The sequence below is a fragment of the Amblyraja radiata genome, chromosome 7, assembly GCF_010909765.2.
Source record: "Amblyraja radiata isolate CabotCenter1 chromosome 7, sAmbRad1.1.pri, whole genome shotgun sequence".
In the NCBI taxonomy this organism is placed as follows: Eukaryota; Metazoa; Chordata; class Chondrichthyes; order Rajiformes; family Rajidae; genus Amblyraja; species Amblyraja radiata.
The window spans coordinates 16,258,638-16,546,995 of NC_045962.1; the positions used below are offsets into that span (position 1 = coordinate 16,258,638).

A 288,358-nucleotide genomic window follows, 5' to 3' on the forward strand; every position below is an offset into this window, starting at 1 on the left:
GGTCTCTGCGAAAGGCAGAAAGGGGTGGAGATGGAAACATGTGTCTGGTGGTTGGATTCCGTTGGAGGCGGCGGAAATTTTGGAGGATTATGTGTTGTATGCGACAGCTGATGGGGTGGAAGGTAAGGACTTGGGGGGCTCTGACTCTGTTGTGACTAGGGGAGGGGAAGCAAGGGCAGAGCTGTGGGGTACCGAGGAGACACGACTGAGGACCTCGTCTATGATGGGAGAGGGGAATCCCCGTTCCCTAAAGAATGAGGACATATCATGACATGGCAGGAGTATGGACATGTGTTTGTTTAAATAATGATTTTGATGACAGATGTCAATAGTTAATAGATAAGAGATTGAGATGGGATGTCCTTGTTATCCAGAAGTTCCAGGGATGAGTGTAGGAAAATGGTGATGGTATCTGCTGTGGATCTCCTGTGGCTGATGATAGTCAACTTCTTAAGCAGGTGGAAACCTCAGATGTGGTGGGTGTAGATAGAGATGTCCTTAATACTCCTGCCGGCTGATCCACGCTGGTTCTGCGGACATGGTTGAGGACTCCATCTGGGCCAGTTCATTTCCGTAGGTTCATTTTTAGTCATACAGCATGGAAACAGGCCTTTCAGCACAACTTGGTCATGTCAACTAGGATGTCCCCATCTACACTAGTGTCACCTCGCCGAGTTTGGGCCATATTCCCTCTAAACTTTTTCCATCCACGTACTTGTCCAAATGTCTTTTAAATGTCAGGAAGGCAGATTAGACATCGTCTGCCACAGCGAGAGGAATTGGTTCACTCTGGGGCTGAGATGGTGGATGAAGTCCTTTCACTGACCTTCTCTTTAGACGAGCATGAAATGTATTAGGCTCATTGGGGAGGGATGCGTTGCTGTCAGTGACTCTGGCCGAATTCACTTTATAGCCCCGTATAGCATGCAATCAATCCCTGATCCTTGCTTAGTTTTCTTATGTCCTCCAGGTTAGTTGAAGGGGAAGTACAATTGTCTAGTACATCTGTCTAAAGTACATGTAGAAAAAATAAATAGGTATTCCTTTTGTGAGAACAATATTTGAATTTGTACAGCACGAATGCATCCCGAGATTGATTTTGTATGTCTCTTTTTATGAGGACATTTTTTAATGTGAACTGCTTTCAGATGTTTAAACAATATGACATTCTATATAAATATAATTCTTATTCTGTTTGAATGAAAATGAATGGATTAATTGATAGGCATATTTGTATGTCTAGATCAAAGCATACATTAAAGGTTACCAGGGTGCTTTAGGCTGGAATGAGAATGAATGAGTCAGAGCTTCTAAGTAGAAAGGGCATTGGGATATTTTAATTGGTCTATTTATTATTAATCTGAAATTTTAGCTGAAATTTCTACCCAACTCATAAAGAGCTTCCTGACATGACCATTAACTGAAAATCAAAATGTAAAACAAATTATAACAGATTCAGTTTATTAAACAGTGAATTGATGTGAAGGCCCTAATATGGAGTTCATGTAATGGAACATATATTTATTCCAAGAACTGAAATACTGTGTTTACTGTGTTAATGGCTGCATGGCACATCAATATTATCAGCTTGGAGTTCTGTCTCCATCCTGGTGCCCGCCATTTCACTAAACCAACATTGTGAGCCTGTCTATTACATGATGCTTTGGACCCATTTTATTGCGGAGTCCCATGAAGTGCAAATTCAATGCACATGGCTTGGCTTAAGCACATATTAACAACTTAAGATATATGTTCGCTCTAAGGAATGTCAGTTGCAAATGGTCACTGTTATCGCGGGTTCATGCTGGAAATTATGTCCATAATGGTGACCAAATGTTTGCAACTACAATTTGTAAGCTACCAACCAAGTCTTATGCTACTTTATTAACCCATCTGCCCACCCCTGTAACGCCATTTACTGGCATATCATGCAACAGTTCAGGAAGTTTGTCCAGAATACCATTGTTTCTTCTTTTCAAACATACTGCCCCCAAGTGACTTCACTACTGATCATAGCATCATGGTGTCTTCAGACAAAAGGTAAACACTGACAAAACCTTGAACAGCAGAGGAGCTCTTGTGGAGAGCACGCAGTATAGTACAGTCAAAACATCAACAATGCTGAGTCATTGCACTGATTTTCACTTGTATTAATGACTATCTTCATCTGATCTCTTCCAGGTCGGATGTAGGGTATTAGGGATTACTTGGGGTTTATAAAATTATGTGGAAGAAGCAGCAATGAATTCAAAACAAGAATCAGTCTCCAGAATAATTGTTCTAGATATTCTGGAGAATGCAGAAAGCAGTAATCGGTTCAAAATTAAAAGGAGTGCTTTGCAAATAGGCAGGCTGTTTAGCAGGGCAATTGAATGTGTTAATTTGGGGTCCTGCCCCAAAACGGCACCCATCTGCTTTCTCAAAAGTGGCTACCTGACCAGCTGAGTTACTCCAGCACTTTTTGTCCTTAAAAAAAAATGGAAACCAGCATTCTGCAGTTCTTTGTTTCTAGACTTATTTTGTTACTTGATACATAAAGCATGGCTATAGGCACGTTTAGAGATAGACACAAAATGCTGGAGTAACTCAGCAGGACAGGTAGCATCTCTGGGGAGAAGGAATGGGTGACGTTTCGGGTCGAGACACTTCTTCAGACATTTGGCACATTTGTCTATGTGTAATTGCGGTATTTGTGTACTCCAGAGAGTTGGTTCTGACATTGTTGGCATCTGGTTTCACTGTCCTCAGATGCTTTTAGACCATCCATTCAAATTACTGCACCCAGCAAGTGGGTGTGTGAATATACAGAGGTCTCCTGGCAGTTACAATATATCCCAATTATACATATGTCAGTCTGTAAAGTTAATTGTCCCCACTCAAAATGTTAAAGTTTAGTAGATATTATAGCTATTGAATGCACAATTAGCTACAATATCTATATTATAGCTATTGACATTGTTGTTACTTGTGTATTGTTGGCTTTGTGTGCCGTTGAAACTGGCTAATTGTTAATTGCTGCCTTTGTGTTTAAAACATATAAATTTGATGTACTTTTGAGTTTGGAGATTCTACCAAGAGGGTTTCCAAGAGAATGTCTGTTTCTCTTGATGCATAAAGACTTTTATATCAACCAGCTTCAGCCTCCCAGCAAATCACTTCACAATGTCTTAACTACAGGGCTCTGCAAGTGACGAGTGCTCCTGACTAAAGCAGGGAAGAACAAAACAAATTACTTACTATTCCTGTGTTAGAATATTTGAATTAGTACAGCAGGACTCCAGCCCCAAGGTGTATTGTGTTTGCCTAGCATCATCGACAACAATTAACATGAACTACCTTCTGATAGATAAACATAAGATTACGTTTAGTTGTGAGTATTGTTATCTTATGCTTGAATTAAGGTGAGCGTGTCAATTGATCAAGATATTTGTATGTTTCTAATCTGAGCCAGATTCTTTCTATAACACAAACAAATCCGGAAGTGGCAACGTTGCGACCTTTTCCTTGTCGTATCTCCGTTCAGCCTGAGGCCTAACATCATGGAACTGCCGGCCTCCAACTGGAATCGAACTTGAGGGCTGCGGTCGCAGAGCCTGTGGACTTACCATCGCGGACCTGGCTGACTTCGGAGGCTGTGGTGGCGCTGCGGCTGTGACCCGACTTCGGAGCTTTGGAGGCTTCGGCCGCGGGTCCTGTGGACGGTAATATCGGGAGCTCGCAGGTCCCTGGCTGGTGACCGATTTTCGGGAGCTCCAGCAACAGCAGCTTCGTCCACCCCGAATCGCGGGGTTTGAATCGGCCCGTTCACAGGGCCTTTCATCGCCCGGCACGGCTTAAAATCGGCCGCGGGATATACCATCGCCCGCAGGGGGCTTCAACATCGAGAGCCTCAATCGCCTCGACGCAGCAGTTTGACTGCCTGACCGCGGGGAAGAAGCAGGGAAGAGATAAGACTTTTTGCCTTCCATCACAGTGAGGAGGTGCCTGGAGATTCACTGTGATGGATGTTTGTGTTAAGTTGTGTTAATTGTGTGTTTTGTTGCTTTTTACTGTCATGACTGCATGGTACGAAATTTCGTTCAAACTTGTTTGAATGACAATAAAGGAAATTCAATTCAATTCAATTCAATCAATTATATTAAAGGTGAACAAGGAGTGTCAAGGCTGGAATTGGAATGAATCTGACAGCTTCTAACTGAGACATTTTAACCTGATCAATTCAGCTGTCATTTTTAATATTAATTTTTAATATTAATCTTTGGATACAAATTACACCCAACTCATAATGAGCATCATGACTTGACCATTTATTGAAAACCAAAATGTGAATTGTATAGCAGAGGCAGAGTCCTGTATACTGTTTAGTTTCTGGCTTGGAATTCATGTTATAGAATATATATTGACTCCACGAACTGAAATAGACCATTCATAGTGTTAATGGCTACATGGTACTTGAATATATCTTGTATATAAAATGTATCTCCATTGTCTAGCCCTTCATTTTTGTTTAAACAAACATTGTGAGCCTGACTATAACGTGATACTTCAGTTTTTGTTTTATTGCCGAGTCGTGTCAAGTCCAAACTTGATGCATAAGCCATAGTTTAAGTACATTTTACCGACTTAAGATATGCTTTCTTCATATGGAATGTCATTTACAAATGGTCACTGCTATCAGGGGTTCACATCGGAAAAGAGGTTCATGATGATGTCCAAATGCTTGCGACACCTGTAAGCCACCAAGCCTCCCTTATTGGCCCATCTGTCCACTCCTGTTGCACCATTTACTGGCGTGTTATAGATCAGTTCAGGAAGTTCGTCCACATTACCTTTGCTTTTTCTTTTCAAGCATTCTCGAAAGTCTACCATGCCTCCTCCCATAGACTTCAGGATGGCGTGTGGCGCACAGCAGTCCCATTTGAAGGTGGTATCCTCAGACAAGAGGTAGACACTGACAAAGCCTTGCACGGCACAGAGGCTCTTATAGCCAGCACCGGCGGCGTAGTACAATCGAACCGCCGACAACGCTGACTTGATGGCGTCGCTTTCATTTGTGCTAATGACCGCGGACAAATCATTGTCTCCGTCTTGCATCTCCTCCTTCTGCCTTGAACCTTCTTCGCACAGATCCTCCGCTGCTGGAGATGCAGCGTTTACATCATTTTGTAGTGAACATATGTTGATGTCGTTGTACGAAAGGCCCCAGAAATACCGTCCACTCCACCTAGGAAGGAAGAAAGAAAACAAGAATATTGAATGATTTTGTTATAATCATTTGGCGAAAAAGGAAAAGCGCGTGGAAAAGGAGGACTAAGGAACTCGTTTCTGGAGCTTATACTATGAGATAATTGGAAATTAAAGTCAGAATAAGCTGAACACACTCTCAAGACTGCCGTGCCATTCAGTAAGATCACGGTTAATCTCAATGAATCATCAACCTCTTTCTCTAGCCAGTTCCCCTAAACACTTGATTTTCTTGTAATACAAAACAGGAATCAATTCTTCCTACCAATTAGATCATGGTTGATCTGTAACTTAAACCTCTTTTGTCCACCTTATTCATAATTATATTTGCCTAGCAACAAAAGTAACAAAATTATTCAGATGTGGGAGGTAGGTTTATAAGCTAATTGGCTACACTGAACTAATTTGAACATCTAATTGTCTTGGTGAAGTTGTACATTGTCCCCAGTGTGTTCGGCGATCGCGGGTCGGCGCGGACTCGTTGGGCCAAAGGGCCCGTTTCCGTGCTGTAACTCTACACTAAACTGAAAGACTATGCATCCACTTTTTCCACTGCAATAATATTCAGAGTTGATTTCACACCATCCACTGCCACAGCTCTTCTAAAGTATATTGTGGCGCCTTCACGCCCACGTTGGTTTTGCATACAGCCTGTCACCGCTGGCGACTTGCCAACAGCCTCAAGAGAAGGTCCAGCCACGAGAGCTCAGTAACAACTCCAAGGTCGGATGCACTAATTGGCCTTATTTGAACACGGGTTATGATTGGTGAGAATGTAGGTAAAAGGGGCTTCTGGAATAAACGTGACACAAGGTGTCTGGCTCAGCTAAGTGTCATTTGTTCTTTGCTTTCTGTCGTGGGATTCAGTAGATCCTACAGTATCATCAATTCATACCATTTGAAAGGCATAAGTACTTAGTAATTTTTCTTTGGGTAGGTATTCCTATCCGAAATAATGACTTGCATATAAATATTCAATTGGGCCTTCGATAACATCCCAGGTTGCTTTACAGAATCAGAAAGAAAATCAAATCGGGAGGAATGCCCAAAATATTGGTCCAGGACAGGGGGAACAAAGGTCGGAGAAGTAATTTTACAGCATTAGAATCATCCAGCTGTAGGCTCTGCCTCTTAAAGCAGTGATAATGAACAAGGTTGAGTGGGGTGTTGGGAGGCTGTGACATCGAAAGGGTTCACTTTGATTGTATCTTATCGCAACCTTGTTTAAAAAGTCTATTTATTAATGAAAGAGTTTACAATACAGCATATTGGCATGTATGTTGAAAACCATCTATGTTTTTAATCATTGCACATGCATTGGGATGATCCCTGTTGACTATAACATCAAAGGGACTGCAATGGGTGGCATGGTTGCGTAGCGGTAGAGGTGCTGCCTTACAGCACTAGGGACCCGGGTTCAATCCTGACTACGGGTGCTGTCTGTATGGGGTTTGTATCTTCTCCCCATGACCACGTGGGTTTTCTCGGGGTGCTCCGGTTTCCTCCCACACTCCAAAGACATCCAGGTTTGTAGGCTAATTGGCCTGGTATCATTGTAAATTTTCCCTGGTGTGTAGAATAGTGTTAGTGTATGGGGATCGCTGGTCGGCACGGACTTGGTGGGCCGATGGGCCTGTTTCCATGCTGTATCTCTAAAGTAAACTACACACACCTAATCTGAACATCTTTATGTGGTACAAAACCATCAGATTCTGGTAAATTTGTAGCTTTGTACAAAATGGAGGAGTAATTTGAATAACACTTTCTTAATCTTGTGTAAGACTAACATTTTTATGTGGTAACAGGAAAATCAGCTCCTTGCAACAGTAGAGAAATTGAAACCAGCAATGATAAATCAAACTTTTAATATTTTTTCAAGAACAATGAGTTTTTGACTTTGTACATGCAGATATAAGATTTACAGTACAGTCTGTGCAGATAAACAATCAGGTGCTCATTACACATTATTTCAACTCGTCCTAGATTGTTGATAGCTGGGAATAATTTAATGCACTGTAGATTTATCTTCAGTGGTAAGACTATAAAAATACTCGCCTGTTTCCTCCCACACTCCAAAGATGTACAGGTTTATAGGTTAATTGGATGTGGTATAATTGTAAATCGTCCCTAGTGTGTGTAGGTTAGTGTTAGTGCGCAGGGATCGCTGGTCAGTGTGGGCTCGGTGGGCCGGAGAGGCCTGTTTCCGTGCTGTATCTCTAAACTACTGAACTAAAATATTCCTGGCATAGGTGATTTCTGATCCTGCCTCCCTACAGCTCTGAGGAACTCTTCAACTTTGAAGATTATACATTTAAGGAAAGGACTGGTATTTTCTCTCATGTTAAACTTGGGGGAATATATATACAGTGGCATTAACGGAGTGCACTGGGTGAGGTTAGACAAGGCAATGGAATCTCATGTCCAACTTTCAAAAACGTGAAGGAAATCCAAATTGCTTCACCTCGTACTGACTTCCCTGCATTGGTGCCTGTGTTGTTGAAGGCAGATATTGTGAATGCCCAGCTCATAATTTGAACATAATAATCAGTAAATGAACACAAATAATTTTACAACAGCACCATCTACTGGCCTTACGACATGCTCGCATTGAGTACTTGGATTTTTTCTGTTACTTTCAATTCTTAAGTATTTCAGATTTCACAATGTTCCTAACCTTCCTTGTGAGCCTTTCACTCTTGGCTTCACGCTTCCTGCTATATTCTGCAATGTCCCATTCTGAATGTTTGATTCTATTTCAGATGGTATTTAATTGAGCAGAGTATAAGGCCGAGAGAGGCACAGATTCTCCATTGTATAGTCCAGGAGAAGGGAAGGGAAGATGTACAGAAGGACTGGAGGATTGTCAGAATAATGGAGTGGGTTGGGGGGGGCTGTAGGCAGCTGAGGCATCTGAACATATGGGGTGCAATCTGATGCAGTGTTGGATATGAGAGTGGAGTGCACAACAGGAATGCTGTGGGATGTAAAGTGGGATGATGTTGCAGCACGGTTCTTAAGCCAATTAAATCTGTAAAAAGCTGATCATTTTCTGTTTGGCCTTTTGGTTCCATTCCTCATGCATTTGACACAGACGCCCACAGACACTGCTGGATAAGTTTAGTGGCATCAAATGACACACAAACTTTGCTTTGATGTGGCTTGCGTGAAATTCTACAGCTCATACCAGACACGTGAAAGGCATGAGTCTTGAACGCTGGTGCGGATCTTACCAAGAGCTCTAAGCTATGTGTCAGCATCGATCACCAGGTTTCATCCACGCAGGCTGTTGCCAAAGAGTCAGAGGCAAACATCTTCCTCAAAAGTCTGTGCTTTCTTCAGTTTTTCACGCTTAGCGATCATCATTATCCTGTCGACACTCTTTGTCTATGATCTCAGGCCTTGACTCTTGGCCACTCCTGATCATCTCCCCAACTCCTCCCAGCATCTCCTTAACCCACCTCTGTGCAGTTGATCCGATCAAACACCCGCTCCATTGGTTCTCCAACCAGTCCATCTCCCCAATCATCTCCACAACCCTTTTCCCCACCTTTTTCCAATGGACATCTCTCCAACAGATTGACTCCTCCACTCTGATCCTCCCACCATCTTTCACCCACAATCCTCTCCGCCCATTCCATGTGTTTCCTCTCAACCGTTCCCATCCCACCACTTCCTCCGTCGGTTGCCCAACACTTGCCATGTGATATCCAGTCTGCACAGCAATGGATAACATCAGTGGAACAGCCCTTGAGCACGTTTGCCTAGGGCCTCATTGATGGTAAGTATTGGGACCAGTGGACATTGTGATAATCTATCGTGGGCTCTTTCTGTACATGTCAGTGTGCCCATTACAACTCATAGCGTCATACAGCTCAGAAGCATTACTTTCAGTCCCACTCCTAGACCAGTCGATTTTTATTACCTTCCAGATTAATGCAAAATGTAGTTATGGGGATAAAAACAAAGTAACAATGAGATAGTCAACCTAGATTTGATAATTAAGAGTAAGATTTGTTAAGCAGATTGAAATGGAGAGACATCAAAGGCATTAGGCATTTGGACGTTCAAGACTGCTCCACCATTTAATACAACCAGGGACAATTCTCTCTTTCATTCTATATTCCTGTTTTGTCTCTATATGCATTGATGTATTTTGAATACAGATATTTATTTATCTCCTTTTTAAATATATTCAGTGACTTGGCATCTGCTGCCTAAGTGGTGGAGAATTGAATCGGTTAACCATCTTGTGAGTGAACAAATTTCTCCTCATCTCAGTCCTAAATATCTTAACAGATGAACCAGGTTAATGCTGCAACCTACAGTAAGGGAGCAATATTAAATTTACTGCTTCCACATGTGACTATCAAGATCAGATCTACCATCTTGTTCCTCCTCCACACCCCACAATCCCACACCCTACAATGCACTTCCCTTAATTTGCCATCAATGGCTGGCTGGTGAGCTCCCCGTCAATGGAACTGATTTAGAATGACCCTCGTATCCCGAGCCAATATTCATATCCTCCTCAGGTTATGACATGGTTCCATTCCTCAGAAAAGTTTGTAACCAGAAGAGTTTGGAAGTCGGAAATGCAGCTGCTCAGCCATGTGTTAACATTTCTTGTCAGAATGGCAGGCAGACTAGTGGTGTGCCACAAGGCTCGTTGTTGGGGCCCCAGTTATTTACAATATATATTAACGATTTTGGTCTCCTAATTTGAGGAAGTACATTGTTGCTATTGAGGGAGTGCAGCGTAGGTTCACCAGGTTACTGTAATTCCTGGGATGGCGGGACTGACGTATGATGAAAGAATGGGTTGACTGGGCTTGTATTAGCTGGAATTTAGAAGGATGAGAGGTGGGCTTATAGAAACATATAAAATTCTTAAGGGGTTGGACAGGCCAGATGCAGGAACAATGATCCAGATGTTCGGGGAGTCCAGAACCAGGTGTCACAGTTTAAGAATAAGGGGTAGGCCATTTAGGACTGAGATGAGGAAAAACTTTTTCACCCAGAGAGTTGTGAATCTGTGGTATCCTCTGCCGCAGAAGGCAGTGGAGGTCAATTCGTTGGAAGTTTTCAAGAGAGAGGTCGTTTAGCTCTTAGGGCTAAGGGAATCAAGGGATATAGGGAAAAAGCTGGAACGGGGTACTGATTTTGGATGATCAGCCATGATCATATTGAATGGCGGTGCTGGCTCGAAGGGTCAAATGGCCTTCTCCTGCACCTATTTTCTATGTTTCTGAAAAATAGATCTGCCAAGGACACCATGGAGTTAAACCAGGACGTTGAACTCAACTATTCAGATATTACCACAAACCGAGTTCCTACATGGCTGAAAATGGCTGCAGCCACTCAACAGTCAACAAATCCACCCCACTGGTCTCACAATTGTTCGTTCCTATGTGCGGGCTGTACATAAGTTGAGTTTCATAACCTGGTGAGAACTTGTACTGAGCAATTGAGAAAATCACACACAATCTTTCTTCCTCTCATCTGTTGATATCCAGCTTGATAGTTGTTTTCATCCATGTATATATGTCACAATTTAGTTTAATGATACAGTGCGGAAACAGGCCCTTCGGCCCACCGAGTCCGCGCCGACCAGTGATCCCCGTACACGAACACTATCCTACACACTGGGGAGAATTTACAATCTTTATTGAAGCCAATTAACCTACAAACCTGTACATCTTTGGAGTGTGGAATGAAACTGGAGCACCCGGGGAAAACCCACGTGGTCATGGGGAGAAGGTACAAATTGCATACGGACAGCATCCATAATCAGGATTGAACCCAGGTCCCTGGCGCCATAAGGCAGCAACTTGACCGCTGCGCCACCGTGCCGCCCCATTAATTAAAAAAACGTCATTGTAAAAACAGTGTTTGCTATCAGCCAGTGAACTGCAGGGTTAATATACCACAGCGGATTTCACCTGCTTACCTGAGACTGTGTGGGTCACGAGTTACAAATGGCTGGTTGATGACACCCATTATGGGCAGCCCAGAACTTCTGTCGTACACTCCGATTAGAATGGTCACACACTGAAGGCCTTTGGAGTATACTCCGTCTTTTGTCTTCTCATTAGCGTATCCTTTTATGTACTGAAATGTCGAGTCTGACGAGACAAGAAGAGACAAGAAAATGTTTGCATTGCATGCAAAAGAATTAGCTTTTAACTTCAATTATGCGGAAGGTAAAGTGAACCATCAAGGATCTGCTAAAGTTGTCAGTTGGAAATAAAAATAGAAAACTGTTATGTGCATAGCAAAATGATTAATCACAAAAGGATTTGAGTATAGGAGCAGGGAGGTTCTACTGCAGTTGTACAGGGTCTTGGTGAGACCACACCTGGAGTATTGCGTACAGTTTTGGTCTCCAAATCTGAGGAAGGACATTATTGCCATAGAGGGAGTGCAGAGAAGGTTCACCAGACTGATTCCTGGGATGTCAGGACTTTCATATGAAGAAAGACTGGATAGACTCGGCTTGTACTCGCTAGAATTTAGAAGATTGAGGGGGGATCTTATAGAAACGTACAAAATTCTTAAGGGGTTGGACAGGCTAGATGCAGGAAGATTATTCCCGATGTTGGGGAAGTCCAGAACTAGGGGTCACAGTTTAAGGATAACAGGGAAGTCTTTTAGGACCGAGATGAGAAAATCATTTTTTACACAGAGAGTGGTGAATCTGTGGAATTCTCTGCCACAGAAGGTAGTTGAGGCCAGTTCATTGGCTATATTTAAGAGGGAGTTAGATGTGGCCCTTGTGGCTAAAGGGATCAGGGGGTATGGAGAGAAGGCAGGGCTGGGATACTGAGTTGGATGATCAGCCATGATCATATCGAATGGCGGTGCAGGCTCGAAGGGCCAAATGGCCTACTCCTGCATCTACTTTCTATGTTTTTATGTTTCTATGTGCAGTAGGGATGGCAATTAAGACACTGGTCTGTTCCTCCTGCAGGATGTGGGAAGTCAGGGAAGCCTCTAGTGCCCCTGGGGGAAGTGCATCCAACTGCAGATCCTGACTGACCACATGAGGGAAGCAGAGCTGCATCTGGCCAACCCCAGGATCATCTGGGGGAACGAGAGTATCACAGATAGGAGTTGAAATGAAGTAGTCACACCCGAGGTAGTTGCAGAAAGTAGGAAGGAAGATGATTTTTAATTTACTATAGTAAAAAGGAAAAAGGAAGATGAGGAGCCCGAAGGCTGAGGGAGAGCTGAGAAGGGGAGGAGACAGCAAGGGTTACCGGAAATTGGAGAATTCAATGTTTATGCCGCTAGGGTGCAGACTGCCCAAGCGAATATAGGGAGGGGCAAGAGGTTAAAAAGCAGGATGAGAAGGGTAGTGATCTCCAGATTACTCCTGGTGCCATGTGCTAGTGATGGTAAGAATAGGAAGAAAGGACAGATGAATGCGTAGGTGAGGATTCGTACAAGGTATAAGAATTCATATTCTCGGATTCTAGGGATCCATTCGGGGGCAAAGGTGACCTGAACAAGAAGGACAGGTTGCACCTGAACTGCGGGGGGGGGGGGGGGGGGGGGGGGGGGGGAAGACGGGATAGACTGGATAGACTCGGCTTGTACACGTTGGAATGAAGAAAGACTGGATAGACTCGGCTTGTACACGTTGGAATTCAGAAGATTGAGGGGGAATCTTATAGAAACTTACAAAATTCTTAAGGGGTTGGACAGGCTAGATGCAGGAAGATTATTCCCGATGTTGGGGAAGTCCAGAACTAGGGGTCACAGTTTAAGGATAAGAGGGAAGTCTTTTAGGACCGAGTTGAGAAAATCATTTTTTACACCGAGAGTGGTGAATCTCTGGAATTCTCTGCCACAGAAGGTAGTTGAGGCCAGTTCATTGGCTATATTTAAGAGGGAGTTAGATGTGGCCCTTGTGGCTAAAGGGATCAGGGGGTATGGAGAGAAGGCAGGGCTGGGATACTGAGTTGGATGATCAGCCATGATCATATCGAATGGCGGTGCAGGCTCGAAGGGCCAAATAGCCTACTCCTGCATCTACTTTCTATGTTTTTATGTTTCTATGTGCAGTAGGGATGGCAATTAAGACACTGGTCTGTTCCTCCTGCAGGATGTGGGAAGTCAGGGAAGCCTCTAGTGCCCCTGGGGGAAGTGCATCCAACTGCAGATCCTGACTGACCACATGAGGGAAGCAGAGCTGCATCTGGCCAACCCCAGGATCATCTGGGGGAACGAGAGTATCACAGATAGGAGTTGAAATGAAGTAGTCACACCCGAGGTAGTTGCAGAAAGTAGGAAGGAAGATGATTTTTAATTTACTATAGTAAAAAGGAAAAAGGAAGATGAGGAGCCCGAAGGCTGAGGGAGAGCTGAGAAGGGGAGGAGACAGCAAGGGTTACCGGAAATTGGAGAATTCAATGTTTATGCCGCTAGGGTGCAGACTGCCCAAGCGAATATAGGGAGGGGCAAGAGGTTAAAAAGCAGGATGAGAAGGGTAGTGATCTCCAGATTACTCCTGGTGCCATGTGCTAGTGATGGTAAGAATAGGAAGAAAGGACAGATGAATGCGTAGGTGAGGATTCGTACAAGGTATAAGAATTCATATTCTCGGATTCTAGGGATCCATTCGGGGGCAAAGGTGACCTGAACAAGAAGGACAGGTTGCACCTGAACTGCGGGGGGGGGGGGGGGAAGACGGGATAGACTGGATAGACTCGGCTTGTACACGTTGGAATGAAGAAAGACTGGATAGACTCGGCTTGTACACGTTGGAATTCAGAAGATTGAGGGGGAATCTTATAGAAACTTACAAAATTCTTAAGGGGTTGGACAGGCTAGATGCAGGAAGATTATTCCCGATGTTGGGGAAGTCCAGAACTAGGGGTCACAGTTTAAGGATAAGAGGGAAGTCTTTTAGGACCGAGTTGAGAAAATCATTTTTTACACCGAGAGTGGTGAATCTCTGGAATTCTCTGCCACAGAAGGTAGTTGAGGCCAGTTCATTGGCTATATTTAAGAGGGAGTTAGATGTGGCCCTTGTGGCTAAAGGGATCAGGGGGTATGGAGACAAGGCAGGGATGGGATACTGAGTTGGATGATCAGCCATGATCATATCGAATGGCGGTGCAGGCTCGAAGGGCCGAATGGCCTACCCCTGCACCTATTTTCTATGTTTCTATGTTTCTAGAAGTGTTTCAGGGGAGATAGTGGTGGGGGTAAAATAGGAGGAGGAGTTCCTTCACTGAAGATGGGGGAGATCAAAGGCTGATTGTTCTATTTGTTCCTCTCTGCTATCAGCTCAGTGACAATGCTCCTGCTCGGTTCCATCTCATGTATTTGATTGTGGCTAATGGCTGCAATTGCTTGATTTAACTCAGTTACCCTCTTTTACATTAGTTTGGTTTATATTAGTTTACAGGTACATGCACCAAGGTAAAGTGAAAATATTTTTTTTGTGTGCTATCCACTTAGTGGAAAGACAATCAAGGATTGACAATCAAGGCGTCCAAGTGTACAGATACAAGTTATAGGACAGGCAGTGCAAGATAAAGTCCAGTAAAGTCCGACTTAAGATAGTCCAAGGGTGTCCAATGAGGTAGATGGTAGGTCAGGACCATTCTCTAGTTGGTGATAGGATGGTTCAGTTGCTTGATAACAGCTGGGAAGAAACTGTCCCCGAGTCTGGTGGTGTGCATTTTCGCAGTTCCCTATCTCTTGCTGGATGGGAGAGGGGAGGAAAGGGAGTGTCCGGGGTGAGACTCGTCCTTGATTATGCTGGTCTCACCATTTGAAGACATTGCCTCTACTGCATTACGCATGATGTTATCACCCTGCTTTATCTCTGCATCAAGGTTCATCATGCTGTGTTTACATTGCCTGAAATCTGATTCTGAATGAGTCAAAATTCCCATCAGTTAAACACTGGGAACACTAAATCTGTTGGCTCTGGTGCCCTTCCCTGTGTACGTCACGATTCCTTCACTGTCCCCACCCACCCAAGTGTTTACAGTGTTAGTATCCTACTTGACTTTGAGCTGACCTTTGTTCCTACAACCACTCCCTGACACAGACTGCCTTCTCCTACCACTATAAGATTGCTCGTCTCCACCCCTGCTTCCACCATTGGCTGCAGAAACCCTCAAACAATCCTGTTTGATGCTTAAGTTGTTGGAAACTGAGAGAAGAGTTCCAAGCCTTCACCGCCCTCTCTCAGGCGGCATCAGTAGCATCACTCATTGTCTTTCAGTTTCTCTGTTACCGACCCATTGTGGACCTTTCCTTTATTCTCCACGCCACCTCTTTTCTAACCTTTCCTAGCACAGCTAACAAGTTATCAAGCCAAAACATTAATTCTGCTTCTCTCCCCACAGAGTTGAACCGCTGAGTGCCTATGTTTTCAGTCCTGAGTGTGCTTGGAACTGCAAAGTGCTGTGGTATTCTGAAGACTTTGTTTCCTCTGGAGACAATGTAATTGCTCGAGGAAGTAATTACAAAATTCTTGGCATCTTCCAAAGCAGTACATACAAAATGCATTTACTCACAAAACAATACCAACATTGAGAATTATCATACCCGAAGAATGTCTTCATATTACTTAAGCTAGACTTGGACCAAACTTCACCATCAGAATCCTGTGTCACACTATAATAAACCATCCCAGTTTGTTTCATTTAACTGATGGTGGGAGTACAATGCAGAGATGAGCACCTAGCCAGGAAAACAAACACCTTGCACACTACACTTACATGCTCAAGGGCTGCTATGTGGCTAAAGTACAGAGCTCCTTGTCTTAGAGACAAGAGACCTTCCACTAAAGATAGACTCAAAATGCTGGAGTAACTCAGCGGGACAGGCAGCATCTCTGGAGAGAAGGAATGGGTGATGAGAAGAAAGGTCTCGACCCAAAACATCATCCATTCCTTCTCTCCAGAGATGCTGCCTGGCCCGCTGAGTTACTCCAGCATTTTGTGCCTATCTTCGGTGTAAACCAGCATCTGCAGTTCCTTCCTACACAGTCCTTCCACTAAGTCACACGGACAAGGGAAAGCAAAATATATAAACCAGACAGGTAGGAACGGCACAGTGACTCAGCGGTAGAGCTGCTGCCTTACAATGCCAGAGATCCCGGGTTCGATACTGACTACAAGCACTGTCTGTACAGAGCTTGTACGTTCTCCCTGTGACTGCATGGGTTTTCTAGCCTGGTCGTCTTCTGTTAGGGTCCGTATCCATCTGCATTATACCTTTAAGGGATGTTCCATGGGAAAAGTGGGCAGTGCCCTTTGTATATAGTTGAATCATGTATGACAAGATACTGAAAGCAAAGTTATTTAAGACTGTAATTTTGGTGGGATGCCCCTATATAAGGAATGTCCATTGCTCTATTATAGTCAAAATTGCAGTCACAGCTAGGTCTGGATATTTTGAGAAGCAGTGATGATGAATGGGTGCGAGATGATTGCTTTACTTGTGCATAACAGCCACATTAGCTCAGAGGATTATTTTATTTTCAGTCCCTTCCGTTAATACTCTGCTGAAGTCTGGAATTTCTCCAGTCAGAGCACCGATGGGGACACGAGGCAATTTGAAATATGCTCCTACAGTGGCGTGGACATATTCAGGATGTGTGGATTAAAATTCCTCACTCATAGACCTCTCAGCATGTGGGGTGTCCATAGTATTTTAACACACGTCCTGGATATAGCGGCAAGGATTACACTACTGAGAAGCTTATCTCCTCTACAGTTGTTGAATGATTTATCTGTATTGATCTGATGGTATCATCTCCATATTGTATCTCAGAAATCAATCTGTCTTTGGGTTTGGTCCATATGGGCTGGTGCCAAAATCCTATCGAGGACCAGGATTTTAGGTTTAGGGTTATTATTGTCACCTATACCGAGGTACAGTGAAAAGTTTAGTTTTGCATGCTATCAAATCAGATCAGATATTATACATAAATACAACCAAGTCAGATTCAAGTACAATATATAGAGCAAAGTGCAAGATACAGGGTAGAAAATAGTTTTGAGCATTGTAGCGCATCAGTTCCATAGACCAAGTCCAATATCTACAATGGGGTAGAGATGAATCAGATAGTACCCTGGCAGTGGAAGGACTGCTCAGAAGACTGATAACAAAGGGGAAGAAGCTGTTCCTGAGTCCAGTGATGTGTGCTTTCAAACTTCTGCACATTCTGCCTGGTTTTTGTCCAGTATTGTAGTCAGCATCTTGGAAAGGAGAGTTTCCCCCAAAATTCTGATTGGATTCTTCATAAAATTATGATTAATTGATTTTGCCAATGTTAAAGATAGATTTAGAGCTTTGTCAATCCCATCAAATATTGTACTGATACAAATAACATCTGACGATAGGACTTTATAAAAACCAGCATATGGTGAACCATATGAACCCAATTTAATTGACCCCTTTTATATGCGCCTGATGGAGATGCGTTAGATCTTAGCTTAAAACAAGAACATAGCATTTGCCTTCAATAGACGGAGGCTTTGAGTACATGAGTTGGGACATCATGCTACATCTCCACAAAGCATTGGTGAAACTACATTTGGAACATTATGCATAGTTCTGGTCACCACACGACAGGATGTGGTAACAGCATAGAATGCGCAGAAGAGATTTGTCAGGACCTTGACTGGAATGGAGGGCTGTAGTTATAAGGAGAGCTGCCAGAGGAGGTAGTTGAGGCAGGGACGATCCCAACATTTAAGATGCAGTTAGACAGGTACATGGATAGGACAGGTTTGGAGGGATATGGTCCAAATGCTGGCAGGTGGGACTAGTGTAGCTGGGACATGTTGGTCAGTGAGGCCAGTTGGGCCAGTTGGGCCGAAGGGCCTGTTTCCACACTGTATCACTCTATGACTCTATGAAAGATTGGATAAGGGCTGGGATTATTCTCACGGGAATGTCGGAGGCTGAGTAGTGACTTTATAGAGGTTAATAAGATTATGAAAGGCAAAGACAGGATAGATGGCCAGAGTCTGTTTTTCCCAGGACAGGGAATGCTAATATGAGGGAGCAACGGATTAACATGAGAGGGGATTTTTTTTTAAAGGAAATTGTAGTGTCATGTTTTTCACACAAAGGAATGCGCTGTTAAACAAGGTGGTTGAGGCAGGTACAATTTAAAGACATTAGAACAGGTACTTAGAAAGGCAAGGTCTTGAGGGATATGGGCATAATACAGGCGGATAAGATTAGCATTGTCAGGCATCGGAATCGGCATGGATGAAAGTGCTGGCTTTCATGCTGTATCATTCTCTCTGCTACAACTTCTGTGCCGATTTTTATTGTCCGAATGGAAGGTGAAAGCACCTTTTTGTTAATTGCTAATGATTATTTCTCAATAGAAGTTTCAATTTGAGAGCTATTATTGGTTCATTGTTATGAACAGAGAACATAGAACAGCGCAGCACAGGAACGAGTTCTTCGGCCCTCAATGTCTGTGCCGAACATGATGCTGCGATAAACTGATTCCGTCTGCCGACACACAATCCATATATCCCTCCATTCACTGCATATCCACATGCCGGTCTAAAAGCCTCTTAAATGCCACTCTACTTGGTAAGAATCAGCTAACAGCAAAAAGTTTAAAGTTGGCCTCCAGAACAATGCTTTCAAAATTCCTACCACATTCTAATATGTCAAAGTATATCAGTCTCACTCTAACTTAAAAGTACATTGCTCCAGCAAAATAAATGCCAAAGAGAAACAATGATGGTGGTTTATACAAAAAAGATACAAAGTGCTGGAGTAACTCAGCATGTCAGGCAGCAGCTTTGTAGAACATGGATAGGTGGCATTTCGGGTCAGGACCCTTCTGCTGAATACTCAGCACTTTTGTGTTTTTCAAAATAAATAACTATGCTGCCTTTATATCACACCTTCAATAGCAGTGGCATTGCAGAGGAATATCATCAAACAAAATGTGCCTATTTAATAATGTTTCGTTTAGGATTTAGGAAACATTAAGGTTAAACTTAAGATTTTTTTTTCAGGATGGTGACAATGATCTTGAATGTTTTGAAATTTGCTGCCAAAAAAAATGACAGTATCAAAACGAAGAGAGTAAAAGCTGCCCCATACATATGAATAATTTTCTATATATGACACACTAACTAGGATTCTAAATTTGAACTGTGCTTTTCTGAGCCACACAGAACAGCCTATTTTCACTGCAATGCTCTGAGACAAAGGAGCAGCTGTGTCTCATGACCATCATTGATAGCACAGTTACGCAGTCTGCACCAAAGCTATCGCAGTTTAAATCAAATGAGAAGGCAAAGAGACAATTTAACAGTTCTGGTGGGCAGCCCAAAGCAATCATAATGTTTTTTCTATTGAAGCTATTTCAAGTCAGTATATGCAATAAATTAGCGACCATACTAGGACTTAGATACAAAGTGCTGGACTTTACTTAGCAAATATATTTAGATTGTTTCCTCTCAGTGATTAAAACAAATGAGCAAAATAATTAAAATTTGCTTTAGATTCCGAATATCTCCATTTAGATTACAATCTTGCCCTTGACAAATATTAGTTTTCCAAGGAGGTTTCAAATAAATTTAGATAACATTCTTTAAAATTGTGGCGTGATAGGCATCGTGTTATTTTACTGTGTTTATATTTACACATTCTTCTATAGAAATAAATCACTAACTAAAATAAAAACTCAAAATTTTAAGCAACAGAATCACCAAAGTTGGCTCATTGCTTGAATGAACAGAGTTCAAGGCATTTAATTTTATTTAAAATGGAATTCTTAATAGGTTCACAGTCAGATATGACAGTATGGCTGACATTATTTTGAAAGAAGTGCTTGGTGAGTTAACATAGATGGTGTTGACATTCACAGAAAGCTCACAGGAAGTGGCCCATAAATGCTTTTTTAAAAAAATCATAGTACCTTTGCCCTAGATAAAATGGTGCGATTTCAAGTCTGAGCAGATTAGTACTGAAACAACAATCGCTTGTGACGTATACTTTACCTCAGTGCTGTTTATGTAATGTCAGGATAAAATTGGTGGTGCATCACAAAGTTGACAAAGTCAAGCTTTCAAAATATTTAGCTTTCAAAGTAATTGGAGCAGATGACCAGAAAAATGTCAGAACAATTTAATTCATGCATTGAAGATAGACAGAGAATGCTGGAGTAACTCAGTGAGTCAGGCAGAATCTCTGGAGAAAAGGAATAGGTGACGTTTCGGGTCGGGACCCTTGTTCAGACCTGTCATTGCCAAGAAGCCAGAGTTGCAGCTGCACGGATATTTCAGGGGCTTGCAGAGATGGGGGAGATTGCTGAGGTAGGGAGGGTGACACCATGGAGTGATTTGGAAACAGTGACGTATTTTTTAAACTTATGTCAATGCTTATTTAATGGGAGCCAAATGAGATCAGATGTGACAGATCAAAGGCATTTGCTATGAGTGGATAAGCTAGAGAGGTTTCAATGACCTCAAGTCTATGGAAAGAAGAATGAGGGAGCCGGGCCAGAAGTAGATGAGAATAGTCAATAATAAAGGCGTGGGTGTGGGTTAAGCAGTACATAGGCAGTGGCTGGAGGAGAAATACGCGATCTTTCAGAAGAAATTGTAGACTACACACAGGGCTGCCAACATTGGGTGAGAGTTGGGAGTGAGAAATTGTGAGAGACCAAGCCCGAGGGTGCATAGCGACCGAGGGGGGGGGGGGGGGGGGGGGGGGGGGGAGTTGGCAGGAGGGTGTCCCCCTCCCATTGGAATTATGCAATATGGTGCATACTGCAGCGAGTCTTTTAACTTACACTTGAATACAATATATATGCTTTAAATTGGATTGGAGCGTTTTTGAAAGGGGGGAGGCTGTGCGATCACTGATCACTGGCCTTGGGGGTACCCGGTGAGGGACTGGAGCAACCGAGTGGGGAGAGGGTATGGAAGAAGAGGGTCCCCCCCTCCCAGGGTAGGAACATTTTGAAATTTGATGTATTAAAATCATGTTTTAGTGCACCGTAGAAGTATGATTTCAATGTTTTTTGTATGAAGTATTTTTAAGAGGTAATTTTTTAAGGGGTAACTTTATCCACACAAAGGGTGATGGGTGTATGGAACAAGCTGCCAGAGGAGGTAGTTGAGGCAGGGACCATCCCAACATTTAAGAAAAAGTTAGACTGATACATGGATAGGACAGGTTTGGAGGTATGGACCAAAAGCAGGTAGCGTAGCTGGGACATGTTGGCGGGTGTGGGCAAGTTGCGCTGAAGGGCCTGTTTTCACACTGTATCACTCTATGACTACATTATACCTCCACCATGCATGAATGCTTCAAAATCAAGTGATCGAGTTTTATTGCCATATACTCAAGCATAGAAACATAGAAAATAGGTGCAGAAATAGGCCATCGGCCCTTCGAGCCAGCACTGCCATTCAATATGATCATGGCTATTCATCTAAAATCAGTACCTTTCCTGTTTTTTCCCCATGTCCCTTGATGTTGTTAGCCCCAAGAACTAAATCTAACTCTCTCTTGAAAACATCCAGTGAATTAGCCTGCACTGCCTTCTGTGGCAGAGAATTCCACAGATTCACAACTCTCTGTGTGAAGAAAGTTTGTCCTCATCTCAGTCTTAACTGCCCCCCCCCCCTTTATTCTTAAACTGTGACCCATGGTTCTGAACGCCCCCAACATCGGGAACATTTTTCCTGCAGTTACAGTAAGTGAAAATCTAGCAGGCAAGCAGGATGCTTTATCCAACCACCCCCATTTGAAGTCCACTATCTTCCACTGTTTCTACCAAGCAGCCACTGGTTGTCCTCCAGGATGCACTCTCTCTCCTCTCAACCCCCCTCTCTCTCTCCCCCTCTATCTCTCCCATCCATCTCTCTTTCCCCTCTCTCTCCTCCCTCCCTCTCTGTCTCTCCTCTCACCCCTCTCTCCCCATGTCTCCCCTCTCTCTCACCTCTCTTCTCTCTCCCCCCTTTCTCTCTCCCCCCTCTCTCTCTCCCCCTCTATCTCACTCTCCCTCCCTCTCTGCTCCTCTCTCTTCCCCCTCTCTCTCCCCCCTATCTCTCTCCCCTCTCTCACCCCCTCTCTCTCGTCCCCTCTCTCCTCTCTCTCCCCCTCCCCTCTCTTTCCCCTAACTCTCTCTCCCCTCTCTTTCCCCCCTCTATCTTCCCTCTCCCCCCTCTCTCTCTCCCCCCCTCTCCCACCTCACTCTCCCCCCCTCTCTCTCCCCTACCTCTTTCCCCCCTCTCCCTCTTCTCTCTCTCCATTCACGCCCCCTGTCTCTCCCCTCTCTCTCCATTCACCCCCCTCTCTCTCTCCCCCCCCTGTCTCCCTGTCTCCTTCCCCCCTCTCTCTCTCTCCACCTCCCTTTGAGAGTCTGTCCCTTCGGCACAGAGACTCTCGCGGCAGCGGCGCTTCCGACGCTTCCGACGGCCCGGGACACTCGCACTGTCCGGAGTGCTCCATGGCCGAAGCTGCAGCGAGCGACTCGCTAGCCGCGCAAATACTCGTCAGCCCCGCATACTCACCAGCCCCGGCTCCCCGCATCTGTACCCGCCTGCTGCTTCCATCCCTCTCTCAGCCCCGGCTCTCCAACACCCGCGGACCATGCAGTTTATCCGAGTTTTGAAATTTTTGTTGATCACAGAATTTCTCACCACAGTGTGTAGCAATGTTACAAAATTTTGAGATTTAAAAAATCAAGTCTGTAATTTATCCCATCAGATAAAGCATAAAAAGAAGTTTAATTTGACACCTAATTCACTTTCATATCTCAAGTATTTAAAAAGTTATGGCCATTTTCATACTCGGAAATTAGCATCTTGTTCCCTATTGATTTTCTATGGACATAACAAAAAAGCTGTGATCGTGTGCAATCAAAAGCCCATAACCTTCTTAAAAATTAAGAGAACTGAATGAAATTTTCAGTTATCGTAGATTGAACCATTCTGAAACAAATATAAAATAATCTTACTTGGATGACCTGAAATTAAAGCATATAATTGGTTAGTTACCCAAGTGTAGCTAATTTCAAACTTCAATTACTAGATCTAAACATCTATCCATTTCTTAATAAATGATTAACATTTTTAAATAGCCTAAGTGTCCAAATAATATTCATAAATAATTCACAATAAAACATGATTTTAAAATCTCATTTACATTAATTTATAGGCCAAATGGAAGGAATTTAGTGTTCAATTGCTGTAAATTAAAGTCCATTTTAAATCAGCTTTCTAGTGGGATCCTGTGAACGCGCTGGTTTAGAACGTTCACATTGCGCTAGATTTGTGCCCTCAAATGCCCAGAAAAATACTGCGGGATATAATGGGCCCAAAATGAGCTACTCGCAATATTAAACTTTGTATAAAGGGATCTTAAGAAGCCCTTTTTAATGTAAAAATAAGCAGCATACCTTCTATTATTTGCTCTATGCGACCCTGACAGCTGCCGGAGGTCGCGGGTTTAGAGATTGATTTTTAAACTACTATAACTATTATGCGAGGCCTTTAAAACTAATAATAGCTTTTGCGAAATGTCCTGGCTGATCTATCTTCCCCTCTTAACCACATTCTTCTGCCTTCTCCCCATAACCTCTGACACCTGTACAGATAATCCAAAAGGATTATAAAGCCACTGTTAATAAAATCTCCAAGTCCCCCAATGAGCCTGCCTTTAGTTGCCTCAAACCAAAACGTATGGATATAACTTAAAAAATATAAGCACAGGCAACAGCCCTTCATACATAGCACCAATGTGTATTAACGTTAAAAGGAGGTCATTGAATTTATATGGAGCCTTTGATGTTGAGGAATGTTCAATAGTGCTTCTCAGAGATGTAATTAAACAAAAATAAATGCTGGAGCAAAGAAGAGGAAGTGAGTGAACAAAGAGAATTATTTGGAAGACACATACTTTCTTTAAAAAATACAACTGAGTGACAAATTGCAAGAAGCTAATTTGCAAATCAAGCAAATAACCACATTGGTATAAATACAAATTCTACCAAACTGCGAATGTTTGACATTTAATGAGAGCGCAGGTTCCTGTTGTGGTTACAGATACATGGAGGTTGTTTTTGAAGGGTTTCTTTTGGGTAATTTGTTCCAAATTAAAACCAAGCTTACTGTGAAAACTGCATCAATTGGTGTTCATTTGAGATTTTTCAATAAGTAACAGTTCAATAATATTTAACCATTCAAAACATTACATAGACAAAAGATAGACACAAAATGCTGGAGTAACTCTGGAGAGAAGGAATGGGTGACGTTTCAGGTCGAGACCTTTCGTCAGACAATGTACTGTACACTTTATGCAATCATGTTGCCATCCTTTTGAGTGGCTTAATGGTTTAGTTTGCTTATAGTATTTGCACATTCTTTAGTATTTACACATCAGCTTTCCTAACTTGTTAATCAACTAAACTCAGAAATACATATGTGTAGAAGGGAACTGTTTTTTTGCAAAGATAGACACAAAGTGCTGGAGTAACTCAGTGGGTCAGGCAGCATCTCTGCAGAAACAGGATAGGTGACATTTCGGGTCGGGAGAAGGGTCCTGACACAAAACTTCACCCATCCTTTTTCTCCAGAGATACTACCTGACCCGTTAAGTTACTTCAGCACTTTGTGTCTATCTTCAGAAATACATATTCTACTTATTTGAAATAATGGTACAACATTTCAGCAGTAACCAAATTTCAAAAACATGCCACAGACTGTAATTAACTTTGAGGTCGTAACGAGGTATTGAATAATTGCAAGGTGTCTTTCTTTGTAAGGAACCGCTGTCATGATTCCACCGTGAAGTATTGTTACTTTTTAACATTAAAGTTGAGCTCACTTTTTAAATGAAGCGACATTACTGTCAGGGCTTTCCAGTTCCCAGTTTTCTTTACTACGCCACAAATTATCTTGCAGGTTTGAGCAAATAGTTATCCATCTTTTGGATTCTTGACCAGTCAGTGAGTGTATTCGAAGGTTAATTCATACAATGTTTAGGAAGGAACTGCAGAGGCTGGTTTAAACCAAAGATAGACACAAAAAAATCGGAGTAACTCAGTGGGTCAGCGTCACCTATTCCTTTTCTCCAGAGATGGTGTCTGACCTGCTGAGTTACTCTAGCATTTTGTGTCTATCTTTGATTCATATAATATTGAACGCTGAAGGATGCACACTATATGGGGATCAGGCAACGCCTTGTAAAATGGCAGTGAGGCATCCTCCTGCTTCTATTTTGTTTTAACTTAAATTCGTTTTTTTTGCATGCAAAGCAACCTTCCTAATCTCAGTTCAGAAAGAACATTTTGACTGCATTGCTTTTATGTTGGCGCTGAGTTTAACGTATAAATCCAGTGCTTTTTTATAGACACTGTAGGTCCTGCAACAGTTGGTGATCCGTCTGGCAAGAATATTCAGCGAATTAACTTTTTACCATTTTTAATTCTATTTGTGCAAATGAATGCTAAAGATAGACAGTGAGAGTAACATCATATCATTCCTTGCTGTTGGTGTCTCTGGTAGTTCATCATCCTACAAGCTGCTCAAGAGTCTCACTTTCTAATTGAATTTTTTGTTATTCATAAAACTTTAGTAATCGTTTTGTTATATTAAAAATTCCACCAAAAAAATCAAAATTTTAACTTCTTGGAGGTGCTGGCAAGCTGTAACGTCACGAAAAAAAACATTGCCTAAATCTAACAACTGGAATTCAGATAAATGTACTCTTATTCCAAATCAGAATTTAGCTTATTTTAGTTTAGTTTAGAGATACAGTGCGGGACCCCTATGGCCCACCGAGTCCAAGCCAACCAGCGATCCCCGCACAAGAACACTATCTCACACACACACTAGGGACAATTTACACTTATACCAAGCCAATTAGCCGACAGACCTGTACGTCTTTGGAGTGTGGGAGGAAACCGGAGCTTCCTGGAGAAAACCCACGCAGGTCAAGGGGAGAACGTACAAACTCCTTACACATAGCACCCATAGTCAGGATCGAACCCGGGTCTCTGGCATTGTAAGGCAACAAATCTACCGCTGCACCACCGTGCCTCAAATTTAATTTAAATTATATTACTGAAGGCTCTTCTATTTTATTTATTGGCAGTTCACCATCACTTTTATTTGCATCTACATTTGTATTCGTTGACATACCTATAGGATCAACCCAGAGGGCCATAGTATCCTGGGGAATTTCTGCTGCCACCTTTTCCAATGCGGGATCTTCAATCGAGACACCACAATGTACGATTGAGGCCAACAGTTCAGCTGCTGTCATGTTACCATTTAGCACTTTGCTCAGTAACTCTGCCGTACCTTCCTCTGTCGCACAAACTTCAACTTTAATCTTTTCACCTAAAGAGGGAACAAAAAACAAACTGTTGGTGATCAGCATGACGAGAATTTTCAGCAAATTAATTTGTTTCTGTTTTTTATTCTGCTCGCGCTAATTTATGCTAAAGATAGGCAGGGTGAAGGTAACAGCTGCAAAGCAGAGGGTCATATCTTTGTGAGGCTTTGCTGTGTGTGAATTGACTGCCGTAAATGCCTAAAAAAGTATTTGTGCATTTGAATAATAAGATACAGTTAAGTGCTATTGGATCCATCGAAGTCATGAAAGGAGTAAAACAAACAAGTTATTTTTCCAGATCATCTTGATTTTGTATCAGGGTTTATAATACATTACATAGAAACATAGAAACATAGAAAATAGGGGCAGGAGGCGGCCATTTTGCCCTTCAAGCCAGCACCGCCATTCATTGTGATCATGGCTGATCGTCCCCTATCAATAACCCGTGCCTGCCTTCTCCCCATATCCCTTGACTCCACTAGCCCCTAGAGCTCTATTTAACTTTCTCTTAAATCCATCCAGTGACTTGGCCTCCACTGCCCTCTGTGGCTGGGAATTCCATAAATTCACATTAAGATTTATTGACGAAGGATTGGCACACACATTTATCCTAAAGTAAAAACAACCCATAAGCAACAACTCTCACATAAGTCATTTAAATCATTTTGAAATGTAAATGATTTCATACGTAAAAGCAGGTACATGGAAAATATTCACATTGCAGAGCTTAGCCCCAGCAATTCTTACCTCCCAATTTCCCTACGTTCTAATAAAATGAACGCACAACTCCAGTCTATGTAAAAGGCAGCATTTTCCATGAATTTTTCCATAATTAAAATGCTGTTGAAATGCATTAAAGGAATATTGGCAGTGAGGAAAACCTACAATTCTTTTTGCAAAGACATTCAGACTGACAATCCAAATGAGGTTCACGGCACACTCATGACCAAGGAAGTTCTAAAGTCATTGAGTGATACTTGCCACCATGATTCCAGTATAGTGCCAATTTTCTGTGGGTTCCCAGCAGTTGCCAATGTACCTCAAATAGGTTGATCTGAAGGGGGATCAGTGACATTGTTCATTTGAATGGAGAGGACTGGGTCCAAGGAGACTGATAAGTTTCAAGAAAAGTATATATTTTTGAATAAATCTACCCTGTTGAATGAGCTGTAGCTAAGTTTTAATCATGCATAAAGCCACAATTACTGCTTAACAACCTCTCTACCCCTGAAATAAATTGTATGTATTGATAAATTGATGTATTCAAGAGAGAGTTAAATATAGCTCTTAGGGCTAACAAAATCAAGGGATATGGGGAGAAAGCAGGAACGGGGTACTGATTTTGGATGATCAGCCATGACCATATTGAATGGCGGTGCTGGCTCGAAGGGCTGAATGGCCTACTCTTGCACCTATTTTCTATGTTTCTATGTATCTATGAATTGTCATTCAATCCGATGGATAATTCTTCTAATTTTACTTTTCAAAGTTTGCTTAAGATAGGTAAGCTCATATCATAATGGCATTTGCATGTTCTGATATCTTGCTCTGTAAAATGTTTAGAAAGTTATGAAAATTCTGAAATTTTTATCTTCCTGATTTGTTGGCAGTGAGAATCCTTCACTCTGATTAACTCTTGGCCTACTCATGGCAATGTTTTTTGCGCACCAGGGGTCTGCTAAAGCAGACAGCTGACAGCAACTGATGTCAGGAGAGGGGGGGACATATTGCACAGAAAGAGCTGGACCATTGAGTGTGGCTTTCTTCCAGTTAGTGGCACAGTTGTGCAAAATCTGAGCCATACCACATTATTTCATATTTGGAAATTGCTTTTCCAAATCTGTACATACATCGATTTCATGCTAATTTCTGTTGCTAACCTGTTCTGTGCTTATGTTGGTATTTATTTTTCAAGCGAGAGTTAGATTTAGCTCTTAGGGAATCAAGGGATATTATATAAATAAGGGGTGTATCAATACAGTAGGGGATTCTTAAACAGGACCAGTTAATTACCTATATAAGATGGGCGGTCAGGAGATGTGCCAATACTGCGAGATGTGGGAATTTGTCGACACCATTGATGTAGAAGATCCCTACAGCTGCAGTAAGTGTTTGAGGCTAGAGGAACTCCAGCTCTGCATTGATGAGCTGGAGACCCAACTTCATACGCTGCGGTACATCAGGGAGGGGGAGTATTACCTGGATGTTTTGTGCCAGGGGATGGTCACACCGACCAGTTTAACTAATTCAGTAGGCAGTGAGCAAGGAAAGGAAGGTGTGGCCATAAGCGAGGCAGGTAGGGGGAACCAGGAGGAGATGCGGCAGGAGCCACAGCCCTTGTCCCTGACGAGCATGACCGAGGCTCTTACTCAATGTAAGGACGGGATCAGGGGCTGTGGGAGGGATGAGCAACCTGGCTGCAGCACCGTGGATCAGGAGGCCATTCAAGAGGGGGGAGTTAGAAGAAATGCCGTAGTGATAGGGGATAGTATTATTCGGGGGGTAGATAAGGTTCTCTGCGGCCAGCAGAACATGTCCCGAAGGCTGTGTTGCCTACCCGGTGCTAGGGTTAAGGATATCTCTGCGATGCTGGAGAGAAATTTGCAGAGGGAGGGGGAGGATCCAGTGGTCGTGGTCCATGTGGGGACCAATGACATAGGAAGGACGAGGAAGGAGGATCTGCTGAAGGAGTTTGAGCAGTTAGGGAATAAATTAAAAAGCAGAACCTCGAGGGTACTGATCTCTGGATTGCTACCTGAGCCACGGGCCAAATCGGCGAGGGTACGTAAAATTAAAAAGCTAAATGCGTGGCTCAAAGACTGGTGTGGGAATAATGGGTTTGGTTTCTTGGGCCACTGGCACCAGTACTGGGACAGGGGGGATCTGTTCTGTAAGGACGGACTTCACCTGAACGGTGCTGGGACTGGGGTCCTGGCAAATCATATAACTAGGGCAGTAGAGAGGTCTTTAAACTAAGTAGCGGGGGGGAGGTATCAAGGGGGGTAATAACGGCAGGGGTAGAGGAAATAGAGCAGGGTATCAGTGGGGAAGCGGAAATTCAAAATGTGACAGGAGACAGAATTTGTGAAGATAAAGATCTAGATGTAAAAGGGGCAAAAACGGAAAGGAAGGGTAGTAAAAATCATCTGAAAGTGCTTTATCTAAATGCACGGAGTATTCGTAATAAGATAAATGAATTAACGGTGCAATTAAGTATATATAGTTATGATATCGTGGCCATTACGGAGACATGGCTGCAAGGAGATCAGGACTGGGAGTTAAATATAGAGGGGTACTCGACAATTAGGAAAGATAGACAGGAAAGAAAGGGAGGAGGGGTGGCCCTTTTAATAAGGGAGGGAATAACGGCAATAGAGAGGAAGGATATTGCGTTGAAGGATCAGGATAGTGAAACAGCTTGGGTACAGATAGAGAATAATAAGGGGAAAAAAAACACTAGTGGGTGTAATTTATAGACCTCCAAATAGCTGTGACGCTGTTAGTCAGAACATAAATCTGCAAATAGTTGACGCATGTAAAAAGGGAACTGCTGTAATCATGGGGGACTTCAATTTTCATATTAATTGGGCAAACCAAACTGGGCAGGGTAGACTAGAGGAAGAGTTTATAGAATGTATTAGAGACGGGTTCCTAGAACAGTATGTCACCGAACCGACAAGGGGGGAGGCAATCTTGGATCTGGTCCTGTGTAATGAAGCAGGATTAATTAAAAATGTCATAGTTAGGGACTCGTTGGGAACAAGTGACCACAATATGGTCGAATTCCATATTCAAATAGAAGGGGAGCAGGTTGAAACTCAGGCTAGGGTGCTTAGTCTAAATAAGGGGGATTATGAAGGTATGAGGACTGAGCTGATCAAAGTTGACTGGGATAGCAGACTCAAGAATAAGACGGTACATGAGCAGTGGTGTACGTTTAAGGGTATACTGTATAACCTTCAAGAAAAATTTATTCCTATGAAGAAAAAAAGGGGTAAGGGTAAGAACAGTCAGCCATGGCTCAGTAAAACTATAAAGGATAGTATTCGGCTGAAGGCAAGGGCATATAAGGTAGCCAGAGATAGTGGGAGGGTAGAGGATTGGGAAGCATTTAAAGGTCAGCAAAAAATAACTAAGAGATTAATTAAGACGGGGAAAATAGACTATGAAAGGAATTTAGCGAACAACATAAAAACTAATAGTAAGAGTTTTTATAGCTATATAAAAAGAAAAAGGGTGGCTAAGGTGAACGTTGGTCCATTGGAGGGTGAGACTGGAGAGTTGTTGGTGGGGAACATGGAAATGGCAAAGGCATTAAACGAGTATTTTGTATCAGTCTTCACCATAGAAGACACAAAAAATATTCCAACGCTGGATAAACAGGGGGCGGTAGGAATGGAGGAGCTAAATACTATTAAGATCACCAAGGAGGTGGTATTAGGGAAATTAATGAGACTGAAGGAGGATAAATCCCCTGGGCCTGATGGATTACATCCAAGGGTCTTGAGGGAGATAGCGGTGGGGATTGTGGATGCATTGGTGATAATTTTCCAAAACTCCCTGGAGGCAGGAACGGTCCCAGTGGATTGGAAAATGGCCAATGTAACACCTATATTTAAAAAAGGAAGTAAACAGAAGGCGGGTAACTATAGACCGGTTAGTCTAACATCGGTGGTGGGTAAAATGTTAGAGACAATTATTAAAGAAACACTAACGGGGCACTTGGATAAACATGACTTCATCGGACAGAACCAGCATGGTTTTGTGAAGGGGAAGTCCTGTTTAACGAATCTGCTCGCATTCTTTGAGGAAGTAACAACCCGGGTGGATAAAGGGGAACCGGTGGATGTGGTATACTTGGACTTCCAAAAGGCTTTTGACAAGGTGCCACATAAGAGACTATTGCTAAAAATAAAAAATTATGGGATTGGGGGTAATATATTAGCATGGGTAGAGGATTGGCTAACAAATAGGAAGCAGAGAGTGGGGATAAATGGTTCATACTCGGGATGGCAACCGGTAACTAGCGGGGTTCCGCAAGGGTCGGTGCTGGGACCCCAGTTGTTCACAATTTATATAAATGATTTGGAGGAGGGAACCAAGTGTAATATATCAAAATTTGCGGACGATACAAAAATGGGAGGAAAAGTAGGGGATGAGGAGGATAGGAAGAGTCTGCAAAAGGATATAGATAAGCTAGGTGAGTGGGCAACAACTTGGCAGATGAAATTTAATACTAATAAATGTGAAGTCATTCACTTTGGGAAAAAAAATGATAGGGCAAGTTATTTTCTAAATGAGGAGGAGCTGCGTTGTAATGCAACGCAAAGGGATCTAGGGGTATTAGTACATGAATCACTAAAAGTTAGTATGCAGGTGCAGCAAGCAATCAGGAAGGCCAATGGAGTTTTGGCCTTTATTGCTAGGGGGATTGAGTATAAAAACACGGAGGTCTTGCTGCAGCTGTACACAGTATTAGTGAGACCACATTTGGAATACTGTGTACAGTTCTGGGGTCCATACTTAAGAAAGGATGTACTAGCCCTGGAGGCAGTGCAGCGAAGGTTTACAAGATTAATTCCTGCAATGAGGGGATTGACATATGAGGAAAGGTTAAGTAGGCTGGAACTCTACTCTTTGGAGTTTAGAAGAATGAGAGGCGATCTCATTGAAACATATAAGATCGTGAGGGGCCTTGATCGGGTGGATGCACCGAGGATGTTCCCAATGATCGGGGAAACTAGAACTAGGGGACATAGTTGCAGAATAAGGGGGGGCTCTTTTAAAACTGAGATGAGGAAGAACTTCTTCACCCAGAGGGTGGTTAATTTATGGAATTCACTGCCCCAGGGAGCAGTGGAAGCAGAAACTTTAAATATATTTAAGACTAAAATAGATGGTTTTTTAGCTGCCAAGGGGATAAGGGGCTACGGGGAGAGGGCAGGGATATGGACCTAGGTATGGTTAGTATAGTAAGACCTGAGTGATCTCCTGGACAAGTGTCGATCGCCTGGATTGGGGTCGGAGAGGAATTTCCCGGATTTTTTTCCCGAATTGGACCTGGGTTTTTATCCGGTTTTTTGCCTCCCCCAGGAGATCGCGAGGTTCTTGGGGTGGAGAGGGGTGATAGCGGTATAAAGGGGAGGGTAGTGTCTTGTGTTCTGTGTCTTGTGTCTACTGTTTGTGGGTAAGTGTGTCTGTTTAGTGTTCAGCCATGAGCGAATGGCGGTGCGGGCTCGACGGACCTGGTGGTCTACTCTCGCACCTACTTTCTATGTTTCTATGTTTCTAAGGGATATGGGGAAAAAGCAGGAACTGTGTACTGAAGAAGGATTTTGGCCCGAAACATTGCCTATTTCCTTCGCTCCATAGATGCTGCCTCACCCGCTGAATTTCTCCAGCATTTTTGTCTACCTACTTTTTTTGGATGATCAGCCATGATCATATTGAATGACGGTGCTGGCTTGAAGGGTTGAATGGCCTACTCATACACCTATTTTCTATGTTTCTGTGTCTATGTTTCTATGTACACCAAAGCATCACTAGATCTGTCATCCAGGATAAACCATAAAATCTCTAATGTATGTATGCCTGCATCCTGATCCTAGTGTAAGGCCACACAGTTTATAATCCTCCTTTATTAGCATCATTGATTCTTGAGATTAATTAAAAATGTTGCAATTTAATTGTCAAAAGGGACAAGTATGACATCAGTGAACTTTGCAGTAAAATAGCAAATCTTGCTAAACATTTTGGGAAGAAATATCAATTTAGGATTTACTGGTAACATTAATTACTGAAAATATTACTTATTCTAACCTATATATTGGATAGATATATTCATAATCTAACCTATATAGTATTCATAATCAGGTAACCACACTGTGAATTATTAGAGTTGATTCCTGAGTCATAGAGCCATACAACATGGCAACAAGCCTTTCGGACCTGGACATCATGCACTAATCCAACATTGTTTAATTCTCCCATTCTCATCAACTCTGCTATGATTTTACCACTCACCCATATACTGCGTGCGATTTACAATGGGCTATTGCCCTACAAATCGGTCTGCCTATGAAACCTGGGAGGGAACTGGAGCACCACGAGAAAAGGCAGCCAGCCACAGGGACAACATGAAAACTCGTTGCGGACACAACCCAAGGTCAGGATCGAATCTGGGTCTTTGGTACTGTGAGGTAGCTGGCCTACCAGCTATCCCATCGTGGTACCCTTTCTGGAACACATTTATTGTTCAAGTACACATACCCACACGTAGAGGTTAAGGGCAAGGTGGTATTCCTGCTAAGTAAATGGCGAAGCTGAGGTAATTTGTAATGATTCACAATATTGGTATCTCTCCATCATCTCGAAAGACTGGCCAACTGATATATCAACATTTTTTATGTCTAAAGAAGGGTCTCGACTCAAAATGTCCCCTTTTCCTTCTCTCCAGAGATGCTGTCTGACCCGCTAGTTACTCCAGCTTTTTGAGTCTAACTTCCGGTTAAACCAGCATCTGCGGTTCCTTCCTACACATTTTTCATGGATTCCTTTTCGTAATTTTAAATGGGAAGAGGTCTAAAACTCTTGATGAATAAAAATAAGGATCATATGGGTGATATTAGTCACACTGTGCATTGGCAAATTCACCAATTTACTAAGTAATCCATTACATCCAGAGCCTTCTTCAGACTTATCTTCCCAACCCAAAATGTCACCTATCCATGTTCTCCAATGATGCTGCCTGACCCGCTGAGTTACTCCAGCATTTTGTGTCTATCTTTAGTATAAGCCAGCATCTGCAGTTATTTTTTATTCCACCACATTCCAGATGACAATAAACAAATCTAATCTAATCTAATCTAATCTAATCTAATACTTTAGTTTAGAGGTACAGCACAGAAACAGGCCTTTCGGCCCACCGGGTCCGTGCTGACCAATGATCCCAGCATATTAACACTATCCTACACAAACTAGGGACAATTTTTACATTTACCAATCCAATTTACCTACAAACCTGTACGTCTTTGGAGTGTGGGAGGAAACTGAAGATCTCAGAGAAACCCACGCAGGTCACGGAGAGAATGTACAAACTCTGTACAGACAGCACTCAGAGTCGTGATCGAACCCGTATCTCCGGTGCTGCAAACGCTGTGCCACTTTGCCGCCCTGACTCCCTGTTACTGACACTACAGGTTGTTCACAGCAGAGAGATTTTGCTCCGAGGTTTTTGGGGAAATAATTCAGCTTGAAATTTTTACTTACCCAGACTGTTAGTGAATTCATTTGATTCTTCACCGAAGATGTGATCTTCCAGTCCTGGAAACTGAATAATTGACTGTTAAATATGATTACTTATGCCACATGCACATTGATATTATTAATTTACAAGTCATAGAGCTATACAGCATGAAAACAGGTCCTTCGGTATGCCTTGTCCATGCCGACCATGTTGGAATACTGGTCTAGTCATATTTGTCTGCATTTGGCCCATATCTCCTCTCAACCCTTCCTATACAAGTATCAAACCAAAATACAAAATTAACTTGTTCCTAATATAAACTGTTTTCATTACAATTGTGCATCAGAACTTTAAGATATAAGTACAGGTATTTAAAAGAATAATTATGAGAGTTCGGGAGAATAGAAAAGGAGTTAATAAAGTAGACACAAAATGCTGGAGTAACTTGGCTTGTTGATCTCAACCTCGGTCTGAAAAAGGTTTCCGACCCGAAACGTCACCTATTTCCTTTCTGCAGAGATGCTACCTGACCCGCTGAGTTAGTCCAGCATTTTGTGTCAATCAACGGTATAATCCAGCACCTGCAGTTCCTTCCAACATGGGGGTTAATACAGGCAGTGGCGGACTGGGTCTAAAAATATTGGTTGCCAGGAGACAAAGGGGGCCCACTTCATCAGGGGTACACTTGCCATCGGGCAAGCTGACACCCTGGCCAGTCCGCCACAGAATACAGGATTACTCTAAATGGATGATTGATGGTCAGCATGGAGTCAGGGGGACAAAGGACGTGTTCCCATGCTGTATCTCTCTATTGCAATGACAAAGCTCTTTTTCTAACCTCAGGAAGCAGTGAGCTAATCAAGTTCAAGTTCAAGTGAGTTTATTGTCATGTGATTGTGTCTTCTGATTGTCCTCGAATTTTGCCGGTTGTAGCAATCAGAGCTTGAAAGGATGGAGGCACAATTCACACCAGCTTGTCTGGAGGGCCGAGTAATAATGTTTCGTGTTAAAAAGAATAATGAGTAAACAACAAACTGCTGGGGGAACTCAGCAGGTCAGGCAGCACTTGTGGAGGGAAATGGACAGACAAGGTTTTGGGTGATGACTCTTCTTCCTCCACAGATGCTGCCTGATCTGCTGAGTTCCCCAGTAGTTTGCTTCTTTCATGTGTTCATAAGTTCATAAGTTATAGGAGCAGAAATAGGCCATTCGGCCCATCAAGTCCATTCGGCCATTCAATCATGGCTGATCCATCTTTCCCTCTCAGCCCCATTCTCCTGCCTTCTCCCCATAATCCCTGACACCCTTAAGGGTCTGTCCCACATGCCGATTTTCTCGGCAACTGCCGGCGTCATATCATGGTCGCCAAAAGATTTTGAACATTTCAAAATCTAGCGGTGACAAAAAAAATGTTGCAACACTTGAGGAAACACCGTGCGTCCATATGTCATCACGCCGCGACTTTTTCGGTGACCTGATACGTCAGTCAATGATGCCGTCAGTGGTCGAAAAAATTGCCAAGTCGGACAGGCCCTTTTCTAATCAAGAATCGGTTAATCTGCCCTTAAAAAATACCTTCACAGCCATCTGTGGCAATGAATTCCACAATTTGCTAAATTCCAGCATCTGCAGTCTCTTGCGTCTCCATTAAAGGTGTAACATTTAGCTGGGATGAAAATGGGTTCTATCATGTTTTCAGATGCAAATTAGTCTGCAGGTTATCAGTCAGCATCTGAGCCGGAAGGTTCAGGTTCAGCAGTGACAGTGGTGCAGAAACTGAATTTGAGAGATCAATTTGCCTAATGGTTGCAACAATTTTCTGAAGTGTAGTGATATCAGGAGGAGCAGGATTCTCCAGATGGCTCCATGGGAAGATAAAAAAAAGAACCTGCTTCTCACCAATGTCCACTAATTAATTCCATTGAGACCCACACTGTGCTCACATTAAACAGACTTGGTTAAGAGATTCTTAAATGGAAGTTAGGCTCCTCATTAGCATCTACAGACAGCCTAATGCTTTTTTATGCACGACTGATGCTGGAAATCCATAATAAAACATGATTTGCTGGCAATACTCAGTCAGAGTGTTGTGGAGAGAGAAAATTAGTTGTTTTTTGAAGCCAGAGCACTTTGGATGTCATCGGATGTCAAGGATGTCGCCACAGAGTCTCATGTCAATATGGGCACTAGAGACATTTCAGGTGACCATTTGGATCGAGACCCTGAAGAAGGGACATGAAACATCATCTATATTTGTTCTCCAGCGATGCTGCCTGACCTGCTGAGTTAGTCCAGCACTTTGTGTCCTTTTGTATATTAACCAGCATTTGCAGTCCCTTGTTTCTACATAGCACTGAAATCAGTGTTTATGCGGCCACTTCTTGTACACAGGTGCAACGACTGAATTTCAGTGTGTATTCAGCACCAGAGATTCACTGCAAGCTCCAAAAATGTTCAATATGTGTATTTCTGAGGCACATTACGGAAACAAACAATAGTGCCTAAAAACTGGACCATCTGTTCATGGTTCTGATGCAAAGATGAAACATGAAAGCTTTTCTACGCATTTTAGATCAATCTGGTCATCCTTTTCCTGTTAATTAATGACATCATGTCACAAGTGATAGAAACAGAATTAGGCCATTTGGCTCATCAAGTCTACTACGCCATTCAATCATGGCTGATCTATCTCTCCCTCCTAACCCCATCAGATCTACATAGACTACAAGACCTACACCAAACCCAAACCAATTAGGAGCAGACGAGGGCATTCGATCCAATTTGTGATCCCAGCTACAAAGACAGATGTATACAGCAATTCGTTCTTCCCCCGCACAATTAAAGCATGGAATAATCTCCACCCAACTATAGTTACCCAACCAGATGCAATTAAATTTAAAGTAACTCTTTCTTCCCAATAACCCTTTCTGGCTTAATCCCTCCCTTCACCACCTCCAGTTTAAATTCCATTTGGAATATTTTGGAGGACCAAGAAACCAAGAACCAAGAACCATTCTCCTGTCTTCTCCCCATAATCCCTGACACCCGTATTAATCAAGAATCTATCTTTCGTGAGAGTTAGATTTAGTTCTTAGGGCTAAGGGTATCAAGGGATATGGGGAAAAAGCCAGAACAAGGTACTGATTAAAGCAGGTTCCCACCTGCTTTAAAAGGGCATCAATCATAGCGGTGCCCAAGAAGAGTAAGGTGACGTGCCTCAATGACTATCGACCAGTGGCACTAACGTCGGTGGTGATGAAGTGCTTTGAGAGATTGATCATGGCGCAAATCAATTCCTACCTCAACAAAAACCTGGACCCACTGCAGTTCGCTTACCGCAACAACAGATCAACGGTGGATGCGATCTCGCTGGCCCTCCACTCCGCTCTGGACCACTTGGACAACAAAAACTCATATGTCAGGCTGTTATTCATTAGATAGATAGATAGATATAATTTATTGCCACACAGCCAGGCTGGTGGAAATTTGGGTTGTCTGCAGCGATACAATAATAAAGAACACACAACCACAATAAAACTGTAACACAAACATCCACCACAGCATTCATCACTGTGGTGGAAGGCACAAAATTTGGCCAGTCCTCCTCCATTTCCCCCCCGTGGTCAGGACCAGAGTCCAGAGTCAGTCCAGGATCGGCTCTTCCTCACCGGAGACCGCGGCTTTAAGTTGTTGTAGGCCGCAGGCCGGCGGTCAAGATTTAAAGTCCCCGCCACAGCCAGAAGCACCGTAGACTGCAGGGCCGGCGGTCGAAGCTCCCCTCCAGGGGTGATGGTAAGTCCATGCCGGACCCGCGGTAGAAGTCGGCCGCGAGCCGGCAGTGATGGCTTCTTCTTCCCCCGGGTCCCCAACGTGAGATCCCGGGCTGTAAACGCCGCACCAGCTGGAGCTCTGCAGACCTCCATCATCAAGTTCGCTGACGACACCACTGTTGTGGGACGAATCACTGATGGGGATGAGTCAGAGTATAGAAGAGAGATCGAGCGACTGTCCATATGGTGCCTGCACAATAACCTGGCCCTCAACACCAGCAAAACCAAGAAATTGATTGTGGACTTTGGCAGGAGTAGGATGGGGACCCACAGTCCCATTTATATAAACGGGTCGATGGTTGAAAGGGTCAAGAGCTTCAAATTCCTGGGGATGCACATCTCTGAAGATCTTTCCTGGTCCGAGAACACTGATGCAATTATTAAGAAAGCACATCAGCGCCTCTACTTCCTGAGAAGATTACAGAGAGTCGGTTTGTCAAGGAAGACTCTCTCTAACTTCTACAGGTGCACAGTCGAGAGCATGCTGACCGGTTGCATCGTGGCTTGGTTCGGCAACTTGTTGCCTTGGAGAGGAAAAGACTACAAAAAGTAGTAAACACTGCCCAATCCATCATCGGCTCTGACCTCCCTTCCATCGAGGGGATCTATTGCAGTCGCTGCCTCAAAAAGGCTGGCAGTATCATCAAGGACCCACACCATCCTGGCCACACAGTCATCTCGCCGCTACCTTCAGGTAGAAGGTACAGGAGCCTGAAGACTGCAACGACCAGGTTCAGGAATAGCTACTTCCCCACAGCCATCAGGCTATTAAACTTGGCTCAGACAAAACTCTAAACATTAATAGCCCTTTATCTGTTATTTGCACTTCATCAGTTTATTTATTCATGTGTGTATATATTTATATAATGGTATATGAACACACTGATCTGTTCTGTAGTCATGCCTACTATGTTCTGTTGTGCTGAAGCAAAGCACGAATTTCATTGTCCTATCTGGGACACATGACAATAAACTCTCTTGAATCTTGATTTTGAATGATCAGCCATGATCATATTGAATGGCAGTGCTGGCTTGAATGGGCAAATGCCCTACTCCTGCACCTATTTTCTATGTTTATATGTCTCGACTCCACTGGCCGTGGAACCAAGCGGCCACTGGCCGTGGAACCAAATAGCACCTTCCGATTCCACACAGCAGCTTTCCCGACTCCACACAGCGGCTTTCCTGACTCCACACAGCGGCTTACCCGATTCCACGCAACGGCTTTCCCGACTCCACTTTTGCGGGCTCAATGAGCACGGCTTGTTTACTCAGCCCCACCTCCGGGATTTTATTCTCCAGCGGGTGCCGGAAGGGGCGTTACCTTCATGGTGACGGACAGGCGAGCAGACCAATCTGCTGATCTCACGATTTTTTAAACTTTCATAACTTTTCTCATATTTCACCGATCGGAACAAAACTTGGTGGCTTGGAGCAGAGGTGAACGCTGAGTAAGGTGGCGAAAAATCCTAGCGATATAGGGTTGCATTTTTGCTCAAGTTTAATTACAACGCAGACCAGAAGTGGCCAAAATGAGAGTTTTGGTAAAAGTATAGATGAATAAGTTTATTTGCCAAGTATGCTCACACACAAGGAATTTGCCTTTGTGTTCCGCTCGCAAGTGACAACATGACATACAGTGACAATTAAGAATGACCCATAAAACATTAAACATTAATAATAAAAGCCTGACATTACAGTTTCTGCCAACTTCGACTGCAGTAATTGATGCTGACCCAAGTGCTAAGATATGCCCTCCCCGAATACTAAAACACGTGTTTGCTTCAGCACAAAACCTATTCTTAAACTTAAAATAGTGAATTTGCTCTTTTCATTTCACTGCAGAAGCACAAAATCACAGGTCAATGTCAAACATTACCCCATTCGGTACATCTCGCTAACTTTTAATGCGTCAGAGTTCAGCTAAGCACTTGGAACTCTATTCGCTACTTTCTGTTTGCTGACTCAGGCAGCTCAACCAAGAATAAAATCCAGTTAGGCTCAGACATTTTAGCCATTTGACTGGAGGTGGCCCCAGGTTATTTTTCAAATCTTTGAATTGCCTCGTGTAGGTGAACCAATCCATTCAGAAGATATCATTATGAACGGTAAACGCTCTGAAAGCTACTTTAGTTTAGTTTAGAGATACAGCGTGGAAACAAGCCCTTCGGCCCACCGAGTCCACCCCGACCAGTGATCCCCGCACGTTAGCACTATCCTACACTCACATTAGGTACAGCTGGTGACCAAGTACATATACCTGCCACATGTGCACATGGCGAACTGAGACAAGGAGGGCTGATCAGGATGTTAATGCAGGTTCTCCTCATTAAAGGAGCTGATAGAGGTAAAAATGAGAACATTTTGCTGGTGGCCAGGTGATTCATTATTCTTTTCTATTTCACCTGAGACAATGGGCCTGCTCCTCTGCAGGTCAGGCAGCGGCTGTAGAAAAATAAATTGCTGCTACTGTTTGAAGTGCAAAGCAAAATATCAGCTCGGTTTCTCTCTCCACAGATTTGCCTGACCTGCTGAATGTTTCCAAGAAATAAAACAGCAGTTGGCGTCAACACATTGCCTTTTAAAAAATATATAACACCAAATACAAATAGTCAGTATGCAGCCAAGCACCACATACCAGAACAGCTACAGCACCAGAACAGATCAGATTCAGGCTAATTGTTTGCAGGCAGAGAGAAAGCAACATAAACATTCCTTTTCCATTAACTTTTCCATTGTTATTTTGTGGTACTCACTTTTTTCCCCAGGTCATGCTTGATCACCTCTTGAATCAACACATCTGCCAGTGTTTTGAAATCGCAAACAAATCGTTTATTTTTCTCAATGCTCTTTTTCTCCTGCACCAAAAGCTGAAAGAGCGCCTCCTCCTGTTTGCACGCACGAGCAATGTTTGCAGATTTTTCTGAGGCATGGACCAGTGCAGTCAAAACTTCTGACATCTTGAGATCCAGATGTCTACGTCGGGAAATCACCTGGAAGAAAAAGGAAATTGAGGCCTATTGATTTTAGTTTTAGTTTTCTAGCTTTAGAGATACAGCGTGGAAACAGGCCCTTCGGCCCACCCCCCGCGTCCGCACCGACCAGCGATCCCCGCACATTAACACTATCCTACACGCACTAGGGGCAATTTACACTTATACAAGTCAATTTACCTACAAACCTGTACATCTTTGGAGTGTGGGAGGTAACCGAGGATCTCGGAGAAAACCCACGCGGTCACGGGGAGAACATACAAACTATGTTCAGACATCACCAATAGTCGGGATCGAACCCGGGTCTCCGGCGCTGCAAGCGCTGTAAGGCAGCAACGCTACCGCTTGCGTCACAATGTCGCTCTATTGCTGCATGTTAAATCATTATTTGCCCTTAAACTGCTGTAAAATCATATTCATCTCTATTGTTTCGCAGCAAGCACATACATTTTTCCATATTGAAGCAGTACCATTGGCTGAAGAAGTCGTTTGCAATGCTAGGCTGTTCCCTTGGTGGCAATTGAATGCTTTGGTATGAATTATAAAAGTTAGAATGTCTTTAATATTGATAAATAGCATCACTATTATTTAGACACAAGGAACTGCAGTTGCTGGTTTACAAAGAAAGACACAAAGTCCTGGAGTAACTCAGGCAGCATCTCTGGAGAACATGGATAGGTGCGTTTTGAGGCAGAACCCTTTTTCAGTCTCTCTGGAGACAAAAGGTTATTATTGACACTTCCTTTAACATGGTACATGCACATTTCAAGAGACTAATTAATCCAAAGCACTGTGATTTCTTGCTCTTGGGTGCTATGAAATTGCTGTGGAAATGGATATTGCCCTTAAATCTGCAAAATGACTACAAAAGATACTTAAATACCAAAATGAGCTTTGCTCAGCAAACAAAATGATAAAGTCTGTGAAAAACAAATAAATTATAAACATATTGACTTCTCGCCTATTGTGCAAGAATTGCCAGTTTCACTTGGAAGGGTGATACAGTGGGCGGCAGTGTTGCTGATTGACAGCGGCAGACACCCGGGTTCAGTCCTGACTATGGGTACTGTCAGTATGGAGTTTGTACGTTTTCCCTGTGACTGCGTGGGTTTTTTCTGAGTGCACTGGTTTCCTCCCACACTCCAAGGACGTACAGGTTTGGAGGTTAATTGTCTGGTCAGCGTGGACTTGGTGGGCTGTGGGGCTGTTTCCACATTGTATCTCTAAAGTTTAATGTTTAAAGACTTGGTGTTCATCCCCAGTCATTCTCTTGTGCAAAACTCTGGCAAAGATTAAAAATACAGCTCAGAGTTTTGTAGATCCCTTCAGAAAGGAGTAATGCAGCACAGAAGATGCCAGCTGCGAGTGGTAACAATGACTTTCTACGTTAAAATTAGAATATCTCTTTAAATCAAGGTTGTCTAAATTAATTATACCCTGAGCAAAAGTAAAAGTCTCTGGAAACATAGCTACTGCTGTAATACTAACATGGTTGTTTATGCTATTGGGTGAACAACTTAAACATCCCTGGTTGCTGGATTTCAGTGAGGAATGAGCTTGTTTAACATGATGAAGTCCTTATGTATCCAATTTTGTCATTCTACACAAAGGAGACCGGAGTCCATTTTATTCACAATGCACACAGTCTAAAAATGGTAATACTCAACAAGTCAGGTGATACCCACCAAGACAACCACAGAGTTAGTGTTTCAGGCCCATAACCATTCATTTTCTTCAATTGTCCCAAATTGAGGGAGTACAGAGAAGGTTCACCAGACTGATTCCTAGGATGTCAGGACTTTCATATGAAGAAAGACTGGATAGACTCGGTTTGTACTTGCTAGAATCTAGAAGATTGAGGGGGGATCTTATAGAAACTTACAAAATTCTTAAGGGGTTGGACAGGCTAGATGCAGGAAGATTGTTCCCGATGTTGGGAAAGTCCAGAACAAGGGGTCACAGTTTAAGAATAAGGGGGAAATCTTTTAGGACCGAGATGAGGAAAACATTTTTCACACAGAGAGTGGTGAATCTCTGGAATTCTCTCCCGCAGAAGGTAGTTGAGGCCAGTTCATTGGCTATATTTAAGAGGGAGTTAGATGTGGCCCTTGTGGCTAAAGGGATCAGGGGGTATGGAGAGAAGGCAGGTACAGGATACTGAGTTGGATGATCAGCCATGATCATATTGAATGGCGGTGCAGGCTCGAAGGGCCAAATGGCCTACTCCTGCACCTATTTTCTATGTTTCTATGTTTCTATTGTACTCATATGCATAGTACTCATGTGCAGAGATAATGAACCATATTTTGTGCTTGTTCGTTGCTTTCAGTGCAGAGTATGTTTGTTGAAATTGTACACACAGAAATAATTAATGCTCTGCTCAACTTGGCAGCAATTCGGTGATTTTTATTTGACAAGCCCAATGTTAATTTGCAAATAAAGGTTAAACTAACCGATGTGTTTACCTTCCATGGTAAGCCAAAATGCTTTAATTAAGATAAACTACCACTGTTGAAATGATTTTTAATTATCTATATCCTAATAAATAGCACGTTGTAACGGTGCCAACTGGCGCATGCAGGTATCGAACCCGGCGTTCGGAAGCCGCGGTCACGTGACTCGGGAGGGGCTGCTTGTTTTCGCGCGATTTTGCTTTCGCACGTTAGTTCAGCGCTGACTACAGATGTGGCCAGACGTGTCTAGAGAACCTGTGTTCTGAAAACCGAACTTTCGATTAAAGATCCGTTTAAAACTTCAGTTGTCGTTCTTGAGGCCGCCAAAACTTTATATTATCCAGAGCAACCCTGTTTCCTAAGGAAGGCCTCGCTCATTTCCATCTTAATCTCTGACTTTGCACATTGACCAACAAACTAACTGCAGTATCATGAATTACAATTTCAAAATGTGACAGGGCTCCCCTCCAGCAGACAAAGTACTTTTTGCAGTATGAACCTACGACAGAGGTCCAGGAAGCCTGAACTATGTCACTTTCCCAAATGCAGTATCATTATCAGCTGCAGCCAGAGAAATATTCCTGTACATCCTTGCAATGCAGACCTGTCTGTGAATCGGGAGTAAGATACATTGCATTCATTAGAAGGCAGTCCAATATGACGATTATTTGGTGGTGAGGATCGCATTGAAGATGTCTTCCTGACAGGCAAGGCAAGTACATTTATTGTAACCTGTCTCGGATCGAACCCCTTACCAAACTTCAGCAAACATAGCATTATGCACAATCAGTAGGAGAAAGTAGTGATTAGCATCAGACTGCCCGTTGGGAGAAGTTCCTACCTGCCTGCTCCATACCTTTTTGTTGAAAGAAAGATAGATACAGCATGGAAACTGGCCCCTCAGCCCACCAAGCCCACGCTGACCATCTGCACTCGTTCTATGTTGTTTCACTTTTGCATCCACACCCTACACACTCGGGGCAATTTACAGAGGCCAAAGCCGCACGTCTTTGGGATGTGGGAGAAAACCGGAGCACCCGGAGGAAACCCATGCGGTCACAGGGAGAATGTGCAAACTCCATGCAGACAGCACCCAAAGTCAGGATTGAACCAGACTCTCTGGTGCTGTGAAGTAGCAGCTCTATCAGGTGCTCCACACTTTTTAAGATCTGAACAGCTGAGGGCTTGAAGTTGCAAGATGTCAGACTCCTTATTTTTATGCGCAAGGGCCTGGAAGAGAAGGGCAGCCTAAAAACTAGATGAACACATGATCAAGAGGTTGCCATTGCTGCTCTGTACTGCTGCACTGGATGTCAACGTTCCCAATTTAAGGTCGTCAATCCTACATGCATGCCAACAGTTTCTCAGGCAAACATAACATCACTTGGCAGCTCATTCCACATAAGGAATACCTTCCAAGTGAACAGCTGCCCCTGAGGTCCCTCTTAAATCTCTCCCCCTCACCTTCAGCCTAAGTCGCCTAATTTTAGAATCCTCAATGGTGGAAAAATCTCTGAGAGTTCACTTTATCCATCCTTGTACAATGAAATGAGCTCACCCCTCAGCTTTCTGAACTCCAATGAGAAAGACCCCAACCTCTCAAACATCTCCCTATATCTGAAGCCCAAAGCCCAGGTTACATCCTGGTGAATCTCTCTTCAACATAATGACCTCCTTCCAGTAGCTGGGTAACCAACAATGCACACAATACTCCAAGTGTGGCCTCACCAAAAACTTCTACAACTGCATCATGATGTCCCAACTTTCATACTCAATACCATTCCCAATGAAGGCAAGTGTGCCAAATGCTTCCTGCACCATCCTGCCCAACTAACTTGGCGCTCTTAAGGAACTGTGCACCTGTATGCCCAGATTTCTCTGTTCTGCAACACTCTCCAGGGCTCCACCATTTAATGTGTAAGTGCTGCCCTGGTTTGGCAGTAAAGTGTAATAATTCACACTTGTCAGAGTTAAATTCCATTTGCCATTCCTTGGCCCACTTCCCAATTGATCTAGCCGGCAGCCTCACCAGCAGCGTGTTCATCCATTTGACTTTTTTTGTTTTTTAATATGTCTAAATGTATGTTTTAGTGTGGGGGGGTGGTGCGGGGGTGGAATCGGGGGAAACCATTTTTCAGTCTCTTACCTCGACGGAGATGCGACTTTTCTCTTTGTCGCATCTTCACCCCCCTCGCGGCCTAACAACTGGTCTGATGCGGCTTTTCTTGAAGATTGGCCTAGAGCTTCAGTAGTAGGTGCGGCGGAAGTACCATCGCGGAGCGGGGCGATCCCTTGCCGGGGATCGCCAGAAGAAGTGCTCCGACCGCCGGCCTGCAGACTATAACATTATGAAGCCGTGGTCTTCGGTAAGAAAGTGGCTTATTCGGGAACTCCAAGCTGCGGAGTGTGAGTTCCGATCCGTCCCGACGTCGGAGTTTCGATCATCCCGACGAGAGGGCTTCCACATCGGGCCGTCCGTAGCGGCGACTACAGAGGGTTCATGGCCCCGACCACGGGTGAGCAAAGGAGGAAGATTGACTGAACGTTATTGCCTTCCATCACAGTGAAGAATGTTGATTCCACTGTGGTGGATGTTTAGGTTAAATTCTATTGTGTGTTGTGCTCTTTTTGACTGTATGGCTGCATGGTAATTCATTTCACTGCACCTTAATTGGTGCATGTGAGAAATAAATGTGAACTTGAACTTGAACTAGATCTTTAGTGATTCAGCGAGCACATCCTTGAATGTGGGTGGAAACCCGAGCACCCAGAATTAACCCATGCGGTGACAGGGAGAATGTACAAACTTCATATAGGCAGCATCAAACTCGGGTCTCTGGAGCTGTGACAATAGACAATCGACAATAGACAATAGGTGCAGGAGGAGGCCATTCGGCCGTTCGAGCCAGCACCGCCATTCAATGTGATCATGGCTGATCATCCCCAATCAGTACCCTGTACCTGCCTTCTCCCCATATCCCCTGACTCTGCTATCTTTAAGAGCCCTATCTAGCTCTCTCTTGAAAGTGTCCAGAGAACCTGCCTCCACCGCGCTCTGAGGCAGAGAATGTGAGGCAGCAGCTCTACCACTGTGCAGCCACTTGTTAGAAACTTGGATATCCTTCCTCAATGTCTACTAGACCACCTATTTTGATGTCATCTGCAAATTTGCGAATGATGTTAACCACCGTCATCCAAATAGTTAACGTGCATAACCAACAGCCGGGATCCAGCACCAACTCCTGTGGCTCAACACTGGTCACAGACCTCCACACAGAAAAGCAACCCTCCACTGTTACCTTTTGACTTCTTCCTCCGAGAAAATGCTGAATCTAATGGTCTAGCTCACCTTGGCTTATTGTTATAATTAGCCTTCTCCCAATATAGCATTGCAGCATGTTTAGCCTAGTTTAGTTTAGAGATACAGCGTGGAAATAGGCTCTTTGGCCCTCCGAGTCTGCACCCATCAGCAATCCCTGTACACTTACACTATCCTGCACACTCGAGGAACTTTGATACCAAGCCAATTAACCTACAAATGTCTTTGGAGTGTGTGAGGAAACTGAAGATCTTGGAGAAAACCCACGTGGTCACGGGGAGAATGTACAAACTCCATACAGACAGCACCTGCAATTGGGATCGAACCCGGGTTTCTGGCGCAGAAAACGCTGTAAGGCGGCAACTCCACCTCTGTACTGCCGTGCCACCCCTGCCGTGCCGTATTCCCATTAATACAAGAAACCCAATCTGAAGAAGGATCTCGACCCATAACGTCACCTATCCATGTTTTTCACAGATGGTGTCTGACCCACTGAGTTACTCCAGCACTTTGTGTCTTTTTTAAAAAAAGTTTCTCACTTCATTTTATGCAAATTGCAACTTCAATACTCTTCCTGACTCAGGGACCAATTGTCCTACTTAATTATACCCTTCCTCCAGATGATCATATACAATTGTCACTTAATTCACCTTTGAAGCACGCAACATTCTTTCTTCGCCTTCTGCAACGCATTGATTTATGAACTACTTAATATCAATTAAAACGCTTAATCTTAATTTATCATATTAATCTTCCACTGAATATCTTCTCCTGAAAACATATTGTAACTTCAGTCTTCAACATTGCCAGTATATTGATCTTGCTAAAATAATCTCTTTTGGCACGTATCTTTCATTTCATTTCATTTATTTTCAAGGAAATAAATAAGAAGATCTACATCGTCTGACTCACAAAATCATTTGAAAGTCATTTGGGTTTGACATAAATCATGTCTTAATAAAGATATGAATAAATGCTTCACGAACATTTCGAAAGTGGAGACATTACGCTCTGAACATAATCAAAGCTATGCAAGATAATGGCAAAATAAGTGCTTCAAATTAATATTTAACTTAGTCCAGCATGCTCATGATACTTGTAAAATAGGTTAATTGTGGATTGAAGGTCAACAATGCTTTACACTGATAACTATCAATCTACTATTGATTAGTTTGCTTCAGTCTGCAGTTAGTGATGGCCAATCAAGGAATGTTTTAAGTCTTGAGAACAATATTTAACAGAAGTGCTTTGCCTCAATGCATTTTAGTATTTGATCTGTCAATAAGTACTGAGTGCTGCGTTCAAAATATGTTAAAATAAGCGAATCTAAGGATAATCTAAAAGGATACTGGTTCATAGGTTACTGTCTAATTATTCCAGCTTCAGAGATTTTCATTCTGATTTACTGTTCCCTTTAGAATATCTGACTCTATATAAAAGATGACCAGGCTTCAAACGTAAGTGCAGAACTATTCCAAAGGCAAGCAGATTTTAAGTCCAATTTCCGAATGAAAATGTTGCCATGAAAGATAATTAATAGAAGACAGCAATGAGATTTGTGCCTAATTTCCCTAAGAATCCCTGGTATGAGGAATTTTCTTTCAATTATAATCAGCACTTTTGCCTTCCCCTTACTGTTCCATTCCACTTTCACAAGCCTTTTCTCCAGCAATGTGATAATGAAGAAAATACATTGATGTACCTTATGACTACAATGCTATGCTGCTGTCCTGCACCAAGAGATAGAGTCATAGACACAGAGACTCATACAGCACAGAAACAGGCCCATCAGCCCAACTTGCCCTTGCCAAACAAGATGCCCCATCTACATGCATGAGGGTGGTGGAGGCAGGTTCTCTGGATGCTTTCAAGAGAGAGCTCGATAAGGCTCTTAAAAATAACGGAGTCAGGGGATATGGGGAGAAGGCAGGAACGGGATACTGATTGGGGATGATCAGCCATGATCACATTGAATGGCGGTGATGATCGAAGGGCCGAAAGGCCTACTCCTGCACCTATTGTCTATTGTCTACACTAGTTCCACCTGCCCACATTTGGCCCATATTCCTCTCAATCTTTCCTGTCCATGTATCTATCCAAATATCTTTACAATGTTGTTATTGTATCTGCCTCAACTACATCTTTTGGCACTCTGTGTGTGAAAAAGTTGCCCCTCAGATTTCCTCTCACCTTAAATCTATGCTTCTTGATTTCCCTACTATGAGTAAAATACTCTACATTTCGTGCATCTACTCTATCTATCCCCCTCATGTTCTTCTACATCTCTATAAATCACCCGTCATCCTCCTGTGCTCCAAGAACTAATGTCATAGCCTGCCCAATTTCCTATAACTCAGTCACTCAAGTCCTGGTAACATCCTCATAAATTTTCTCTGCACTCTTTCTAGCTTTACTATATATTTCCTATTGCCGGGCGACCACAACTGAACACAATATTCCAAATCTGGTCTCACCAAAGTCTTGTATAACTGTAATGTAACATCCCAACTTTATTTTACTTTTGTTACTTTAGAGAGAGTGTGGAAACAGACCCTTTGGCCCACCAAGTCTGCACCGACCAGCGATCAGCCATACAGTAGCATTATCCTACACCACTAGGGACAAGTTACAATTTACAGAAGCCAATTAACCACACACCTGTACATCTTTGGAGTGTGGGAGGAAACCAGAGCACCTGGAAAAAACCCTATGGTCACAGGGTGAACGTACAAACTCCGTACAGACAGCACCCATAGTCAGGATTGAACCCGGGTCCCTGGCACTGTAACGCAGCAACTCTACCGCTGTGCCACTTTGCTGCCCCATCTTTTATACTCAATACCCTGACTGATGAAGACCAATGTGCCAAAAGCCTTCTTGCCACCCTATCTACCTGTGATGCTACTTTCAAGGAACTATGTACCTGAACTCCTAGATCCCAGAGCCCTGTTCACTATGAAGGACCTGCCCTGGTTTGACTTCCAAAAAAGCAAACACCTTGCACTTTTCTGCATTAAACTCCATTAAACATTCATCCACTTGCCCAACTTCTTACAATAGAGGCACATTTGCCACCCTTCAGTCTTCGGGCATCTCGCCCAAATTTATTGATGATTCATATATTATCAACCAGGGCTCTTCACCAACTTCCCAGAGTGTTCTCGGATATATCTGGGTGATTGTCTACCTACATACGCCTTAGGATATTTAGCACCTCCTTTAATGTAATATTGACTGTCCTCCATTGACTGTCCCACGTTCCTCAGTCTTCATGTCTTTCTCCACAGCAAAAACAGAGGAGAAATACTTGTTGAGGACCTTGCCCACCTCTTGCGGTTCTACACAGAGATGATCGCTTTGGTTTCTCAATTCTCTGTGTAGTTACCCTCTTAGAAAATCTCTGGATTTTCCATAATATTATCTACCAGAGTTATCTCCTGCCCCCTTTTGCCCTTCTGATTTCCATCTTAAATATACTCCTCAGTTCACAAAACTCCTTCTGGGATACACTTGATCCCAGCAACTTATACCTGTCCCATACCTCCTTCGTTTTCCTGTCTGGCACCTTAATTTCTCTCGTCACCCAAGCTTCCTTATAACCACCTGCCTTGCTCTTCAGTCTAACAGGAACATGCATGCCCATGTCTCTAGTCATCACACTTTTAATAGCATCCCACATTCTAGACGTTCCTTTGCCACAAACAACCTACTCTAATCAACTTAAGTGAGTTTGTGTCTGATACCATCAAAGTTGGGCCTCGTCCCAATTCAGAATTTTAACATGTGGGTCTGCCCTGTCTTTATCCATAACTATATTAAAGCTTATCGAACAATGGTTGCTGGTCACAGATATATTTATTATGTACAGTCAGAGTTACAATATTGACTGACGTGGCAACCGATCGAAATGTGCCTTGTAATGACTGAAGCTGAAATAACTGTTGAGGCAAATGCATCTAATTTTACACTACAAGAACTGTCACAAGGGTGTTACAGTATACACCCTTTGTGCATTTTATTGAGATTCAAACTAAGATCTGAAATTTTCTACAACATCAAAACAAACTCAGCTCCACCGTTTTAGAAAGAAGCCTTTGATTTATTCATAGAAGTGTCTTAATGCACATGGATATAAATATATAATGAAGTAATAAATCAGGGATTGACTAAATTGTATCCTTACCTTCTCTCAGAAGTTGTTCTTACCTTTACATTATAAAATACGCAGAAAATAATATTGTCAAACTGACATACAAGTCGATAAATAACTGGAGGATCAAATAACACTGGTTTAAAATTTCCACTTTTGAAAACGTTTGGATAAAGAGCCCATGCAAAGCAAGTGAGGAAGATGGAAGGGAGAATGAAAAATAAAGAGACTTCACATTAATGCTGGAATATGGAAATGGGAGAGGCCAGATTGTATGTAAAACGGTTCTATTGTCCAGTTGAACATTCTTCTGGAATTCTTGGCAAAGTTCAAAGTTTCTAGACTAATGGAATGTTCTTTTATCTCAATAGGCACTTACTAACTCTGGTTTCATTTAGCACATGCCAATTAAAAAAAAAAATCAGAACATTGGTGTTGTTTCCAAGCTCGGTTTCTTCCAAGTTGCCCTTGAAACGGTCAAGGTGAGCACCGTACTAAAGGCTCCACCATCTAAAACCTTCAAACTAAATACCCAACTGACATTTCACAGAATCACAGATTGGTTACAGCAAAAAAAGTGGCTCCTAGATCCTTCAAACCCATACCGGTGACCTGTAATAGATTTCCAGCCAGTTCCGTTCCTCTGCCCTAATTCTAGAAATTCTTTCTTTTCAGAGACTTAACCTACTCCCTTTTGGATGCTACAACTGAAACGGTCTCCATTGTTAGTCATGGCAGTGTATTTCAGGCCTTAAACAATACACTGGGCAATAAATGTTTTTCCTCATGGCATCTTTGGTTCTTGCTATTCATCGTCATTTGTTGTTTCAGGGTTCTACATCCTTCCACCAATTGAACCAGTTTCTCTTCAAGTCCTCTTTCTATACCTTTCATGATTTTCAGTACCTCCATCAGATCTCCTCACAACCTCCTCTATTCCATGGTGAACAACCCAGCTTGGAGACTAAAGAAACAGCAGATGCTATGGAGGAACTGAGAGCAGAGTTTATAGAAGATTCTGACCCAAAGCATCCTTCTACAATATTCCTGGGCATTTTAACAGATTTGTTCCCTTTAGCTTTAAATGGCCATTTCCTTGTTCTTAATGAGAAAACATGCCAATCTGGTTTTAATTAGCACAAAACCTCCCCCACCCCCTCCCCCCATCTACCCCATACCCCACTTTCTTCCCCACCCCTCCCCCCCTTCCCATGTGCCCCATTTGAACTTGCACCTATTCCTTCCCTCCCCCTCCACCTCCACAAATATCCTTTCATAGGCCTTGCGATTTGTAACCCTTCAATCCTTTTGTTCACACCTGTTTTATTTTAGTCCAAGTATCCGCCAACTATCCGCCTATCAAAACCCGCACTGGCAGTGGTCACCTGTTACCTGTCAACAGGTAACAGGTATCCAGCCTCTTCTCTCTTCCAGCTTTCTCCCCCCTGAATCAGTCTAAAAAATGGTCCTGATCCGAAACATACCTATCCATGTTCTCCGGGAATGCCGCCTGGCTCGCTAAGTTACCCCAGCACATTGTGTCTCTTTCCACATGGGATTTTGTTTTAAAGACCTATGAATGCAAATTCTTATCTTTCTATCAAGCACTAATGCCACTGCTTACCATGTGATTTTTTTTAATGACAATATTCTGGTTTAAAAAAAATCTGCACAATGAATCATTTGTGACCATCTTCACTGCAGAAGGGAATTAAGCGATATTTGCATTAAGGCAGTAGAATGTGATACATAGCAAATTATAAACAAAGAGCAAGAAGACATAGTAAAGTGTCCAGCAACTTTGAAAGTGGATAAATCACTGTGCGTGGATTGGATATATTCCAAGTTCTTAAAAAAGGCAAGGGAGGAAATAACATAAGCTCTGACTATCACTTTCTAATTCTCTGGTTTCAGGCTGATTGCCAGACCCTATAAGGCAGCGAATGTGGTACTGTAGGTTTAAAAGGACAGAATGACTACATGTTTGACAGACCTTTTGGTAGTGGGTAAATTATTGGATATAAATCTGCCGATTGCATAGGTTCAGCAGTTAGAGAGGCAAATAGAGATCTGCATGAATTTAATTTAGCTTAGTTTAGAGATACAGCGCGGAAACAGGCCCTTCGGCCCACCATGTCCGCACCAGAGCCAGTGCACCCAGAGGAATGTGGCAAATTGGATTACTGGGCTAAAGATAGACACAAAAAGCTGAAGTAACTCAGTGGGACAGGCAGCATCTCTTGAGAGAAGGAATGGGTGACGTTTCGGTTCGAGACCCTTCTTCAGTTTGACTACATGGGAGAGAGCAAAGTGTATTGATCAATGGGGATTTTAATGATTTGATATTCCATAGGGCTCTTCTCAAGATCCTTTCATATCTGTGATACATGCAATGATTTGAACTCAAATTTAGGTACCATGGTTAAGAAAATGGTTAATTACACCAAAATTGGCAGATTGGTTGATAGTGATAATGAAGGTTGCAAACTATAGGAAAATGTTAGCAACCTGGTTAGGTGGGCACAAAACAGCAAGTGGAAATCAGTACAGAGAAAGGCAAGGTTTGAGCAGGTTGAAAATGATTAACAAGGCAGAACTAGTGAGAGAAAACTGAGAACTGCAGAGAAAGAGAAGGGTCTGTGGACACCATGTGGAATGGATGGATAAGATGTTTGAGATAGGATCTTTGGCTTTATCAGCTGAGGCATGAATATAAGATGTTGTAGTCTTGATTGAAATGTACACAATCTTAATTAAATAGCAGCAGGAGGATGTGCAGTTTAGGAAGGATGTGATTATGCTACAGGATGTGAAAGAACGACAAAGCTACAGAAGAGATTTATAAGAATGTTGACAGGACTGGAGAATTGGAGCAAAGGGGATAGACTGACGGCTGGATTTGTTTTCTTGGGAAGTAGGAAACTACAGTAGGACTTAAGTTTAGTTTAGTTAAGAGAAGGAGCACGGAAACAGACCCTGCGGTCCATCATGTCCTCGCCGCCCAGTGATTCCTGCAGACTTGTACTACCCTACACACGAGAAACAATTTTACAATTTTACCAACATCAATTAACCTACAAACCTGCACATCTTTGGAGTGTGACAAGAAACCGGAGCACCCGGAGAAAGCCCACCAGGTCATGGGGTGAATGTACAAATTCTGTACAGACAGCACCCGTAGTCAGGATCGAACCCGGGTCTCTGGCGCTGTAAGGCAGCAACTCTACCACTGCGCCACAGTGCCATGCTGTGGGGTGTAAAATAATCATGAGGAGTTTAAGCTGGGGCAATAATTTCCCTTTGCAGAGTGGCTGAGATAGGAATTTGTTATTTATTAGAAGTTTTAGCAGGGAATCGAGGAAAAAACATATTCACCCACTGTTGATGCTGATGAAGTCTGAATAAGGGTCTTGACCAGATTATTCATGTCCTCCATATTTGCTGCCTGACCTGCTAAGTAACTCTAGCACTTTGTGTTCATAAAATTCAAATTTGTAGGACCCAGTGGCCGTACTGGAAGCAGAAACCCCATATGTTTAAAAGGAGACATAAACAGCATGGCCGTAAACTGAAATTTGGGAGGTGCGTTTAAATGAATGGTTTCATTTTTGGCCCCTGTAGCCCCCTTTTGTGTTCTTAATTTCTATATGATTCTTCACTCGAAATCCATCACACGAGAACACAAAATATCACTGAATTTTGAGTCCTAATCAATCAATCAATCAATCAATCTTTATTGTCATCTTGCAAAGCAACAGTTGTACAGTGCAAAATGAGAAGACGTTTCCCAGGGAATACCGGAGCATCGCACATGAAACTTAAACCATTTCACATTTACATTATATCCATTACGTAGCTTCCCATTGTCTTTTTGCACTCATTATAGTAAAAACAACATTATCCTGGAGTAACAGAGGGTCAGACAGCGGCTCTGGAGATCATGGGTAGCTAACGTTTTGGGTCGGGACATTTCTCGTAGTGGTGTTAGACGCTGACATGAAAATGAATTCATCCCCCCAAGATCATTTTGCAGGTGTTTCAGGATGCTGTTAACATTGTTTTCTCAAAGGCAATGTCACAAATTTGCAATGAAACTGACAACCACTAAATAACTAATAATTAGCAACTTTTAAAATATTTTTTTGCAATTTAATATGATATTAAAGGGGTTGATGGGCTAAAGAAGGCACCCAGCCGAAAACTTCACCTATCCATATTCTTCAAAGATGCTGTCTGACCCGCTGGGTTATTCCAGTATTTTGAGTCTTTTTTAGTATAGCAGCATTTGCAGTTCTTTCAGTTAATGTCATCAGTGTCATCAATTAATAATATCTATTTTTAGATATTTGAATGAAAGTACTCAAGTTATGTTAAAACAAATAAAGGAGTTTAGATTAAAGAAAATACATTAAGTGTTGGAGTAACTCAGGCGGCATCTCTTGAGGGACAATAAATTAAACTAACTAAATTCCAGCATATTCAGTGCCTTGTGTCTCCATGTATCAATGCAACACTATTTTGAAAGGGAGTAGATTCTAAAATGTCTCCTAATTATGCTGTCTTAGGCTGGATTTTATTCATGGCTGTTTGCAGACGAAATTGAGCAGAGAATTGCAGAAAAAAAGAACATTTCTCAAATCCAGCACAACTTGCACAAAGGATGAAAGCACTGGGTCAGTTTCCTTCACATCAACTTATACAATGTTGAAAATACAGGATCTGGACCAGGGAAACCTAGGGCGGATTTCTTGCTGGAGAGCTTTATCATCTTTCCAGTTAGTGGTGATGGGAAATTGCAGTCAGATATCACAATGATATTTCAAAATCCAAGTAAAGAAATGTAGTTTAAGTTTCACTGCAGCAGAATTAACTTAAATCAGAGTTTGAATCAACTTGAGCCGATTGAATCAAAACTATTGCTCTAACATGGGTATAATTTCCACACCAGGCAACAATCTTTAAAAAGAAAATTCATTCTGCAAGCTCATTATTTTGAATAAAAACAGGATGCGTTTTGAATGTGAAGTCAATGAGTCAAAGATTGTTATGATGCAGATGTAAATATGCACAAGATGACATGGTTTGTTGGAAGTTCAGATTTTTGGCAATTCATTGCAATTGGCCTGTCTCGTACAACTTATGCGTTTCATTTAGATCAAAGAATTAAAATAGCACTAATCTTACAAACTATCAATGCAGCGTGCAGTCTTTCACTTTATGCAAACATCTCATGCAAATCTTTATTTGCTGTGAAATAATATGCTCAATGTTAATCTTTAATTCACTTGTGGAATGTGGAGGTCACTGGAAAACCTGGCCCTTACTGTTTCTGGGCCATGATTGCCCTTGAGACAGCGCATGTTGATCGAGCATACGCTGTCCATTGAAAAAGCTCAGACACTCATGTTAAAGGAATAAGTTAGAAGCTATTGACTAACCAACGGAGAAATATCACAATATGTTTCTGACATGCTGGTGTGTCTTGAAAGGGAACGTGGGGATGATGGCCTTCTCTTGTATTTGATATAGATCGCAGGTGGGGAATAATGCCAAAGGCTGCTCTCATGCACATTTTATGTGTGGAATATGCAACCATCACATGGAGAGTGCAGAGGTCTGCCCAACCAACATCATCAAGAATTAGTATTATGTAGATTGATAAGAACATCTTCAGACAGGTTATACCCATGTATTTGTTCTCTGACCACGTTCTCCAATCTAGCTTCGAAATTCAGGACTCAATCATCTTGGTCAGTGATGGGATTACCAAGCAACATAAGTGAAGGGCACAGAGATTCTCCATGCTCTGCTTTCTCCATGCGGAGTCCAATACAGAGGAATACCAATTCATGGGCAAAAGGCTTAATGCCCACGTTGGTCTGGATTTAGGACCATCTCTCTGACAATAAAGTCCTCACTGTTAATGCAGAAGAGTGAAGCCAGGGGTAGCAATGGGAAATGTCTTACATTTGGTAGATGGATATGATTATGTGCCGATAATCAAGTCTAGTGATGGCCTGGCAAATCTTCTAATGCTGACAATGATCCCCAGCTGACAGTGAGAAGGTTTTGCATAACCAACTGGGCGTTACCATGGACACACAAGAGACTACAGATGCTGGAATCATGAGCAAAACTCAAAGTGCTGGAGGAGCTCAGTGGGTCCGGCAGTATCTGGGGAGGGAATGGACAGGTGATGCTTTGGGTCAAGATCCTTTATCAGACTCAACCAGAAATGTCATCTGTCCATTCCTTCCATGGATGCCGTCTGACCTGCTGAGTTACTCCAGCACTTCAAGATTTACTCAGGACTGCAGTTTCTCATTTCTCCATGTATTAAAACAATACTGTTTTTAGAACGATTAGATTCTAAAATGCCTCCTAATTATGCTGGTTTACTGGGGACGGAAATCCACAGCCTGAAGGAGGGCCTGTCCATTCCCTTCCTGGATGCTGACTGACTCTGGTAAGCTGTTAAAATGTTAACTGCATAGGTTTTGGAACGGATTCCTAATCTGAACCAGAGCAAGTTTTCTTCTCCATCGGCAGGTAAAGCTTGAACTATGAAAGAAATGATCCCAGGAATGAGTAGGTTAACCTATGATTAACGTTTGTCAGCACTGGGCCTGTACTCGCTGGAATTTAGAAGAATGAGGGGGGATCTCATTGAAGCATACAGAATAGTGAAAGGTTTGGATAGAGTGGATGTGGAGAAGACGTTTCCACTCGTGGGAGAGTCTAGGACTAGAGGTCATAGCCTCAGAATTAAAGGACGTTCTTTTAGGATGGAGATGAGGAGAAATTTATTTAGTCAGAGGGTGGAGAATCTGTGGAATTCTTTGCCACAGAAGGCTGTAGAGACCAAGTCAGTGGATATTTTTAAGGCAGAGATAGATAGATTCTTGATCAGTATAAGAGTCAGAGGTTATGGGGAGAAGGCAGGAGAATGATGTTAGGAGGGAGAGATAGATCAGCCATGATTGAATGACGGAGTAGACTTGATGGGCCGAATGGCCTAATTCTACTCCTATCACTTATGACATGACCTTATGAAAGGACAAGTTGAGTTTTTATGAGAAACTAACAAATAATTTGTTGTATTATATATAACCATCCCTGTGGTTTTAAGTTCAAAATCATACTCTGCCCTGGTGTCATTTCAGTTCACATTCTCTGGATAAGTAATGTTGATCTACGGGTTAAGAGTCAATAACATTTAAAATTATTCTATTGTAGCCCATAAAATAAGTAATAAAACATGTCAGAGCAGCAAATAATAAAATAATGCCAACAGCCAACAGACTGAGAAAAGATAACTCACGCTGGTGAAATTAGTCAGTAAATGGCTGCACATTAGAGAGAGAGAGCAGGAAGAGCATAGGTTCACCGATGGGGCATGTAAAACAGGCTGCGGTGTTTGCTTACAAACAGCAAAGACTACTATTCCTGTAGTGTATTTCCTGTCAAATGCTTTGGAAAGTCTCCAGGATGTGGAAGCCACAGTTCAAGTACAATCAGCAGGCTTCAGTTTCAAATCGCATTTCAGAGTTGTGTCTGGTTAATCTTGTAAAAACTCCAGTTAGCACCATGCACCATTGAGAATGTGCTGCAGTCATTTCTGATGAGGTATTAAACTGTGGACACAGATGTAGCTATAATGCAGGTAAACATGTGACCAGCTCAGATGGGCATTTTGGTCGGCATGGATGAGGGGCCAAAGGTCCTGTTTCCATGCTGTCATACTCTATAAGAAGATAGTGCAGGATTTTGAAGAAAATCAAAGGAGTATATTCTAATCCTGAACTGTAGGGTAAAATGCAAAACCTCTATCAACTAAGACAATTGCTTAGGAAGGAACTGCAGATGCTGGTTTGCACTGAAGATAGACACAAGAGTCTTCTTCAGTCTGGTCGATTCCCTGTCTATTGATGTGCCGGTGAAATTGCCTCTTAAACATCACTATTGTATCTGTTTCTACCACCTCCAGACACCCACTACTCTGTGTCATAATGTTTAAGAAAGAACTGCAGATGCTGGAAAAATAGGTAGACAAAAGTGCTGGAGAAATCCAGCGGGTGAGGCAGCATCTATGGATTAATATAATAATAATAATAATAATAATAACTTTATTTATAAAGCACTTTAAACAACTGCAGTTGCCACAAAGTGCTGTACATGAGTACTCATGAACAAAAAGCTATTACAAACAATTAAAAACCATTAAAAACCGTAAAACGAAGGACTATAAAAAACACACTAAAAATTAAAAGACATTAAAAGCACTAAAAACAGGAGCAATGCCTCAGCCAGTGTCGAAAGCCAAAGAATAAAAATGTGTTTTTAGGGAGGATTTGAAGATGGACAGTGAGGGGGCCTGTCTGATGTGCAGCGGCAAGGTGTTCCAGAGTGCCGGAGCAGCAACAGAAAAGGCTCTATCCCCTCTGAGCTTCCGCTTAGACCTTGGTACCTCAAGGAGCAGCTGATCAGCTGACCTGAGGCACCGGGGCAGGAGCATATAGGTGGAGCAGCTCAGAGAGGTAAGGCGGGGCGAGCCCATTCAACGATTTAAAAACAAATAAAAGAATTTTGAAATGAACTCGAAGGAATCTTCTTCCCCCCCCCCCCCCCCCACACCACCACATCAGTTTGAAGAAGGGTCTCGACCCGAAATGTCACCTATTCCTTCGCTCCATAGATGCTGTCTACTCTGTGTCATAAGGTCATGATGTAATAGGAGCAGAATTAGGCCATTCAGCCCATCCAGCCCACTCCAACATTCAATGGTGGCTGATCTATCTCTCCCTCCTAACCCAATTCTCCTGCCTTCTCCCCATAACCCCTGACACCCGCACTAATCAATAATCTACCTATCTCTGCTTTAAAAATATCAAATGACTTGATCTCCGCAGCCTTCTGCGGCAAAGAATTCCACAGATTCACCAGTGGTATGACTGTGGTATGAAAGTCATACCACATGATGGTAAGTGTGTAAACCAACTCACCACCACACATCTCGGTTAATGTTCACCCCCACTCACCTTAAACCTATGCCCTCTCGTCTTTGGCATTTCCACCATGGGAAAAGAAAGCAGCCTTAAAATAAAATGCTGTGAATGTGAATGGTTTTATTTCTTTCTTCCTCATTATTTTACTAGCCTCCTCGTGGATGCAGCTGTGCTATTCACCTCAACCAGAGTTTGTGACATTGAATTTCACATTCTAGAGCACAGTCGTCCTTTCCTGGGTTTTCATCTTAGATTCAACCACGACTGAAGAGCTATTTTAAATATTCCCCATGTGTGGATACCTTATTTTCAATGTCCATTCTTTCAAATTCTTTCTTGATTATGAAAAAATAGATATACTTTTTGATATAATTTCTTTGGGCCTTTTACAAGGTATACACTGATTAGCAAGCAGTTCAGAACGGTGCTCTGTAACAGAACGCTCATTTGTTTCTGGATGGGTGGTCAGACACCACAGCCTCGGATGCACCTGGTACAAGACAATGAAGGGGAGAACATCCGAAATTGTTTTGTTTTAAACGTGCTGATTCTCTGACCTGTGATGACCTTGGACATGATCCAGCTATTACAAATAATTCTACTCGCACAGTGTTAGAGGTTCACTATTTCTGATCACCTGCGATTTATTGCAGGTCAGTCGCTTGCGACAACTCTTGGAAGTTGAATCTCTTGCTAACACCGAGTGCCCGGGACATCACCATGTCCCAAGAACCGCAGCCGCGGGAAAGGAGGGCCACTGAGAGACTAGCCGTGGAAATAACGTGACTGGTGTGCCAATTTAGAGGGAAACTCTTGCGAAACATATAACGTCTTTTCGCACGGTTGACTCTCAATGAACGTTTAACGCGTGCAGCAAATAAAGCTGCATATTGACCGCAGCGTGTAAAAGGTAAGGTGTTCTTTCAGTAAACGGCGCCGCTTCGCCGAGCCCCTTCTAGCACTGCAGTGCAGCAGGGTATTTGCGCTGGGGGGAGCGAGCGAGAGGGAGGGAGGTCAGCTGACAATGTCCATTAGAAACAGCTCGGGTGGAAAAATCTCCTGAAGTCACATCAGATGGGACAGGAGTGGCCACTGGAGTGTCTCCACCCACAGCAATGACTAACCCGGAATACCATGAGCATTGTACAATGGACACACGTAGCTGGTTTGAACAATAGCCTCCCAATGTATCTGTTTGGTCGCCTAACACAACGGTGGATTGCTGTTAGGTCTGAATCTCAAAAATATCCATTCTAGCTTATTAGACTAACCCAAGCGTATCTCCCCGCTGGGATCTCCGCACTCACACTGCGATCAGTAACATGACCTACATGCTGGCGTTAGGATGGCATTATTACCTTGAGTGCTAGTTGCTAGTCCGCACCGCTCCACGACGCTGGGCCACTGAGATGTGTCCTGGCGATTGCTTGCGCTGTCAGTGGGAGCATCCAAAAGACCAGCGACTGAAATCCCCTGCTCTGCGGACAGTCCGACGGCAGACCTCACTGGCTGGCACACTTATTACACTCACGTCTCAGGGGGTTGCGATGGATGATGGCAACTGGAGTTGTGCGAAAGCGAGAGGGTCGCTCTGGTGCAAGGAAGCAGCATTGCAAAGCTGCCACCCAGAGGCTGCTCTTTGAACATCACTCTCGTTACATTGCGCAGATCAGCCCGAATAACACCACTTAAAAATAGCATCTCACAATGCTTGGGAAGGAACTGCAGGTGCTGGTTTACACCGAAGATAGACACAAAATGCTGGCAGCATCTCAGGAGAGAAGGAATGGGTGACATTTCGGGTCGAGACCCTTCTTCAGACGTCTCGACCCGAAACATCAACTATTCCTTCTCTCCAGAGATGCTGCCTGTCCTGCTGAGTTTCTCCAGTATTTTGTGTCTACCTTACAATGCTTATTCGTTTTAAGAGCAACAATTATCTTAGAAATGCAATTGTTAACATATCGACAATAACAGAGATTAAATAAAATGTTTCATTTCATTTCAAAAATAAATTCTATTCATGACAAAAATTTATGCAGAAGAACATTGCAATAAACAGTCTGGAGGGTCCCGAACCCGAAACGACGCCTGTCTATATCCCTCCACATATGCTGACTGATCCGCTGGTTCCCTCCAGCACACGTTTTGCTCATGTTTTGCACAATTTGCTCAGCATCTGCATTTCCTCGTATCTCTAATGCAAACTCTTTACATTCTTTGTGTGGTTTGGTACATTTGGTACTGCTGGCTTTATGCAAGCAGTGTTAGCTCATCTCAGTTTTGTACCATCAGTTTATTGTATTTGGTTTATTATTGTCACATGTACAGTGAAAAAAAGGTTTTTGTTGGTGCTATCCAGTCAGCGAAAAGACTATACATAATTACAATCAAAGCATCCACAGTATGCAGATACAGGATAATGGGAATAACATTTAGTGCAAGGAAAAGTCTAGTAAAGTCCAATTAAAGATAGTTTGAATGTCTCCAATGAGGTAGAGGGGAGGGCAGAGGACCACTCTCTAGTCTGTGGCAGGGTGGTTCAGTTGCCTGATAACAGCTGGGAAGAAACTATCCCTAAATCTGGAGGTGCGTGTTTTCACACATCTGTTCCTTTTGCCTGAAGGGAGAGGGGAGTAGATGGAGTGACTGGTCCTTGATTATGCTTGACTATTTACAACAAAAAAGACACAAAGTACTGGAGTAACTCAGAGGGCCGGGCAGCTTCTCTGGAGAACATGGATAGGTGATGTTTCGGGGTCGAGATCCTTCTTCAGAGAGTCCTGTGTTTTATTTAATAACCAATAGACAATAGGTGCAGGAGTAGGCCATTTGCCCTTCGAACCAGCATGGCCATTTAATGTGATCATGGCTGATCATCCATAATCAGTACCCCATTCCTGCCTTCTCCCCATATCCCTTGACTCCTCTATCTTTAATAGCTCTATCTAACTCATTCACAGGATATAGATACTGTATATAGCTTAATTTCTTAAACACTGCACACCCTGCCACGATGTACCCATTCCCATGTTGGGCAAGGGCTATAAAGACTTTCTGCCAGGAACAATGAAGGTGGTATATGTCCCAGTTTAGAAGCTGTGATACTTGGAGGTGGCGATGTTCCTCTGCACCTTTGGCATTTCTACCGACAGGTTTCTGATTCTGGAGAAATCTGGTGCAGGAACTGTGGCAAAATGTTTCAATGCTTCCTCCACCTGTCCCGCTGAGCATTTTCTTTTATTTTGTACGGGCAACTGGGGTACTCAAAAAGACGCAGACAATGCTTGCCTTCATGGACCGAGGCATAGAGCGGAAGCGGAGGAGGTTTGTGTCAGAACAGTATGAAACTTTGGTAAACGCTATGATATATGAAGCTCTGCTCATATCAGAGGAAGGATGTAACAGCTTTTGCGGTTCTGGTGGGGAATTGACGATGTCAGAACTAGAGAGCCTTAGCTATCAGCACTGGGCTAAGAAGGGTTTGTCATCTGTGAAACAGAGGAGACTGAAGGAGATGTAGCCTCTCTACACTCAACAACAAGTAGACATTTCTCTTGGCAGAGAGGTCAATATCTGGTAAATCATATTTTTTAAAGCAATTAACAGGAGGGTGGCTGAGGAAAGCATTTTTCTCATCTTACGAATGTTGGGATTTGAATCGCACAGAAAAACAAAGGCATATCACAGCATATTAAATGGTGGGGCAGGCTTGATGCATCAGATGACCCACTCCTGCTATATTTGTTGTGTTCTTGGGTTCATCACATTCAGAAAATATGTGAAGTGTACTCGATGTGCTTTAGCCTAGGAGCTTTGGACTGGGAGAGGCTACGGTAAGTGGGATTATGGCTCTTTTTTGATTGACTTTGGCACAATGGTTAAAATGGCCTTCCTTGTGGGTGTAAATTGTAATCATTTCATGGGTGTGAGCCGTTATCCCAATTTGGCACTAAAGTGAGGAAATAATGTTTCAGTTGTAGATGTACAGACAGTCTGAAGAAGGATCTCGACCCAAAACGTCACCCATTCCTTCTCTCCAGAGATGCTGCCTGTCCTGCTGAGTTACTCCAGCTTTTTGTGTCTATCTTGTACTGACAGCAAGACAGTAAATCAGACACCGAGATAGCCTGATAATCGTTAAGTCAAGCGGAAAGCAGTCCAGCGCAAAGGAAGATATTTGTGATCATTAAAGGTCAAACACCAGGACCTCACTGAGGAATTACTAAGGACAGTGTTTTTGGTGAAATCGACAGCTCAGCCAATGTCAAGCAGCATCTCTGGAGGACATGGATAGGTGACGTTTTGGATCAGGAGCCTTCTTCAGACAGGTACGTCAATTATTCATGTCCGCCAGCAAAGCTGCCTGACCCGCTGTGATACTCCAGCACCATATATCCTTTTTTGAAAACCAGCATCTACAGTTCCTTATGTCTACTCAATCAATGATATTTCTTCCTTCATAAGTTTGGACATGGAATGCATGCCAGTGATTGCACAGTGTTGAATTTCACTCACAAATCCTCAGTAATTCAATCAGTCTGTGTCTCCATGCAGAAAGACCCAGATAGCATTCAGCCATGAGCTGATAAGTGGGAAGTAACATTCATACCACAACAGTATCAGCCCGTCTCCAGCAAGAGACTCCAATCACCTATTAAGCCAAAACACGTTAAACCCAGCAGCCGGTTTACATGTTGTGCCATGCAAAGAGCACGTTGTTTGTGGAATGAAAGAGGTGACGGGCATCAACAGTACAATTGTATGACCTCAACTCTCATGTCAGGATATAGATTTCTGGTGAATCTCTTTTGCACCCTCACCAAAGCCTCCGTATCCTTTCAGAAATGCAGACCTAAACTGCACACAATACTCCAAATAAAGCCTATCTGAAAATGTATACATCTGCAGCATGAGATCACAATTTTTATACTCAGTGTCCTGAACGGTAAAAACAAGTATACCATACGCCCTTCTTTACCACCCTGTTTACTTGTGTTGCCACTTTCAGGGATCTATGGGTTACACACTATGTTTCTTCTGTATATTAATGGTCCTAAAGGTCCTGCAGTTTATTCTATACTTTACTGTTACATTTGCCCTTCCAATAGAGCCTCATATTTGTCCAGATTAATTTCCATCTGTTATTTATTTTGCCCATTTTTCCAACTGAGCTACAGCCTGTTGCATCCTTTGATTTGCTTCCTCACCATCTGCAACTTAATGTTCATGTTGTCTGCAAAATCATCCCATGTACATTTTCATTCAAATCATTGCATGCAATAGAGGTATAAAGAAATTCTTCACAAATCTGAAAGCAATATAGCAAAATAGTGGAGAGAAAATCATACCTTTTTATTTAATATATGTCAATGAAGAAATGACAACTGATCATCTGATGGCAGTAAACACTAAAAATGCAATCATTTGAAATTATGTTAAAACTAAAATGAGGTTCCTCCGAAGAAGGGTCCTGACCCAAAACGTCACCTATCCATGTTCTCTAGGAATGCTGCCTGACCTACACTTTGCACCATCTGTAGTTCCTTGTTTCTACATGAGATTTTATAATTTGTTTTACAAGTCATGTGTTTGATATACTGATGTGCCCAGGTAGCTATGATGATGGCCATAACTTATTGCCATTTTCTTTTTGGAAATGATGTTATTTCTTCCTAAAGTATCAAAAAACAAACTATTATCTGGCATTATTTCAAAATATAATGATAAAGTGCACTTTCTTGATGGTTTATTGATAAAATTGGCACCCTGAAATGGAACACAAAAAGCTGGAGTAACTCAGCAGGTCAGACAGCATCTCTGAAGAAAAGGAATACATGATGTTTTAGGTCGAGACCCTTAATCAGATAGTTTTAATGGTTATATATGTACGATGTACTTCAGTGGCTACCTTAGACCAAAGTGAACTGGTTGAAACCAATGTTTAAGAAGGAACTGCAGATGCTGGAAAATTGAAGGTAGACAAAAATGCTGGAGAAACTCAGCGGGTGATGCAGCCCTGATGGAGCGAAGGAAATTTCCTTTGTTCCATAGATGCTGCCTCACCCGCTGAGTTTCTCCAGCATTTTTGTCTACCTTTGATTGAAACTAATGGCTACTTTTGAAATCACTGGCATCCGATGTTAAAAAGTCAGCCATCAGCAGGACGTGCATCTCGGCATGCTAGGACATAGAGGAAGTGACTGAAAGGTATCAACGCATCTGTGGTGTTTAACGACGGAGGACAATTCTGGTGAGACTCTCATTTGCAACTTGGCCCATTTGTTTGCAGCATTAAATGATACTGCCTGACCCAAACTCCAAAAATTCATATAAAAGCAATTTACTGCAGATTCTGGAAAAGCACAAAATAGTAGACAAAATTAGCAGGTCCGGTGATATATGATAAAATACAGGCAATATTTTCAGATTTCTCATAGGTTTCATTTCATGCGTTTAAGTTGTCATTAACTGCAACTGTCTCACTACAACATATTTCCACAGCAGGCACGATATGTGAAAGGTCACGTTTAAAAAAAAAAAGAGATCTCAATATGACTTGGTGGCACGGTGGTGTATTGGGGTGGCACAGCGCCAGAGACCCGAGTTCGATCCTGACTACGGGTGCTGTCTGTACGGAGTTTGTACTTTCTCCCCGTGACTTGCTGCATTTTCTCCAGGGTCTGTGGTTTCCTCTCACACCAAAGACATACAGGTATGTCGGCTAATTGTTCAAGAAGGAACCGCAGATGCTGGAAAATCGAAGGTAGACAAAAATGCTGGAGAAACTCAGCGGGTGCGGCAGCATCTATGGAGCGAAGGAAATAGGCAACGTTTCGAGCCGAAACCCTTCTTCAGACTGATGCAGGGGGCGGGGGGGGGGGGTAGAAGAAAGGAAGAGGAGGAGCCAGAGGGCTCAGTGAGCTGGGAAGGGGAGGAGACAGCAAGGGCTACCGGAAATTGCAGAAGTCAATGTTCAAGCCACTGGGGTGTAGACTGCCCAAGCGGAATATGAGGTGCTGCTCCTCCAATTTCTTGTGGTGCTCACTCTGGCTATGGAGGAGGCCCAGGACAGAAAGGTCGGATTCGGAATGGGAGGGGGAGTTGAAGTGCTGAGCCACAGGGAGATCAGGTTAGTTAATGAGGACCGAGCGGAGGTGTTCGGCGAAACGATCGCCAAGCCTACGTTTGGTCTCACTGATGTAGATCAGCTGACATCTAGAGCAACGGATGCAATAGTTGAGGTTGGAGGAGGTGCAGATGAACCTCTGTCGCACCTGGAACGACTGCTTGGGTCCTTGAATGGAGTCGAGGGTGGAGGTAAAGCGCCAAGTGTAGCATCTCCTGCGGTTGCAAGGGAAAGTGCCCGGGGAGGGGGTGGTGCGGGTGCGAAGGCAATAATTGACCAGGGAGTTACGGAGGGAGCGGTATTTGTGGAAAGCAGACAGGGGGAGGAGATGGGAAGATGTGGCGAGTGGTGGGGTCACGTTGGAGGTGGCGGAAATGACGGAGGGCTATTTGTTGTATGTGACGGCTGGTGGGGTGAAAGGTGAGGACTAGGGGGACTCAGCCCTTGTTCCGAGTGGGGGGATGGGGAGAGAGAGAAGTGTTGCGGGGTATGGAAGAGACCCTGGTGAGAGCCTCGTCTATTGTAGGGGAGGGGAACCCCCATTCCCTGAAGAATGAGGACATTTCCGATGCCCTGGTGTGGAACACCTCATCCTGGGAGCAGATGCGGCGTAGACGGAGGAATTGGGAGTAGGGGATGGAGTCCTTACAGGAAGCAGGGAGGGAAGACATGTAGTCTAGATAGCCATGGGAGTCAGTGGGTTTATAGTGGATGTCGATCAGAAGTCTATCACCTGTGATGGAGATAGTGAGGTCAAGAAAAGTGTCGGAAATGGCCCAGGTGTATTTGAGTGCCGGATGGAAGTTCGTGGTGAAGTTGATGAACTCAGTGAACTCTCTGACTTCATCAACTTCACCACTAACTTCCATCTGGCACCCAAATACACCTGGACCATTTCCGACACTTCCCTACCATTTCTTGAACTCACTATCCCAGAACCACTAAATGTCCTGTATTCAATCTGTATAATCTGGTTGGACTCAAATTTGGTCCGCTTTGGTTGGACCCCCAATGCAGAAGAAACATCTTTAGCCCTGACATCAGTCTGAAGAAGGGTCTCGACACAAAACCTTCTCTCCAGAGATGCTGCCTGTAATGCTGAGTTACTCCAGCATTTTGTCTTCCGCTCCCCTGACATTAGTCTGATCCTACAGATCCTTAGCTTTTGCTGGAACAGCAACTGCTACGTCTGCCAATATCACCATCAACAACTCTTCATGAACATTGAGTAGACTGATACCAGGTCCTCCTCCTCTTGAAACAACAAGCCCAGTAACAGGTACTTGTTGCCAATGATGCTTCACTATTTCAACGTTCTGCATAATTCCATTATTATTGTATTGATGTTGTGAAGCTTTTAGTGTCCAGAATTCCTAGAGTCCCTGCCAGCAGCTTGTTTTGGTTATTTGCCAGAGCAAATTTCAGTTATAACTGAGAGTGAAAGTGTGGTGCCCCCTGCCCTTCTTTGCCAAGCCTTAACTCAAGGATCTTTACTCCACAGGGTTAATTACATGCTGGGTCATTGTGTAGTCAGATTGGAGGCTGGGACATGGTAGTTGGGAGTAGGGACCAGGGACCCTTCGTTCTGCACCCTTACTTTCATTGCTTTATTGCCAATATACATTTTCATTTTTTAATTTAGTTTTTAGAGATACAGCATTGAAACAGGCCCTTCAGTCCACTGAGTCCCGGCCGACCATCGATTTACACTATGTGTTTCAGAAGGAACTGCAGATGCTGGAAAATCGAAGGTAAACAAAAATGCTGGAGAAACTCAGCGGGTGCAGCAGCATCTATGGAGCGAAGGAAATAGGCAACGTTTTGGCCTGAAACGTTGCCTATTTCCTTCGCTCCATAGATGCTGCTGCACCCGCTGAGTTTCTCCAGCATTTTTGTGTACCATCGATTTACACTAGTTACCAGAGGAGGATGATGAGTAGGTTCTATAATGTAACCCTAGGTTTTTGGTGTAGGATTACTCCAGTTACTCTGGGCTGTGGGTAATAATCGGGCAACAGTTGAGTTCTTTACTTTTCTTTAATCACAGGCAATCACAGTAGCAGGTAATTCAACATGCAATATCTCTAAGAAGAAGGGTTTCGGCCCGAAACGTCGCCTATTTCCTTCGCTCCATAGATGCTGCTGCACCCGCTGAGTTTCCCCAGCAATTTTGTGTACCTGCAATATCTCTATGTGTCCACCAGGAGCTTTTGGTGCTACACAAAATAAATTCCTAATACAACAATTGCCGGTAAGAATCAAACATAATGTGGGGCACCTCCGCTCAGTCCGCAAGAACCTACCTGAACTCCCGGTGGCTCAGCACTTCAACTCCCCCTCCCATTCCCAATCCGACCTCTCTGTCCTGGGTCTCCTCCATTGCCAGAGTGAGCAACACCGGAAATTGGAGGAACAGCACCTCATATTCCGCCTGGGTAGCCTGCGGCCGGTGGGCATGAACGTTGAATTCTCCCAATTTTGCTAGCCCTTGCTGTCTCCTCCCCTTCCTTAACCCTCGAGCTGTCTCCTCCCATCCCCCCGCCCTCGAGCTCCTCCTCCTCCCCTTTTTCATTCCTTCTCCCCCCCCACCCCCTATCAGTCTGAAGAAGGGTTTTGGCCCGAAACGTCACCTATTTCCTTCGCTCCATAGATGCTGCTGCACCCGCTGAGTTTCTCCAGCATTTTTGTGTACCTTCGATTTTCCAGCATCTGCAGTTCCTTCTTGAACATAATGTGGGGTAAAACTGACTCACAAAAATCTTATGCAACAATAATAATATAATTAGTAGCAATAACAATAATACTGTACAGTTAACAACACAAATATAATATAATAAATTAAGATTACAATAACAATTTTTTTTGTTTGGAAATAGTGTGGAAACAGGCACTCTGACCCAGCGAGTCCTCGCTGACCAGCGATCACTGTACACTAGTACAGTCCTGCACACATGAGGAACAATTTACAATTTTTACTGAAGCAAATTAACCTACAAACCTGCATCTTTTTGGAGTGTGGACACCCGGAGATAACCCCCGAGGTCACGGGGAGAACATACAAACTCCTTACAGACATCACATGTAGTCAGGATTGAATCAGGGTCTCTGGTGCTGTAAGGCAGCAATACTACCGCTCTGCCACTGTGCCGCACCCATTTTAAACTGGCTCATCTAGGGTTTGAACTTTGGACCTCTCGCATAATAAGTAATTTTTCTCCCAAAGTGGAATTCATACTAATAGACCAATGAGCCTGGAGCACTACAACTAAACATTTAAAAGATATTTGGACAGATATACAGATACGAAAGGTTTGGAGGGATATGGGTCAAATGCAGGCAGGTGGGACGAGTGTAGATGCGGCATCTTGGTTGGCGTGGGAAGGTTGGGCCAAAGGGCATATTTCCGTGCTGTGTGACTCTATGCCATTAATTCTATGCTCATGATATTCTGTCTCATCCACTCCATAGACATAAGAGGAAATTTTACAGAGGCCAATTCTCCTACAAATGTTATTGCTTTCTTGCTTCCATTTCAAAGTTTTCAGCTATTTGTCATTGGAAATGATATGCAATTTTTTAATGATAAAAAAAAATCTCCTCGCCATGGTTGTAATTCATCCTGCGCCTAGGGGGCGCTGTAGTGGGCAGGAACAGGGCAAGATCTGGGAGGAGCGAGTGGCCGGCGAGCGAGATGATGTCAGAGTGAGCGTGACGTTGACAGCGGCGAGTGGAATCTCTGGGTAGAGTTTGGAACGTTGTGTAGCAGTTTCGGGATGAGTGTCTGGGGCTTTGGTTCTTGGCTCAGGTGGGTCGCTGGTTGCCGAAGGGTATTTATGGCTGCAAGATCTATGCAGTGCTGGGAATGTTGCTAAAAAAGCTGCACTGTCACGATTGGTCCCCGCAACTTGTCTCAAGTGCATTGCGGTCATATTTCGAGCTTTGTTAACATTACAGTCGGAAGAAGGATCTCGACCCGAAACGTCACCCATTCCTTCTCTCCAGAGATGCTGCCTGTCCCGCTGAGTTACTCCAGATTTTTGTGTGTGTCTATTTTCGGTATCTGCAGTTCCTTCCTACATGTAAACAGTCCCTTTAAGGGCAGGCAGTGCTAACTTCAGTGTGACCTAAGTGAGAAATATTAATAAGGGACGCGATTTTTTCTTTTTTGCATTTCTTATTACATATCATCTATTGTTGTTACACCCATTTTCTCTAGTACGCCCATGGTCTAAAATGTACCTGCCATTGGCATGTGCCAGCGACCATACTTTTCAATTTCCAAAATACTGTACTTGCAACGTTTCAATTACCACGGAACCTTTAGTGGTTTGGGATCCTAGGACGCACATATCATGTACCCTCAAATTCCAACACCTCTGTGCATCTTGCATCACACCCTTTACTATTCCAAAGAATAGCAACACAATGTGTGACGGTTCCACATGTGGAGTAATTGAAACAGAATGTATATAAATGAGAATGAAGTTGATGGCCAAACAGGGTACTTATAAGACAATATGGACAACTGAGTTTGAAGTCAGGAGTTAATGGACAATGACGTTCAGGAAAACAGCAAGAAGACACAGAAGAAATTGAATGTGCATAAATGTGGATGTTGGTTCTTGTGGCATTAGGGATATTCTGTATCATGGAGTGTAGGAAGAATAAAGTTGGGGATGAGATCAGTGAGTCTGAAACTCACCTTTGTATCAAACAGCATGTTTACATATATTCAGCCTATGCAAGTGCTGGGCTATGAAATAAAACTATGGCGAAGGAGCAGGAAGAAATTGTGTCTGTGGCCCTACCATCAAATTGGAGGATGTTCAGCTTCCTTGATGTGTGTTTATAAATAATATTTTATTGTGTGGTGGGACGATATGATTCTTCCTTCAGTTTTGGGAGGGGTATCGTTAATTGAGAAATTCATATTTGGCAGTAGATAGCTAAATGAGTTGTCAATTGCATTTGTGTCAGTTGAATTTAATGAGAATGGTGAGGACTTTTCGACAGGTGTGGCCAAGATGAATAATGGAAGAAAGGAAGGGAGTGGATCTGTTCGAATGGTTCATATCACAGGGCAAAAGACCACTTGGTGCAGAGATTAAATGGGGTGGGGGATGGGCAAAGCAATTTTCAATGTACTTGGGTGGATAAGATAAAGATTTTAACTGGTGCGATGCAGAGCAAGTTGAGTTATCCAAAGAAGAGTGTGTCTGAGGAGTGGGACATTGATGCAAGGTGTGATTTAGTGAACAGAGTCACACTGTACTGGGTTGGGGGGCTGGGATGCCAAAATGGTAGAAAATACAGCCAGGATAGACACAGTTTAGGATAGACACCAAATGCTGGAGTAACTCAGCAGGTCAGGCAACATCTCTGGAGAAAATGGATAGATGATGTTTCAGGTCAGGACCCTTCTTCAGGCTGACTGTAGGGGGAGGAACATTTAGGAACAAGGTTTTGCCATCCTTCTTCTGGTTTTCTGCCATGGTCATGTTAAATACAACCATCCATAACAAGGATTTGGAAGCAGAATTTCTGGAGAGAGCTATGTAAGGGGGAAGTGAATGCTGGGTTTACGAGGTAAGCCTTCTAGTAGATAGGTGCATGGAGACATAGGGAATCTGGAATTTATTGCCACAGATAGTGGTGGAAGCCAATTCTTGGGGTATTTTTAAAGCGGAAATTGATAGGTTCTTGATTAGGAAGAAGATCTAAGATTATGGGAGAAGGCAGGAGAATGGGATTGAGACATAGGAGCAGAATTAGGCCATTCAGCCCATCAAGTCCCCTCTGCCCGCATGTGATCCATATCCTTCCATTCCCCGTATAGCCACATGCCTAATAGCCTCTTAAATGTTATAAAGTGATACAGTGTGGAAATAGGCCTTTGGCCCAACTTGCCCATACCAGCCAACATGTCCCAGCTACACGAGTCCCACCTGCCCGTATTTGGATCATATCCCTCCAAACCTGTCCTATCCATGTACCTGTCTAACTGTTTCTTAAATGTTGGGATAGTCCCAGCCTCAACTACCTCCTCCGGCAGCTTGTTCCATACATCCACCACCCTTTGTGTGAAAAAGTTACCCCTCAGATTCCCATTAAATCTTTCCCCCTTCACCTTAAACCTATGTCCTCTAGTCCTCAATTCACCTACTCTGCGCAAGAGACTCTGTGCATCTACCCGATGTATTCCTCTCATGAACTTATACACCTCTATATAAACAACGCTCATCCTCCTGCGCACCAAGGAATAGAGTCGCAGCCTACTCAATCCACTATCATATCTAATTTTTTTTTAAAACAACTTGCCAGCACATTCTCATCTCAGTCTGAAATTTGTAGTTCTGGGTTCCACTCCTGACAATTGCAAAATCTGTACCAAAATCCATTGAAGTATAACAACACTGTTAGAGTAACCCCGTTTTACAATTTAGTGTTAATTATGGCTCAGTGGCGTATGGGTAGATTGCATCATTAGAGTGCCAGAGATCCTGATTTGATCTTGACTACGAGTGCTGTCGGTATGTTCTCTCTGCCACCATATGAGTTTTCTACAGGTGCTCCGGTTTCCTTCCACATTCCAAAGGTGTGTCGGTTTGTGGGTTAATTGGCACCTGTAAACTGTCCCTAGTGTGTAGGATGGAACTAGTGTACGGGGTCGGCATGGAGTTGGTGGGCTGAAGGGCTTGTTTGCATGCTGTATCTCTAAACTAAACTAATTTGAGGGCATGTTAGCCATGTTAGTTGGAGGTAAAGATGGTAATGCATTGCTTTGAAGAGTAGCAAGGCTGTTCTAACAGGTGCCTTGAGCACGATCTATCTATCAGACAAATAGATTATTTTAGCTTTATCAGTGTGCTCCGTAAAAAGTGCTCCGTAAAAATTGGCTGCACAGCTGCATCTCAACAGTACCATTGGTGGAAAATTCTAACTGTCTGTAAAGTGCTTTGTATTCCTAAATTCCTTGTGAGCAGTGTTACATAAATGTGAACCATTTTGTTTTTGCCACTTATTTATCGATTTTTCAGGGGGGATTTCAGATAAAGGAATGGACAAAGATTGGGTAGCAAGCAAAGAAAATAAGGGATATATGTTCCCCATTAACACTAACACAGCCTTGGGATCATTGAAGTGAAAGGGAAAGAACTAGGTAGTTCAGCCTCAAGTGAGCCAAACAATTCTGTTAGGTGGTGATTATCCGTTCTTAACCTTGGCCCTAGCCATTAGCTCTGTATCCCTTGATATTTTTGTCTGACATTCAAAAATCTGTCCCTCTCGGACAAGGAACCTCCAATTATCAACAGTAATGCAAATCTCTGGTTCAATTTCTGCTGTTGATCAATTTATTTTGTTTTTAATTTCAGGTTGAGGGCATTTTCTCGGTTACAGATTGTACAGAAACATTTGGTAAGTACGGGCTATCATTTTCCCTTTTTGGATCTGAAATCGAGTGTTTAAAAACCTAAACTCTGATGAAAGGACACAAAATATTGGAGGTGCTCAGCGGGACAGGCAGAATCTTTGGAGAACACGGATAGGTGATGTTTTGGGTCGGGACCCTTCATCAGACTGATTGGGGGAAAGAAAGCTGGGAGAGAGGAGAGGCAGGACAAGTCCTGGAATGTAATAGGTGGACACAGGCGAGGGGGGTGGGGTGGGGGGGTGGTTGATAGGCAGGTTGTTGGCAAGAGATTAAATTAGAGGTGTGAGACAGACTGATTGAAGAGTTGCAACGTGAAGATAGATGAAGGAATGTAGGAGATGGGGGTGGGAAGAAATAGGAGTCCAGGTGGGGCACAGGGAAAGGGAGGAGAGGGGGAGAAGAGGAGGGGGGGTGTTGTTCGATTTTAGAGATACAGAGTGGAAACAAGCCCTTCAACTCATCAAGTGTGCGCTGACTATTGATCACCCGCACACTAGTTCTGTTATCCCACCTTACACACAAGGGGCAATTTACAGAAGCCAATTAACCTACAAACTTGCACGTCTTTGGAATGTGGAGGAAACTGGACCACCAGGAGAAAACCCACGTGGTCATAGGGAGAACGTACAAACTCCACACAGACAGCAAGTGAAGTCAGGATCGAACCTGGGTCTCTGGCGCTGTGAGGCAGCAGCTCTACTGCTGCGCTGTTGAGCGGCTCCTGAAAGTAGGTTATGTAAAATTGAAGAATTAAATGTTCTACTGTTAGGTTTCAAGCTACCTAAACAGAATATGAGGTGGTGTTCCTCCAGTTTGCAAGTAGCCTTACACTGGCAATGGAAAAGACCCAGGAAGAAAAGATCAGCATGAGAATGAGAAGCAGAGTTAAAATTTTTAGCAACCAGGAGGTCCAGTAGGACCTGGCGGACTAAGTGCAAGTGTTCAGCGAAATGGTCGCCGAGCCTATACTTGGTCTTGCTGATATACAGGAGCACACATCGGGAACACCAGATGCAGTTAGACGATGTGCTTGTGAGCCTCTGTCTCATCTGGAAGGACTGCTTGGGCTCCAGAATGGAGGCAAGTGAGGAGGTGCAAGAACAGGTGTTGTATCTCCTGCATTTGCAGGGAAAAGTACCTGGGGAGGGGGTGTTTTAAGTGAGATGGGATGAGTGAATCCAGGAGTTATTGAGGGTGCGGTCTCTGTGGAAGGCAGAAAGGGGTGGAGATGGGAAGATGGGATTAGTGGTGGGATCACGTTGGAGGTGATGAAAATGTTGGAGGATGATGTGTTGGATGTGGAGGCTGGTGGGGTGAAAGGTGAGGGCCAGGGGCACTCTCTCCTTGTTCTGTCTGGGGGGAGGGGGGGAGCAGGATCAGAACCACGGGACACAGAGGAGATGCATGTGAGGGATCTATCTAAGACAGAAGAGGGGAAATCATATTCACTAAAGAAAGAGGACATCTCGGATGTCCTTGAATGGAAAGCCTCAACTTGAGAGAAGATGCGGTGGAGACGGTGGAATTGAGAGCAGGGAATGGTATCTTTGCAAGAGGCATGGTGGGAGGAAGTGTAGTCCAGATAACTTTGGGAGTCAATAGGTTTATAGTAGAAGCCAGTCAATTGTCTATCCCCTGTGATGGAGACAGAGAGATCCAGAAAGGGGAGAAAGATGTCAGAGATAGTCCAGGTGAATTTGAGGGCAGGGTAGAAAGATAATGGTGAAGTTAATGAAATCCATGACTGGCCCGATGCAGTCGTCGATGTAGCGGAGAAAGAGTTGGGGGATGGGGCCAGTGTACGCCTGAAAAAGGACTTAACTGACAAAAAGGCAGGCATAGCTGGGGTCCATGCGAGTGCCCATGGCTACACCTGTAACTTCAAGAGAGTGAGAGGAATCAAAAGCGAAGTTGTTGAGGGTGAGGACAAATCCCACCAGGCGGTGGAGTATGTTAATAATAATAATAATAATAATAACTTTATTTATAAAGCACTTTAAACAACTGCAGTTGCCACAAAGTGCTGTACATGAGAACTCATGAACAAAAAGCTATTACAAACAATTAAAAACCATTAAAAACCATAAAAAGAAGGACTATAAAAAACACACTAAAAATTAAAAGACATTAAAAGCACTAAAAACAGGAGCAATGCCTCAGCCAGTGTCGAAAGCCAAAGAATAAAAATGTGTTTTTAGGGAGGATTTGAAGATGGACAGTGAGGGGGCCTGTCTGATGTGCAACGGCAAGGTGTTCCAAAGTGCCGGAGCAGCAACAGAAAAGGCTCTATCCCCTCTGAGCTTCCGCTTAGACCTTGGTACCTCAAGGAGCAGCTGATCAGCTGACCTGAGGCACCGGGCAGGAGCATATAGGTGGAGCAGCTCAGAGAGGTAAGGCGAGGCGAGCCCATTCAACGATTTAAAAACAAATAAAATAATTTTGAAATGAACTCGAAAGTGCACTGGGAGCCAGTGAAGGGAGGCCAAAATTGGCGTAATGTGCTCCCTCTTTCGAGTTCCGGTCAAAAGGCGAGCGGCAGCATTTTGAACAAGCTGGAGACGAGCCAATGAAGCTCGTGCGACTCCAGAGCAGAGTGCGTTACAGTAATCCAGCCTAGATGTAATAAAGGCATGGATTACTGTTTCAAAATGCTGCCGCTCGAGCATGGGCTTCACCTTTGCCAGCTTCCTTAGGTGAAAGAAGCTGGACTTAACCACCGCGCCTATTTGTTTATCTAGTTTAAAATCACCGTCCATCCTAAAACCCAGGTTCAAAACGGTTGGCTTTACAGACAATGCCAGTGGACCCAAGTCAACAAAGGGAGGTTCACGGCAGCCATTGGGGCCAAACAAAATCACCTCTGTCTTCTCTTCATTAAGTCCCAGAAAGTTTAAGGCCATCCAGGACTTAATGTCCTCAAAACAAGACAGAAGTGATTTTAGAGAATAGTCGTCTTCTTTCCTGAGTGGCATATATAACTGGCTATCATCTGTGTAAAAGTGAAAGGAGATGCCATGCCTTCTTAAAATTGAGCCCAGAGGAAGTAGGTATAAAGAGAAGAGCAGGGGCCCTAAAATTGAGCCCTGTGGAACCCCATATACCAAGGGAGTGGAGGAGGATTCAAAGCCAGCAAGGCTTACACGCATGGTTCTGTCTGCCAGATAGGACCTGAACCATCCCAGGGCACTGCCACAAATGCCCACTTGGTGCTGTAATCGGGAAATTAAAATTCCATGGTCCACTGTATCGAAGGCGGCAGATAGGTCCAGCAAGACAAGAACCACATAATTACCGGAGTCGTTTGCCAGGAGGATGTCGTTAAAAACCCTTAGCAGAGCCGACTCTGTGCTATGCATAGCCTTGAATCCAGACTGGAAAACCTCCCGAATATTGTGCTCATCCAGGAAGAGTTTCAGCTGAGCATAAACTACTTTCTCCATGATTTTAGAGATAAATGGCAACTTGGAGATCGGCCTAAAATTGGCCAGAACAGTTTGATCCAGGCCGGGTTTCTTAAGTAGTGGTTGCACTACAGCATGTTTAAAATTTATGGGGACAACTCCAGAACACAAGCTGCTGTTTATGATGGCGAGAACCGACTGCCCTATACTCGGGAAAACCTCTTTAAAAAGAAGAGGAGGGACAGCATCACAAGGGGAACCCGACGGCTTAATATGCCTAACCACATCCTCTAGACCCGACAATGTCACAGGCACAAACTTATCAAATGCCACCAGGCATGGGGCCGGAACAGAGGGGTCAGAGGCAGGAGCTGAGATGAGAGCCCTTATAGAAACAACCTTATTGATAAAGAAGTGCAGGAAGTCATTGCACAATTCGGACGATGCTTCCAGGCAGACAGGCTGTGGGGCATTTAAAACAGAATCAATGGTTTTGAATAACACACGTGGGTCGTGACGCTTAGACACTATTATATTAGACAGGTAATATCTTTTGGCCTCTTTAACAGTATTTTGGTAATTTCGCCAGCTGTCCTTTAGGATTTGCGATGAAACCTGCAGCCTGTCCTTCTTCCACTTGCGTTCAGCTCTGCGACACTCCCGTCGAGCTGTACGAGTTGCGTCACTGAACCAGGGCTCGGGTTTAGCTCTGGGCTGCAAAGTTTTTAAAGGAGCCACAGAGTCCAGTATAGTTGTGCAGGAGGAGTGGAACCAAGAACTAATCTCCTCCGTACCAAGGGGAGTGGACGCAGAGGGGGCACAGAGCTGATCGAAAGCAGCAGAGAATTGGCCAGCAGCAGAAGGGTTAAAGGACCGACAGCGCAGAGCAGACGCTACAGGTCTAACTGCAGCACTGGAATAACCAACATCAAATAGTACAGGCATGTGATCAGAAAACACACTATCACAGACCTCCAAGTTTAATACAGGCAAGCCATAGGAGAGAACAAGGTCCAATGTATGTCCATGTTCGTGTGTGGGACCAGACACACACTGCACAAAATTAAAAGAATCAATAAGACTTAAAAAGTCCTTCGCCAACGGCTTATCAGGACAGCACACATGTATGGTAAAATCCCCAACCATAAGGACACGGTCATAGTTGGGCATAATCCCAGCCAGAAACTCAGAAAAGTCAGACACAAAGTCCTTATGGTATTTGGGGGGTCGGTAGATGACAGCACAAAGCACTGTGTCGGAGCGACCCACCTCAAATAAAGTAGCTTCAAAGCTGGAGAATGTTGATAATGTAGTGCACTGTTTGCATTTAAAATTGCTTTTATAAATGACTGCAGTTCCACCACCACGGCCCGACATCCGCGGCGAGTTGAAGTAAGAGCAGCCCGCCGGCAAAAGTTCAGTAAAAGCGCTGCACTCACCAGGACCGATCCAAGTCTCTGTCACACAGAGGAAGTCCAGGGCCCGGGAGCAGAAGAAATCCCTCAAAATAAAAGTTTTGTTTGCCAGCGATATGGCGTTCACCAGGCCAACCCGGGAAGGGGATGGACTCTTTAGGTCTGCAGATCGGGGAGTCCGGGGCAGTGTCCGCAGGTTCCGGATATTCACCCCGCGATGGCGGGGCTGAGGAGAGCAGGGGGAGCGGAGCCGGTCCTGCTGCAGCCTCCGATCGTAAGCGGGTAGGGGGGGAGGGGGGGAGAAAGGAGCAACCTGAAGCAGCCGGCACACCCGGCGACCGCCCCCGTCCCCTCCGAGGCGGCGTGTCCGGCCAGTTTTCCGGGCCGTAGCAGGCGGGCAGCCCTCTACACCTTCCGGGAGGAGTTGGTCGGGTGGCAGCTGAGAAGCACCGGGCTGGAGACCCCGGAAGAGCGGGCTCACCTGGTGGCTGCCCCCCTCCCCTCCGAGGCGGCGTGTCCGGGCAGCTCTCCAGGCCGCAGCAGGCAGGCAGCGCTCTGTACCCTCTGGGAGGAGGTGGTCCGGTGGCAGCTGAAAAGCACCGGGCTGGAGACCCCGAAGGCGAGGCCCACGAAGAAGTCGCTGACAAGGGAGCTGCTGATGGCCGCGCCCGGGTGCACCCAGTCTAAAACTCACCAGTCGACCGCCGCGCTTTCCACGGCGACGGCGACGCTTCCTTCGAGGCAAGGCCCAGTCCAGGTGTGTCGAGGTTCCGGATAAGAACGGTGGCAGGGTATTATATTCAGACGCACCGACATTATGTCGTAGATCTTGGAGAGATTGACGGTCGTACACCAGCAGAGACTTTACCTGTATAGTGCCAAGGAAAAAAAACACCAAACACAGACAGAGCGACAGACGAGCAGCCACACACACCGGCGCCATCTTGATATATAGAGGGAAATAGATTGGGTCCCCGTTGGAGGAAGAACCTTGAGACCGTCCTGATGGGGAATGGAAATGTAAAGGGACTTGACATCCATGGTAAAGATAAGGCAGAAATCAACGATTTGGATGAGAATGTAAAGGCATGTTTTCAGAAAGCATTTAAAATAGATGGTATCGTAGACATTGACGATGGTTACCAAGAATTACCAATCTTCAATGTCTACGATGCCATCTATTGTAATGCCATCTGAAACCTTACCAAACATGCCTATTCCTGGATAATCTTGATCACTGGCAAGTGATCTGGGAATTGGATATTGGAGTTAAATTCAGGTAAATGCAGATGACACAAAGCTGGGTGGCAGTGTGAACTGTGAGGAGGATGCTATGAGAATTCAGGATGACTTGGACAGGTTGGGTGAGTGGGCAGATGCACGGCAGATGCAGTTTAATGTGGATAAATGTGAGGTTATCCACTTTGGTAGCAAAAACAGGAAGGCAGATAACTATCTAAATGGTGTCAAGTTGGGAAAAGGGGAAGTACAACGGGATCTGGGGGTCCTTGTTCATCAGTCAATGAAAGTAAGCATGCAGGTACAGCAGGCAGTGAAGAAAGCAAATGGCATGTTGGCCTTAAAAACAAGAGGTGTTGAGTATCCGGTAGGCAGCGCGACTCTCGTCAGCAGCGGCCTCTGCAGTCCGTCTGCATTTTTATTATTTTATGTCTATGTTTTTATGTAGTTTTTGTTATTTTTTGTTGGGGTATGTGTGTGGGGGGGTGGGGGTGGTGTGGGGGGGTTGGGGGTAACTTTTAAATCTCTCCCTGCACGGGAGACCCGACCTTTTCTTTGTCGGGTCTCCGTTGTCGTTGGGGCTGCAACGAGGAGCGGCCTCCAACAGGAAGACCGGGGGCTGTGGTGCCGACTACTCACCTCACCGTCGCGGAGCTGGCCGAGTCCAGAGCGGGTGGAGCTGTGGTGGACGCTGCTGCGACCCGACCCCCGGAGATTCGGTGGCTGCAACTGCGGGTTTGGCGGACGGCACCGGGAGCCCGCGGGTCCCTGGAGGGAGACCGCTTTTCGGGGCTTCCGCAGCGGCGACTTCTCCCGCCCGAGTTGCGGGGTTGAAGAGCTCCTGGAGCGGGGCCTTACAGCACCGCCCCGCGCGGCTTGGAATGGCGGCGGGTCTCTGCGAGCGCGCGCCGGGGGCTCTAACATCAAGACCCGGTGTGCGGCCTTGCATCACCCGGCGTGGCTTTAATGGCCACGGGACAATTCGCCATCGCCCGCCGGGGGCTTTGACTTTGACTTTGACTCTGACATCGGGGGGGAGAGTGCAGTGGAGAGAGAAGTTTTTTTGGCCTTCCATCACAGCAATGTGATGGATGTTTATGTAAATTATGTTGTGTCTTGGGTCTATTTGTTTGTAATGTATGGCTGCAGAAACGGCATTTCGTTTGGACCTCAAGGGGTCCAAATGACAATAAATTGAATTGTATTGTATTGTATTGTATTGTATTGTATTGTATAAGAGCAAATATGTCCTTCTGCAGTTGTATAGGGCCCTAGTGAGACCACACCTGGAGTATTGGTCCCCTAATTTGAGGAAGAACATTCTTGCTATTGACGGTGTGCAGCGTAGGTTTACAAGGTTAATTCCCGTGACGGCGGGACTGTCATATGCTGAGAGAATGGAGCGGCTGCACTTGTATATTCTGGATTTTAGAAGGATGAGAGGATATCTTATTGAAACCTATAAGATTTTTAAGTGTTTCGACATGCTGGAGGCAGGGAACATGTTCCCGATGTTGGGGGAGTCCAGAACCAGGTGCCATAGTTTAAAGGGCCTGTCCCACTTACGTGTCCTAGGCACGCAAATTACGCAACCTCGTGGTCACGTTGAGGCGCACGGGCATCGTATGGTCGCGCGGGGCCGGTCCCACTGAGATTCTTATTATTAAAAATCGTTACTCATACTTTAACGTTAGGAGATTAATGAATATCGTATGTACAGCGTCAAATAAAACACCAGAATGTGTCATTTCACTTGATGCCGAGAAGGCGTTTGAAAGAGTAGGATGGGAATACTTATTCAATACTCTTGAAATATTTAAGATTGGTCCAAAATGTATTTCTTGGATCAAGCTGATATATCATACACCTCAGCCTTCTGTACAGGGTTACAGGGTTTCCTTTATTGTCATTCAGACCGAAGTCTGAACGAAATTTCGTGCCTGCAGTCATACATACATACAATACAATAAAAAAACAACAATAAACACATATTAACATCCACCACAGTGAGTCCACATAGCACCTTCTCACTGTGATGGAGGCAAAAGGCTTAGGGCTGCAGTCTCTTCCCTCCTCTTCTCTCTCTGCGCTGAGGCGATTCCCCACCGGGCGATGTAGCAAACAGTCCCGCGGCTCAAACACCGCGGCCCCGGGGTGGTCGAAGCTGCCGTCCACCAGTCCTGCTGACACAGCCGCTGGCCCGCGGCCGAACCCCGGACTCAGGTCACCGCCGCCAGAACGCCATCCCAGCCACCGGAGCACCGTTCCAGCCCCTTGCCGGATCGCCCTCACGTAAGTGCCGTTACTGTCTCAGACTCGCGCCAGGCCGCCCCGACATGGGCGCCGCTCCTCCCTTGGGCTGGGCCGGGCAGCCCCGACATGGGCGCCGCTCCTCCCTCGGGCTGGGCCGGGCAGCCCCGACATGGGCGCCACTCCTCCCTCGGGCCGGGCAGCCCCGACATGGGCGCCGCTCCCCCCTTGGGCTGGGCCGTCCAAACATGGGCGCCGCTCCTCCCTCGGGCTGGGAGCGCCGCACCTCCCCGAGCTCGGCCACTCCGACGGGAGCACCGTTCCTTCCTCGGACCAGGCCGCCCCCCGGGAGCGTCACAGCCCCTCACGGAAGCCCTGTTCCAGCCCCGAGCCGGGCCGTCCTCACGAGAGCGAGCCCAGGGTGAGTCCTGGCGGGCTCTGCCTCCTGAGCCTCGAGGTTGCCAGCTCCGCCATTAGGCCTCAGCGCAGACGGAGGCAGAGAAGGGGAATACGACAAAAAGTCGCATTCCCCCGCAGGGAGAGACAGCAAGCCCCGTTTCAACCCCCCCCCCCCCCCCCCAAAACACAAACTAAAAAAACAAAAACTGGACTAGCCAAAACGAAATAAACAACACAAAAAAAGCAAAAACAAACGGACTGCAGGTGAGCCGCTGCTGCCAGGGCAGCGCCGCCACTTCCGGACTTACCAATAATCAGAAATCCCCTTTTTTCAGGCTCTTTCGAGGTACTAGACAGGGCTGTCCTTTACTGTTTGATATTGCTTTGGAACCTTTGGCCACCGCTATTAGGGAATCCCCTAATATTTTTGGTATTGTCCGCGGGAATAAGATACAGATGATCTGTTATTATTCATTTCCAATCCTGAGAAATCTTTTCCGGCAATAGTAACACTACTTAATCAATTTAGTCGCTTTTCTGGTTATAAATTAAATCTTAGTAAGAGTGGGCTTTTTCCATTAAACAATCTAGTTTCGAATAATGGACAGTTTCCATTTAGATTGACTACCGAATGTTTTACTTATTTAGGTATTAAGATTACCAAGAAACACAAGGATTTAGTTAAAGCTAATTTTACGCCTTTAATTGACCATATCAAACAACAGTTTACTAAATGGTCACCAATGTCCTTATCTTTAATCGGCTGAATCAATGCTACTAAAATGTTTATCTTACCTAAATTTTTGTATTTATTTCAGATGATACCAATTTTTATTGCTAAACCTTTCTTTGATATTATTGACTCCAAAATTTCTTCATATATATGGCAGAATAAAAACTCCAGACTAAGTAAAAAATACTTACAAAAATCAAAAAAAGACAGTGGTTTGGCACTGCCAAACCTTATATTCTCTTGGGCAGTTAATGTTCGTTATTTAACGTTTTAGACAAAAGATTTAGAAGATACCCAATGCCCAGGATGGATAAATCTTGAACGTGATTTTATGCAAGGGCTATCATTGACTTCTATTCTAGGGTCCTCGTTACCTTTTACAATTACGAGATTGAATAAATATATGACTAATCCAATAATAAGACACACATTCCGAATATGGTTTCAATTTCGTAAGTTTTTTGGATTGAATGATTTTATCTTATCGAGTCCTATCTTATCTAATTTTCTCTTCCAACCTTCTAATACTGATCAAGCCTTTCTGTTATGGAAGAGGAAGGGATTAGTAGCTTTTCGTGATTTGTTTTTGGATGGTTCTTTTGAACAACTCTCCAATAAATATAATTTACCTAACTCACACTTTTTTAGATATTTACAAATTAGACATTTTTTGAAGGCTACTCTACCCTTTTTTCTGTTACCACACCAAACCGAAAATTTGGAAAATTTACATTTGAACCCTTATCAGAAAGGCTTAATAACGACTATTTATGAGTTGATTTTGAAATTACAAATAGATACATTTGATAAAATTAAGAATGACTGGGAAAGAGAACTCTAAATTTCTCTATGTATAGAGAAATGGGAGAGGATTCTTCAATTAGTTAATACTTCCTCAATGTGTGCAAGACACGCTTTGATACAATTCAAGGTGGTTCACGGAGTTCATATGTCAAAAGATAAGTTAGCTCGTTTTTATGGTCATATAAATCCTACCTGTGACAGATGTAACTCTGAAGTGGCCTCACTAACCATATGTTTTGGTCCTGCCCACTTTTGGAAAATATTGGGAAGAAATAATTGATACTATTTCTGTAGGTTTAGGTATTGATTTAAACCTCATCCTATAACTGCAATTTTTGGGCTACCAATGTTAGATTATATTCATTTGTCCCGTTCCGCCCATCGGCTGATTGCTTTTACCACATTAATAGCCAGAAGATCTATTTTATTTAAATGAAAAGACTCCAACCCTCCGACCACACTCCATTGGTACTCTGAAACGATATCCTGTTTAAATTTAATAATAATAATTGCATCAGTGTGCTGGGACCAGGAAAGATCTTCGGAAATATGCATGCCCAGGAATTTGAAGTTCTTGACTCTTTCCACCATCGTCCCGTTGATATAAACGGGATTGTGGGTCCCTATCCTACCCCTTCCAAAGTCCACAATCAGTTCCTTGGTTTTGCTGGTGTTGAGAGCCAGGTTATTGTGCTGGCACCATTTGGTCAATTGGTTCGATCTCACTTCTATACTCTGACTCGTCCCCATCAGTGATTCGTCCCGCAACAGTGGTGTCGTCGGCGAACTTGATGATGGAGATCGCACTATGTCCAGCTACACAGTTATGAGTATAGAGTGAGTACAGCAGGGGGCTGAGCCAGAACCAGGGGCCACAGTTTAAGAATAAGGGGTAAGCCATTTAGAACGCAGACGAGGAAACACTTTTTCTCAGAGAGTTGTGAGTCTGGAATTCTCTGCCTCAGAGGGCGGTGGAGGCCGGTTCTCTGGATACTTTCAAGAGAGAGCTAGATAGGGCTCTCAAAAATATCGGAGTCAGGGGCTATGGGGAGAAGGCAGGAACGGTGTACTGATTGTGGATGATCAGCCATGATCACATTGAATGGCAGTGCTGGCTGCACCTATTGGCTATTGTCCTCTTATAGAGGTGTATAAAATCATGAGGGGAATCGATAGTGTGAATGTACTGGGTTGGTTTTTGAGAGTAGGGGAATGAAGAACCAGAGGGCATAGGTTTAAGGTGATAGGGGAAAGATTTAATAGGAACCTGAGGGGCAACTATTTCACCAGGATGGTGGTGGGTACTTGGAACGAGCAGCCAGAGGAAGTAGTTGAGGCAGATACAATAACAACATTTAAAAGGCATTCGGACAAGTACATGGTTGAGAAAGGCTTAGTGCAGCACAGTAGTACAGTGGTATTGCTTCTTGCAGCACCAGAGACCTGGGTTCGATCCTGACTTTGGGTGCTGTCTGTACAGAGTTTGTACGTCTTCCCTGTAACCACGTGGGTTTTCTCCGGGTGCTCCCACATTCCGAAGATGTGCAGTTTTTTAGGTTAATTGGGTTTTGTAGGTTAAATTGTCCCTCGTGTAGGATAGGACAGGGTACAGATGATCATTGGTCGGTATGGACTCGGTGGACCGAAGGGCCTGTTTCTATGCTCTATCTCTAAAACTATAAAACTAAAAGCAATCTTGGCCAAATACGGGCAATTGGGGCTAGTTTAGATGGGGCATCTTGGTCGGCATGGACAAGTTGGGCCGAAGGGCTTGTTTCCGCATTGTATGACTCTATAATTTAATTGGATAGCTTTGAATGGGGACGCAAGCTGCTTTCAATTAAATAGTTGCCACAGCTGTAAAGTGTCCACATTACTGTTGCTTATCTCGGTGATTCATTCATCATCGTTGAAAACATTAGCGACGCAGTGGTGCTGGCTTCCGACGGGAACGATGACAGAAGCACCACACATCTCTGTCCTCCAGTTCCTGCAGACTTCCGCCACTGGAAGTCTGGGATTTTGATGTGTGTGCTTTATCATCATTCCTTACAATGCTATGTATGACAGTGATCGTAACTTCTACTGAAGTGTGGATGGCCGTTGGCTCGCCAGAAGCTCATCTGCCCTTATCTCGGTGAGCAAGTGCAAAAGAATCCGCACGATTTCAAGTAGACAGGAGCAAAATTACAAACATCTCAAGAATGATACACATTTTGGCACAGGAGCAGAAACAAAAAATGCTGGAAAAACTCTCCCCCACGTCAAGCAATCGTGGGGGAGAGAAACAGATAATATTTCAGTTCAGAGTATATTTGCATTGGAATTAGTACTTTGTACTTTAGCCAAGAAGTTGATCATGCTGCATCTTTTACCCAGCGTTCAGTTATGGACAGCAGAAGACCATTTTTTGTCCACTTTAAATAGCTGTGAATTTTCTGTGATAATTCATTTTTAATTGATTGCACTTGCATCAGGTTACACCAGGTGGGGCTCTGCACAAGTGTTATTTTTATTCCATTAACCAAAGTGGATTAGTTTAGAGATACAGTGTGGAACCAGGTCCAACAAGCCGATTCAGACCAGTGATCTCTGCACACCAACACACACTGGGGACTATTTACAATTTTACCAAGCCAATTAACCTACAAGCCCGTACATCTTTGGAGTGTGGGAGGAAACCCAGAGCTCCCTGAGAAAGCCTACGCGGATCACAGGGAGAAAATACAAACTCCATACAGATAGCACCCGTAGTCGGGATCGAACCCGGGTCTCTGACGCTGTAAGGCAGCAACTCTCCCGCAGCGCCACTGTGATCTTGTAGTGTTGGATAACATTAAAATAGATCTGAAAAACACAGACTTTGAAATGCCAAAGAGCCACACTGCTTCTTCAAGGGTCAGAGGTGGGTCAATCAGTGCACTTTGTCTGTTACTGGTACCAGAGACACAGGTTTGATTCCCTGAGTCCCAGTTTGATCCTTGACTTCAGGTGCTGTCTGTATGGAGTTTGCACATTCTCCCCGTGACTACGTGGGTTTCCTTGCTGATGGTGCTCCGGTTTCCTCTCGCATCTCAAAGAGCTGCGGATTTGTAGGTTGATTGACCTCTGTTTGAAAAATAGTGGATGATAAAGTGGGATAACATGGAACTAGTGTGAGCAGGTGGCAGCATCGGCTCGGGGTACTGAAGGGCCTGTTTCCCTGCTGTATCTGTAAAACTACAAAAACTAAAACTAAAACTATTCAGTAAAGCCATTCTCAAGAGTCAAGAGTGTCTTATTGCAGAAACGGAATAATGTGCTTCTTGTGTGCAGCAGAACAGCAGATATGTAAACATAATACTCTGTACATGCATAATAAATAACAAAAAAAAGTTAGTAGTGCAAAGACAAAAAATAATGCCCCAGGTCTATGTAGTTTGGAGCTTATTTGGAGGTTGTGGTGTTTAATAGCCTGATGGCTGTAGCCCCATGGCACTGTTTACACTGTGTGGTCTGTGCATTCCCATTTCCAGCCTTGCTATTCGTGGAATCATGTTGCAGCACTTACAGTTTTCCAGAACTGGTGTGGTATAGTTAACAACTGCAATAGCATCTCATTTTCTCCACGAAATAGGAATTCTACTGATCACATCCATGAGACTTTTTGATCAAGAAATTTGATATCAGGAAATTTGGTATCATTCTGATGTTGAGAGTTGAACTTTCTTATGTTTATAAGTTGTAGGAGCAGAATTAGGCCAGTCGGCCCATCGTCTACTCCACCATTCAATCATGGCTGATCTATCTCTCCCTCTCAACTCCATTCTCATGCCTTCTCCCCATGACCCCTGACACCTTTACTAATCCATTCTCCTTATAACCTTGTAACATTTGAGAAGCTTCCAGATTAGTAAAATATAGAAATAAATTAAGTTGAGTACTTTCAGCCTAACAATCAGTAGATCACTACATAAAATGCCTCAAATCGGATAAGATTCAGGTTAATTTTTCGTGAGCCATTTTCTCCTTTGCCTTGTTGCACTTCCTTGCAATCAAACCACAAGTCATGCAAATGCAAATGACAATCCACCTCCGTCTGAAGAAGGGTCCCGTCCTGAACCATCACCTATCCATGTTCTCCAGAGATGCTGCCTGACCTGATGAGTTACTCCAACACTTTTTCAGCATCTGCAATTCCTTGTATCTCCACCTCCATTAACGACAGACGACAAATTGAATTGGTACGTTTATGAGGACCAATTATAACAAACTCAAACAGGAGAGGAAATGTCTTTTGCACCACATGACCACAAATAGCTGCTCATTTGGAAGGGAAAAAAACACAATTTCTAGTTTTTTTTGTAATTTATCCATTGGAAATATATATAACACTAAGAGACAGTAATAAGAGATATTATGAATCATATTTTAAGATTTCTTAAAATCCACTATATTTAATTTAATACAAATTAGCCAGAAAAAGCAGCCTACCAGGGGACCAGGAGAAATTCAGAGTCCAGCAGAGGAGGACAAAGGGCTTAATTAGGAAAGGGAAAATAGATTATGAAAGAAAACTGGCAGGGAACATAAAAACTGACTATAAAAGTTTTTATAGATATGTGAAGAGAAAAAGATTAGTTAAAACAAATGTAGGTCCCTTGCAGTCAGAAACAGGCGAATTGATCATTGGGAACAAGGACATGGCAGACCAATTGAATAACTACTGGTTCTGTCTTCACTAAGGAAGACATAAATAATCTGCCGGAAATAGCAGGGGACCGGGGGTCAAATGAGATGGAGGAACTGAGTGAAATCCAGGTAAGCCGGGAAGTGGTGTTAGGTAAATGTAATGGATTAAAGGCCGATAAATCCCCAGGGCCAGATAAGTTGCAACCCAGAGTACTTAAGGAAGTAGCCCCAGAAATAGTGGATGCATTGGTGATAATTTTTCAAAACTCTTTAGATTCTGGAGTAGTTCCTGAGGATTGGAGGGTACTAATGTAATCCCACTTTTTTTAAAAGGGAGGGAGAGAGAAAACGGGGAATTACAGACCAGTTAGTCTAACATCGGTAGTGGGGAAATTGCTAGAGTCAGTTATTAAAGATGGGATAGCAGCACATTTGGAAAGTGGTGAATTCATTGGACAAAGTCAGCATGGATTTATGAAAGGTAAATCATATCTGACGAATCTTATAGAATTTTTCAAGGATGTAACTAGTAGAGTGGATAAGGGAGAACCAGTGGATGTGTTATATCTGGACTTTCAGAAGGCTTTCGACAAGGTCCCACATAAGAGATTAGTATGCAAACTTAAAGCACATGGTATTGGGGGTTCAGTATTGATGTGGATAGAGAATTGGCTGGCAGACAGGAAGCATAGAGAAGGAGTAAACGGGTCCTTTTCACAATGGCAGGCAGTGACTAGTGGGGTACCGCAAGGCTCAGTGCTGGGACCCCAGCTATTTACAATATATATGAATGATTTGGACGAGGGAATTGAATGCAACATCTCCAAGTTTGCGGATGACACGAAGCTGGGGGGCAGTGTTAGCTGTGAGGAGGATGATAGGAGGCTGCAAGGTGACTTGGATAGGTTGGGTGAGTGGGCAAATGCATGGCAGATGCAGTATAATGTGGACAAATGTGAGGTTATCCACTTTTGTGGCAAAAACAGGAAAGTAAACTATTATCTGAATGGTGGCCGATTAGGAAAAGGGGAGATGCAACGAGACCTGGGTGTCATGGTACACCAGTCATTGAAAGTAGGCATGCAGGTGCAGCAGGCAGTGAAGAAAGCGAATGGTATGTTAGCATTCATAGCAAAAGGATTTGAGTATAAGAGCAGGGAGGTTCTACTGCAATTGTACAGGGTCTTGGTGAGACCACACCTGGAGTATTGCGTACAGTTTTGGTCTCCTAATCTGAGGAAAGACATTCTTGCTATAGAGGGAGTACAGAGAAGGTTCACCAGACTGATTCCTGGGATGACAGGACTTTCATATGAAGAAAGACTGGATAGACTCAGCTTGTACTCGCTAGAATTTAGAAGAATGAGGGGGGATCTTATAGAAACGTACAAAATTCTTAAGGAGTTGGACAGGCTAGATGCATGAAGATTATTCCCGATGTTGGGGAAGTCCAGAACAAGGGGTCACAGTTTAAGGATGAGGGGGAAGTCTTTTAGGACCGAGATGAGAAAATCATTTTTTTACACAGGTGAATCTCTGGAATTCTCTGCCACAGAAGGTAGTTGAGGCCAGTTCATTGGCTAGATTTAAGAGGGAGTTAGATGTGGCCCTTGTGGCTAATGGGATCAGGGGGTATGGAGAGAAGGCAGGTACAGGATACTGAGTTGGATGATCAGCCATGATCATATTTAATGGCGGTGCAGGCTCGAAGGGCCGAATGTCCTACTCCTGCACCTATTTTCTATGTTTCTATATCTATGTTTGTAATCATAAGGGCGGCATGGTGGCGCAGCGGTAGAGCCGCTGCCTTACAGCGCCAGAGACCCGGGTTCGATCCTGACTATGGGTGCTAGTCTGTACGAAGTTTGTATGTTTTCCCTGTGACCTGCGTAGGTTTTCTCCGAGATCTTCGGTTTCCTCCCTCACTCTCCAAAGATGTACATACAGGTTTGTAGGTTAATTGCCTTCGTATAATTGCAAATTGTCCCTAGGTTGTGTAGGATAGAGTTAGTGTGTGGGGATCGCCATGATCATATTGAATGGCGGTGCAGGCTCGAAGGGCCGAATGGCCTACTCCTCCTATTTTCTATGTTTCTATTTTATAGTCAAGAGTGCTTTATTATCCCAAAATGAAACAAATATGTAAACAGAGTACTCTGTAAACACCATAATAAACACCAACATTGTCTTTCTGTCTCTCTGTCTCTCGACACAAAGAGCTGGAGTAACTCAGCGGAACAGGCAGTATCTCTGGAGAGAAAGGACGGGTGATGTTTCGGGTCGAGACTCTTTTTCAGACTGCCTGTCCCGCTGAGTTGCTCGAGCTTTTTGTGTCTATCATTGGTTTAAACTAGCATCTGCAGTTCCTTGTTACACACTCCCTGTCTCCCTGTTGATAAGTAAATGAAGCATAAATTATTTTTGTCACTGTCAGAGTTTGTTCACCATTAACTGTGGCTTGATACAACAATAAAATCTCCCTTAAACCCTCATGCAACAAAGAATAGCTTTTCTTGGATACTTATCAGCGACTCTCAGTTTTAAATTAGTCCACTCATTTCCCTTGGTTACAGTAGAAAATAGTAGCAAAATGGTACAGCCAGACGATGAGTTGCTACTGGGATCTTTAGAATTTCTTTGTTAAATTCAACATACATAGAAAGCCAAAAGGAACTATCAACTTTGTGATGCGTTGTGAAACCTCTGGGTGAGCAAAATAAGGATGATCGTTTAATTCTGCTGTCAGACAGATTCATAGTCATCGCAATGGCTGACTTGTAACCTAATCTGTGAACTAGATGCTGATCTTTTTTCATTACCACTCTGTTATCCAAGCACTGCGCAGCACAGTGGTGCAACAGGTAGAGCTGCTGCCTCACATTGTCAGAGACCCAAGTTCCATCTGGAATTTTAGTGGAGTTTGCACATTCTCCTGTGACCGCATGGGTTTCTTGCAGAAGGAATGGGTGACGTTTCGGGTCGAGACCCTTCTTCAGAATTGTTATCTGGGAGTTGACTGTTTTTAAAAAAAAATCTCTGTTCAAAGCAAACAGAGATAAAATGTAGTCGGAGACAGTCAGACTGGTCGGAGAACTTTGAAGGGCGAGGGATGGAGAGAGAGGGAAAGCAAGAGCTACTTGAAGTTAGAGAAGTCGATGTTCATACTGCTGGGGTGTAAGCTGCCCAAGCGAAATATGAGGTGCTGTTCCTCCAATTTGCACTGGGCATCACTCTGACATTGGAGGAGGCCCAGGACAGAAAGGTCAGTGCGGGAATGGGAGGGGGAGTTAAAGTGTTTAGCAACCGGGAGATCAGGTAGGTTTAGGCGGACTGAGCGGAGGTGTTCAGCGAATCTGATTCATTGACGGATGTTCTGCTGATAATAAATACTCTACTCGATAAATCATGATCTGGTGCAAGAATATGTGCTGGTAATCGTGTTTGTATTCTCCGCACTGACCTTGCTGACCTTGCTCCACGTCCTTCTCTGTGAATACTGATGTAAAGTACTCGTTCAGTACCTCACCTACATCCTACGACTCCAAACATAGATCCCCTCTGGGTTTTTCGGTTTCCTCCCAGATTCCAGACATGCAGGTTTGTAGCTTCATTTGCCTCCGCAAGTTGCCCCTAGTGTGTAGCGAGTGGATGCAAGAGTGGGATAACATGCAACTGGTGTGACAAGGTGATGGATTATCAGTGTGGGTTTTATTGAAGGGCCTGTTTCCAAAATGTATCTTTCAATCAATTCTATCCACATTGCTTAGACATTTGACCATCATCTGTACTTGGTTTCTTACTGTTTGTCTTAGATGTCCACAAATGCCAATTCGGGAAAGGAAGTGCTCTTAATGAAGTCTGGATGTGCTGGAATAATCACACTAAATCGGCCAAAGGCCCTGAATGCATTGAACCTCTCTATGATCAGACAGATCTATCCCCAGCTAAAGGTTTGTGTCGCTGGTTTGGGAAATGTTGCTCTGTGTATGTTGTGAGTTCATAAACTGACAAATTTAAGATATGATTCTCTGCCTTGAATTGGGAGAATTAATGAGACATTTACTACTTTGCTATTCTGTTCATCTTAAAAGTGCGGTGAATGCATCTGTCTCTGCTCTGAGCTAAAGCAGATATTTTTTATAATCGCTGCTTTTTTTCTCCACGTAATGCTGCCTTCAAACATCTGTCTTGGATTATCACATCTGCCACTTTTCCATGCAGTTGAAACAAAGGCGGCTGTTCCACTTGTTTAAGCAATTGGGTTGGTTGCCATTTTTTGTGATACAAGTACTCTTAAAAGGGAAAATAAGCAAGGACTAATTACGTATTATTACCGGTTCTGTTTCCTTTCTATGTACAAAATGAGAGAGATATTGTAATGAAGGGTACTCCCTCTTATTTTATCTTCTAAATATCCAAGAATCCCATATCGCCATTTTCCTGCAATGACGTCTCAAAGGAATGTCAGCTGTTGCCCATCAATGTAAGAATGTAGAACTCATGCAGTCTGCCCGTTTGGCCTCCTTTAAACATCCTCTGTGTCCCTCGCACTATTTTCTCCTCTATGGCAGCCCTCTTGTCCATGAATTGACAGCACTGGTTCATTTCCAATTTCCGTGAAGACCTCTCCCTCCACAACTCCTTAGTTTACTCATCCCTTCCCACCACAACCCTCCCCTGATACTTTCCCCTGCAACCCCCGCCGGAGATGTAACCCCTGTCTCTAGGCCCCCTCCCTCACATCCACCTAGGGACCCCAATAGTCGTTTCAGGTGAGACAGGGGTTCCTGTGAGCCTCCTCTAACTTTAGCTACTGCATTCCCGATGTGGCCTCCTGTAGATCGGCGAGACCAAGCGTGGACAAGGTGACCTTTCTGCTGAACACTTGCGCTCGGTGCACCTAAGCCTGTTAGATCTCCCGGTTGCTAATCAGTTTAACTGCCCTTCCCATTTCCATACTGACTTTCTGTCCTGACATGAAAACTGGAGGAACAGCGCCTCATATTCGGCTTGGGTAGCTTACAACCCAATGGCATGAACATTGAATTCTCCAATTCTAGACAATAACCCACCCCATTTTATTGTTCTTCTCTGTACCCCATGAGATGGCACCCCCTTCTCTGACTATCCTGCCCCCCCCATTTTTCCTTCCCTTTATCTCCAGCCTTTATGCATTCATTGCCAATAAAAAGCCCCTTGACTATCCACCTATCACTTGCCAGGGCTTGTTCCACTCCCACTTCTTTCTTGGCTTTCTTCAACTCCTCCCGCCCCCCCCTCCCCCCCCACCCCCCACCAACCCCTCTCCCCCCAACTACAATCAGTCTGAAGAAGAGTACTGACCTGAAATGTTGCCTATCCATGTCTTCCAGAGCTGCGGCCTGACCCAGCACTCTCATGACTTATTTTGTAAACCAGCATCTGCAGTTCCTCGTGTCTACTTTACCCACTGCCCCATTCACACATGCAGGTTGTGATATTGGTGAAATGTATAGTGGAGGGAGGGGGGTGGTGCGGACGCATTGTGGCATTAGTATGTCACTGTGTGTCCGTCCTATTTTTGGTGCGTTCCCTGACCATTGAGCTGGAGAGTATCTGTCATCCACAGCTTAGTACAAGAAACAATTATAGTGCCCAACTCAGTGTCTCTTTCATTTTAACCCCGGACCATGTGTTGCCTTCATTTCAAGCCACTGCTTCGATTCTACTCTTTTCTCCTTCAAAGAATTACCTAACAGCAGGGTTGAGATTTTCTTCATAGCTGTGCTCGATAATGTTCATATTGCTAAAGCTCTGGCAAAATAACAGGGAAAATGTTGTTCAATTTTAAAATGCTCTTCCGTGGAAAAAAATCAATTTTGCAAAGCCCACAATTATGAGCCATTTCTGGATTGTGCATCCACAGATGTGGGAGGAGGTGATTGCGAGATAATGGGAACATGATATTTTGCTTCTCTGGCTTCATGTAATAGCTTTAGATGGAGTGTGTTAATGTGATGTGATTGGTTTGTCATTTATAGTACACATCTGCACTGACAGAAATGGAGACGTCAGAGACACTGAATATGTATATTTCTGGAGACACATAATTTTGACTCTCAGCTTTATCAATGTGTGAAAATCAAACATTTTGAGGAAATGTAAATTGCCACTTTTTTAATTACTTTTTAAAAGTCGATACATATACAGTCAGATATGGATTAGACTCAAAGTAATATTTCCATGGTGTGAATCAATGCTATTTCTGAAAAGTGGAGAGAAGAGTGTCACATTATTCACCAAAAGTCCTTTTGGATTACATGCACAGCAATTTATTAATCAAGTCTGACTCTTTTTGGGATAGGTTGTATTGGCCATAGAACTTCCTTTCCGCTCTCATCCTTGTATTCTTACTGATCATCCACCTTCCCTCCATGAAGAAGAAGGATCTCGACCCGAAACGTCACCTATTCCTTTTCTCCAGAGATGCTGCCTGACCCGCTGAGTTACTCCAGCATTTTGTGTCTAATCTTCCCTCCATATCAGTTGACCATATTCACCATTCCTTCTCTGGGTTTGCGACCTCCATGATCACTGCTTCCACAAGTAATTTATACAGCTTTACAGGCCAGGTCAGGGGGAGTTACCCCCGCCACGGGTACCATGTAATCCCGCGCTACCCACTCCATGGTCGGATAGTCGGCGACTAAACCGTCTCCCCCACCTGGTTTGCCAAGTGAGGAGGGGGCTGTGGACCCCCAGCAGGACCAAAAACAAGACCTGTCAAAGGGCGGATGAGCTTCTAGCGAGCCAACGGCCATCCACACTTCAGTAGAAGTTGTGATCACTGTCGTACACGGCATTGTAAGGAATGATGATAAAGCACACACACACACTAAAATCCTATAATTCCAGTGGCGGAAGTCTGCAGGAACTGGAGGACAGAGACGTGTGGTGCGTCTGTCACAGTTCCCGTTGGAAACCAGCACCACTGTGTCGCTAATGTTTTCAACAACGATGATGAATGAATGAATGAATTCACTCCATTGCTTTTCTCTTAAAGGCCTTCCCCCTAAACTGCAATGGCGTGTTTAAATCCCTCCCGTCAGATTGGCCTGTATAGTACTACTCTCCTTCACCATTATCTCTGGTCTCCATTACCTTCTTTTGTCTGAAGATAGACGCAAAAAGCTAGAGTAACTCGGCGGGACATGCAGCATCTCTGGAGAGAAGGAATAGGAAACGTCACCCATTCCTTCTCACCAGAGATTCTGCCGGTCCCGCTGAGTTACTCCAGCTTTTTGTGTCTATCTTGGGTTTAAACCAGCATCTGCAGTTTCTTCCTACACCCTTCTTCTGTCTGCCTGGTGTGTCGTTTGGTTACAATGTTTGCAAACATGGGGGCGGCTTCTGCGAACATTTGTGACCCCATCCACAGCTAAGAATTCAAAACCTCGGCCAATCTTTCCACCGCCTCGAAGTTTAGTTTGGTTTTGAGATAGAGCATGGAAACAGGCCCTTCAGCCCATGGTGTCCACGCTGACCATCAAACACCCGTTCACACTTGGTCTATGTTATCCCACCTTCCCACTCCCTGTGCACTGGGGGTAATTTACAGAGGCCAATTAACCTTCAACCCCACACGTCTTTGGGAAGTGGGAGGAAACTGAAGCACCCGCAGGAAACCCACGTGGTCACAGGGAGAACCTGCAAACTCCGCACACATAGTACCCGAGATGAGGATCAAGCCCGGGTCTCTGGAGCGGCGAGGCAGCAGCCCTATCAGCTGCACCACCGTGCCACCCAACAGTTGTCTGAATGTAGAAACATCCTCCACTTGAGTACTCTCTGCTGATTCCTTCATCCTTGCCTTCACCCCCTCTGTGGTGGCCATTTCCCGAGTCCACCAACGGCTTCCTTTAATATTCAGTGTAGCTGGAAGTCTGTTGCTAGTATCTTCATCCGCGCCACACGCCACTGTGCTTCATCCCTGACCTTGCCGGTCCCTTGAAAACACTTGTGTATTCAATTTGAAATCCATATTGTGTGTCCTTTTCAGAGCTTGGCCTTGTGTCTCCCACCTTCCATCCCCGTAACCATGGAGACTCAGTCACTCATCATCCTGTGTATTTTGTTCCACCCACTCCCAAGTTTAGTGCATCAGCATCTAAGGAATGGAATTCCATCCCTAACACTTGGGCTTGTGCACCTCCCCCTCTTTCCTGGAGACCCTTCTTAAAACTCTTTGACCAAGTTTTGGATCGCCCCTCCCTCAGGTCCTCTGCAGCTCCACGCTTTGATTTGATGATGTTTTTGCAAAATGCTTTGGGAGTGTTATCCTGCAGGAAACACACTATATAAATGTCATGGCTGCTTCCCTTTACTTAAAGAGAGCATACTTTGCAGTTATGTACGAGATAGGTGGAGGCCATTTGGCCCATTGAATCTGTGCCAGTTCCAAGAGCATTTCTGCGACTCGCTTGCATCCTGTCACCTAGTCCTTGCAAGTGCACCATCTGATTCTTCACTGGCAAAGACAAGCGTGCTTTTGTGCATAGGGGCATGGAGAGAAGGGTGTTGTCTTGCCTTTCCAAACTCACCACAGCATGTTTTAATTTTGAATGCTGGTTTCAATCGGTCAGTAGTTACCAACGGGTCAGGACACTGATTGTTAGTGACTGTGTCTTTGTGCCTAATAGACTTTCTGTCATTTACAACTGAGTCTCTATTCTGGGATGGCAGGCACAGCCAGCCGAATAAGATCAATGATTTGCATGCAAGAGTGCGTTTGCATTAATGAGTGTGGAGCAGGCAATCAAACGCCCAGTGGCCCAGTCCCCGGGCAGATTAATAGGATGAATTAATGCTCCACCTTTCTTTAATTCAGTTTGAACTTTGTTTGTGTGACAGAAATGGGAGCAGGACAATGAAACTTCATTGGTAATCATCAAAGGCGCAGGGGAAAAGGCATTCTGTGCTGGGGGTGACATCAGAGGTAAGAGTCAGGCTGCATTCACTCTGTACGTTATTTGGCATTTTAAGCCCCACAGTGTATATTACAAATTCTACACATACAATCACAAACTGCTGATATATTTGTAATAAGGTCGGGGCTCACACTGACTGCCAAATCACACCGCCTACCTTCAAGTTTTATTCTGTCAATACTCACTGAGACCTGCTTATCAAATTTAGCTGAGGTGCATGTTTATGGCCACTGCTGGTTTACTAACTTTTAAAAAAATGATACAAAGTGCTGGAATAACTCAGCGGATCAGGCAGCATCTCTGAGGGACATGGATAGGCAATGTCTGAAGAAGGGATCAGACCTAAAATATCACCAATCCATATCCTCCAGAGATGCTGCCTGACGCAATGATTTACTCCAGCATTTGGGGTCTTTTTTTGTAAACCAGTTCCTTGTGTTCATTTCAAAAGAAAAGTTGTCTTATTATGCCAATGCACATTCAGTCTACCCCTGTTATAACGGACTTCTTTATAATGGATTTTGGGTGTAGCGGACCGAGATGTACATTTGCGGTGGTGGGTTGGTGGGCGTTGCACAGTGCAGCATTGAGCAGCATTGAGCAGCGGCGGGGAGAGAGTGAGCAGTAAAACACTGTTGGCGAGCGTTGCATTGGGCCCGGGTTTGCAGCGGCTGCCACAGAGTGAGGTCCCGGGGTGTTGGATGCAGCTGCACCTGCGTCGCCCTCGCAACGTGTGCCTCGGTTGCCTGGTAACGGCTCCAGGCTCTCGATGCACCGCCCCCTCAACCATTCCCGTTGGTTACCCGGTGAGCTGGCGCTATGGGGTGAGCTGCCGGTCGTGGGTGCGGAGAGAGCGAGCAGCATGAAGGTGGCGTGAGTACCGGGCCCTTCCCTACCGCACAGCGTGTGGGAGAGCGGTGACTCTGCGGCTTCCCGGCCTGTAAACTCCCCCTTGGTTTAACCCGCAACCCAGGCGTCGCACTTAGAGTGATACAGCGTGGGAGCAGGTCCTTCGGCTCAACTTGCCCACAAGAAGGTGGAACCTCTATCCACCGGCCATGGATGAGGCAAGTTAATATTTATCCATCTTACCCGGTTATGGCAAGCAATCAGCAATAACGGACACCATTTCTCCCCCCATGATCCGATACAACGAGGGTTTACTGTACTTCCAGTGGGCAGCAGCTGCTGCTGAAACACATTGATGTGCCTGCAGTTCAGAATTTACTGCCTGTTGATGTTTGCTCATTAAAACATGGCTTCTGCCATCAGCAGAAATGCTGAGTTTCATGAAAGTGGAAACTGACCCAGCAATCAGTAGCTTTGCATTTTAGCGACAGCTGTTAGAGATCAAGCGTAATCCATGTTCTGCGATAGAAGGACCAGATTGCTTTATTGGATGACGGAAGAATTTGCATTCTCTTTAGTAACTCCTTGGTGCCCTGCTTGATTTTGTCTTTTCTCCTTTCAGCCGTTACAGAGGCAGGAAAAGTTGGAGACAGACTGGCTGAAGATTTCTTCAGAGAGGAATATATTCTAAACAATGCAATCGGTATGTAAACTATCGTACTGGAATCCATCTGCTGCTCGAGTGTCTACGAGGAGCCGCTGTTATGGATTTTCTCGATCCTCATTCTGATTGATTTTTTTAGTTTAGTTCAGACATAGAGCATTCAAACAGACCCTTCGGCCCACCGAGTCCAAGCCGACCATCGATCACCCGTTCACACTAGCTCTGCTTTAACACATTATCTCATCAACTCGCTACACACCAGGGGCCATTTAACTTATTAATCCCCTCGCCTCCCGTTCATACTAGTTCTATGTTAATCCACTTTTTCATCCACTCCCTTCACACTAGGGGAATTTTACAGAAACAAATTAACTTACAAGCCCCTGCGTCTTAGGGATGTGGGAAGAAACTGGAGCATCCGAAGGAAATTCACGCGGTCGCAGAGAGAACGTGCAAACTCCACACAGATAGCACCTGAGGTCAGGATCGAACCCATGTCTCTGGCGCTGCAAGGCAGCAACTCAACCAGCTGCACCACTGTGCCACCCTGGTTATTTACTAACTTCACCCTTTGTCTTATTTTTTTGGACCGAGAAAAGTATCCTCTCTCCAGGCATTATCACTTTTCCCGGAGTTTGAACTTCTTTACTTTATATTGCACTCCCACTTGTCACCACACATTTGGTCCAGATTCTTTATGTGTGACCATGCTGTTGTGGAGGGGAAAATATTGTTGGGGTGATGATACTATTCTGCACGGACATTATTGCAAGGCCACAGATGTTGTCTATATGTCCTTTTATCGGTATGAACTTCAGCAAGGCCTTTGATAAGGTTCTGCATGTTAGGCTGCTCTGGAAGGTTACATTTCATGGGATCCTGGAAGAGGTAGCTAACTGGATAAAGAATTGGCTTCATGAAAGGAAGCATAGTATGATCGATAGTAATGAAAGCAAACTCAATGCTCGCATTTATTTCAAGAGGGCTTGTATACAAAAACAGGGATGTAATGTTGAGACTCTATAAGGTGTTGGTAAGGCCGAATTTGGAATATTGTGAGCAATTTTGGGCACCATACCTGAGGAAGGATGTGCTGGCTCTGGAGAGGGTCCAGAGGAGGTTTACAAGAATGATCCCAGGAATGTGTAGGTTAACATTTGATGAGCGTTTATCAGCACTGGGCCTGTACTCGCTGGAGTTTAGAAGAAACATACAGAATAGTGAAAGGCTTGGATAGAGTGGGTGTGGAGAGGAAGTTTCCATGTGGAGAGTAGGACTAGAGGTCATAGCCTCAGAATTAAAAGATGTTCTTTTAGGACAGAGACGAGGAGAAATTTATTTAGTCAGAGGGTGATGAATCTGTGGAATTCTTTGCGACAGAACGCTGTGGAGGCCAAGTCAGTGGATATTTTTAAGGCAGAGATAGATTCTTGATTAGTACAGGTGTCAGAGTTTATGGGGAGAATGGGGTGAGGAGGGAGAGATAGATCTGCTATAGAAACATAGAAACAGATGCAGGAGGAGGCCATTTGGCCCGTCGAGACTGCACCGCCATTCATTGTGATCATGGCTGATCATCCACAATCAGTAACCCGTGCCTGCCTTCTCCCCGTATCCCTTGATTCTGCTAGCCCCTAGAGCTCTATCTAATTCTCTTTTAAATTCATCCAGTAAATTGGCCTCCACTGCCTTCTGTGCCAGAGAATTCCACAAATTCACAACTCTCTGCGTGAAAAAGTATTTTCTCATCTCAGTTTTAAATGGCCTTCCCTTTATTCTTAGACTGTGGCCCCTGGTTCTGGACCCCCCCAACATTGGGAACATTTTCCCTGCATCTAGCTTGTCCAGTCCTTTTATAATTTTATATGTTTCTATAAGATACCCTCTCATCCTTCTAAATTCCAGTGAATACAAGCCGAGTCGCTTTCCAATCTTTCCTCATATGACAGTCCCGCCATCCCGGGGATTAACCTTGTGCACTGCCTCAATAGTAAGGATGTCCGTCCTCAAATTAGGAGACCAAAACTGCACTCCAGGTGTGGTCTTACCAAGGCCCTGTACAACTGCAGAAGGACCTATTTACTCCTATACTTAAATTATCTCGTTAGGAAGCCCAACATGATTGAATTATGATTGAACGGCGGAGTAGACGATGGGCCGAATGGCCTAATTCTACTCCTACTCCATATGGTGTTTGGAAGTGTGTTTTTAGGACTGGAAGTCTATCCGCAGGTGGCATCTCAATGCAGCAGAGGGGTACAACAAATGCTGTCTCAATAAAATCCTCCAAATCTATTCAACGGGAGAAGTGAACCGATGTCAGTGTCTCCTCCCCAGCAACCCCCACCTGTGAGGCTTAATTTACACCCTGTAGTTGTATGGATGGATGTGTCAAAATGCCCATTCGCAGCGCCAGGTCCCAACTCTCCAGGTTCTGTAATGGGAAGAAACTAACAGGAGGACAGAAGAGAAGATACAAGGAAATGCTCAAAACCTCCTCTGTAAAAGGTGTAACATCCCGGAGGCACAAGAGACTGCGTATCCTGACATCCTGAACAAGAAACAAGGTTCTAGAGGAACTCAACAGGTCAATGAGCATCTATTCAAGCTCAGACTGAAGTGTCCCAAAATGTTCATAAATAACGTCTGTCCATTTCCCTCCACAGATGCTGCCTGGCCTGCTGAGTTCCTCTTGCTCTTTGTTCTTTGTTCACAGAATGTAACATCCTCACTGACTCATGGGAACTCCTGGCAGACGACCACACAAAATGATGAAGGAGCATTTGGAATGAGGTGGAGAACCTCGAATCCCTTTGATGGGAGCCTGTAATGGTCCTATGAAGGAGGAAGGAGCGCCACTGTATCCCAAACTCCCAGTCGCCTATTTTGTCGAGCCACCCCCCCCCCCCCCCCCCCCCTCTGTGGTTCTCACATTTGCTGTGTTACCACCTCAGAAACATAGAAACGTGGAAAATAGATGGAGGAGTAGGCCGTTCGGCCCTTCGAGCTAGCACCGCCATACAATATGATCATGGCTGATCATCCCCCATCAGCACCCCATTCCTGCTTTCTCCCCATATCCCTGGATTCCGTTATCCCAAGAGCTAAATCTAACTCTCTCTTGAAAACATCCAGGGAATTGGCCTCCACTGCCTTCTGTGGCAGAGAATTCCACAGATTCACAACTCTCTGGGTGAAAAGTTTTTCCTCATCTCAGAAACGCTGGGGGAAGAGAAGTCATCATTGATTCTGAGGGATCACCTTCGGAGTAAAGGGAGAAGGAGGCAACATAATCAAGTTGATTCAGGACAAAATTTAGCCCAACGATTTCTCACAGCTTTAACAAAGACATCCAAACTTAAAAGTTGCCTTTCAACCTTTGTTATTAAAAAAATCTTATAGCCGCTGTCCTGAATTAATACCCTCTGTAGTTACTCCTGCCTCTGCTCTGTAACCCTTGCTTAAGATTAATGCATCAGTCTGAAGAAGGGTTTCGGCCTGAAATGTTGCCCATTTCCTTCACTCCATCGATGCTGCCGCACCCGCTGAGTTTCTCCAGCATTTATGTCTACCTTAATGCCAACTACTTCAATGGGATTGATTAGTGTTTAATTATGCTTGTGTTCTTCTGAATAAATTGTGAATTTTAATTACTGTTAAGTATTTGCTGCCAATTCCAAATAATAGAAAATTCAAATATCGTCTATTCCTATTTTCCACAGGAAGCTGCCAGATACCGTATGTTGCCCTTGTTGACGGAATAATGATGGGAGGAGTAAGTTTATTTTCATCTTTGTTGACTTTGTTATTTACTTTTGTACTTGAGGGACGTGTTGTGTGGTCAGATATATAAATACGTAGAAGTTACCACGGGAATAAGCCGGATGTAGCAAATTAATCTGTTTGGTGTTCAGACTCCCACTAAGCAAACAGTTCTAGTCATAAATATTTATCTTATTTCCATATGCCTCCATAAAATAGATCTATATTGGGTGGCACGGTGGCGTAGCGGTAGAGTTGCTGCCTTACAGTGCCAGAGGCCCGAGTTCGATCCTGACTGTGGGTGCTGTCTGCACATAGTTTGTACGATCTCTCTGTGGCCTGTGTGGGTTTTCTCCGAGATTTTCGGTTTCATCCCATACCCGAAAGGCGTACAGGTTTGCAGGTTAATTGGCTTGGTATAATTATAAATGTAAATATTTGTAAATGTATCCTAGTGTGTGTAGGGTAGTGTTAATGTGCAGTTATCACTGGTCGGCATGGACTCGGTGGGCCAAGGGGTCTGTTTCCGCGCTGAATCTCTGAACTAACCTAAACCATATGTGGGTTTTCAAGCAAACTGGCATGATTCACTATCACCAATACTGCTTGTATCCAAGTGTCTTTATGATCTTCATCAAGATTTTGGCATTAGTTACATTTTAACGTACATGTCAACATCTTGCTGTTTGCGAGAGAATGTAGTTTCTAAACAAAGTTAACAGTTGTAAAACAGAACTCCCGATGGTCCGTGGCCCTAAACCCACAGTAGGTTTAGCTGGCCCGCTGTGGAACCGGAGGCCTGCCTGAAGTGCGAGGCTCGTCTCCTGCTCGCCCCCCCCCTCAAAGACCGGGAACTGGAGAGGAGGTGGAGGGAGGCGGTGGATGCTGGACAAAGGGCCAGTCAGGAGAACTAGGGGTCTTGCCATCCGCGCCCTTCAGCTCAGCTGTGGGAGGCGTTCCCGGGGCACAAAGGCTGAAGGTGGCCGGGAGAGGAGAGGGATGATGGTTCATGGGACAATCTGGATGGAGGCGCCGGCTGCAACAGGCCTTTATGGCCAGCTGGAGCTGAGACTTCAAAAATGGCGTCCAAACCTGGCGACCCTTGCAGATGGACTCAGTGGGCTCTTTCTGTGGACTCTCTATTTAATCGGGGAAACAAAGGCTGAAGGCGGCTGGGAGAGGAGATGGACGACGGATTGTGGGACGATCCGTATCATGGCGACGGCTGCAACGGGCTTTTATGTCGAGCTACGGCTGGGACTTCAAAAATGGTGCCAAAAATTGGCAATACTTGCATGCGGACTCTGGGCTATTTCTATGCACTCTGTACATAATCGTGGATTGTACTTATGCATGTCAATAATCTTACTGATCTGTATACATTTTCACTGTACCTTGGCACGTGTGATAATAAAGAACCATTGAGCCAATAGTTACATTTTGTTCACAGCAAAACAAATTGGCTTGAGAATTATTTGCAGACAAAATGCTGGAGTAACTCAGCGGAACAGGCAGCATCTCTGGTAGAAGGAATGCATCCATTCCGTTTGTGCTGCCTGTCCTGCTGTGTTACTCCAGCATTTCGTCTCTATCTTTGGTTTAAACCAGCATCTGCAGTTCCTTCCTACACATTGAGAATTGTTTGGTTTCCGTTGCAGTGTTAAAATGCCGTTGTCTGTCTGAATAACCACCAGAGGGAGACGTTGAGCAATCTTGGTGGACTTTGCTTTTACTTTCACTATTAAAGTGGGTGTCATGGAAGTGGGGCTGAGAATACATCACAACATTATACTGTGCGCTAGGAGGCAAAACATCTGAGGCTGGTGGTCTGGAGCTAGCTGGAGATGAATAGTTCACCTGTACTTCACCGGTCACCAAAGGTGTGGAAACAAAAGTAGAGAATTCAGAAATAGTACGCTTAACGAAAAACCGTGGATGATATTAAAACAAAATTTAAACCTGTTTGAACAATTGTTATTTATATTATTTTTGTGAGGTTCAAAACAAGAATATTGCAATTTGGACAATGTTTGTTAAAGATCAGAAAATTGTAAAGTTGAACAGATGCCAATGGAATGGATCCATCCAGAGATGATGCAGATTATAACTAGATTGAGTTTTTTGATAATTTTGAATTGGTTTTGCGGGATGCAGAGGGTGAATGAGTTGACTTTACCCGCTACTCTTCCCAAACTCTAGGAATGGGGCATGGAATGAGAAGGTTTGTCGGCACTGGGCCTGTACTTGTTTAGAAGAATGAGGGGGGACCTCATTGAAACATACAGAATAGTGAAAGGCTTGGATAGAGTGGATGTGGAGAGGATGTGTCCACTAGCAGGAGAGTCTAGGACTAGAGGTCATAGCAGCAGAATTAAAGGATGTTCGTTTAGGAGATGAGGAGTCATGACTTTAGTCAGAAGGTGGTGAATCTGTTGAATTCTGTGCCACAGAAGGCTATGGAGGCCAGGACAGGGGGTATTTTTAAGGCAGAGATAAATAGATTCTTGATTAGTGCATGTGTCAGAGGTTATGGGGAGAAATGGCCTTATTCTACTCCTATTAATGACCTTATGGATTATTTTAATTTCTGAGAGTTAAGGACAGTTCTTGCCCCTCCCTAATATTAAAATGTTCCCACAAATCACCATAACCTTTTCACATTCTGCATTGTACAAAAGCAATTTAACATTGTAAAAAGCACAGCCTTGATGTATTATGCAGTTCCTGGCCATTTAATTTTAGTGAAAGACCAGATTAAATTTCCTCCCTTTTTAATAATTTGTTCCAAACCTCAGAACTAACCTGATACCTACACGATTACCTTATTGTTTCCAGCGAAGTAAAAATAGTATTTGATATCCACATGAGAATCACATTCTATTTTTGACATTGTGTGCTTGCATAGATTATTCTCAGTCCTCCGTACTTAGTTCTACTAATATGAATTTGTATGAATTCTTTTGTCATAGTCGTAGAGTGATACAGCACGGAAACAGGCCCAACTTGCCCACACCGGCCAACATGTCCCAGCTACATTAGTTCCCACCTGCCCGTGTTTGGTCCCTATCCCTCCAAAGCTGTCCAAATCCTGTACTTGTCTAACTGTTTCTTAAATGTTGGGATAGTCCCAGCCTCAACTACCTTCTCTGGCAGCTTGTTCCATACGCCCACCACCCTTTACGTGGAAAAAGTGACCCCTCAGATTCCTATTAAATCTTTTCCCCTTCACATTAACCTATGTCCTCTGGGTCCTCGATTCACCTACTCTGAGTAAAGGGCCTGTCCCACTGTGGCGACCTAATTTGCGAGTTTAGAAGAGTTTGCTCTCGACTCAAACTCGCAGCATGGTCGACTCGTGGTCCTAGGAGGTCACTGGAACTCTCCTTCATGCTCGCAGGAAGTTCCCGCATACTCGCGGCCTCAGTTTGGTCGAGAAAACATTTTCAGCATGCTGATAAATATTCCGCGAGTAAATATTGGTCGGCATGGTTCTTTTTTTAAATTCTCAGTTAGTCCAAAGTCTGTTTTAGGGGGAAACTTTGACTTTTCTATGTGGGGGAGGGGGGCAGGGGAAGGGGGATACCGTTTCCCAGTCTCTCCCTGGCGGGGACGCGACTATTTCTCCGAGTCGCGTCTTCGCCCCCCACCTCGCGGCCTACCAGCTGGATCGGAGCGGCCTTTCCTGCCGGGGACCGGGAACCGGACCAGGGCTGCTACAGCGGCGGCGCAGCGCTGGAGTCACCGCGGAGCGGGCGATGCCTACCTGGGTCGCCGTTTGGAGCTCCGAAGCGTTGAGCCGTTGCTCCAACATCGTGGAGTTCTGGTGCGGAGAGCTTCCAACGCGGGCGGAGCTGACCGTCATCGTGGAGTCCTGGGGCGCCTTGCAGAGGGTCTCCAGCAGCAGTCTCCACCCGGCGCGGTCTGCGGACTTTGGAAGCCGCCGACTCCGGTAAGAGGGGGCCGACTCTGGTGTCCACGCTGCTGAGGACGTCCCGCAGCCCCGACGTCGGACTTACAACACCCCGGCGAGCGGTCCTGGACATCGGGCCGCCCGTAGCGGAAACTGCGGAGGGCACGGGGAGGCCCTGACCACGAGGAACAGTGGAGGAAGAGACTGACTTTGGTGCCTTCCCACACAGTGGGAAACTTTGATTCTGCTGTGTGGGGATGTTTTATGTCAAACCCTATAGTGTGTTGTGTCCCTTATTTTATTGTATGGCTGTATGGGAATTTCATTTCACTGTGCCATCTGGCACATGTGCCGAATAAATGTATCTTGTATCTTGAACTCGTAGTGCAGTGGAGTGGGATCGCTATGTAGTTACAGACAGTCGAGGGCAATCACCTTTGCTGACCGGGCATTTTAATTGGCTCATTGGAGTTTTCAGGACCAAGGAAAACCGACCGGTAATGTTAAATGCCCGCTAAACTTTATTAAAAGTTGTCTGGCTTCTTAAAAGTGTCTCCAACTCCTTCTCCCCCCACCCCTCCTCCCCCCTCTCCCCCCCTCTCCCCCCCCTCTCCCCCCCCTCTCCCCCCCCTCTCCCCCCCCTCTCCCCCCCCTCTCCCCCCCCTCTCCCCCCCCCTCCGCGCTCTCTAAAGGACTTACCGTACACTGTGGCAGCCATCTTTTACCTTCCTGTTCATCGCGGATGTGAATTTCAGACAGCGCTCCCCCGCTTTCCCTGGCCCCCGCTGTGTGTGTGTGTGTGTGTGTGTGTGTTCGATCCAGCTCGCGGTTTCATCGCTGACAGTCGATCCAGCTTGTGGTTTTCCAGGCGAGTGCACTCGAGCTTGAAGGTCGAAGACAGTCGCTGAAAAGTTGGGTTAGTGGAACAAGCTCTTAAGAGACTCAGTGCATCTACCCGATCTATTCCTGTCATGAGGAAAAAGTGGGCATCAGTTTAATGTCTATCAGATTAACTATAACCTTTCTAAAGTCAGGATCCAGGGTTGAAAACCCAACAGGGTCTTGAAGTCCGTTACTTTACACGTCCCCATATGCCTCTTGCATACTTGAAACTTATGATCTCGCACTATATCTTCTGGGTAGAATCTTTGAAAGTGAGTCCTGCATTTGCTTGGCTGAATATGAAAGAGAATTTTTAAATCTACAAAATGATTTCTGAGGCGGATATAAAAGTTGGAGTAACTCAGCAGATGAGGCAGCAAAGGAATAGGCGACATTTCGGGTCGAGACCTTTCTACAGACTTTTTGATTTCTGAGTGTCTTTAACCTTGTGGAGACTTTAATCAGTAGTCTACGGTTTGCGAAAAGGATAATAGCGTATGATAATAATTTAAAATTATGAGGTACTATTAAAACATAGAACAATACAGTGCAGAAAGTCCCTTCGGCCCACTGTGTCCGTAATGACCAGGATGACACTTTAAACTGTACATCTGCCTGGATGTAGTGTATTTTCCCCCATTCCATGTCTGTTCACATGTCTGTCTAGGTGTCTCATAAATATTGCAATTGTATCTGCTTCCAACACTTATCCGAGCGGTAGGTTCCAGCCACCTACCACACTCTTGTAAAAAAAAAAAAAATCGACCTTTGTAGATCTCTTTTAAATTTTCCACCTCTTGGCCTAAAGCTCGGCCCTCTCGTATTTAACATTTCCACTCTGGGGGAAAAAGATGTTCTATCTGAGTACAGTTTTGGTCTCCTAATTGCGTACAGTTTTGGTCTCCTAATCTGAGGAAAGACATTCTTGCCATAGAGGGAGTACAGAGAAGGTTCACCAGACTGATTCCTGGGATGTCAGGACTTTCATATGAAGAAAGACTGGATAGACTCGGCTTGTACTCGCTAGAATTTAGAAGATTGAGGGGGGATCTTATAGAAACTTACAAAATTCTTAAGGGGTTGGACAGGCTAGATGCAGGAAGATTGGTCCCGATGTTGGGGAAGTCCAGAACAAAGGGTCACAGTTTAAGGATAAGGGGGAAATCTTTTAGGACCGAGATGAGGAAAACATTTTTCACCCAGAGAGTGGTGAATCTCTGGAATTCTCTGCCACAGAAGGTAGTTGAGGCCAGTTCATTGGCTATATTTAAGAAGGAGTTAGATGTGGCCCTTGTGGCTAAAGGCAAGTACAGGAGACTGAGTTGGATGATCAGCCAAGATCATATTGAATGGCGGTGCAGGCTCGAAGGGCCGAATGGCCTACTCGTGCACCTATTTTCTATGTTTCTATGTTTCTATCTATGACTACCTATGCCTCACATAATTTTATATGCTTCTATCTGGTCACCCCTGAACCTCTGGAGAAAACAATCCAAGTTTGTCCGAACTCTCTTCACAGGTAATGTTATCGGGTCCAGACAATATCCTGTGAACCTTGTCTGCACCCTCTCCAAAGCCACCGTCCTTCCTGTGATGTGATGACCAGATCTTCACACAATACTGAGTAGAAAGGAATGGGCATGTGCAACGATTGGGGGGGGGGGGGGGGGGGGGGGGAAGGGGGGAAGGGGAGTCGGTCTACCCCAAGTCAGAAGGGGAGGAGTTGTACAGTTTGATAGCTACAGGGAAAAAGGATCTCGTGTGGCGTTCTGTACTGCATCTTAATGTGGCCTAAACAACGTTTCATACAGCTGCAACATGACTCACTTACCTTTTCACATTGCAATATCTCACAAGGCAATGCACAGAATCTGATATCAAGTAAATTCTAATACCAAAACACATCGGATATTCCGATATCAGAATAGGTTGTAACACCTTCGGAAAGAATGTGAAAATAAAAAGATTAATGAAGACAAAACTAGGTCCCTTACATACAGGTGTTTTTACAACGAAGAACTAAGAAATGACTGAACCACTGAATCTGTTTAATTGATCCACCTTCATGGAGAGTAGCAACATGACTTCCCGGAATTATGGGGAACAAGATTCCAATGAAAAGGAGGAAGCAAAAGGAAATGAGGGTTAGTAAAGAGTCAGAGAGCTATATCACATAGAAACAGGCCCTTTGGCCCATCTCATCCATTCTGACCTAGTTACTTAACTAAGCATGTCCCACTTGCCTGTGCCTGCCCCATATCCCTCCAAACTTGTCCCATTCCCGTCTTTTAAATATAATTGTACGCACTTCCTCTGGCAGTGTGTTCCATGGACAAATCACCCACTTGGGAACCTTTTAAAATCTATCCCCATTCAAATTAAACCTATGCACTCTCGTGTTTGATTCATCTACCCTAGGAAAAAGACTGTGGCTATTCACCTTATCTATGCCCCCTCATGATTTTATATACCTCTGTACAAGGTTACTCTGCAATCTCCTATACTCCAGGGTGAAATGACCCAGCCTGTCCAGACTTGCCTTTTAGCACAAACCATCTAGACCTTGTAATATCTTTGTAAATCTTTTTAGATCCCTTTCCAGTTTAATAACGCCCTTCCCGTAACAGGGTGACCAGATCTGTATGCAATTCTCCAAGTGTGGCCCAACCATAGCCTTGTACAGCTGCAACCCAATGCCCCAACTCCTGTATTCGATACAGTGATCAATGACAACAAGAGTTCCAAATTCCCTTTTCACCACCCTGTCTACCCATGTCATCACCTTCATAGAACGATGGATGTGAACCCATAGGGCTCTCTGTTTTGCAACAGTCCACGGGGCCCCATCATTTACACCGACCAAGATGCAACACTTTGCATTTATCTGAATTAAACTCTATCTGCCCTTCCTCTGCCTGTTGGTCCAGTTGATCAAAATCTCAATGCAATTATAGATAATCTTATTCAATGTCCACTATTACAAAGAAAATTGAGTTATCTGCAGATTTACTGACCATTCCACCCACATTGGCATCCTGATTATCAGTATAAATGACAAACAACAGTTGACCCAACACCCTTTGATTCCTATTTTCAAGCCAAGTATTCATTTGTGTAGGAAAGAACTGCAGATGCTGGTTTAAATCGTAGATATAGACAAAATGCTGGAGGAACTCAGTGGCACAGGCAGCATCCCTGGAGAGAAGGAATGGGTGACGTTTCGGGTCGAGCCTTCTTCAGCTCATCCCTTGTTCACTCATCACTTCTCACCATACCCGCCCACTAGTAGGAGATGTAACACTTCTATCACTTCCATCCAAGGACCCCGGCAGTCCCTCCAGGTGAGAGAGAGGTTCAAGTGCACCTCTTCCCACTTTCTCTACTGCATTTGGTGCTCCCAAAGTGTTCTTCTTTACATCAATGATACCTAGTGTAAACCAGGTGACTGAACACTTGTGCTCCTTCTGCCAAGGCCTACTGGATCTATCTCCTGATTGTTAACAATTTTAATGCCACTTCCCATTCCCATATCACCCTTTCTGTCCTGGGCAGCCCCCATTGCCAGTGTGAGGCCACATGCAAACTGGAGGGAGAACACATCATATTCGGCTTATGCAGCATACAATCCAAAGGTACGAACATTGAATTCTTAATTTCAAATAACATTTCCCCTTTCCACCCCGACCGTCATTTCTACCCCGACCCCCATCCCAGTGCACACTCATTCCTTCCACCATCTCACATCTGCCAGTCACTCTGCTCCTTTTCCCTTCTTCACACGCTCCTTTCCCATCCCCGTTCCCCATATTCCTTCCCTTCTCACCGTCCTCTTCCACTCATATCCCTCCCTCTGGCTTTACATTTCACTTCTCCTCTTTTCTCTTTATCCGATACCCTTTTGTCTTCTTTTCACCTCTAGACTTTGTCATTTACTCTTCCATCTTCCAATCAGATACCCCCTCCCCCTCACCTCTATCTCCCTATCACTTGCCAGACCTCTCTTTTCCAGCATTCGACCCCCTATTCTAATCAGCCTGAAGAAGGGTTCCAACCCGAAGCATCACCTATCCTTTTCTCCAGAGATGCTGCCAGACCCGCTGAGTTACTCCAGCACTTTGTATCTATCTTTGGTGAAAGACTGTCAGCCCTGCTCGTACTAAATGACACAACACCCTTGAGACCGCACATGACCTATTTCTGCATCCATTTTTTGGTTTCTAGAACTGATCAGGGAGATATTTTAAGGAGGTGGATGGGGCTAGTGCTGGGGCAGAGAGATTTGGACAGGGACCGAGGGTGGTGAATCTGTGTAATTCCTTGCCACAGAAGGCAGTGGAGGCCAAGTCAATGGATATTTTTAAAGCAGAGAAAAATAGATTTCTTGATTGGTACGGGTGTCAGGGGTTATAGGGAGAAGGCAGGAGAATGAGGTTAGGAGGGAGAGATAGATCAGCCATGATTGAATGGCGGAGTAGATTTGATGGGCCAAATGGCCTAATTCTGCTCCTATCCCCGATGACCTTATGACCTAATTGCAAAGGTTACAGGTATTTGCTATTAATGCGTTGATGAAATTTGGGATCATCAAGAGGCTGATTAGAGAAGCACACATTTGGAGGAGGTTTCTGCAGTGGGAAGGCGTGGGGACTTGAAGGGGAGAGAGTTGCCAATATGCTTAATCATGTGTCACCAATGTGTGTTTTTTGATGATCTTAAATTTCTGGAGGTTGGAATGAATGGAGGGGAGCCAGTTTTGGAATAGCTAAATCTGGAGTTAATTGCAATGTTGTTATTTTCATCTCCTTTTGTTTCTTTGTGTTTAATGGATAGAATTGAGATTGAATTGCATGTGTTACATGACTTATAAATGAGAATAGGGTTGGTAATGTGTAGGAAGGAACTGCAGATGCTGGTTTCAACCGAAGATAGACACAAAATGCTGGAGTAACTCAGCGGGACTGGCAGCATCTCTGGAGAGAATGAATGGGTGACGTTTTGGGTCGAAGAAGTCTGAAGGAGGGTCTCGACCCAAAATGTCACCTATTCCTTCGCTCCAGAGATGTTGCCTGTCCCGCTAAATTACTCCAGCATTTTGTGTAGGAGTAGTAATGGATTGGTAATGACGTGTATTAATATTGTAACATATTGTGCGGCAAAATATAATTTGTTCCCGTAACACATTATGTGGTGATCTTTCAGTTTCAATTGTGTTATTAGAAGTGGCCAATTAAGGTGAGGTGTTTTATTTATTGTCTTGTGGAAATAAATTGGTGGGTGATTCAGCCTAATACACTGAGACTGACGCTGAACGATATGAGGGAAAACCTAATTAAAAAGATTGCATCTGAGAAAGTAGTACATAAAAGGAAAATGTCTGCAGTTCAGTTTATGACTGGATTTGTTGTTAGTTAAAATTACAAACACTGTTGTAACCTTTTTTGTTGTGGAAGTTAGATGCCAGAGTTGGCTTGTAAATAAACTAAAATAGTAAGATTAAACGAGAACTTACCAGTTTGAAGTTTGATCTTTATTTTATGAGGAGTAACGTTGAGGGATTACGTGAAGAGCCCGCCAGAACGCATGCATGTCATTCTTCAAAGCAGCGGTGTAAAATCACAGACAACAGTAAATGAACTGAACATAGTAAGATTAGAGAAATAGGATACCAGTTGAGCTTTATGATAGAGGGCTGGGAGCGGTGGGCACGTAATCCCTCAACGTTACTTCTCATAAAATAAAGATCAAACTTCAAACTGGTAAGTTCTCGTTTAATCTTATTATTTTACTTCGGAGTCACGTGAGTGACTACATGAAGATTTTAAAGCTCTGTAATTTCATGCCGTGGAAACGAGTCCAGGCGCCATACACTGCATCAGTAGGCCAATGATGAGTGAACATTAATATTGCATTCAGACATGACATAGATATAGACATGTTGATGCTATTAATGAACAATAGTGGCAATAGTAACCTCCCTCAACCTGGAGGAAGTATGAACCATACCTAACATAGAGTTGGCAAATACCCCTGATCTGGCAATAGGTTTATTCTGAATATTTGGACAGATCAATTGTTTGACCATCCTGCAGCCGCTAGGATGTGGTCCATCCCTGCTGCTGAGGTATAGCGGTCCTGGTGGAGTGAGACTCAATGTCAGTGTACACTCCTGTATATGCCAGACCCATATAACCCTCTGGAGAAGGTTCATAGTGATTCCTTCTAACGAGGTTTTATGTAACTTATTAAAGCTTTATTTCAGACACAGGTCCATATAACACATCAAACAGTACAAAGAATTACAAAGATACATTAAAAAATTGCATATTAGCCTAAAATATATATAAGCTATTGCACCAATGCCGTCTTAGCCTAGAAGTGAATCTATAGCAGCTTTTCAGAGGGCTGACTAGGGCTTCAATTATGTGGTTCTCTGATTTGTCCAGGCGACACATAAAACTAAACATCAGTTGTCTTAAGAGTGCCTCACAGGTTGGCACTCTAGTAGACACAAACAATTGACTGGCACTATGTCACCTAGGGACACGAAGTAGCAACCTCATTGCATCATTGTATGCAACCTTAAGCCTCTGCATACTCTTTTTCTTATAATTAGACCACAATTGAGCAGTATATAACGGTGTGATGTAGGTTCTGAACAGGGAACACTTCACAGAATCAGAGCACATATAAAACTTCCTTATAAGCATGTTGGCTTGAAGATAAATTTTACAGCGCTGTCGGTAGAGGTCTTTGTCATCCTTCCAGTCATCAGATATGACATGACCTAAGTATTTAATTTCCTCACACACAGCAAGACTGTCTGACAAATAAAAGGTCGGAAAAGTTGATTCCCTGTCCTCAGCGCTTCTAATTACCATTATGCGGCTTTTCTTAGCGTTGTACTTAATGTCATAATCAAGGCCATAATGAGAGCACACCTTCAACATCTGCTGCAGCCCAGCACTATATGGACAGAGCAGGCCCAGGTCATCTGCATACATCAGATGATTAACAATAGTGTTGCCCACAAGACAGCCAGTTTTTAGCCTATTTAACTGATTTGACAATTCGTCCATATAAACATTAAATAAAACTAACAATATTGCTAGTCAGAGTCTATAAGGCTCTTAGGAACCTTGACATGCTGGTGTCGATGCGTGATCACACGCAACCCAAGGTCCATGGGATATGCAACATCTAGTTTGGTCTTGTGTCCCTGTCTACTCTGCTTGACTAATCATAAACAAAACATGTTATTATAGCCCGCAGATATGATCATCCTATCCATTGCAGCAATGACTGGACCCGTAGCGCTGTACTCAGCGCCATGGCATAACCACTAGTACGTGAGTTTGACCATGGGCTGGGATATTGCTGGTGCTCATCGGTGAAGTGATGTAGTACAATGTTAACAACGCATATCTCTGCGTCCCTAAGCCTGGGAGGTTTTAAGTTGATGATACCCTTCATATTCTAGATGTCAGAGGGTGAGACCGAACAGAGTGGTTTATATTCTCTGCAGTCAAATGATGAGGAGGTACTTCAGGCATTGTAATGGAATATTAACTTAATGTTATAATCCCATAAAACTGAATTTCAATGTGTCAGTCATCCGTGCCGTGTTAAACGTAAAGAAGCATAAACAATACTTCCCATCTCCTATGCGGATTGCTGCTATTTGGTGCTATCCCTGCAATCTGTAGTGAGCACTCCTAATGCTTATGGTTAGACAACCCGAGCCGCAGGAAACGATCTCTCAGAGTCTGTAAGTCTATGAATTGATTATATCATGCAGAGGATGGTTTCAACATCACAACTGAACCAGCATCTTTTTTATCCGGAAATAACCATGTAAGGTTTTATGCTCATTCCCCGCCTCAGCGGGAGCCATAGGTATATAAACCCAGGCAGGCACTATGAAAACCCGGAAGCGGGAATCTTGCTGAATTTTGCAAGACCCATCTATTGAAGCCAAATGGAGGAAGACATAAAAGAACATTCCTCCCTAGTGTAGCGAGAATGTACCCTTCGCCACTAATATGCCTCGTATTTTTTGCAACTGTTGATTGAGCCTGGATGCAAGCATCTCAATTGTTGGTGTTCCATCGATCCACAATGTCATTAAATACTTTGTGATCGCACATTCATTCTGTGTTGTCATTGATTTTGCATAATAATACACCAGTGCTAAATGCGGTTAGGTAAAACTATCACCGGATACTTTGATTTGATTGTACCTTTGTGATTAACATATACCACCACCAAAGTGTATCACCTTGGACTTGTGCATGCAGATTATGCATATCCACACACCCTTTAAGGCACAGAATGCACCTGGTGTCCATTGGCAGTTGATACCATAATTGAACACTTGATAACTCATGCTAATCCCATCTGCCTCCGTAACTAGAGATGGTATTAGTAAATTTCCCATCTTTGGGCAATAGCATCAGTTTGGAAATGACTGAAGATTTACGGATTTACGGTTTTAGTGGAGCTACGCTGTCCATCGTTGTGACTTTGATAGTTTCAGCTGAGAATAGCAGAGGTCTAATATTTTGTCTCAGAGCTGATCCCAGACAAATAAATGGATTGATTGTATCCCAATATCAATAGTTTCAGTTGGTATCAACTTAATTTAAATTTAACTGGACGGGTGAGAACCCTATTTCTCAAATATAGCTATGTGGCTGATAAGGCTAATTTAGTAAAATACAGTATGTTCAATATCATCCAGATTGGTCATGCCACTTATTTGTTAGCTCTGTGCAGTTGAAGCACTGATTGTAGTGATTTGGTAAATAATTTGGAAACTGGAGTTAGCCCATTTTGCAACGTACTGAGTGCATCATTGCCTCATCCAGTTAAATTTCAAATATCTTCAACCCTGTGAGCGGAAATGATCACATGGAAGTTATTCAGAAATGTCTATACTGCACATGCGGGTTGAGGCTGTTGGCAATGATCAGTCCAGATCCCGTTATTGTGAGCCTGCCTTGAAGGGCAACTCCAACCATACCTGTGTGCAGTATAAACTAATCTTATGTTATCCCAAACCAGTGTAAATATTCAAACCAGTTTACCAACTTAAATATTACCAACTCGTATCCATGACAGGAGACATCATCGATGTGGCTTCATACCTTTATCCAAATGGGAGGACTTATGCAACCCGACCCAGGAGCTGCCTCAACCATGTGTGCATGATTTGCACTTCTGCTCCTGGGAGGTAGAGGAGCTCGAGTACGGGGTTGGCGCATCTTCCAGGAAGGCCGTTCTGAGCTGTGGCCTAAAAAAAGGCCTTTGTCCTGGTTGTACAGCCTTCAAGCTTTCACCAGCTTCAGTTCATCGTGGTTTGCTGGTGGGTGCGTAGGGGTGCTGCTGCCGGAGATGTGAGGTCTTGCATGATGATGTGGCCTTCCTGAACCCGACGGCCCTTGTCGAGCTCCTGCTGCTGGTTGTGTTGTTCCTGCACCCCCTGCACACATGTGGTACCTTCAGCCAAACCCCTGTCTTCAGAGTCAGCCCAGAAGTGACTCCTAATGCTCCCCTCTGTCGAGGGAGATGCATTATGCAGCTCTCAATAAGGTGCTGCCATGGGCGTCCTAGGACCCCATGGTGACTAGACTCCATATACCGGAGCATGTCACATTGTAGCTTCTGCTCCATCAACCGCTCCATGCGGAATATGCGATCACAGCTGCTCCCGCCGGCGGTGAGTCTTCACAGCCCCACTCGTCCGAGTCTTCGGGCCTGTCCGACCTGCTTGGCCTTCCCACCAGTCTGTGGTGTCGATTCCGACCGTGCAGGTGCCAGGTCGGAGACTGCTGATCAATAGCGATCCAGGTGCACTCTACCGCCGCTCGCTACCCGCAATCAGGTTGAATATGTTAGGTCTTTATTCTCTGGAGCGCAGAAGGTTAAGGGGGTACTTGATAGAGGTCTTTAAAATGATGAGAGGGATAGACAGAGTTGATGTGATCAAGCTTTTCCCTTTGAGAATAGGGAAGATTCAAACAAGAGGACATGACTTCAGAATTAAGGGACAGAAGTTTAGGGGTAACATGAGGGGGAACTTCTTTACTCAGAGAGTGGTAGCGGTGTGGAATGAGCTTCCAGTGAAAGTGGTGGCAGCAGGTTCGTTGGTATCATTTAAAAATAAATTGGCATATGGATGAGAAGGGAATGGAGGGTTATGGTATGAGTGCAGGCAGGTGGGACTAAGGGAAAAAAGTTGTTCAGCACGGACTTGTAGGGCCGAGATGGCCTGTTTCCGTGCTGTAATTGTTATATGGTTATATGGTTAATCCGCAGTCTTCCGAGCGCCTAGGTCCGTGGGCGGAATTCCCCGTGACCGGGGTTCCCTGAAGTTCGTGACTGGGGTCTCCCCTCCGTCCTGACTTCGCCCCGGACTTACATAGAAACATAGAAAATAGGTGCAGGAGTAGGCCATTCGGCCCTTCGAGCCTGCACCACCATTCAATATGATCATGGCTGATCATCCAACTCATTATCCTGTACCTGCTTTCTGTCCATACCCCCTGATCCCTTTAGCCACAAGGGCCACATCTACCTCCCTCTTAAATATAGCCAATGAACTGGCCTCAACTACCTTCTGTGGCAGAGAGTTCCAGAGATTCACCACTCTCTGCGTGAAAAATGTTCTTCTCATCTCGGTTCTAAAGGATTTCCCCTCTATCCTTAAGCTGTGATCCCTTGTCCTGGACTTCCCCAACATCGGGAACAATCTTCCTACATCGAGCCTGTCCAATCCCTTAAGAATTTTGTAAGTTTCTATAAGATCCCCCCTCAATCTTCTAAATTCTAGCGAGTACAAACCAACTCTATCCAGTCTTTCTTCATATGAAAGTCATGACATCCCAGGAATCAGTCTGGTGAACCTTCTCTGCACTCCCTCTATGGCAATAATGTCCTTCCTCAGATTTGGAGACCAAAACTGTACGCAATACTCCAGGTGTGGTCTCACCAAGACCCTGTACAACTGCAGCAGAACCTCCCTGCTCCTATACTCAAATCCTTTTGCTATGAATGCCAACATACCATTCGCTTTCTTTACTGCCTGCTGCACCTGCATGCCTACTTTCAATGACTGATGTACCATGACACCCAGGTCTTGTTGCATCTCTCCCTTTCCTAATCGGCCACCATTCAGATAATAGTCTACTTTCCTGTTTTTGCCACCGAAGTGGATAACCTCACATTTATCCACATTATACTGCATCTGCCATGCATTTGCCCACTCACCCAGCCTATCCAAGTCACCTTGCAGCCTCCTAGCATCCCCCTCACAGCTAACACTGCCCCCCAGCTTCGTGTCATCCGCAAACTTGGAGATGTTGCATTCAACTCCCTCGTCCAAATCATTAATATATATCGTAAATAGCTGGGGTCCCAGCACTGAGCCTTGCGGTACCCCACTAGTCACTGACTGCCATTCTGAAAAGGACCCGTTTACTCCTACTCTTTGCTTCCTGTTTGCCAGTCAGTTCTCTATCCACATCAATACTGAACCCCCAATACCGTGTGCTTTAAGTTTGTATACTAATCTCTTATGTGGGACCTTGTCGAAAGCCTTCTGAAAGTCCATATATAACACATCCACTGGTTCTCCCCTATCTACTCTACTAGTTACATCCTCGAAAAATTCTATAAGATTCGTCAGACATGATTTACCTTTCGTAAATCCATGCTGACTTTGTCCAAAGATTTCACCACTTTCCAAATGTGCTGCTATCCCATCTTTAATAACTGACTAGCAGTTTCTCCACTACCGATGTTAGACTAACTGGTCTAATTCCCCGTTTTCTCTCTCCCTCCCTTTTTAAAAAGTGGGGTTACATTAGCTACCCTCCAATCCTCAGGAACTACTCCAGAATCTAAAGAGTTTTGAAAAGTTATCACTAATGCATCCACTATTTCTGAAGCTACTTCCTTAAGTACTCTGGGATGCAGCCTCTCTGGCCCTGGGGATTTATCGGCCTTTAATCCATTCAATTTACCTAACACCACTTCCCGGCTAACCTGGATTTCACTCAGTTCCTCCATCTCATTTGACCCGTGGTCCCCTGCCATTTCCGGCCGATTATTTATGTCTTCCTTGGTGAAGACGGAACCAAAGTAGTCATTCAATTGGTCTGCCATGTCCTTGTTCCCCATGATCAATTCACCTGTTTCTGACTGCAAGGGACCTACATTTGTTTTTACTAATCTCTTTCTCTTCACATACCTATAAAAACTTTTGCAGTCTTAAGTAGAGGTTCCTGCAAGAAGATGTAAACCTGAAAGTTAAAAAAAAAAACTTACCTCAGATCTGTTGCTGGCAGGAGAATCACGTCCACCCTGCCAGTCGTAACGCAATGCGATAGACGATATGACACGCATGCGTCCTGGCAGGCTCTTCACGTAGTCATTCACGTGACTCCGAAGTAAAATGATAAAATATCAGCACTTTACCAAATACTTATATAAGGAACTGTAAAATGGCGGCGGCGCGGGCACACCGCGACGCCCTGTGTCTCCCTAGAATGGGAAAATAGCGACGATCCCCTTACCTGTTTCAAGGCTGCTCACTCGGAGCAGTCTTGTATCCATCTCGTACAGCCGACAGGAACTTCTGGACTTCGGTTCCTGCGGCTGCAACAACTTTCTGGGCGATCTCCGTCTTCCGTCTGAGCTCATCAGAGCAACAGAGCATCCGACTGGAGACCGCCAGGTGAGTCGCGGGGTTGGAGACCGCCATCCGACCCGCGGAGCCCAACCGACCCGCAGCCCTCACCCGACCCTCGGCCCTCACCCGACCCGCGGCCCTCACCCGACCCGCGGAGCCCAACCGACCCGCGGTCCTCACCCGACCCTCGGCCCTCACCCGACCCGCGGAGCCCACCCGACCCGCGGAGCCCAACCGACCCGCGGCCCTCACCCGACCCGCGGAGCCCAACCGACCCTCGGCCCTCACCCGACCCTCGGCCCTCACCCGACCCGCGGAGCCCAACCGACCCGCGGTCCTCACCCGACCCGCGGAGCCCAACCGACCCGCAGCCCTCACCCGACCCTCGGCCCTCACCCGACCCGCGGCCCTCACCCGACCCGCGGAGCCCAACCGACCCGCGGAGCCCAACCGACCCGCGGCCCTCACCCTGCCCTCGGCCCTCACCCGACCCGCGGCCCTCACCCGACCCGCGGAGCCCAACCGACCCGCGGAGCCCAACCGACCCTCGGCCCTCACCCGACCCGCGGAGCCCACCCGACCCTCGGAGCCCACCCGACCCTCGGTCCTCACCCGACCCTCGGTCCTCACCCGACCCGCGGAGCCCAACCGACCCGCGGCCCTCACCCGACCCTCGGTCCTCACCCGACCCACGGAGCTCACCCGACCCGCGGAGCCAAACCGACCCGCGGCCCTCACCCGACCCTCGGTCCTCACCCGACCCTCGGAGCCCACCCGACCCGCGGAGCCCAACCGACCCTCGGTCCTCACCCGACCCGCGGAGCCCACCCGACCCGCGGAGCCCAACCGACCCGCGGCCCTCACCCGACCCGCGGAGCCCAACCGTCCCGCGGAGCTGGAGAACGCCAGGTGAGCCCCGGAGCTGGAGAACACCACCCGACCCGTGGATCTGGAGAACACCGCGGAGCTGGAGACCGCCACCCGACCCGCTGGGCCGGAGAACGCCAGGTAAGCCCCGGGGCTGGAGACCATCAGCAGAGCCGTGGGGCTGAAGACCGCCTGCGGAGCCACGGAGACGCAGACGCGGATCAACGGAGCGGCAGAACACCAGCGCGCACCAAGCCAGCTCGGCCGACCAGAAGCACCAACAGACGGCGACGCGTACGAAAGCACCGCCGGGGAGGCAGAGGTGGGTTAAAGGCCAGGTTAGAGCTAGCCCCACACAGGGTAGCGATTCCTAGCCTTTTCCTCGCCAACGTGCGCTCACTGGCAAACAAAATGGACGAACTCCGGCTAAGGATCACCTCCCACAACTGGGTCAAGGACTGCAACATCCTGATCTTCACGGAAACTTGGCTCAACACTGACGTTCCTGACAGCGCCATCCAGCTATCGGGGCGTCATTTACTCCGAGCGGACAGGACATCAGACTCCGGTAAGACCAGAGGTGGGGGTCTGTGCATTTATGTAAATAAAGCATGGTGCACGGACTCCACCATCATCGAGATTCACTGCTCAGCTAACCTTGAGTTCCTCTTGGTTAGATGCAGACCGGTCTATCTGCCCAGAGAGTTCACCTCCACTGTTGTGACTGTAGCCTATATCCCTCCTGATGCTAATGCCAAGCTTGCAATGAAAGAGCTGCATACTGTCATTAGCAATCAACAGACGCACAACCCCGAGGCAGCCTTCATTGTTGCGGGTGACTTCAATCACTCTAACCTGAAGACTGTACTCCCCAAATTCCACCAACATGTCTCCTTCCCACTAGAGTAGACAAGACACTGGACAAAGTCTACACCAACATGGCTGAAGCTTACAAAGCCATCCCCCTCCCCCACCTTGGTCAGTCTGATCACGTCTCATTGTTCCTGCTCCCTAAGTACTCCCCACTCATCAGACGGGTTAAACCAACTGTGAGGACAGTTAAAGTCTGGTCAGAGGAAGCGGACTTCCACACTTCAGCAGTGTTTTGGAAACACTGACTGGAAGGCGTTGGCAGCCCAGGCCACCCTTGACTCCCACATGGACATTGATTCCTACACATCCTCTGTTCTGGACTTTATAAACTCCACCATCAATAGTGTCACCTCCCTCAAACAGGTGACCATATTCCCGAATCAGAAGCCATGGATGAACAGCGAGGTCAGGCTACTGCTGAAAGCACGGGACACCGCTTTCAGGTCAGGCGATGCTCGAGCCTACAGTTCAGCCAGGGCTAACCTGAAGAGGGGCATCAAGAAGGCCAAGCACTGCCATAAGCTCAGGATTGAGGAGCACTTCAACAATGACTCCGACCCCCGACGCATGTGGCAAGGCATCCAGGCCATCACGGACTATAGACCCTCCAACACCACCCCCACATCCAGCGACGCCTCCTTCCTTGAGGAGCTTAATCACTTCTATGGCCGCTTCGACAGGGACAATCTAGAGACAGCCATCAAGGCTGTGCTACCTGCCGATCACCAACCACTCACACTCACCCCCTATGACATATACGTGGCACTGAGTAGGACTAATGCACGTAAAGCTGCTGGCCCTGACGGCATCCCCAGGCGCGTGCTCAGGGCCTGTGCTGCGTAGCTGACAGACGTCTGGACTGACATCTTCAACCTGTCACTTGCCCAAGCAGTTGTCCCCACGTGCCTTAAAACCACCTCCATCGTGCCAGTGCCAAAACACTCCACTGCGGCAAGCCTCAAAGACTTCCGCCCAATTGCACTTACTCCCATCATCACCAAGTGCTTCGAGAGGCTGGTCCTGGCACACCTCAAAAGCTGCCTACCCCCCACACTGGATCCCTATCAGTTTGCCTACCGCAAGAACAGGAGTACGGAGGATGCCATCTCAACGGCACTTCACTCCGCCCTCTCCCACCTCGACAACAGAGACACTTACGTAAGAATGCTGTTCATCGATTACAGCTCAGCATTCAACACCATTATACCATCAAAACTGATCACCAAACTCGGTAACCTGGGCATCGACCCCTCCCTCTGCAACTGGATACTGGACTTTCTAACCAATAGACCCCAGTCTGTTAGGTTAGACAAGCACACCTCTTCAACCCTCACCCTGAACACCGGCGTTCCACAGGGCTGTGTGCTGAGCCCCCTCCTCTACTACCTCTTCACCTATGACTGCACACCTGTACATGGTACTAACACCATCATCAAGTATGCAGATGATACAACGGTGATTGGCCTCATCAGCAACAACGATGAGTCGGCCTACAGGGAGGAGGTCCAGCACTTAGCAGCATGGTGCGCTGACAACAACCTGGCCCTTAACTCCAAGAAGACCAAGGAGCTCATTGTAGACTTCAGGAAGTCCAGGGGCGGCACGCACACCCCCATCCACATTAACGGGACGGAGGTGGAACGTGTTTCTAGCTTCAGGTTCCTGGGAGTCAACATCTCCGATGACCTCTCTTGGACCCACAATACCTCAACTCTGATCAAGAAGGCTCACCAGCGTCTCTTCTTCCTGAGGAGACTGAAGAAGGTCCATCTGTCTCCTCAGATCCTGGTGAACTTCTACCGCTGCACCATCGAGAGCATCCTTACCAACTGCATCACAGTATGGTATGGCAACTGCTCTGTCTCCGACCGGAAGGCATTGCAGAGGGTGGTGAAAATTGCCCAACGCATCACCGGTTCCTCGCTCCCCTCCATTGAGTCTGTCCAAAGCAAGCGTTGTCTGCGGAGGGCGCTCAGCATCGCCAAGGACTGCTCTCACCCCAACCATGGACTGTTTACCCTCCTACCATCCGGGAGGCGCTACAGGTCTCTCCGTTGCCGAACCAGCAGGTCCAGGAACAGCTTCTTCCCGGCGGCTGTCACTCTACTCAACAACGTACCTCGGTGACTGCCAATCACCCCCCCCCCCCCCCGGACACTTATTATTATTTAGTCAAATCATTTGCTATGTCGCTCTTCCAGGGAGATGCTAAATGCATTTTGTTGTCTCTGTACTATACACTGACAATGACAATTAAAATTGAATCTGAATCTGAATCTGAATCTGAAGATGCTTGTTTATACAGAAGAAATGCTGGAGTAACTCAGTGGGTCAGGCAACATCTCTGGAGAAAAGGAATAGGTGACGTTTCGGGTTGGAACCCTTTATCAGTCTGAAGAAGCGTTCCGACCGGAAACATCACCTATTCCTTTTCACCAGAGATGCTGCCTGACCCACTGAGTTACTCCAGCATTTTGTGTCGATCTTCTATAAAGGTATATTTACTTTGACTGAAAAAAAGTTACCCATCCATGTAATTTAGAGATTCCTGTTTGAAGTCATTTCCATAAGTCTCAGACAATCTTTGTTCTTGTTTTCATGGACAATAACTCCAAGTTTCCGCACTATACTAGATGTGCCGGAGGCTAGTGCCTCTTTGTTTGCAGGTCTCTGAAGAGCATTATCCATAAAAATCGTTCCACTCTTTTAAATCTCCTCATTCTTTGCACTACTTGTACTTGTGAATATCTTGGTTGTACTTGTGTATAGAATAATATGACTTGTACATCACACAAAGTATTTCACTGTCAGTAATTAACCAATACCGGTACAGTGCAAGAGTCTGACGAAGGATCCTGACCCGAAATGTCACCTATCCATGTTCTCCAGAGATGCTGCCTGACCCGCTGAGTTACTCTGTTACTTTGTGTCTTTTTTCCAATATGAGTACTGTTTGTACACTGCAGCAAGCATCAAAATATGTAAACACATCTCAATTGTCATAGGCGTTCTCACTGCTTTCCAAAAATAGCAAGAGGTCTACAATAGTAAGATTAAACGAGAACTTACCAGTTTGAAGTTTGATCTTTATTTTATGAGGAGTAACGTTGAGGGAATACGTGAAGAACCCCGCTAGGACGCATGCGTGTCATTCTTCAAAGCAGCGGTGTGGAATCACAGATAACTATAATGACTAAACATAGTAAGATTAGAGAAGAGATACCAGTTGAGTATATGATCAAGGGTGGGAGCGGAGGGCACGTATTCCCTCAACGTTACTCCTCATAAAATAAAGATCAAACTTCAAACTGGTAAGTTCTCGTTTAATCTTACTATTTTACTTCGGAGTCACGTGAGTGACTACGTGAAGATTTTAAAGCTCTGTGATTTCATGCCGTGGAACGAGTCCATGCCTCACTTCTGCCTTGATTGTGGGGAGAATAGTGTTAACATCATTAGATATCAATACGATATTGAAACAACGAAAATTTGTTATTAAATCCAAATAATAGCCCCTATTTATGGGTAAAATCATATTACAGAACTTAAAAGTGTTTCTGCAAATGTTCCAGGTTCTATGACCGGTTTATGATAAAATCGTTGGAACGTTCTTTCCGTTGACCATCCTGCAGTCTTGAGGATTTGGTCCATAGGAACATCCAACTGTATTGCTGCTGATGTGGCTGCAGTCCTGGTGGAGTGAGATTTAAAAACGTTAGTATCTACTCCTGCCTTTATTAGGACCTGTTTTAGCCATCGTGAGATGGTCTGGGCTGTTACTTTTTTATGTGGCTGTTTGTGGCTAATTAACAGCGCCATTTCTGATGATTCTTGTCTGTTCCATGTATAATGGTAAGTGAGTTACTATACAGAGGCGATCATCCGTCGGGTAGGCCCTGAATTCTATTTTTTGCCCTGCTGTTCCCTGTCTGTTCTGTTTAATTAAGTCATGGATATGAAAAGTCAAATTCCCAGATGAAATAGTCAAGTTGTCCAGCCTTAGTTTTTGTAGCGACTGGACCCTTTGTGCCGTGACCAAAGCCATCAGCATGACCATTTTCATAGTTCTGTAGGGACAGAGCTGTAGGTGGAGACCAGTTTCTCAACATGGTCAATACAATGCTCACGTCCCAAATTTGGGTGTACCTGGTTCTTGGGGGATTCGTATTGAAAATGCCCCTCATGAGTTTGGTTACCAGGGGGTGTGTCCCTACAGAATGCCGCTCTGTTCCTTGCCACAGGTAGTTTGACAGAGCACTTCTGGCGCAGTTGATGGCACTGTAGCTGAGCCCCTCATCGTAGTGAAGGCTGGCCAGAAATTCCAGAACAGACGGAATGTTGTTTGATCTGTGGTTGAGGTTATTGTCGTGACAGTACTTCCCCCATTTCTTGATGTGCACCAAGTACTGTTTTTTGGTGGACTGTCTGTGGGCCAATGCAATCATGTCCATTGTTCGGTCCGTCAGTCCCAGGTGTTGTAGAGGCGCTTTTAGACTCTACAAATTAATAAGTTGGTATGATTATGACAGGGGTGACTTTCCTGTGTTACTGGATGGACCAGTAAATTTGGTCTATGTTGAATGGTGATGCACGGTTCTAATGCCATGTCTAGTATCACCGGGAACCAAGGTTGAGTAGGCCAATCGGGTACTATAAGAATACCAGACGCAGAGTCTTGTTGTATTTTCCTTAATACCCGACTGATGAGGCAGAAAGGAGGGAATGCATAAATAAACAATTTCACCCAATGCAGCGAAAATGCATCTGTAGCTGCTGCCCCAGGGTCTGGTTCCCATGAAACATAACTTGGTAACTGGTGATTTAGCCTAGATGCGAAAAGATCGATATCTGATGTTCCATACCGTGCTGTAATTTCAGCAAATACATTTTTATCCAACATCCATTCAGTATTTTCATTGAATTTACGTGACCTGGTGTCTGCCACTAAATTTAGTTTACCTGGTAAGTAGGTAGCTGATATCCAAATATTCCTCTGGATACACCATTGCCAAATTGTGTTGGCCAGATTGTCACATGATGTCGATTTATTTCCACCCATATAGTTAATATATGCTACCACAGTGGTGTTGTCAATTTGTAGTCTAACATGCTGGTGATTTATCCCAGAACAATATGACTTAAGGCCATGGAATGCACTTAACATTTCCAGGTAGTTTATACCCCGTGCTTTTAATAATGATGCCTCCTGTGCATTCCATCTCCCTCCACAGCTCGAGATGGAATTGGTGGCTCCCCAACCAAGTGCACTGGCATCAGTTTGTAGTACCATGGACGGGTTGCTGATAATTATTGGGTTGGAACAATACTTGATGTTGTGTTCCCACCATTTTAGTTCTATTATGGCCTCTGTAGGTAGCTTCATTGGTCTGTCAAAGTGGCCACCATTAATTTTGAGTGCTCTTATTTTTGCTCTCTGTAAATTTCGATAGTGTAAAGGTCCGAATTGTGTGGCTGGAAATGCGGCCACTATTTTCCCAATAATTCCCAATACCAGTCTAATGGATGGTTTGGTGATGTCAATGATTTCGCTGCAAGCCTCTTTTAAGGCTGTAACCTTTTCTTTCGGCAAAGTCACTGACATGAGAACTGAGTTAATGGTGAACCCCAGGTAATCCATTTTTGTTGAAGGCGTTAATTTAGACTTAACTGGATGGATGATGAATCCCAGTTCTTCAAACAATTGTTTCGTGGCTGTTACTGCTAGTTTAGCCAATTCCAAAGTTTTGCCAACAATAAATATGTCATCCAGATATGCCATTACCATATGTTTTTGTTTTCGCAGTAACGCCAGGGCTGGTTTCAAAATTTTTGTGAATAACCTGGGGGCTGAAGTTAGGCCATTTGGTAGTGCCCTGTATTGCCACAGCTGTCCCATCCAGTTGAATTTTAAATAACATCTGTGGTCACCTCTTATGGGTACTGTATAGTAAGCATCTTTTAAATCGATGCTTGCCATATAGTAGCCTTCGGAAACTAATTGCTTAGCAGTAACAAAGGTTTCCATTTTGAAATGAATATATTGTACAAAGGTATTTAAAGTTGTCAAATCGATGATGATGCGGCAACCACCATCTTTCTTGTTTTTTATAAAGATATTGGACACAAATTCCTGTGATTCATGTTGGGTGTGTTCAATTACTCCTTTTTTATATAGTCGTAGTAGTTCAGCATGTGCTTTAGATTTTTCTATGCCTGAGAGCACGAACATTCGGTTCGGTAACATGCTGTACTGGTGGGTTATGTTTTAATATAAATTCTATGGTATAACCCTGGATACTGCTTAGAATGTAAGTGTCTGAAGTTATCTTATTCCATGCATCCAAATAATATCGTAACCTCCCACCAACTTTCGTGCTCCCTTTAATTTTTAAGGAACCAGACCCACCTACCTCCATGGTTACCAGTGGTAGGTGTGTTATTTCTTCGGCATCCTCCGTGGACGTTGAGGCGCCATTGTTTGGGTCTGTTGTTGGGTTGAAGGCTTGCGCATTTTCCAGCCCGGTCGGTCTGGACCATGGCCTAAAAAAGACCGCTGTTGGGTGCTCCTGGTTTTTACGCTTGCTCCGATTTGTGTTGACTGTCTGGGGGGTCCGTAGGGTTGATATTTTTGGCCGTAATAGGTTTTGGTTGCTGCTTTTATGAGCCCCAGTGTTTTCGCCTCTTCATCAAGTTCCTTGACTTGTTTAGGTAAATCCCCTCCAAACAATAGAATTGGCGGTTTGGAGGTTCCTGGTTTACAGAGGCCGGCAAATTTGGGGTCTAATGCTGGTTGCATTGCACTTTTTCTAATGTTGTTCAACTCATACTGTGAGTTGCACAGTAAAGCCAGTGCGTCCTGGTGGTCTTGGGTCATGTTTTGATCCTTCAAAGTGCGGGCAAAAGCTGTTATTCCTGCCGTTAAGACTTTTAGGGCTTTTTGAATTTTTAAATCACTGGTTCGAATTGCTGCTCCCCACATGTTTCCAGATGCATTGGTTTACACTGGGAACATTTAATGACTTGCAGTTCCCTGGAGGTAAATGCCGTGCCATGGTGTCTGATAGAGCCAGTGCCTGTAGTTGATTAAACGACATATAATCAATGCTAGCCGCTATCTTCGGCTCCAGGTCTTGCCCAGTTTGGTCTGGTTGGAAAAACTGGGTCACCATGTCCAGCATGTCTTCTTTCACCCCAGGCTTACTGGGGGTATGTTGTTCCCTGCCCTGTTCAGGGTCAGCCCAGAATTGATCCTCCGTGTTCTCCTCTGATGAGGAAGAGACACCATGCAGCCCCACAAGGGGTACTGCTGTGGGGCTTATTGATTGCCCACTGTGGCTAGCCTCCATCTCCCGGAGTCTGCCACTTTGGAATATTTCCTCCAGCAGCCGCTCCAACTGGCTCTTATGCTCTCGGGCATAGGCCACTCGCGGCTGCTCCAATTCTTGCAGCCGCTCCAACCGGCTCCAATGCTCACGCGCACTGGCCGCTCGCGGCTGCTCATCATCCTGCAACCGCTCCAACCGGCCCCGGTGCTCACGGGCACTGGCCGCTCGCGGCTGTTCCTCGTCCTGCAGCCGCTCCAACCGACTCCAATGCTCACGGGCACTGGCTGCTCGCGGCTGCTCGTCATCCTGCAACCGCTCCAACCGGCCCCGGTGCTCACGGGCACTGGCCGCTCGCGGTTGCTCAAAGTCAGACTCATCTGTGTCTGGCATTCGATCCGTCTTTTGCTTCGCTTTCCCGCCCGGCCGAGGAGTGGATTTGGCCGGTGCGGGAGCGAAGTCGGGCACAGCTGTTCCCATTTCGGGAGATTGGCGTGCAGTCGGCTGCTGCTGTTGCTGCTGGCTGCCCGTAACTCCGCGGTTCTCCCCCTCCAGCTTTTTCGCAGCCTTCCTTCTAGTCGCTCTGTCCATTTTTCCACCTGCAAGGTAAGTTGGAAAAACGCAGAGTCTCCTTACCTGCTGTTGTCGGCTTTTTGATTCTGCCGCTTAAGGGGAACGTCCTTCCCCCTGCTGTGACTCGTTGCAATGCGTGTAGCGATATGACACGCATGCGTCCTAGCGGGGTTCTTCACGTAGTCACTCACGTTTCTCCGAAGTAAAATCAGAAAATTGATGAAGTGAAGACAAAATGTGTAGCACTGCTGGGAGGCTTGGGGGCACTTCACCCCCACAGGAAGTAAAAGCCAAAAATAAGCCTCCCAAGATCCGGCAGATTAATGGTTCTGCTACAGGCACTGTAAGTTCATGTTGCAGTTTTATAAGACCATGCTGTAGGAAAGATGACAAGCTGGAAAGGTGCTGAGAAGATTTACGAGGATGTTGCCAGGACTCGAGGGTCTGAGCTCTAGGGAGAGGTTGAGTAGGCTTCGACTCTATTCCTTGGAGCGCGGGAAGATGAGGAGTGATCTTATAGAGGTGTATAAAATCATGAGAGGACCAGATCAGGTAGACGCCCAGTCTCTTGCCCAGAGTAGGGGAATCGAGGACCAGAGATCATAGGTTTAAGGTGAAGGGGAAAAGATTTAATAGGAATCTGAGGGGTAACTTTTTCTACATTAAAGGAAGCCACTTGCAAAAAACCCCAATAGTTTTGCATTTTACCATGGTGGTCATCGAGTCAAAGAGTCATACAATAGTCCCTGCTTGAACCGCTTGGTGGGTGTATGGAAGGAGCTGCCAGAGGAGGCAGTTGAGGCAGGGACTATTGCAACGTTTAAGATACAATTAGACAGGTACATGGATAGGACAGGTTTAGAGGGATATGGACCAAATGCAGGCAGGTGGGACTAGTGTAGCTGGGACATCATGGCCGGTGTGGGCAAGTTGGGCTGAAGGGCCTTTGCTCTAAGACTCTTTGACTCTGTGACCACTATGGTAAAATGCAAAACTATTGTGTTTCAAATAAAGATGAATTATGTTGGGTCCAATGCAAAGAGTTGTGTGCAAGCTGGTTTATGCTGGTTCTGTGCGTTGTGTGGGAGGTTCAAGTAAATAAAGGTCTTTGCATCCTGTTGTTTCTTTAAATTTAGTTTCCAGTTCCCTGGCTTTTTCTTTCTCCTCAAACTTTTCAAAGCCCAATTGAAATCGGACATTCTGTGGTGACGGGCTAGCCACAACCTGCTTCCGAGACCAGAATATAGACACAAATTGCTGGAGCAACTCAGCGGGACAGGCAGCATCTCTGCAGAGGAATAGGTCATGTTTTGGGTTGAGACCCTTCTTCAGACTAGTACGGGGAAAGGGAAACGAGAGATATAGTCAGTGGTGTAGAGAGATATAGAATGACTACTATTGGGGAAACAAAATCCGAATTTAATCTTGCTATTTCCAGTTCTAACTCCACGTGGCTTTATGTTGCCTCAACCGGACATTTTTTGCAAGTGGGTTCCTTTAATGTATTACTAACAAATTGCATTTAGTTGGAAGAACTATTGACATCAGGGACATCATCATGTTAATTGAGGGTAGACTCCTCCTTGCAAACCTGCTGGTAACTTTCCACTTACTCAATTTCATTACCCCACTGATTGCACATATTTTTCGGGCCAGATGAAGCTTTGCGTGGGTTGGAGGCAGTCCAGAGGCCATGTGTTGTGTGTTTTAGCACTAAACATAACAATCAAACCACATTGTTGTAATTTGGAGGCAACAAGATGTTCCTCTTATCATGGGTTTATTTTGATATTGTTCCATTATGAGAGAAGAGGTTAATTCTTTATTTACATAGTACCAGCAGGGGTTTCTCAGTAGCTCATCAGAGTGGCCGAGGTACATGTACAAGAAAGGTCACAGGTTTGATCTCCGGCTGTGGTAGCTTGAGGCAAAATTGGAAACAGCTGCGATTTTTATCTTTATTTTTAGTTTGTTCCCTTTGTGCCAGTTATCTCAAACACATCTCTCCATCACAGTTAAATAGGCTGCTGTTGCTCATTGTCAAAAACGCACAGTTAAGTCATGCCACTTGGGCAAGGTAACTGGACAGTACTTGCTGCCTTTGGAGTTAAGTAAATGTCTTGAGGTGAGAAAGGGAGGAACAACACTGAAAACTAAAATATATAACATGACATTATTATAAATTGCTTCAGCCAGGTGCAGGTTTCACTACATGGTGTTTAATGGTTGGGACAACAGCGTCAAACTCAAATATTGATTAATTGGGGTGACCATAAAGAATAGGGTCACTGATTGTTTATGGAAATACCTGCTGAGCAAGTTAATGCAGCTGAATTGTCGGAATGATGGATTACGATAGCATAAGCTGCTTGCAGTTTTTAGAAATTCGGCACTTTTCTCGTCATGCGAACAGGCACTGTTTTGTTCCCCACTTCACCTCAGCTGTCATTTTAAAGGCAAAATGCTGCAGATGCTGGAAATCTAAAAATAAAAAAAGATAATGGAAACATTTTGGAAATATTCAAGAGGCCAGGCGGCATCTGTGGTGAGGGGAAAGCAATCACCATTTCTGGGCAATGACCTTTCACTGGAAAAAGTTATATAGAGAGAGAGAGAGCAAGTTTTAAGTTGCAGAGCAAGGGAGGAGGGTCTCGATCCGAAACGTCACCCATTCCTTCTATCCAGAGATGCTACCTGTCCCGCTGAGTTTCCCCAGCATTTTGTGTCTATCTTCGGGATGAGGTGGGATCGTGGAAAGATTGGTGGCAGAGCCAGCAGCAAGAATGTTAGCGGAAGTGTCAACACATGAAGATGAAATACATCTGAAATACCAGATCACTTGAAATGTGAGAGACTAGACTGTAGATACAAGAACTGTAGACGCCGGAATCTGGAGTAAAACACAAAGTGCTGGAGTAATTCAGCGGGTCAGGCAGCATCTCTGGAGGACATGGACGGGTGATGTTTCTGGTCAGGATTCTATCTCAGGCTCCAGGGGCACGGCCTCGAGGTCTTCAATATTATCCTGAATGCTCCCTCTCTACTTTGATCAGTTATGGGCCCCAGACTTTGAAGAAGGGTCCAGATCTGAAACTGCGTCTATCCATTGTCCGACAGAGATGTTGTCTGACCCCCTGAGTTACTCCAGCACTTTACGTTCCACACAAGGTTCCATCATCTGCAGTTCTTTGCGCCTCACTTCAGGAAGAGGTGTTCCCCAGAAGCAAGTGAATACCCAATGCTGCAGTTCGCATTCCTCCATTGAAAGCCAGTGCTGTGCAAGGACTGCTGTTCGCACATCTCATTAACACAAAGCTGTTTTGCACGTGGTTTCATAATGTGCGTTATTCACTGCTGCTTGACGTCATTGCCATGCACATATGCACTTCACTTATGTGGAGCATCTGTATCAGTTCAGGAAAATGCACTCCCAGGTTGCTAAAAAGGATTGTGGTTTTTTGATTAATTATATCGCATAGCACAGAAGGTCTTTCACTACAAGGTACAATATCTAAGCCAATGTGTTTCTCTTCCAATTTTTTATTTTGAAAATCTCAAGGTTCCAGCGTATACCTTGATTCTCACAGTGTGAGATTTTATAAAATAATTTTAAGGAATGCAGGAATCCCATACTGTCTTTTATTAGTAGATGTGTAGGAAGGAACAGCAGATGCTGGTTTACCCTGAAGATGGACACAAAATCCGGGTTGGGTAGCTCTCTGAAGAGAAGGAATGGGTGACGTTTCGGGTCAAGTCTGAAGAAGGGTCTCGACCTGAAACGTCACCGTTCCTTCACTCCAGAGATGCTGCATACCCCGGTGAGCTACTCCAATATTTTTTGTTTAATAATAAATGATTTTTCTCGAAGAGAATATGAGGTGACGTTGCTTTAAACCAGTGCTGGATTAGTGACGGAAGTCTAAAAGGTCAAACTACACTCAAAGCCCCGTAAATCAGGCTGCATGGAATCGAGTAAATTGATTTGAGTAATGACAATGGTTGCTATTAATTGTTGAAAGTGTATTGCGTGACGGCACTATTATCAAATGGTAAATCTCGAGCTAGTGAACGAGAAGCTAAATATTTCAAGATTCAAGAGAGTTTATTGTCATGTGTCCCAGATAGGACAATGAAATTCTTGCTTTGCTTCGCTTTGATTTGCTTTGCAAATATTTCTGTTATTGGGTGGTTTTGAATTCTTCTAAAAAAATCAATGAAGGTTTGCGTTTCGGATGTAAATAACTATTGTACAAATCTTGCCTGTCTTTCCTGTTATTTGTGCTTCTCAGTCATTATTAGCATTTTAAAATGGCGTTGTTCATGTAATGGGCTGGATTATGTACGTTTTTATTCTATCCTTGTTTATTCGTAGCCGTCAAGGACATCCTGCCCAATACCTTTGTTACAACCATAGCTGTCCATGATGTGGCAAGTGGCTGAGTAAAGGACACACCAGAGAAACACTAGCGTTTGTATCTGAAATGGTCAATATTCTAGTTGATGAGAAGGATGGGCAAGCTGTTCTCAGGCCTGTTTAATAGTAGCTCACATCCACTAGTATTTAACTCAGCCACATATTGCCAATGAAATGTCTGAGGAGCAGTAGTGGAGGGAAACGCAAGATATGGAATGGAATACTTTATTGTCACATGTGACAAGGCACAGTGAAATTCATTGCTTGACATACTCAAGGTATACAAATAGCAGCCGCCTATGGTGCTTAAAAAGTTACAAACTAGCCGGCTCCCCCTTTAGCTCCCCCCCCCCCCCCCCCGTTCCCCGACAGCGGTTCCCCCACGCCCGGTCCCCATTGTCCATTGTTCTGTCCCCCCATTCCGCGGAGGGTTCTCCTTTGTTCTACCCCCCCTCCCCCCTCACAGTGGTTCCCCCACGCTCTCATCAACTGCAGGTCGACCCGCAAGGCCCCGTCAACGCCAAGGCTTCGCCGCCGCCGAGGCCTCATTGCCGCGAGGCTTCCCGGCTGCATTTAAGCAAACACCATGTTTAGCTGTCTCTCATATTTTATTAACCTGAGCGAAAGAGGCTTTTTGGTGCAGAGGGGAAAGATGGAAGATCACCATACCTTTCTCATTTAATTGATCATGACTGTAATTCTGATTAATGATGCATGGCTTGAAAATACTTAATCATTCTCTGTAATCAAACCTCTGGTCTCAACATTTGCAGAACTGGTACAGAGGAGGTCCATTTGTGTTCTCACAGATGCTGTGATCTCAGACACTGCGTTCTTTTTTATTATCTTTCTGGCCTGAATCCTATGGGTTTTTTTGCTTCATTCTATTATCCTTCTCCCATTATTATGACTTGAATAGTGTTTTCAATGCAGATGCTCCCTGAAACAACCCGTCCCTTATCACCAAGTTGATTGCATAGTCTGCGTGGATTTAAACTCCGCCACATAAAATGTGTAAATGGAAACAACGGTTCCTGCCACCTCCTTCTCCCCAAGCCCCCCCCCCCCCCCCCCTCCCCCTCCCCCCCCCCCCACCCACCTTGCAGTTGGAAAGTTGTATTGGTTCATACAGTATGCACCGATTCTGATCAAAGTAAACCCTAGTAATAGATCATTCAAATATACCACAGGATGTAAATATGACTTCCATCGTTCTGGAATCCCTGTCTGAATGTTTCAGCATTGATTATCGATGCCTTTCATTCATAGATGCCAATGTCCATATGTTTAGTTTAGAGTTACTGCTCAGAAACGGGCCCTTCTGCCCACCGAGTCCGCACCCACCAGCAATCCCCACACATTAACACTACCCTACACACGCTAGGGACAATTTTACATTTTTTTAATACCAAGCCAATTAACCTACAAACCTGCACGTCTTTGGAGTGCGGGAGGAAACCGAAGGTCTTGGAGAAAACCCACGCAAGTCATGGGTGTACAAACTCCGTACAGACAGCACCCGTAGTCAGGTTCAAGCCTGGTTCTCTGGCGCTGTGAGGCAGTAGCTCTACTTCTGCGCCACCCCATGTGATTGATGCTGTGCCACTGTTCTTTTATAGAAACAAATAGGAAAGTGTGTTCATTTATGTTTGTTTATTCATTGAGAATTCATCGTTTTGTGCTTTGGGTCCTTTGATTTTGAGAGATGTAGGGAGATGGATACCATGGGATATTAATTCCTCTTGGAAAGGAGCATGAGACAGGTAGCTGTCAGTTTTCTTTTCTCTTTCCCGAGAAACTACAGTATAATAGTCCTCCTTTGAGATGAGATACTTTCATTGACACATGTGACAAGTCACAGTGAGATGCTTTGTGTTGCATACCTGGGCACACAAAGATTCACCACTTAAAGAGCACTAACAAAGTTACAAGTACCCCTTTTTTTTGCCCCAATGGTCCCCCCTTAGTTGGTAGACACACCACCCCCCCCCCCCCCGCCCCCAATCCTGCACCTTGGGTCTTGTTTTGAGAGGTGGGGTCAATCCCCCCCCCCCATGTTTTCTTGTATGTCGAAACGTAACTTCGGCCTAAGATGGCTTCCTGTATGATATTCCCAGCTATAAAAGTGTGATCCTCTGTCTGAAGGTATTGAAGAATCCTTTCCTAAAGCACTTTCCTCTTCGATAACCAGCATTTAATGTTTAGATTGGAGACATGAAAATGCATTGGGCAAAATCTGGTGTCATCTTGCCTCTTTTGGACAGGGACCCTTGTCGGGACCCTTTTCCGAACCCAAAGAAGAGTCCCGACCCGAAATTCCATTCCCTTTACAGATGCTGCTGACCCACTGAGTTCCTTCAGCACTTTTTTCACTCAATAATCCAGCATCTGCAGTTCCTTGTATCTCCAACATCTTGGTGCAACTCATCTGTACTCTCTGTTACTACCACATTCTTTCCGTAGTGTGCCACTCCCTCAAGGCTGCGTGCTCAGCCCCCTGCTGTACTCACTCTATACCCATGACTGTGTAGCCGGACATAGTGTGAACTCCATCGTCAAGTTTGCCGACGACACCACCATTGTAGGACGAATTACAGATGGCGATGAGTCAGGGTATAGAAGTGAGATCGATCGACTGGCCATATGGTGCCAACACAATAACCTGGCTCTCAACACCAGCAAAACCAAAGAACTGATTGTGGACTTTGGAATGGGAAAGATGAGGACCCACAATCCTGTTTATATCAATGGGACGATGGTGGAGAGAGTCAAAAACTTCAAATTCGTGGGCGTGCATATTTCCGAAGATCTTTCCTGGACCCAGCACACTGATGCAATTATAATAATAATAATAACTTTATTTATAGAGCACTTTAAAAACAACCACTGTTGCAACAAAGTGCTGTACATGACTAATCATGAACAAAAAATTATTACAAGACAATAAAAACATTAAAAAAGAGAGTAAAAACAATAAAAAATATTAAAAACACTAAAACAGGAGCAAAGTCTCATGCAGGGTCAAAAGCCAAGGAATAGAAAAGGGTTTTAAGACTGGTTTTGAAGGTGGACAGTGAGGGGGCCTGTCTGATGTGCAACGGCAGAGTGTTCCATAATGTCGGAGCAGCAACAGAGAAGGCTCTATCCCCTCTGAGCTTCCGCTTAGACCTCGGTACCTCCAGGAGCAGCTGATCAGCTGACCTGAGGCAGCATTTTGAAATAGTAATCCATGCCTTCATCACGTCTAGGCTGGATTACTGTAACGCACTCTATTTTGGAGCTACTCGATCTTCCCTGGCTCGTCTCCAGTTGGAGCGTAGGGATGAAGCAGCTCAGAGAGGTAAGGCGGGGCGAGACCATTTAAAGATTTAAAAACAAATAAAAGAATCTTAAAATGAACTCGAAAGTGCACTGGGAGCCAGTGGAGGGAGGCCAGAATTGGCGTTATGTGCTCCCTCTTTCGAGTTCCAGTTAAGAGACGAGCAGCAGCATTCTGAACCAACTGGAGACGAGTCAGGGAAGATCGAGCAACTCCAAAATAGAGTGCGTTACAGTAATCCAGCCTAGACGTGATGAAGGCATGGATTACTGTTTCAAAATGCTGCCGCTCAAGAATGGGCTTCACCTTTGCCAGCTTCCTTAAATGAAAGAAGCTGGACTTAACTACCACGCCTATTTGATGATCTAATTTAAAATCACTGTCCATCTTAAAACCCAAGTTTAAAACTGTTGGCTTCACATACAGTGCCAGGGGAACCAATTATAAGGAAAGCACATCAGCACCTCTACTTCCTTAGAAGATTATGGAGATTCAGTATGTCAAAGAGGATTCTCTTGAACTTCTACAGGTGCACATTAGAGAGCATATTGACTGGTAGCATCATTGGCTGGTTCAGCAACTTGAACGTCCGGGAGCGGAAAAGACTACAAAATGTTGTGACCACTGCCCTGTCCATCACTGGCCCTGACCTCCCCACCATCAAAGGGATCTATCGGAGTCGCTGCCTCAAAAAGGCAGCCAACATCATCAACGACCCACACCATCCTGGCCACACACTCATCTCACCACTGCCATCGGGAAGAAGGTACTGGAGCCTGAAAACTGTAACATTCCAGGTTCAGGAACAGCTTCTTCCCTAAAGCCATCAGGCTATTAAACACTACAACCTCATATAAGGCCTGAACTACAATAGACTATTATTGTTATTGTTGCACTGTTTTGTTTGTGTTGTGTGTGTGTGTATACTAGACTAAGTGGGACCCGTTGGGTCCCATGTTCACATGGGAGGGCTGGTCCCCCGACGCAATATTCCACCTCTCCACCAATTCCAATATTGGTGGCCGGTGGTGGGGGCTTTCTGGAGCGCTGGTATGGGTGTTGTGGGCTGAAGGGACTGGTCTCCAGAGGGTTAGTATGGACATTGTGGGCCAAATGGATTATTGGGGTGGCAGCTCAGTCCCTCAAGCCTGATGTGCTGGCAGCTCACTCACGGCTGGTGGTCTGGCAGTTCACTCACGGCTATTCCTTGAAATTCCATATCAAGCAGGGTGCAAGGCCACCAAATTCAAATCCATTATCCTACCATTTCAAGCAGGGTGCAAGGTCACCAAATTCAAGTGCAGTTTCTTACCACTTCAAGCAGGGTGCAAAGCCACCAAATTCAAGTGCAGTTTCATTCCACTTTTAGCAGAGTGCAAAGCCACCAAATTCAAGTGCAGTTTCATTCCACTTCAAGCAGGGTGCAAGGCCACCAAATTCAAGTGCAGTTTCCAACCACTTCAAGCAGGGTGCAAAGCCACCAAATTCAAGTGCAGTTTCATTCCACTTCAAGCAGGGTGCAAGGCCACCAAATTCAAGTGCAGTTTCATACCACTTCAAGCAGGGTGCAAGGCTACCAAATTCAAGTGCAGTTTCATACCATTTCATGCAGGGTGCAACGCCACCACATTCAAATCACCATAAGATAACACAAAACACCACACTCACAGTTCAGTAGACATTCAGTGATTCACAGCTCAGACAGAGTCGTGACCTCTCCCTCCCCCATCATGCAGAGACTGAGCCACACCCACACTTCTGGCTTTTATAATCCCTCCCCCTTCCACTGGAAAGGGTATGGCCTTCATGGCGTGACTGACAGGCGAGAGATTCTCAACATTTTTTAAACACTAATAACACTTATTTTTCATTGATGGGAAGAATCCACTGAACCTGATGAGCGGAGGGGGACTGAGTAAGAAGGTCAAAAATCACAGCCGTAAGTGGCAGCGTTTTACCTAAAATCATTATACAGTGCAAACAGGAAGTTGTCAAGTTTGACCAAACAACCATTTGCAGTGCTTTTTACTTCAACCCAAACCCCCCAAACAACAATTTGCAGTGCTTTTTACTTCACCCCAACCCCCCAACCATTTGCAGTGCTTTTTACTTCAAACCAACCATATTTTCATTTTCAAACCACATTAAGGGCACTCAAGGTCAGTAAAACCACACTCACAGTTTAGTAGACATGTGTTCAGTGTTATTCACAGCTCAGATCTCACTTCCCCCATCTTGCAGAGACTGACTGAGGCACAACACTTCTGGGTTTTATAGTCCCTCCCCCCTCCCACCAGCAGGGGCAGCAGAGAGAATGGCAACATTTTTAAAACATTAATAACTCTCTTATGTTTCATCGATGGGAAAAATCCTCTGGTCCAGCTCAGCGGAGGGGGACTCTGAGCAAGGTGGCCAAAAATATGGGTATGTTGTGAGTATGTGTAATACACACTGAGCTTTTCTTTTCTGTCTCTCGTTTGTCATATCATACTATGCATATGCTGTTGTGCTGCAGCAAATAAGAATTTCATTGTTCTATCTGGGACATATGAGAATAAAACACTCTTGACGCTTGACTCTTGACTCTCGTACACAATATTCCAAATGCGATCTAGGCAGCTTTTTGATAGCTGCACCAGGACGGCCTTTCTCTTGTATTCAGCGTCTCAGCCTGTGAAGGCAAACATATTAAATTCCTATGCTCCGTTTCCAGGAAGTCATGGAATTGTACCAAAGGCCCCCCTCGACATCAATGCTGTTAATCTCTCTGCAATTTATTTTAAATTACCTACCTGAATTTGACTTCACAAAATGCATGACCTTACACCTGCCTGTGTTAAGTTCTATCTGATGTTGTTCCATCCAATTTTTGTTCTTGGGCCGAGCAGTTGCCAAACGAAAGTTGTGATGCAACCAGTTAGGAATTTGTCTCCTGTGCACGTGTAGAAATTTGTAATAGTCATTGAAGACATGTCAAACTCTGATGAAGTAGAGGTGATGGTGTGCTTTCTTGCCTGTATCATCAACGTGGTTGGACCAGGACAAAATAGTTGGTGATATTTTTATATCTAGGAACTTGAAGCTATCGACCATCTCTATTTTTGCACCATTGGTACATTTAGCACCATGGGGTACATCAGCACCCCGTTTCCTGAAGTCAATGACTAGCTTCTTCATCTTGCCAACATTGAGGGTGAAATTGTTATCTTGACACTGCATTACTAAGCTCTCTATCCCTTCGTTGTTCAAGATCCTGCCCACTACTATGGAAGACAAATAGGTAGAAGATGACCTTGAAATAGGCACACGTTTTAGGTGGTTGTAAAAGCCTAGTCTGCTCTAGTGTGAATGAGCAGCTTTATTGAGGACACCGTTTATTATCTTTGTGTTCAAAAAGGCAAAATTATGGCTGGTTCAGTTCAGTTTAGTTTATTGTCACATGTACAGAGGAACAGTGAAAAGCTTTTTGTTGTGTGCTAACCAGTCAGCAGCAAGACAATGCATGATTACAATCAATCCATTTACAGTGTATAGATACATGATAAAGGAATAATGTTTAGTGCAAGGTAAAGCCAGTAAAGTCCCGTCAAGATGTGTAGGAAAGAACTGCAGATGCTGGTTTAAAACAAAGATAGACACAAAATGCTGGAGTAACTCAGCGGGACAGGTAGCATCTGAAGAAAGGTCTCGACCCGAAACGTCACCCATTCCTTCTCTCCAGAGATGCTGCCTGTCCGGCTGAGTTACTCCAGCTTTTTGTGTCTATGTCCAGTCAAGGATAGTCCAACGGACACCAAAGAGGTATATAATAGCTCATCACTGCTTTCTGGTTGTGGTATGGTGATTCAGTTGCCTGATAACAGCTGGGAAGAAACTGTGCCTGAATCTGATGGTGTGCGTTTTCACACTTCAAAACCTTTTGCCTGATGACTGTATTGTGACCTGCGTTCTGTGTCATTGGATATGAGTGTTAAGCTCCAGTTTGGCACCATGAAGAGTACGTCTGCAACATGTGCCGCTTGAAGTCATGGTCTGTCTACTGCACCTATTTCCAGTGGGGATTAATATTACTCATGCGAGTGCTCTGAACACTATGAAGACCATATAACTCGTGCATGCACATCAGTCACCACCTTGGAACCTGCCCAAACAATGGAGCTGACTTTGGCATCCTTAGCGTTTATTCAGTAGTTATTAATGATCGTGATCATGAGTAGAATTTCATTTTGCACAGGTGATATATTGTGCGCGTTTCTGTTTTCTCCATGAGCCTCTTGTATTAGTATTTTTAATTATTTTTGTGTATTTTTCTTGCTTCACAAGGGGCAATCTACTGTGGATTTGATTGATCGCGAGTTTCATATCATAATGGGATGATACAACTCAAAGAGATCATCTTTGAAAGAGCTGCCAGTTAGTCCAGTTCCCTTGATTCTTTTCTTTACTGAATTTTTTTTTTCCACTTTTGTTTTGGCAAATTTGTTTTATATCACCTCCATTCTTGCATCCGGGCCATGTATTTCTGATCACAACAATTTAAGCTTAAATATTTTCAAATCCTTTACCTCAGGTAACCAACCCAGGCGACTATTTGTGTGCTAGCCACAGAAGCAGATCTACAAGCTCACATTACAATCGCTCCACACTCTTAAATCTGTACTCCTACAGCACCATTTCTGACTTTAACTATGATCCTCGTAAACTCCTTTCAGATCTGTCCTTACTTCACCCGTATCACGTATCTATACACTGTAAATCGATGGATTGCAATCTTCATCAATAGACACAAATTGCTGGAGTAACTCAGCGGGACAGGCACCATCTCTGGAGAGAAGGAATGGGTGATATTTCGAGTCGAGCCCCTTCTTCAGATTGATATCAGGAGAGTGGGTGGTACATAGATAAGGAAGTATAGATAAGGAAGTATTAGGCATGAAAACAGGACAAAGGGAATGGAGATCAAGGAAAATGTAGAATAGATCATTGTTAGCTGGGAGAAGGTAACAACAAAGCAAACAGAGATAAAATATAGTCGGAGACAGTAAGACTGGTCGAAGAACTGTGAAGGGGAAGGGAATGGAGAGGGAGGGAAACCAAGGGCTACTTGAAGTTAGAGAAGTCAATGTTCATACCGCTAGGGTGTAAACTGCCCAAGCGAAATATGAGGTGCTGTTCCTCCAATTTGCACTGGGCCTCACTCTGACAATGGAGGAAGCCCAGGGCAGAAAGTCAATGTGGGAATGGGAGGGTGAGTTAAAGTGTTGAGCAACCAGGAGATCAGGTAAGTTTAGGCAGACTGAGCGGAGGTGTTCAGCGAAACGATCGCCGAGCCTGCGCTTGGTCTTATGTATCATGTATTGCCTTTCTGCTGACTGGTTAGCATGCAACAAAATGCTTCACTGTACCTGGGTATGTTTGACAATAAACTAAACTAAACTAAAAAGGTTCTTATTGCCAATCATCTTAAATCTGAATCCTCTGTTAATCGGCTATTGGAACATTTTTGGAGAAGTTCTCTTATTGTTCAACATTCCTTTTAAAGTCTTCGCTTGGAAGGCAGATTCCACAGTCCATGGAGAACAACCTGGATCTTAACCCTGCATCACCCATTCCCACAGGTTGGCCTGAAGGTGATGATGTTGCTTGATATTGTTCTTCATTAATATTTTAAACTCCAGCATAATCTGAAAATAATATACCCATATTGAGTCACACCTTTGATTTTTTTCCCACTTTGATTGTTCTTATGACTACCTGAAGTAACCTATTTAGATAGACAGTCTATTTGGTCCCACAATTTATGGACAAGGTTTTTTACCTCGGTAACTAAGCGCCTTATCCGCAGGGGCAAAGCAAGCAAAGAAAGACCTTCAATGAATGAAGAATCATCAGGGGCAGAAAACGCTAGTGGGAGTTGTGTACAGGCCACTTAACAGTAGTAGTGGAGTTGGGGATGGCATCAAACAGGAAATTAGAAATGCATGCAACAAAGGTAAAACAGTTATAATGGGTGACTTCAATCTACATATAGATTGGGTGAATCAAATTGGCAGGGGTGCTGAGGAAGAGGATTTCTTGGAATGTATGCGGGATAGTTTTCTAAACCAACATGTAGAGGAACCAACGAGAGAGCAGGCTATTCTAGACTGGGTATTGAGTAATGAGGAAGGGTTAGTTAGCAGTCTTGTTGTGCGTGGCCCCTTGGGCAACAGTGACCATAATATGGTTGAGTTCTTCATTAGGATGGAGAGTGACATTGTTAATTCCGAAACAAGGGTCTTGAACATAAAGAAAGGTGACTTTGAGGGTATGAGACGTGAATTGGCCAAGATAGACTGGCAATTGATTCTTAAAGGGTTGACAGTGGATATGCAATGGAAGGCATTTAAAGACTGCATGGATGAACTACAACAATTGTTCATCCCAGTTTGGCAAAAGAATAAATCAAGGAAGGTAGTGCATCCGTCTATAACAAGGGAAATAAGGGATAGTATCAAAACAAAAGATGAAGCATACATATTAGCCAGATAAAAGCAGCGTACCAGGGGACTGGGAGAAATTCAGTCGAGCAGAGGAGGACAAATGGTTTAATTAGGAAAAGGAAAATAGATTATGAAAGAAAACTGGCAGGGAACATAAAAACTGACTACAAAAGTTTTTATTGATATGTGAAGAGGAAAAGATTTGTTAAAACAAATGTAGGTCCCTTGCAGTCAGAAACAGGCGAATTGATCATGAGGAACAAGCACATGGCAGACCAATTGAATAACTACTTTGGTTCTGTCTTCACGAAGGAAGACATAAATAATCTGCCGGAAATAGCAAGGGACCGGGGGTTAAATGAGATGGAGGAACTGTGTGAAATCCAGGTTAGCCGGGAAATGGTGTTAGGTAAATTGAATGGATTAAAGCCCGATAAATCCCCAGGGCCAGATAGGCTGCATCCCAGAGTACTTAAGGAAGTAGCCCTGGAAATAGTGGATGCATTAGTGATAATTTTTCAAAACTCTTTAGATTCTGGAGTAGTTCCTGAGGATTGGAGGGTAGCTAATGTAACCCCACTTTTTAAAAAGGGAGGGAGAGAGAAAATGGGGAATTACAGACCAGTTAGTCTAACATCGGTAGTGGGGAAAATGCTGGAGTCAGTTATTAAAGATGGGATAGCAGCGCATTTGGAAAGTGGTGAATTCATTGGACAAAGTCAGCATGGATTTATGAAAGGTAAATCATGTCTGACGAATCTTATAGAATTTTTCGAGGATGTAACTAGTAGAGTGGATAAGGGAGAACCAGTGGATGTGTTATATCTGGACTTTCAGAAGGCTTTTGACAAGTTCTCACATAAGAGATTAGTATGCAAACTTAAAGCACACGGTATTGGGGGTTTAGTATTGATGTGGATAGAGAACTGGCTGGCAGAGCAAAAAGTAGCAGTAAACGGGTTCTTTTCACAATGGCAGGCAGTGACTAGTGAGGTACCGCAAGGCTCAGTGCTGGGACCCCAGCTGTTTACTATATATATTAATGATCTGGATGAGGGAATTGAATGCAACATCGCCAAGTTTGCGGATGATATGAAGCTGGGGGGCAGTGTTAGCTGTGAGCAGGATGCTAGGAGGCTGCAAGGTGATTTGGATAGGTTGGGTGAGTGGGCAAATGTATGGCAGATGCAGTATAATGTGGATAAATGTGAGGTTATCCACTTTTGTGGGAAAAACAGGAAAGTAGACTATTATCTGAATTGTGGCCGATTAAGAAAAGGGGAGATGCAACGAGACCTGGGTGTCATGGTACACCAGTCATTGAACGTAGGCATGCAGGTGCAGCAGGTAGTGAAGAAAGCGAATGGTATGTTAGCATTCATAGCAAAAGGATTTAAGTATAAGAGCAAGGAGGTTCTATTGCAGTTGTACAGGGTCTTGGTGAGACCACACCTGGAGTATTGCGTACAGTTTTGGTCTCCTAATCTGAGGAAAGACATTCTTGCCATAGAGGGAGTGCAGAGAAGGCTCACCAGACTGATTCCTGGGATGGCAGGACTTTCATATGAAGAAAGACTGGATAGACTCGGCTTGTACACGCTAGAATTTCGAAGATTGATGGGGGATCTTATAGAAACTTACAAATTTCTTAAGGGGTTGGACAGGCTAGATGCAGGAAGATTATTCCCGATGTTGGGGAAGTCCAGAACAAGGGGTCACAGTTTAAGGATAAGAGGGAAGTCTTTTTGGACCGAGATGAGAAAATCATTTTTTTACACCGAGAGTGGTGAATCTGTGGAATTCTCTGCCACAGAAGGTAGTTGAGGCCAGTTCATTGGCTAGATTTAAGAGGGAGTTAGATGTGGCCCTTGTGGCTAATGGGATCAGGGGGTATGGAGAGAAGGCAGGTACAGGATACTGAGTTGGATGATCAGCCATGATCATATTTAATGGCGGTGCAGGCTCGAAGGGCCGAATGTCCTACTCCTGCACCTATTTTCTATGTTTCTATGTCTATGTTTGTAATCATAAGGGCGGCATGGTGGCGCAGCGGTAGAGCCGCTGCCTTACAGCGCCAGAGACCCGGGTTCGATCCTGACTATGGGTGCTAGTCTGTACGAAGTTTGTATGTTTTCCCTGTGACCTGCGTAGGTTTTCTCCGAGATCTTCGGTTTCCTCCCTCACTGTCCAAAGATGTACATACAGGTTTGTAGGTTAATTGCCTTCGTATAATTGCAAATTGTCCCTAGGTTGTGTAGGATAGAGTTAGTGTGTGGGGATCGCTCATCGGTGGGCCAATGAGTCTGCTTCCACGCTATATCTCTAAACTAAACCAAATCGAACTATGTACGGCACGTTTTAACTTTAGTGTTATGTTTCCAAGTGCATGTTGATCTGATTATCTATTTCCCCCCACACCGTCCACTGGGTGGCGCCGCGATGGCAGCCTCGCCCACAGTCTGTCTTTTCGTCTTTTTTTTTGTTATTTTTAGTGTGTTTTGAAAGTAATGTTCTCTGTTTTATGTGGGGGAGGGGGGATTCGGGAGAAATTTTTTGTCAATCTCTTACCTTGCCGGAGATCCGATTGTTTTCCGGATCGTATCTCTGGTCGCTTTGCGGCCTAACATCATGGAGCTGGCGACCTTGCTTGGGACGGACTTTGAGCCCCACCGCGGGGACGTGAACTTATCATCGGAGCCTGCGATCCCTTGCCTGGGATCGATGCTCTAACCGCGGCCTGCGGATATCACCATCGAGGAACCCGCAGCCTCGGGTAGAGACCGTTGTCGTGAGCTCCAAACGACAAAGATGGTTCGACCATCCCCGACCCGGGGTCCGATCGCCCGGCGCGGTGGAGCTGAGATTCCTCCCCGATGCGGAAGCTTGATCGCCCCGATAAGAGGGCCCAAACGCCGCCGGCTACGGGAGCCAAGATCGTCCCGTCAATGGAAAGCTAGATCGCGCGAGAACAAAGAAGAGAAGAGATTTAACTTTTTTTCGCCTTCCATCACAGTCATGAATGTGGAGGAGTCACTGTGATGGATGTTCATGTTAAAATGTGTTTTTTGTGTTCTGTTGCTTTTTATTGGTATGACTGTATGGCAAATCAAATTCCTTGTTTGTTGCAAAACATACTTGGCTAATAAAGTATGATGATGATTATGATATTTGTTCATGTTGAACAACTGTTTTTTATGTGTTTATTACTAACCATTTCAGATCTTTAAGATCTTTTGCGGTTACAGCTAACTTACGTTTGTTGTCGTGCTCCGGCTTTGTGCTATATCTGTTTTCTTTCTCCAAAAGCCTTGGATGTTGATGACTGAGCAGTTTGTTCATATGTATTGACGTAGAAAAATCACTAACATTGAAGTGTGCGTGTGTGGATTGATTTACATCCAATAATTATTTGTCAAAAAATAAAGCCAGACTGTGAATAAGATATTGTTAAACCCTTCTACTCGATCAAAGTGGGTAACTTAATCAGATGGCAACGCATTTCTATTCCATGGTTTGAGCAACAAATGAGTCCATTGAATTCAGAGGCAATATCCCAGCTTCTAAGACATTGCTTCGAGAGGGCTTCAAAAGAAAGAGAGGGCTCAAACCAGTTAGTAGCAGAGATCGCTCTGCATTCGTTCCATGGTTCTTAACTCTCACAAAGGATCCATTAGAAGGGAACATTTTTATCTGCTTACTCTAGGTTTTCAATGTAAGCACTCAAAAACAACACTATCCACGCTTTCTTTCTATTTTCTATTTGGGCAAAGGCCTGGCAGCATTAAAACATTCAAAATATTTCTCAATAGTTCATTCACAGGATCTTTCCCTTAGCTTACTGAAATTTTGAATATCTTGGCAATCATTTCATGAATGCACAGTTATGAAATGGGATTGTTATCGCTTAAATTACTGCTATTCATGATTTGTAAATGTGCAATAGTGGGAACTAGGTTAAATAGATTATGATATCTCTTTTCCATCATTATGTGGTGATAATGAGGGAATTAAAGATGGATGTAAATATGTAAAAGTAGTTTTTTATTTTATTTATTTTATTTTATTTGCATTTTATTTGCTGGCGCCTTTCTGGACACCTAAGGACACCTTACAAAAATTAACAGAAGAGAAAAAAACATATAGTCGGAGAAAAATAAATAATAAGGACATCATCAATACACAAATTAAAGATAGAAATCGCTCCAAAGACACAAAATCAAAAAATCAAAAAAACACAATGTGAAGAGAGAGCAGCGGCAGCTAAAGCGCGCCAGCGTCCACTCTCCCTTCCGACAGCCATCTTGGACAGACTAACATGTTAACTTACACACAAAAAATCATCCCTTCACAGTGGATACCACTGTGGGGGAAGGCACAAAAGTCCAGTTCACCCAAAGTCAGGCCTATTGAGGCCACTGCTATTGCCTCTACGGAGGCCCGATGTTCCTGGCCATTCTGGCCGGGTGGTGTTGCCCCGGCGTCAGGAGAGTCCTCACAGCGGCTGGGCCACCTGGAACGGCCGCTTCCTAGCAGGGGATTGTCGGCTTCCGAAGCAGACAGGGCCGCGCCGGATTGAAGCTCCCAGGCTCCCGATGTTAAAGTCGGCGCCCCCCCGCTCCGCTCCGCAAACCCGCAGCCCGGAGGTGTTGATCTCGGCGGTCACAGCTCACCGGAGCTCCAGCGCGTCGATCCAGCGCGGCGACCCAGGCAAGGCATCACCCGCTCTGCTCCGCGATAGGGCTCCAGCGCTGTGCCGTCAACGAAGCCGAGGTGCTGGGCGGTCTCTGCCAGGAAACGGCGCTCCACGCCCGCTGGTAGGCCACGAGGACGGGTCGACGGGCAGCCCGGAGAAAAAAGCTGCCTCACCGACCAGGTAGGGACCTAGAAGTATAATTACCTCCTTCCCCCCACATTAAGAAGTCCATTTCTCCAACAAACGAAGAACAAGACTTACTAAAAACTTTTTTAAAAAATGAATTAAACAGACGGCTGCTGGTTAGCAGCCGTTCCCCAAGATGGCTCCTCCCCTGACTAGTTCATCGTGTATAACAAATGAACAGCAAAATTAATAATTGCAGCACATTTGATTGCATTGAACAGGCCAGGACACATTTTATCTTTGCTTTCATTTATATTCAAGGAAATTTTCATATATAGTTTATGTCATTATATTTTGGTCAAAGTTTTAAAGTGTGTGTCAATGAGGGAATAATTAATATTTGAGAAACTGCAATTTTACTTCGGAATCACATGAGTGACTACGTGAAGAAGCCCCGCTAGGACGCATGCGTGTCATTACGCTACACGCATTGCACGAGTCATTTCGATGGAGGAAGGACGTTCCTCCTAAAGGGCTGGTGTATAAAACCAGCAAAGACAGGTAAGAGATCTACGTTTTTCTTACCTCTAGGATGGACAGAAGACGGACCAAAGCTGCAAAAAAGCTGGCGGGGGAGAGCCGTGCAGGAACGGGCAGCCAGCAGCGGCAGACGGCAGGGCTGTCTCCATTGTCGGGAGCACCTGTGCCGAAGTTAGCCTCACCACCGGCGGGTGGAAAGGCTAAACGCAAAACCGACCGAGCCGTTCTTTCGGACGACTCGGATTTCGAACAGCCCCACGCCACCTACGCTCAGGGGCCTGTGGGGCTGAAGGAATTGGAGGAGCAGCAAGCGACCAGTGACCGAGATCACTGGAACGCGTTTGAGCTGTGGGACCAGCGACCGCGAGCGGGCAGCGCTCGAAAGCTCTGTACCGCGTTGGAGCGGCAGCTGGTCCAGGACAAGCCGCAAGAGGCAGGTGCCCGAGAGCACTGGACGAAAATGGAGCGGCTGATGGAGGCAATACTCCAGAGGGGGTCTGGCTCTACTGGGCAGACATTCAGCCCCTCTGCAGTACCTTATTCAGGGCTGTATCCAGCATCTATTGCCTCCCAGGACAGCATAGCGGGGCAGATTTGGACTGACCCTGAACAGGAACTGATGGACAACTCAGTGCAAGGGGTGAATGGGAACTTACTTGAAATGGTGGCTCAGTTCGCGAAGCCAGAACTCACAGGGGATGATTTACCAGCCAGGTTAGCGGCAAGTGTTAATTACATGTCCCTGAACCAGCTACAGGGACAAGCCCTAATTGACACCATGGGGCGTCACTTGCAACCTGGAAACTGTAAATCCCTTAATGTCCCAACCGTGAACGCATGTATTTGGAAGCATGTAGGAGCAAGCATCAGGACCAGGGATGTCTTACTACAAAAAGTACTGAAAACCCTCACCGCAGGGATAACGGCATTCACACGAACCCTGGATGAGGAAGATATGAGTCAACACCACAAAGATGCCCTCGCCCTCTTCTGCAATACCCAATATGAACTGAATAATATCAGAAAGAAGAGTATACAGACGGTACTAGACCCAAAATTTGCGGGATTATGCAGAACAGAAACAACCACCGAAAAGACTTACCTGTTTGGAGGGGACCTACCAAAACAGGTACAAGATTTGGACGAAGAATCCAAAGCCCTGGGAATTATAAAAGCTACCAAACGCTACCCCCAGAAGTACCACCCCTATGCACTCATGGGTCGCAAGGACTACTCCAGAGAACAGTCGAGGGCAAGACCAATTTAACAGCGGTCTTTTTTAGGGCATGGCCCAGGGCCGGCCCTCGTGGAAGATGCACCCATCTACAACACAAATCAAGACACCGGGGCCTCAACGTCCTCGGGGACAAGGGAAGAAATAAGACCACTGGTAACCATAGAGGTAGGTGGGTCTGGTCCCTTACTTATTAACGATAGCATGGGTATTGGTGGCAGATTACACTTTTTTCTGGATGCATGGTATAAATTGACATCAGATACTTATATCCTAAGCAGTATCCAGGGATATACGATAGAGTTCTTACAACCACGTAATCCTCCAGTCCAGCATGTACCGAACAGAGTGTTCAGGCTTAACGGCGAAGATAAAGCAAAAGCACATGCTGAACTGCAGAGACTCCATAAACTGGGGATAATTGAACAAACCCAACACGAACCTTTAGAATTCGTGTCCAACATTTTTATTAAACATAAGAAAGATGGTGGTTGCCGCATCATCATAGATTTGAGTAATTTGAATGTTTTTGTAAAATATATTCATTTCAAAATGGAAACCTTTGCTACTGCTAAACTATTAATCTCCAAAGGTTACTATATGGCAAGCATTGATTTAAAAGATGCTTACTATTCAGTACCCATAACAGGTGACCACAGACGTTATTTGAAATTTAATTGGATGGATCAACGCTGGCAATACAGAGCACTACCAAATGGGCTTACTTCTGCACCTAGGTTATTTACCAAAATATTAAAACCAGCCTTAGCTTTCCTACGTGAACATAAACACATTGTGATGGCTTACTTGGATGATATACTTATATTGGGCAAAAGGGTAAAACAAGCAGAATTAACAATAACAGCCACTATACAATTATTTGAAAGCCTAGGATTCATTATCCATCCAATTAAATCAAAATTGAAACCTTCAACAACAATGGATTTCTTGGGATTTACCATTAACTCAGTTCTTATGTCAGTGGCTTTGCCACAAAACAAAGCAATAGCCTTCGAGGAGGATTGCGGCAAAATCATTGACACAAGAAAACCATCTATTAGACAGGTGGCGAGAATGATTGGCAAGATAATAGCAGCCTTTCCAGCTGCACAATTCGGACCCTTATATTATCAGAATTTACAAAGGGCAAAAATAAGAGCTCTAAAATACAATGGAGGTCATTTTGATAGACCTATGGAACTACCAAAAGAAGCCATACTAGAACTACAATGGTGGAAAGAAAACATTAGGCATTGTTCCAATCCAATCATTATCAGCAATCCGTCTATCACACTACAAACGGATGCTAGTGCTCTCGGATGGGGTGCCACGGATTCCATCACCAGCTGTGGTGGGAGATGGAATGAACAGGAGTCATCATTGCTACACACCTTGGGCATAAATTACTTAGAAATGTTGGGAGCTTTTCACGGCCTTAAGTCATATTGCTTAGGGTTATCTCACCAGCATATAAGATTACAAATTGATAACACCACTGTGGTAGCATACATCAACCACATGGGTGGAAACAAATCGACATCATGTGACAATCTGGCAAACAAGATCTGGCAATGGTGTATCCACAGAGGAATTTGGATATCAGCTACCTACATAGCAGGTAGACAAAACTTAGTGGCAGACACCAGGTCACGCAAATTCAATGACAACATCGAATGGATGTTGGACAAAAAAGTTTTTGCTGAAATTACAGCACGATACGGAACACCAGATGTCGATCTATTCGCATCCAGGCTTAACCACCAAGTGCCAAAATATGTATCATGGGAACCAGACCCTGGGGCAGCAGCTACAGATGTTTTTTCGCTGCATTGGGGGAAATTGTTCTTTTATGCATTCCCTCCCTTCTGCCTCATCAGTCGGATACTAAGTAAGATAAGACAAGACTCTGCGTCTGGTATCTTAATTGTACCCGATTGGCCTACCCAACCATGGTTCCCACTGGTACAGGAGATGATATTAGAACCTCACATCACCATTCAACACAGACCGGATCTACTGGTAAATCCAGCAACTAGGACAGTCATCCTTGTCACCGTCACATTAACGTTTTGGTTTGTAGAGTCTGAAAGCTCCTTTATTACACCTGGGCTTAACAACGAGAGCTATGAACATGATCGCTGGAGCCCAGCGAGAGTCAACAAAAAATCAATACCTAGTATATATCAGAAAATGGCATAGGTATTGCAACCAGAACAACATTATCCACAGACCTACAAACATTCAACCGGTATTGGAATTTCTGGTAAATTTACACCATGACGAGCGACTTACGTACAGCGCCATCAACTGTGCCAGAAGTGCCCTGTCTACCTACCTCTGGAGAGAAACGGAACGACAGCCTGTGGGGTCACACCCTTTGGTAGCCAAGCTCATGAGAGGCATATTCAATGCTAACCCTCCTAAGGCCAGATATTCCCATATATGGGATGTTGGCATCGTTCTGAATCTACTAAGGAACTGGACTCCAGCCACTAGCCTGTCATTACAGACTTTGACCTTAAAAACGGTCATGCTGATGGCATTGGTCACAGCACAAAGGGCGCAGTCCCTACACAAATTGAGGCTGGATACCATGACCAGTTCGCAGGAAAATTTACATTTTTACATCCAGGAACTGGTAAAACAGAACAGACAGGGATCGGCAGGCCTAAAAGCGATTTTCAATAACTACCCTGCAGATGACCGACTATGTGTGGTAACACATCTCAAAGAGTACATTAAACAAACCAAAACCATCAGAGGCACAGAACAGGCACTGCTCATTAGCCACAGAAAGCCTCATAAACGAATAACAAAACAGACCATTTCCAAATGGATAAAACAAGTACTTACTAAAGCAGGTATAGATACTAATTGTTTTAAATCTCACTCCACCAGGGCTGCAGCTACGTCGGCAGCATACAAGTTGGATGTTCCATTGGATCAGATCCTCAAAACGGCAGGATGGTCATCAGAAGGAACTTTCCGTAAATTTTATAATAAACCAGTGGAGGAAACTGGAACTTTTTCAAAACCTATATTAAGTTCTGTAATATAATTTGTCCCCATCAATATTCGGGGTTTTATGATTTCTTTTGTTAATAAAATTGTTTGTTGCATCCACATACCGTATGGATGTCGAAAATATTTCTCCCCTATACCAAGGCAGATGTGTGTCATGGACTCGTCCACGGCATGAAATCACAGAGCTTTGAAATCTTCACGTAGTCACTCACGTGACTCCGAAGTAAAATAGTAAGATTAAACGAGAACTTACCAGTTTGAAGTTTGATCTTTATTTTATGAGGAGTAACGTTGAGGGAATACGTGCCCTCCGCTCACACCCTTGATCATATACTCAACTGGTATCTCTCTCTAATCTTACTATGTTTAGTCATTATAGTTATCTGTGATTCCACACCGCTGCTTTGAAGAATGACACGCATGCGTCCTAGCGGGGCTTCTTCACGTATTCCCTCAACGTTACTCCTCATAAAATAAAGATCAAACTTCAAACTGGTAAGTTCTCGTTTAATCTTACTATTTTTTAATATTATAATTGTTGAACCGGCAATTGCAAAATAACTCAAAATTTGGGAGTGCTGAGGTATCTGTCTGAACGTCCTTTTGGAAGCAGTGGAGGGGCGACAGGGCTCTCGCTTAACTTTTTTTCCCTGTTGCCAGCCGGGCAACCTTGGCAGCTTTTTAGGTTGCCAAATGACAGTTCAGGTGGTCATTTAAGATGGCTTGCATGGCGCGTGCGATAATGTGCTCGGACGAAGTGCGTAGCTACCAGTCGGAATTATACTCAATGAAGCATTCACATATTATTTCTGCTTCAAATAAAGTCACAAACTAAACATATTCACCAATCAAGACATGATATATCCCACAATGACATGCAGCAAAATTATAAGACAGTATCTCAACTCTTTTTACACATTACAATTAATGCAATTTCTAATAGTTTTTACCACTTCCAAACTAAAATGTGGTTGGGTTATTCAGCGTATGATCAACCTGTGTCAATAAAGCCTGGACAATGGTAACATATATACTTAACCATGCGCACTACAGATTGATGCAAGCATGTTTTCTGTGAAGGACGGAAAATTACCATAACATGGCCATAGCATGGGTCGTTATTGCTATTGGTACAGAAACACTCTCGCTTCCCACATAATTTATCCACAACAAAATATACAGGTTGCAAGGAAATTTCTATAGGCATTTTATGATAATAGGTGTTAAAACCAACTATACCCATCTGACAGGTTAAACATTACACTAACTGACAAGAGATGGCCAAAGGACATAACTGCAGCAAATGTTCTTTTGGTAATATATTTAAAGGTGTCAAGACGCCACATTACCAGACATTCAGATTAGATGTACGTGTTGTGAACAGCAATGAAAATACCCAGTTTGTAAGCACCAGATTAAAAAAAAGTTTTGATAAACACTGTTTCCATCATTCCCACTTCAGAATTAACGTTAACATTTCAACTGAAATATCTCCTGACCAAATTTGTGATGTATATGATCGACTGTAGAAGTAAAACCTGGATAAATCCAACGTATAGTTGTGAATGTTGCTCATTAAATAACTACAGTACTGATACTCCATATTAAGAGCATTGATTTGCCGTTAAAATGAATTCTGTAATAATGTGTCAACGGCAACAGTGACAATCGAACACTGTGGTTTTAATGTTTCACGTGTTCACAATTTAATTAATCCATCTTTATGGACTAATACAAATAATAACATTGGGAATTGCAATCACATTTGATTGCATTCCATTATCAAACATAGTCAATGTTCGCTCTGAAGACATTTCCAGCACAATAGGGTCAGGGAGGGGGATGTGTGTGAATCAGTGCGGGGTGGATAGATGGCGGGGGTGGAGGGTTAGAAGGCAGTCGGTGCAGAATGGATGGATTGAGGCAGGTGAATTAGTTGGTTGGAGTAGGTAAAATTGTGAGGGGAGAGCACGGGGGATGTCAGTGGTGTTGAATGGGGGGGTTCAGTACGGGATGGATGGGGGTAGATAAAAGTGCTGGAGAAACTCAGCGGGTGAGGCAGCATCCATGGAGCGAAGGATATAGGCAACGTTTCGGGTCGAGACCCTTCTTCAGACTGTTCCCCCCATTCTTGAATGGGAGGATCAGTACAGGATGGATGGAGGGGGGGGAGATCAGTGCAGGATGAATGGGAGGAGGTGGGTCAGTACAGTGTGGATCGGAGGGTCTGTGCAGGATGAATGGGGGATCACTACAGGATGAATGAGTGGAAGGTGCAGGGTAAATGGAGGGCCGCTGCTTGCAAATCCGCTAACTGTGCTTTCAAAACAAACCCTCCCGCACGCCGAGGCCTCCCCCTCCCTCCCTCCTCCCTGCCTCGGCGTGCGGGAGGGTTTGTTTTGAAAGCGCCGTTAATGGATTTGCAAGCAGCGGCCCTTATCAGGCCGGGTGGGGTGCGGGAGGAGGAGGAGATGGAGCCGCTATCGCGGCCACTGCTGCCGCTGTTCGGGGGCTCGTCATCTGCTCCGACCCTTCGTAACACCGCATCTAGTATCTTTGCCCCGCACGACAGCCGTCGCCGACACGAAACGTCGTGTTCCTTTTCTCCAGAGATGCTGCCTGACCCGCTGAGTTACTCCAGTTTTTTGTGTCTATCTTCGGTATAAGCCAAGTTGCCAAGCCGGACAAAATGACTCGCCGTTTAGGTTGCCCGGCGGCACTTTGGGTGGTCAGTGGCACCCGGGCAACTGCTAATTTCGAGCCATGGGCGAGGAAAAGCTTCCATGTCCCTACAATTGTTTAATCGTGGTGATACGTAGCACTGTGGGTGACCAGGTTTGTGTGGACAGGATATCAGTCATATGAGAAGGATATATTTTTTTGTTTAATTTATAGATACAGCGTGGAATCAGGCCCTTCGGCCCACCGAGTCAGCACCAACCAGTGATCCCCGCACATTAACAATATCCTCCACAGACTCGGGACAATTTACACTTACACCAAGTATACAAACCCAAGCCAATTAACCGGAGAAAACCCCACGCAGTCACTGGAAGAACGTACAAACTCCGTACAGTGCCTCACAGCGTCAGAGACCCTGGTTCGATCCTGACCGTGGGTGCTGTCTGTGTGAAGTTTGCTAGTTCTCCCTATGACCGCATGGGCTTCTTTCGAGTGCTCTACTTTCCTCCCACATCCCAAAGACGTGCGGGTTTGTAGGTTGATTGGACTCTGTAAATTACCACAAGTGTACAGTGAGCAAGTAGATGCAAGAGTAATATAACATAGAACTAGTGTGAATGGGTGATTGATGGTGGGCCTGGACTCGGTAGACCGAAGCGCCTGTTTCCATAAGTCTAGACTGAGCCAAACCTGTTGTCCTTTTCTAACTCTTCCCTGAACTGAGTAGCTTGTTGGACAATTGCAGAGGGTATCTGTGGATCAACCACATTAGTTCTTCTTCTTCTTGCGTATGGCGTGCACAGCCTAAAGTTGTAGGCCAAAATGTTCTATTTGATCTTATTTGATTGTGCATGCTGGGTTGATTGCATTCGTCGAAACAGGTGAAGGTTGCAATCTCCCACCTCACCACATTAGTTAATCTGGTGTCACAGAGTGTAAATGCCCCTGTCCCACTTTGGAAACCTGAACGGAAACCTCTGGAGACTTTGCGCCCCACCCAAGGTTTCCATGCAGTTCCTGGAGGTTGCAGGTGGTTGCCGGAGGTTGCAGGTAGTGAAAGCAGGTAGGAAGACTGACAAAAACCTCCGGGAACCGCACGGAAACCTTGGGTGGGGTGCAAGTCTCCAGAGGTTTCCGTTCAGGTTTCCTAAGTGGGACAGGGGCATAAAGAAGGGCTGTTTTCCTTTCCCGAAGGGCATTTGTGTGGAATCACAGAGAGCCCAGACCAGGTAAGGATGATTGATCCCATTTCCCGAAGTTGCATTAGTGAATCAGGTGGGTTGTGATGACCCTCTGGTGGTTTGATGATCATTATTAGTGATCCTTGATTAAAGAAAACAATTTAATATGAATTCCCAAAATGGTAGTGTTATAATAATAATGATGATGCAGAACAAAATATGCTTTATTTCAGCTGAGTCTGAAAGAGTTTATTTAAATGTAGAATAAGTGTGTGATTATTGGGGTGCTGGATATTTTTGCCCTTCACAGTTTCAGTCCCGTTAGCATTAGTGGAATTGAAAGCCCTCTGGCGAGTGCACTAGGTACTCAATGCTCATGCACACAGTAGTGCTCATGGCCATGACAAGTTTATTTTCCAGTATTTCTACTAATATTTTACAGAGATGAAGGAGGTACATATATGACGTAGGAATTTGAAAATGACATGAGGAATAAATGTATCAATAAGTTAGTGTATCCAAGGTTACCATGATTTCAGGACTTCCTGACCAACAGGCCACAATCAGTGAGGATAGTTGACAAATCATCCTCAACGATAATACTGGTGCCCCCCACGGATGTGTACTCAGCTGCTTACTATACTCCTTATACACTCACAATTGTGCAGCTATCCAACTCAATCTACAGACTCGCAGATGACACCACTGTAATGGGCTGGGTAACGAGTAATGACGAGACAGAGTATAGAAAAGGGATTGAGAGCCTTGTCACAATATCAAGATAAAAATCTCTCCCTCAATGTCAGTATCCTAGCAGCAACCAGAGAGCAGTCCCGAGCAACTATCTACCTCACTGGAGACCCTCAGACTATCTTTGATCTCACTGGACTTTATCTTGCACGAAACGTTATTAACGTTATTTCCCTCTATCATGTATCTGGATGGCTCGATTGCAATCATGTATTGTCTTTCCGCTGACTGGTTTTAGCGTGCAAAAATATATATTTTCACTGTACCTAGGTATATGTGACAATAAACTAAACTAAACAAAAGGAGATTGTGCTTGACTTCAGGAAGTGAAGAAATACACACCCCAGTTTACATTGATGGGGCTGATGTAGAGATAGTCGAAAATTTCAAGTTCCTCGGAATAATTAACACTAGTAATTTGTTGTGGACCAGCCACGTCAAAACAATGGCCAAGAATGGCCAACGCCTCTACTTCTTTAGAAGGCTAGGGTAGTTCGGCATGTCCCCAACAGCCCTCACCAATGTGCCGCAGAAAGCATTTTATCAGGATGTGTCACAGCATGGTTTTGGAACAGCTCCATCAAACACCGTAAGAAATTGCAGAGTTGCGGATGTGGCCTGGACCAGCACACAAATCAGCCTCCCTTCCATTGACTCCATCTACACTTCACTCTACTTCGGAAAGGCCATCAGCATAATCAAGGACCTGCCTCACCCCATTCTGCCCCTCTACCATCAGGCAAGAGGTGCAGACTTTTGAAAACTCATTCCTCCAGATTCAGGAACAGGTTCTTCCCAGCTATCAGGCAACTGAGCGGTCCTCGCATCAGCTGGACTGCGGTCCTGACCTCTCATCTTCCTAATTGGAGAACTTTGTACTATCTTTATCGGACTTCAATGTTATATCGCACCCTTTATCCTTTATCTGTGCATTGTGGATGGCTTGATTATATTTATGTGTAGTCTATTCACCGACAGGATTGCACGCAAACAAAAGCTTTTCACATCGGTACACGTGACAATAATAAACTAAACGATGTGCCTTTAATTAGGATATATCTCAGGCTTTACTGAAGAGAGGGGGTGGGAGATTGCAACCTTCACGTGGTCCACCCTGTTTCAACGAATGCAATCAACATGGCGTGCACAATCAAATAAGATCAAATAGAACAAGTTGTCCTACAACTTTAGGCTGTGCACGCCATACGCAAGAAGAAGACTGAAGAGAGATTTGTGGTTAGGAAATCTGAAAGACACGTTGGATTATTTTGAAGGTCCTTTGTTTATTATTTCTCAGTTGCCCATTCCAAGTTTCTCTCTTTCCATGAAACACTCACTTGAAACATGGTTTCCTGGTGAACATCATTTATTTTCTCTCTGAAATGGTGTTTGATCTATAATTCTCAAAGCTGAACTTGAAACCCAATAATATTTGACATGCTCCTCTTTGAATACTTCCTTGACATGAGAATTATGTGAAACAGGATTCATAAATATTCATCATAAATGGAAATCTTTGCTGAATTGTCCCATCAGGTTTTTCAACTCTCTGCCACAGAGGGTAGTCGAGGCCAGTTCATTGGCTATATTTAAGAGGGAGTTAGATGTGGCCCTTGTGGCTAAGGGGATCAGAGGGTATGGAGAGAAGGCAGGTACGGGATACTGAGTTGGATGATCAGCCATGATCATAATGAATGGCGGTGCAGGCTCGAAGGGCCGAATGGCCTACTCCTGCACCTAATTTCTATGTTTCTATGTTTCTATCAACCAGTTTTTATTAATTCAGCTCAAGGTTCATATCAGACCAGGGGTTCCCAACCTTTTTCGTCCCGTTTACCCCTGGCAACTTTAATGGCACATAACAATGTTATTTCACTTATTTATGAACAACTGATGATGAACAGATACCAGTATACAAGAACCAAACACAGTCAGTCAATGAGAAAAAATATGTACGAATACAGTATCAACAAATTTACCCCCTGGGTAGGTGAAATTTATCCCCTGGGGGTAAATTTACCCCAGGTTGGGAAAGCTTGTATCAGATCCTTTCTTGTTGAATGGCTTTTTTTTCTTATTTGAGCAATGTCCTTACCCTTGTTTATGTCACTTTAAAAGATATTTTGAAAAACCTGAGAGAGAAATATTATTGCATCCTAGAGTTTTAGGTAGTTTCTTAAAATAATGGAGATTTAAATGTGTAGTTTTGCTTTGACACGGGGGGGGGGGAGGTCATGGCATTATTTCCAAAATTGAAATAGGAGGTTTGGCATATAGGCATTGCATGCTGCAAAGAAGAATTGTTACTATTGAATTCTCATCAGGTAAAGTTATATTTTATCAGGTAATGAGACAATTGTCACTTTGTTCTGGCTATATTATTTGCAGACCTTCAATGTATCTCCTGTGTTTTAATAAATGGAGCAACACTTTCTAGCGATTCTGAATGACTTTTATTTTATTTGCAGTCACTACGAGATTGGAGAACAATTGTCTGTACATTGAGCCACAGATGAAAGTTTTTGTTAACCTTCACTGTAACAATAGAGACCTGTTTGTTTTCTGTTCTGTTTGGTGCTGCATTGTAAATGGTAGAATAATTTCAGCTTTTGCGGCAGGGTTTAACATGAAACTAGGTCATGTGCTGTGTGAAGCAGTGCATCATTCTCTTACTTTGACCTTGAAATACCTTTCATTCTGTAACATGCAATTGGTATACATGATGCACTGAAATGTTGCAAACATCCACAGCAGAGGGCTGCTATAAAACATGACCTTCAACCTCTAATGTTGACACACAATTTAATCTTGATGTGTTTTCTGTAGCTCAATGTCAAATTTGGTCTGATAGCATGCTAAAATGGTCAGGGCTATTCCACTCGTTTTTGTTATCATTTTGGTGTGAATTTTCATTTCCAAATGCAAGAACATTTAATTTCTCACTTTAGTTTAGTTGAGAGATACAGCGCAGGAAATAGGCCGTTTGGTCCGCGCTGACCAGCGATCCCCGCACATTAACACTATCCTACACGCACTAGAGACAATTTACACTTATACCAAGCCAATTAACCTACGAACCTGTACGTCTTTGGAGTGTGGAAGGAAACTGGAGCATCCGGGGAAAACCCTTGCATTCACGGGGAGAACGTGCAAACTCCGTACAGATAGCAACGTACTCAGGATCAAACTCAGGTCCCTGGCACTGTGAGGCAGCAATCCTACCGTTGGGACAGGTGACATATAGGCATTGCATGCTGGGTGACCTGGACAGGTTGAGTGAGTGGGCAGATGCATGGCAGATGCAGTATAATATAGATAAATGTGAGCTTATCCACTTTGGCGGCAAAAACAAGGGGGCAGATTATTATCTCAATGGGGTTAGGTTAGGTAAGGGGGAGGTGCAGCGAGACTTGGGCGTCCTTGTACACCGGTCACTGAAAGTTGGCTTACAGGTACAGCAGGCAGTGAAGAAAGCTAATGGAATGTTGGCCTTCATAACAAGAGGATTTCAGTATAGGCGTAAAGAGGTTCTTCTGCAATTGTATAGAGCTCTGGTGAGACCACATCTGGAGTATTGTGTACAGTTTTGGTCTCCTAATTTGAGAAAGGACATCCTTGTGATTGAGGCAGTGCAGCATAGGTTCACGAGATTGATCCCTGGGATGGCGGGACTGTCATATGAGGAAAGATTAAAAAGACTAGGCTTGTATTCACTGGAGTTTAGAAGGATGAGGGGGATCATATAGAAACATATACAATTATAAAAGGACTGGACAAGCTTGATGCAGGAAAGATGTTCCCAATGTTGGGCGAGTCCAGAACCAGGGGCCGCAGTATTAGAATAAAGGGGAGGTCATTTAAGACTGAGGTGAGAAAAAACTTTTTCACCCAGCGAGTTGTGAATTTATGGAATTCCCAGCCACAGAGGGCAGTGGAGGCCAAGTCACTGGATGGATTTAAGAGAGAGTTAGATAGAGCTCTAGGGGTGGAGTCAAGGGATATGGGGAGAAGGCAGGCACGGGTTATTGATAGGGGATGATCAGCCATGATCACAATGAATGGCGGTGCTGGCTTGAAGGGCCGAATGGCCTCCTCCTGCACCTATTTTCTATGTTTCTATGTTTCTATGACACCGTGCCACCCTACTTGCAGATGGAATTTCTCTCATGTAACATGATGTTGATTTATCTCTTGTACCTATGAAGCAGAATAAATCATTCATAGTTGTTATGTGGCTTGTATTGTGAATAAGAGATTTTATGCAAAATAATTTCTGGTGTTTGGTAATTAATATTAAACTATAGAATTGGATTGAAACAACATGAACTCCACATTTGACCAGGACTTGTAATAGAATTTCATAAAACAAATAATGCTGAGAATGGATTCATGGCTGGTAAACCTGCCAATTTTCAGAATGAAGTAAATGTACTAAAACACCTGTAATAAGAACATGTGAAACAGTAGCACGGTGATAGGGAAGAGCACAGGTGGAAGCTAGTTATTATGTAATGTGATCTCAAACATCAGAGAGGATTGTGCGTTAAAATCTGTTTTGCCAAGGTCATTCTATTGGAGCAAATGCTGAGGTTTTAAAATGGATCCAGATAAAGCTTCAGTTATTCATGATATCGCTGCTAGGCTCCGCGAGATCACTGATAATAGAAACATGAAGCAGATAGTTTTTCAAGGTGAATTTTCTTTGCCTGTTGCTAAACTGTTACGAATAAAAAATTAAAAGAAAGCAAAGCTGTTTGTCTCAAGAATGATATTCCAGCTGCTTGCCCGAGGCTTCAACACCATTTCCAAACACTGAACCAAAGTTGTCATCTCTAAGCAATTCCATGACAGTTTCTGGTAGGTGTGAATGATTGCTTGTGACATGGGCTTTGTCAGAACATCTATAATATCTACTTTTAGTGTTTTTACTGAGTGACTGAAATATGTAGTCATCAAACGGTCAGATTTTCTATAACATGCCTGGAGAATAACATTGACGATGTAGCTTTGGACAGCATTAGGGTGTATGCAGATAAACCATATATAACCATATAACCATATAACAATTACAGCATGGAAACAGGCCATCTCGGCCCTTCTAGTCCGTGCCGAACACTTATTCTCCCCTAGTCCCATATACCTGCACTCAGACCATAACCCTCCATTCATTTCCCGTCCATATAACTATCCAATTTATTTTTAAATGATAAAATCGAACCTGCCTCCACCACCTTCACTGGAAGCTCATTCCACACAGCTACCACTCTCTGAGTAAAGAAGTTCCCCCTCATGTTACCCCTAAACTTCTGTCCCTTAATTCTCAAGTCATGTCCTCTTGTTTGAATCTTTCCTACTCTCAGTAAAAAAAGCTTATCCACGTCAACTCTGTCTATCCCTCTCATCATTTTAAAGACCTCTATCAAGTCCCCCCTTAACCTTCTGCGCTCCAAAGAATAAATACCTAACTTGTTCAACCTTTCTCTGTAACTTAGTTGCTGAAACCCAGGCAACATTCCAGTAAATCTCCTCTGTACTCTCTATTTTGTTGACATCCTTCCTATAATTAGGCGACCAAAATTGTACACCATACTCCGGAATAAACAAGGGATTTAGGAAATGATTGTCTGATTTGCCTTGGTCATCCATGAGTTTCATCACACACTGCTTTGCCTCTGCATCTGCACTATTGGTACCTTTGTCCGCCCTCCCCTTTGGCAATGACATAAAAGCCACAGTCTCCAATCATGACACGGGGCACAGCAAGGGAGGGTTTGGTCAAAAACTGCATTTACATAGAAGACAAAATGTGTAAGAAGGAACTGCAGATGCTGGTTAAACCGAAGACAGACACAAAAAGCTGGAGTAACTCAGCGGGACAGGCAGCATCTCTGTGGAGAAGGAATGGGCAAAGTCACCCATTACTTCTCTCCGGAGATGCTGCCTGTCCTGCTGAGTAACTCCAGCTCTTTGTGTCTATATTCTTGCATTTATATATAGTTGAGCTCCCCCAGTGTCACTCCAAGCTCACACTGTGCAGCTGAAATGCCTGCCATACATCACGTATTCTCTGCTGTGGCTCCCGAAGTTTCAGGTTTATCCACGGTCTGAGATACAAGCCATCTTCCTTTTGCTGGATATGCAAGGCACAGGGTACAATGCACGGATGAATGTGAAGAGATGAATGAATGAATGAATGAATGAATGAATGAATACTTTATTGTCACATGTGACAAGTCACAGTGAAATTCTGTGCTTGTAAACCCACGGTATGCGAATAGTCGTCACATAAAGGGCGCTGACCAAGTTACAAAGTATACGCGCCAGGCTTTTGTTTATGTGCTATCCAGTCAGCGAAACGACCATACATGATTACATTCAAGCCGTTCAGAGTGTACATATACAGGATAGAATAACGTTTCACGCAAGAAAAAGTCCAGTAAAGTCCGATTAAAGGTAGTCTGAAGATCTTCCGCGAGTGGGTTGGGACCGCTCTCTTGTTGGTGATGGGGTGGTTCAGTGGCCTGATAACAGCTGGGAAAAAACTCTCCCTGAATCTGGAGGTGAGCTGGATTATACTGGTGGCCTTGCCGAGGAAACGTGAAGTGTAGATGTAGTCAATGCAAGTGTGGTGGGCTTGTTTAATGGTCTGGGCTGCAGCCACAACTCTGAAATTTCTTGCGGCCTTGGATGAAGCTGTTCCCAAGCCATGCTGTGATGCATCCCAATAAAATGCTTTCTGCGGCGCATCTGTAGTGTCGTTGGGGACATGCAGAACATCCTCAGCCTTCTAAGAAAGTATAGGCATTGCTGTGCTATCTTGACCATTGGTTTGACATGGCTGGTCCAGTAAAATGGCTGGTGATATTTGCCCCTTTCAACCATCTCTACTTCGGCACCATCATTGTATACCGGGGTATGCGCACCCCTGCGCTTCCCAAAGACTATCACAATCTCCTTCAACTTGCTGGCAATGAGGAAAAGGTTGTTTTCTTGGCACCAGGTTACCAGGTTGTCAATCTCCTTCCTGTACTCTGTCTCATCACCAAATAATATCCGGTCCACTGCGGTGATGTTGTCTGCAAATTTGTAAATTGAGTTGGATTGGTATTTGGCTGCACAGTCGTGGGTGTCTGAGGAACTAAGAAGGGGGCTGAGAATACATCCTGATGGGACACCTGTGTTAATGATTATCATGGAGGATGATTTGTCCCCTATCTTCACTAATTGGGGTCTGTTGGTCAAGATATCGAGGACCCAGTTGCAGAGATGAGTGCTGACTCCGAGTTCTGTTGAGTTTGGAGATGAGGAAACAACAGAACCAACTGTTAAGCCTTCCTGAGGTGTCATGGGCCTAACTCAACGAAACACCAGTGAAGGGAGGTGCCCACTTGATAACCCCAATTATATACTTGCATCTACACGATCAGTTTTTTTAAATGTGCTTGTTAACATGTAGGTAGCTGATTATTGCGAATGGAGTTAGTTATTGTCCTTCGCATAAGTTGGTATAATCTTTTAGATAGTACTTTGGTGTTGAGCTTGGCTTTCCTGGTTGAGAGCTTATCCTGGTGTTGTAGCACAAGTACTTTGTGTTTTAATTGTAATTTGCAAAGCTGTCGACTATGAATAAAAGTCTGGCATAGTGTCTCTCTTATCCGGGTGTTCCAGGGATGAGTGTAGGACCAGGCAGCTCATTTGCTTGCTTTTGATGGGGCCATTTAGGCTGGATTTTTGGAGGGAGTTAAGAAATCAAGGTTCAATGATGAGATGAAAAGAAGGGGATTGGGTTTATTAAAAAGACGAAGGCAGGACATAAGTCTGTATGGCAATGGGAGGGGGGCGTGGGTGGGGAATGGTGCAATGTGCCAGAGAGATTAGGCTGCATAGTTAGGATGGGGCAGCACTTGTGGGGAGATTCAAGAATGAGAAAAATGTTTTATGTTTATGAATAGTGAGCCAGACTCAATGTGTTGAATAATTTATTTTTTCACTGTCTACTCCAGTATGAAGGAGTTATCGTACATGCCAATCTCCTATTGAGCATAGCCAGGTACATAGACATGGTGTTTTTATTTCACAATGTAGCTGAAGGATGTAATGAATGCGCAATAGTTTGTGTATTTAGTTGTGCGTGTGACCCCACCATACTGTGATTTGTGCACGTAAGCATATGAACCAGAAATGCAGCTTGCACTGATAAACGATCAAAGACCACCCAGCATAATGTTATGTTGTTCTACTAAATCCTGCACCATAGCCAATGGCTCTGGACCAAGGAACTTAATGTGAGTGCTTACATTTTTTTTCATACTTGAGTAAATATTTGGGCTGTTAATTCTCCATCAGTGGGAGATTACTCCTTAGTCTTGATGAGTAAATGCTGGCGACCAAGTGAAGGTTGATTTTGATTGGTCAGCTTTGTCATCCGAACGACCTCTTTTCTAAAACTCCATGAGAAAGCGGATGTAAGATCAGGCTCAGACCAATAAAGCTCAGCTGGCTGTTTGTCAGATGTGCATTTTCTCTCCTCAGGGAAGGTTGCGTTCTCTGCATGTATGTGGCTAGATGCTTTCAGGATAGGAGATTACAGTCGGTGAATACTAATAATAAAATGAAAATTACGCTTTTGAAAAACAAATGAAATGATTCTAAAAAATGACGGTTTGGCAACATCTGCAAAATAATTGCATGGTTTCTCACTTTTGCAATCCCGGAATCTACAGTAGCATCCATCATGAATGCCATGTTGCTTTGTAAGTCTGCTTTGAAGAAAATAATTTTACCTTTCCAGTGACTGGTGATTTCTAAAGTGTCCTTGTTCTTGCCGCTTGTTTCTCGGAACGGTTTGGTCAGCGGATGCATTAACAATGACAGCAGCAACAATTAGAGTCCAGACTAGCTTTTCAATTCAATTTAAAAGCAGATCTGGGAAGATTGAATGTGCTCTTTCCTTCATGTTGGATTTGACTGTTTGAATTAAAGTGTCACCTGCCGTTTGATTTAATCTTTCTAATTCTGGTTACAAAATGAACTCTTTCCCCTTTCCAGAATAAAGGGCGCAATGATGAATAACTACTAGGGTGGATGGTTAATTTCTTGCTGCGACAAGTATTATTGCTGTTTAAATTCTGGGCAAATAATTCTGTGATGTCTAGTTTACAGATATTGCAGGTTCCTTCAGCTGCTGCGTGATACTGAATGTAATATATCGATAAATATACGCATTGGAACTCCATAACCCATAATATATGATCAAGTAATATCACGTCACGTTATGTTAAATGTTTTAGCAATTTTCACCAGTATGATGCTAGTATTGATAAGCAAGCTTGATCTGTGTTACAAAAAAAAGACACAAAGTGCTGGAGTAATTCACCTGGGTCAGGCAGCATCTATGGAGAACATGGATAGGTGACGTTCTGGGTCCTTCAGACTGATTTGGGGGTGGGGGAGGGGGGGGGGGCGAGGGAAGGAAAGCTGGAAGAGAGGAGGGGCAGGACAAAGCCTTAAGATGAGGAGGAGGCGAGTTAGGAGTTCTTAGGCAGATGGTTGGGCAAAGACTAGAGATGTGAGAGAAAAAGATTGAAGAGTTGCGAATTGTGAAGCAGGAATAAACAATGTAGGGGGAGCGGAGAAGCTTGTGTAAGTCCAGATGGGGCACGGGTAGTAGTTATCTAAAAGTGGAGAATTCAATGTTTATACTGATGGGTTGTAAACCACTCAAGTGGAATATGAGGTGCTGTTCCTCCAGTTTGCGTGTTGGCTCACTCTGGCAATGGAGGATGCCCAGGACAGAAAAGTCCGTATGGGAATGGGAAGAGGAGTTAAAATGTTTGATTAAGTGATAAGTGATAAGTGATCAGACCAATGAAGAAGAAATGGAACCAGAAATGGGCCAAACCTCTTCAGTCTTGCTCTATCTCTCAGTAAAATTGTTGTCACATTTCTAGCTCAGCATCTTGCAATACGATTCCCATTTAATTTAATTCCTGTTAGTATCTAATGATGTCTGAATTGTTGTAACAACCCTCTGAGAGAAAAAAACTTGATCTCATTTGAGCTTGAGGAAGCCAGCACCTATTTCTGAGACACAAGACTTAAGGGCCTGTCCCACGAGCATGCGATTGCATGCAGCAGGCGCGACCAAACCGGAAGCGGGGGCCACGCGGAGGTCGAGTGATCCCCGTACAGGGCCTGTCCCACCAGCATGCGATTGTATGCGGTGAGCGCGACCAAACCGGAAGCGGGGGCCGTGCGGATGTCGAGTGATCCCGTACGAGTTGACGTGAAGTTCGAGCGAAGTCCGCGGGAAGTTCGTGCTAGGCATACGCCGTCAAGACACTGCGTACAGTGTCGAGACGCTGTGCACGCCCGTCGTGGCGGTGCGTACGGCCTCAAAGCGGCTGCGGGCCGGCAGGCCGTTGCCGCGCGGAATTTTTGGACAGCGTCAATTTTTCGGAGCCCCGCGCGATGTCGGGACCAGCTCCGCACAACTCCATACGGCTCCGGCGATTGAAGTGGGACTGGCCCCGCGAGGCTGTACGGCTCAAGCGACCACGTTAGGTTGCGCTTGCCGCATGCAGTCGCATGCTCGTGGAACGGGCCCTTTAGTTGTAGGCTCCAAAGATATTGCCTCGGCATCTTGCTGGTAGTAAATTAGGTTCTTTAGTTTATGCTGTAAGTAAAGAAAGCCCATAACATTTTAACAAAATGTTAAACAATTGAAGCAATCATTATCCTATAATCTTTACTGGTGGGTATATGTGAGCATTGAGGATAGAAGCAAATTGTGTTTGCATGTTGCTTCTCTTCCTTGCACAGAGTCATAAAGTGATACAGTGTGGAAACAGGCCCTTCAACCCAACTTGCCCACACCGGCCAACATGCCCCAGCTACACTAGTCCCACCTGCCCGCGTTTGGTCCAAATCCCTCCAAACCTGTACTATCCATGTACCTTTCTAACTGTTTCTTAAATGTTTCTTAAATAGTCCATGCCTCAGCTACCTCCTCTGGCAGCTTGTCCCATACACCCACCACCCTTTGAGTGGAAAAAGTTACCCCTCAGATTCCTATTAAATCTTTTCCCCTTCACCTTAAGTCCTTTGGTCCTCAATTCACCTACTCTGGGCAAGAGACTCTGTCCATCTACTCGATCTGTTCCTCTCACGATTTTACACACCTCTATAAGATCACCCCTCCTCCACTTGCGCTCCAAGAAATAGAGTCCCAGCCTACTCAACTCTCCTTATAGCTCAGACCCTCTAGTCCTGGCAACATCCTCATAAATCATCTCTGTACCATATCCAGCTTCTGTCCATCTCATCCTTCTATTTTCTTACCCCTATTCTTCCTTCCTTCACACAATCCAAAGTGTGAATGACCTGGAAGCATTATCCAGGCTGGCAATGAATTGTAACCTCTCAGTTTGAAATAATGGACTGTCGGTCTCTACCCGAAATGTCACCCATTCCTTCTCTCCAGAGACGCTGCCTGTCCCGCTGAGTTACTCCAGCATTTTGAGTCTACCTTCGGTTTAAACCAGAATCCGCAGTTCCTTCCTACACAGTTACGCTAGTAATTCTGTTCAAGAAGGAACTGCAGATGCTGGAAAATCGAAGGTACACAAAAATGCTGGAGAAACTCAGCGGGTGCAGCAGCATCTATGGAGCGAAGGAAATAGGTAACGTTTCGGGCCGAAACCCTTCTTCAGACTGATAGGGGGTGGCGGGGAGAGGGAAGGAAAAAGGAGGAGGAGGAGCCTGAGGGCTGGGGGATGGGAGGAGACAGCTCGAGGGCTAAGGAAGGGGAGGAGACAGCAAGGGCTAACAAAATTGGGAGAATTCAATGTTCATGCCAACCGGATGCAGGCTCCCCAGGTGGAATATGAGGTGCTGTTCCTCCAATTTCCGGTGTTGCTCACTCTGGCAATGGAGGAGACCCAGGACAGAGAGGTTGGATTGGGAATGGGAGGGGGAGTTGAAGTGCTGAGCTACCGGGAGGTCAGGTAGGTTCTTGCGGACCGAGCGGAGGTGTTCGGCGAAACGATCGCCCAACCTCCGCTTAGTCTCACCGATGTAGATCAGCTGACATCTAGAGCAGCGGATGCAGTAGATGAGGTTGGAGGAGATACAGGTGAACCTCTGTCGCACCTGGAACGACTGCTTGGGTCCTTGAATGGAGTTGAGGGGGAGGTAAAGGGACAGGTGTTGCATTTCTTGCGGTTGCAACGGAAAGTGCCCGGGGAGGGGGTGGTACGGGAGGGAAGGGAAGAATTGACAAGGGAGTTGCGGAGGGAGCGGTCTTTGCAGAAGACAGACATGGGGGGAGATGGGAAGATGTGGCGAGTGGTGGGGTCACGTTGGAGGTGGCGAAAATGGCGGAGGATTATTTGTTGTATTTGCCGGCTGGTGGGGTGAAAGGTGAGGACTAGGGGGACTCTGCCCTTGTTGCGAGTGCGGGGATGGGGAGAGAGAGCAGTGTTGCGGGGTATGGAAGAGACCCTGGTGCGAGCCTCATCTATGGTGGAGGAGGGGAATCCCCGTTCCCTGAAGAATGAGGACATTTCAGATGTCCTGGTGTGGAACGCCTCATCCTGGGAGCAGATGCGGCGTAGGGGGAGGAATTGGGAGTAGGGGATGGAGTCCTTACAGGAGGCAGGGTGGGAAGAAGTGTAGTCCAGATAGCCATGGGAGTCAGTGGGTTTGTAGTGGATGTCAGTCAGGAGTCTATCACCTGCGATGGAGATAGTGAGGCCAAGGAATGGTAGGGAAGTGTCGGAAATAGTCCAGGTGTATTTCAGTGCCGGGTGGAAGTTGGGCTAGTAATTACGCTAGTAATTCTGTTGTCTGAGAGAGATGGCTGATCTGTGGCTCCCAGGAACCCCAGTATTACTGCTGGTGTGAACGCTGCTCAGCTGTGGATACCACGGAAGCAACTGGTTGATGTTCTCTGACTTACTCAGCATGATTTGCTCACAAATCGTGCAGATTTGCAGCTACTGAATATGAAAATGGTGCCATTATATCATTACTAAATCTCCCTCAACTGACAGGACCGCACTATAAACAGTCATAAAAACATGAGGCAAAAATCAAGGAAAGTTTAATCTAAACTCATCGACATGTTGTGCTTTAAATGTTTCAGTACATTACTGGGGATTTCAGTGCATGACAGTAGTTGCTCTTTTCAGGTGAGATATTATTACCAAGACCTCATCTATCAGATCTCACTATTTGAAGATGAGACAGATATTCACCAATCAGAAATAAACTACCAGTTAATGGACCTTGCATGGTCTAGACTAAGGAATAACTGACTTGGACAACAGGGAGAATATATGTTTACAAATCTTTAGGGGTGCCAATTGGCTGCTATCATTACCCAGATAACTACAATGATTGTATTTAAAGATGTTTTGTGATGTTGTAATAGATTGGCTTGATTTTGAATGATAAGGTGCGTATCGTGGCTATGAAAATGGGGCACATGTTGGTCTTTGTGTTACTCCACAGAAGGAAGATGGATGTAACGGGGCTTGCTGAGATACAGGAGGAGGATTTTTAATCCATTTTAACCGGTCATTCCAAAAACACACTGCTGATTTCCCATACTTCTATATCTAATTTATTTCCTAAATGATTCCATGGATTTTTTCCTGAAGCACGACAATTACAAAGATTGTCCACTCCCAGCAAGAACTTCTTTACGTTGGTTCCAATCACTATCTTCATTCAATTGAACCTGTTTTCTGGTTCTCCCCGTCCCTACCCACATTTGCTGGAAGTGCTAGACTGAGCACCAGTTAATTCTACAATCACTGCTGTCGTCAATGTCCTTGGCGTTTCAAATTCCAATGAAGAATTGATCTTGTGCTTTTTCTGCCTGGGGAGGTGCTGCCTTACTATCCTTGCAAGGCAAGGCTTCTGCCTTCAGAATGGAAGGGTTAAATTGGAGCAAAAATACATACTTTGATTGCCGATGGATTAGTATGTTGAGGTACAGTACAATAGAGTTATTGATGTACACTTTGGTACTGATTTGAATTGATGGCCATCATTAACGTTGTTTCCCGCTTCTTTTTCAGGGTGTGGGGTTATCAGTGCATGGACATTTCCGGGTGGCCACAGAGAAAACACTGTTTGCTATGCCGGAGACAGGAATAGGTAAAACTTAGAATTGATCACAATGCTTAAGCTATCAAGGTATTATATGTGCATTTGAAAATGATTAATAGCTGTATTTTATGAACATATACTTTAGAATATTCCCAAAGCACTTGCATTTGTAACAAACGGTTCTTGCAGCTGACTTATTTTCCTCGAAGCGTATATTAAGGATGGGTTTGTTCTGAAAAAATTTATTAGTTGATGTCAATGAGATGTGCGGGACAAGTTTTTTTTACACCGAGGGTGGTGAGTGCCCGGAACGCAAAGCCACGGGTGGTGCTGGAGACAAATATTGTAGTGGCATTCACAAGAGTTTTGGACCATAAGGCATATGAGCATAATTAGGCCATTCGACCTGTCGAGCCTACTCTGTCATTCGATCATGGCTGATCTATGTTTTGCTCTCAACAAGCAGGGCATGGAGGAATATGGATTATGTGCAGACAGATGTTAGTTGATCTTAGCTTAATAATTCGTATGGACATTGTGGGCTGATGGGCCTGTTCCTGTGATGTATTGTTCTATGCTCATAGATTTGTACATGAGTTTAGATTAGTATAGTGTATTGATACAGCGCGAAGCCAGGACTTCAGTCCGCGCCGACCAGCGATTCCCGCACACTAACGCTATCCTACACACACTGCAAGCTTTGTTTGTTGAAAAAAGGAATTTGCTTGCTTGTAAGGAATTTTGCAGTAATTTATTTACTGGATGGGAGAGAAAATGAGAAAATCATTGTAAACTGAATGCAAAGATGGCTGAAAATGAAAATAATACTGAAGTTTCTGATTGCTGGCCGACTTTGCAGTGATCTGCAACCTTTGAATGCTGTACATTGAGAGTACATGAATGCTGGTTTGTAGTTACAAGCAAGTTTTGCGGTTTCACATTTTACTTTCAAGTTTATAGCATTCAATTAGAATCTGAGAACATAGCAATTTAATTAACATTCTTTCATGAAACTGTGCCCATTGAAAAATCCCTTTGTTACTGAAAGCTGAGTTACAATGGATTTATAAGAAATCCAGTTAAGATCTCTTCCACATAACCAACACAGACCATTTCTACAAGCCTCATAACTAATTGCATATGTGTTACAGTAATTCCCATTGTGATGAACGGAAATGTGCACTAAGCAGTTAATGTCTCATTATAGATTTTTTTTACGGGTACCAGCATTAGCATTTAATTGTGGTGCATGAGTCATATCTTAATCAACATTATCAGTTGTTTCTTGGTGGCTTTCCTGCTCGTAATCCATTTCCCATGGTAGAGCAGATTCTATACTTTTCCTCAGAAAATGAGGTTAAAATTTCAAGATGGGTTTAGTATCCTGGACTTGTGTTTATCCAAATTGGCGCGGCATGGCAGAAGATCCATAGCTGAAGTTCTGATCTGGAATCAGACTCGTTTGGCAGGAAATGTGAACCTCACTTGGAAAGACTTGCAGCTTGGTAATCATTCGCTTCACATTTGAATTTCAAATGTTATAAGATTCTATTAACCTCCTGATGATGTGTGCAAGTGAAAAATTACATTTCTAATTTGCTGCCTTTGGGGTGAAAGTGCTTTCATTTTATAATTATTTTTTCACACACTCTTTCTCACTCAGTAATGGAAATAATGAAACTCACAAAGTTCCTTTTCAAATACCTTGGAAATACCTCGAACATAATCTTTCACCAAAAAGTTAAATTCACCTACAAAACATTTTCATTTTAAATGAACTAATTTATAATTCACTTAAATCACTGGTTCTTAACCTGGGGGTCGAGACCCCTTATGGGGGTCGTTTGGGGCTTTGCCAGGGGTCATGAAGGGACACAAATAACATATCAATTTGTTGAGCGCATGTTTAAGAAACCTAACAAAGGTACAATAATAATAATAATAATAATAATAATAATAAACTTTATTTCGGACTCAAGGTCCAGACAAGGGGCAACATTACATTAAAAATGCATTGCATATCAAATATCATAAATATATATAAAATCATGGTATATCACATAAAAACATCATAATTTATATTTAACAAAAACCCACAATACTTAAGTTAAAAATCCAGATTAAAAGATGATCAATGTCCTACAACGAGACAACGATACCAGTGTCTCCACAACTCTGATTCGGAGCGTGTAGTGCTAACCCTTATGTTTGTCAAGGCCACAATAAGCACATTTTTAGTCATTTATCCTGCAAATGAATTTATACATGTGGTGTCTTAGGATAGCTTCTAAAGTACTGACTCCTGCAGCCACAAACATATTACTGGCACTACACCATCTGTGGTACATATCACATACAGTATTTTGTTTGCGTATGCGCGTACCGGTGCCAAAAAGGTTAAGAACCACTGACTTAAATGCATGCCATGCAAAACACTTTGAAAGGCTTGGTGACACAAGAGACTGCCCATGCTGGAATCTGGAGCAAGAACAATCTGCTGGAGGAACTCTGTGGGGACAAAGAATGGTGAATGTTTCGGGTAGAGATTCTGCATGTTGAGAAGATTATAGTTTCATTATATGTACAGTCAGCACCAATTATGATCCACAATAGAATGTAATTATGCCGGTACAATTTGCCTTCAGACCAGTGTACTGTGTTAGATTTAATTTCAAGTCCTAGCAGATATCGATTGCAATATTTGCTTTGCTTTAACTGGTTTTGTTCTTGGGAAAGATGGTGTTGATGTGTATTGTTCACTGAAACATTTTGGTGTGTATTATTCACTGAAACCTTGGTGGCCATGCTTAACCCCCGGCAGAGCTCCAGAGTCTATCCTTTTTACACGATGTGCACAAAGGTGATCTGGGCATGCGTGGAGGGCATGTAACCAACCCTTGCATCTGTTGGTAGCACCAGCTTTCAATGTACACCCCCCAGGGACTAGTTTGTCAACTTCTACCCGATTCCTGAATTCCTTTGATCGAAACCAAACAAGATCAAATTAAGATGTAAACTTGATTCGTCAATTCAAATGTTTCTTGATATTGAAAGTTAACAACTCATTCCCTTCTACTAAACTACAGAACATACCAAATGAATATTAAAATGCGCACTGTGACGACGGATTCAAAATCCCAAAGGATGTTGTTATGTAATTAATCCTACAAACATAAACTACCCTGTCTATGCCCATCCAGTGGTAACAGGTAACTCACCGACACTCGCCTTTTGGTACCTCAATGTCCTTGCCCTCCTCCCCGCGTCCTCAGCTCCCTCTGCCAGGTGGCCCTCCACCCCCTCCCCCCTGGCATCCCTCGTCACCCTCACCACCTTCATTCCCAGCCCCTCTGCCCCACTTGCTTGTGCCCACTTCCTCACTGCACTCGCTTCCGCCTCCTCAAGACTTCAAGAAGTGTGCCAACATGAAATGTTATCTGTCCATATTAGACCTTCAGCCCAGAGACATTAGGTTAGACGAACTAGGTATCAAGTCAAGTCAAGTTTATTCGTCACATACACATACGAGATGTGCAGTGAAATGAAAAGTGGCAATGCTCGCGGACTTTGTGCAAAAAGACAAACAAACAAACAACCAAACAGAATCACATAATCTTTACATATTAAATATTGTGGGCGGAGGGAAAAAAACAGCAATTTTTAAAAAAAAGCAGTAGAGTGGTACAATAAAAGTTAGTCCCTGGTGAGATGGGAGTTTACAGTCCAAATGGCCTCTGGGAAGAAACTCCTTCTCAACCTCTCCGTTCTCACAGCATGGCAACGGAGGCGTTTGCCTGACCGTAGCAGCTGGAACAGTGCGTTGCAGGGGTGGAAGGGGTCTCCCATGATTTTATTGGCTCTGGAATTGCACTTCCTGATGTATAGTTCCTGCAGGGGGGCGAGTGAAGTTCCCATAGTGCGTTCGGCCGAACGCACTACTCTCTATCCTGGGCAGAGCAGTTCCCAAACCAGATTGTAATATGTGTTATCAATGTCTGACTATGGGAGTGTGTTGGGGGGTCACCTGAAATGAACAGAATTGGGAGTCTGCCGTGTACCACCCGCTGCGTGTAGACCTGGGGGACCCCCCAAGGGGCCAAAAAATGGGAGCTAAATAGATGTGAGGTACCACTTAAATCCACTACCATGGTATGCTCACTGCCACGCCTATATCAACAATATAAACGGCAGACATTTTTCCCACTGCTAAAGGCCTGCCAGACCCCCCCACAAAGGGCCTAAAAAATGGGCTAGCATATAGACGAGCAAGGTACCACTCAAAAATAATGCCAAATGAACAAGTTGAGTTCATAGAGTTCAAAATCGGTTACGCCAGACAAATAGTCCGCTGCACTACAGGTACCAGACACCCCAAAAATGGACACCCTAGACCCTGCTGTTCAACTAGGCTAGCCTCGATATTGTGGGTACCAGCTAAAAACAAGTTTAAATGATCTATCACACCTTGGGGGATATAAAATGACCTATGACAGAACAATTATCCTCTGCCTTGGGTCTACCAGACCCCCTAAATGGCCCTTGGGCCCATCTAGGCTAGCCTAGATATTAATGGTATCAGCTAAATTCAGGTTTAGATGATCAATCACAGCCTAGGAAATGCAAAGTCACCCATGCCAGAATAATAATCCATTGCTTTGGTCCTACCAGACTCCCAAAATAGTCCCTTAATTGGTCAACTGGGGGGGAAGGGGGGAGGGGGGGGGGTCTGATAGGCGCAAGGCAACAAATAATTGCTCTGGCATCGGTCATTTTGTATTCCCCAAGGTGTGATAGATCATTTAAAGCAAATATTTAGCCCGATGGCAAACATGTGGTCCAAAATTGACATTTTGATCCCAAGCCCATTTGTATATGACCTTATGTATTTTTAAAGTTTATTATTAACGTACTTGTGTAAGGAATGATTCATTAAAGAATAACAGACTCAAATGTTAACCCTACCCCTAAGGAAAATGTATTTTGTTTTGTTACAGAGTTACATTAAACTTTTAAACCTTTAAATGCAAAAGATATTAACTCCAAATATTAACTAACATATTCTGTACTTCAATATGTTTTCCTGAGAATAATTCTGAAAAGGAAACTGGGTCTACCGTTACTCCATTCTTAGATTCAAAGCAAACAGTATGCACCAAAAGCAGTCTGAAATTGTCATTAGCAAAACTGGCAAAAAGTGAACAGCTGGGACATTTTTTGCAATGACAAAAAAAAATTAGCTTGATAACTGTTTCTAAGTTTTATATATCTTTTAATATAGATGATATGATCTGCACAACGACGTGGAAAAATTAGTGGGTTGCGCATCGAGATGTTAAGAAAAATCACAAATATGCCCCAAAATGATCATTTTTGCATTATGTCTAGCTCATCGCGTGCTATAATTTCCCGGTAGCGTAATGAAATGGTAAATCATCATTACAGTTTACAGGACCCTCCATGCACATTGTCTTACGACTAGTACTAGCTAGGTTTGGTAATTTGCCCAGGATAATATTAGCCTGAACTGTACTAAAAAGCTTTTAATGGGACAACAATGTGGACCAAAACTACTCCCCTTCAAGGTGTAGAAAACTTAAAAAACCTGGGTCATCAAAGTATTTTTTTTATTAGTTTGGTTCAGGGAGGTAAACCTAACAAACATGATTCATTAATTATCAGTTTATGAATCACTAAAAAATTAACATTATTGTAGGAATTATCTTTGTGATCTGTGATATAGTGTAGCAATGTTACAAAATTTTGAGATTTTAAAAATCAAGTCTAATTTATCCCATCAGATAAAGCATAAAAATAAGTTTAATTTGACACCTAATTCACTTTCATATCTCAAGTATTTAAAAAGTTATGGCCATTTTCATACTGGGAAATGAGCATCTTGTTCCCTATTGATTTTCTATGGACATAACAAAAAAGCTGTGATCGTGAACAGTCAAAAGCCCATAACTTTCTTAAAAATTAAGAGAACTGAATGAAATTTTCAGTTATCATAGATTGAAGCATTCTGAAACAAATATAAAATAATCTTACTTGGATGACCTGAAATTAAAGCATATAATTAGTTAGTTACCTAATTGTAGCTAATTTCAGACTTCAATTACTAGATCTAAACATCTATCCATTTCTTAATAAATGATTAACATTTTTAAATAGCCTAAATGTCCAAATAATATTCACAAATCATTCACAATAAAACATGATTTTTAAATCTCATTTACATTAATTTATAGACCAAATGGAAGGAATTTAGTGTTCAATTGCTGTAAATAAATGCCCATTTAAATCAGCTTTCCAGTGGGTCCCTGTGAACGCGCTGGTTTAGAACATTCACATTGCGGTAGATTTGTGCCCCAAATGCCGAGAAAAATACTGCGGGATATAATGGGCCCAAAATGAACTACTCGCAATATTAAACTTTGTATAAAGGGATCTTTAGAAGCCCTTTTTAATGTAAAAATATACAGCTTACCTTCTGTCATTTGCTTTATGAGACCCTGCGGTTGCTGGTGGTCGTGGGTTTAGAGATTGATTTTTAAACTACTATAACTATTATACGAGGCCTTTAAAACTAATAATAGCTTTTGCGACGGGGTCTTTCAGCGATTTTTCGTTAATAATTAACTAGACTGAACATCTTCGATTTGAACAGCCTAGAGAAAATCGCGTTTTAAACCCGCCCCCTCTAAACGGCGCCAAAATCGCGCACACCCGCAGCGACAGATTTTCAGCGACGCTTCAGGTAGGCTTTGCAACATACCTATATAAGGTAAGTAAATATTGCAAATGTTCCAAAATTCATACTTACAATTTTAAACTCGAGACTGAAAGTAATGAATCTAAAGTACAGAATAAGTATCTTCAAACTATTTGCTGACCATGCCACAGATAAAACATCCTATAATGGCACAAATTGAGTCTGACAATAAACAACATTATTGAGTTTAATATTTTAAGCATACACTCACTGCATCATTACTGATATTGCAATTATGTCCATACTATAGGATGTCTGATACGGCTTTCCATAGTTTTTCTTAAAGACGGGAGATGACTCTGTAAGCTTATCAAATTAAAGTCCATCCCCATTTAAGAAAAATCACCATCCAATTACATAATATTCCGGCTTCAATTGTACTTAGGCCTATATAGCATAGTTTATTGCACAAATTCCACATGGCTTGTATATGCACTTGCTGATACCTGATCCTAACCACGTGTCAGTCATTGTACCTCTCTGCAGGTCATGCACTCTGGGCGTGGCATTGCCCCATGGCATTGGTTTTAACATAAATTATCAACTGAACACAATAACTGAATCTTGCATGATATCCCTGCATTATAACAGCAAACTATAATTAAGTAGCAAAGTAAAACAACTTACCTCAAACAGCCGTAAACAGTGATTCCTTACTGCAAAAACTTCCATCCAATCCGATGTTGATATATTGTTTGGCTGCAGCTAAGGAGAGCTAGTCACCGCATTCAGCCAAATGGCCAAATATATAGAAAGCCAAATAGGGTACTCCAACAGTTTATACCTACTATTAGCCTCTTGCCCCTCTTTTCTCATTGAAATTGGTTGTTGTGGAAATGGTCGAACAAGTGGTTAGTTTTTGCCATGAGTCACTTTGTAATCACTAGCCGAAGGTTGTGGTTGATCATATAAACCTGGTTCAGCTCATATCATTAATACCTAGACTAGCCTACTTGGGCCCAAAGACTTATTTGTGGGGAGGGGGGGAGGGGGGGGGGGGGGGGGGGGGGTGGGGGTGGGCGGGTACCCAGCAGTTTTCCAATTCTGTTCATTTCAGGTGATCCCCTACACACTCCCATAGTGAGACATTGGTACCTAGTTCGTCTAACCTAATGTATTTGGGCTGAAGGTCTATATGATGCTTCCTGATCATTTGCCCGATTCCCTCCACAGCTGCTTCCTGATCTGTTGAGTTCCTCTACCAGTTCTTTTTAAGATAGACACAAAAAGCTGGAGTAACTCAGTGGGACAGGCAGCATCTCTGGAAAGAAGGAATGGGTGATGTTTCGGGTCGAGTCTGAAGAAGGGTCTCGACCCAAAACGCCACCCATTCCTTCTCTCCAGAGATGCTGCCTGTCCCACTGAGCTACTTCAGCTTTTTGTGTCTATCTTCGGTTTAAACCAGCATCTGCAGTTCCTTCCTGCTCATTTAAAAAAAAATCTACAACAGGAATGAATCTGTAGCTTCAAGAAAGATATTTCCATTTCAGCACCCCATAACAGTTTTAGATCATGATTGTTATCACAGTCCAAAAACGACATGTACTACCAATCATTGCTTTCTTACTGCACAGCAACTAATTAGCTTCTGTTTTCAGCTTCTGTCCAAAGTAACTGCTTTGCCTCCATTATCCAAGACCGTACTGCGGATTTTTATTCTGGACAGAATCACCAGAGCACTTAAGCCACTCAAACCACTACATTACATCAATGGAAATGGATAATGGTGAATAGTTTTGAGATGATATCAGCGACTGCCCCTTGTAATATGAACATATCCACTAGTGTGCACTTTTAAGAATCGTCTGTCTGGATCAGAAGGCCCCGATTATGAAATGGCGCAGAGTCACGCAATCCTTTGGCATTTGAATCTCAATTGCTTTAGGGGTCAGATCTGTCATTTAATAATGAAACTAGAAGGAACTGGAATTATAAACCAAGTTATACCAACGATAATTTGGCTGAAATTAAAATATACCCGATTAAATAGCTTTATCATTGCACAAAACAGTTGGATACACTAAAATAGAAGAGATATCCTACTGAATGCCAAGCAGCAGCCCCTTATTTAGCGGTGTTGTTCCATTCCAACATATTCCAATACACAGAGAAACAATCTGTGCCAGATTGTGAGCTAGCTGCTATTAAAATCTGTACACGCCTCCTTTTATATTAAAGTTGCTTTTATATTAAAGTATTAGTTTAGATTCCATGTAGGAACAAAGTCATAAATTCTGCAGTTTAAAAAAAGCATTGGTTAGAGCAATTGTATTAAGGGACATGCATCATTGTCAGAACATACTTGAGCAATTACTTAAAAAGTCATTTTCACAGAATCTCGTTTCTTTGGGCAACATCCTCGTAAATCTTCTCTGCACTCTTTCCAGCTAAACACCATTTTCCTGCAACAGGTTGACCCCAACTAAACCTAATACTCCACTGTGGCCTCACCAACACCTTGTACATGTTGAAAAATTCACGCCAACCATAATGAGGCCCAGAATGCGGGAACTCTTCACGTCCATGAAGGCGACTCCCTGGCAACCACCCGCGAACATGTGGCGACTGCATAGTCTCCTGCAGTCGCCTAAAAAGTCGCCTAAGTGGGACAGGTCCATTAATGTTTCAGGTCTGGGACCCTTGTCAGAATTGGGAAAGGGAAACAATTGGGCTTTATGCAGAACAAAAGATGCAGGTGTGATGGTTAGTACAAAGTGAGTATCTCACATAGAGCTATTTGAGCATGTTTTTCCAGGTATCTATTGAGTCTTTACAGCATGAAAGAATGAGGATCTTTACTGAGAGACCTAGGCACATTCTATAGACCAGGTAACATCTGTGGAGATGAAAAATTCTCTTTTTTAATTTATCAGCTAAAATATGTTTTATATTTATTTACTACCCTCTATGTCAGTTAGAAGCCCCAAATTATCCCAGCGAAGGAGAGGGAAGAGAGATACAAGACAGAGTACATGTTAAAAGCCTGAATTTAAATGCTGATTTAGCAAACGTAATCATCTTTACCTTAAAAAGACACAAAGTGCTGAAGTAACTCAGCGGGTCAGGCAGCTTCTCAAGAAAACATGGATAGATTACATTTTAGATTAGGATCCTTCTTCAGACTGATTGTGGGTGGCGGGGGGGTGGGGAGAAAACTGGAAGAGAGGTTGAACCGCCTCTTCTCCTGGCACGAGCTTATTTCTTCTCTCTTCCACCTACATTTCTTCAACTCTTCAAACCTTTTATCCTCACAATTTCTGTATTTTTATCTCTGGCCTTTGTCCAACCATCTGCCTATCAACCTCCACCCCCACAATCAGTCTGAGGAAGATGGGCCTGACCTGAAATGTCAGGTGTAGTCAGTAGTGCAGGGTGGACAATATAATTTGCAGTCAACATTTTACAATCGTCCGTTTTAGTAGTAAAGCCTAAAGCACACTCATGATTTTACAATAAAACACCTTGCTAATGAAAGTACCACGACCTCCAAGAATCTGAAGAAGGGTTTAGACCCAAACCATCACCTGTCCATGTTCTCCAGAGATGCTGCCTGCCCCACTGAGTTACTCCAGCACTTTGCGTCCTTATTTGTACACCAGCATCTTGCAGTTCCTTGTTTCTGCATCTTTATCATCACAAGGTTTGAAAATAGCTTAAGAGTAGGTGGATCGTTCAATAGAATATAATTTATATTAAATTAAATGATCATTCAATATTGAACATAGATTTGTGCTTTAATATAGCATTTTATTTGCTGAATTTACTTTTCATTTGCTATAGATACATTAGCTGCAATGAATGTGAACATTTAGTTCTGGAAGGATGGTTTCCAGGGTGCAATTGAAAAAAGAATCACAAAGCAATGCAATGTAAAAAAAATGATAAGGGAGTAGAGAAAATAAATAATGCATACTTTGAATGTATGATAAGTATCACAGCAGCAAACTCCTGAAGAGAGGCTGGAAGTGAGCTTTAAGCGGCCTTTTCACGGGGCGACTTGACGCAAGAGTTAACCAGAGTTTAACATCGTGGGAACCTCGTGCGATAACAGTACGGCATTCGTGGACCACCGTGGACCACCGTAGCGCTAACGGCAGGTAATCGTGTATCTTGGTCACTCGGGAGAAAATTCAAGAAAGTTTGAATTTCTCCAAGAGTGACTTATACACTTGTGGTTGAGCATTGCAACATTGTATGAACAAGTGGCCAGTGCGATATCCGTAATAACTCTTGCGGGTGCCGTGGGAACTCCTGCGAACGGTGAACCCGGAAGCTGGACAGAGGGGACAGAAGGTGAGTAAAAATTGTCTTCTGTGGGATTGAATTTAAAAAATATATAAAAATAAAGATTTGCATCCGCATATGGACATCAACTTATTCATGAGTTATGTTAATGAGATTCAAGAAAATAACTATAATCTTTAAAAGGGACTTTAAAAGGGACTTTACTGAAAGGTTACGCATTTTTATGGTCCGTGAGAAATTTTTCACATGTACTTCTTTGAGAGATACAGGTCGGATGTTCATTCAAGATTTAACGCGAAAGCTCGGGAGACGGACAAGTCACTCGCACAAATAACAGAAATGCCGAGTACCGTGGGAACTCTTTATCTACCCCCCGTTATATCGTGCGAGACTCGTGCTGGACCACGACCACTTCACTCTGGTGACATCTTGCGTCAACTCGCCCCGTGAAAAAGCCCCATTAAGCATTGACAGACCTGGAACAACATTATTTTAAGCTTGTCTTTTAAGATATGGAGGAAGAACAAAGTGTAGATTGCAACCCTTTATTATTTAGCCGAAGCTGAGTGCAAGCTATTAGGAACCAGATAAGGAAAGCACTGGGATAGTAGGGTCAATGTAACCCATGGTACATCTCTTGGACCTTGTATGCACCAGCAGAGCATGCTGAATGTTAGCGTTTTTAGTTTAATGGCTCAATAATTCCGAATCTTGCCCAGAAAATTTACCGCCTGTATGGGGTGACGCCTGTATGGTCATGAGCCCAACGAGTTGTACCTTTTTTCTGGTCGCCGCTGGATTTTCAATATGTTGAACATTTTCGGCGACCTGCTGCGACTATGACGGATGCCGGCAGTCGCCAAAAAAGTTGCGTAAGTAGGACAGGCCCATAATTGCTGCAGCCCTTTGGACATCTGTTTACTTTGCAACTGTCTGTACAAAGATGAATACATGAAAATATAGAAGTGGATACGCCAAGCATGAATGATGTGAGGAAGCTCTTAATATGATACTGTTGTGGGATGGTTTCTGGGACTTTACTGCAAACTCAAAACTGTGCACTTGTGTAATTGAAATATAATTCCAACTCATTCTCAAGGTGAGCAGATGTTACCTTTTGAAGATTTCTGCAATATTGTGTAAATCTGGCCTTGCCTCTCATCGTGATTTCTGGTGACATTTTATGAAATGCTACATTCACAAGGCAAAAGGGGTATTTTTATAAACAAACTAAATGTGGGGAAAATATATCTAATTGTTATGGTACAGCAAATTTGCATATTTTCAATTATGAGACTTACTGCAATGCTTACTCAAATATAAGGTAAATCTATATCAATAAAATGCAGCAATTATGTAGAAGATATGACTCGACTTGGGAACAGGATGTAGCCCCTTGAGTCTGCACTGTCATTCAATAAGTTATATCTGATCCAATCATGGCCTCAACTCCACTTTCCTACTTGTTCATCGTTGCCCTTTGTATCCCTGTAGTGCAAGAATCTGTAGTGCAAGAATGCATTCCATGACTCATTTTCTCCAACTTTCTGGTTTGAGAAATCCAAAGTTTTCCCTCTAAGAGAAGAAATCTCTCCCAAGCTCAGTCTTAAATGGGTGACCACATGCCCTGAAGCCATGCTCTCTAGTTCAAATTTCCCTCAGGAGGTTAAACATCTCTAAACAGCTACCATGACAATTCCCCTCAGAATCTTTTATGTTTCAATAACAAATATCTCTCCCTAACTTTTAGCAGATGCCTAGTGGGAAACTGTAACATGCATTTGCATTATATTCAGAACAGATATTGAGAGGCAATTGTTGGCTTCATCCAATTGGTGCATTATAAATTTAATAGGTTCCTGAAATGTATTAATCAAGCTAAATTATCCCAAGTTCACTGTCATGTTTTCTTACAGTTGTAACGGTGAATTGGAAGACCAGTTTTTTTAAATCTCAGGCCTTACAATGAGCCACTGTGCATCTTGCACAAGGCAGATTCAATTTGGTATTGTAAGCATCTCTAAACGTCCTCAAATGACACCTTGCCAGGTGAAATACCAGGATGATAGACAATAGACAATAGGTGCAGGAGTAGGCCATTCGGCGCTTCGAGCCAACGTGATCTATTCAATGTGATCATGGCTGATCATCTCCAATCAGTACCCCGTTCCTGCCTTCTCCCCATATCCCCGACTCCGCTATTTTTAAGAGCCCTATCTAGCTCTCTCTTGAAAGCATCCAGAGAACCTGCCTCAGATGGGGCAGATGGGACTCTTGAAAGCATCCAGAGAATTCCACAGACTCACCACTCCCTGTGAGAAAAAGTGTTTCCTCGTCTCCGTTCTAAATGGCTTACTCCTTATTCTTAAACTGTGGCCCCTGGTTCTGGACTCCCCCAACATCGGGAACATGTTTCCTGCCTCTAGCGTGTCCAAACCCTTAACAATCTTATATGTTTCAATGAGATACCCTCTCATCCTTCTAAACTCCAGAGTATACAAGCCCAGCTGCTCCATTCTCTCAGCATATGACAGTCCCGCCATCCCGGGAATTAACCTTGTAAACCTACGCTGCACTCCCTCAATTGCAAGAATGTCCCTCCTCAAATTAGGGGAATGATATGGGAGACGTAGTTCTATGAGGCCATGTTAACTTTATGAACTTTGTGAACCTTATCAACAGAACTTGTTATCGCATTAGGAAGCATGGTGTAGTACAGGCCCCAATCAGCATCAATGATCCGGAAGTGGATATGGTTGAGAGCTTCAACTTCCTTGGTGTTAGTATAACCTGATATTTTATATAAAATGTATATATTTTTATGGCAGAGATAGATAGATTCTTGATTAGTACAGGTGTCAAAGGTTATGGGTAGAAGGCAGGAGAATGGGGGTAGGGGGGAGAGATAGATCAGCCAAGATTGAATGGTGGATTCGACTTGATGGGCCGAATGGCCTAATTCTTCTCCTATCACTTATGACCTTGTAACCAGTGATCTGGCGTGGTCCAACCACATTGATGCGACAGCCAAGAAAACACACCAGCATCTCTACTTCCTGAGGAGACTGAGGAAATTTGTCATGAGTTCAATGACTTTTACAATCTTCTACAGATCCGCTATAGAAAGCACACTGGTGGGTTGCATCACAGCCTTGTTTGGGAACAGGGTTGTCTGATTGCAGACAGTTGTAGAGGTAGCCTGGTCCATCACACGGATCAGACTTCCCACCATCGATCCCATCTGCACTTAATGCTGCCTCGGAAAGGCAGGGAACATAATCAAAGACTTGACCTACCCTGACATTCCTTCACCCTGCACCCATCCAGCAGAAGGTACAGAGGCCGCCAGGCTCGGGAACAGCTTCTTCCATCTGTTATCAGACTTCTGAATGATCCTTCCATAGGCTACAGTACAGTACTGTCCGATTCACCTCGACCTCAAATGTAACGTTGGACTTTGTGGAATTGATGCGCTACAATGCTGAGAACAATATTTTGCAATCTGTATCTTTCCCTTTCCTCTACCTATTGTACTTGAGTTTACCTTAGTTTAATTTATGTACAGTATATCTGATCTGTTTAGATAGCAGGCAAAACAAAGCTTTTCACTGTACTTTGGTAAACATGATAATAATAAACCTAAATCTAAACTCTGCAATTCTCTTCATGTTCTAGAATTATTTTCCTAAACCCTAGTGGCAGATCATCTATTTTTCCGTGTTCTAAGATGCTAGTTTAGTTTAGAGATACAGTGCGGAAAAAGGCTCTTTGACCCACAGAGTCCTCATCAACCAGCAATCCCCGCACACCAGCACTGTCCTGCACGCTAGGGACAATTTACAATTTTACCAAAGCCAAATTACCTACAAACCGGTACGTCTTTGGAATGTGGGAGGAAACCGGAGCACCTGGAGAAAACCCACGCCGTCACGTGGAAAACGTGTAAACTCTGTACAGACAGCACCCGTAGTCAGGATTGAACCTGGGTTCCTAGCGCTGTCAGGCAGCAACTCTACTGCTGCACCACCGTGCCGCCAGGCTACTTGAAGCAAACAGAGGAACAAAGTTGATGTTTCAGCTCGATGACCTTTGATCTAATGCCAATAGATTGTTGTTAACCAACCACAATGCCTTTGCATTCATTAATTATTTTTGAATTAACTGGATGGATAGGTAATTTCCAGGGAAAAAATGCCGATGTGGTGTTTAAAGTTGTGTTTCTTCGAGATGAAAACTGCTGCAGGTTTGCAGTTGTGCCATACTCTTTCCATTTTCAGATGATGGATTGAACAATGCTCCGTGAGATGTTCAAAGCTTGGGATATTTTTTTATAACCTAACCCTGCTTTAAACTTCTCCACAACTTTATCCCTGACCTGTCTGGTGTGTTCCTTGGGCTTCATGATGCTGTTTGTTCACTAATGTTCTCTAACACACCTCTGAGGCCTTTACAGAACAGCTAAGTGGACTCTATTTACTAATTAGGTGACTTCTGAAGGCAATTGGTTGCACTGGATTGTATTTAAGGGTATCAGAGTAAAGGGGGCTGAATACTTTTGCACGCCACACTTTTCAGCTTTTTATTTGTAAAAAAAAATTGAAAACCATGTATAATTTTCCTTCCACTTCACAATTATGCACGACTTTGTGTTGGTCTATCACATAAAATCCCAATAAAAACATTTACGTTTGTGCTTTTAACGTGACAAAATGTGGAAAAGTTCAAGGGGTATGAATACTTTTGCAAGCCTGTGTGTGTGTGTGTGTGTGTGTGTGTGTGTGTGTGTGTGTGTGTGTGTGTGTGTGTGTGTGTGTGTGTGTGTGTGTGTGTGTGTGTGTGTGCGTGTGTGCGCGTGTGTGCCTGGCACTACGTTCAGAGTAAATAATCCTTCGTATGTCTGACGTACCTCGTTGGTGGTGAAAATGCTTGTGGGAATATACCATTGCTTAAATTGATAACCAGGATATTGTATACATCAACTTTAAGTCATTTCCCCTTGACTTTGCACCAAATCTAATGTTTCAAATGAGCCACTACAGGCTTATGTGGATTTAGACATGTCGACAAACAATTATTTGTGAGGTGCTTGATCATTTCAATCTCACAGTGGCAACTGTTTCCTGCTTTTGGTTCTCCTTGGAAAGGACATTTTATTTTTCTTGTTGGTAATTTCTCCTGCCTTAATCTCTTTTTTGTGATAGGCCGACATTGCCTTCTCTCACTTGTGGATTCGGTCTGCTACCAGAGCAGCCTACAAAGTAATAGCGTTTGCAGCATTCCTGTAAACAACAAACAGACTGCAGTATTTTCTATTTTGTCCCACAATGTAAATTTGAGTGTAATTGAAGTACACCAAAATTATAAGTTTTATTACAGCTTTTAGTTTTTGTTTTTGATTTCTAATATCTGTTTGCTCCAACATTTTTTTTTACCTATGTTTATTTTCAGTGGAACAAGAAAAATCTATGGGAGTGTATTTGACTAATTTCCAAAGTGACAAAAAACATTATAGTTACACTTGTAGAATTCTACTTGTAGTGAGAGAGGGATATAAGCTGTTAGGATTTTCAAGTATAATAATAATTAGTGAACATAAATTTTCTGAATGTATATTTGTCTTGAACAATTGTTAATTGCCCCTGGTGGTTTGAGCTTCTCTGCACAATGAAATAGCAACTTGCATTTATGGATGTCTTTAATGTGGGAAAGCATCCAGTATGTGATATCAAAAAGATGTTTAAGCAAAGGATAAAGCCTTAAGGGCCTGTCCTACTTGGCGATTTTTTCTGCGTCTGCCGGCATCATTGACTGACGTATCAAGTCACCGAAAAATTAGCGGCGTGATGTGGCGGTGACGCAGCGTGTTGACGTATGAGGTGTGATGTATTTTCAAGTGTCGCAACATTTTTTTTTTGTTGCCGCTGGATTTTGAAATGTTCAAAATCTTTTGGCGACCCTGATATGACGCCGGCCGTCGCCGAAAATATCGCCAAGTGGAACAGAGGGCCCTTTAGACATTTGTGTGATCAAGGGAGTGGGAGACGGGATCCTTGTGCATCTTTATCAAATACGGGTGCTGAGCATTTATATGTACGCAAAGGGTGAGATGGTGGGAATTTCAGGGCTTGATGCTCAGGCAATTGTAAGGGAAGTGGGGTAGAGAGGTGCAGAAGAGGTCACATTAAAAGGAATGGAGAATTCAGGACTTCAGCAAGAGATGAGAAAATCTAAAGTCATGAAGGAATTTAAACATGAGGATTATAACTTGCAGTTGAAGCGGGAGAATGAGTGCTAATACAGAACACTATTGGACACTGGTGCCACAGTTAAGGGTGAACTGCAGGTGAAAGGTAGGAGGTCAGTTAGGGAACATTGCACGAGTTGGCTGTGGAAGCAACAGACACGGATGTCGATTCCAGAGGGACATTGGCTGAGATAAGGTGTGTGGCTTTGTGGAGGTGGACGTAAGTGGTCTTTGAGAAGGAATGGATGAGGCCAGAATCCTGGGATGCTGAGGTTGTGGACAGTCTGGATCAGTCATAGGCCGTGAATGAGGATGGGGAGAATAATTCTGATGATTAGTAGGACTAAGATGCAGAGGTTAGAAGAATATGGGGCAAACGCAGGTAGGTGTGAGTAGTGTAGATGGGGCACATTGGTCGGCGTGGGCAAGTTGGGCCCAAGGGCGTGTTTCCACACTGTATAACTATGACTCTAGGTTGCAGTGTGGATGCAGGCATTGGCTGGGATTCAGAGGTAGTGCAGAAACAGGGTTGACTGGTATCAGGGTTGGCACATGAATGTGAGCCAGCCTCAATCCCTATCTTTGAGATGATGTTGCCAAACATTCGAGTGAGCAAGACGAGGGGACTGGGCATCCTTGTGGGTCTCTTGATGCAATGGCTCAGCAGCAGGTAATTAAGATGAGTCCACAAAGACTGTTTGTACACAAAAATGCTGGAGAAACTCAGCGGGTGCAGCAGCATCTATGGAGCGAAGGAGATAGGCAACGTTTCGGGCCGAAACCCTTCTTCAGACTTCCCATAAAGACTGTTGATCACCCATTCACACTAGGTCTATGCTATCCCACTTTCTCATTAACTCCCTACACACTGGGGGCAATTTACAGAGGGCTTCTCTGCACAATGAAATAGATGAAACAACCTACAAACCCGCACGTTTTGGGAATGTGGGAGGAAGCCCGAGGAAACCCACATGGCCACAGGGAGAATGTGCAAACTCCATACAGACGGAACCCGAGAGCAGGATCGAACCTGGGTGTTGAGCGTTGCCAACGCGCTGCCCTTGTCGTGGAATAATTGAGAGAAAAGTGTCAAACGCTGGATTAACGGGGATTAAGAGGTGGCTGGAAGGCTAGGGGCACAATCAAAAGAAGTAAACAAATATGTGGAATTAAAAAGCTGCTTTTGAAAATTTGAATTTTCTTTAGATTAAAGGACCATATAATAAGAAAGGCATTGCAGTTAAATAAACATCAGGACTTTAAAAGTAATTTTTCTTTCATTAAGTGATTGCCTGGTTGACTGCAAGTTCAACTTGAGTGTGTTTGTACACAGGTCTGTTCCCAGATGTAGGAGGAGGTTACTTCTTGCCAAGACTGGAAGGGAAACTTGGCTTGTTTCTTGCCTTGACAGGATTTAGAATTAAAGGGAGAGATGTGCAAGAAGCTGGAATTGCGACTCACTTTGTAAAGTCTGAGAAGGTAATCTTGATTTTTTTTTTGTTACATTGACGAAGTAAAATTCGGAACGAAATCTGGGAACAATTATGTGGGAATATGACCTATGCGGTTGCCTTATTTAACTTTCAGAGACTAAGGTGATAATTGCTGCACAAAGCTCAGATTTGGCAAACAAACTTCTTCAGGAGAGCCAAGCTGATGTGGTTATACGTTTGCCAAGAACACTACTGTGTTGAAGATGAACTTGTTCAATGCACAGAATTTAACAAAAAAAATTACAATGTCAAGAATTTTTGTTTCCAAAATCTTGATTGAAACAATATAGTTTTTCTCTTATTTGTAAACCCAGTGCAAATCCCCTGGAATTTTGAAAGTGGATTCTCCCTTGTGGGCAAAGCAATAAATCTTAAGATCCATGTTTATGTTGGCTGGAAATTGGTTGTGGGTTTAGTTTACAAAGCACAAAAGCGGAATATTTTTGAGTGATTAAAACACAATTCTAACTGAGCAACAGTCTGAAAGACCCTGTCTTTATGTTAGAAATATGGGGTCAGTCTTTCTGGAAAGGAAATCTTATAATTAATAAAGTACCATTTGCCATTTAACAGCAAGTGGAGCTTTTTTGTTGTGGAGTCTTCATAAATTTCAAAATCCAGCAGCTGAATCCCTTCAAAAGACTCTGATTGTGACAACAGAATTTGACCTCAGGTTTAGACTGAGGCATAGATTTTGTTCGGGAAACTGAGCAAAAGTTCTATACTTTTTCTATGAACTCAGAGCGTAGGACGTTTTGTATCCACCTGAAAATTCCTCAGTTGAATGCTTCATCCAGTGGGTGGTGCCTGATAGTGCAGCGCTCTCTCCGTTCTGTGAGTGTCAGCAGTTGTCAGAATTAAATTCTTCTTGACAATGCTCTGCCCAACTTTCCATTTGATCTATATCCTGTTGTCGACTTTGACTACTTTCCTTGATTTCCACGACACCACGAACTTCCTGTCTTCTGCGAACTCTCTAATAACACCTCCTACTTTAATATATATCCAAAACAACAGCTCTGATTCCTATAGTCAAAGATTTCCAATTGGAATAGCATCCTTCCAACACTTCCCACTGCATCCTATCACCAAGCCAATGCTGGATCCAATTAGCCAGCTCATCTTGGATCTCATGTATCTTCATATTCTGGACCAGCTGACCATGTGGGACCTTGTATTGTATTGTATTGTAGCAGATTTTATAATTAATTTAATTTCAAAAATATAATTAAAATTGTATTACCTCCATGATCTTGGCTTGTTTTGCCTAAAAATCATTTAATAGCTTTGAAGCACAAATGGAACGATTCAATAAGAAATTTGATCAGTTCTGACCATTTATTGATTCGTACCAGGAATTGATATAAAGTGTTAAAGCTGCATGTTCAAAATGCACTGGATCAAAACCAGCTAGTTGCTGAACAGTAAATTTGTCTCTTAATGTAATCGCCATAGCTCAGATATCGACCATTAACTACCAGAATACAATGCTGAATCAGATTTTTAAACATACAGGAGAAGTGTTCCATTATATAAGTGTAATACAAATTTCTGCTTTCGCAGTACAAAATGTATCTAAAAGCATTTTTCCATCTCCTATGCATTTCTGATGGACCAATTCTCAAGAGATGGATTCCGAGAAATCTGATGAAGTGTTAGTAATGACCTGGCAACTGTCTGCACTTTGAACACAGCACTTTAGCAGTTCAAGTTTTGCATTTGGCTCTTCAGAGTGACCAGGTAAAAAAATAGACCTGTGAACTCAACAACATAAAACCTACTCGTCTAGAAGTTCTGCCTTGCTTTAAAAACATCGTTAAACGATAGGTGCATGAGGGACATACACCAATTTTTATCTAGCCACTTTCACTCATGAGCTTCTAGGGTGCACGGATAATATATAAAGGCTTTGAAAACATGCGCACGAGCTTGAGTTTGATTGTTTTTTTAGGGTTAGCTAAGATCAATGAAGGCAGGACTAGATGATGTTTATATGGATTTAAATAAGGGAGTATACAAATTATATTTCTTCATTTGTCTCAATGTATTGATACTGAATTTCTTTTTTTTTAAGATTCCTGCTTTGGAGCAAGATTTGGTGTCTCTACAGTCTCCTTCAAAAGAGGATGTTGCAGATGTATTAAATTCATATCATATGAAGGTACAATGATCTCCGAATATGTCATGACATGGCCACTGCTTTTGCATCGGTTTTCTTAGCCCAGTGGGTCTAATTGGAACACTTTGTCTTGTGGCCTCGATAATAGGTTAAATAAAGACACAACGAACTGCAGATGCTCGTTTACAAAAAAAATCAAAGTGCTGGAGTAACTCAATAAATATTCTCTCGTGTTCTTCCAGCCACAGTCAAAAGCTTTAAAGCAAAAGATGCAGCCCTACATGACAGACCGAGCGTTCCACAGAGAAGATCAAACTTGCCACCTTCACAACATTAGATTATGTGCTTATGCCTCAGCATCAAGTGCGTGACCTTTCATATTTTCATTTGTGAACTACAAGTTTTTGCAGTGCTGTGTCCTGACTATTTTCATGCTCCTGTTACTTCCCCAGCTGCTCGTGGCTCTGAGAATTAGTCGCATTTGTAATTACAGATGTTGCTTGCTGCAGATAATGGTGACTATTACCTCTGAATATCAGTACATTGTTCCCACACCCTAAGCTTAATATACAAGAAACATCAATACACTGCACCTCATTATACTACAGTTTTGGATATACTGTGGGTATTATAACATGGTCCAAGATAGGTTGGTTTAGAGATACAACATGGAAACAGGTGCTTGAGCTCACCAAGTCCACACTGACCATCGACCACCCGTTCACACTAGATCTATGTTATTCCACTTTCTCATCTATTCCCTACACACTAGGGGGGAAATTAACAGAGACTAATTAACCCAGGAACCCTTACATCTTTTGGATGTGGCAGGAAACCAGAGCACCTGGCGGAAACCCATATGGTCGCTGGTAGAACATGCAAACTCCACACAGATGGCACCCAAGCTCAGGATCAAATCCAGGTCTATGGTGCTGTAAGGCTGCACTGTGCCTCCCAGAAATGTGCATATATCATGGGTATTAAAGTTGTCTTCAGTACCTGCACTACACACTGTAGTTGTCAGCATTACATATTTGCATTACATACGGTCTGAAGAAGGGTCTCGACCCAAAACGTCACCCATTCCTTCTCTCCAAATATCCTGCGTGTCCCGCTGAGTTACTCCAGCATTTTGTGTCTATCTTCGGTGTAAACCAGCATCTGCAGTTCTTTCCTACACATTACATATTTGTTCATCTAAGTAGATGAGGTTTTCCATTTTCTTATATATTGCTTTGTAAATGCTCCTATTTACATTTTATCATGGGTTGACCAACTCTGCCATTGGTAGCATAAAAATCTTCCAATGGGCAGGAATTGAAATATCTCCTCACTCACCATCCAGGGAGCTAAACAGCCCCTCCAGATGAGACAGATTCACATGCGCCTCATCCATCTCGTCCACTGCATTCAGTGCTCTTGATGTGGCCTCCTCTACATTAGTTTGACTCAGTGCAGGATAGGAAACCACTTTGCTGAGTATCTGCACTTTGTCCGCAGTGGCCATCTGGAGCTCCTGGTTGCCAGCCATTTTAATTCCACCTGCCATTCGCACACTGACCTGCCTGTAATCTACAACAGAGTGACATGAACATTGAATTGTACAGTTTCATGTAACTCTGTCTGTTTCTCTCTCCTTCTGATCTACCCAGGCCCTCACGCACTCAGCCCTCTGACCCCCAGTTTCTTTCCTCTTCCCCATCTATTCCATCAGACCATCACCCACACACTCCTTCCATTGGAGCCTCCATCCCAAATGCCCACTATTCCCACCAACCTGTATTCCCACTATTTCCATCTGCTCACCATCCCTTCCTTACTCGGTTCCAGTCCCCACCTTCCTTTCTTATCTGATTCCATTACCTGCAGCTCTGTGTTGTCTCCACTTATCACCTCCCAGCTACTGTCGTTATCTCCACCCTTCCTACTCCACCCCACTACAATCTCGCAATCAATCCCTTCTCACTTGGATCTACAAACTACTTGCTCGCTCTTGCCCTACTCTTCCCCTTCACCTCTTTATATTTGGCTACCTATCCTATGTTCCTCTAGTCTAAATGAAGAGTATCAACTTGAAATGTCAACCCATAATGTCAAGGATCCCCCTGCAGGTCCTACCTGGCCCGTTGAGTTCCTCCATCAGCTTGTGTTCCCCTCTTGATTCCGACGTTTGTGGTCTCCATTTTTGAGTATCCATTTTTTATGCATTGTTAATACCTACTAGGAAGCAGATACTCAACATGGTAGACACAAAATGCTGGAGTAACTCAACAGGTGAGGCAGCATCTATGAAGAGAAGGAATGGGCGACGATTCTTCTTCAGACCCTTCATCAGTCTGAAGAATGGTCTCTACCCAAAACGTCACCTATTCCCTTTTCTCCAGAGATGCTGTCTGACCCGCTGAGTTACCCTGGCATTTTGTGTCTATCTTCGAATGAAACCAACATCTGCAGTTCCTTACTAAGCAAATAGCTTGTTTTACATTGCCTTACCATGTTTAACTCTTTTTTTTTTAACAATAACTTGCTGTTATGGCATTATTTATTTTTCATTAGAAAATCTGCTGATTCTGTGCAGTTGTGAAAATTGGAAATTAATCTTCTGATACTTCACACTTAAAATATGAACAATAAACTATTACAATACAGTTGCTATAGACCTGGAAAACTGAATAAGCAAAAATATTTATTTTTCCTTTTTCTTTTAACAGTGCAAAGCCGATGATCAATTTGTCTTAGCAGAGCATATGGACAAGATTAATAGGTACTGTTCTATCTGGGAAGTCCATTAGTATGCAGATGTTGTCGTGTCATAGTTGCCATTTACTGCTTCAACGCTCTAACACTGCAACAAGCCTATCATGTGTACATTCAGTTTCTGCATGTTAAACAGGAACTATTTGGACAAAATATGCATTTTATATATGTACATTCAATGCTTTATGCAAGCAATTTTCCTAATTGAGGATAACACTTACTGTCAATGCATTATCGGTAATTAAAGAGTTGTAGTTCTTAAAATTCACTAACTGCATTTAATTTATTGAGTTTATCCACTCCATGAGTTGGTCATCTCCTCCCTCTACACCCTCCGCATCTCCGAGCTAATGTTTGGATTCATGGTGTAATGAGGCAATGTAGATACTCCCATGCCTGATGTTGCTGCTGTATGATGACCCCCAAATGATAACTATGGGTGCAGCTGGATAATGGCACATGTCCTCTATCCCAACTCCCACGTCCTGCCGCATAAAACTTTAGATGGCAGGTGAATTGTAAATTATTTTAAAATCCTCTGGCAGCTCATTCCATGTTTGCACCATCCTCTGTGTGGAAAAGTTGCCCTCCAGCTCCCCTCTTGCCTTAAATTATGCACTGGGGAAATGCATCTGTGGCTATTCACCCAACCTATGTCCAGTTTGATTTAATAACCATCTACCGGGCCTCCCCTCAGCCTCCTATGTTCAAGGGGGGAAAATCCTGTCTATCAAACCTCTCCTTGTAACTCAAACCCTCCAGATCCTGATAACATCCTAATGAATCTTTTTTGCACTCTTTCCATTTTAATGACATTGTTTCTTATAGCAGGTCAACCAGAACTGTGCACAGTACTCAAAATGTGGCCTTGCCAATGTCTTGTACAACTGTATTATGATAGCCCAACTCCTGTGCTCAGAAAACTCATTGATCAAGGCAAGCGTGCCTAGTGTCTTCTCCACCACCCTGCCTTATTGTACTGCCATCTTCATGGAACTGTGTGCATGCACCACCAGGACTCTCTGTACTACAAAATTCCCCAGAGACTGACCAATTCCTGTACAAGTCCTGCCCTGGTTTACCTCAAACAACCTGCCTCACTGCCCACTTTTCGTATATTTATTGACCATGCCACTACATTCGCATCCAAATTGTTAATATCAATAATAAACAATTGTGTACCCAGTATTGATCCCTGTAACACAGCACGTGTTACAGGCCTCAAGTCTGATTGACTGGCATTGATAGGCAAATTAAAAGATTGATGTAACTTGATAACTCAATTATGATAAAGAAGTTGTGAATTATTAGTGGGTGAGATGTTTAGAAAATCCTAGTTTATTATCTGATTCCTGCTGAATTTGCTGATCTTCACTGCTTTAGGGAGGTTCATTCCTCCTTGCGTGGGAGTGAAAAGCCAATGAAGTTTCTTCAAAAACTGGGATGTGTCTTTTTTTAAAAGTCCAACCAGAAGGGTAGCCACGGTGGCGCAGCAGTAGAGTTGCTGCCTTACAGCACTTACAGCACCAGAGACTTGGGTTCAGTCTTGACTACGGGTGCTGTCTGCACGGAGTTTGTACGTTCTCCCCGTGACCGCGTGGGTTTTCTCCGAGATCTTTGGTTTCCTCCCACACTCCAAAGACGTATAGGTTTGTAGGTTAGTTGGCTTGGTATAAATGTAAATTGACCATAGTGTGTGTAGGATAGTGTTAATGTGCGGGGATCGCTGGTCGGTGCCGACTCGGTGGGCCAAAGGGCCTGTTTCGGTGCTGTATCCATATACTAAACTAAACGGAATCAAACAAATCAAAATCTTAATTGATTCAGCATGCCTACCAATCTCACAAGCCATCTTAAAATAATCTATTTCATATATTTTTTAGTTTTGCATTGCTGAACTAACTGGGAGATCTCCCTTATTAAGTCAACTTTAATAATCCAAAATATGTTTGTTTTATATTAAACAATCATGAGCAAACACTGGCCAATCTCCAAATAGCATGCATCATTTTGACTTGCAAAGGTTTCTGGTGTGAGCTTCAAGAGCAGAATTTAAACATGTTTTTTTAATGTGTCGAATAAATGTTTTGTTTTTATAGCATGTTAAATGGCTTGCATTTGCGTTGAGAAAACGTTATGTTCCTTCTGGTGTCATAAAGTTCTCACCTTAGGAATTTATTTTCAAATGCAATTTGACCTCCAGCACTTTCTTGTTTTACACTTACTCATGCAAGCTTAATGTTTTTTTTGAAATATTTAATGATTTAGTGTATAGAGATTTTATCACATTATTGTATGCACAGCTGTTAGGGTTGCAGGTTGGCCAGGTTCCCAAGTTTATTTGCAATGATTAACCACTTGATCAGGTATCGTGCCTGCACAGGTATTATGTCATGTACCAATTTTGATACATTCTGCTTTACAGGTTGTTTAAAACCAACAGTGTCGAGGAAATAATGGAAAATATGAGAGAAGATGGAAGTCCATTTGCTGTTCAACACTTGGAGGTACACAGATAACAGTTATACTTGAGAGATGGTACATTTAATAAAAGCCAAAAGGGCTTTACAGATGCTTCTTCAATTTGATATCAACGTTGATTCACAATGCAATCAGAACCCTTACTGGACAAATATCACTGGATCAGAACTGTAATGCAAATTTCACCATATACCTTTCAATATTTGCTTCATTGTTTATCTTGAAATTAAAATATGAAAAGAATTGTTGACCATCAATTCCTCCCTTTCTACACAAACAGATCTGTGTTATGCTGGAATATGTTTCCATCTTTCTCAAATTGCCTTGTGAATATTTTCTCATGTACATTTCTAGACAGTTGGTGTGAGTTCAGTTACTGACCTAATGGCTAAACCAGATCTTATTACTCAGGAAGGGGGGGGGGGGGGGAGAAGAGAGAGAGTAAGAATGTAGATCATTCACAAACTGACTGTTATCATTGGAACCTAGCTGCACTTTAATATTGCTGTAATTTTGTTGTGTTTGCCTCAAGGTACTTTACTGATGCCCCAGGCTTATCCCACGTGTATGTTAAGCTCTGCCAATGCTGGAAATGGGATAGATTGTGCAGCCTTCCCCTCTTTTGGTTGTCTAATTGACCACTGCTATTAGCCATGTAATGGAAAAGCAGAGCTGATTATCTGTGACCTCCTTCTCTTTTGCATGGACCATTCATGAAGCACAACATTTTATTTTACCATTTCAATGGAATCAATCTGTTGCTGGTGCCTTTTTTGCACTTGATGCTCATGTTTTTAAGTGCATTTACCCCAAATTTCCTCAGTGTGGGAAAGATCACGTCAGCATAAATCGTGTCTAGACATTATGGCACTTCTGCAATAGTTTGAGCTAGTTTTAAAACTCTCGCAGTGAAAATAGACCATTGGGAGTCAATGCTAATTGCAGGTCTAATGGAACTCTAAATACTGTAATAAGCTAGGATTTTTGTGTGTATGGACATTAATTGGTACATCTTGAAAACCTTTTTTATATTTACATCATCACTGTACCCTAATTTAGTTATGTACTTTAACACAGAAAGAGATCATGGAGGCACTGAACTAGAAACTAATTTGATATTGTTTTTTATATTATTAAGCAATTTAATATTGGATGACTCACAGGTTGACACTGATTTTAAATGGATATATTTTTTACTTTCGGCCGAAATAAATTCAATATATTTAGATATAATTTTTAAACCTCGGTCTCCTTTAAATAATAGTTTTAAGGTTCTGCCTGACTGTGCTGGTTCACAGTAGATTTAATGTTGCTGAAATACAAAAAGGTTTGAGTGTACAATTGAGAGAAGAAACACTTTTCAAATGGATTTGAATGAATGAATAAGTTTATTGGCCAAGTATTCACATACAAGGAATTGGCTTTGGTGCTCCGCACGCAAGTGACAACATGACATACAGTGAGGAATGACACATTAAACATTAATAATAAAACATTATCGATTAAACATGTGAATTAAATAAAATACCAGAGCCAAAGGAGGCTACAGATTTTTTGTTTTTGGCTACTACTCGTGGAGAAAAAACTGTTTTTATGTCTGGCGGTGGCAGGTGTGGTCTCACTGGGGCTCTGTAACACTGCAGAAGGACCTCTTTGCTCCTATACTCAACCGACTCTACGATGGCTGTATAGAATTGGACCATCATTGCCTTGGGCAGATTGTGCTTCCTCAGCTGCCGCAGGAAGTACAGCCTCTGATGTTCCTTTTGACTGTGGAGTCGATGGTAGCCCCCCATTTAAGGTCCTTGGAGATGATGGTTCCCAGGAACTTAAAATACTCCACTGTGGTGTTGTTGGTGGTGAGTGGGGTGAGGGGAGGGGGAAGCATCCTAACGTCTACAATCAATTCCTGGATTTCCTCCAGGAACACCAATCCTGCAACATTGAGGAAGCGCAGCGTTGTATTGAATTGAATTGAATTTCCTTTATTGTCATTCAAACAATAGTTTGAACGAAATTGCGTACCTTGCAGTCATGAAGTCATGAAAAAAAGCAACAGAACACACAATGAACACAATTTAACACAAACATTCATCACAGTGAATCTCCAGGCACCTCCTCACTGTGATGGAAGGCAAAAAGTCTTATCTCTTTCTTGCTTGTTCTCCCGCTGCGTTGAGTGCGATCGAGGCTCTCGATGTTGAAGTCCCCGCCAGGTGAAGCCCCCGCTGGTTGCATCGTGGCTTGGTACGGGAACCTGAGTGATCAGGAGCAGAAAAGGCTGCAAAAAGTTGTAACTACTGCCTAGTCCATCATCGGTTCTGACCTCCCTACCATTGAGGGGATCTATCGCAGTCGCTGCCTCAAAAAAGCTGCCAACATCATCAACGACCCACACCATCCTGGCCACACACTCATCTCTCTGCTGCCATCAGGTAGAAGGTACAGGAGCCAGAAATCTGCAACATCCAGACTCAGGAACAGCTTCTTCCACACAGCCATCAGACTATTAAACACAACTTCAAACAAACTATGAACTATAACAACCTATTATACTTTATCTGTTTACTGATGTGTGTATATATTAGGTATGTTGCAAAGCCTACCTGAAGCGTCGCTGAAAATCTGTCGCTGCGGGTGTGCGCGATTTTGGCGCCGTTTAGAGGGGGGCGGGTTTAAAACGCGATTTTCTCTAGGCTGTTCAAATCGAAGATGTTCAGCCTAGTTAATTATTAACGAAAAATCGCTGGAAGACCCCGTCGCAAAAGCTATTATTAGTTTTAAAGGCCTCGTATAATAGTTATAGTAGTTTAAAAATCAATCTCTAAACCCGCGACCACCGGCAGCTGTCAGGGTCGCATAGAGCAAATAATAGAAGGTATGCTGCTTATTTTTACATTAAAAAGGGCTTCTTAAGATCCCTTTATACAAAGTTTAATATTGCGAGTAGCTCATTTTGGGCCCATTATATCCCGCAGTATTTTTCTGGGCATTTGAGGGCACAAATCTAGCGCAATGTGAACGTTCTAAACCAGCGCGTTCACAGGATCCCACTAGAAAGCTGATTTAAAATGGACTTTAATTTACAGCAATTGAACACTAAATTCCTTCCATTTGGCCTATAAATTAATGTAAAAGATTTAAAAATCATGTTTTATTGTGAATTATTTATGAATATTATTTGGACACTTAGGCTATTTAAAAATGTTAATCATTTATTAAGAAATGGATAGATGTTTAGATCTAGTAATTGAAGTTTGAAATTAGCTACACTTGGGTAACTAACTAATGATATGCTTTAATTTCAGGTCATCCAAGTAAGATTATTTTATATTTGTTTCAGAATGGTTCAATCTACGATAACTGAAAATTTCATTCAGTTCTCTTAATTTTTAAGAAGGTTATGGGCTTTTGACTGCACACAATCACAGCTTTTTTGTTATGCCCATAGAAAAGCAATAGGGAACAAGATGCTAATTTCCGAGTATGAAAATGGCCATAACTTTTTAAATACTTGAGATATGAAAGTGAATTAGGTGTCAAATTAAACTTCTTTTTATGCTTTATCTGATGTGATAAATTACAGACTTGATTTTTTAAATCTCAAAATTTTGTAACATTGCTATATATATATATTCTATGGTATATGGACACACTGATCTGATCTGTATTTATGACTACAATAACCTGTTGTGCTGCAGCAATGCAAGTATTTCATTGTCCTATCTGGGACACATGACAATAATCTCTCTTGACTTGACTTGACTTGATGGTAAATCCCGTGGCCGATTCCAAGCTCCGCGAACGGGCCGATTCAACTCCGCAACTTGGGGCGGACGAAGCTGCTACCCTCCAGTCCAGTGGACGAAGCTGCCGTTGCGGGAGCTCCCAAAAATCGGTCACCAAACAGGGACCTGCGAGCTCCCGATGTTACCGGCCACAGGGCTCGCGGCCGAAGCTCCGAAGTCGGGTCGCAGCCGCAGCGCCACCCCAGCCTCCGGAGTCAGCCAGCTCCGCGATGGTAAGTCCACAGGCTCTGCCTCCGGAGCCCCCAAGGTCGATTCCAGTTGGAGGCGGCCAGCTCCACGATATTAGGCCTTAGCGCAGACGGAGACGGAGATATGATGAGGAAAAGGTCGCATTCCCGTTGAAGGAAGATATTAAAAAAAGTTTCCCACCCCCCCTCCCCCCCACATATACACACTAAACATAGACTAACATACATCTAATAAGACAAAAGAAAACAAAAAAAGGGATCCGAGCAAAATCTTTACCACATCCTTTCAGTCTACTACCTGGTTATAGCTGGCTTTACCAAAACCCTATGTGTCCTTATTTCTCTCAGTCTTCTGCCAAATGATATTCAACTTGACGAGTGACTATTCCAACACATCCTGTATTTTTATCGTATCAGTTCTGTAGTGAGATGTTTGAAGTCATCCTTTGAACATAGATTTCACAGAGCATTTGCTGTTTATGATTTTCATTTATACTATGTGCAGGAACAAAGAGTGATTGTCTGCAATTGTTGGATTTTCACGTATATCATTGTGCTGGTGTCGGTTCCAGGAACTGCTAAGTAGTTTCACAATGTAGTGATGCCACATAATGACAGCAAAATCTAAGCCACTTCAGCATCGTGGTTATTATAAGAATTTTATGCAGATCTCTGAATGGTTGATAATGGGGCATGCATTTAAATCTCAGCATGACACTGAGGAATTTAAATTCAGGTACGAAAATGTTGAATAATAAATCAGTAATGTTTAGTGTTTCGCTGTGACATTGTCGGAAGTACCCTAGGTAAAGTACTCACCAGATTGGACTGCATCGGACCCCAGACCCACTTGTCTTGGAAATGACAAGTTTAGGAGGAATATAGGATGGACATTGAAACTTAACTTTGTCAGCAATTTCTATATATGGTGATTTACAAAAATGCATTACATGATGCCTCATGCGAGCATAATCATAAAAATTTGACACTGAGGTGCAAAGAGATACATGTGACAAAAAGCTTGGAAGAAAGTCTGTAGCTTTTAAAGAGTACTAGACCAAGTGCAGACCCGTTGGGTCTGTTTCGCCAACGGCGTTTGCGGGGGGGGGGGTGTGAGAAGAGGGGAGGGAGGGGAGAGGAGGAGGAGGAAACGGGATAGATTTGGGAGGGAAAGGAGAGCGGGGTAGGGGGTGAGAGATGGGGAGAAGGGGGGATGGGGAAGAGGGAGGGAGAGGGAGAGGGGTGGGGGAGAGAGGGGAAAGAGTGGGGAGGGAGAGTGGAGGGGAAGGGGGAGAGAAGTGGAAGAGTGGGGAGGGAGGGTGGGGTATGGGGAGTGATGTACCTGCCTTCTCTCCATACCCCCTGATCCCTTTAGCCAACGCAGCCGTTCCCTACCCGTAGCCCCCACTGGGGGGGGGGGGCCGCATCACACACACTAACCACCCCCACACACAGAGTTGGAAAAGTGTATAAAGACCGTTCCCTACCTGTAGCCCCCAGGGGAGACGTGGTCGTCGAAGTCGGGTCCCGGCCGTCTTAAAATAGTGTATCTTGAAGTCGTAGAAGTCGGGTCCGTCTCGGCAACGGGGGGGGGGGGGGGGGTGGGTGGCGGGGCGGCATCACACACACGATGCATCCCCACACACAGAGACTTAAAAGTGTAATGCCCCAACGCAGCCGTTGCCTACCCGTAGTCCCCACTGGAGACGTGGTCCTCGAAGTAGGGCCGTTCCTGAAAGGCCGTTTTTAAATGGCGTCGCTTGAGGTTGTGCTGCGGGCGCCAGCAGCCGTTATGGTCGCTGGCCAGCAGGAGGTGACAAAATGAGTGAGTGGGGGGGGGGGGGGGGGGGGGAGGAGAAGGTTTTAATGAAAAAAATGGATATAAACATAACGAAATGTAATGAGGAGTGGATAGCTGGAAGGGAAAGTGAAATGTCTACCGAAATGGCTGCTTGTATGGGTGAGAAGCCAGTATATTTTTTGAAAAACTGGGGGGTGGGGGGGGGGGGGGGGGGGGGAGAAGGATTTGATTAAAAACGTGTACATAAACACGACGAAATGTAATGAGGAGCAGATACTTTGAAAGAAAAGTGAAATCTCTACCGAAATGGAAAAGATGTCGGCGATTCTGCTTTCCCCCTTATCCTTAAACTTTGACCCCTTGTTCTGGTCTTCCCCAACATCCGGAACAATCTTTCTGCATCTAGCCTGTCCAACCCCTTAAGAATTTTAAACGTTTCTATAAGATACCCGCTTAATCTTCTAAAATCTAGCGAGTACAAGGCGAGTCTATTCAGTTTTTCTACATATGAAAGTTCTAACATCCCAGGAATCAGTCTGGTGAACCTTCTCTGTACTCCCTCTCTTTGGCAACGATGTCTTTGAGCATTGGGCATTGTGACATCACACGATGGAACGTTCACCATTGGCTGGGGCTCCTGCATAGGCATATGTAAATGAATCCATTCCGATTGGACATATGTGAAGATTGGGCATTGTGACATCACACGATGGAACGTTCAGCTGGGGCTGGGGCTGGTGAAGCTTCTGTGGGTGTGAAGCCAGTTTAGTTTTGAAATATTGGGGGGGGGGGGGGTGGGTAAGGATTTGATTAAAAACGTGCACTTAAACACGACGAAATGTAATGAGGAGCAGATACTTAGAAAGAAAAGTGAAATCTCTACCGAAATGGAAAAGACGTCGCCGATTCTGTGTCCGGTTTCGGAGTTGCAGGGAATCAAAGGAAGAAATGCGGCCGGAAGCCGTACAAGTAAATGGATCCGTTCCGATTGGACGTCCGCGAACGTCGGGCATCGCGATTGGACGTCTGCGAGCATCGGGCATTGTGACATCGCACGGCGGGAACGAATCGAAAGGCAGGAAGGGAACCGGACGCCAGCCGGACAGATGGGGCGAGAGTTTTATATAATAGATAGATAATGGAAGGTATGTGATAATTAGCATATGTAATTAGTGTCTTGTGATATCTTGTGTAAGTACGCATGTGCAGGGGGAGACTCAAGGTGACGTCCTGCAGTAAAGAAGCTTGTAAGATTACTCCCGTGTCCGAGCATTATTCAAGTGTTCCAAGCATCCAAATACACAACAATTGGCGACGAGGATAAAAGAACGAAGATAAGAACAAGGCCAGCAAGAAGAATCGAAAACAAGTTTAAAACTAGAAGTAGTATTTGGAAACAAAGTGGAACAGCACCAAGCCAAATGGTTTTGAATTGGCGCCAAAAAGAAAAAAAGGTAGGAACGGGAAGCCATAGCTCAGGGAAGAGCGAAGGAAAACAAGCAGGGGCAGTAAGGGTCACCAAGCATGGTGTCAGCTTACCTGGAATGTATCCAGGGCTGTGCAGCCCACAGCCAAGCCCAAGCAGCAGCCACAGACGTCGGGTGGGGGCCTAGTACCGTGAAGGTCATGGACAGGTCTGGAAAAGCCACCGACAAGAGGACCGTGTAGCCCACTGCCAGCCCCAGTAGAAGCCACAGACGTCGGGTGAGGGCCTAGTACCGTGTAGGCCACGGACAGGTCCAGAGAAGCACCAACAGAAGCTGAGTCTTCAGCCCAACCGGGAACAGTCAGCCCGGTGGGGGGAGAAAGTAAAGAAAGCCCGGTCGGGAGCAGAAAAGCGGACAGGCCCGCGAGTGAAGCGGAGAAGAGCCGTGAAAGCCCGGTCGCAAGGGACAGCCGAGAGTGGAGAAAGCTGAGAGGCACAGTCCCGACGTTTGGAGCAGTGGGGACCAGCAGCAGAAACGAGCAGCGACTCACCTCCACCTTTCCGCAGGGTGACCACGGGAGCCAGTGACGAGCCGTGCAGCGGGTCCAGTAGCAGCCGGGAGGGCTGTGGAGACAGCGGGCAGGCAAGTCGGCGGAGCAGTGGTGGAGAGGAAGGTCAGCAGGCAAGCAAGCCAGCAAAGCAGCAACAGCCAGCCCGTGGAGACAGCGAGAGCCAGCGGAGGCAACAGCAACGGCTGAGCCAGCAGCAGCATCGGAGGACTGGAGTGGCCAGCGGTGTTTAAAAGTAACAGTGAAACCCGGGGGGGGGGGGGGGGGAGCCAGCTAAAGCAGTAGTGGAGGTCGAGGATGCATCAGAGTCCACAGGCCGCAAGCTGGAGCAGTGAAATCCTTCACAATAAAACTAATGCATTGTCACAGTAAAAGCAGGACTGTTGGATGTGTAATGCATTGGACTGTTATGAATAGTAAATGTGTGCATAGGAAGAATATGTTTAAAATGTTCTAGTTGCTATTAACAGCAAATGTGTGTTAATAGTATAAATCTATTATTATAAGATTAAGTAATAGACAGTGAGCTGGATAATATCTTAGAATGTAAAAGGATTAAGTCCAGGGCAGAAGTCAATGTTTTGTCTGTACAGGAGATATGTGTTTTCTTATCTTGAGGTAATCAGTGTTTTGTATGTACAGGAGCACCAGAATAGGGCACCTGGATAGCAACAGGTAGCATGGCTATTCAAAGGATAGGAAAGTGGCCCCAGTTAGAATCTGGGTGCAATTTTGAGAAATGAACTGAAGTCTTGGAGGCTTCGTTCATTTCTAATGATATCACAAGACACTAATTACATATGCTAATTATCACATACCGTACAGGCTACAGAGGAGAAGAAGAGAGCATGGTTCATATTAGGCTTAGGAAGAGAGAATTATCACACCTTCCGTACGTTACTGCTGCCAGCAGCGGCTACGTATAAAACGTACGAGGAGTGTAAGGAGGTATTAATGGCTAATTTCTCGCCAAAACCTCCAAGGGCATCCAGAGGCAAGGAGCCTGAACTAAAAAGGGCAGGGAGTCCCTCAAAGGACAAAGGTCAAGTGCAAAGGGACCAAGGTCAAGTGCAAAAGGACCAAGGTCAAGTGCAAAGGGACACAAGTCAAGTGCCAAGTGACGAAGGTCAAGTGCAGAGGGAAAAGGCCAAAGGGAAAAGGCAAATGAAAAGGAGTCAAAGGCAAAGGGAAATTGCCATCCAAAGAGCAACTCTAGCTATTCAAGCTGCATTCAGGGGTTTGAAGGTACGGAGAGAGAACCGGAACAAACAGAAGGCAGCAACTGTGATACAAGCAGCATTTAGAATGCACAGAGTATACCGTCAATACATGGCAATGAGATTGGCAGCTATAATAGTGCAAACCCATTTTACTTCGGAGTCACGTGAGTGACTACGTGAAGAGCCCGCTCAGCACGCATGCGCGGCATTGCGTTCAGCAGTGCAACAGCGGCCGCATCGGGAGTCAGGCGCTCCCGCTACAGGTGAAAGAACGGACCGTCAGGTAAGCTCTGAGGTCGGGTTTTCTTTCACAGGGAGCCTTCTGCTTTATTTCAGGCAGAGAAGAAAGGCTCTTGGACAAACCTGTCCCCCGCTCGACTCCACGGAGGAGCGTTCCATCTGGGGGGGGGGGCAGCAACAAGGCGGTAGGACCGCTTACCGGGCGCTCCGCTATCCCCGACACCGTGCCGAGCCCAGTCCCGCTAGCGCCTGAGCAGCGGGCTGGAAGTAAAGCTACCGAAGTAGCATCTGGCCGGTGGCTTCCGACTTGTCGGACGGGGACGTCTCTCCACCCGCACGGGGAGGGGAGACAGCCGCCTGAGCCGCATGGAGCGGCTCCTGGAGCAGGAGCTCCAGCGAGACGCGCTTCGTGAGGGGCGCTCTCGCAGGGGGAGTTCAGGCACTCCCTCCACAGTGTCTTGTGCACTGTCCATTGCTTCCTCCTTACCCGAGGGTAGCTTTGGTGACCAGGACTGGGCTGGTCAAGAAGAGGGGATGCTGGCTGAAGATGTCGGGAGTATGCAAGGGGTGCAGGAACAGGAAGAGCTGCTAGGTGTGGTGGACCGCTACGTGGCAGCCCCACGTGCAGGAGGCCGTTAAAGGCCAAACCAGCGGCCAGCATTAACCACCTCTCCAACAGGCCCCTACAGGAGAGGTGGTCAATGAGGCCTTAGAAACGTATACAGCTCCAGAGAACTGTGAGTCCCTTAAAGTGCCGGCTGTAAACAGCCAAAACTGGGGGCACGTTGGGGCAAATATTCGGAACCAGGAGCCGTCCGACAAGTCGGAAGCCACCGGCCGGACGCTACTGCGGTAGCTTTACTTCCAGCCCGCTGCTCAGGCGCTAGCGGGACTGGGCTCGGCACGGTGTCGGGGAATAGCGGAGGGCCGGGTAAGTGGTCCTACCGCCTTGTTGCTGCCCCCCCCCCAGATGGAGCAAATCAACTCCTACATCGACAAAAACCTGGACCCACTGCAGTTCGCGTACCGCCACAACAGATCAACGGTGGATGCGATCTCACTGGCCCTCCACTCCACACTGGACCACTTGGACAACAAAAACTCATATGTCAGGCTGCTACTCATTGATTACAGCTCGGCATTTAACACAATCATCCCCTCCAAACTGGTTACCAAACTCGCAGAACTGGGTCTCTGCGCATCCCTCTGCAACTGGATCCTTGACTTCCTCGTCCACAGACCACAGTCTGTTCGTATTGGTGGAAATGTGTCAGCCTCAATAACAATCAGCACGGGAGCACCTCAAGGCTGCGTGCTCAGCCCCCTGCTGTACTCACTCTATACCCATGACTGCGTAGCGAACCACAGTGCGAACTCCATCATCAAGTTCGCTGACGACACCACTATTGTGGGGCGTATCACTGATGGGGATGAGTCAGAGTACAGAAGAGTGATCGAGCAACTGTCCATATGGTGCCAGCGCAATAACCTGGCCCTCAACACCAGCAAAACCAAGGAACTGATTGTGGACTTTGGAAGGAGTAGGAGGGGGACCCACAGCCCCATTTATATCAACGGGTCGATGGTTGAAAGGGTCAAGAGCTTCAAATTCCTGGGCGTGCACATCTCTGAAGATCTTTCCTGGTCCGAGAACACTAATGCAATCATCAAAAAAGCACATCAGCGCCTCTACTTCCTGAGAAGATTACGGAGAGTCGGATTGTCAAGGAAGACTCTCTCTAACTTCTACAGGTGCACAGTCGAGAGCATGCTGACCGGTTGCATCGTGGCTTGGTTCGGCAATTTGAGCGCCCTGGAAAGGAAAAGACTACAAAAAGTAGTAAACACTGCCCAGTCCATCATCGGCTCTGACCTTCCTTCCATCGAGGGGATTTATCGCAGTCGCTGCCTCAAAAAGGCTGGCAGTATCATCAAAGACCCACACCATCCTGGCCACACACTCATCTCCCTGCTACCTTCAGGTAGAAGGTACAGGAGCCTGAAGACTGCAACAACCAGGTTCAGGAATAGTTACTTCCCCTCAGCCATCAGGCTATTAAACCTGGCTCGGACAAAACTCTGATTATTACCAACCACTTTCTGTTATTTGCACTATCAGTTTATTTATTCATGTGTGTATATATTTATATCATGGTATATGGACACATTTATCTGTTTTGTAGTAAATGCCTACTATTTTCTGTGTGCTTAAGCAAAGCAAGAATTTCATTGTCCTATACAGGGACACATGACAATAAACTCACTTGAACTTGAACTTGAAACTGCAGCGGATCCTCAGGCTCCTGACGTCAGCCATCACATCGTTTGCTCGTTCCGTGGACAAATACGGAGATGACCACAACCTTCGTAAACAAATCATAAGACCTGCCATAAAATCCTAAATTTGCGGGGTTGTGCAAAACCCCAGCCACTGAGCCAGACCCACTGCTCTTTGGCAAAAACCTCACAAAGCATATGAAGGACATGGAAGAGGCCTTAAAACACTTTCGGTCTCATGAGGACGAGCAAACCAAAAACAATAATTCCTAAGCAGCAGCACCCCATCGCGCCCAATACTAACAGGGGGGAGATTACACCTGTTTAAAGAAGCACGGGAGTCTATCACGAGTGATCAGTATATACTCAATGGCATTAGTGGATACAAAATACAATTCATACTAGAAAAATTGCCACCAGTTCAACATTCACCCCAGAGGGTATTTTCCCTCTCCGTTAAAGAAACAAGAGGGACAAGCTGAACTGGTGAGACTAATTATAAAGGGTATCATGCGAAAACATGAACCCTTGGAATTCGTATCAAATATATTCACTAAACCAAAAAAAGATGGTGGATGTCGCATCATCATTGACTTAACTTCACTAAATATGTTTGTTAAGTATATACATTTCAAAATGGAAACGGTTGTTACTGCCAAACAACTAATTTCCAAAGGATACTTCATGGCAAGCATTGATCTTAAAGATGTTTACTATTCAGTACCATTCACAAGGATCATCGCAGATACCTGAAATTTACCTGGATGGGCAGCTATGGCAGTTTAAAGCGTTACCCAATGGGTTCACATCAGCCGAAGATTATTCACCAAGATACTAAAACCAGCTTTGGCAATATTCAGAAGACAAAAACATATTGTCATGGCATATCTTGATGATATCTTAATAGTAGGCAAGACCATGGAATTGACTATGTTAGCTGTATCAGCTACCAAACAGTTGTTCGAAACCCTGGGATTGTCTTACATCCAGATAAATCTAAGTTGAAGCCATCCACAGTCATGGACTACTTGGGCTTCACAATTAATTCAGTCTACGTGACTGTAACATTGCCAAGAGACAAAACAGTTGAATTGGCACAATCATGCAACAATTTAATGGTCAACGAACGACCAACTATTCGACAAGTAGCAGAGTAATTGGGAGAATGGTAGCAGCATTTCCGGCTACACAATTCGGACCTTTGCACTGTCAAACTTACAAAGAGCAAAGGTACAGGCACCAAAACGACATACAGGTCACTATGATCGTGTCATGAAGTTACCTACTGAAGCATATCAGAACTACAGTGGTGGGCAAAAAACGTTTGGCATAGTTTTCAGCCCTATTATCATCACTAACCCTACGTTAGTTATCCAAACAGATGCCAGTGCTCAAGGCTGGGGAGCAACTAACTCCATATCCAGCACAGATGGACTAACCCAGAGTCATCATTACCACTTACACTGGGCATTAATTATCTAGAGATGTTGGGTGACTTTTATGGTTTAAAAGCATATGCATCAAATATGCATCACTTGCATGTACGGTTACAAATAGATAATACTACGGTGGTGGCCTACATTAACCATATGGGCGGCATAAAATCGGTATCATGCGACGAGTTGGTCATCACAATTTGGCAATGGTGTGTCGAAAGACATATTTGGCTATCAGCAACTTACCTGCCAGGTAAGCTGAATACAGTGGCAGACACCAGGTCACGTAAATTTAATGACAACATCGCATGGATGTTAAACCCTAAAAAATTTGCAAAAGTTATCAAGCAATATGGCACGCCAGATATCGATTTATTTGCATCAAGGCTAAATCACCAGGTACCTATGTATGTCGCTTGGGAACCAAACCCTGAGGCAGCAGCGGTAGATGCGTTCGCGCTGGATTGGGGAAATTCTTCTTCTATGCATTTCCTCCCTTCTGCCTCATCAGTCGGGGACTACGCACAATACAAATGGACTCTGCTTCAGGTATTTTGATAGCACCCGACTGGCCTACGCAGCCATGGTTCCCAATACTCCATGACATGGTTGTTGAAACTCCGATGGTATTCTCCAGTGACCCAGAGTTATTAACACCCAGTGTCGGGCACAAGCCACCCGTGCCATGAAAAAATCAAACTCTTGGGTTGCAGATTCTGCACAAACCACTTCTGGGACTGGGATTATCAGAACAAACCGTCGACACCATGTCAGCATCCCTCCGAACATCCACTAAAAAACAGCACTTGTCCAACATCAAAAAATGGGAGAAGTACTGCTTGGATACAGGGACCACCTACTCAACCGCTACAGTTACCAACGTACTGGAATTCCTGGCGAACCTTCACCACAATGAAGGACTCAGCTACAGAGCCATCAACACAGCTAGAAGTGCCCTGTCTGTCTATTTAAAACCAGCTCCAGGACAACAGGCCATGGGGTCCCAACCGCTGGTGGTCAAACTAATGAAGGGTATTTATAACTCTAACCCCCTAGACCAAGGTACACCCATACATGGGATGTCAGTGTGGTCCTGACATACCTCAGGGGATGACCACCAGCCAGATCCCTCAACCTGGAACAATCTATGCTCAAAACACTCATGTTGATGGCACTTGTATCTGCACAGAGGGTCCAGTCACTACACCTATTGCGACTGGACAGCATGCTCACAGCTCCAGACCAGATCTCTGTCGTTATCCAGGGACTTATCACACAGAGCAGACCAGGAACACCTAATCCAGTCGTGTAATTCCGGGCTTACCCGCCAGAACCACGGTTATGTGCCATGACCCACCTACTATCCTACATAGACACAACCAAAAATATTCGAGGGAGATGAAAAGCCTTGTGGGTCAGTCATAAAAAACCTTATGGTCGGGTGACATTTCGAGATGGCTCAAGCAGGTGCTAAAAGCTGCTGGGATAAACACTAACATGTACAAATCTCACTCCACCCCCTCGAAAACGAGATGACTGTCCATCTCAAGGGGTTATCCATGAATAAACTTGTTTCAAAAGACAATATAGATCTTACTTGATGAAGAACCAGAGATGTGACTTAAGTGGACAAGTAGATGAACTACAGAAAAAGCTTAAATTATACAAAAGGCTTAAACGATATAGGAAAACCAGTGTTGTATTGCAAAGACAATATAGATCCTACTTCTTGATAAAGAACCAGAAAGGTGACTTAAGAAGACGAGTAGATGAACAACAGAAAAGGCTTGAACGATGCAAGGAAAGGTTGAATAAATGGGTGACAATGAGTAGAAAGCTGCTAATAGAAAAGTCTAAAGAAGAGAGGCTTGTCGGTCAAGACAAAAGTATGCAGGACCGATTGCGATTAGGACACTTTAGTATAGTCCAGCATGGAGCCTCCTTCACTAAGCAATGGACAAAGGGTTATGCATTGCAGAATCTCATGAAACAACAAGAGCAGATAAATAAGCAGAGAAGGGAAATTGAACAGCAGAGGAAGCTGCTAGAGAATGAAAACTTGCAGCCATGGGTCAGACCCCACCTACAAAGAGGAAAACAAAACAAATACATGAACCAGAAAATAATAACTCATAAAGCAAGGGGTAATGTATTTGGTTTAAGTATAATACCATTGTGCAACAGGGTATTATTCAATGATGGGTAGGAAAAGAGCATATACCGTACAGGGGAAAGGGACTTAAAAGGGGAGGAGTGCGGTGTATGTAATAGAAATGGTATTACCTGCCTCCAAGTTAAAGGGGGAGGAGTGTTATGTATATAATAGAAATGGTGTTACCTGCCTCCAAGTTAAAGGGGGAGGAGTGTTAGGTATGTGATAATTAGCATATGCAATTAGTGTCTTGTGATATCTTGTGCAAGTACGCATGTGCAGGGGCGTCCTGCAGTAAAGAAGCTTGTAAGATTACTCCCGTGTCCGAGCATTTTTCAAGTGTTCCAAGCATCCAAATACACAACAAAAAGAGTGTCATGGAAGGAAAGAGATAGAAAGAGGTTTAGAAAAGGAATCCTGGATATTTGGGCCTTGGCAACTCAAGGCATGGTTACCAATGGTGTAGAAATAGTGTTAAGCATTGATCAACAGGTGTTTTCTGGTGTGCAGAAAATGATAGAGGGCTATAAGAAACTTAAGAAATGTAGGGATGAGTTTCTAGCATAATTTGAAAATGGGGGTGAGAGTTTTAAAACTGAGGTCTTGCGTTATTAGAAGCTGTTGTGGGTCAATAGGTACAGGAGTGATGTGATCGCGATCTGCTGAGAGTAAAAGAATATGTGTTGATCGCAAGTCTGAGGAAAGTAAAATAAAAAAGGGTGGCGGCAACAGTATTAGAATTTCTGCTCGAGAGAAAGGAAGCAGGATTTCAGCAGTAGGCTAACTAGAGTCATGTAGTGCTGCAGATAATATGTAGGAGTTTTTAATAATGCAGATGTATGGTCCGAAGATAAATAAATGTAGCACCAAGATTAGCAAACATTCATACCAGACGGAAGTGTGGACTAGGCAACCGTTTTGCCAAATACTTATGCTTTGATGAACATCTTTGCGTCTTCTCTAGCCACGGGCAGGGACCCAGAGGACTGGAGAATAGCTAATTTTGTTCTTTTGTTTAAGAAGGGATGTCGGGAGAATCCAGGAATTATAGGCTCGTGAACCTCACGTCAATGGGAGGGAAGCTATTGGAGAGGAGCCTTTGGGATAGGATTTATCCCATATGGATAAGAATGGGTCAATGAAGGACAGTCAGCGTGGCTTTGTACACGGCAGGTCGTGGCTTACTAACTCGATAGAGTTTTTTGAGGGGATGACAAAAGTGATTGATGAGGGTAGGGTGATGGATATTGTGTACATGGATTATGGTAAGGGTATAGTATAGATAAAGTCTCCCAGGCTAGGATGGTCAAGAAGATTAAGATGTACAAGAGATGCAGAAGATTAAAATGCATGGGATTAACAGTGATTTAGTCATATGGATTCAGAATTGACTTACTGAAACCGAGGATTGTGGTGGAAGGACAATATTCAGGCTGGAGGTCCATGACCAGTGGAATACTGCAGAGATCTGTACCTGGACCTCTGCTGTTTGTGATTTATAATAAATCACTTGGACATAGGTATAGATAGGTTGGTTAGTAGGTTTGCAGTTGACACCAAGATTGCAGGCTTCTTGGACTTTGAGGAAGGCTGCCAAAGTTTACAGCAGGATACCTATCAGCTACAGAAATGGGCGAAGAAATGGCAGATAAAATTTAATCCAAGCAAGTGTGAGGTGTTGCACTTTTGGAGGTTGAATGTATGGGGAAAATATACAATTAATGGTATGACCCTTAACAGCATTAATGTATGGAGAGATCTTGGGGTCCAAGTCCATAACTCCCTGAAAGTGACAACACAAGTAGATAGAGTGGTAAAGAAGGCATATGGTAGGCTTGCTTTTATTGGCTAGGGCATTGAATATAAGAACCAACAAGTCGTAATGCAGCTTTACAGGTCATTGGTTAGGTCTTATTTGGAGTATTGTGTGCATTTCTGATCACCCCATTCCAGAAAGGATGTGGCGGGGTTTGGGAAAAGTGCAGAGAAGGTTTGCAGAGAGGATGCCTGGATAAGAGGGTATTTGCTGCAAGGTTGGACATACCTAGATTATTTTCTCAGGAATGCCGGATGTTGCGGGGAGACCTGATAGATGTCTCATATAAAATTATGAGAGGCATAGGGAGTGTAGACAGTCAGAACCTATTTCTCAGGATGGAAATATCAAATCCTAGAGAGCATAGCTTTAAGGTGAGAGGGGCAAAGTATAAAGGAAATGGGTGGGCAAGTTTTATTACGCGGAGAGGGTGGTGCGTGCATGGCAAATGCTGCCGAGGTGGTGGTGGAGCCCGATGTGATAGCAGCATTAAAGAGATGTTTAAATAAACATTTGGATATGAAGTTATCCAGTCTCTCCGTCCACATTGTTTGCTTATTCTGTATTTTTATTTCTATATTGAACCACTACTACGGACTGACGCTAAACTGCATTTCGTTGTACCCATACTTGTATTTGTGCAATGACATTAAAGTTGAATTGAATTGAAAAAGGGAAACGAAGGATATGTATTATATGCAGGTCATTAAAGGTTGGTCTTGGTATCAGTTTGATACTGATATTGTGGGCCGAAGGGCCTGATCCTGCACTGTACTGTTCTATGTTCTAAGTTCTGTCTGCCACGGCCTACTGGAGCTTCCGATTGCTGGCCATTTTAACTCCCACATCCTATTTCTGGATGACCCTTCTGTCCAAATGAGGCCACATGTCAACCAGAAGAACGCCACCTCATTCTGCTTGTAGCTTACAACACAATAGTATGAACTTTAAATTCTCCATATTCACCAATCTCTCTTCCCCCTCCCCTTCTGCTGCACACCCATATCTCCTATCATCCCCATCACCCTGTTCCTTTACCCACCTCGTACCACTCATCTCCCACCCCTCCTTAGTCTGGATTCCACATTTCTCTTTTACCCCCCCTTCTTACCCCTCTCTCTGTCCTCTTCCACCCTTATCTCTCCCTCTGGCTTTAGAATTCACATCACCTCTTCGTGTCTTGTCTGACACCGTTTTGTCTCCATTTCATCTCCAGCCATTGTCACTTTCTTCACCTATCTACCAATCACTCCCCCTCCCCAGTCACCCTTCACTAGCCAGGCTTTCTTCCACCCCTCTTTCCCAGCTTTCTCCACATTATCCGTCAGTCTGAGGAAGGGTCCTGACCTCTGGATTGACTGGGCTTATGTTCACTGGAATTTAGAAGGATGAGAGGATATCTTATAGAAATATATAAAATTCTTAAAGGGATTGAACAGGCAAGATGCAGGAAAAATGTTCCCGATGTTGGGGGAGTCCAGAACCAGGGGGTCACAGTTTGAGAATAAGGGGTAGGCCATTTTGGACTGAGATGAGGAAAAACTTTTTCACCCAGAGAGTTGTGAATCTGTGGAATTCTCTGCCACAGAAGGCAGTGGAGGCCAATTCACTGGATGTATTCATAAAAGAGTTAGATATAGCTCTTAGGGCTAACGGAATGAAAGGATATGGGGAGAAAGCAGGAACGGGCTACTGATTTTGGATGATCAGCTATCATGGCGGTGGTGCAGGCTTGAAGGGCCAAATGGCCTTCTCCTGCACCTATTTTCTGTGTTTCTAACCTGAAACGTTGTCTCTCCAAAACCCTCTGCAGCTGCTGCCTGACCACTGATTTTCCTCAACACTTTGTTTTATGCCAAACATTCTTCCTGTTATTTGGCATCAGCCAAATATACACTTCCAAGATGGCGCCTGCCTGCGGCGACTTTTGCAGAGCTCCGTAACATAAAAGGCTCAATTTCAACTTCCTTGTAGTAAATGCCTACTATGTTCTGTGTGCTGAAGCAAAGCAAGAATTTCATTGTCCTATACAGGGACACATGACAATAAACTCACTTGAACACTTGAACAGCCAGAAGCTGAATAGAGCAACATGGTGGGTGGTAGGAAATTGAATTTATAACTGGGATAGAGGAGAGTAGCGATGGCCTGTAGATTCCAGCACCTTTGGTGGATAAAATGTTCACTTATCCAGCGCTCAATGTTAAATGAATTTTCTCACACTTTAAGGATGAAGGAAGGTAGTGATGCTGTCAGTAGACATCTGGAAGCAGATTCTGTTTTTCTGGATGTTGTTGTACAGAGGCAGTGTGTGAAATGGGAGAGGGACAAGAATCAATATCAGAGGTCAGGGGAGACAGCAAGGCATGGAAACAACAGACACAAGGAATTGTAGATGCTGGAAACTTGAGCAAAAGCACAAAGTGCTGGAATAAACTCAACAGGTCAGGCAGCATCTCTGGAGAATGTGGATAGGCGACGTTTCAGGTTGGAACCCTTCGAGCAGTCTTTGGAGGTATTTTCTTGCTACGACTGGGTAAGAAAGAGTTGAACCAGATAAATATGGTCCCGCCCAGCCCGATGGCAGTGTGGAGGCTTTGGATAAGGAAGCTCTGGTCGACAAGGTCAAAGTTGAACAGGAAGGCAGAATGTTGGCCATCCTGCTCTTGTCGAACTAGTGCCACTTTTCTATCTTAGAGCTTTGGTTCATCATCCGCTTATTATGAAGTACATTCATTATTAAACTACTAAGCAACCATGACACGTATACTGAAGTTCAGTTTGGGGTTTGAAACTTATGAATTAGAACTGACATCTGTGGCTTTTCATGTCAATGCACTCGCTGGTCTAAAGGAACCTCTTTCCAAAGGAATTAATCTTTTGATTAGTTCCAAAGTAATATAATGTATAATGCCTGCTCTGCTCCCAATACAACACTCACTCGATAGTTGGAGTCAGAGACATGATGGAGCACAGTGCCTGCAGCAAGAGGTGCCTGCATAAATCGAGTTTATTGTCATAGACCCATGCATGGTGAGGTGCAGGTGGAATGAAAACCTTGCTTGCAGCAACTTCACTTGCACATAGAATCAAGCACACAAAAACAAATTATACATAAATTACTCAATATTCTGCAAGAGAGTAAAAAGAAAAAAGATTGCATTGATTGTTTGATTAGTACGGGTGTGGGGAGAAGGCAGGAGAATGGGGTTAGGAGGGACAGATAGATTGAATGACGGAGTAGACTTGATGGGCCGAATGGCCTAATTCTACTATCACATGATCTTATGCATAAAAAATAAAGCTTTAATGCAAAATACAATTGGAGATTTAAAAAAACTAGTTTGGGTGGTGGAAGAGATGGTCAGGAATGGTCCATCGTCGAGGTCGGATTAGGGTTGTGTGAATTGGTTCGAGAACCTGATGTTGTGGGAAAGTCTTTAAGAAGGAACTGCAGATGCTGGAAAATCGAAGGTACACAAAAATGCTGGAGAAACTCAGCGGGTGCAGCAGCATCTATGGAGCGAAGGAAATAGGCAACGTTTCGGGCCGAACCCCTTCTTCAGACTGGGAAAGTCGCTGTTTCTGAACATGGGAGTGTGCGACCTCAGGATTCTTTACCTCCTGCCTTGCCGACAGCAGAAAGAAGAGGGCATGGCCTGGGTGCTGGGGATGCTTAATGATAGATGCTGCCTTCTTGTGAGGTGAGACAGTGAGGTGTGTGGATGCCTGCAATGGTGGGGAGGGCTGTGTCTGTGATGGACCAGGCTGAGTCCACCACACTCTGCAGTGAATTGCACAGTGCAATTCCTGTGCATTGGAATTGCTGTAGCAGGCCATGTTGCAACCAAGTCAGGATATAGAGTCTATGACGAAAGAGTCTATTTTATTCTACAAAGTTATCTCCCCTCTGCCACTGCCTGGTGGGTGCATACTATTTTAATGTATTAATGCAGAAAATACATTTTGCTTTGGAATCTGTGGTCATGCTCAATTGGAAAATTACTTCGGACAGTGTACTGTTAGGAATGTTGTACTCGATTGGTAACTGAGATATCATTAATCGAAATGTAATCATGATCTTGCCAAGTTGTAACATTAAATTCAATGAATCAGTTGACTTGTCAGTTAGCAACAGCAAACTAACCACAAAAGACAATGTATTCATGTAAACGTGCATTGGTCGCTATTGTTCTTAAGCAATGAGAACATGCCTCCCACACTCGACCAGCCTCCATGTGATTCTAGCTGGCACAAGCTACAGTTTTGTGCAGTGTATCAATTAGTTGCATCGTGGTGGTACAACTCCTTTCCAAAGGAGATACAGTGCCCTCCATAATGTTTGGGACAAAGACCCATCATTTATTTATTTGCCTCTGTATTCCACAATTTGAGATTTGTAATCGAAAAAAAACACATGTGGTTAAAGTGCACATTGTCAGATTTTATTAAAGGCCATTTTTATACATTTTGATTTCATCATGTATAAATTACAACTGTTTATACATAGTCCCCCCCCCCATTTCACAGCACCAAAATATTTGAGACACATGGCTTCACAGGCGTTTGTAAATGCTCGGGTGTGTTTAAATGCCTCCTTCATGCAGGTATAAGAGAGCTCTCAGCACCTAGTCTTTCCTCCATTCTTTCCATCACCTTTGAAAACTTTTATTGCTGTTTATCAACATGAGGACCAAAGTTGTGCCAATGAAAGTCAGAAGCCATTATGGGACTGAGAACCAAGAATAAAACTGTTAGAGAAATCAGCCAAACCTTTGGCTTACTAAAATCAACTGTTTGGGACATCATTAAGAAGAAAGAGAGCACTGGTGAGGTTACTAATCGCAAAGGGACTAGCAGGCAAAGGAGGACCTCCACAGCTGATGACAGAAGAATTAATAATAATAATAATAATACATTTTATTTATGGGCGCCTTTCAAGAGTCTCAAGGACACCTTACAAAAATTTAGCAGGTAGAGGAAAAACATGTAAGGGGAATGAAATAAATAGTAGAGACATGACTAGTACACAAAGTAAAGACAGAATTCAATTCAAAACACAATATGAGGCAATTAATGCACAGATGAAAAGGGAGGGGGACGTGGGGCTAAGGATAGGCAGAGGTGAAGAGATGGTTCTTGAGGCGGGACTGGAAGATGGTGAGGGACACGGAATTGCGGATCAGTTGGGGGAGGGAGTTCCAGAGCCTGGGAGCTGAACCTGCTCCCTGAACCTGAGAGAAGGCTCTGTCCCCAAAACTGCGGAGGTTGGACTTGTGGATGGAGAGGAGACCGGCTGATGTGGATCTGAGGGACCGTGAGGGTTGGTAGGGGGAGAGGAGGTCAGTGAGATATGGGGGGGGGGGCAGATGGTGGAGGGCTTTGTAGGTGAGGATAAGGATTTTGTAGGTGATCCGGTGGGAGATGGGAATTCTCTCTATAATAAAGAAAAATCCCCAAACACCTGTCCGACAGATCAGAAACACTCTTCAGGAGTCAGGTGTGGATTTGTCAATGACCACTGTCCGCAGAAAACTTCATGAACAGAAATACAGAGGCTACACTGCAAGATGCAAACCACTGGTTAGCCACAAAAATAGGATGGCCAGGTTACAGTTTGCCAAGAAGTACTTAAAAGAGAAATCACAGTTCTGGAAAAAGGTCTTGTGCACAGATAAGACGAAGATTAACATATCAGAGTGTTGGGAAGAGAAAAGTATGGAGGAGAGAAGAAAGATCCAAAGCATACCACTTCATCTGTGAAACAGCAAGACAATGATCCCAAACAAACTGCTAAAGCAACAAAGGAGTTTTTCAAAGCTAAAAAATTGTCAAATCTTGAGTGGCCAAGTCAATCGCCAGATCTGCACCCAATTGAGCATGCCTTTTATATGCTGAAGGGAAAACTGAACGGGACTAGCCCCCAAAACAAGCATAAGCTAGAGATGGCTGCAATACAGGCCTGGCAGAGCATCACCAGAGAAGACACCCAGCAACTGGTGATGTCCATGAATCGCAAGCTTCAAGCAGTAATTGCAAGCAAAGGATATGCAAAAAAAAATAAACACGATTACTTTCATTTTCATGACATGGCTGTGTCCCAAACATTATGGTGCCCTGAAATGGGGGAGACTATGTATAAACACTGTTGTAATTTCTACATGGTAAACTCAAAATGTATAAAAGTGGCCTTTATTAAAATCTGACAATGTACACTTTAACCACATGTGATTTTTTCTATTACAAATCTCAAATTGTGGAGTACAAAGGCAAATAAATAAGTGATGGGTCTTTGTCCCAAACATTATGGAGGGCACTGTAGTCTTCACAGCACTTTCTGCTCTGCTGCCAATGTTACACTTAGTTGATGATCCAGTTTCCCGGTTGGAGCCAATTATGACAAATAGTCACCCAGCAGAAAGCAATAAATATAATCTTGTCTCTATTGCCCAGAACAAATGCCCATGTTGTAGAAGTTGAAAATAAAATTCTTCCCAGTAGCTCCTAAGTGGCAAATTGTAGCAAATCTTCTCACAGTAGACATCACTATTAAAATGTGGAGCTATAGACAGCAGTTTGTATGGGGTGGCACGGTGGCACAGCAGCAGAGTTGGTTTGATTCTCACTGCGGGTGCTGTCTCTAAAGGTTTGTACATTTTTCTGCATGTTTTCTCCGGGATCTAGTTTCCTCCCAAATTCCGAAGACGGTCCCGTTCAGAAAGTCTTTTTTTTTTATAACCACAAAGAAGGCTCCATAAACCAAAGAAGGGTCCCAACCTGAAACGTCACCTATCCATGTTCTCCAGAGATGCTGCCTGATCTGCTGAGATACTCCAGCACTTTGTCTCTTTTAAAAAAATAAAACAGCATCTACAGTTCCTTGTGCCTAACATAAACAAATGCCCAATTTCAGAAACAGGACTGTCATTCAATCTTTCTAATAGTTTAACCTTTAACCTTACGAATGATGATAATCCTGAGCATTCACACCTGGATTTCTCTTAACCTGCTGAGAAAAAATACTGCATTACAGATCATTTAAAAAAATCCTTTTTAACTTATACGATACGATAAAACTTTATTCATCCCTGGAGGGAAATTGGTCTGCCGACAGTCACATCACACAAGGTACACAAAAAAGTGAAAACAAAAGGAAAGACAATCAACTGTTGACTGGCTGCCGTGTGCACAGCGCCTTCACGGGAACAAACGAACAAACAAACAAACAAACACAGACTTATCCCCTGGACTTATCCTATGAAGTGGTTTGCATTTTGATTGGAATATTGACAATTCTATGTTATCCCATTTTCGCATCTTACATTCTCGGGCAATTTACCAAAGCTAATTAACCTACAAACCTGCACGTCTTTGGAATGTGGGAGGAAAACGGAGCACCCGGCGAAAACCCACGCGGTCACACGGCGAACTTGCAAACTCTGCACCGACAGCACCCGTGGTCAGGATTGAACCAGGTCTCTGGCTAAGCCACTGTGCCGCCACAGCTGGAATTCAATCCTGTTTCTGGCTTGATCCTCTGTCTGTGGCTATGGGGTTTCACACAGATATAAATAAAAAGATAAATAGAAATTTAAGCCAAGGAATAAAGTCAGGGAGGATCCTCTCTGCCCCTACCCCGCTTTCTCAGCTTCTTGCAGTGACCCCCACAAACAGAAGGTGAATGGTGATCTTCCCCATGAAATGTTTGACTTGGCTTGAGCGTTTATGGCAATGGTTTAAAGAACTGGTGAGGTTGCAGCTATCTCATGTCTCCTTTCTTCACAGTCGGGAATGGATTCAGAAATAAAATATGAGGTATATGATGAAGGGCTTGTGCCAAATGAATTTACCCTTTCTAACCTAAGCAAAAGTAATTTTCTCTGCAAATGGAAACTGCATTGCAATAACATTTATATTTAAACAGACATCCAGTCGTTCCATCCTTTTATCTTTTTCTGTGTAGATGTTGAAGAAAATGTCTCCGACATCCATGAAGATTACTTTTCAACAGCTTGAACAAGGAGCCAGAAAGAATTTGTCGGAAGTTTTAATTATGGAGTACAGACTTAGTCAAGCTTGTATGGTAAGATTATGTTAGTCACAAGGATTAAACCCTGATGTAACAGACAATTTGGCCACAATTCTTTATGCGTTCTTGCATTGCGCAGAAACCTATGGTGTAATAATTTAATGTCGGAGGCAGAATTGGAAATGGGTCTGGTGAATATTCATGTTCAATTTTCACAGTCAATGGAAAACAAGACATTTTTCATGTACTGACACAGGCAATTGGCCAGGAGTGTAATTGTTTTTACTCAATATAAATGTTATATTGGAAGCAGTTAATTCTGACAGTTCAGGTGATGATTTAGAAGTCATGATAGTAAAATCTTATTATAATAAGGCACAAGTGTACTTAACCCAATGATGATAGTGAAATTAGATCGCAACGTGGCACAAGTGTACTTAACACAATGATGATTTACTGAAATTTGAAGTAACTTTCCACATACTTTTGATATTTCAATGTACTACTCTAAATTAATGTAAATGTGTTAAAGAAAAAAAGTTTATTTTGCACTTTATACTTTACCTATTTATCTGTTACCTGTTGCAGAGAGGCCATGATTTCTATGAAGGTGTGCGAGCAGGTAAGCAGGCCTTTGTTGATGAATCCTTTTCATGGTGCTATAGCTTTTAAAGCAGAATGTATGTGGCTAAGTTAGATCACTCTGCTGGTCAAAATGCTGCATTCGCCCCTTGGCGCATTTTGAATGACATTTATTTTTTAAATCCGAGACTTAATTGCTGCTCTCCAGTGATCAATGTGATCTCCCTGTCACCGTTGGGACATTACAATGGCCGTTAACCAATCTTGCGTCGGGAGGAGGGGATGATAAGTCTACCAGGACTCTCACTCCAGACTGCAAGTGAAAGAACCTTTTTAAAAAGTAGATGAAGATGGGATCATCTTTGGTTATTCTGATCATACTCAAATGGCTTCTTTCGCAAAAAGAATGTTACCTGAGACAAAAATGCGCATTGCTGTTGAATCTAAATTTCATTGAGGAGATTTTGAAGTTGGCAATGGATAGAAACTTTGCAGAGGTTCACAATCAGCCCCATTGCATTTGCTGATTTTAGGCAATAACTCTTTTCTATTTTTCTGCATATCAAATGTGTACCGAGGGTATGAAAAACAAAATAGAGAAAAATCTATAAATCTGAAATAAAAACACAAGATGTAGGGAACATTCATCAGGTTCTCCAGTCTCTGTGGAGAGAACAATGGAGTGAATATTTCCGCAAGGTGTGGAAGTTAAATTGTGTAGAAAGAACCGGTTTACACCGAAGATAGACTCAAAATGAAGAAGGGTCTCGACCCGAAATGGCACCTATTCCTTTTCTCCAGAGATGCTGCCTGACCCACTGAGTTATTCCAGCATTTTGTGTCTATCTCGTGGTAGTTAAATTGTTGCATATACAGAGTTCCTGAATTCTAAAACACTAATCCAGAGATCTTCATCAAAAATCATTCCACTAATATTCCCTTGAATTATCGTGCTTTTGTGCTGCATTCTTTCAAGTTATCCACGTCAGTCATCAACAGTACATTCAGTTTACATATTAGCTGCAAATTGAGGGAGATGGGTTGGGTTATGCACAAAAAGAATTACACCACATCCAAGACATATTGAATTCAGGATGCTATCTTTCAGGGAAGAACTTTTTATTAGGAAAGTTGATGAAGACATTTGATCAAAAGGGTTCAAATGCACACTATCCAGTGAAGTAATTGACCTAAGATTTAGTTTAGTTTTACTTTAGAGATACAGCGTGGAAACAGGCCCTTCGGCCCACTGGGTCTGTGCCGACCAGCGATCACTGCATACTAACATCCTACAATTTACAATTATACCAAGCCAATTAACCTACAAACCTTTCGAGTGTGGGAGGAAATCGGATATCCCAGAGTAAACCCATGCAGGCCACAGGGAGAATGGACAAACTCCGTACAGACAAGCACCTGTAGTCAGGATCAAACCCGGGCCTCTGCCGCTGTAGGGCAGCAACTCTACCATTGCCACCCTGAAGTCTGACGTCTTGAATTTCTGGAGAAAAAGGTGACGTTTCAGGTCGATACGCTTCTTTAGTCTCGACCCGAAACATAGAGTCTAAAGAAGGGTCTCGACACGAAACATCACCCATTCCTTCTCTCCAGAGATGCTGTATGTCCCGCTGAGTTACTCCAGCATTTTATGTCAACTTTCGATTTAAACCAGCATCTGCAGTTCTTTCCTACACACCTGAAGTCTTGAAGTTGATGTTTCTAAAATTAATTGATGTGATTCTGATCTTGCATCATAAGGCTGGGACAGATTTTGCTGGAAACAGAACTGTGCAAATATACCAATCTCTAGCCCGTTTAGTAGATTAAGAGATGTCAGGGGATGCAAATATCCTGAACTGAACTCAGTCGAAAGAAGCGTCCTGACCTAAAACATTGTCAGTCCATTCTCTCCCCCGATGCTGCCTGACCTGCTGAATTCTTCCTGCACTCTATGTTTTACTCAAGATTCCAGCATCTGCACTTTTTTAATGCCTCCTGAACTTGGTAGTCAATGTATGTTGTAGTTTGATCATATGGTTACTTGCCTTTAGCCTCCCCGTTGATTTGCCTCAGCAAATTAAATCTGTTAATTATTAGCCTAAGAATAGTTTTAAACAAAGTGATAAATGTTGATGCAATGCCAATGTATCTCTCCAGCATGGAAATTAAAATGTTTAACTTCAGTAACAAGTAGATATCAGGTGAGAATGGGTCAGTTGGAAAAAGATAGTAGCTAATTAAAATTAAGCAAAAAAAATTGTTCACATCAGACTACATTTAAAAAGTATAAATGAAGATTATAAAATGATACAAAATGCTGCATAACTCAACAGGTCAGGCAGCATCTCTTGAGAACATGGATAGGTGATGTTTCATGTCAAAACCCTTCTTCAGATTCTTGGAGGTCGTGGTACTTTCATTAGCAAGACGTTTTAATGTAAAATCATTAGTGTGCTTTAGGCTTAAAGGACCTGTCCCACTTAGGCGACTTTTTAGGCGAGTGCAGGAGACTCTGCTGCTCGCCTAAAACATGATCGCCACATGTTTGCTGATGGTCTCTGGTGAGTCTCCTTCATGGTCGCGAGGAGTTCCTGCATTCTGGGAACAAGTCGCGGCCTCAGTATGGCCGGCGCAAATTTTTCAACATGTTGAAAATTTTTCTGTGACCAAAAATTGGCCGCCATGGAGAAAATCGATACTTTTGTAGTCGCTTGTGCAGTTATAGTGGGGTCGCCATGTACTTATGGGTAGTCGTAGGTAGTTTTATTTAATCACCTTTGCTGACCAGGCATTTTCATTGGCTCATTGGGGGAAAAAAACGTAAGCACGAGTTTTCAGAACGAAGGATAACCGACCGGTAATGTTAAATGCCCACCGAACTTCACAGCTGTGTATCTCTGGCTTATTAAAAGTTGTCTGGCTTCTTAAAAGTGTCTCCACTCCTCCCACCCTTCTCCCCTTCCCCCTCTTTTAAAGGACTTACCGTACACTGTGCTAGCCGTCTTAACATTCTTGCCATAGAGGGAGTACAGAGAAGGTTCACCAGACTGATTCCTGGGATGTCAGGACTTTCATATGAAGAAAGACTGGATAGACTCGGTTTGTACTCGCTAGAATGTAGAAGATTGAGGGGGGATCTTATAGAAACGTACAAAATTCTTAAGGGGTTGGACAGGCTAGATGCAGGAAGATTGTTCCCGATGTTGGGGAAGTCCAGATCAAGGGGTCACAGTTTAAGGATAAGGGGGAAATCTTTTAGGACCGAGATGAGGAAAACATTTTTCACACAGAGAGTGGTGAATCTCTGGAATTCTCTCCCGCAGAAGGTAGTTGAGGCCAGTTCATTGGCTTTATTTAAGAGGGAGTTAGATGTGGCCCTTGTGGCTAAAGGGATCAGGGGGTATGGAGAGAAGGCAGGTACAGGATACTGAGTTGGATGATCAGCCATGATCATATTGAATGGCGGTGCAGGCTCAAAGGGCCGAATGGCCTACTCCTGCACCTATTTTCTATGTTTCTAACCTTCCTGTTCATCGCGGTGTGTGTCTGTGTCACCTTGGCTTTGCACCGTGTGAATTTTAGACAACACTCCCCCCGCTTGCCCTGGTCCCCGCCTTTGAGATGTGTTTGTGTGTGTGTGTTCCACTCTGACAGTCGCCGTTCCAGTTCCCGGTTTTTCAGGCGAGTGCAGTCCGCTGAAAAATCGCCTAAGTGGGACAGGCCCGTTACTACTGAAATGGACAATTGTAAAATGTTGACTGCAGATGTTATATTGTCCACCCCGCACTACTGACTCCACCTAAATTACAAAATGAACTTTAAAATATAATACAGCTGAGTTACAAACACGATGAACAAACTTTCAGTTTAATGGAAGAATGGATATTAATTTTCAAAAAGTCCCTAAATATAAACAGAAAGTGCTGGAGATGCTAAACAGGTCAGACAGCATTTGTGGAGGGAGAAAAGAAGATATTATTTGTTTTAAATAAATAAATCTTTTATGAGAAGACAGTGTCTTTCTTGTTTCTGTTTCTCTCCACAAATGCTGTCTGACCTGCTGAGTATATATAGCATTCTCTGTTTTTATTTCAAGACATCTGCAGTTTTACTTTTGCTTCGATATTGTGTTTTTGATATCTTTCTTTTGAAAAAAAAGGTAACAAGATTATATAGGAAATAAATGCAGATGTTGGTTTATACCGAAGATAGACACAAAATGCTGGAGTAACAGCGCGACAGGCAGCATCTGGAGAGAAGGAATGGGTGACATTTCAGGTCGAGACCCTTCTTCAGACTGTAACCTGGCAGAATTTCAAATTCAGTTTGAGAGTGAAGATTGCGGGAGAGTAAGGGTGGAGGGTGGGGGGTGTGGTTAGTGGAAGATGACCTAAAATTAGAGGATTCAATATTCATACAATTGGATTATAGGCTACCCAAACAGAATATAAGGTGCTGTTCCTCCAGTTTGCTTGTGGCCTCATTCTGGCAATGGAGGAGGCCCAGGACGAAAGGGCAGTGTGGAAATGAGAAGGGGAGATGAGATGGCTACCAGCTAGGAGATCCAGTAGACCTTGATGAACCGGGTGCAAGTGTTCAGTAACTTGTACTCAGGAAATAAACTATAGAGCAAGGCAGTAGATTAGCAGTAGCAGACATTTAAGGAGATGCAGTAAAACTCTGATAATCTGCCAACTCATTTGCTTGGAAATCCTGATGGCTCAGCATCTGGCTGTCTCGGTCCAGTTTCCTGTGGGGTTTTTTAATCTCACTGGGACCTACTTCCTGAAATGTCTTCAAGCTTTCTGAATCCTGTTTCCCCTATCCATACTCGTTTGAACCTAACTGGTATCTTGTTTCCTGCGCCCACTTTAAGATCACCAGGGCAGCATTGCCCATATGCTTTGAATTCACTGAGGCCTTGTTTCCCCTGCTTCCTTTAAACTCACCATGGCCACGTTTCCCCACACTCTATATAAACAGAACATTGCCCCATTTCCTGCTCTCCTTATAAACTCGCAGCAGCTCCATCTCCCATGATTGCTTTGAACACATTGGGTTCGTAGGAAAACTTATCGTATTACTGTGCAACCACTAAAAAAATATTGAATGGAAGTGTGTAGGGGTATTAATAAAAGTCACATACAATAGTCTGGAAGATTTGCTGGTCAGGCATCTCCAGGGCCCCAAGGATATTGGATTATCAGTTCATGTACTTCATAAATCTCAGCAGAGATACCTTAGAGAAAGAAAAAAAATATGAGAAAGATGTACAATCAATAGCTATCTAAGGAGTGTTAAGAGTGGTATTAAATTCAAAGAAAAAAACATTAGCGGTGAGCCAGAAGATTGGAATTTTTCATACAACAAAGTATACAACGAAGCAGAAGAAAATCATAGTGAGAGAAGTAGTAATAATAATAATACACTTTATTGTCATTGTAAATACAACGACATTTCAGGCGCACTGCCTGAGCGGAGATCCAACGTAACAGATAAATAATAACGACAATGGAAACAACAAAAACGGCAAGAAAACGTCGTCAGAACGTGCAATATTTCACAATATAGTGTTGGGGCAGTATAAAATATTGGCTATGGGGGCTGTGTGTTCAGTGCCGTGTTTAGAGTGGTGATGGCCTTGGGGTAGAAACTGTTCGTTAAACTTGTGGTGTGTGATTTGATGGACCTGTAATGCTTTCCTGAGGGCAGAAGGGCAAACAAGTGATGTGCGGGATGAAATGAGTCCTTTAGGATGCCTGATGCCTTCCGCAGGCAACGAGAGCTATAGATCTCTTCCAGGGCAGGCAGGTAGGTGTGTGTTGGTGATCTTCTGGGCTGTATTGATGACTCTCTGCAGAGCCTTCTTGTCAGCTGCTGAACCGTTGCCATCCCATACCAGGATGCCATGTTTCAGGACACTCTCTATGGAGCAACGGTAGAATGACACTAGCAGCTGTTGTGGCAAGTTGACTTTCCTTAGTGACCTTAGGAAGTAAAGCCATTACTTAAAGTCAGAGCATAACCTAGCAAATGGTAGGCACTTTTAGAGGTATACGGAAAGAAAGGGAGCAGGTGAATGCCAAGACTATGTTTTCTCTAGTGGGGTATATTGAATCACGGGGCATAGTTCAAAGTAATAAGTGGTTCGCGTAAAACATGATGAAGAGGAATTCCTCCCCCGATGGTCTGGTTTTCTGGAAGACAATGATTAGATGCCACATAAAAGGTTACTGCATAGAGAAGATCAGCGTTAAGGCCTCACCTATTTACAATCTGCCTCAAGGATATGGATGAAGGCAATGAGTATAGAATAGACAATATATCTGTTCATCTCACAAACAAAGGTGGGCTAGCAAATTGTAAGAAGACAAAAAAGTGTGCAAAGGGACATTGATAGGCTAAATGTGTAGGTAAGATATTGGCAGATGGAGCATAATGTGGAAAAATGTGATGTCATCCACATTGGAAGAAAGAATGGAAAAGTAAATTATGATTTTAAAAGAGTGAGTCTACAAAATGTTGTATGAAACACAGAAGGTTAGCATGCTGGTAAAGTAAGTCATTCGGAAGTGTTGGCTTTTATTGCACAGGATATAGAGTTTAAACGTAGAGGTTTTGAAGCAACCTTACAAGATGTTGGTGAGACCACATCTGGACAACTGTGCAGTTTTGGTATCGATATTTAAGGAATGATATATTTGTATTGAAGGCATTGCAGAGAAGGATCCCTGGGTTAATTCCTTGGATAAAAGGATTGATGAATGAAGAACAAAATATGATTTACTAAATATATAAAATTCTGACGAGGGTTTTGAGCGGGTGGATGCTGAGAGGATATTTTTTTCCTTGTTGGGGGGGCATCTAGAACTATGGGACAGTTTCAGAATTAGGAATGACAATTATAAAGAATGGGTGGGTGAAGAGGAATTCGTCCCATGGGGGTCCCTGGACTTCTCTACCCCATAGTATTGTGATGGTGCAGACGTTAAATATTTCATGGCAGAGATTGACATTTAAACTGTAGAAAGTTGAGCAGTATGGAGTGAGAGCAGCAAAGTGGTGCTGAGGCAAAGATTGGATAAGCTATTACCCTATTGAATGCAGGGGAAAGCTCAGGGGATGGATTAGGCTCTTGCTTCTTATTTTCTTCAATCCATATGCCGTTCAATTTTATCTGTGGAGTGATTTATTTTAATAGTCATTGTCTCTTTTTATTACATGACCCTTGGTGACCTGCAGTTACTCACTGCTGTTAACAGAGGGGTATGATTGGAATTGTTAGGGGGCTCTGCTGGAATAATAAGCCAGTTTGGTGTTAGGTGCACTGATGCAAATCTCTGAAGGAACCAAGAGGAAGGTTAGAGACCTTGGGAGTAGCTCAGATGGGAGCCAGGGACAGTAATTAGGAAGATGCAAGACAACCTGGGAGCAGGTCAGATGATCTGGAGGAATCTGCAATTTCATAACATTAATAGTTAGGGCCTTATGCACTTCAGACATGTATCGGAGCCGATGTAATCACAACTAAAGAGCAGAGGTGCAAGATTAATAGTCAGTGAGATACTTGAATAGTACCATTGTTAGAGTTCTTGCAGCAACTAACCACTACAGTGGTTACTGTCACATAACCAACAATAGCAACCAGATAGACACTTTAAATTGTAATATTGTGCTGGTCGTAGTAATAAGGAATGCCTCGGACTAGTGGTGTAGCTACATTAAAATGTAACATAAAATGCATTTTTTTATCATTCTTATTTTGCATTGTATTCCCATAGTTGCCTGATTCCAAAATAACCACAAGTATCTTTATATTATTTGGGAATAACTTTCCTCATCTGTCCTAACAGTGCTGATCGACAAGGATCAAAGCCCAAAGTGGAAGCCTGCAACTCTGGAGGAGGTGACAGAGGGCTACCTGAGCAGTTGCTTTAAGTCACTTGGAGCCAAAGAACTCAAGTTTTGAATGTATGAATGGACTGAGTATTTAAAATGAAAATGTTTCAAGGTCTCATGGATGTTTGCTGTTCTCTTCAAGCTTATGGGTAAATTATGTATTTGTCTGGTGAAAAATTTGTAACACAAGTATAATAAATGAGGGAACACTGAAATTGTGTTTTTTATTTGGGGGGAGGGGAGAATCCACGAATAAATAACAACAGTTTATACTTGTACAAAACTGATATAATCGGCTACCGAGAAATTATATAATAATAACTTTAATAATAATAATAACTTTATTTATAAAGCACTTTAAACAACCGCAGTTGCCACAAAGTGCTGTACATGAGAACTCATGGACAAAAAGTTATTACAAACCATTAAAAACCGTAAAACGAAGGACTAAAAAACAGTAAAAATTAAAAGACATTAAAAGCACTAAGAACAGGAGCAATGTCTCAGCCAGTGTCGAAAGCCAGAGAATAAAAATGAGTTTTTAGGGAGGATTTGAAGATGGACAGTGAGGGGGCCTGTCTGATGTGCAACGGCAAGGTGTTCCAGAGTGCCGGAGCAGCAACAGAAAAGGCTCTATCCCCTCTGAGCTTCCGCTTAGACCTCGGTACCTCAAGGAGCAGCTGATCAGCTGACCTGAGGCACCGGGCAGGAGCATATAGGTGGAGCAGCTCAGAGAGGTAAGGCGGGGCGAGCCCATTCAACGATTTGAAAACAAATAAAATAATTTTAAAATGAACTCGAAAGTGCACTGGGAGCCAGTGAAGGGAGGCCAAAATTGGCGTAATGTGCTCCCTCTTTCGAGTTCCGGTTAAAAGGCGAGCGGCGGCATTTTGAACCAGCTGCAGACGAGCCAATGAAGCTCGTGCGACTCCAGAGTAGAGTGCGTTACAGTAATCCAGCCTAGATGTAATAAAGGCATGGATTAATGTTTCAAAATGCTGCCGCTCGAGGATGGGCTTCACCTTTGCCAGTTTCCTTAGGTGAAAGAAGCTGGACTTAACCACCGCGCCTATTTGTTTATCTAGTTTAAAATCACCGTCCATCCTAAAACCCAGGTTTAAAACTGTTGGCTTTACGGACAATGCCAGTGGACCCAAGTCAACAAAGGGAGGTTCACGGCAGCCATTGGGGCCAAACAAAATCACCTCTGTCTTTTTTTTCATTAAGTCCCAGAAAGTTTAAGGCCACCCAGGACTTAATGTCCTCAAGACAAGACAGAAGTGATTTTAGAGAATAGTCGTCTTCTTTCCTGAGTGGCATATATAACTGGCTATCATCTGCGTAAAAGTGAAAGGAGATGCCATGCCTTCTTAAAATTGAGCCCAGAGGAAGTAGGTATAGAGAGAAGAGCAGGGGCCCTAAAATTGAGCCCCGTGGAACCCCATATGCCAAGGGAGTGAAGGAGGATTCAAAGCCAGCAAGGCTTACACGCATGGTTCTGTCTGCTAGATAGGACCTGAACCATCCCAGGGCACTGCCACAAATGCCCACTTGGCGCTGTAATCGGGAAATTAAAATTCCATGGTCCACTGTATCGAAGGCGGCAGATAGGTCCAGCAAGACAAGAACCACATAATTACCGGAGTCGTTTGCCAGGAGGATGTCGTTAAAAACCCTTAGCAGAGCCGACTCTGTGCTATGCATAGCTTTGAATCCAGACTGGAAAACCTCCCGAATATTGTGCTCATCCAGGAAGAGTTTCAGCTGAGCATAAACTACTTTCTCCATGATTTTAGAGATAAATGGCAACTTGGAGATCGGCCTAAAATTGGCCAGAACAGTTTGATCCAGGCCGGGTTTCTTAAGTAGTGGTTGCACTACTGCATGTTTAAAATTTACGGGGACAACCCCAGAACACAAGCTACTGTTTATGATGGCGAGAACCGACTGCCCTATACTCGGGAAAACCTCTTTAAAAAGAAGAGGAGGGACAGCATCACAAGGGGAACCCGACGGCTTAATATGGCTAACCACATCCTCTAGACCCGACAATGTCACAGGCACAAACTTATCCAATACCACCAGGCATGGGACCGAAACAGAGGGGTCAGAGGCAGGAGCTGAGATGAGAGCCCTTATAGAAACAACCTTATTGATAAAGAAGTGCAGGAAGTCATTGCACAATTCGGACGATGCTTCCAGGCAGACAGGCTGTGGGGCATTTAAAACAGAATCAATGATTTTGAATAACACACGTGGGTCGTGACGCTTAGACACTATTATATTAGACAGGTAATATCTTTTGGCCTCTTTAACAGTATTTTGGTAATTTCGCCAGCTGTCCTTTAGAATTTGCGATGAAACCTGCAGCCTGTCCTTCTTCCACTTTCGTTCAGCTCTGCGACACTCCCGTCGAGCTGTACGAGTTGCGTCACTGAACCAGGGCTCGGGTTTAGCTCTGGGCTGCAAAGTTTTTAACGGAGCCACAGAGTCCAGTATAGTTCTGCAGGAGGAGTGGAACCAAGAACTAATCTCCTCCGTACCAAGGGAAGTGGACGCAGAGGGGGCACAGAGCTGATTGAAAGCAGCAGAGAATTGGCCAGCAGCAGAAGGGTTAAAGGACCGACAGCGCCGAGCAGACGCTACAGGTCTAACTGCAGCACTGGAAAAACCAACATCAAATAGTACAGGCATGTGATCAGAAAACACACTATCACAGACCTCCAAGTTTAACACAGGCAAGCCATAGGAGAGAACAAGGTCCAATGTATGTCCATGTTCGTGTGTGGGACCAGACACACACTGCACAAAATTAAAAGAGTCAATAAGAGTTAAAAGGTTCTTCACCAACGGCTTATCAGGACAGCACACGTGTATGTTAAAATCCCCAACCATAAGGACACGGTCATAGTTGGGCATAATCCCAGCCAGAAACTCAGAAAAGTCAGTCACAAAGTCCTTATGGTATTTGGGGGGTCGGTAGATGACAGCACAAAGCACCGTGTCGGAGCGGCCCACCTCAAATAAAGTTGCCTCAAAGCTGGAGAACGTTGATAATGCAGTGTACTGTTTGCATTTAAAATTGCTTTTATAAATGACTGCAGTTCCACCACCACGGCCCGACATCCACGGCGAGTTGAAGTAAGAGCAGCCCGCCGGCAAAAGTTCAGTAAAAGCGCTGCACTCACCAGGACCGATCCAAGTCTCTGTCACACAGAGGAAGTCCAGGGCCCGGGAGCAGAAGAAATCCCTCAAGATAAAAGTTTTGTTTGCCAGCGATCTGGCGTTCACCAGGCCAACCCGGGAAGGGGATGGACTCTTTAGGTCTGCAGATCGGGGAGTCCGGGGCAGTGTCCGCAGGTTCCGGATATTCACCCCGCGATGGCGGGGCCGAGGAGAGCAGGGGGAGCGGAGCCGGTCCCGCTGCAGCCTCCGATCGTAAGAGGGTAGGGGGGGGAGGGGGGGAGAAAGGAGCAACCTGAAGCAGCCGGCACATTGGGAGGAATGACCAAAAGCTCACACAGAGGGTTGAATTTTAATGATAGTTTTGGTGTTGAAGGCATTTGGAAGGGAATTCCTCAGTGGAGGTGAGCTGTAAATTACTTGCCCAGAAGGACAGGGTGGTGCAGTGGTAGAGTTGCTGCCTTACAGAGCTTGCAGTGCCGGAGACCCGGATTCGATCCCGACTACGGGTGCTGTCTGTACGGAGTTTGTATGTTCTCCCCGTGACTGCATGGGTTTTGTTCAGTTGCCTCCCACATTCCAGACGTACAGGATTGTCGGTTAACTGGTTTGATCTAAATGTAAATTATCCCTAATGTGTGTAGGGCAGTGTTTCCACTTTGAAGGAAATTACCCGAAATTCAGGAAATTCTGGTTGTCTTCGGGTAATTTCGGGAAATTTCCGCATCCGATTTGGGGGGGAAAAAATATTTACGACCATCTGCACCGGCGCAGTTAGGGGAGGTTGGTGATGCGGTAGGGATGCAAAATGACGCCATCTCCCTGCGCTTGCGCAGTGGGCCCAGGCGGGATCAGACAACCACCATTTTCACTACATACAATCATAGTCTGGGTGAGTGGTGGAATATTGCTTTGGGGAGGGGGAGTCTGTTTATTTTTATCAGGGGTGTCAAACTACCCGCGAATGGGTCCAATCCGGCCCACGGGGTGATTTGGGAAAAAAAAGAGTGCCCGCTTCTCCGGGCCCGGGGCTGCAGCCTCTGCCCGCCCGGTCCATCGCCTCCATCCGCGACGTCGGAGCCTTGCCACCGGAGCCTTGCCGCCGGTCAGCCTGGCGTCCAGCGAGCAGGTCCGCTGCCGGCGGTCGGTCCGGGGAGACCGAGCAGGAACGGGAACGACTGACTCTGAACCCAGTCCTGGCAGCAGCCGTGACCCGACATCAGGCGCCGCTCCGGCCCGGCCCCCGCCCGCCTCCCCCTGCCTCCCGCCCACCTCTCCTCCTCGCCTCCACCCTGCCGCCTCCTCCCCCACCGCCTACCTCTCCCACCCCCGCATCTCCTCCCCCACCCCCCCCCCCACTGCGTAAGTGGGACAGGCCCTTTAATTGATTTGATTTCCAGTGCTTCTTCTTCTTGCGTATGGCGTGCACAGCCTAAAGTTGTAGGACAACTTGTTCTATTTGATCTTATTTGATTGTGCAAGCCAGGTTGATTGCATTCGTCGAAAAGGGTGGACCACGTGGAGGTTGCAATCTCCCACCCCATTTCCAGTGCTGGTGCAGAGGAACAAAATAGGGTCATTACATGGCAAGATAGGCAATTGAGAGTCTACCGATTTCACCTCCCATTCTTCTAGTCTCACAAAATGATGAGAATGTGCTCAATGTTCACTTTGTTTGTACAAACTGTATTTAGTAAATGTCCTACCCAGTGATGAAATATAAATTAGAATTCATTGATTTTACTGTACTATAAATTCAACTTTTTCTTGCCAGAAGGCACCTATTCCGCATTCAGTCAACCATAGTGCCAATTTCCATGTATTCCCAAATGAATACCTGATAACCTGTAAGAGCAGAAGGAGTCATTTTGAAGTATGCAACACGGACAGACGTGGGCAAAGACAGATGGCCAAGGTAATTTTCTACCAAGGATACTCTGCAACAAATATAATGCATTTTAAAGTCACGTCATCTAGCCAGCACTCATAACTCTTCAGGACATCCATTTTGCAAATAGCTTACTCTAACAGTGATAGGAATGGGGTTAGTTTTTGTCAAGCTACTTATAAATTACAATTATCTATTTACTTTTGTTTTTTTCTTTCAAACTAATTTATACCCAAGAGAAATGAATTCAGTACAAAAGTTTAAAAAAGCCGAGGGCATGAAACTTTAATTGAAAACATACATCTAATTGCCGACAGCATTCCCCTGACCACAGATCCACCGGAACCAATATTTTCCATTCTTGGTATATATGCCTCTGACAAGAATCATTTCCTTAATTGCCCTTGAGAAGGTGCTTATGATCTAATTTAAAATGTAATCGTGCATAGTCTTTCTGCTGACTGGATAGCACACAACAAAGGTTTTCACTGTACCTCGGTACATGTAACAATAAACTAAACTACAACTTAAAGCAAAACTTTGTGGTGATGAAGATATTACCAAGATACTGGTGGATGGAAGTTGCAGGATTTTGACCCAGCCACGCCGAAAGCCCAACCCAGGTGCACACCCATTTCTCCCACTATCTTGCCCACCTTCCCCCTGTTCTTCACTCATATCCCTTCCTCTGGCTTCACATTTCACTCCTCGGTATTCTAGAGCCTTCTGTCTCCTTTCTATCTTTGTCCACTCACCTGACAATCAAAACCCTCCCTCACCTGTATCCACCCATCACTTGCCAGGCTTTGTCCCGTCCCACTACCATTCCAGCTTTCTCCCCCCACCATAATTTGTATGAAACATAGACATAGAAACATAGAAATTAGGTGCAGGAGTAGGCCATTCGGCCCTTCGAGCCTGCACCGCCATTCAATATGATCATGGCTGATCATCCAACTCAGTATCCCGTACCTGCCTTCTCTCCATACCCTCTGATCCCCTTAGCCACAAGGGCCACATCTAACTCCCTCTTAAATATAGCCAATGAACTGGCCTCGACTACCCTCTGTGGCAGAGAGTTCCAGAGATTCACCACTCTCTGTGTGAAAAAAGTTCTTCTCATCTCGGTTTTAAAGGATTTCCCCCTTATCCTTAAGCTGTGACCCCTTGTCCTGGACTTCCCCAACATCGGGAGCAATCTTCCTGCATCTAGCCTGTCCAACCCCTTAAGAATTTTATAAGTTTCTATAAGATCCCCTCTCAATCTCCTAAATTCTAGAGAGTATAAACCAAGTCTATCCAGTCTTTCTTCATAAGACAGTCCTGACATCCCAGGAATCAGTCTGGTGAACCTTCTCTGCACTCCCTCTATGGCAATAATGTCCTTCCTCAGATTTGGAGACCAAAACTGTACGCAATACTCCAGGTGTGGTCTCACCAAGACCCTGTACAACTGCAGTAGAACCTCCCTGCTCCTATACTCAAATCCTTTTGCTATGAAAGCTAACATACCATTCGCTTTCTTCACTGCCTGCTGCACCTGCATGCCTACTTTCAATGACTGGTGTACCATGACACCCAGGTCTCGCTGCATCTCCCCTTTTCCTAGTCGGCCACCATTTAGATAATAGTCTGCTTTCCTGTTTTTGCCACCAAAATGGATAACCTCACATTTATCCACATTATACTGCATCTGCCAAACATTTGCCCACTCACCCAGCCTATCCAAGTCACCTTGCAGTCTCCTAGCATCCTCCTCACAGCTAACACTGCCCCCCAGGTTAGTGTCATCCGCAAACTTCGAGATATTGCCTTCAATTCCCTCATCCAGATCATTAATATATATTGTAAATAGCTGGGGTCCCAGCACTGAGCCTTGCGGTACCCCACTAGTCACTGCCTGCCATTGTGAAAAGGACCCGTTTACTCCTACTCTTTGCTTCCTGTTTGCCAGCCAGTTCTCTATCCACATCAATACTGAACCCCCAATGCCGTGTGCTTTAAGTTTGTATACTAATCTCTTATGTGGGACCTTGTCGAAAGCCTTCTGGAAGTCCAGATACACCACATCCACTGGTTCTCCCCTATCCACGCTACTAGTTACATCCTCGAAAAATTCTATAAGATTCGTCAGACATGATTTACCTTTTGTAAATCCATGCTGACTTTGTCCAATGATTTCACCACTTTCCAAATGTGCTGCTATCCCATCTTTAATAACTGACTCTAGCAGCTTCCCCACTACCGATGTTAGACTAACTGGTCTGTACTTCCCCGTTTTCTCTCTCCCTCCCTTCTTAAAAAGTGGGGTTACGTTTGCTACCCGCCAATCCTCAGGAACTACTCCAGAATCTAAAGAGTTTTGAAAGATTATTACTAATGCATCCACTATTTCTGGAGCTACTTCCTTAAGTACTCTGGGATGCAGCCTATCTGGCCCTGGGGATTTATCGGCCTTTAATCCATTCAATTTACCCAACACCACTTCCCGGCTAACCTGGATTTCACTCAATTCCTCCAACTCCTTTGACCTGCTATTTCCGGCAGACTATTTATGTCTTCCTTAGTGAAGACGGAAACAAAGTAGTTATTCAATTGGTCCGCCATATCCTTGTTCCCCATGATCAACTCACCTGTTTCTGACTGCAAGGGACCTACATTTATTTTAACTAATCTCTTTCTTTTCACATATCTATAAAAACTTTTGCAGTCAGTTTTTATGTTCCCTGCCAGTTTTCTTTCATAATCTATTTTTCCTTTCCTAATTAAGCCATTTGTCCTCCTCTGCTGGACTGAATTTCTCCCAGTCCCCTGGTAGGCTGCTTTTTCTGGCTAATTTGTACGCATCATCCTTCGCTTTGATACTATCCCTGATTTCCCTTGTTATCCCTGATTTATTCTTTTGCCAAACTGGGATGAACAATTTTTGTAGTTCATCCATGCAGTCTTTAAATGTCTTCCATTGCATATCCACCGTCAACCCTTTTAGAATTAATTGCCAGTCAATCTTGGCCAATTCACGTCTCATACCCTCAAAGTTACCTTTCTTTAAGTTCAGAACCATTGTTTCTGAATTAACAATGTCACTCTCCATCCTAATGAAGAACTCAACCATATTATGGTCACTCTTGCCCAAGGGGGAACGTACAACAAGACTGCTAACTAACCCTTCCTCAATACTCAATACCCAGTCTAAAATAGCCTGCTCTCTCGTTGGTTCCTCTACATGTTGATTTAGATAACTATCCCGCATACATTCCAAGAAATCCTCTTCCTCAGCACCCCTGCCAATTTGATTCACCCAATCTATATGTAGATTGAAGTCACCCATTATAACGGTTTTGCCTTTGTCGCACGCATTTCTAATTTCCTGTTTGATACCATCTCCAACTTCACTACTACTGTTAGGTGGCCTGTACACAACACCCACCAGCGTTTTCTGCCCCTTAGTGTTTCGCAGCTCTACCCATACCGATTCCACATCCTCCAAACTAATGTCCTTCCTTTCCATTGCGTTAATCTCCTCTCTAACCAGCAACGCTACCCCACCTCCTTTTCCTTTCTCTCTATCCCTCCTGAATATTGAATATCCATGGATGTTCAGCTCCCAGCCTTGGTCACCCTGGAGCCATGTCTCCGTGATCCCAACTATATCATAGTCATTAATAGCTATCTGCACATTCAACTCATCCACCTTATTACGAATGCTCCTTGCATTGAGACACAAAGCCTTCAGGCTTGTTTTTACAACACTCTTACCCCTTATACAATTATGTTGAAAAGTGGCCCTTTTTGATTTTTGCCCTGGTTTTGTCTGCCTGCCACTTTTACTTTTCACCTTGCTACCTATTGCTTCTACCCTCATTTTACACCCCTCTGTCTCTACGCTCACACATTTAAGAAACCCTTTCCCTTTAACTCCATCCTCCACTATCCCATTCGACACCCCACCCCCCTTATTCAGTTTAAAACCACCCGTGTAGCAGTGGCAAACCTGCCTGCCAGAATGCTGGTCCCACACCTGTTAAGATGCAATCCGTCCCTTTTGTACAGTTCCCCCTTACCCCAAAACAGATCCCAGTGATCTAAGAATCTAAATCCCTGCCCCGTGCACCAGTTCCTCAGCCACACGTTCAGGTCCCGTATCTCCCTGTTCCTGCTCTCGCCAGCACGAGGAACTGGAAGCACACCGGAGATAACAACCCTGGAGTACCTGCTTTTCAGCATTTTTCCGAGCTCTCTAAAGTCACGCTGCAGAATATTCATCCCCTTCTTTCCGACATCGTTTGTGCCGACATGCACTACCACTTCCGGATGTTCACCTTCGCCCTTGAGGATTTTCTGCACTCTGTCCGTGACATCCTGGATCCTGGCACCAGGAAAGCAGCACACCATCCTCGCATCCCGTCTGTTGCCGCAGAAACCCCTGTCCGTACCTCTCACAATGGAGTCTCCCACTACAATGGCGTTGCCTGCCTTAGGCCTTTTTGGTTTTGGCTCAACAGCCCTATTCGCATCACAAGCCAGTCCGCCGCCCAGTGTAAACACCTCTTCTGTCCCGACAGCTTCTAAGTGGGTGAACCTGTTCACAAGAGGTACAACACCCGGGGACATTGGCATTCCATGCTTCCCTCCCGTTCTCACTGTCTCCCACCTTCTCTCTTCCAGTACCTTAGGTGTAACAATCGTACTTTAGGACTTGTCGAGGAACGACTTCATTTCTCGGACGAACCGGAGGTCATCCACTTGCTTCTCAAGTTCCCCAACACGGCCCTTCAGGAGCTCTACCTGGATGCACTTCTCGCATTTGTAGCAGCCAGAGGCACCAGCGGTGTCCTTGACCTCCCACATACTGCAAGCATCGCACTGAATCAGCTTGCCTGACATCTCCTTCTTTCGTCTCTACCTCTCAAGCGTATTGCGTGGTCTCTCCTCAGCAGCCTCCTCGAAGACTCTCGAGCCAAAGACTCACACTTTTCTCACAGGGCACTTCCCTCACTGCCGCTCCCCAAGAGCAGTCTTGCTTAAATTGACTGATAAATTGCCTGATTTACCAATTTACAAACCAAATTCCTCAGTTTTCAACTGTTTTCCCGGCACTGACTCACTTCTCTCCTCCCACTTGGGCTAGAGCCAATCAGTCGCATCTCTTACTAAGCTCCTGCTGCTGTTGCTCCCAAATCTACAGCAGTTCTGAAGAAAGGTAGTGACCCAGAACATCATCTACCCATGTCCTCCAGAGATGCTGCCTGACCCGTTGAGCTACTCTCGAAACTTGTGCTTTTTTTCTAAACCAGCATCTGCAATTCCTTATGTATTTGCAACTTAATTGGTCATTTTAAAGGGCAATTAAGAGTTGCCATTGTGTGGAGAACCAAATATACACCAAAACAGAATTCCTTCCTTAACGAACATCAGACCCAGGCAGGTCATCAGTGATAGGAGCAGAATTAGCCCATTCGGCTCCTCGAGCCTACTCCAACATTCAAATATGGCTGATCTATCTCGCCCTCTTTTTCTAATTTAAATCTTTAGCTGCCTTGGAGGGACTAACGTCCTGAAATCAGGTCTGATTGAAACATTAGATCCCACATGCATCATAAACCAAACTGAATACTTGGCAGTTATTTTTAATCCATTTTCTGAAACAGAGTAAAAATCTCAGTTTCTCTTTATAATTTATAAAATAAAATTGGCTTAATCAGATGTGTTAGGCCAGTGCATGTTTAGTGGTGTCAAGTTGTTTTATATATATACTAGACCAAGTGCAGACCCGTTGGGTCTGTTTCCCCAACGGCGTTTGCGGGGGGGGGTGAGAAGAGGGGAGGGAGGGGAGAGGAGGAGGAGGAAACGGGATAGATTTGGGAGGGAAAGGAGAGCAGGGTAGGGGGTGAGAGATGGGGAGAGAGATGTGGGGGAGGGGGGATGGGGAGGGAGGGGAGGAGGGAGGGATGGGGAGAGGGGTGGGGGGAGAGAGGGGAAAGAGTGGGGAGGGAGAGTGGAGGGGAAGGGGGAGAGAAGTGGAAGAGTGGGGAGGGAGGAGGAGAGGTAGCGGGAGTGATGGAAGAGGGACAGAGGGATAGGGGGAAGGGGGTGGGGGGAGACATGGAAGGGGGTGGGGTAGAGAGGGAAGGGGGGTGGGGGAGAGAGGGATGGGAGAGGGGTGAGGAGAGGGGGAGGAGAGAGTGGGAGAGAAGTGGAAGAGTGGGGAGGGAGGGAGGGGTAGAGGGGTAGCGGGAGTGGTAGAAGAGGGACGGGGGAGTGGTGGAAGAGGGACAGAGCGGAAGGGGTGGGGGAGAGGGGAAGGGAGCGGAAGAGAGAGGGGTGGGGGAGGGAGAGGCATCGGATAAGGGGATAGAAGTGGAAGAGTGGGGAGGGAGGGGTAGGCGGAGTGGTGAAAGAGGGACAGAGGGGTGGTGGTAGAGAGGGAAGGGGGGTGGGGGAGAGAGGGATGGGTGGGAGAGAGAGGGGTGATAAGAGGGAAACATAGAAGCATGGAAATTAAGTGCAGGAGTGCCCTTCGAGCCTGCACCACCATTCAATATGATCATGGCTGATCATCCAACTCAGTATCCTGTACCTGCCTTCTCTCCATACCCCCTGATCCCTTTAGCCACAAGGGCCACATCTAACTCCCTCTTAAATATAGCCAATGAACTGACCTCAACTACCTTCTGTGGCAGAGAGTTCCAGAGACTCACCACTATCTGTGTGAAAAATGTTTTCCTCATCTCAGTACTAAAGGATTTCCCCCTTATCCTTAAACTGTGACCCGCTTGTCCTGGACTTCCCCAACATCGGGAACAATCTTCCTGCATCAGACAAATGCAATTCAGGACTTTTCACTTCACAAGCAAAGTCAGAATGACAGTTAGTGAAGAATTCGAATAATCGCTGAGCGTTCAGATGCTGCGCGTGCCTCCTGCACCAAAGGGGGGGGGGGGGAGCGTGTGTCGTCACACACAAAGATCTTGTAGCGGAGAGCTCCGCTATAAGATCTTTGGTCACATACTAAGCACGCGCCTCCACAAACAGATGAGCGTCTTCTTGAATGGAGAGCGCGTGGCCGCCTCCACAAACAGTCACACACACTGAGGACCCGCCCCCACAAAAAATATTGTGTGAGGAAGGGGAGGAGGAGGGTGGAGAGGGAGAGGGGGAGGAGGGAGAAGAGGATGGGGGAGAGAGGTGAAGGGGGGGGGAGGAGGGGTTGGAGCGGGCGTGCATGAGTCGAGAAGAGAAAAGGGCAAAGAGAGAGAGAGGCTGGTACAACAACAAAAAAGCTGGATAAACTCAGCGGGTGCAGCAGCAACTATGGACCGAAGGAAAAGGGCAACTTTTTTGGCCGAAACCCTTCCGGGTTTCGGCCAAAAACGTTGACCATTCAATTCGCTCCATAGATGCTGCCGCACCCGCTGAGTTTATCCAGCTTTTTTTATGTCTACCTTCGATTTTCCTTCATCTGTAGTTCCTTCTTAAAGACAGAGACTGTGCACGGTAAGGGAATGAGGAGGGAGAGGGGGAAGAGTGTGGAGGGAGGGGGAGAGTGGAATTGGAGGGGGAGAGGGGTGGGGGGAGAGAGAAGTGGAAGAAGGGGAGGGAGGGGGAGAGGGGTAGCAGGAGTGGTGGAAGGGGGACAGGGGGAGTGGTGGAAGAGGGACAGAGGGGTAGGGGAAGGGGTGGGGAGAGAGGGGAAGGGAGGGGGGGTGAGAGGAGTGGGGTAAGGGAAGAGAAGTGGGAGAGGGAGGGGTAGGGGGAGTGGTGGAAGAGGGACAGAGGGGAAGGGGCGGGGGAGAGAGGGAAGGGGGTGGGGTAGCGAGGGATGGGGTGGGGAGAGAGGGATGGAAGAGGGGTGAGGAGAGGGAGAAGGGGAGGAGAGAAGGGGGAGAGAAGTGGCAGAGTGGGGAGGGAGGGAGGGGTAGCGGGAGTGGTGGAAGAGGGACGGGGGAGTGGTGGAAGAGGGACAGAGGGGTAGGGGAAGGGGTGGGACAGGGAGGGGAAGAGAGAGGGGTGAGGGAGGGAGAGGGGTGGGGTAAGGGGAGAGAAGTGGAAGAGTGGGGAGGGAGGGGTAGAGGGACTGGTGGAAGAGGAACAGAGGGGTAGGGGAAGGGGGCGGGGGGAGAGAGGGAAGGGGGTGGGGTAGAGAGGGAAGGGGGGTGGGGGAGAGAGTGATGGATGGGTGAGGGTGAGGGGTGAAGAGAGGGAAACATAGAAACATAGAAATTAAGTGCAGGAGTAGGCCATTCGGGCCTACTAGCCTGTACCACCATTCAATATGATCATGGCTGATCATCCAACAGTATCCTGTACCTGCCTTCTCTCCATACCCCCTGATCCCTTTAGCCACAAGGGCCACATCTAACTCCCTCTTAAATATAGCCAATGAACTGACCTCAACTACCTTCTGTGGCAGAGAATTCCAGAGATTCACCACTCTCTGTGTGGAAAATGTTTTTCTCATCTCTGTCCTAAAGGATTTCGCCCTTATCCTTAAAGTGTGACCTCTTGTTCTGGTCTTCCCCAACATCCGGAACAATCTTCCTGCATCTAGCCTGTCCAACCCCTTAAGAATGTTATACGTTTCTATAAGATACCCCCTCAATCTTCTAAAATCTAGCGAGTACAAGGCGAGTCTATCCAGTCTTTCTTCATATGAAAGTCCTCACATTCCAGGAATCAGTCTGGTGAACCTTCTCTGTACTCCCTCTATGGCAACAATGTATTTGAGCATTGGGCATTGTGACATCACACAATGGAACGTTCACCATGGGCTGGGGCTCCTGCAAAGGCATATGTAAATGGATCCATTCCGATTGGACATATGTGAACATTGGGCATTGTGACATCACACGTTGGAACGTTCACCATGGGCTGGGGCTCCTGCAAAGGCATATGTAAATTAATCCATTCCGATTGGACATCTGTGTGCATCAGGCATTGTGACATCACACGTTGGAACGTTCATCAGGGGCTGGGGCTGGTGCTGCTTCTATGGGTGAGAAGCCAGTTTATTTTTGAAATATTGGGGGGGGGGGGGGGGGAAGGATTTGATTAAAAACGTGTACTTAAACACGACAAAATGTAATGAGGAGCGGATACTTAGAAAGAAAAGTGAAATCTCTACCGAAATGGAAAAGATGTTGGCGATTCTGCGTCTGGTTTCGGAGTTGCAGGGAATCAAAGGAAGAAATGCAGCCGGAAGCCGTACATGTAAATGGATCCATTCCGATTGGACATCTGCGAGCATCGGGCATTGCGATTGGACATCTGCGAGCATTGGGCATTGTGACACCACACGATGGGAACGAATCGAAAGGCAGAAAGGCAGCTGGACGGACGGCAGGCGACAGGCACACAGTTTTAATATATAACTAGACCAAGTGCAGACCCGTTGGGTCTGTTTCCCCAACGGCGTTTGCGGGGGGGGGGGGTGAGAAGAGGGAAGGGAGGGGAGAGGAGGAGGAGGAAACGGGATAGATTTGGGAGGGAAAGGAGAGCGGGGTAGAGGGTGAGAGATGTGGGGGAGGGGGGATGGGGAGGAGGGAGGGAGGGGGAGAGGGGTGGGGGAGAGAGGGGAAAGAGTGGGGAGGGAGAGTGGAGGGGAAGGGGGAGAGAAGTGGAAGAGTGGGGAGGGAGGAGGAGAGGGGTAGGGGGAGTGATGGAAGAGGGATAGGGGGAAGGGGGTGGGGGGGAGAGGGAAGGGGGTGGGGTAGAGAGGGAAGGGGGGTGGGGGAGAGAGGGATAGGAGAGGGGGAGGAGAAGGGGGAGAGAAGTGGAAGAGTGGGGAGGGAGGGAGGGGTAGCGGGAGTGGAGGAAGAGAGACGGGGGAGTGGTGGAAGAGGGACAGAGGGGTAGGGGAAGGGGTGGGGGAGAGAGGGAAGGGAGGGGAAGAGAGAGAGGTGGCGGTGGGAGAGGCGTGGGGTAAGGGGATAGAAGTGGAAGAGTGGGGAGGGAGGGGTAGGGGGAGTGGTGAAAGAGGGACAGAGGTGTAGGGAGAAGGGGGTGGTGGTAGAGGGAAGGGGGGTGGGGGAGGGAGGGATGGGTGGGAGAGGGAGAGGGGTGACGAGAGGGAAACATAGAAGCATATAAATTAAGTGCAGGAGTAGGCCATTCGGCCCTTCGAGCCTGCACCACCATTCAATATGATCATGGCTGATCATCCAACTCAGTATCCTGTAACTGCCTTCTCTCCATACCCCCTGATCCCTTTAGCCACAAGGGCCACATCTAACTCCCTCTTAAATACAGCCAATGAACTGGCCTCAACTACCTTCTGTGGCAGAGAGTTCCAGAGACTCACCACTATCTGTGTAAAAAATGTTTCCCTCATCTCAGTACTAAAGGATTTCCCCTTTATCCTTAAACTGTGACCCGCTTGTCCTGGTCTTCCCCAACATCCGGAACAATCTTCCTGCATCTAGCCTGTCCAACCCCTTAAGAATTTTATACGTTTCTATAATATACCCCCTCAATCATCTAAAATCTAGCGAGTACTAGGCGAGTCTATCCAGTCTTTCTTCATATGAAAATCCTGACATCTCAGGAATCAGTCTGGTGAACCTTCTCTGTACTCCCTCTATGGCAACAATGTATTTGAGCATTGGGCATTGTGACATCACACGATGGAACGTTCACCAGGGGCTGGGGCTCCTGCAAAGGCATATGTAAATGAATCCATTCCGATTGGACATCTGTGAGCATCGGGCATTGTGACATCACACGATGGAACGTTCACCAGGGGCTGGGGCTGGTGCTGATTCTATGGGTGAGAAGCCAGTTTATTTTTGAAATATTGGGGGGGGGGGGGGAAGGATTTGATTTAAAACGTGTACTTAAACACGACGAAATGTAATGAGGAGCGGATACTTAGAAAGAAAAGTGAAATCTCTACCGAAATGGAAAAGATGTCGGCGATTCTGCGTCTGGTTTCGGAGTTGCAGTGAATCAAAGGAAGAAATGCAGCCGGAAGCCGTACATGTAAATGGATCCATTCCGATTGGACATCTGCGAGCATTGGGCATTGTGATTGGACATCTGCGAGCATTGGGCATTGTGACATCACACGATGGAAACGAATCAAAAGGCAGAAAGGCAGAAAGGCAGCCGGACGGACGGCAGGCGACAGGCACAGACTTTTATATAATAGATAGATATATATTACTCTGGCTATATTCATAAATGATTATAATTGTTGCCTTTTATGAAAATGTTATGATCTTTGCCTTAGGACGTAAATTGAGATCTATGATTATAGATGTTTCAATGAGCTACTATTTTCAGAATTTGTAAATATAACTTCCTGCAGGATAATGGCAATAATTGTTGTTTACAAGTTGCTTAAATGACAAATAAGTGAAAATATAATATAAAAGTTGTTTGGGTAAAATGTGTTTATTGCAACAAAATCTTACTGAATAAGTTACATGGTAACATTAGAGCCACCAAACTTTGAAATTGGAAACCAAATACCACTTTTGAAAATTTAAAACAAATAGAGTTAAGATTTTTGAATTTGCAGTGAGTTTGACTTTTATTTCATTTTATGAGAAAAATATCTAAACATTTTTTTTAACCTTTTGTGTAACACTTGGTTTCTTCAACAACTGCGATCAATGAGAAATGATGACTAATTTTAAGAAATATACTTGAAGCGTAAACAACAACATTTTAATACAGCATACTAACACAGGCATTACTTTGAAGGACACACAATGAAGAAACATTATCAAACAGTGAGGCTATAAATGTGCTATATACTTTACACAGATATTTCAATATATTTAATATTCAAAAGTAAAATACCAACTATTGTAAATCAGGATTTTCATTAAAAATATGGAAATTCTGAAACCTACCCAATGATCTGTGCATTGATACAGTATGTAACCAAAGTTACTTTTAACCTCATATAATATGTAAAACTGAGCAATACATTTTGATTTATATTTTGGTTTAGTTTGTACTCTTACAAAAAATCTTTCAAACAATTAAGTTTTATATTTGTGTGACTTGGACCATTTTCGCCCATTCAGTTCATGCCAACAACTCCCATTTCTCTACTAATTTTCCAATTTTCCTTGCAATTTTATCTCCCAGCATTTTTCCATTAATTCATCCCTTTTTAGATTCTACCACCCACATACACATTGGGGCAATTTACAGTGGTCAAATAGCCTGCTAGCCAACATGTCTTTGAGCTATGAGAGGAAACCGGAGTATCTGGAGAAAACTAATGGGGAAGGTACAAACACCATACAGCCAGTGCCTGAGGTCAGGAGTGAACCCAGTTCAATAGAGTTCTGAGGTGGCAGTACCACTGTGCTTCCTTTATCTACTGGCTTTGTATTTAGTACATATGTGCTTTGAAAATGACATTCATTTTCTGTTGGAGCAGATAATGTTTGTATTTTATAATGTAAAATCAATTTAGGCACATTTAGATTATTTAAAAATGTCAACAGATTCTAAATTAATCAATATTAACATCCATTTAGAGTTTGGTCTCTACTCAAGGCTAATTTGAGCACTTCTTAAGAATCTGCAACCTAAACTTATCATTTATTTCTGCAATTAATTATGCTTTACTTTGTATAAAATTTGTTTTATATTAAACTTTTCATTGTAATTGACCATTTAAAAAAAAAAGAATGTCTTAAATTGTATGCAAATTAATTAAAAATCCAGTTTCAGTTAGAAATATTGTATTGGTAATTATATTTTTAAAAGTACATAAATGCACCTAATTCAAATAGATCATTGCATAGCCAACTAATATGTGCACATGTTTACTGACTGAATTTTCTGAAAATTCTTTCAGACGCTGTGTTTACTTTGGGTTTTTGATTTCTATAAAGTATGTAATTTATTTTTTACTGCTCTAAAATAAATTATCAGCATTATCATCTCCAAATATAGATGAAGATGAATGTACAAAGAATGAAGCGGAAAGCCCCCTGGCATAACTGAAAACTGGGATGACCAACTTTTTGACTGATTGATATTGACTTTGGTCAACGCAAGAGTAACATTTATTCATCTTGAAATTATGACGTGAGAATGTCTTTAAAGTGCAATAGAAGGATTTTCACGAAACTTTTTTTCAAATAGCAAAACAACTACCAAATTTGTGGAGCAAGCTGATTCACACAGGACCAAAGGTTTACTGTTTAAAGTTTAATTCCCAGTTTTTAATCGTGTAGTTCTATTAGCACATTTGCTAGACTGGATCTAAGTTGAACTGAAAGTGCTGGCTTTGTTGTCTGTGGGGTGAATAAACTTGGAAGGAGATTTGATTAGGTGTACAAACCTCATGATGGGTTTATAATAATGTTCAAAAATAATGTTATTTCATTAAAGATAATAAAATAAATAATGCAATGAGGGGATCTTTGATTTTGACTGAAACAATCCAACACCAATGTATCTAAGATGGCCAAACGTAATGTGGAAAAAATAGACATCCATGATAAGAAACTAAATTCTGCTGCAAATTTCTACTGATAGGCAAACACAATGATCTGAGAAATGGTTAATCATGTTCTGATGCATCGTCAAATTGAATTTCTGTGGTTCATCATTTTCCTGCAATGAATTCAGATTTTACACGGCAGTTTTGGCCACTTCTTGTTTGTCCCAGCTAGAAAATGTCAGTGTTGCCTCTCAGATGTAAAATCACATGAATTGGAACACTTGGCATGACATTTTTATTCTCACTTCACTAAGTTAATTATTTATTTGAAGCTACTTTCACTATGGGGTATATTCCATCCGTGAAAACAGATACCAAAATCACAATTCTTTAAACAGTTCAGTAATTTGGCATGGGATTCTGTGAGCAATATTACTCTGTTGTCAAGTTTAGTTTCCACTCTCAGCATTCATTGGTGTCTACGTCATTTTTAGTTCTGTGTTTGGGTACGCAATTTAATCAATTACTTTTCTCTGACTACTTTTTCTTTGTGGAGAAGGAATGGGTGATGTTTCGGGTCGAGACCCTTTTTCGGACTGAGAGTCAGGGGAGAGGGAATCTAAAAATATGGAAGGGTAAGGTGTGAAAACAACAGATCAAAGCAGACGATGCTAAGGAAATGCAGAATGGTTCATTCATAGTTTTCCCTCCCTCCATCCCTCTCCCACCCTAGTTCTGTCTTGTTTACATAGAAAATAGGTGCAGTAGGCCATTCGGCCCTTCGAGCCTGCACCGCCATTCAATATGATCATGGCTGATCATCCAACTCAGTATCCTGTACTTGCCTTCTCTCCATACCCCCTGATCCCTTTAGCCACAAGGGCCACATCTAACTCCCTCTTAAATATAGCCAATGAACTGTCTTCAACTACCTTCTGTGGCAGAGAATTCCACAGATTCACCACTCTCTGAAAAATGTTTTTCTCATCTCAGTCCTAAAAGGTCCTCGGCCCTTATCCTTAAACTGTGACCCCTTGATCTGGACTTCCCCAACATCGGGAACAATCTTCCTGCATCTAGCCTGTCCAACCCCTTAAGAATTTTGTACGTTTTTATAAGATCCCCACTCAATCTTCTAAATTCTAGCGAGTACAAGCCGAGTCTATCCAGTCTTTCTTCATATGAAAGTCCTGACATCCCAGGAATCAGTCTGGTGAACCTTCTCTGCACTCCCTCTATGGCAAGAATGTCTTTCCTCAGATTAGGAGACCAAACTGTACAACTGCAGTAGAACCTCCCTGCTCCTATACTCAAATCCTTTTGCTATGAATGCTAACATACCATTCGCTTTCTTCACTGCCTGCTGCACCTGCATGCCTACTTTCAATGACCGGTGTACCATGACACCCAGGTCTCGTTGTATCTCCCCTATTCCTAATCTGCCACCATTTCACTGTCCATCGGATTATTTTTACTGATTGTACACCTTGTCACCTTTCCCTCAGCTAACAATGAATCATTCTACATTTCCTTATCAAAGTCCGCTTTGCTCTGTCGGTTTCACGCCTTACCCTTTCATATCTCTAGTCTCCCTCTTCTCTGAGAATGAATAAGGGTCTCGACCCGAAACGTCACCCATTCCTTCTCTTTAGAGATGCTGCCTGTCCCGCTCTTACTCCAGCATTTTGTGCCCGTCTTCTGTGTAAACCAGCATCTGTAGCTTTCCGACATTTCTCCGATGTAGTTTGTTTGAAGCTTGGGTGCCTCATTTATACGTGGTCTAGAAACGTGTCGCCGCCTCGCTTGCAGTGGTTGCAATGGACGTGAGGCGTTATCTCCCACACCCCACCCCCTCCTCCCCAAGAACGATTTAAAAAGTGTATTACTTGTGCAATTTCAACTTTAACTAATCCTTAAAAGTTTTTAAAACCTGTACAGCGTCTGAAGCAAACACGTAAAAGCAGATTACACACCATTGCGTACGGGAGTTTTTCAAGGAAGGGGTGGAATAGATGATGCGCTTGGCAGGAAAGCAACATTCTACAGCAAAATGTTGCGCTAAAAAAATGTTTTTGCCGTTTTGTTATATTCCAGGTCAATTTTCACCTCCGCATTTTCCCACGAATTAACAGATGAGAGAAGAAGTGTAGACACACGTTTTGCACAGACGGCCCCCAGACTTTGTAGATGCAGAAGTTGCTGCCCCACCCAGGCACGTACACGCTGCTGGGGACTGAATCAGGGTGCATCGCTCTCGATGTAAGGAATGTCCCTGTACCGACACTCTATTTCCATCCACTGCTTCACCGCTGTGTGGACTACGTCCTCGGAGAGGCGCTGCGCGTAACTCAGCAGCGCCGCGTTCACCAGCAGCGAGTCCTCCCGGATCGCCACCGAACTAGGGTCCACCATCACCATCTCACACCCACCACACCTCTTGCTGTCCGCTTGCTCTGCGCTGTTGGCAGTCTGCACCGAGTACTTGTGTTTTGATTTAAAGCAACCCATAATGTCACCGAAATGTTGAAAGTATCCGTTTGGTTTTATGTCAGTGGTTCATTTGGTGGCCAACGCTCGTTCTCGGGTTGTCAACAGCGGGGAAAGCTGCCTGTCCTGTTTACAGCAATGCAGATTTTTGAGAATTCTGCTGTACCATATGTTTGTTTCCACCTCTCGGTGAAACCTCACCGGCGGACAGTCACGTTTGCCGATCAGTGGGCAATTTTAACTGTGAAAGAAACACATGGATAATTATCACTTCACCAAATAAAGAAATAAATTGTCTTTACTTGGAACAATTTCAGGGTAATTTACACAGCAATCCGGTAACTGTTACACCCCAGTTAGTGGCTGGCATGTAGCAAAACACGTACAAAAAGTAGGCTGGCTTAACCCATATAACATTTCCACCGAGATGGAAAATCAATTAATATTGTCACGGTGTAAACAGCATTACTCTGATTATCGCCAATAAGACACGCGTACAAAATAAAAAGAGAGCCGTAATAATCGTTCACAAATGCACTAACGCTGTTAATACTCTCATATATCAAAGTGAACAGTCATCACTCACCCTAAAAGCAGCGGACAAACGATTTATGACGGTCATTCCTAATTGCAAAGATTATTGCCGGACATTAATCTTCATGGGCGCATTAGGTATCCCTTTTCCCCTCACATTGCTGGTGATTTACACTGTGACTGTTCGGAATGTAGTTTGTTTTTTTTCTTCCTCCCTCTCTCTCTCCCGCTAAAAAAGGCGGCGGTTCTTCCCGGCGCCTGTTATGTCGATATTTTGCTCAGACAGGTCTACAAACTCCCGGACGAGGAAGAATCTCACAGTCCACACATCTGCCCGTCCGACCGTCTTTTGAAGACACATCGCGGACGCTTCATTCTTCACCTTCCAACATAACCGTGCGCTGATGTGCAGCTTTGGGTTGGGTATTTCCGAAGAACAATCATCTAAATGAAACTGCTGCTGTTTGTCGGGTGGTGTCATTGGTGACCACTGATTTACAAGCGATGTTTGGAGATGTTTTTTGATGGGAAAAATATATCCACTGGTCTGCAAGGCGAGGAACTAGTGCGGCATTGATTTAAATGTTGTTTTACGTTGCCCTGTTTACCTGCGAAATATATATATTTGAAAACAAAATAATAAACGTGTGCATTCTTAAATCCATGTTAGTAGTTTGCAGTGACAGACTGCCACCTGCTGGGTGCCTCTTTTACGGCCATCACTTCACATTCATTCATAGAATTTTAACTCATGGACTGCCAGAAAGATCAAACATTTCTGTCCCATCCCTGATCATCCTTGATAATACGATAGCGGGCAAATGAATCGCCGGTGTATGTGGCGAATTTATGCATACCTATCCTGTTCCTAGAGAAGGACTGTAGACAAAAATGCTGGAGAAACTCAGCGGGTGAGGCAATATCTATGGAGCGAAGGAAATAGGCAACGTTTGGGCCAAAACCCTTCTTCAGACTGATGTGAGGACTTCTTGGATTTTGACAACAGCAAGAAAGGAGTAGTGATTTATATATAAGGTAGACACAAAAGGCTGGAGTAACTCAGCGGGTGAGGCAGCATCTCTGGAGAGAAGGAATGGGTGACGTTTCGGGTCGAGACCCTAGTGATTAATATATGTCAGGATAGAAACATAGAAAATAAGTGCAGGAGTAGGCCATTTGGCCCTTTGAACCAGCACCGCCATTCAATATAATCATGGCTGATCATCCAAAATCAGTACTCCGTTCCTGCTTTCTCCCCATATACCTTGATTCCATTAGCCCTAAGACCTATTTCTATCTCCTTGAAAACGATGGTTGATGAGGTGTTGTAGGTGCCCAGGCATTTGATGCCCTTGTAATGCACAGACTTTTGGCCTCACAATCAGCCTCAGCAAATCGGAAGTTATCCACCAGCCGGCTCCAGACTCTTCAGCACCGCCCCCAAGTTGACGGCACACAGCTGAAAGCAGTTGACTCCATCAAATACTTGGGAAGTGTAATATCATCTGATGGCTCCCTCGACAAGGAAATCTCAACGAGAACCAGCAAGGCCAGTCAAGGACTTGGACGACTGTGTACACGAGTGTTGAACCACCACAGCATCAAGCTGTCAACTAAACTCAAAGTCTACAAAACAGTTGTGCTTTCCAGCCCGCTCTATGGCTGTGAAACGTGGACCTGGTATCGGAATCACATCCGTCAACTTGAGAAGTTCCATATGCGCTTGTTGCGGTTCATCATGGGCATTCACTGGCAGGACAAAGTGCCCAACCTAGAAGTATTGGACAGAAGGTACACAAAATTGCTGGAGAAACTCAGCGGGTGCAGCAGCATCTATGGAGCGAAGGAAATAGGCGACGTTTCGGGCCGAAACCCTTCTTCAGACAGGGTTTCGGCCCGAAACGTCGCCTATTTCCTTCGCTCCATAGATAAATACTGCAGGTTCGTAGGGGGGGTTAATGTGAATTAAAAGTATCTTAAGGAGCACTTTTATACATAAAATAAACGGCTTTCGTTTACCTGTCCCATACGTGAATTCCGTCCCCATTGTCGGTGTTGACGGCTTTTGAAGCTAATTTTTAAATTAATCCAGCGCTGAACTTATCGGGCGATTTAAAAATAAAATACACAGAACGCCCGTCGGAACGATTCTTCAGCAAAAGCTTGCACTCCAACCAAATATAATCCAGGACAAGGTAGGAAAAAAACGCGTTTTAACCCCGCCCCCCCCCCCCCCCCCCTCAAAGGCGCCAAAATCGCGCACACGGCCAGTGGCAGAATTGCAGCGCCGCTGAAGGTAAGTATTGTAACATACCTATTCTATGTTATCCTACTTTCTCATCTAATCCTTATACACGAGGGGCAATTTACAGAGGCCAATTAACTTACAAATACTTACATCTTTGGGAGGAAATTGCAGCACCTGGAGGAAATATACATGATCAGGGGAAACATGTAAACTCCGCATAGACAGTACCTGAAGTCAGGATCGAAACCAGGTCTCTGGCGCTGTGTGACATCATCTCATTAGCTGCACTATTGTGCCTCCAATGTGGAGAATGACTGCAGTCTAACGTCCTGCCGCCACTGGACATTAAGTGAAAGGGCCTGTGAATAAACCGCTACAGTGGTAGCAATCACGTATTGTACATAAAATGAGCAAACATTATAAATGTATAGACAAAAGAAGGTCCATCTGTCTCCTCAGATTCTGGTGAACATCTACCGCTGCACCATCGAGAGCATCCTTACTAACTGTATCACAGTATGGTATGGCACCTGCTCTGTCTCCGACCGGAAAGCACTGCAGAGGGTGGTGAAAACTGCCCAATGCATCCAGGAGGCGCTACAGGTCTCTCCGTTGCCGGACCAGCAGGTTCAGGAACAGCTTCTTCCCTGCGGCTGTTACACTACTTAACTCACCCCCCCCCCCCCCCCCCCCCCCCCCCCCCGAAACTCCTTCCCACAGAAAATTTACACTACTGCTACTGTATGTACATATATATATATTACTGTCCCATTATTCTATGTTCGCTCTTCTGGGTGAGATGCTAACTGCATTTCGTTGTCTCTGTACTGTACACTGCACAATGACAATAAAGATTGAATCTGAATCTTAATCTGACCTGCCAATACAATGTATGTATAAACTGGACAAGACTATGAATGTATAGAAAGCCATGTGCTGTTTGATTTTTTATTATGACAAATTTTTTTGTAGATATTTGTTTGAGCCCTGATTTCTCCCACATTGTCATTGTCTAGGACATATAAGATCGTGTGATAGGAGCAGAATTAGGTCATTTGGCCAATCAAGTCTACTCCACCATGCAACCATGGCTGATCTATCTCTCTCTCCTAACCCCATTCTCCTTCCTTCTCCACATAACCTCTGACACCTGTACTAATCAAGATACTATCATTCTCACCCTAAAATATATCCACTGACGTCCTCTACAGCCTTCGGTGGCAAAGAATATCAGAGGGGAGAGGGGTTGCCTCTTATTATCTATGCCTCCTGTTTCTGCCTTAGTGTGGAACTGGAAATGGGACAAGCACTGTACAATCATCAGCAAAATAGTGAGCATGTAGTTCCTGAAGGTGTTTCAGTTTAAATAGCCGGCGTGTGAAACCTGTATCATGACATGATTAGCATCCAATAACCACATCACCTTGCTTTGGACTGAATATTACTACAATCGTTTGAAAGTCTTTCACCTGATCCTCACTAAATTTATCAGAGTTTATTTTTGTTATATTCCGGATGGCAGAATGAATAACAACTTACAAGCAGGTTGCCTGGATCACGAGAGAGAGTTTTATTGCACAACATTCCCTGCTTATATACAACACCAACTCATTAACATATACATGAATATGGGTGAATACATTACACTGCTCTCCTTTTTTAAAGTATTAAATCTAAGTACACAGTTACAATTTTGTTGTTGTGATACTTGATTTAAACCAGTATTTATGAAATCTTAAATGATAAACATAATATATTTATTTTACATATTCACACATTTTTATTTTACCTAGACAATGAGTAATTTAATTTATAAACCTAATCTGACTACTGGTTTACAGATCTTGCCTGATCGTCTAACAGTAACAGCTTTAGGTGTTGACTCAACTGTAGGCTTGTTTGGCTCTGTTTAAGTACCCTGACTTTGACCAGAGGAATCTGTTTCTTTGTCTGTACTAACTGAACTTTGTGTTTCAATCACAGTGGTCTCTTCCAACTCACTTTCAGATAAAGACTCAGGGATTAGGACTTCATGCTCAGTTTTTTGGTTCATCTTTGGCTGGAATCATTTGATCAACATGAACACTTTTAATCCAATCTTCAACTTCAACTAAGTATCTTTTTGTTCCACACATTTCCACTATTTTCCCAACATCCCATTTGTCTCGACTGGACTTGTTGGGAGGACTGAGAACACGAACCTGCTCATCCGGCTTGAAGTACCTCTCCTTTTTGTGGGATTCAAAATGGTGTTTTTGACTTAACTGTTTTTGCTCAACTCTCAAAGCCAAATTGGGTTGAACTAGACAGGCGTATTCTTAGCCTTATCTTCATCAACAGTTCTGCAGGTGAGTAACCCATTGTGTGTGGTGTGGTTCTGTACTTCAGCAAGAAACCAGCCAAACGATGTTTCAGCAAGAAACCAGCCAAATGATACTCCATCGCAGGGGACAGACTTCTGACCGACATACATTACAAACCAACTGACTCACATGGCTATCTGGACTACACGTCTTCCCACCCTGCCCCCTGTAAAGACTCCATCCCCTACTCCCAATTCCTCCGCCTACGCCGCATCTGTTCCCAGGATGAGACGTTCCACACCAGGGCATCGGAAATGTCCTCGTTCTTCAGGGAACGGGGATTCCCCTCCACCACCATAGATGAGGCTCGCACCAGGGTCTCATCCACACCCCGCAACACTGCTCTCTCTCCCCATCCCCGCACTCGCAACAAGGGCAGAGTCCCCCTAGCCCTCACCTTTCACCCCACCAGCCGGCAAATACAACAAATAATCCTCCGCCATTTCCGCCACCTCCAACGTGACCCCACCACTCGCCACATCTTCCCATCTCCCCCTATGTCTGCCTTCCACAAAGACCGCTCCCTCCGCAACTCCCTTGTCAATTCTTCCCTTCCCTCCCGTACCACCCCCTCCCCGGGCACTTTCCGTTGCAACTGCAAGAAATGCAACACCTGTCCCTTCACCTCCCCCCTCGACTCCATTCAAGGACCCAAGCAGTCGTTCCAGGTGCGACAAAGGTTCACCTGTATCTCCTCCAACCTCATCTACTGCATCCGCTGCTCTAGATGTCAGCTGATTTATATCGGGGAGACTAAGCGGAGGTTGGGCGATCGTTTCGCCGAACACCTCCGCTCAGTCCGCAATAACCTACCTGAACTCCCGGTGGCTCAGCACTTCAACTCCCCCTCCCATTCCCAATCCGACCTCTCTGTCCTGGGTCTCCTCCATTGCCAGAGTGAGCAACACCGGAAATTGGAGGAACAGCACCTCATATTCCGCCTGGGTTGCTTGCGTCCGGATGGCATGAACATTGAATTCTCCCAATTTTGTTAGCCCTTGCTGTCTCCTCCCCTTACTTAACCCTCGAGCTGTCTCCTCCCATCCCCCCGCCCTCGGGCTCCTTCTCCTCCCTTTTTCCTTCCTTCTCCCCCCCATCCCCCATCAGTCTGAAGAAGGGTTTCGGCCCGAAACGTCGCCTATTTCCTTCGCTCCATAGATGCTGCTGCACCCGCTGAGTTTCTCCAGCATTTTTGTGTACAAACGATGTTTCATGCTGAGCTTTGAACTAACCTGCAAAACCTGTTTCTTGAGAGCATCTTTGACAATTCTAACAGACCTTGGAGGCTGGATGGCATGGGGGAACAAGTGTGTGTTTTACACCATTCTGCTGCATGAACTCTTTGAACCGTTCTGAACAAAACTGACGCCCGTTATCAGAAAAAAGTTCTTCCGGTAAACCATGGCATGCAAAAATGGAACTCTACTCATCTATGGTACACTCAGTAGTAGTGCTTGACCCTATTTGCTTAACCTCAATCCATTTGGAATGACTATCTACTTGTACCAGAAAGTGATCATTACCCTTTTCGCAAAAATCTACATGAACTCTCTGAAAAGGTCTACTTGCCATGACCAAGGTTGCAGTGGTGATTTTGGTGGTTTACTCTGGCAATTTTGGCAGAAGCTACATTGACAGTGACTCAATGTCACTGTCAATACCAGGCCAATACACAAAACTTCTGGCAATTAACTTCATGCTTACAATGCCAGGATGCTCGGCATGAAGTTTGTTCATAATTTTGTTTCTCAAAGATTCTGTAACCCCACTTAATGCATCCCTGCTCACGTGATAATTCATGGCGTCGATTATGGAAAGGCTTCAGCTCTGAGTTCAATCCACTATTGATTTCAGTTCATCCGTTCAATGTCTGTTCAAAGACCCACTTCAGCACATTGTCTTTCTTTGTTTCTGCTGCAATTTATGTTGCAGTCACCGGAAAGTCTTCATGTACAACTTGCAGTGTGTAGATTGAGTTCTCACTTCCCACGTCAGAGTTCTCATGGGGCAACCGGGACAACGCATCTGCAACTGCGTTGCACTTGGAGCTTCTGTACTCCACCTTGTAGTCATCCTAGGACAGTAAAATTGCCCAGCGCTGCATCCTTGATGCCACCATGGAAGGTATAGCTGACTTGGGACCAAGTATCACTAATAGTGGCTTGTGATCAGTCACTAGGGTGCATGGTCTGTCGAGAAGAAACTGATGGAATTTCTTGATTCCGAACACAATGCTGAGTGCTTCCTTTTCTATCTGTGCATAATTACGCTCACTCGGTGATAGGGTGCGGGTTGCAAAAACAATTGGCTTTTCCTGTCCATCATTCATTATGTGGGAGATCACTGCACCTACACCATAACTTGAAGCATCACAAGCAAGTTTCAACTCGCGTGTCGTATCGTAGTGAACAAGGAGATTGTCACTTGTCAGGTTTTCCTTGCAAATGTCATATACACATTGCTGTTCCTTTCCCCAAGTCCATTTCACATCTTTTTGTACTTTCTCCGAAATTTCAACTATCCAGGGGCAATAGACAGGGTTGTGCATTATCACCCCTGTTATTTGCCCTTGCGATTGAACCCTTAGCGGAAAGTATAAGAATACATCCGAACATTCACGGCTATAATACTAAACATTCCAATAATTAAATATCATTAAATGCAGATGATGTATTATTATATATCACCAATTCTCAAGTTAGTATTCCAAATATATTAAACCTTATAGAGGAATTCGGTTCCTTCTCAGGATATAGAATAAACTGGAACAAAAGTGAAATTATGGCAATAAAACCTCAAGAGCCAACACACCTTTTAAAATTCCCTTTTAGAATTGCTACAAAAAATTTAAATATCTGGGTATCCAAGTAACCAGAAAATATAATTCTTTATTCAATGCAAACTTCCCGCCTTTAGTTACTAAATTAAACGCTCTTATTCAATTCTGGAAAACACTTACGATGTCTCTAATAGGCAGAATAAATGCCATAAAAATGATTTTCCTCCCACAAATTCTCTATTTATTTCAATCAATATATCTACCTAAATTTTTTTTTTTAAACTTGATTCCCGGATTACAAACTTTATTTGGGATTATAAATCACATAGAATTCATAAACGACATCTATGTAAACCCAAAGAAATGGGCGGATTGGCGCTCCCCAATTTCTTATACTACTATTGGGCAGCGAATATTAAAAATGCAATTTACTGGCTGGATAATGCATGCCAACAGGTAGACTGGTTAGTAATGGAGAGAGAGGATTGCTCGCCTTTTAATATAGGCGTGATCCTTCTCTCCCCAATAAAGTTGAAGAACACAATATATGAGAAAAATCTGATTATTCACAGCACTTTACGAATTTGGAGACAAGTAAAATTTACTTTTAAATTAAGACATCTATCTCTTCTATTACCAATAGCTAATAACCCGTCGTTCAAACCATCTATTATAGATAAAATGTTTATTTATTGGGAAAGACTAGGAATTAAAAAGGTTGGAGATTTGTACGAGATGGGAAACCTCCTATCATTCCAGAAATTACAGTCGAAATACAATCTGAAAGGTAATCAATATTTTAGATATCTTCAAATTCGAGATTATTTGAAAACATATACCCACGATTATCAAACTCTGCTGCCAGATGTATTAGACGAAGGTATGAATAGAAACTCAGTCAAACAATCTAGTATCATACTTGTACAACATTCTTCTAAATATAGAAATTCCATCATCAGACGCAATTAGAAGAGAATGGGAAGAGGAATTAGGCTTAAAAATCTCCAATGACTGATGGGAAAAATATCTCCTATATATACATAATTGTTCGATTAATGTTAGACATTTTAATCCAATTCAAAATACTCCACAGACTCTACTACTCAAAAACTAAACTGAGTAAGATTTTTTCAAATGTATCTCCTATTTGCGACAAATGTCTCTCTCAAGAAGCAACTATAACACACTCCTTTGCCTCTTGCTTAAAACTCTATAACTTTTGGAAAGGAATCTTTGAAATGTTCTCAAAATTATTAAAAACAAAACTGGACCCCCATACAGAACTGATTATTTTCGGAACAGCAGGAGCCTGCTCTGAGCTATCAATATTTCAGAGACGTTTCCTGATAATGGCGAAAAAACTTTTTCTTAAATTTTGGAAAAATACATCTCCCCCAACTCTTAAAACATGTCTGAGACGCTACATCTTGAAGATATGAGACTTGTCTTAGCAGGAAAATCAGAGTAATTTTCAAAGATATGGTCTCCTTTCATTGATTCATTACAAGGATAGTATGGTGCAACACAACTTTGGAATTAAACCGATTTACGGACTGGGTGAGAAATGAAGCAGGTAATAATAATAATAATGCATTTTATTTGCTGGCGCCTTTCTGGACACCCAAGGACACCTTACAGGACATAAAATCACAATACATTTATCAATATTAAAATCAAGTTGATTAAAAACAAAAAACAAAAAAAACAAAAAATACACAAAACATTTTAAGTCATTAAAATCAGGGTGAACATGGTGGAAGTTATGTCGGGTATGCTAATCTAAACAGGTGTGTTTTGAGTTGTGATTTGAATTGATCGATAGTGTCCAGGTGATGGATGGGAGGTGGGAGAGTGTTCCAGAGATGTGGGGCAGAGCAGCTGAAGGCTCTGGCACCCATGGTGCTGAGTCTAAATGTGGGGACAGTTAAAATTGCAGCTGAGGAGGAACGAAGTGACTGGGAAGGAGTGTATGGTAGCAGCAGGTCAGAGAGGTATTGGGGAGCAAGGTGGTGTAGGGCTTTGAAGGTCAGCAGTAAAATCTTGTAGTTAATCCGGTGGTGCACAGGGAGCCAGTGGAGCTGAGTGAGGATGGGTGTGATGTGGTCCGATGATCTGGTGCGGGTGATGATCCGGGCTGCAGAGTTCTGAATGCATTGGAGGCGATGAAGAAGTTTATTGGAGGTGCAAGTGAGGAGGGCGTTGCAGTAATCGATGCGGGATGTGACCAGAGCGTGGATGAGGACTTTTGTATTGTCTTTGGAGAGGGAGGGGCGGAGTCTGGAGATGTTGCGGAGATGAAAGTATGCAGAGCGTGTGATATTGCTGATGTGGGGGCCAAAGGAAAGTGTACTGTCCAGAATGACGCCGAGACTTTTGACATGGGAGGAGGTGGGTATGGGTGAGCCATCAACTGAAATGGTGAACGGGTGGGTTTTGGAGAGTGTGGACTTTGAGCCAATTAGCATGATTTCCATTGAGTTTTAGAAGGTTGAGTGACATCCAGTTGCTGATAGCTTGAAGACAGGTGGTGAGGGCAGTTGGGGGAAGGGAGGTGTTTGGTTTTGTGGAGAGGTAAAGTTGTGTATCATCGGCGTAGCAGTGAAAATTGATTCCAAAATGACGGAGAATATTGCCAAGAGGTTGAATATAGATGATAAAAAGCAGTGGCCCCAGCACCGATCCCTGAGGAACACCATGGGTGACTGTGGCAGTTGTGGATGTGACTTTATTTCCCTGGATGAACTGTTTTCTGTCGTGTAGATAGGACCTGAACCAAAGTAGTGCATTGTTGTTGATGCCGGTGGCAGATAGACGTTCCAGAAGAATTGGGTGGGAGATGGTGTCAAAGGCTGCTGTGAGGTCGAGGAGGATCAGGATGGATAAGTGGCCGATGTCAGCTGCGAGAATGAGATCATTTGTAATTTTTACCAAGGCTGTTTCAGTGCTGTGATTGTGGCGAAAACCGGACTGAAATGGTTCATAGAGGTTATTTGAAGGTGGACTTGAAGTTGAAGGTATATCAACACTTTTTTTTTCTTTTTTTTTTTTTTTCATTTTTGTCTTTTTAATTTTTTAATTTTTTATTTACTCACTCTTTGACTACACTCATTTGGTAGTTTAGGGGTTCTGTTCTTACATATTCACTTTCTTTTTCACTTTCTTTCTTTCTTGCTCTTTCGATCTTTTTCTATTTCATCATTGTTAAAATTAAAATGGAAGCTGTAAAATAAATATATTATGTCATATGCTGCGGCTTATACCTTGTACACCGCTTCTAATAAAAATATAAATAAATTTAAAAAAATAAAAAAAAAAAAAAAACTTTGCCAGAAAAATACGGAAGTTCAGCATGTCTCCAACATCTTTTACCAACTTCTATAGATGTGTTGTAGAATGCATCCTAATGGGGTGCATCGACTCTTGCAGAGAGTTGTGGATGCAGCTCAGTCCATCACACAAACTAGTCCCCTCCCCTTAAACTCCACTGCACTACACATGGCTTGCGAAAGCAGCTAACATAATCTGGACCCGTATACAATCTGGTCATTCCCTCTTCTCCTTGAAAACTTGAAAGCACAATCCACCAGAATCAGGTTCTTCCCTCTAGCATAAGACTACTGAATGGTCCACTCATAAGATAAGGGTGTAGTTCCAATCTTATTAGTTTACTTCAGTTAAAGCATAGAAACAGGCCCTACAGGAAGAACGTGCAAACTCCACACAGACAGCACCCAAGGTCAGGATCAAACCTGGGTCTCTGGCACAGTGAGGCAACAGCTCTATTGACATGTTTCTTGAGCCTCATTGAGGCTACAGCAAAAACTTATTTAGAAATTAGAAATAATTAATAACTAATAGAAGTGAAGATTAATACAAGTGATAAGTAATATTAATAAGCAATTAATATAAGTAAAATAATTTCCCTTAACCTTTGCTTCTGGAAGTACAGACCTCGAATCCCTGCTGAAATCAGTGGTGCCAACAAGACTAGACTTTGCTACTTGACTCTAATGGTAGATGAAGAGTGAGATAAAGTGTCATCTGTTGCACAATAAATACTGGATTTAGACCTATTCTGTGCAAGTCCTGGACTTCCTTTAACATGGCCAAATGCTGTTGATTGTCGCCTAAAGTGAAAGTGATTTTGTTTTATAAACAGCAGAGAAAATGGTTTTGAGAAACCAAGGCCTGTTTTTTTGGTGCCTGCTTTTGAATAAACAGTTGGCTCAAAAGAAATTCGTTCTCATGAATGAAGATACTATTTGTAAACATGAAGCTCCTTCCCCTGAGGAAGCACTTTGTTGTGTCTTGACATTTTCCATCAATGGGATGGTTTTGATTGGGAATTAACTGTGGAGAATTGTGGATGTGAACTGGCATCCTACTGGAATATCAAGATCATGTGCCTGAGGTAAAGAGAACTTTTCTAAAACTACTGTCAAGTTTTTATCTGTGTAAAAAAATCTATTTATTTGAAATTCACAGAAACTTTCAATATACATCTTCCAACAATTCATCACATTAAGTTCAAAGTTAGCCATTGGTCATTGTAGGCTGTGGGCCGAGGAGCTTTATTCCAGTGTTTCGTGACCCAAGTCACAGAACTACATGAAATTTTCACATATTGTGTAAAAAATTATATAAATCACCCCTGAAACTCGTCATGAACAAGACTTGCACATTTTTTATTAAATTAGAGAGAAAACGGAAAACATTTGGGTATTTTTAGTCCAATCAAAGCACGTTTAACATTGAGTTGTCTGCCGGTTGGCCAATCACGCGCTTTGTTTCAGGCTAGCACACATCATAGCTGAGAGGGCTTCACTGATGCCTGTTTTACTGGAGATTCCGATGAAGGTTCTTTGTCGTGGAAACTTGCAGCAGGGTAATTGAATTTAGTGAGAAAAGCATTAAGAAGTCTGAAAAATGTGCAGCTAAGTGGATAGAAGTGGAAGAAAGTCTTGAAAACAAAGTCCCTGCTGAGATGCTGCAACAGGTCGGACCCAGCAAGTTGTGAAACTTTGTGAATCAACTCAAACTGAAAGGTAAGATCTAAAGTCTGAATTTATGAAAATTAATCTGTATGGACTTTAATTAATTTAATTGCACCCTTTATAATGTGAAAAAATGAGATTTGGAGGCTGTACATTCACTCATTCATCCACTCACTCATTCATCCACTCACTCATTCATTCATTCATTCATTCACTCACTCATTCATTCCTTCATTCATTCATTCCTTCATTCATTCATTCATTCATTCATTCATTCATTCATTCATTCATTCATTCACTCACTCACTCACTCACTCACTCACTCACTCACTCACTCACTCACTCACTCACTCATTCATTCACTCACTCATTCATTCATTCACTCATTCACTTATTCATTCATTCATGAAGTTGAGGGCCTAAACTATATGTATCAATAACAAGGTAAATTAAACATTTTCACTAATGCCAGCTTGTTGTAGAGTAATAAGTCTTAATCATCTAATCTCGGAGCTGCCTGCGATAACTTACCGGGAAAAGGTGCTCCGATCGCGGGGCCTATGTATTTAACATAGTGAAGCCGCGGTCTCAATTAAAAAGCAGCCGATTCGCGAACGCGGAGCCGCAGATCTTCTCCGCGGGGGGGGGGGGGGGGGGGTGTACATAGTGCCGTCTGTAGCGGCCGTTTCCAGGAAAACTGAGGAATATATCTATCTGAAATATATATAGGTATAATAATATATTATATTATTATACAAATATTACTATCTGGAATAGAACTTCTTCTTCTTTCGTGTGGCGTGCACAGCCTAAAGTTGTTGGACAACTTGTTCTATTTGATCTTCCGTTTGTGCACGTCGAGTTAATTGCATTAGTCGAAACAGGGCGGACCACGTGAAGGTTGCAATCTTCCACCCCTCTGGAATAGATATAGTTATAATAATATATTATATTATTATATTATTATTATATTATTATATATATATTATGTTATTATACCTATATTACTATCTGGAATATATATAGGTATAATAATATAATTAATATACCTATATAATAATATACCGGGTTTACATTTTTACATTTCTGCCTTCAGGTTAAGGATTCTGGGAGTTAAGGATTCTGGGAACTTAACTCTAGAAACGTACAAAATTCTTAAGGGGTTGGACAGGCTAGATGCAGGAAGATTGCTCCCGATGTTGGGGAAGTCCAGGACAAGGGGTCACAGCTTAAGGATAAGGGGGAAATCCTTTAAAACCGAGATGAGAAAAACTTTTTTTACACAGAGAGTGGTGAATCTCTGGAACTCTCTGCCACAGAGGGTAGTTGAGGCCAGTTCATTGGCTATATTTAAGAGGGAGTTAGATGTGGCCCTTGTGGCTAAAGGGATCAGAGGGTATGGAGAGAAGGCAGGTACGGGATACTGAGTTGGATGATCAGCCATGATCATATTGAATGGCGGTGCAGGCTCGAAGGGCTGAATGGCCTACTCCTGCACCTAATTTCTATGTTTCTATAATATATAATATATTATTATTCCTAAATATAATATTATTATACCTATATTACTATCGGGAATATATATAGGTATAATGATATATAATTTAAATGGACTGCAACACGGAAATAGGCTGCCCATCGTGTAATATGGACATTGACCACTAGATGGCGCATACTTTCCCGATCTCATTTTCTAATTAGTTTAATTAATTAATGTACAACTTTCGGCAATGACGAGTTCCTTCTCAATTATATTTCATCTAAATCTGTGGAAAATTTCATGTAGTTTGGTGACTTGGGTCACGAAAACTGATTTCTAGACACATTTTTGATGCTCGGCCCACAGCCTATTGGCAATAGGGTGATTTCACGAAAGGTCACTGGAGCGTAAATCCCCACTCACGTGACCGAAAATTTTAACTGGGGGACAAGCGTCACTTCCGGTACATGTTAGTGGATGGGAAAACACGCACTTTCACACCCGTTAAAAACATCGAAAACGGCCCGTTTTTGAGCTGCAATTTACGGAGCCGGTCGGGGTGACCGTGAGGAACAGCTACCTAAATTTACAGTCCAAAAAAAAGATAGAAACTAAGGTAAATACAAGAGCGAGCTGAAGGTGTAAACAAGGCGGAAGTGCTAGCGGACTTTTTTCTTGGAGATTTAAAGATCCAAAATATCGGGAATTATCGCGTTTGCTCGCTGCATTTCATCAAAAGTGGCATTATTGACTTTTTATCTTTATTCATTTGTTATATGAAAAGTATTAAAAGTTAGAAACCCGTCAGTAAAATTGCAAAATCGCCCATGGTTCTCAGGTGGATTTAACATGCAAAATAAAAACGCTTCTGAAGCTCCATTTACTTTTAAATTTAAATAATCGTAAACTCTCAATGCGTTTGGAAATCAATTTTACTGAGATGCAAGCTTACGATTATTTAAATGGTAAATGGAGCTTCAGAAGCGTTTTTATTTTGCATGTTAAATCCACCTGAGAACCATGGGCGATTTTGCAATTTTACTGACGGGTTTCTAACTTTTAATACTTTTCATATAACAAATGAATAAAGATAAAAAGTCAATAATGCCACTTTTGATGAAATGCAGCGAGCAAACGCGATAATTCCCGATATTTTGGATCTTTAAATCTCCAAGAAAAAAGTCCGCTAGCACTTCCGCCTTTTTTACACCTTCAGCTCGCTCTTGTATTTACCTTAGTTTCTATCTTTTTTTTGGACTGTAAATTTAGGTAGCTGTTCCTCACGGTCACCCCGACCGGCTCCGTAAATTGCAGCTCAAAAACGGGCCGTTTTCGATGTTTTTAACGGGTGTGAAAGTGCGTGTTTTCCCATCCACTAACATGTACCGGAAGTGACGCTTGTCCCCCAGTTAAAATTTTCGGTCACGTGAGTGGGGATTTACGCTCCAGTGACCTTTCGTGAAATCACCCTATTGCAGATAATCCAGCAGCAGGCATTGGTCACTGAAAAGTCTGCAAATATTACATTCTAGGCGAATCTGCAGCACAAACGGACAAGTTTATCCAGTATTATCCAGTAGGTTCATTTACATTTTTGCATCCATGAAAGGCCGGCACTGAGAACTGATCTTTGCAAACCACCAGGTTTGTCAAATTCAAATTAGGAGAAGGCAAAGAACTGCTTACAACTATTAGTAGAAACGAGGAACTGCGGATGCTGGTTTACCAAGGAAAGACACAAAATGCTGGAGTAAGACATAAAAGTTTGAAAATGTGTCCTGACCTGAAACCATGTTCTCCAGGGCAGCTGCCTGACCCACTGAGTTAATCCAGCATTTTTGTGTCTTGCAATTATTTGTGTCTATTTATTTTTGACAGTCTGAGATTTTAGCATAAGGTCTAATCTTTATTGAAAACAAGATGGAAATCTTGTTTACATATCTACAAAGATCAAAACGATTCACTGAGATAAAAAAAATGTACAGAATTCAAAAAAAAATTATATAAAAAGTGCAGCCTTTGGTGAACTACCCCATCAGCTGAATTAGTGAGATTAGTGTTGACTTTTATTCCAGTGAATCTGGATTGTGAAAGATAAGTGGAAACGCGCGATTCACCTGTTGCAGCGGCCCCTACAGCCTGTCTGTCTTTTTTTTATTTTTTGTCTAGTTAAATGTAGTGTTGGTGTTTTTTAATACTAGTTTTAAATGTGTATATGTGGGGGGCGGGGGGGGGGGAAACCGTTTAAAATCTCTTCCCTGTCCGGGAGACCCGACCTTTTCCCTGTCGGGTCTCCGTTGTCGTTGGGGCCTAGCACCGTGGAGTGGCCTCCAACCTGAACGACCCGGGGGCTCGGGAGACTGCGGAGCTGCGGACTACTCACCATCGTGGGGCTGGCCGGCCTCGGAGCGTGGGGAGCGGTGGTGACTCGCTGCTGCGACTCGACTCCTGGGGCTCGGAGGCTCCAGCACCGCAGCCGCAGGTCCGGTGGACTGTCGGGACATCGGGAGCTCGCGGGTCCGGGGGGAGAGACCGCTTCCCGGAGCTCCCGCAACGCGACTTCTCCAGCCCGTGTCGCGGGGTTGGAACGACCTGGAGCGGGGTCGTACATCGCCCAGCACGGCTTCATGGCCGTGGGACCTATCATCGCCCGCCTGGGGCTTGGACATCGGGAGAGACATGGAGAACAGGGGAGAGAAAAGACTTTGCCTTCCATCACAGTGGGTCCACTGTGGGTCCACTGTGATGGATGTTTGTGTGAATTAAATTGTATGTCTAGGAAATTGTCTTTGTTTGTATGGCTGTGGAAACAGAATTTCGTTTGAGCCTCACTGAGGCTCAAATGACAATAAATTGTATTGTATTGTAAAAGTAGGCAATCTCCTTAATACTGATAAGCACCATTTGACCACCAAACACATACCCTCCAACTCCTTTACCACATCAACCCATTACCCCTGCCACCATTACAGCTTTACTGGAAATCTGGACATAAGAGCAGTGAGTGGACTATCTTTCTTTCAGACTTTTATGGACTTTATCTTGCACTAAATGTCATTCCCTTTATCTTGTATTTGTACAGTGTGGACGGCTTGATTGTAATCATGTATAGTCTTTCTGCTGATTGGAAAGCGACCAACAAAAAAGCTTTTCATTGTACGTTGGTACACTTGACAATAAACTAAACTAAACTAAATTAAATTAAACTACACTAAACTGAACTAAATATGCAGGGTCCTGTTATGAAATACTTGCAAATGCTAGCATCCAAGGCTCTCATTAACATTAGTACCAGAGAGACCAGAACACATATAAGAGTTTGAAGAAGGGTTTTGACCCAAAATGTCACTCATTCTTTCCCTGCAGAGATGCTGCCTGTCCCGCTGAGTTACTCCAGCTTTTTGTGTCTATCTTCGGTTTAAACCAGCATCTATAGTTCCTTCCTACATATAATATTCAAAGTATTTACAGGAGACTTGGAAGTATGACAATGATTTTTAAGATGTTGCTTTAAGTACCAAAATAACTGGATAAGTATGCATGTAATTATGGAACATCTTGATAATTTCTGTCTGCAATTTCTATGACTAACAGTTTTATATATAGTAGTGACTAGGCCTGCCTGCAAGCTAAAATAATTAATCTTACGTTGAGTAATTTATTTTGTAACAGGCTGAATACAACTATTTATGCACAAATATACATGGAGGTTAAAGATTATTTTTTCTTGGCGCATTAAAGGATTAAAGTCCCATTTTTATTCTTTGTTACATACGTTGAGCCTTACTACCTATTAATCATATATTTTAATCATTTGTTCAGATATATGTTCTTTCTCTTGAACACGTTTTTACTATTTAATCCAGCAATGTTCCTGCTAATCCTTGAGTATTTCTACTTTCCCCTGTGTCATTGATGTGTGAAGCCTTTGCAATGAGAATCTATTTGATACATTTTCTTAGAATAATTGTCACCAATTTACTTTGGCATGTTTAAGTCTCACACCCAAAATAAACAAGCTTGAATGCTTCAGCTCAGATGGCATGTACAAAGTGGATTTTGTTTTCTTGGTTTGTACCCAAAAGAGTAGAAACCTCTCGTGCATCATTTGCTGATGAGAGCTTCAAACAAAACCAGGTATAATCTGACCAGTGTTTAATGGTGTAACACCATGACATATTAAACCATCTCCTACAAACACAATCTATCATTTAATTTGGTCTTTTACTGTGAAATACCAAGTTGGTGCCTTCTGGATCTAGCCACAGTAATCTCTAAATCTCTCTTAGGTAGATAAAAATTCTGGAGAAACTCAGCGGGTGAGGCAGCATCAATGGAGCGAAGGAATGGGTGACGTTTCGGGTTGAGACCCTTCTTCAGACTGATGTGGGGGTGGGGTGGGGGGGGGTGGGTGGGAAGAAGAAAGGAAGAGGCGGAGGCAGTGGGCTGTGGGAGAGCTGGGTATGGGAGGAGAAAGAGGGAGAAAGCAAGGACTACCTGAAATTGGAGGTCAATGTTCATACCGCTGGGGTGTAGACTACCCAAGCGAAATATGAGATCTTGCTCCTCCAATTTACGGTGGGACTCACTCTGGCCATGGGGGAGGCCCAGGACAGAAAGATCGGATTTGGAATGGGAGGGGGAGTTGAAGTGCTGAGCCACCGGGAGATCAGGTTGGTTATTGCGAACTGAGCGGAGGTGTTGGGCGAAGCGATCACCTAGCCTACGCTTGGTCTCATTGATGTAGAGCAGCGAATGCAATAGATGAGGTTGGAGGAGGTGCAGGTGAACCTCTGCCGCACCAGGAAAGACTGTTTAGGTCCTTGGATGGAGTCAAGGGGGGAGGTAAAGCGGTTTAAAGGGAAAGTACCAGGGGAGGGGGTGGTTTGGGTGGGAAGGGACGAATTGGCCAGGGTGTTACGGAGGGAGCGGTCTCTACAGAAAGCCAAAAGGGGAGGAGATGGGAAGATGTGGCCAGTGGTGGGATCCCATTGGAGGTGGTGAAAATGTCGGAGGATTATCTTTGAATCCTCCTCCACTCCCTTGGCATATGGGGTTCCACAGGGCTCAATTTTAGGGCCCCTGCTCTTCTCTCTATACCTACTTCCTCTGGGCTCAATTTTAAGAAGGCATGGCATCTCCTTTCACTTTTACGCAGATGATAGCCAGTTATATATGCCACTCAGGAAAGAAGACGACTATTCTCTAAAATCACTTCTGTCTTGTCTTGAGGACATTAAGTCCTGGATGGCCTTAAACTTTCTGGGACTTAATGAAAAAAAGACAGAGGTGATTTTGTTTGGCCCCAATGGCTGCCGTGAACCTCCCTTTGTTGACTTGGGTCCACTGGCATTGTCCGTAAAGCCAACAGTTTTAAACCTGGGTTTTAGGATGGACGGTGATTTTAAACTAGATAAACAAATAGGCGCGGTGGTTAAGTCCAGCTTCTTTCACCTAAGGAAGCTGGCAAAGGTGAAGCCCATCCTCGAGCGGCAGCATTTTGAAACAGTAATCCATGCCTTTATTACATCTAGGCTGGATTACTGTAACGCACTCTACTCTGGAGTCGCACGAGCTTCATTGGCTCGTCTCCAGCTGGTTCAAAATGCCGCCGCTCGCCTTTTGACCGGAACTCGAAAGAGGGAGCACATTACGCCAATTTTGGCCTCCCTTCACTGGCTCCCAGTGCACTTTCGAGTTCATTTTAAAATTCTTTTATTTGTTTTCAAATCATTGAATGGGCTCGCCCCGCCTTACCTCTCTGAGCTGCTCCACCTATATGCTCCTGCCCGGTGCCTCAGGTCAGCTGATCAGCTGCTCCTTGAGGTACCACGGTCTAAGCGGAAGCTCAGAGGGGATAGAGCCTTTTCTGTTGCTGCTCCGGCACTTTGGAACACCTTGCCGTTGCACATCAGACAGGCCCCCTCACTGTCCATCTTCAAATCCTCCCTAAAAACTCATTTTTATTCTCTGGCTTTCGACACTGGCTGAGACATTGCTCCTGTTCTTAGTGCTTTTAATGTCTTTTAATTTTTTACTGTTTTTAGTCCTTCGTTTTACGGTTTTTAATGATTTGTAATAACTTTTTGTCCATGAGTTCTCGTGTACAGCACTTTGTGGCAACTGCTGTTGTTTAAAGCGCTTTATAAATAAAGTTTATTATTATTATTATTATTATTATTATTATTATTATCTGTTGTATGTGACGGCTGGTAGGGTGGAAGGTGAGGACAAGGGGGACTCTGCCCTTGTTAAGAGTGGGGGGGGGTGGGGAGTAAGAGCAGTTACGGGGTATAGAAGAGACCCTGGTGAGAGCCTCATCTATAGTTGAAGAGGGGAACCCCCGTTCCCAAAAGAATGAGGACATCTCCGATGCCCTGGTTTGGAAATCACCTGCTTCATGGTGCACCATAATTTAACATGTTCCTTGGACTATGTCGATTGGTCAGGGATTGCAATTGAGTTAGATGGAAGGCAGCATGTCAGAATCTAAATCTCTCTTAATCATCAAGCTGCTTGGCTGCTTAACACATCTTATTTTGATTATTTGTTTTTATACTATTTATGGGCAGAATATGGAAACATAGAAACATAGAAAATAGGTGCAGGAATAGGCCATTCCCTGACCCCCACTGTCTTCTGTGGCAGAATTCCGCAGATTCACAACTCTCTACGTGAAAAGGTTTTTCCTCATGCATTTAAATAACATCACAGTGTTGGAATTTTCTTAAATTTCGTGCTGGCATGAGTGTCTAGTCACAGATGGTCTAGAAATAAATTTGTGAATTTGTCCAAAAGCCCTCACAAATATGTTTTAGTGAATTTGAAGTTAAATATTTTCTTACAATATAGGAAGATATTTTACCTATCAAATCTAGGTTGGTGTTCAGAACATTTCCATCAATCCCATTTTTACAATTGTTTCCCTGTAATCTGTTCCCTCTCACATGCCCATTAACCTTTCCCTCTAGTTCTTCTGCCACACAATTATACTCGAGATAATTTCCAGTAGACAATTAACCTACTAACAACCTTGTCCTTGGGGTGTGGAAGAAACCAGAGCACTTTGGAAAACCGATGTTGTCACTAGAAGAATGTGCAAACTCCACACTGAGAGTGCAGAGATCAGGAACAACTCCCGATTGTAATGCAGAAACACTACTTGTATTTCTCAAAGAACCCTTGTTTTGACATCTCCATACTTATAAAACATGGATGTGTGTGTATTTGTGTGTGTGATGTTCGTGTGCGTTTCACATCTCCTCGAAAACACGATGTGCTAACGGTGACATTTTTACATATTCCAATAGAGATTTACGCCATGATGTAAAAAATCACCTTATCTGAAAATTTAATGCATTATTTCTCGAGTTATTTATGAAAATGTTCACAAATCTCAAATAACTTTGAAAATAAACGAGATGGTAACGCTGATGACGTCACAATGGATCTGACTGCCTGCCGCTGCTCGCGCTGCCAATGACATCACCCCTGTTCTGTCTTCTGTACTTCTTGGCTTCTTAACTTTTACTTCTTTAAATTCGTCACATAGTGTTTTTAAACTGCTGCTCAGGTCATGCTGCACGCTCCGCTCGGCTCCTTGACGTTCTAGAACATCGCCACGCGGGTGAGGGGTGGGGCAGTGTGATGGGAAGGTCACCGTGGCGGCCATTACTCCATCTGGGAGAGGCCGTCAATGGAGACCTGCGATTCCTCCGTCGATCTCGGGGACTCGGGGAAACGTGACACCTTTTCCTCACTGGTGATCCCAATCCCACCTGGCGATCTCTGGCCTTCACGGGGACGACCTCCTCTCCGTCTCCCCCGCCCGATCGTCTGTCACGCTGGTGGATGGGCTTCCCCTCGCGGAAGCCATGATCGGCCGGCCCTCTGCTGATTTTGACCGTCCACAGATTGCGCCCGGCCGCGGCCTCCCTCAATTCTCCACTGTCTGCTCGCCATGGGCCCCGCAGCCCGCTCTCCGTGGCCCCAGAAGCCCACTCACTCGCAGCCTGCTTGCCCGTCCGGCTCCCCTCCCCCTCTCCACCTTCCCCCCCTCCTCCTCTCCCACCCTCTCTCCCTCCCTACTCCTCTCCCATTCCTCCTCTCCCCCCTCCTCCTCTCTCCCCCTCTCCCTCTCCCCTCTCCGCCTCCTCTCCCCCACCCTTCTCCTCCCCCCCTCTCCCCCCTCCTCTCTACCCCCCTCCTCTCTCCACCTCCTCTCCCCCCTCCTCCTCTCTCCCCCTCCTCCTCTCCCCTCTCCGCCTCCTCTCCCCCTCCCCTCTCCTCACCCCTCTCCCCCTCCTCTCTACCCCCCTCCTCTCTCCTCTCTCCCCCCTCCTCTCTCCCCCTCCTCTCTCATCTCTACTCTCTCTTCCCCCTCCCCCCTCCCCTCCCCCCTCTACTCCGCTCTCCCCCCTACTCTCCCCCCTACTCTCTCCCCGCCCCCTCTATCCCCCACCTCTTTCCCCCCCTCCTCTCCCTCACCCCCTCTCCCCCTCCCCTCTCCATCCTCCCCCTCTTCCCTCCCCCTCCCCCTACACCTCACTCCCCCTCCTTTTACCCCCCTCTCCCCCCACTCCCCCCCCCCCACTCTCCCCACACCCCCCCCTCCCTCCCCCTCTCACCCCCCCCCCCTCCCTGTGTGTGTGGGGGGAGGTTAGTGTGTGTGTGACGTTGCAGGCCCCCCCCCCCCCCCCCCACCACCCGCAACCGCGCGTTGAGGGGACGGGACCCAACAGCTCCCACTTGGTCTAGTTTCTTATAAAAATACACCAATCCTTATATGCCCGTGCCCTCTCAATGCTGCAAAAAATACCAGCATAGAATGTGTGCTCAGTTACTGAAGCAGTATGGTTTGAAAGCACAATTTTCTAGCGCAGATGTGTGTACTTCAACTAAAGTAAAGCTATCTATATTTCTCTGGAGCTCAATGGCCAATAATGTAAAGGATTTAGGTCCTCCTGAATTTGATTGATCCAATTCTTATTTATTCCATGGTCTTCTATTCTGCTTTAATTTTCAGTTTGGAGATTTCAACACAATATTCTAATCATTTATTTATGTAGTGGTTGACACTTGCAAGTTGTGTTACTTTGTAGGAAGTTGGTAATCACCTGTTTCATGGAGCACTATAATTTAACATGTTCCTAGGACAATGTCGATTGTTCAGGGATTGCAATTGAGTTGGAGGGAAGGCAGCATGTCAGAATCTAAGAAGAAGAACATCATCTGAGGGGGGAAGACAGATATCAGGCGTTTGAGATGCTTGTCATTGTTGAATGTGGATAATGATACTCTATCCATGGCCATCACTAATTGGATCTAACCTATGATGGGACAATGAAGGTACATGGACTAAACCTAAGCTGTTTCCTGCAAGAAAATATTTGACAGCCATCACCTAGGTGCAGGGCAGGCGGAGCGGGGTTGGATGGGATGGGGAGGAAGGAGAGGAGGTGGACACTTGCCTAGACAGCTTGGACAAGGGGAAGGCACATGGTAGGTTCTCCAAAGGAGCATTGAGGAGGGAATCAGGAATTGATTCAGCTGCCTTCAGTTCAAAGCATCGGGTGGGAAATAAACAGCAATCTCATCGTCTGAAGTAAGGCAACATCGGCCACCTCCTCTTTCATGTTTGTGTCCAGCATTGAACCCTTTGCCAAATCAGGAAGGGGGCATTCAAGAGGGGCGACAATACCAAGCAGTGGGGACACTCACATCAAAGCCTCCCTGTACATAGATAACATCACCATCTTTCGCTCAGATCCAGTCTGCAACTTTATCAGCATCTATGACATGTTTGGGTTGGCATTAGGGGCTAGCATCAACTGCAGGAAGGGCAAGGCCCTTCCTGCAGTTGATGCTGGCCCCTAATACTTTTTAGCAACACGCCTGACCCATCCAGTGTTAATTCTGACTACCTTGCAGGTGTTGGAGATCTGGTTTGAAGGAGCCAAGACGTGCAACAAAAATTGGCTGGAACAGTTGAGCAAGATTGAAATAACAATTGGGATGGGCAGAGCAGCACTCCTTCTCATTGATTGGCAAGAACCTGATCATCTGGTGTGAGATGCTCTTCATTTTGTTGTACATGGCACAGGCATTGCCCATACCCCGTGCCTCTGCAATGGCAATCAGTGATTTGCCATTTCATCAGTGGCTCTAAGAGAGCAAGTCCAATAACCCTTGCCACACATACCGTGAAGCAAGAACCCAACAACCCTTGTCTTGATGGCCATCTTGGTGATTGGTTGCATCATGCTGTGCGTAGAACATAAGTACGCAAGCACTAGGTTTCATCACATTGCTAATGTTTTATCTGTCTCCAGTGTTGCAAAGGATAGGCCTGACTTTGTTGCTGTGCCATGTCCCATTCAATTGGACATTGCCACACTTCCTGTCCTTCTTGGAATAGTTGTTTCAGGAAACGTCCATCAAGAAGTGATCAGCACGGAACATCCTGAAGGCTCTGTGGGATGATTCTTTGGCTAGACTGTCAAAGTTGACCAAACGATTTGGCAGCATGCCTCGTCACCAGAACACCACATCAAACACAAGATCTCAAGTTGGCTGGCAATGAAAGCACCCTTCCTTTCAGATCCTCCCTGCACGTTCAGAGTATCACTCCTAACACATGTTGCTCTTGGATGATTGTTTGAGGCTGTTAATGATATTAATGATTTGGACGAGGGAATTGAATGCAACATCTCCAAGTTTGCAGATGACACGAAGCTGGGGGCAGTGTTAGTTGTGAGGAGGATGCTAGGAGGCTGCAAGGTGACTTGGATAGGCTGGGTGAGTGGGCAAATGCATGGCAGATGCAGTATAATGTGGATAAATATGAGGTTATCCACTTTGGTGGCAAAAACAGGAAAGTAGACTATTATCTGAATGGTGGCCGATTAGGAAAGAGGGAGATGCAACGAGACCTGGGTGTCATGGTACACCAGTCATTGAAAGTAGGCATGCAGGTGCAGCAGGCAGTGAAGAAAGCGAATGGTATGTTAGCATTCATAGCAAAAGGATTTGAGTATAGGAGCAGGGAGGTTCTACTGCAGTTGTACCACACCTGGAGTATTGCGTACAGTTTTGTTCTCCTAATCTGAGGAAAGACATTCTTGCCATAGAGGGAGTACAGAGAAGGTTCACCAGACTGATTCCTTGGATGTCAGGACTTTCATATGAAGAAAGACTGGATAGACTCGGCTTGTACTCGCTAGAATTTAGAAGATTGAGGGGGGATCTTATAGAAACTTATAAAATTCTTAAGGGGTTGGACAGGCTAGATGCAGGAAGATTGTTCCCGATGTTGGGGAAGTCCAGAACAAGGGGTCATAGTTTAAGGATAAGGGGGAAATCTTTTAGGACCGAGATGAGGAAAACATTTTTCACACAGAGAGTGGTGAATCTCTGGAATTCTCTGCCGCAGAAGGTAGTTGAGGCCAGTTAATTGGCTATATTTAAGAGGGAGTTAGATGTGGCCCATGTGGCTAAAGGGATCAGGGGGTATGGAGAGAAGGCAGGTACAGGATACTGAGTTGGATGATCAGCCATGATCATATTGAATGGCGGTGCAGGCTCGAAGGGCCGAATGGTCTACTCCTGCACCTATTTTCTATGTTTCTATGTTTCTATGTTTCTATGTTTCTCTTTGTGGATTTCCCATTTACAAAAAGAATCTTGAGACGGATGCAAGGCTTCTTATCAAAGTTCATCCTGAGTAGCTGCACAACAGAAGACGGACTCTCTGAACTATAGCTGTACCCAGGACACATACGAAGATAAACATCCACGGCAGTTGGCAGATCATCAACTTTGTTCTGTCCAACCTTGTCGGCCTTGCAATTAGATGGACATAGGTGAATGCTGCTGGCTGGCACATTCCAAGTACATGCTAATAGATGCACTAACATTGGTGTAGACAACACAAAGGCTTTGTGGGGAAGAACTGCAATCTAATGTTCTCTGAACATTGAGGGGCCAAGCCCTGCGTAGAAGCCCCTCAAACCGTTGAAGTTTGTATCATCCCTGGAAACCAAATCAGTGGTAATGGTGCTCTGGATACAGAACATGCTAACACTACTAATGTACAGAATGGATAACACCACGCATGCATAGCCTGAACAACACTATGAATGTAAAATAAAGACACTTTTTAAATATTTCCCGTATATATTTTATGAATGAAGTTTACATTTGAAAATTAATCATTTTAGATTTCAATTACATTCACCACTGTCCTTCTTGAATATGATTTGGCCCTCATGCCTCGTCACATAAGATTGACTATTATAATATTGTTGGTGTAAGATTGAAAATTTTACAAGTCATTACACAACCAGAAATTGAAAATATGCACCGGAACACAGTTTTAGTCCATGAGCCATGAATTAACATCTGACTTTATACCAGTCACAGAGTGGCCAGTAAATGGATAGAGAGATAAAGTCAGTGGAGAGCGAAATTAATACTTGCTACTAGTAAGGGATAAATGGAAAAGAAAATATTAAATTTTGAGATGCAGTTCATAGGAAATGGGTAGTTGAAAGTTTGAGAAAATCGTGCTAAGAGAATGATAAAGAAAAACGAAGCATGATATTACATGAATGAAAATAACTTGATTGTGTTAAGATGTGAAAATAGAAATAGAAAATGGAATAAACAGCATGATTTGGGGCCTTCTCTTTCTCTTGCAAATGGGAAAACAGCCAAAGTGAAAGCTAAATGGCCAGATTTTAAAATTGGATGTCTCAGAATTAATTAGGAGTAAAGAAATGGGACGTTAGATGTTCTTTCTTTTATACAAGAACAGGGATCCTAGGGATAAGGATCTAAGGTGTCTTTAAAGATAAATATATGTGTTTTGATACATCTCATAACGTACAATGCAAGCTTTCCATAGAATGAATTCAATATTCCTGACAAAGCTGATAGGCTGTGGTCTAGGCCTTCTATGAGAGTTATAGTTGTACTTAGACTTCAGGTAGAAGCATTCAGGTTCATTACTACTCAGATAATTGCTGTAAGATCAATCAACAACCTTATTTAGAATTGTAAATTATGTATTAATTTCATTGTAATATCCAGACTTCGATTTTTGGTTTCCTATTGCCCACAAAACACATCTTTACAGGATTAAAATGTAGCCTGTCACGTATGTATACATTAATTTTGAAATAATATTGGTGTTTAATAATCAATTCTGGCAGAAATGATGCAGCATGTATGGCATTGCTAAATAAGCAACCATCAAGTTTTTTATTTCATCAATGGGGTCCATGTTGGTTTTCAAGAACGGAAACTGTTTTAAGGATAATCCAGAGTACATGAAAATGAGCGTGAGCCGTCCTGCAACACCACAATTGTTAAATAGACACAACATACTGGAGTAACTCAGCGGGACAGGTAGCATCTCTGAAGATTCAGACTGGGGAAGGGTCTCGACCCGAAACCTTCTGTCCAGAGATGCTGCCTGTTCCGCTGAGTTACTCCAGCATTTTGTGTCTATCTTCGGTGTAAGCCACCATCTGCAGATCCTTCTTACACACTACAATTGTTAGTTTATTATACCGGCGAGGATTGATGCCACTCAAAGCACAGGCTGTTCTCTTTCTCCCAATTCGGGTTAATGTTCTGATCAGGCGGCAAAATACGGTAGAAATACGGGTGTCTCTAAAAAGTCAATGACAGAAACTTCCTCATACCATTTTATGTATTTGTAATAAAATACATACACTAAAACATTATTTCTTATATATTGCTTGATTTCGTTAATATTAGAAATTAATATTTCAAGCTCGTGAATCGTCAAATATGCTTTTTGAAAAGGGCCCCGAACTTTTAAATGACACGGTCAATAATAAAGATGATAACTAATTATATGTAAACGCCATTCCAAATCATAATGAATCGCTGTGTTCAAATTGTCTGAAGTGTTTTACTTAGTGTAACTTTGATGTGGATAGCCAATTTGAGTAGAATGAAAACGAGTTGAAATGTAGAATACATCAACATTTATAAAGCACGGGTATTTTCTTTATTGAGAATACATTCTCCCAAATAGCTATTTTGATCCTGTCTTTACCAAAGAGTCACTCTAAGCGGATTATATCATTATTTTCTGTGTATCACGAATAAACGGTGGCTGCAAAGCAATCTGTCGATTGCATGTGCACCAAACTCGTAAATATCTATGGTGCTGCATAGGAGCCAAATACAAACAATATTGAACAATGGACCTTTTTAACTGGTGCATCACACCAACGTGAATTTGCCCAAGTGTTTGTAAAGCCAACGTCGTGATAAACGGTGCGCTTAACTCTAGTCCATCCACCCATGCCTTTACACCATCGCTGACCCACCATGAAATTCTTAATTAACAAAATGTTATGTTGCCGGCAGCGAAATGTCTATCAAAACTTGATTTAAATAATTATTTCACTATTATTTCACTGGCACTTTGCCTCTATATCCTAAATTTACAGCTTTCTAAAATGTAATCATTGGAATTTTTTAATTTAGTTATCTCAATGGATGACCAGGGGGAATGTTCCAATGTTTTGATTTTGCTTCTTTCAATTGACATGTGAGAGTTGGGAATGTCCCCCATCTTTCAGGCAGATTCTGGCTGCAAAATGATGTTTGCGATTGCTTTTCGTATTGATTCGCATTCAATCCATCTCGCTCAATAAATTCGACAGATATTGGTTACGTTTAAATAAATGATGTAGTTCTCCCAATTGCCAGTAGATGGACGTATTAGCCGTGGTCCTATCACGGACTCCCATCTATAATTCCATACGACGCAGAAGTTTCAATTTGTGAAATATGTTTTTCTAGCCCACCAGTATGCAGCGAATAGCAGGCAGCACCGCAGTAGCAGAACAGAGTTCCTCCAGAATTTGATGGAACAATTAAATCACATATTCTGCTGGACATTAAATTGCAGAACTTTGAATAATTATGACTAACGCACTGGGAAATGCCCTTCCCTTTCAACTACGTCTAAGGTCAAACGCAGTTTATATATTCCAAATCAGAATTAAATTGCTCCCCACCTTACGAAATATTGCTATAATATTTAGCCTGAAGCTAAATAATTTTAAAAGGGAATATTTATGGGAATAACTTTTGTTGCTTATTGGCATATGTTCAAAATAGCATATAGGGTAATATTTATAGTAAGCGTTCGGTGAGATGCACAGAGCGTAACCCCATCATCCATTCTTACACCGGAGCACGTGGTATTTTTCCAGCGGAAAAGAGAAGCCTCGGGTGAAATAACCGGCAATAATTGTGTGGTGGCTTCTTCGAATCGTCCTTCCTCTCATTTCTGTGTTAAAATGTAATGTACGCCTGTGCTCGTCTTATATCCAACCCACTCTTTTCGGATTTATTTAACAAATGTGGCGGGCGGCGCAGTGCCAACAAATTGAATTACATTAATAACGTTGTTTCTTACATATTCCAGTTTCAGGCTAATTGCAATTACGTGCGGAAGTGGACACGGCGTTTGAAACCACGAAAGTGCACACAAGCTCTCCTGCAAGTAATCGGCCTTTTTAAATGGTATTTAACTATCTTGCATATTTTTTAATGTGGCACGTCCTTTTAAGTGAATTACGAAACGTTTCTCCTTTCGTAGCATGCATTCTTTGGAGTTGCTTTTAGTATAATCTAAGAAGTTGACAAGAAAAAAGCAATTGACTGTGAATGAAAGGGAAGAGCTTTTCAGGCTATTTGACTAGGTATGTGATTCCACATTCTGTAATCATCGGAGTGTTTAGTGGAGGGTTCGAACTTTAAAGGTATAGGTTTGTTACCAGGTGGGGAGTTGCGTGGAGTATATTTTGACATATTATCATTTCCACACTCATCGCTTCTCCGTGGGGTAAATGTACGTGAACATTAGTTGTCTGTCGTCTACATTTCAGATAAAAGAAAAAAGAATCTTATGATATTTCAAGAGCCAATTAGACATAAATTGATTGCAGGGATTCGAGTTTAATATCTTAGGACCGTTGTTCCGCCATAATGCACATAATAGCATGTGTAGTGTTTTAGATGTCACATATTGAGTTTGATTTTTTAAAATGTCCTAGTTAACAAATGCTGCAATTAACAACTACTTTTCTAAAGAAGTGCAAGCGTTGAATAAAACTAACTTTGTCTTTCCTTTAGTTCTAATGCAGTTCTAATGTCTCCAAGTCAATTGCATTAAAGCGCGCCAAGCTATTATACCCGGTCAAAGTTTGTTTGAAAAATGCACACTAAGAAATAGTTGTCCTCGTTCCACCCTCGTGCGTTTTAATTCCTTTTTTAATAAACCGAAGTGAAAGATGGTGGCACAAAATAGGGGATGTTCGAACTAATGCCCATTTATCGCAATCGTCCACTAAACTTTCAGTAGCCTGAACCATCTCATATTTACTGTAGGGAGAGAGAGGGAGAGAGAGTGAGAGTGCGTGCATGAGAGCGAATCGGTCACAATTGGGATAGACGTGGAGCGAAAGCTGTATAAAATTGGTAACAAAAACTGCTACATATTATGCCTAGCAGCGGGGAATCGTGAGATCTGGCGTTCTGAGTCCTAACAACTTGCTGAATGCGAGAAAAAGTGATCGGCGCACCATGCTTTGTGTGAATTGTTTCGGCTATCGTTCATTGGAATAAACAGGCGATATAAACACACGAGCGAAGTTGAAAATAATGACGCTGCGTTGGCTGTGAGTGACAGAGAAAGGTCTCAGTTCTGACAGCTAGATTCTTTGTTGGCACAGCAGCCAATCGTTGATTTTTACGACACAATAGTGTGGCCAAACTTGTAGTATAAAAAGCCGTGTTGGAATATATGAGATTTACCAGTGCGCTTGGCCATATCCCAGCCCACCAGCCTCTAACACACTTTTTTTAACTGGAGGCAGAAGAGGACCCAGCAAAAGACTTGGGAACATGCAAGCATCACAAGTGCTCATTTACCTGGCTCTCTTTGGTGCACTTGCCCGAGTAGGTGGCAGAGATGGCGCGCACGCGAATCTGACAGATATTAAAACGGAACCGCTCGAAAAAGGGCCAGATAGTGACTATAACGTGTCCGAGTGTTCAGCTTGTAGGTGGAGGAAGGAGAATAAAGCACTGAGACTGGAGTCTATCAAATCGCAAATTCTGAGCAAACTGCGCCTCAAAGAAGCACCCAACATTAGCCGGGATACAGTGAACCAACTTTTACCGAAAGCTCCTCCTCTGCAACGACTTCTTGATCAATATGATATCCAAGGGGATGACAATAATGATGCCTTATTAGAAGAGGATGATTATCACGCTACCACCGAAACCCTCATCACCATGGCCACGGAACGTAAGTAGGCCTGTATAATTATAAGTAACGTTTCAGCAGTAAACTATTTTTCTGCATATAACGACTGATGTAATGCAACATTTCGATTTGTGTGCTGCCATAATGTTTACACCTTTTTCTTTCAATTGATAGACTAATATCACTGGTTGTAGGTTATTATGTGAGTTGCACTTAAAGCAAACGGCTCGACAAAGATTTTATTAGCCATGGAAATCGCGACCTCATTGTGATCTTTTCATCTATTCTGTTTCAAAAGGCTTCCCTTTCCTTTACAATACGCACCAACATACTAAGGTCGTAACTCACTTAACGAGAAGTGTAAACGTTAGGGAAAAAAGAATCTTTATTTGTCCACGTTATAGCTGTTCAGAAGAATTCACAAACACGCTCTATTGGAGTTGAGCAAGGACATCTTAACTAGCAACAGTTTATATTTCCTGTACACCTGAAACTTAGGCAACCATGTTTATAACCTGGGACTATAAAAGCACCATCTTTATGAGCTATCAATGTAAAACTAAATTTGTTCCATCAAATTATATTTTAGTTGTGGAGAAATTATCATTCACTCTAGGTGACCCTATGAACCTTAGCCGAGTTTAGCCCTTGCAAACGAACCCAGCAGCTATTGCTGTGAAACAAATGAATGTAACTAATGAGGATTATGCGAGTTTTCAGAAATAACTTTAATTAAGTATTTGAACAATTTGTATTCTAACTTAAAGCTTTTCGGCTTTCTGCCACTGTTTGTCAAACAACATTTGATGTTTCTCAATGTAGTGAGCCGGTTTTCCTCATGCCGAGAGAGTTGGGAAGAAAGATTCTATTGTCCCACAGGCATATTAGTGTTCATTGTCGAGGAATAACTTAATAGCTACTAGCAAATGGTGTCATGACCTCAGCGTGTCATTAGGGTCATTTTAACTGCAAAGCATGTGACGGGTAACTGCAGCTGCCCGACCGCTCCGTCAGCCGGTGTTAGCTACTAAATGCTACATCTGCAAAAAAATGGAGGATTGATATGCAGTCAGAGAGATAAGATTGAGACCAATTTATGGTGGAACTCTCTCAAACCGTTTGCATTAAAGAAAGAATAGTCAACGGGACACACAAATCTTCTCCCAAGTAATACTGACCATGCTGCAAGTGAAAATGTTAATCTTGCCAGTTTTCCCATAGAGTTCAGCTGCAAATAACCATTTCTGCACAAACAAGTTATTTTTTAAATTTCACCGATGCATTGATTCTATTTTTAAAAGTTAATATCTTACCAAATACCTTGTTTCCAGAGACTGTGTTTCCCTAAACCTGAAGTACTGTTATAAATGTATGCATGTAACTTTTACTCCATCGTTACTCTTAAAGTAATTACGGCAAAATAATATATTGTTTGTTTAATCTGTGCAATTTACTATGTATCGTTGAATTTACAAGATACAATTATTGAAGAAAGGGTTAAATAACATAATTCACGTGCGTTATTTAAACTTTTTTAAAGCTGAACCTAGTGTCCAAGTCGATGACAAACCGAAATGTTGTTCCTTCAAGATCAGCCCTAAAATGCAGTTCAATAAAGTAGTCAAAGCCCATCTCTGGATATACCTGCGGCCAGTGAGACAAACTACAACGGTATTTATGCAGATTCTACGACTAAAGCCAGTGGGACAGGAATGGACGAATCACACCCCAATTCGCTCTTTAAAATTCGACATTAACTCTGGCACTGGTCATTGGCAAAGTATAGACTTCAAGCGCGTACTACAGAACTGGCTTAAACAACCCGAATCAAACTGGGGAATCCAAATCAACGCGTCTGATATCAACGGACTCGACTTGGCTGTCACCTCCCCGGGCGTGGGAGAGCAAGGATTGGTAAGCGGTATTTTATTTGAACAATACATATAGTATACTCTAACTCTTCCAATATCAGTTAATGAAGGCAATTTCTTTGCGAAACGTTTATTGGCCGATATAATTAAAAGTGGAATGAAGCTACACAAATCGAAAGCCGTGGAACCGTTTTTAAAGTTCTTTGGCTTAAGCTGTCAGGTATTGCCCGGTTATTGGATAGTATTAAAAATATGTCTATAGACATATC

The 288,358-nt window shown here is 43.9% G+C and overlaps 3 protein-coding genes across 7 annotated transcripts in view; 2 read left to right on the forward strand and 1 right to left on the reverse strand.

The window, feature by feature from the left end:
* Nucleotides 1-4,533: 4,533 nt before the first annotated feature.
* Nucleotides 4,534-62,233, reverse strand: inpp1 (inositol polyphosphate-1-phosphatase). Its single transcript, XM_033023763.1, has 6 exons — nt 61,952-62,233; nt 41,430-41,666; nt 34,867-34,927; nt 26,403-26,603; nt 11,192-11,366; nt 4,534-5,224 (listed from the first exon to the last, which is right to left on the reverse strand). Exons 2-6 carry the CDS (start codon nt 41,631-41,633, stop codon nt 4,675-4,677), a joined length of 1,191 nt encoding a protein of 396 aa, XP_032879654.1. The 5' UTR covers nt 41,634-41,666; nt 61,952-62,233; the 3' UTR covers nt 4,534-4,674.
* A 9,175-nt stretch (nt 62,234-71,408) lies between these two features.
* Nucleotides 71,409-233,752, forward strand: hibch (3-hydroxyisobutyryl-CoA hydrolase). The gene is made up of 14 exons (XM_033023764.1): nt 71,409-71,527; nt 75,096-75,138; nt 93,879-94,016; nt 98,956-99,040; nt 100,504-100,584; nt 104,268-104,320; nt 173,952-174,030; nt 192,577-192,722; nt 194,811-194,897; nt 197,567-197,619; nt 200,038-200,119; nt 224,991-225,110; nt 225,645-225,678; nt 233,492-233,752. Exons 1-14 carry the CDS (start codon nt 71,496-71,498, stop codon nt 233,605-233,607), a joined length of 1,149 nt encoding a protein of 382 aa, XP_032879655.1. The 5' UTR covers nt 71,409-71,495; the 3' UTR covers nt 233,608-233,752.
* Nucleotides 233,753-283,761: 50,009 nt separating this feature from the next.
* Nucleotides 283,762-288,358, forward strand: part of mstn (myostatin) — an 8,884-nt gene continuing 4,287 nt past the window's right edge. Inside the window, exons 1-4 of one of the 5 annotated variants that reach the window (XM_033023768.1) lie at nt 283,762-283,912; nt 284,374-284,471; nt 285,459-286,260; nt 287,759-288,132. In XM_033023768.1, coding sequence (XP_032879659.1) covers nt 285,855-286,260; nt 287,759-288,132 — 780 coding nt within the window. In that variant the 5' untranslated portion in view covers nt 283,762-283,912; nt 284,374-284,471; nt 285,459-285,854. Of the gene's footprint in view, nt 283,913-284,120; nt 284,253-284,373; nt 284,472-285,458; nt 286,261-287,758; nt 288,133-288,358 lie in introns of those variants that run through there. The other 4 variants (XM_033023765.1, XM_033023767.1, XM_033023770.1 and 1 more) reach the window with 4 other exon arrangements.

What these genes read in the sequence shown, in the direction of transcription:
- inpp1 (XM_033023763.1), bottom strand. Translation starts at nt 41,633, where the DNA reads ATGTCAGAAGTTTTGACTGCACTGGTCCATGCCTCAGAAAAATCTGCA. An exon ending in CCTCTGGGTTGATCCTATAG is followed by an intron (nt 11,367 to 26,402) that starts GTATGTCAACGA and finishes TTGTCTCGTCAG; the next exon opens with ACTCGACATTTCAGTACATA. An exon ending in CGTGACCCACACAGTCTCAG is followed by an intron (nt 5,225 to 11,191) that starts GTAAGCAGGTGA and finishes CTTCCTTCCTAG; the next exon opens with GTGGAGTGGACGGTATTTCT.
- hibch (XM_033023764.1), top strand. Translation starts at nt 71,496, where the DNA reads ATGAGTGTCTGGGGCTTTGGTTCTTGGCTCAG. An exon ending in GGCTTTGGTTCTTGGCTCAG is followed by an intron (nt 71,528 to 75,095) that starts GTGGGTCGCTGG and finishes TTTTAATTTCAG; the next exon opens with GTTGAGGGCATTTTCTCGGT. An exon ending in AGATTGTACAGAAACATTTG is followed by an intron (nt 75,139 to 93,878) that starts GTAAGTACGGGC and finishes TGTTTGTCTTAG; the next exon opens with ATGTCCACAAATGCCAATTC.